The sequence below is a fragment of the Ranitomeya imitator genome, chromosome 1 (genome assembly GCF_032444005.1).
Source record: "Ranitomeya imitator isolate aRanImi1 chromosome 1, aRanImi1.pri, whole genome shotgun sequence".
In the NCBI taxonomy this organism is placed as follows: domain Eukaryota; kingdom Metazoa; phylum Chordata; class Amphibia; order Anura; family Dendrobatidae; genus Ranitomeya; species Ranitomeya imitator.
The window spans coordinates 1166191310-1166479667 of record NC_091282.1 but is presented as its reverse complement, the minus strand read 5'-3'; positions in this window follow the sequence as shown (position 1 = coordinate 1166479667).

Genomic DNA, 288358 nt, shown 5'->3' with positions numbered 1-288358 from the left:
CTGGCTGTGAGCCACTACAAAGGGCCCGGGCATACACTAAAGCTTCCTTTGATTTTACTAATGGAAAGTGTATTAAAACTGGAGTAGGCGAGTTCAAAAAGTAACTACAAAGAACAATGATTCCTGGGAGCCTGTGAAGTTTTAATCCTAAAGGATGCAAAACATTATTATACAAGACATTCTGTTTGTAGCTATTTATTTTTTTGCCATTTCTTTTTTGTGAGTGTTATGTTAGGGTTTTTTTTTGGAGGAGGGGGATACTGCCAAGCTGTCTTAAATTCTCTTAAGTGGATCGGACTTATAGAATTATTTCGCAGACACAATGTTTGAAATCCCAGATCCCTAAGGTACGCCGAGGCATCAGTTAGATATCACTGGAAGCTAGGTGAATCATTGGAACAAAGACTGACAGAGAATCTTAATAGACTTCTTTTTATATAACTGCGGGCAATGATGAATCGCTCTGCTATGGAGTAGTATTCATTCCGAACAGCTCACAAGGCCAGTGTTACATTTGAGGTCTGGCAAGGAATATAAAAGCCTTGTCCCCGTGTTTGCTCTTTGTAAGGTGGGAAGAACATGTCACCTGATTTGGGGCCACAGTTGGGGCGGACATTTTATAGGAGCAGCTTGTGCAGAGATAATTTGGTCAAGTCCACCTTTTTTCATATATCCAAATAGCGGCACATGTACTGGTTTTGCACTGGGTCCCTCTTCTATCTGTGTTAACTACTTGGCCACTGAATCACCGCCATATTGTTTTGCAGCTGAAGTTTAATTCTCTAAACATTCCCATGACTAAAGCTGAATTTCGACAGTCAGTAGTAACGAGTCTAGGGGCATTTGGCACATTGCACTGTTAGAACTCATTCAGATATTAAAGTAAAGCCAAAGAAATGAGGCAGAACGCATGTTGGTATAAGTGCAATGTAAAGGTGCACGTTCACACTGTGGCCATTAAACAGATCAAAACAAAATGAGCAAATAAACTGCAGTATTTAAATGCATAAATAGTAAATAGTATATGTAAATAACATAGGGTAATTAGTGGACACTAAATTAATTTAAAAAAGAGTTAAAGCCATCTCTTTTACTTTGTACAAACAGGGGAGTGGCTCCTCCTATTTTGAGCTGGGCATTTTGTCTATATGGCTTTTCATAGGCAGGTATCTGTTGTGAATTCCGCTCTTGGGCTCCCTCCGGTGGTTGTAAGTGGCACTTTTGTGAGTTCTGCTCTTGGGCTCCCTCTTGTGGTTTCTAGTGGTATGGCTGCTCTTTGGAGTTAGCTGTCATCAGCTGCCTCCACTTATCGTCTCTTCTGCTCGGCTATTTAGGTCTGGCTCTTTCTTCAGCCAGTGCCACTTGTAAATGCTTCCTGGTTGGATTCACATCTCTTTGGAGTTCCCTGTTATCCTGACCAGTTCAGCTAAGCTAAGTTTTTGCTTGCTCTTTTCTGTCCATAGATTGTGGACTTATCCATTCTGTGCTTTCTATGTTTGTCCAGCTTATCAGTGTGAATTTATTCTGTCTTGCTGGAAGCTCTGGGAGGCAGATTTGCCCTCCACACCTTTAGTCAGGTGTGGAGATTTTTTGTAAACTCTGCGTGGATTTTTGTAGTGTTTTATACTGACCGCACAGTATTCCATCCTGTCCTATCTATTTAGCTAGACTGGCCTCCTGTGCTCATCCTGGTTTCATTCTGTGTATGTCTTTTCCCTCTCCACTCACAGTCATTATCTGTGGGGGGCTAATCTATCCTTTGGGGATTTTCTCTGAGGCAAGATAGTTTTCCTGCTTCTTTCTTTAGGGGTAGTTAGCTCTTAGGCTGTGACGAGATGCCTAGGGAGCGTTAGGAGCATTCCACGGCTACTTCTAGTGTTGTGTTGAGCTTAGGGACTGCAGTCAGTACAGTTACCACTTCCTTCAGAGCTCGTTCCATGTTGCTCCTAGACCACCGTATCATAACAGGTATCTGAACAATGGGGTCTGGGTCCTGCTCTGCCCCCAACAATATTGAGGTCTGCTTGTAAGAGGATGAACTGTGATAATATCAGGAGAGCATTAGGACTCTGCTGCTTAATGTCTGAGCTAAGAGAAAAAGCCTGGGGGCTTTGTGTGTGCAGGGGGGTGGCTTCTAGTGTCGGCTGTTTAGGAACGCTGTGAAGTGAAGGTTCCTGAAGGAGAGACTGCTATGATAGATGCTGTGCATGAGGCAGCTGAGAAAAAGCAAGAAGATTGGACTCTGAAAAGACTGTTTGCTGCCAGCGTGTGTTTGCTCTCAGGAGAATTCATGAGTGACTGCTGGAGGAAAGGCGGTATCTGGTACCATCCGTATTGAGATGGAACCAGACAAACCCATTTGAAGTGCTATCCTGTACCATATCCTGAGGCTACAGAACTGTAAGTCCCTGGCGTGTGGGCTCAGCATCGTCTGATAAGAAGCGGAGCTTTGTTTTTCTATAGCTGTTTTGGCACCGAAGATCTTGGAACTGGCTGCAGCCGATGCAAATTATATGCCTGAGTAGAGACTTCCCTCAGGTTAGCGGTACCATAATAATAGATACCCTGTAACCCCAGATTAAGTGTTTTAGAGCCCCTGTTATATCTGTAAGTATTGTATTGTGGGTTTTGATCTATTTATACTCAGTGTGCCCTCCCAGGGGGTCCCATAATACCACCTCAGCCGATTTACACCTGTTTTCTTAGTACCTGATTTGACCTTTTGGACAGGTAAATTTATTCTATATCCCAGTGTAACACACTCAAAAAGGGAACCTTGGGATTGACATATTGATTTCAGCTCCGGCTGAGTGAATATATTCAATAAGGGGATTTCAGTCTGTTTCTTTCAAATACTAAATCTCACTAATACTGTAATTTTAGTCAATATTGGGATTTCTGCCTGAGTCTCGGTTTGTGACCCACTGGATCTTATTAGGACTTCTGGTCATTACATGCTGACACATATTTAGTTGAAATACAAGAGTTGGGGTCTGTCCCGCTTTGGTGCAACCAGTCGCGGTGGGATGACTTTTATACTCTTTTTAATCAAAATAGTGTCAACTAAGTGACCTATGTTATTTACATGTATTAATAATAGTTATAGTTACTTACTTACTAATAGGGTATTTGCTTATTTTTTTATTTTAGATTCTGTCTGTTAAATGGCTACAGAGTGAACGTGCTGTTACACATTGCACTTATACCAGCATTTGTTCTGGCTCATTTTTTTGAGTTTTGCTTTCATTTTTTGTACTTTGTGCAAACAGGGATGTGGCTCCCACTTTTTGGGCTGGTCATTTTGTCTATATAGCTTTCCACAGACAGGTGTCTAAACAGTAAGGTCTGGGTCCTGCTCTGCCCCCATCTATATTGGGACCTTTTGACACAGAGAGGTTTATTACTAAAGATAGGGCAGTCCCGATTGGGATGGCTTTTATGCTTTTTTCTTAAAAACAGTGTCCATTATTTTTTATTTAATCGTATGAACATATATTTAAACATCATATAAGAATACATAAATGATAAACAGTGATTGAAAAGAACAAAGGAACAGAAATCAGAGTCGGATATCGAGGTTTTCTATGTATGCAATAACATTGTCCTTTCCAGTATAGAAATCATTCTTGTCACCAGTATAAGATCTGAGGGGACAATCCTCGACAATGTGCTGAATTGTTTGATGGTCAGCTCCACAGTCACAGGCAGGAGAGTCAGATTTTCCACACTTATGCATAAGATCTGCACAGACCATCATTATTAGTACCTTACCCTATGTTATTTACATGTACTATTAATTTATTAATTTACTTACTACAGGACATTTGCTCATTTTGTTTTTATGGTATGTAAAATCACAGACTTTTGTTCATCTGTCTTTCTTATCAGAGTTTCATCCAAGGTTTGCTCAGTTTTTTACCATTAGTGTTTCATCATTTATCTTCAGTGATGAAAAAATAAATTAATTACAAAACTTCACTACATAGATAATCATGAACAGCACATGGATTGGCCACTGCTGCTAATATGTGCACGTGGAGTTTTTGATCCATGAGTCAGACCCAAAATGGACGTTATTTTTTTTGGACCGCTCACTACGCTAAAACACACAGACATGTGACCTGCCTTATAGACTATAATGGGTACATCTTTTATCCATGAAAAATAGGGATAGAACACCTCTATGACTCACGGATGTCTGAATGAGGCCTTAAAGCCATTGAAGGAGAGCTAATATTCTATGGGGAGAGGGAAAGAGGCAATAGGTGAGAGTAGAAAGTGTTGATAAAGGAGTGTGGTAGCAACAGGGTTATTGCAGCTTGCAGGAATTCTTTAAAGGTTGGGTTTTCATGTCACATTTAAAAGAGAGAGGTGAAGTCTGATTGATTGAGGTAGTGAATTACAGAGAACAGGGAAAGCAAAAATCTTGTAAACTGTTGTATGTAGAACAGACAATAGGAGAGGAAAGAAGAAAATCTTTGAGGACAGTAAATACAGTAATGTTTGGTTAGACATTGAGAAATTGGGTAATAGATTCACGGAGGGGACGGGTTATGGATGACTTGGTAAATCACTTCACTTTTCTGAACATAATACATGGGTGGAAAAGCTTTCTTGATAACCAATTCAGGAGTTTCGGAAAGTGCTGCTCCACTTAGCTCATATGTCCAACATCTGTAAGTGTAATGTGTAGGTGCACTGTGGCCATTTAACAAACAGAACCTAAGATACAAACAAATGAGAAAATGCCCTTAGAAATATCCTCATCAAGTCAAACAGATCTGCTATGAGCTTTCAAAATTGTCCCTGGCATTCTAACCCTGGTTTTCTACGCTAAATACAAATAACTGTAACAAAAACTTTACCAAGTAAATAACAACGTGATTATAACTACACAAAATAGATAACAGAAAATATGAGTAGGTGGTTTAGAGGTAAATGGCGGAATATTCTTTTGAGTACATATATTATACTAGGTCTATATATTAGAGAGGTTATCCTCATCACCATGATGCAGTCTATTTATTGACCTCTTTCATCAAGTAAGTGAAAACAGAAGCACAACATGAATCCCCTGTCTCGTGCCATTTATAATTGAAAATAAGGTCATAAATACATGCAGATATTTAATTATCGACACGGCCCTCTACATTACATGCTATGGGCTAATGACTGAGAACATAGCTGGTATGAAGAACTAATAGTTTTTTCTACTATCAAAAGGAATGAATGAAAAGAACGTCTCACCCATAGCCAAACTTTCAAGGTTCAATAATACGATGAAGAAATCTTATAGTTTATGTTCTAAAAGTGCTCCATTGACTGAAAGGCGCTGTCCACATTCAGAGTGCTGAAGTAGCAGGCTTAAAGTACTATATAACAATGGCATGAAACAAGAGTGCGAACATTGATTTATATTGCTATTTATTTTTTCAATAAGATCTAAGGAGAAAGATCTTGGATAACACCCTTATGAGACCAATAATGCCTAGAATCTAGTTAAAATAACCCATCTGCACATTTAAAATTGTTTACGGGTTTTACCCCGGTAACACTTACATTAGCAGCTTGGTTAGAGAGAATTGATTGGATAGAAAGTTTTTGACTTCTCTCTGTGAGAGTGCTAAGGCAGGAGATGTGCACTCCTGTCTCCTGAGCTTCATACTTCTGATAGATATTTTAAATGACCGGTGGTGATCTCAGGAGGACCCAGGGAATTTTAGGTTCAAAACAATATTAATAAAAAAATGAATTACATTGTGTATAGAAAACTAGCTCTAACTGACAATGCCGCTAATAGAGGTAACATCATTCTGCTGCTACTGAGACAAGTAAAGTGCCTATATTTCATAATTAGAGATAAGTGTGCCTTTTAAAGTTTGGTTCGGCTGAGGTCAATGTTCGCCGAACAGTTCCCCTAACATATCCAAACACCATTGAATTCAATGGGATGCAAAATCAAATGCATAGACAACACCTTCAAGGGCGGTCAAAAGTTGCCCAAATCACCAGGAAAAGTGACATCAGTTGACCCAGAGTACAAATAGTATAATTGTATGGATGCATGGGACAGGGCCTGGCACAGTACTTGGTCAGCATTTTGTAGCTTAAACATTGTTCAGTAACAGGTGGATGAGTGACAAGTGTAGGCCTGGCACTCTGAGAGCCCTGCCAAATTCAGAAAACACACATGAAGGAGTCCCAACTTGGAGTTCAAATATTTCCAAAAATTATGGGCAAATACCAGGAAAAGTGGCATCAATTGACTCAAAGTAGACATTTTATAATGGTGCAGCAGTCAGGCATAAACCATGCATGAGATCAGAGACTGGGCCAGCATTTACAGCTTTGAATTTAAGTTAAAATTAAGAGGTGGGTGATGGATTGGTGTAGGCCAGCTGTGCTAGGACCTCTGATACCTCATGCAACAGCTTAAACCGATTTTCTGCTCAGCCAAACTCAGGTGTCACAAATATCAGCTTCATAGACTACTACTGTTACAAACATTTAAGGATAGTAACACAGGGAGTTGACTGAAAGTAAGTACAGGCCTGCCGGTCTGGGAACCCTACTGCTACAAGCAACACACAAGAAGGAGACCCAACTTGGAGTCCAAACATTTCCAAAAATTAGGGGCAGATACCAGGAAAAGTGGCATCAATTGACCCACAGTAGATATTTTATAATGGCGCAGCATGGATGGATGGTGCAGTCAGGCATGGGCGATGCAAGAGATAGAGTCTGGGACAGCAGTTACTGCTTTGAAATTAAGTTGCAATTAAGAAGTGAGTGAGGGATTGCTGTAGGCCTACTGTGCTAGGAGCCTTGCTAAATTCCGGCAACACACATGAGGGAGATCCAACTTGGAGTCCAACCATTTCCAAAAATTAGGGGCAGACACCAGAAAAGGCGGCATCAATTGGCCCACAGTAGAAATGTTATAATGGTGCAACATGGATGGGACAGGGTATGGCCCAGAATTTCTAGCTCGCAAATTGATCAGTAAGAGGTGGATAGGTGACAGGTGTAGGTCTGCTGTGCTCTGAGAACCCTTCCACTACAGGCAACCCACCAAATGGAGACCCATGGAGTCTCCACATTTGAAAAAATGATTGGCGCACACACAACTAAAGTGGTATCAATTTCCCCAGAGTAGAAATAGTATAAAGGGGCTCTGACACCCCTTCCTCTACAAGCAACCCATTAGAAAGAGACCCAACTTGGAGACTCAACATTTCAAAAAATTATTGGCACAAACCACTAAAGTGGATTCAATTTCCCCAGAGTAGAAATACAATGATGGGCAAATTAATTGGGACAAAGCATTTTTTATGTAAAATCGTAAGTTGGTTACCAGTCAGTGATTCAAACTAGTTTTAATATATAATAAATAAATCTTGGTCAAGAAGCCAGTGGAAAAAGGTAATTTTCAGAATTAGTATGTAACAGTGCATTATAGCATTTTATTTTTTTGCTTTTTCCCAATTAATTTGCACAGCACTGTAGTATAATGTTGCTATGCAACCCTTGTCACTCCTGTGAACTGCAGACCCGTGATTGCTGCTGGCCTCAGCCAAAGTTGTGGCTGAGTATGTAGTGCTTGTCATGGTTGCATCACTCCACATCTGTGTGTGAAGCTGCAATGAAACCTCTTTGTCTTCCTCCTCCACCTCTTCTACTGAGCTACACATCATCATCCTCTCCCACTCAGGCTATGTGCGCACGTCAGGATTTTCTGCAGAATTTTCCTGAACAAAACCAGACTTTGTCTGCAGGAAATCCGCATGTGTTTTTTTTTGTGTTTTTTGTGCTTTTTTCCCGGAGCTTCCCAATGCATAAAATAGACCAAGCAGACAAAGGATGTACACAGAGCGCGTGCACTGTGATAGTTTTGGTGCATCTTGCTGAATACATTTCTTTTCATTTTGCCAAGTCTTGGATAGCTTACATTAGCAAAATATTTTGGGCCAATTTTTTTTTCAAATTTTCTTCATTTTATGGCTCTGATGGACCACACTTCCTTTATAAAAAAAATTTTAAAACACATATAAATCTAGCACAATCCATGTATGTCAGTTTCTTGGCACAAGCTGGGACGTAAATCATTCGAGGCTAAGATTTCCTCAAAGATTAACTTTTACTAGGAAACCTTTTTTAAAATAAGAATCACAAAAATACCGTAAATTGTTTTATGCAAAAATATCATATTTGACAAAATAATAAAGCAAAGAACGTAGAAGGTGACAATAGCAGCATCCAGTGTTCTGTAGCACAATGCAATGAGTTCTGCGTAGTAAGCGGAAAATAACTTGGGGACAAATCAATAATTAATTTTAAATTGGCCCCAAAATATATTATTCTTGTTTTACGGTCGGTCGTTGTTCTAGTTTAATAATATTTTAGAAATTGAGTCCACCAAATTATCATCTCGTCTTTTATCATCTTTGTTTTCCAGTCTCATCTTTAAAAACTTCTCGAAAACTTTAGATCAAAGCTGGTCTGGTAATTACTATTATTAGCTGTTACAACCATGGCTAAATCTTTCGCAGACCTTATCCTAACTGCCCTATGAAATTATTTTATAAAAAGTAGGAACACAATTTAAGGCTATTGATGTAGGTTCTCTCTTTTAAGCATGTGTTCACATTTGATGCTTCAGATCTCTACTCATTTAAAAACATAAAATAAAATAATAATAATAATAATAATAATATAGCAGGTAGGAAAATTTAACAAATAATTAAACATTGATTTTCAAAGTAATTACACTAACCTCAATAGGTCTAATCTATTAACCCTGCTGTTCTGCTCATATTGGCTATACACTTGTACCGTACGGGTCAATATTACCCGACCTATTAAAGGGAACCTGTCACCTGAATTTGGCGGGACTGGTTTTGGGTCATATGGGCGGAGTTTTCGGGTGTTTGATTCACCCTTTCCTTACCCGCTGGCTGCATGCTGGCTGCAATATTGGATTGAAGTTCATTCTCTGTCCTCCGTAGTACATGCCTGCACAAGGCAATCTTGCTTTGTGCAGGTGTGTACTATGGAGGACAGAGAATGAACTTCAATCCAATATTGCAGCCAGCATGCAGCCAGCGGGTAAGGAAAGGGTGAATCAAACACCCGAAAACTCCGCCCATATGACCCAAAACCAGTCCCGCCAAATTCAGGTGACAGAGTCCCTTTAAAGTCTGTTTATTTTGACATTTAGCTACTCAAATAAAGCAAATGGTTGTACAGGTTCACTTGTAGCTATATTCAGGTACTCTTACATTCTGCACAGAGATAACTCACATGCGCTTTACATACATATTTACTACTAGAACATGTAATATTTGTTTTATCACGTGAAGATGGACAATTGCTGCATCTTTTCCTTTTTTAAGGTTTTTTCAAGTGCCGTGGGTTCCTATTGTTGGGCATGCTGCAGGATACAATTTAATATGGCTGCTTCATTTCAAGGTTATACTTTTCTTCCTAAAATAGATTGCATAACAAGTGACTTTCCTAATTCTCCCAGAAATAATTTATTGGCGTTCCAGCAGGGGTTTGTTTCACGCCATAAAGCAAATGCTTTGTAGGCCGATACATCAAGGATGTTATAAAATCAAACCATTGGCCACCGATTGGTTTTGCATTTGCTTATGTACGTAGCTATTAGTTGATCTTGTGCATCAACTGCCCATTGGTGGCATTATAATCTAATATCATCTGTGGCATTTTGTCATCTCGACTAATTCTGCATTGTCATGGTTCCTCGTGCTCATCAGAATGACCTGTATGTTTCTTTGGAGAATTTAAGAAACCACTGTTGTATCTTCAGAAAAGTAATAGATTGAACTATGAACATCTCTTTTACCAATGATACCTTGCTGAAGTTGAGACTTGTTTTTCCTTACAGTGCCCACCATTGTAAGTTTTTGTTTTAGCCACAGCTGCCCAGCTGTGATGTAAAAAGTTATCACATGTCACATTTTGTCCTCTTGGTCTATACGTCAAATCTGAAACTCGCATACCCTGATTGTTTTCAGATTTTTCTCCAGGCTTTTTTCCAGTATATACCACCAGAGCATTTAGAGCGTATGACCTGTTGCTGTCACAAAGTGTCCATATCTTGATGCCGTACTTTGCTGGCTTACTCGTTATATTGTTTGAACGGGCACCTACCTCGGAAAGACACAATTTGTTCAACCATAGTGACGTTTTCCCAAGGATTGTATAAATTTGGAAGAATCTCTATTTATCCCAAACCTCCCTAATAGCAGCTAGTTATTTGAGGATTATCTGATATTAGCAGAGGACAATGTTCCTGCTTTGGCAGAAGACTACAAGTTCCAAATTACATTTTTGCTTTTATACTGAATTGCTTATATCGGACTAGTTGTCTGGGTATCGTGCATCATCAGATTCAACTTCAGGATCATAATTCTCATAATCATTTTCCCTGACATTTATGTGCTCCTCATCTTTAGACACTTTCTCCAGGTGGATATCTTCCACAGCATGGGCAAGCTTTTCCAATTCAGCTTTATTCATTGGACATCTTGGCCACAATTTTATCCAACTTTCCAACTAATGGACACTCACGACTTTCACTGGGTAAAATCAGCATTGTGGAATAAAATAACAATATATACAGTAAAAAAACAACAATAATAATCAAATAGCAGAAATCACTAACCAGTTTAGCAACAATAAGAGCTTATATACTACAGCAAAATAGACCTGCACAGACCAGTACTTAAAGTCCATCCATCTGCAGTAACTTGCAAATGTATCGACCGCACGGACGTGTAGGAACTGGAGAAATTGAAAAACAATAGTAGATGCAATAGATAATCCACATTCATATCATAAATCATTTATGTGAATGAAAATATGGCGGGAAATCTATTTAAAACACTATCGCCATATTGACCCAAACAGTACATATGTAACAATCATTATTTCATACCAAAAGAGTTAACCCCTTCAAGTCGCGGCCCTTTTTCATTTTTGCGTTTTCGTTTTTCACTTCCCTCCTTCCCTGAGCCATAACTTTTTTATTTTTCCGTCAATATGGTCATGTGAGGGCTTATTTTTTGCGGGACAAGTTGTACTTTTGAACGACACCATTGGTTTTACCATGTCTTTTACTAGAAAACGGGAAAAAAATTCCAAGTGCGGTGAAATTGCAAAAAAAGTGCAATCCCACAGTTGTTTTTTGTTTGGCTTTTTTGCTAGGTTCACTAAATGCTAAAACTAACCTGCCATGATGATTCTTTAGGTCATTACGAGTTCATAGACACCTAACATGACTAGGTTATTTTTTATCTAAGTGGTGAAAAAAAATTCCAAACTTTGCTAAAAAAAAAAAAAAAAGTGCCATTTTCCGATACCCGTAGAGTCTCCATTTTTCGTGATCTGGGGTCGCGTGAGGGCTTATTTTTTGCGTGCCGAGATGACGTTTTTAATGATACCATTTTTGCGCAGATACGTTCTTTTGATCGCCCGTTATTGCATTTTAATGCAATGTCGCGGAGACCAAAAAAACGTAATTCTGGCGTTTCGGATATTTTTCTCGCTACGCCGTTTAGCGATCAGGTTAATGCTTTTTTTTAATTGATAGATCGGGCGATTCTGAACACGGCGATACCAAATACGTGTAGGTTTGTTTTTTTTTTTATTGTTTTATTTAGGATGGGGCGAAAGGGGGGTGATTTAAACTTTTATATTTTTTATATTTTTTTCATATTTTTAAAAACATTTTTTTTTTACTTGTGCCATGCTTCAATAGCCTCCATGGGAGGCTAGAAGCTGGCATAGCCTGATCGGCTCTGCTACATAGCAGCGATCATCAGATCGCTGCTATGTAGCAGAAATGCAGGTGTGCTGTGAGCGCCGACCACAGGGGCGCGCTCACAGCAGACCTGCATCAGTAACCATAGAGGTCTCAAGGACCTCTATGGTTACCTTCCTGATGCATCGCCGACCCCCGCGCCGACCCCCGATCATGTGACGGGGGTCGGCGATGACGTCATATCCGGCCGCCCGGCCGGATGCGGTAGTTAAATGCCGCTGTCTGTGTTTGACAGCGGCATTTAACAGGTTAATAGCGCCGGGTGAATAGCGATTTCACCCGCCGCTATTGCGCGCACATGTCAGCTGTACAAAACAGCTGACATGTCGCGACTTTGATGTGGGCTCACCGCCGGAGCCCACATCAAAGGGGGATTCACGGCATGCGCAGTAGATGTACGGCGCATGTCGTGAAGGGGTTAAAATAATAATAAAAAATAAAAAAACACTCATAATAACAGCACCTATCCATAAACAAACTTGCCTAATCACGATTTAAAGATACTCATAATAATTAATCTGGAGTTCATAAACATTTTTGGAGGTCAAATAGACTCCAAACAATCTAATATATAATTGCCTAGAATACTACTTCCTGCAATTTGTGCCAACTTCCTGTCCGGAGCTAATGTCCGGAGCTAATGTCCGGAGCTAATGTCCGGAGCTAATGTCCGGAGATAAGTGACGTCAACAGTGTCCAGTGTCTGATTGGTTGCCGCCTGCTGCGAGCGACCAATCAGAAACGTGCCGTACTGTGACACACTCCGCCCACCATTTTGGTGTGATTTTTGAATTTTTACCTCACAGCAAGTTTCTACTGCGTGGAGGCGGGCCCAGTGAAGTTGCTCTTCAAGCTCCTGCCGAATTTCGTCAAAAAAATGATAATACCATTTACCAAAACTATATATATTTAGTTGTGAAGTGGTTCAGTGACATTTTCACACCAATTTTGAACTTTTGTTTGGTGTTTTCTCCATATACTGCCTATTATTCACTGACTGTTATACTGAGAGACTGCCGTTTATTAACCTCTTCTTTGCCACATTGGGTATATTGCTCTATTATTTGCCACATAAGGACATTGTCCATTATTGCCCAGCAATTTCTTAAATAACAAGAAATGTCAAGAGCTGGTAAGTGCAGCCATTTTTTGTTCTTTCTTACTATTATTTATTAATTGTATTATTCTTACATTTGAATAAATAAAGTATATATGGATTCTAGACTCCCGATTCTTTAGAATCGAGCTGCCATCTAGTACAGTACATAATAATATTGCCTAATATTGCCTAAATGTGACACGATGTGACTGTATGTGATTAGATAAAGGGGCCCAGCACCAATCCTAGTGCTGGGACTCTAACTCTCCCTGATCCCAAAGACACGTTTGATATTGAGGAGGTTTGGGCCACATACCTTACTGTTTTCCTGTTATACCCTAAGCTATCTTCTCTCCTTCCCCAGGAAGCCTTGAACAGAAATGATAGTGTATAAACACATAAGACAAACAGTGATAGCAAAAAGCAACTAACATACAAAAAACACCAAAGGTAGAGAGGTATATAGGGAAAGGCAATAATAATGTTCAAACCAAATGGGGATAGGACAATTGGAAGGCATACATCCCCAAACAGCATACAACAGCCTCCAGCAGCAAAAATGATCTCCAACACAGCACAGTCAGTTGGTCTTCCTGCTAGATTTTACTTAGTTTAGATTCCACAAGGGAGACCCAGTTTGAGTCATCATAAACGAGGCCCAAAGCCATGAAAAATCAATGAGTTGGATGGGAGTGAGAAGTACCAGGATTAAGGTCTCCTTGAAGGAGGGAGACAACAATCGCCAACCTCTGTTCCTCACTACCATAAGACCACGGATGAAGCCTGAAATAGAGCATACAGCCTTCCCAGAATGTGATAAATTTATCCTGACCCCCAGAAAATCTATCCAGGAGTGGCACTTTGAGTTCCAGTTCAGCTGTCTGTTGTGGAGAAACCTTACAGCGTAGGTCTGATAGCTCAACAGACTGAAGCTGCAGCTGTCTCGTGAGAATTGCAACGTGATCCATGTCAAGATCCAAAAATATGGGGTCAGTGAAAAATTCACTCTGTGATTATATGTGATTAGAGAAAGGGGCCCTGCACCGTCCCTGGGGCTGGTGCCATAACTATCCCTACTCTCAAAGGTACCTCTGATAGTGACGAAGTTTAGGCCACGTGTCCGACTGTTCTGTTATACCCTAAGCTGTCCCCTCCTCCAGAAGTTCTGGAACTAAAATACTACTGTATAAACAGGTAAGATAAGCAGGTATAATAAAAAGCAACTAACATACAAAGCACTCACCAAAGGGAGAGAGGTATATAAGGAAGGGTAAGAATGTGCAAATCAAATATGAATACAACGATTAGGAAAGCATACAACAATCTCCAGCAGCTCAAAAGATCTCCAGAAAAAAAAAGCATAGCAAACTCCAGGGAACCAGGAAGTAAACTTTCACTAGTGAGAAAAAGAAGGTCTGGCCAGATTTTATAGGGAGAGAAAATGACCAGGTCAGATGCAGCTGTGAGATGGAGCTGCATGTTTCCAACCAGCATAGAAAGGGTTGTTAAACTCTTCAGCACCAAATGAAATGAAATCCATATAATATGGCATGTGAAACACACATCCTCTCCTCAGGACCATACCCCTTCCAATGTACCAGTTACTGTACCCAGCGTCAACTTTGGCCATCAAAAATGATGAGAAATTAAGTCCAAGAGTTGCCTTACTACATGGGTGACCAGCCAGAGCTGAGTTATGATGTGCCTCTAGAATTTTGAGATGCAGATGTACATGTACAAAAAATTTCTCTGAAGGACCATCAGGGGCGGCCTCTGAGCCTTCAATAATTCATCCTCAAGTTCAGAACACACTATGGAGTCGACCACCCCTTCTTGTAAAATCGGGACAGCATACTCAGTACTCCCACCCCCATGAAAACTCAGAGACAAAGCTTCCACTTTGACGTTCTTAATCCCTTGATGGTAAATTACCACAAAATTTAACCTGTTGAAAAACAAAGACCATTTTAGCTTACCTGGGGTTAACTTAAGATGTTTAGCAGATTCAATTTACATCAAGTTTTTGTGATCAGTGATGACTGTGAGAGGGTTAACTGCCCCCTCCAAAAAATGCCTTTCCTCAAATGTGTAATGCAACTGCAAGGCAGCTGCATGCAACCTCCACCAGGGGAGCAGGTAAGGGGAAACAGTTAGCACTCACTGTGTAGCACTCACTGTGTAGCACCACAGTGCAAAGCATGGAGCACCACTAGTAGGCAGCAGAGTAGTCAGACAGGTCAGTCAGCAACAAACAGGAAGATAAAGTACCAGAGGTCACAGCAATGCACTTGGTCAGAGACAAGCCGGAAATCGGAACCAGACAGGAGCGTGGGATCCAAAATGTGAGACAGAAGACATAGTCGGGATAAGAGCCAAAGACTCAAAGCCAGAAGGGAAACATAGTAACAGAGACAGAAAGCAGGAGTCAGGTTTAGAATTCAAGCCGAGTCATACACTGACCTGCCGACTCTCATCACCTGAAGATCGGGGTCTAAGGGAAAATAGTAGTTTGCAACCCTCCCTGAACATATGGAACTTAACCTTCTTGCCAGAGAAGGTGTCAGGGAGTTTCACTGAAGGTTCAGGAGAGTGCAGACACATCAGTCATCTCACCAGACTTACTGATGTAGTCCTCCGGGCTATCTCAGCCATTTCCCTCTGCACCTGCTTCTTGGAAGTAACCAAAGCCCTGTGCTCCACAGATAACTCCTGCATCATCTGAGTAAGGTTAGCCACTTGGTCAGCCAGAGTATGGAGCTGATCCATACCAGAGAAAGGAAAGAAAAGCAAAATCCCCTTTAAATGCCTGGGTTTGTTATAACGTCATGCAACTGCAAAGCAGCTGCATGAAACCACCAGGGGGCATAGGTAAGGGGAAACAGGTAGCACTCACCATGTAGCACCACAGTGCAAAGCGCAGAGCGCCACTAGGAGGCAGCAGAGTAGTCAGACAGGCCGGTCAGCAATAAACAGGAAGACAAAGTACCAGAGGTCACAGCAATGCATGTGATCAGAGACCACCTAGAAATCGGAACGAGACAGGTGCGCGGAATCCAAAATGTGATACAAAAGATGTAGTCGGGGTACGAGCCAAAGAGTCAAAGCCAGACGTGAAAAGAAGTAACTGTGACAGAAAGCAGGAGGCAGGGCTCAGAATTCAGGCCAAGTCATACAGGAAAGGTTAACTCCACCATAACCAGGCTGGGGAAAGAAAAGCATGATGCAAACCCAGACCAGGATCATGACAAATGCCAACTTAATAGCCAAAAGTTCCATATTGCCTACATCATAGTTACATTCTGCCGATGACAACGTTTTGGAAAAGAAGGCACATGGATGCAACTTACCAGGGGACGACCCTTGAAACAATACAGCCCTTACTCGTACCACAGAAGCATCAATTCGACATTAAATGTTTGAGAAGCATCAGTTTGGATGAGTGAAAAAACACCTCTTCAAAGAAGAAAATGCTTGCTGACAACAGTCGAACCACCTTGAGAAGTCCATACCATTCCTAGTCATGTCAGTAAGGGTTTGACAATAGATGAGAAGTTTCAGATTAATTATCGATAAACGTTTGTGAATTCAAAAAAGCATTGTAAGGGGTCTCATTCCAGAAATGCTTTGACCATGTCAGGATCCATGCGGAAAGCAATGGATGACACTAGAAAACCTGAAAACTGAACCTCTTGTATGGCGAATATACACTTCTACAAATTGACATACAGTTTATTTTCCTGTACAACCTGTAACACCTGCTTGACATGTACCTGAAGAGACTTGAGATCAGGTGAATAGATCAAAACAGAACAGAATAGAATATGTTAACAAAATGTTGGAACATGGTGAGAGCTATAGTCAAACCAAAAGGTATAGCAATTAGTGATGAGCGAATATACTCATTACTCGAGATTTCCCGAGCACGCTCGGGGGTCCCCCAAGTATTTTTTAGTACTCGGAGATTTCATTTTTCTTGCTTCAGCTGAATGATTTAACTCTGTTAGCCAGCATAATTACATGTGGGGGTTGTCTGGTTGCAAGGGAATCCCCACATGTACTTATGCCGGCTAACAGATGTAAATCATTCTGCTGCGGCAAGAAAAACTAAATCCTTGAGTACTAAAAAATACTCGGAGGACTCCCGAACATGCTCGAGAAATCTCGAGTAACGAGTATATTCGCTCATCACTAACAGTAATTTGATTTAACTCAAAAAAGTCTGAACAAGGATTCAGGCCCCCATCTATCTTCTTAACGAAAAAGTACCTCGCCGCTACAGATGAAGATGAGGTTCTAATATGTCCCGTAGCAAGACTATCAGAAATATAGTATTTTATGGGCTATCTCTCAGGACCTGACAGATTGTATAATCTGATTTTGGGCATCTTTGCACAGAGGCATAATTTTTGAACCATCTTGTAATTAAAAAAAATACACAAGAAAAGTCTGTTGAAACGTTATCACTGTGACATCAGTAAGGCTAAGTCTGTGTTAAATAGCTTGAAAGAGGTTGGGTATAGTTCTAGGAGACCTTAGAGTATTACACATGTCTTTTCAGGTAAGATGGAGGCTTTGAAGTATTGTGACTTGTGATGACTTAATTAATTAATTGTTAATCGGATTTTTTTTTTTTAAATTTAGGTTTGAGAACATTTGATCGACTCCAGTATGCACCCTTTAGAAATTTATTCTAGGAAACCATACATTGGGAAGAGACAATTATGTTGCTCTTTCAGTGCATTGTTTTTTATATATGTCCCTATTATAGGTGAATCATGAAAGTTATGAAGCTATGGCATTGTTTGTTTTTATTTGATTAAACACTCAATTTATTTAGCATAAATTGTTTTTTTTCTGATTTAGTCTATGTTTTCCACTGTTATACTTTTTATATATTCTATTTTTTCAGTGTTCTTTAGAGAACTAAGAAAACAACTACGGTAACTTCGGCACTTGAATAAGTTGAAGCAGTGACAGAAGATACAGTGTTTTTCAAAAGAATAAGAATATTGTGCCTGAAAATGGAATGATAAATGGTACCTTCTCATAGAAAAACACATTTCCCTACCAGTACCAAGTGACACACAGGATGTCTACTTCCATGGTTCCAGTCTTATCAATAAAACTGACACAATGCTTATTTTCCTTGGATTTTATAACTGCTTTGTATTCATGGGTAGACAATGTTTAATGATCCCATCTATGAATCAAATATATAGCAAAGCAAGGAAGATAAAGGTAGACCATTTATCAACAATACGTTTATTAGATGGATCTGAAAAATATAAGCATTTATTTTAAATATAGAAGCTCGGAAATGTCATGAAATGTCTAAGTCAATTTTCCAAAAGTTTATTTTCTAAGATATTTTACTTCTTAGTATAGTTTAGGTGTTTGCAAATATATATGGAGATTGTGGCCTAACTGTCATGATCTTTTTTGTTGCTAAATTAGTCAATTCTTCAACTGACATAGGTTAAGATCCCACCACTATATTTTTTCAACTCTTTCTATGGGGATGCTTAAAAATGTATCCTGCCGCAAAGGTTTTAACTCCTTGATGCAGCAAATTTCCATTGTTTCATTTTTATTTTGTCCAAAAGCCATAACTGTTTTACTTCACATAGATGTATGAGGGCTTGTTTTTTGCTAGGCGAGTTGTCCTTGTTAAAGGGACACTGTCACCTGGATTTGGAGGGAACAATCTTCAGCCATGGAGGCGGGGTTTTTGGGTGTTTGATTAACCCTTTCCTTACCCGCTGGCTGCATGCTGGCTGCAATATTGGATTGAAGTTCATTATCTGTCCTCCGTAGTACATGCCTGCACAAGGCAAGATTGCCTTGCGCAGGCGTGTACTATGGAGGACAGAGAATGAACTTCAATCCAATATTGCAGCCAGCATGCAGCCAGCAGGTAAGGAAAGGGTTAATCAAAAACCCCAAAACCCCGCCTCCATGGCTGAAGATTTTTCCCTCCAAATCCAGGTGACAGTGTCCCTTTAACTACACCATTCATTTTACCACTTAGTGTACTGATAACAAAATTCAAGGTGAAATTGTGACAAAACACAATTTTAACATACCGTATATACTTGTGTATAAGCAAAGTTTTTCAGCACTTTTTTGTGCTGAAAATGCCCCACTCGGCTTATAAACGAATCATTGTCGCAGTTTACGGCGGGAAAGAGGGAACGGCGGAGCAGCGGGTCACAGCAGGCAGGAGCCGGTGGCTGCAGCTAAAGCCTGTGCTCGCTGCCAAAGAGAAATGAATATTCACTGCACTGGCAATGAATATTAATTTCTCTTTTATTGCACACACAGTTACAGCTGCTGGCTTCCAACAGCTGCCAGACTCTCACTAGTGCCAGCTTATTAAGGTAATGAATATTCACCTCTCTCCACTCCCATAGACATGGAGAGAGGTGAATATTCATTACCTTAATGAGCAGGGACACATGATCGCTCAGCCGAAGATCTGCTAGCACCAGAACGAGATGCAGTGAGGGCGCGCAGGGAAGGTAAGTGGGATGTGTTTTTTTATAGGGACGATGAACCATGCGTACAAGGACAGGGATGGGGAGCCATGCATACAAGGATAGGGGATAAGGAGCGATGAACCATGCGTACAAGGACAGGGATGGGGAGCCATGCATACAAGGATAGGGGATAAGGAGCCATGCAGACAAGCATGGTAATAAGGAGCCATGCAGACAAGGATAGGGGATAAAGAGCCCTGCAGACAAGGATGGGGATAAGGAGCCATGCAGGCAAGGATAGGGGATAAGGAGCTATGCATATAAGTATACGGGATAAGGAGCCATGCAGAAAAGGATGGGGATAAGGAGCCATGCAGAGAAGGATAGGGATAAGAAGCCATGCAGACAAGGATGGTAATGAGGAGCCATGCAGGCAAGGACGGGGATAAGGAGCCATGCAGGCAAGGACGGGGATAAGGAGCTATGCATATAAGTATAGGGGATAAGGAGCCATGCATACAAGGATGGGAATAAGGAGCCATGCAAACAAGGATAGGTGATAAAGAGCCATGCAGACAAGGATGGAAATAAGGAGCTATGAATATAATGAATGATCCACGCCCCATTTGGAAGAAGCTTTATTGCGAAACGGCACTTGTTGGGCGCGGGAGGCCACCACACTATCCTGTCTTCAACGCACAGACTCCTGACATCTATACATTTCAGGTAATTACTTTACCCATTTAGATAGGCGCCATACCATACACCCCACTAGCATATATAGTGTTCTGTTCACTCCCCAGAGCTCTTTACAGCATATTGCATGCTAACACACTGGGTACTTATGCTTCTGGTTTGATGGTCATATGCCCTTTCTATGTTATACTGTATACTACCATCTGATATTCAGTTCTGTGCGCTGCGCACCATCTCTTGGTGCTCTAATCCTTTAAGCATCCTTCTACTCTCCAGACACACATGTGATTGATTTATTTAGCTGGCCTTTTTTGGATTATTTGCTGTACCGCAGGACTGTGATGTGCCTCCCCTGGTATTTGGAGGTTTCCATTCCCCCCCGTTTTTTGTCTAATTTTATACTATGTGCAATACACTTTTTTTAGAACAAGTTCTGAATAAATTTACTGTTTTAATTCACACTTTCTCCTTCACTTAATTTTTTTCTCTTGGTACCCACCATTTGGAAATATGTTTATAAGGATAGAGATAAGGAGCCATGCAGACAGGGATTATAATAAGGAGCCATGAATACAAGGATGGGGATGAGGAACCATACATACCAGAATAGGGATTAGGGGATAATGCATACCCGGCTTATGCTCGAGTCAATAAGTTTTCCAAGTTTTTCGAGGCAAAATTAGGTGCCTCAACTTATACTTGGGTCGACTTATACACAAGTATATACAGTAGTTTTTCACAAATCGTATTTACGGTATAAATTATATGGTGTAAATGACCTGGCAGTATGATTCTCCTCATCAGTATGAACATGAGGATACCAAATGTTTTTGACTCTCTGGCAATTTTCTGAGACTTGTAACATTTTCATTTTTCAGTCAATGCAGCGCTGTGAATGATTATTTTTTGTGGGACGAGAAAACATTTTTATTGATACCATTTTTGCAATAGATGTGACTTTTTTTTGCTTTTTTTTAGCTATTTTTGTTGTAATGCGGCAATTTAAGTGTTTTTGAATTTTTTCTGTTTATGATGTTTGCCAATTAGGTTAATTATTTTTACATTTTGATAGATTGGACATTTCTAGAAGTGGCAAATATCACAACTGTATATATTTTTTTTCTTTTTAATAAATGAAAAAAAAGGGGAGGGGGGTTTGAAGTTACCTTTTTTTACATATTTTAAATAGTTTTATTTTAACTTTTCACTGCATTCATTAGTCTCCATAGGAGGTAAATGTCACAATATTGCTGCATATAGTAAAAAATCACATGCTTGATTTGAAGGGAGCTCCATAATGACAGACCCCATTTTGTCATAACAACCCATCAATGACCAGAGATCCTGTCACAATAGACACATAGAATGGCTCACCTCCCCATGCTAGAGCGCTCTTAACCCCTTCATGACCTTGGGATTTTTCATTTTTCCGTGTTCGTTTTTCACTCCCCTCCTTCCCAGAGCCATAACTTTTTTATTTTTCTGGCAATTTGGCCATGTGAGGGCTTATTTTTTGCGGAACAAGTTGTACTTTTGAAAATCATCATTGGTTTTAGCATGTCATGTACTAGAAAACGGGAAAAAAATTCCAAGTGCGGTGAAATTGCAAAAAAAGTGCAATCCCACACTTGTTTTTTGTTTGGCTTTTTTGCTAGGTTCACTAAATCCTAAAACTGACCTGCCCTTATGATTCTCCAGGTCAGTACGAGTTCATAGACACCTAACATGACTAGGTTATTTTTTATCTAAGTGGTGAAAAAAAATTCCAAACTTTGCTAAAAAAAAAAAAAAATGGTGCCATTTTCCGATACTCGTAGCGTCTCCATTTTTCATGATCTGGGGTCGGTTGAGGGCTTATTTTTTGCATGCCGAGATGACGTTTTTAATGATAGCATTTTGGTGCAGATACGTTCTTTTGATCGCCCGTTATTGCATTTTAATGCAATGTCGCAGCGACCAAAAACACGTAATTCTGGCGTTTCAAATTTTTTTCTTGCTACGCCGTTTAGCGATCAGGTTAATGCTTTTTTTTAGTTGATAGATCGGGCGATTCTGAGTGCGGCGATACCAAATATGTGTAGATTTGATTTTTTTTGATTGGGGCAAAAGGGGGGTGATTTAAACTTTTATATTTTTTTATTTTTTTTCACATTTTTTTTAACTTTTTTTTTTTTACTTTTGCCATGCTTCAATAGCCTCCATGGGAGGCTAGAGGCAGGCACAACGCGATCGGCTCTGCTACATAGCAGCAATCTGCTGATCGCTGCTATGTAGCAGAAATGGAGGTGTGCTGTGAGCGCCGACAACAGGGTGGTGCTCACAGCCACCGGCGATCAGTAACTATAGAGGTCTCTAGGACCTCTATGGTTACCATCCTGACGCATTGCCGACCCCCGATCATGTGACGGGGGTCGGCGATGACGTCATTTCCGGCCACCCGGCCGGAAGCGGTAGGTATATGCTGCTGTCTGCGTTTGACAGCGGCATTTAACTAGTTAATAGGTGCGGGCAGATCGCGATTCTGCCCGCGCCTATTACGGGCACATGTCAGCTGTTCAAAACAGCTGACATGTCCCGGCTTTGATGCGGGCTCACCGCGGAGCCCTGCATCAAAGCAGGGGATCTGACCTCGTGCGTACTATCCCGTCCGAGGTCAGAAAGGGGTTAATGCCACTGTCAGAGGTTGACTGGTCCTGGCTGTAATACACAGCCATTACCTGCCGAATATGGGGATCTTTAGCTAAAATCATTATGACTAGAGAGAGACAGGTTTAATAACTGGTTCCACAACCACTCTGCACAATCAGTATTGTTTTCCCCTAACTTGCTTCCTCGATGTATCATGAAGTGATGGAAGGCTTTCTAGTCTACTTTCGAAATGCCACTTCATCACCTATCTCTCAAACCAATTCCCACCCAATATTATACATAGTATTGCATCTGCAAGTGTTTATTCCTAGCCCTTACCCATCTCTTCAGTGTATCATTCAGTACTGGTGTCCTCTCTTTTTTATTCTCTTATTCAACCATGACACGTACTTTGCTAACATTGTGCTAGAGTATGCTATTGCATAAAATAATGAAACCTTACTTACCTGACAAATCTGTCACCATCCCACTGCTACCGCTCAAGCTCTCCATACCACTTGGGTAAATTGTGATGACATCCTTGACTATGTATGTAAATACTGTAGGCAATCACTAGCTTTAAAAATGTATTACTGATGCCAGTGTAAGGCTACTTTCACACTAGCGTCGGTACGGGCCCGTCGCAGTGCGTCGGGCTGACGTACCGACGCATGCTGTGAAGTAAAATCACAACGGGGGCAGCGGATGCAGTTTTACAACGCATCCGCTGCCTCATTGTAAGGTCCGGGGAGGGGGGGTGGAGCCCACAGACAAAAAAACGTTGCAAGCAACATTTTTTGTCCCGACGGACTGCAAAAACACGTCGCATCCGTCACACGACGGATGCAACATGTGGCAATCCGTCGCAATGCGTCGGTAATTAAAGTCTATGGAGAAAAGACGCATCCTGCAGGCAACTTTGCAGGATGCATTTTTTCTTCAAAACGACGCATTGTGACGTCCGTCGAACGACGCTAGTGTGAAAGTAGCCTAAGATGTCCAGTACGATAGCGGGGGGCGAGCTGCTGCTGCTTCTCCACACTCTGGCACCCCACAAGTAAACAGTGTCCCAGTCCATACATATTGTGCTGTGAAGCTCGATTTGCACTCACTTGTAGGCCTCCTCTGTATCCACGTCCTTGGTTCCAGGATCAGCCGCACACATCAGGGAACACCTGGTTCGTTATTAGTGATGAGCGAGTGTACTCGTTGCTTGGGTTTTCCCTCCAAGTATTTCTTAGTGTTCGGAGATTTAGTTTTCATCACGGCAGCTGAATGATTTACAGCTACTAGCCAGCCTGAGTACATGTGGGGGTTGCCTGGTTGCTAGGGAATCCCCACATGTAATCAAGCAGGCCAATAGCTGTAAATGATGCTGCTGAGGCGATGAAAACTTAATCTCCGAGCAGTCATAAAAACTCAAAGACCACCCAAGTGTGCTCGGGAAAACCGAAGCAAAGAGTGCACTCGCTCATCACTATTCGTTATACCAAGTACATAAATCTTCAACACGCAGTATCAGGCACTGCACCCTCTGGTTCCAGTGTCATATAAACAGTACATTTGAAGCCTCTGCTTACTTTTAGCTCAGACAATCACCATGCTTGATTCCCAGGGATTTCCCATCCAGGGCCGGACTGGGACTAAAATTCAGCCCTGGCATTTGAAGTTACCAGACCCACTAGTCGCATGGTGAATATATAATATATTTGTGCACCTGTATGTCACAAGATGTGAGGTGCGTTTATCAAGACTATATAACATACAGTCCCAGATGGTCCAGTATTACAGCTCAGTCTTATTTATTGCTCCAAGGCCGGGGTCACACTAGCGTATAACATGGCTGAGTGCTATGTAATAACACATCGCATAGCACTCGGCCTAGTGTTATCCTTTGGTGCAGCTCAGATCTGCGATTATTTTCTCATGTCGATTCGGCATGAGAGAACAATCGCTGCGTGCTGCGATAGGCAGCGACACTCGGCTCACTCGCACCCACACAAGTCTATGGATGCATGTGAAACATCGGACTGCACTCGGATGTCATTCCAGTGCAGTCCAACTTACGCCGAGACCGGTAATGGAGGAGATGGAGAAATTACTTTCTCCGTCTCCTCCGCAGCTGTGCTCTGATTCTCCCACGTGAGAGGATCGGAGCAGAGCACTGACTCTCACATCAGAGCTGGAGCCGAGGGTTATTGGCATATCGCATCCATTGCTCTCGCATCTGATGTTATACCTTTGTGTGATTCCAGCTTTACTTGCAATACCAAGAAAAGTTGCTACTTTACACACACAGCAGGGTCTCGTAGACAATGAAGATGAAGCTGCGCTCTCCATAGTGCTATGGTCTGGTCCAAAGTGACCACATTAGCTATATTTTGCTTCTATGGGAAAAATGTGCACAGAAAATTTAGCATATCTACAAGAAAAATGGACATGTTGGGAATTTGAAGCACGCACCGTTTACACTGCATAAAAAAGCCCAGTGGGCAGGAGATTTTTATACGGTAAATCCCATCTACATTGACGATCTGTAAGACGCTGCATTTTGATGCAACAAAAATATGTAGCACCAAAAACACACCAAAATCTGAGAAGCCAGCAGCGTTTTGGACGCTGTGGACATGTGCTGCGTCCAAAGTGCTGCCTAAGGCTATGTGCACCCGTTGCGGATTTCTGAGCAGATTTTTCCGCTCAGTTTTTGAAAAATCCGCAGGTAAAATGCACTGCATTTTACTTGCAGATTTACTGCGGATTTCTAGCATTTTTTTGTGAAGATTTCACCTGTGCTTTACCACCTGCTGATTTCTATAAAGAAACAGGTGTAAAACGCTGCGGAATCCGCACAAAGAATTGACGTGCTGCAGAAAATACAATGCAGCGTTTCTGGGCGGTATTTTCCACACCATGTGCACTGCGGATTGGGGTTTACATAGGTTTACATGGTACTGTAAACCGCATGGAAAACTGCTGCGAATACGCAGTGTCCTATCTGCTGCAGACCCACGGGCAAATCCGCAACATGTGCACATACCCTTAAAGTGAACCTGACCACTGATATCTGCTGTGTGACCCATGGGCAGCATGTTTCCGGCACCGGCTGTATGATCTAAGCTAGCTGTGTTTTACCTGTAACGCAGCAGCATTTCAGAGTCAAACATACCTTTCTGGAATCATACAGCCAATGTCTGATACTTGTGTCCTGTGGAACGAACAGCATGTATCAGCCATCAGATTCCCTTTAAGGCTACGTTCACATTTGCGGTGCGTCAGGCGCAACCATGGCAATGCATGCGTCATGCGTCCCTATATTTAACATGGTTGCGCATGGACATGCGTTGTCTTGCGTTTTGTGACGCATACGTCTTTTTTGGCGCAAGCGTCAGGGCGCAGAGGACGCAGCAAGTTGCATTTTTTTGTGTCCAAAATCAGACAAAAATGGACGCATGTGTCACAAAACAATGCATTTTTGCATGCGTTTTGCATGCGTTGTGCGTTGCGTCACCATTTTGTCGCTGACGCAACACATAACAATGCAAATGTGAATGTAGCCTAAGATCCCATAAGTGCCATTTATGTCACATGCTTGACTATTATCCTTATCACTTTGAGGAGAACTATAACTCCCAGCATGTACAGAAGCTCCTATGGCATGCTGGGAGTTCTAGTTCACCACAGGAGTGGTGATTTTCTCTTGCATTAGGGTATATTTCCACGGTCAGTAAATGCTGTGGATTGGATGCTGTGTACAGCGTCCAATCCACAGTGTAAAGATGTTACAGCATACTAGATGGGATTTTATGAAATTCTGTCTCCACAATGCGTGCAGGGACACCTGCAGCTTCCCTGCGTATACACACATGCGGTGCGTCTTTCTAGACCGCAGCATGTCTATTTATCTGGTGGAGTCACTCCGTCTCTACCAGATAAATATCACAGTCCAATGTTTAGGATGCGGTAATTCAGTATGGTTTTAATTCTATTAATTATGCCTTTTTGCAGCATTTTTTTTCCTAGGTACAACACCGGGGCTTTCTGTAATTCTGCTCAGGACACTCACGTTAAGGTTATCAGCAGCTCCTAAATCTTTTCTGTCCCTGCCGCCTCGCTGGACAGGAGGAAGTGGGCGGTCTGATGTCCTGATCACCAGCTGCAGTAAGCGGCAGGGTCGGAGCAGGACAGAAGAGCAGAGCGCGCCTCTCCCCCTCGCCCCTGCCTGTCTATGTTACCTCACTGCAGCTGGTGATCAGGACATCAGATGGCAGCCGCCAACTTCATCCCGTGCAGCGGCACTGATTTTAACAGAGCAGCGAGATTGCTTCTGGCTGCTGAAGCTGACAGCATGAAGGGGGCAACAAATCGAGTAGCCCACCACAGGAACCAGCTGTTCTGACATTTGCCAGAAATGCCCGATGGCCAGTCTGGCCCTGGTCCCATCTGACCCCACAGCGCACCCGAGATCTGTTTTGTTTTCCTCACGTGGTTCCTCATCTTGCTTCCTCTGTAAAGAAGGAATTAAAGCACTTTCCTCAGTGGTTAGTTTGGGTCGTGGGCCCCGACATTACAGGAGGGTCAACAGGAAATTGGGTACAACCTCAAACGATATGTACTCCATGTGCCTCCAGCCCACTGCAGCTTGAGCCTGAACTTCACACGAACCTCGCACTATAACTGTCTGACTAAACCAGGAAATGCTTCCTCTTTTTACTTGATCTATTCTCACTCCTGTGGGCATAGACATTGAACTCTGTCTGTTCCTGCAGTCTGTTGCTGGGAAGATCTAACCTTTCACCTATATTCCAGCACTCAACTAGCATTACTTTCCTACTTTACCACTATATTTTCAATACATACACTATACCTATCATCTACTATACCTATATAGTTTCAGCCACATCTCACTATGCACTGGGCGATAACTGGATACATGCCGTCCAGGCCTCTATCACTGCTTCTGGGAGGAGTAAATTTCCTCCTCGCAGCCAAACTTCCAGTGCTGCAACCGCAGCTTCAGAATGCTATTAATCTGTAGATTAACCCCATATCTGTAGGTTAATAATGTTTTTTTTCACATGACAGGTTCCCTTTAATTAATCAATGTCATAAATACTCAGAAAAAAATCTGCCTATTGAAATCTATAGAGAGGGTAGTGGGGAGCAGATGGAGGTGCACAGTGAGAGAGAAGCAGAGATACACAGATGATGCTGTTGCTTTCAAGCTACATAGTAACATAGTAACATAGTAACATAGTAACATAGTTAGTAAGGCCGAAAAAAGAAATTTGTCCATCCAGTTCAGCCTATATTCCATCATAATAAATCCCCAGATCTACGTCCTTCTACAGAACCTAATAATTGTATGATACAATATTGTTCTGCTCCAGGAAGACATCCAGGCCTCTCTTGAACCCCTCGACTGAGTTTGCCATCACCACCTCCTCAGGCAAGCAATTCCAGATTCTCACTGCCCTAACAGTAAAGAATCCTCTTCTATGTTGGTGGAAAAACCTTCTCTCCTCCAGACGCAAAGAATGCCCCCTTGTGCCCTTCACCTTCCTTGGTATAAACAAATCCTCAGCGAGATATTTGTATTGTCCCCTTATATACTTATACATGGTTATTAGATCGCCCCTCAGTCGTCTTTTTTCTAGACTAAATAATCCTAATTTCGCTAATCTATCTAGGTATTGTAGTTCTCCCATCCGCTTTATTAATTTTGTTGCCCTCCTTTGTACTCTCTCTAGTTCCATTATATCCTTCCTGAGCACCGGTACCCAAAACTGGACACAGTACTCCATGTGCGGTCTAACTAGGGATTTGTACAGAGGCAGTATAATGCTCTCATCATGTGTATCCAGACCTCTTTTAATGCACCCCATGATCCTGTTTGCCTTGGCAGCTGCTGCCTGGCACTGGCTGCTCCAGGTAAGTTTATCATTAACTAGGATCCCCAAGTCCTTCTCCCTGTCAGATTTACCCAGTGGTTTCCCGTTCAGTGTGTAATGGTGATATTGATTCCTTCTTCCCATGTGTATAACCTTACATTTATCATTGTTAAACCTCATCTGCCACCTTTCAGCCCAAGTTTCCAACCTATCCAGATCCATCTGTAGCAGAATACTATCTTCTCTTGTATTAACTGCTTTACATAGTTTTGTGTCATCCGCTGCTGGATTCACAGTTACACTGCTCAGTAATGCTGTATAATCTCCTGGGTACTACACAGAAATAGGAGAGCAGTAATCTCTCAGGTCTATATACTGTGTTTCAGAGGCATCATAGCAGATAGTTTCCACTAAAAAACTCAGGAGAACTGCAAGCTAGAACTCATATAATGGCCAAAAACAGTGTTTTTCCAAGTGTACAAATGCATGATTACTTATTCTGAAAAGTCAATTGAAGCCCCTGGATATAAACAGCTCCTTGAAACTTAATCATGAAGTCATACAAGTAACGATAATAGCCAACATCAAGCATTGACTTCAATCTCCCAAATAAATACAAAACATAGTGCAAAAATATTAACATAAAAATGAAAAATAGAAAGGTACACAGAAAATATTTTTTTTTCCTATTAATAGTTAGCCAGTAAAAAAAATTGTTTCATAAATTCTGCTTTTTATTAATAGGAAATGAATAAAAATCCAAATATATATATATATAATACACCACGCAATGCCCAAAGTGACTGAACATGTCATTACGATTTGCAATAACATGGTATCATGGCCGCAAAGAGCATAATAAATTGTTACATGATGTCTCTGGCTCACTAATGCTTCTGCTTAAACCATTCTCTGGAAAGAGAATAAATTACAAAATAAAAGTATTTGTTTGAATAATAACCAATTTTACAGCACTTATAGCACATTAACAGAAGAACAGTAAAGCAACAGAAAACTAATCTGAGCCAGAGAATTGCTGACTTCAACTTGAGATCCCTAATTCATTACACAATAAATATTGTTTAAACATTTGAATGGCTTCTTATTAGAAACAATTACGACATAATTAAAGAGCAAGTTTAAATTAACGTGATAAAAAGCACAATTCAACAACAAATTGAAATGATTTAAAATAATTGGAGGTAATTACAAAAATGGACAAATGGATTAATAATTCATATGAATTGTAGAATGTACATTAAAGGAAAATTGGAATTCAACAACCTGAATTTTACTTTTCTTGCGTTGATAAATATTTTTGCTCTACGAAAATTAAAAAGACTATTTAGTTATAGAAAAATTAAATCTCATACTCATGAAATTACTGTTATTGTTTTTAGAGAACGATACAGTATAATGATCTTCTACCCGAAACCTGTTATTGTCGAATGCAGACTAAATAAGTCATTCTTGCAATTGTCTCACTGAATACTTTCTATAACTTACATGGCCAGATTTGTTAATTATGGTAGGGCAGGGTTATAAGAAAGGTAAATGGGGCAATTGCACCAAGGGTTTCCACAACCTAAAGAATTAATGCACGCAACTAAAGGCTCACTTTATAAAACAAGATGTTACAAGCATCTCCTTAGTTCATATTAGTATCTTTTTTAATTGGGATTGAGTTTATTTAAAGAGACCTTCCACCAACATTGATCCAGCTCTGGTTTACAAATTAAGTTATAATAAGAGCTTCTGATGTCAAAAGTTTAAGGTCAAATAGATGTTTGTAAATAAACATATTTACCTTTATTAAATACTAGATGGTGGCCCAATTCTAAGACAACGGGTATTCTAGAATATGCATGTCCACGTAGTATATTGCCCAGTCACGTAGCATATTGCCCAGTCACATAGTATATTGCCCAGCCACGTAGTATATTGCCCAGCCATGTAGTATATTGCCCAGCCATGTAGTATATTGCCCAGTCATGTAGTATATTGCCCAGCCACGTAGTATATTGCCCAGTCACATAGTATATTGCCCAGTTACGTAGTATATTGCCCAGTCACATAGTATATTGCCCAGCCCACGTAGTATATTGCCCAGCGACATAGTATATTGCCCAGCGACATAGTATATTGCCCAGCGACATAGTATATTGCCCAGCGACATAGTATATTGCCCAGCGACATAGTATTCAGCACAGAGCCACATAGTATATTGCCCAGTCACGTAGTATATTGGCCATTCACGTAGTATATTGCCCAGCGACGTAGGTATATAACACTGCCCACGCAGTATTTAGCAGTGTGTGCACCATATCCCTGTTAAAAAAATAATTAAAATAAAAAATAGTTATATACTCACCCCTGGGATCCAGCGAAGCTGTGTGATGCGGCCGCCATCTTCCGTTCCCAGGATGCATTGCGAAATTACCCAGATGACTTAGCGGTCTCGCGAGACCGCTAAGTCTTCTGGGTAAGTTCGCAATGCATCTCTGGGAACGGAAGATGGCAGCCAGCGCGAGCGCATCGTCCGACGATGGAACGTGAGAATAGCAGGTTTTTTGTTTTCTTATTATTTTTAACATTACATCTTTTTACTATTGTTGCTGCATAGGCAGCATCAATAGTAAAAACTTGGTCACACAGGGTTAATAGCAGTGGTTACGGAGTGCGTTACCCACGGCATAACGCGGTCCGTTACCGCTGGCATTAACCCTGTGTGAGCGGTGACTGGAGGGGAGTATGGAGTGGGTGCCGGGGACACTGACTGCGGGGAGTATGGAGCAGGGAGTATGGAGCAGGGAGTATGGAGCGGGCGCCGGGGACACTGACTCCGAGGAGTATGGAGCGGGCACCAGGGACACTGACTGTGGGGAGTATGGAGCGGGCGGCGGGCACTGTGACTGCAGGGGAGTAGGGGAGGAACTAATCAGACTGTGCCCGTCGCTGATTGGTCGCGGCAGCCATGACAGGCAGCTGGCGAGACCAATCAGCGACTTGGATTCCATGACAGACAGAGGCCATGACCAATGAATATCCGTGACAGACAGACAGACAGACAGAAGTACCCCTTAGACAATTATATATATAGAAGACAATTGTTAGAAGAAGTATTCAAATGATGTATAGGGGAATATGAGTAAACCAATCTCATCAATTTAGCTTTATATGCTTATAATTTAAATATTTACATGTATATACAGTATATTAGAGATGAGTAATTTTTTTCTGAAGGACCAAGTTTGAATTGAATTTCCTGTAATGTAAATCCAAACATTTTGAGATACGACTTATAATAATAATAATCTTTATTTTTATATAGCGCTAACATATTCCGCAGCGCTTTACAGTTTGCACACATTATCATCACTGTCCCCGATGGGGCTCACAATCTAGAATCCCTATCAGTATGTCTTTGTTCGCAAAAAAGCAAACTTACCAAGGACTATGCCCGACACTGCTGAAGCTTCAAAGAGCTAACGTCATTTTATGTGCTGCACGGGCCTCGCCATATTGCTTTGAAGCTATGACATTTTATGGATTTTCATACCTTGTATAGTGGTGACAAAGTAGTACCCGAACAATATAATGGTCCCCATATTAGCTGCCATGCTATATAATGGCCTCCACACTAGATGCAGCACTATATACGTAATGGCCCCCACATTAGCTTCAGCACTATAGAATGGCCCCCACATTAGCTTCAGCACTATAGAATGGCCCCCACATTAGCTTCAGCACTATAGAATGACCCCCACATTAGCTTCAGCACTATAGAATGACCCCCACATTAGCTTCAGCACTATAGAATGGCCCCCACATTAGCTTCAGCACTATAGAATGGCCCCCACATTAGCTTCAGCACTATAGAATGGCCCCCACATTAGCTTCAGCACTATAGAATGGCCCCCACATTAGCTTCAGCACTATAGAATGACCCCCACATTAGCTTCAGCACTATAGAATGACCCCCACATTAGCTTCAGCACTATAGAATGGCCCCCACATTAGCTTCAGCACTATAGAATGGCCCCCACATTAGCTTCAGCACTATAGAATGGCCCCCACATTAGCTTCAGCACTATAGAATGACCCCCACATTAGCTTCAGCACTATAGAATGACCCCCACATTAGCTTCAGCACTATAGAATGGCCCCACTTTAGCTGCAGCACTATATAATGACCCCCACATTAGCTTCAGCACTATAGAATGACCCCCACATTAGCTTCAGCACTATAGAATGGCCCCCACATTAGCTTCAGCACTATAGAATGGCCCCCACATTAGCTTCAGCACTATAGAATGACCCCCACATTAGCTTCAGCACTATAGAATGACCCCCACATTAGCTTCAGCACTATAGAATGACCCCCACATTAGCTTCAACACTATAGAATGGCCCCACTTTAGCTGCAGCACTATATAATGACCCCCACATTAGCTTCAGCACTATAGAATGGCCCCCACATTAGCTTCAGCACTATAGAATGACCCGCACATTAGCTTCAGCACTATAGAATGACCCCCACATTAGCTTCAGCACTATAGAATGGCCCCCACATTAGCTTCAGCACTATATAATGACCCCCACATTAGCTTCAGCACTATAGAATGACCCCCACATTAGCTTCAGCACTATAGAATGGCCCCACTTTAGCTGCAGCACTATATAATGACCCCCACATTAGCTTCAGCACTATAGAATGACCCGCACATTAGCTGCAGCACTATATAATGACCCCCACATTAGCTTCAGCACTATATAATGACCCGCACATTAGCTTCAGCACTATATAATGACCCCCACATTAGCTTCAGCACTATAGAATGACCCCCACATTAGCTTCAGCACTATAGAATGGCCCCACTTTAGCTGCAGCACTATATAATGACCCCCACATTAGCTTCAGCACTATAGAATGACCCGCACATTAGCTGCAGCACTATATAATGACCCCCACATTAGCTTCAGCACTATATAATGACCCGCACATTAGCTTCAGCACTATATAATGACCCCCACATTAGCTTCAGCACTATATAATGCCCCATCACATCATAAGTCATAAATAAAATTTACCAAATTATATACTGACCTAAACCAGGATATTGATGAGTCCTCCTGCAAAGCACCAATGTACACATAGGATGTCAGCGGTCCAGCATGGTGCGATTATGTCCTTGTGCCAGGACTCAGACTTCCTGCATGTGTGCAGTCACTCCAGGCACTGCATCATCCTACCGTTCTGTAGACCGAAGATTTAATGCGACCTGTGGGCTTCAGAATGGAGAGCGTAGTGCAGGTAGACCATGTCTCCCTGTTCTACCGCATGTCCTAACTATATCGGCAAGCTGCACATGCCAATATAGTTAAGGGTATCATAGTTCTAGCTGTACCCCTCTGAGAGCACCCTCTGCCTCCCAGGTAGCTACGCAACTTGGTCAGTGGGATCCTCTTTTTTTCTCGCCTGTGATGTGTAAGCTCTTAGCACCAACCCCTGTTGAAGGAGACAACCCCAAGCAACGAGAACACATTCGCATAATCTCAGGCAAGAGACAAAGTTTACTATGAGAAGAGTGGCCAGTCCATCAGAGGCCGGAAGCTGTCAGTGGGTGGGAAATAGGGCGAGAGGCAGGAGAGCTGTAAATGCAGTGCCCACTCCACTGCACTTGTGGCTCATCATCATAAAATGTAGATGCTGAATTTCTCTAAAAGTTGAAATGAGATTCTTCAAGCAATAAGGATTTAATAAGCATTAAATAACCCTTACACACACGCCATTAGTTAGGGGTATAATATCATAATGACTGGTCCCCTACTAAAAGGAAAGGTTCATAAAAAAACCTCTGAAAACAACAACATATATTTGGTATTTTCATTAGTGATGAGCGAACATGCTCGAATAAGGTGTTATCTGAGCACTATCATGTCCCAATCGAGTATTTTTGGCATGTTCGAAAAAAATGCTCGAGTGGCCCGGGTGCATGTCTCGCGGCTGTTTGACTGCTGCAACACATGCAGGGATTGCCTAACAAACAGGACATACCTGCATGTGATGCCGCTGTCGATAACACCTTATCCGAGCACGCTCGCTCATTACTACTTGCCCTTTTGTCATGAACTGTACTGTAAAATTATTATTATTATTAATCTTGTACGGTGAACAACATTACAAACAGTTAAAAACGTTTCATCCCTGTGCTGCATTCTCTTTTTTATTAGTTGTTTTTAACCATGACTTTTAATGAATTATGAAAAAAGTTTGTTACTTTTTCTTGGGTTTATGCTTTCCATGTTTGTAGATTTTTTTTTTCAGTTATTTGGGAATACCCTGTATTTTTTCGGCCGTATACACATAGGTTTCTGAAAAATACTACATCTTATCCACCAAAAAAACAAGTCATCAAATAGCTCCAGATGACAAAAATATATATATATATTTTTTTAAATATATATATATATTTTTGGGAAGAGCAGAGGGGTGCAAAAATAGTAAAACATAAAAAAGCAATAAAAATATAATATTCTCTTAGTTGTATCACCCTGCATAACATGATCACTTGTCAATCATACCAAGCAAACAGTAGTTTTAAAAAAAATAACTAAAACAAACTAGAATTGTTGTTTTTGTTCTGAATATAGTTGTACGCACCATAATATGGTATGAATGAAAACATCAGACTGTTACACAAAAAAATAATCTCTCATGTAGCTATGCTGATGGAAAATTGTAAAATCTACAGCTCTCACAATCCCGTGACTCGAAAACAAATTATTATTTTTTCACAATGTAATCGTTGTATAAAAATAATTATGCACAAAGAAAACTGCATACATTTGCTGCCACCATAATTGCACTGACCTGAAAAATAATGATGACACTTTATTTGTACACCATGGCGAATTGTGTCAAATTTAGCAAAAAAACAGCCGCAGAATTGCTGTTTTATTTATAATAATAATTCACATGTGGAGTTAATAAAGTTTATAAGAAATTATATGTATCCAAAAAGAATTCTTTTGGCTAATAATACTCATTACCCGATAAAATATAAGCCCTCACAAAGACGGAGAAAAAAAATATGGCTCTTGGAAGCCGTCAATAACAAATTAATAAAAAATGGTTCCTCGCGGGCCAAAACTGACCTTGATGGGAAGGGGAAAGTATTGTAGCTCTCAGTGACCACAGTACTGAAAATAACTTTCTGAAGTGTAATTCTGAAGAGTAACAATACTAAATTTTCTCTATAAATATATTTAGTATGACACTAAAATACCTTTTACAGCCCCCTCGGCTGGGTAGTAAAATGACAGGCTGCATTCGGCAAGGTATTAAGATTTAATCATATATTGATTGACCAATATTTGGCTCTCTGTAAAATCCTTTTCTCCATTGTTGCGTTCATAAACAAACTTTGGCCGTTTTCTGAATGTAGCTTTTTTTTAATGATGAACCTTTTTCCCCGACTTTTATGAGGCTGCTGATTAAAGTACTTCAAAACTCATTGCAGATTAAATGTCGCAACAAATTCCATCATTGTGCCTATGAATATGTATAGAAAAGGAATAAAAGAGATATGCTTTAAATCTCCAATACCACGCTAAGCAGTTTTTATCTGAGTCTTATTAGACTGTCCGGTGACATATTTACACTAGTGAGATAAATACTATATGCAGCCACAATGGGAATATCACCTACTGCGAACTATTCAAGGCGGCGATAAAACATGAAAACTACTTTTCAAACAAATCTACTTCTTTATCAGCTATTCACTTAAAGCGCTTTCATTGTTTTATGGCTGCTCAGTAGAATATCTAATCTAGTTAATTAATTTTATTTGACAGCCATTACTATATCCTGAAGTGTTAAGTGGGACTCTATGGAATTACTATTGTGCCGCTTGCAGACACAATACAAGGCTCATTTTGAATTTTCTACGTTTAGGGTGCCATAAAACCATTCTTGCAACAAGTTTATTATTGCTCTGCCAGAAGAGGCTTTCTTCTTATTTACAGTCTAGAAATGGCTATACTGGCAAACCACAGGGACAAATTACTTCTCGCCTTTTGAATTTTCTTTTTTTGGTGGTTCATATTAAGCGCGATCAGCCACAGTCCCTAATATATCACTGGTTGGGGCACTGTAAATGAGTCGCCTGCCTGGGCAGTGGGGTACTCGGTACCCGGTCCGGTCAGGGTAGCTAATGGTTATCCAGCAAGACTTCCTATGAAGGGCTCTCTCCATCTGGCCATGGTTTTCTGCTGTAACTGCGTGAGTTGCCGGGTCAGTTCCTCCACTTCTCTCCGCAGGAGGTCCGGGTTCATCATCGGTGATGGGTGCAGTTCTTGCAGGTCCCAGCTGGGAGAGTCCTCTTGCTCCATCCCACGCTCCGGTGTCCGCTCACCTCCCACCGCCATGTTGATTCCCGGTTCTGCCCCCTCGGTGTTGTTTCCGTGCGGTTTTGCTGTACCACGTCCGTCTTCGTGGGCAGTTCCTTTTCTTCTGCCAGGCAATTTTTATTTTAAAAAAATTAAAAAATATAAATTGGGCTGATGCAAAAGTCTGGTCATCCTTGGGGATTTGTGTGCTCAAATAACTTTATAATAATAATAATAATAAGACTCGCTACACTCATCAGGAGGGCGTTAAACTAGAAGAAGAGGGGACGGGAAGAAAAACATTAGACTTGAACAAAGAAGATCCAGGAAAACATACTCAGAAGGGAGGTAAGAACATTTCTAAAACAATCCACAGCGAGGAGATTGGAACAAAACAAAATCCTCTAAACTGCATGCTCGCAAACGCCAGAAGCCTGACAAACAAAATGGAAGAACTAGAAGCAGAAATATCTACAGGTAACTTTGACATAGTGGGAATAACCGAGACATGGTTAGATGAAATCTATGACTGGGCAGTTAACTTACAGGGTTACAGTCTGTTTAGAAAGGATCGTAAAAATCGGAGAGGAGGAGGGGTTTGTCTCTATGTAAAGTCTTGTCTAAAGTCCACTTTAAGGGAGGATATTAGCGAAGGAAATGAGGATGTCGAGTCCATATGGGTCGAAATTCATGGAGGGAAAAATGGTAACAAAATTCTCATTGGGGTCTGTTACAAACCCCCAAATATAACAGAAACCATGGAAAGTCTACTTCTAAAGCAGATAGATGAAGCTGCAACCCATAATGAGGTCCTGGTTATGGGGGACTTTAACTACCCGGATATTAACTGGGAAACAGAAACCTGTGAAACCCATAAAGGCAACAGGTTTCTGCTAATAACCAAGAAAAATTATCTTTCACAATTGGTGCAGAATCCAACCAGAGGAGCAGCACTTTTAGACCTAATACTATCTAATAGACCTGACAGAATAACAAATCTGCAGGTGGTCGGGCATCTAGGAAATAGCGACCACAATATTGTACAGTTTCACCTGTCTTTCACTAGGGGGACTTGTCAGGGAGTCACAAAAACACTGAACTTTAGGAAGGCAAAGTTTGACCAGCTTAGAGATGCCCTTAATCTGGTAGACTGGGACAATATCCTCAGAAATAAGAATACAGATAATAAATGGGAAATGTTTAAGAACATCCTAAATAGGCAGTGTAAGCGGTTTATACCTTGTGGGAATAAAAGGACTAGAAATAGGAAAAACCCAATGTGGCTAAACAAAGAAGTAAGACAGGCAATTAACAGTAAAAAGAAAGCATTTGCACTACTAAAGCAGGATGGCACCATTGAAGCTCTAAAAAACTATAGGGAGAAAAATACTTTATCTAAAAAACTAATTAAAGCTGCCAAAAAGGAAACAGAGAAGCACATTGCTAAGGAGAGTAAAACTAATCCCAAACTGTTCTTCAACTATATCAATAGTAAAAGAATAAAAACTGAAAATGTAGGCCCCTTAAAAAATAGTGAGGAAAGAATGGTTGTAGATGACGAGGAAAAAGCTAACATATTAAACACCTTCTTCTCCACGGTATTCACGGTGGAAAATGAAATGCTAGGTGAAATCCCAAGAAACAATGAAAACCCTATATTAAGGGTCACCAATCTAACCCAAGAAGAGGTGCGAAACCGGCTAAATAAGATTAAAATAGATAAATCTCCGGGTCCGGATGGCATACACCCACGAGTACTAAGAGAACTAAGTAATGTAATAGATAAACCATTATTTCTTATTTTTAGGGACTCTATAGCGACAGCGTCTGTTCCGCAGGACTCGCGCATAGCAAATGTGGTGCCAATATTCAAAAAGGGCTCTAAAAGTGAACCTGGAAATTTTAGGCCAGTAAGTCTAACCTCTATTGTTGGTAAAATATTTGAAGGGTTTCTGAGGGATGTTATTCTGGATTATCTCAATGAGAATAACTGTTTAACTCCATATCAGCATGGGTTTATGAGAAATCGCTCCTGTCAAACCAATCTAATCAGTTTTTATGAAGAGGTAAGCTATAGGCTGGACCACGGTGAGTCATTGGACGTGGTATATCTCGATTTTTCCAAAGCGTTTGATACCGTGCCGCACAAGAGGTTGGTACACAAAATGAGAATGCTTGGTCTGGGGGAAAATGTGTGTAAATGGGTTAGTAACTGGCTAAGTGATAGAAAGCAGAGGGTGGTTATAAATGGAATAGTCTCTAACTGGGTCGCTGTGACCAGTGGGGTACCGCAGGGGTCAGTATTGGGACCTGTTCTCTTCAACATATTCATTAATGATCTGGTAGAAGGTTTACACAGTAAAATATCGATATTTGCAGATGATACAAAACTATGTAAAGCAGTTAATACAAGAGAAGATAGTATTCTGCTACAGATGGATCTGGATAAGTTGGAAACTTGGGCTGAAAGGTGGCAGATGAGGTTTAACAATGATAAATGTAAGGTTATACACATGGGAAGAAGGAATCAATGTCACCATTACACACTGAATGGGAAACCACTGGGTAAATCTGACAGGGAGAAGGACTTGGGGATCCTAGTTAATGATAAACTTACCTGGAGCAGCCAGTGCCAGGCAGCAGCTGCCAAGGCAAACAGGATCATGGGGTGCATTAAAAGAGGTCTGGATACACATGATGAGAGCATTATACTGCCTCTGTACAAATCCCTAGTTAGACCGCACATGGAGTACTGTGTCCAGTTTTGGGCACCGGTGCTCAGGAAGGATATAATGGAACTAGAAAGAGTACAAAGGAGGGCAACAAAATTAATAAAGGGGATGGGAGAACTACAATACCCAGATAGATTAGCGAAATTAGGATTATTTAGTCTAGAAAAAAGACGACTGAGGGGCGATCTAATAACCATGTATAAGTATATAAGGGGACAATACAAATATCTCGCTGAGGATCTGTTTATACCAAGGAAGGTGACGGGCACAAGGGGGCATTCTTTGCGTCTGGAGGAGAGAAGGTTTTTCCACCAAAATAGAAGAGGATTCTTTACTGTTAGGGCAGTGAGAATCTGGAATTGCTTGCCTGAGGAGGTGGTGATGGCGAACTCAGTCGAGGGGTTCAAGAGAGGCCTGGATGTCTTCCTGGAGCAGAACAATATTGTATCATACAATTAGGTTCTGTAGAAGGACGTAGATCTGGGGATTTATTATGATGGAATATAGGCTGAACTGGATGGACAAATGTCTTTTTTCGGCCTTACTAACTATGTTACTATGTATGTTACTATGTTATATAGCGCCAACATATTCCGCAGCGCTTTACAAATTATAGAGGAGACTTGTACAGACAATAGACATTACAGCATAACAGAAATACAGTTCAAAACAGATACCAGGAGGAGTGAGGGCCCTGCTCGCAAGCTTACAAACTATGGGGAAAAGGGGAGACACGAGAGGTGGATGGTAACAATTGCTTTAGTTATTCGGACCAGCTATAGTGTAAGGCTCAGGTGTTCATGTAAAGCTGCATGAACCAGTTACCTGCCTAAGTATGTAGCAGTACAGACACAGAGGGCTAATACTGCATAAAGTGTATGAGAACATGATGCGAGGAACCTTTTTTTTTTTTTTTTTTTTTTATTATAAATAGGCCACACAGGGATCGTTAGGTTAATGCATTGAGGCGGTAGGCCAGTCTGAACAAATGAGTTTTTAGGGCACGCTTAAAACTGTGGGGATTGGGGATTAATCGTATTAACCTAGGTAGTGCATTCCAAAGAATCGGCGCAGCACGTGTAAAGTCTTGGAGACGGGAGTGGGAGGTTCTGATTATTGAGGATGCTAACCTGAGGTCATTAGCGGAGCGGAGGGCACGGGTAGGGTGGTAGACTGATACCAGGGAGGAGATGTAGGGTGGTGCTGAGCCATGGAGTGCTTTGTGGATGAGGGTAGTAGTTTTGTACTGGATTCTGGAGTGGATGGGTAGCCAGTGTAATGACTGGCACAGGGTAGAGGCATCGGTGTAACGGTTGGTGAGGAATATGATCCTGGCTGCAGCATTCAGGACAGATTGGAGCGGGGAGAGTTTTGCAAGAGGGAGACCGATTAGTAGAGAGTTACAATAGTCCAGACGAGAATGAATAAGTGAAACAGTCAGAGTTTTTGCAGAGTCGAAATTAAGAAAAGGGCGAATTCTAGAAATGTTTTTGAGATGCAGGTAAGAAGAGCGAGCCAGTGATCGGATGTAGGGGGTGAATGAAAGGTCAGAATCAAGGATGACCCCAAGGCAGCGGGCATGTTGCTTTGGAGTAATGGTGGAACCGCACACGGAGATGGCAATGTCAGGCAAAGGTAGGTTAGTAGAGGGAGAGAACACGAGGAGTTCAGTTTTTGACAGGTTTAGTTTCAGATAGAGGGAGGACATGATGTTAGAGACAGCGGTAAGACAATCACTGGTGTTTTCTAAAAAGGTCGGTGTGATATCGGGAGCAGAAGTGTATAATTGGGTGTCGTCAGCATAGAGATGGTACTGGAAACCAAATCTACTGATTGTTTGTCCAATAGGGGCAGTATACAACGAGAAGAGTAGGGGGCCTAGGACTGATCCTTGAGGAACCCCAACAGTATGGGGAAGGTGAGAGGAGGAGGAACCAGCAAAACATACAGTGAAGGATCGGTCAGAGAGATAGGAGGAGAACCAGGAGAGAACGGTGTCCTTGAGGCCGATGGAGCGGAGCATAGTGAGGAGGAGCTGATGATCCACAGTGTCGAATGCTGCAGAGAGATCCAAGAGAATTAGCATGGAGTAGTGACCATTAGATTTAGCTGTTAGTAGGTCATTAGAGACTTTAATGAGGGCAGTTTCAGTAGAGTGTAAAGAGCGGAAGCCAGATTGAAGAGGGTCGAGAAGAGAGTTATCTGAGAGATAGCGGGTAAGACGGGAGTGGACCAGGCGTTCGAGGAGTTTAGAGATGAAGGGAAGATTAGAGACAGGTCTATAATTAGCGGCACAGTTTTGATCGAGGGATGGTTTTTTAAGTAATGGATGTATGATGGCATGCTTAAATGAGGAGGGAAAAATACCGGAAGTGAGGGAAAGGTTGAATATTTTTGTTAGGTGAGAGGTGATAGCCGGGGAAAGGGACTGGAGGAGATGTGACGGAATGGGGTCACTGGTGCAAGTGGTCGGGCGAGAAGATGCAAGGAGCCTGCTTACTTCTTTTTCTGTAACTGCTTCAAAGTCAGAGAGTGAACTAGATGCAGTGGGGGAGGGAGGACAGTGCATGGTATGAAGAGATTGGGAGATGATTTCCTGTCGAATGTGGTCAATTTTTTCTTTGAAGTAATTGGCCAGATCGTCAGCACGGAGATCCGTGGTTGGGGCCTGCTCTCTTGGGTTGAGTAGGGACTGGAACGTGTCAAAGAGACGTTTAGGGTTATTGGACAGGGAGGTGATGAGGGTGTTGAAGTAGGTTTGTTTGGAGAGGTGAAGGGCAGAATTGTATGTCTTTAGCATGAACTTATAATGGATGAAATCTTCGGGTAGATTAGATTTTCTCCACAGACGTTCTGCGCACCTGGAGCACCGCTGCAGGAAACGTGTTTGCAGCGTGTGCCACGGTTGTTGCCGTCTGTGCCGAGTTGTTTTATGTATAGGAGGAGCAGCTTCATCCAGAGCACTTTGCAGGGTTTCATTGTAATGCTTCAATGCAGAATCAGGACATGAGATGGAGGAAATAGGGGCCAATGAGGACTGCAAGTTCATCATAAATTTCTGGGTGTTAATGGCCTGTATGTTTCTATAGGTGTGGAAAGTGGGGGTGACCTGAGCGGGATGGCAGTTCTTGATAGAGAATGAAAGAAGGTTGTGGTCAGAGAGCGGGAGAGGGGAGTTTGTGAAGTCATCCACTGAGCAAAGTCGGGAGAAGACCAAGTCAAGGGAGTTTCCATCTTCATGTGTTGGAGAGTTAGTATGCTGCGAAAGGCCAAAAGAGGAGGATAGAGATAAAAGGTGAGAAGCAGATGGGGAGAGGGGAGAGGCAATGGGGATGTTGAAATCACCCATGATAAGGGTGGGGGTGTCACAGGAGAGAAAGTGTGGAAGCCAGGTGGCAAAGTGATCCAGGAACTGATGAGAGGGGCCGGGAGGACGATACACCACCGCCACTCGCATGGAGAAGGGGACGTAGAGTCTGACCACATGGACCTCAAAGGAAGGGAAGACAAGTGAGGGTACTTGGGGGATAACTTGGAAAGTACATTTGGGTGAAAGGAGCAGACCAACGCCTCCACCTGCTCTGTTGTCTGATCTTGGGGTATGAGAAAAGTGTAGTCCACCATATGAAAGAGCAGCAGCAGCGGTGGTGTCTGACTGCTGGATCCAGGTTTCAGTAAGAGCCAGGAGATTAAGAGAATTAGAAAGGAAGAAGTCATGAATGAAGGAGAGTTTATTACACACAGAGCGAGAATTCCAAAGGGCACAATTGAAAGAGACAGCAGGCATGCAGGGAATATTAATAAGGTTAGAGGGGTTTCTGGGTGTAGCAATTGGGAGGTTTGACTGGCTATAACATGGGGGGCCGGGGTTTGGAGATATGTCTCCAGCGACTAGGAGAAGGAGGATCGAAAGAGTGAGCAGATGGTTAAGTGATTTGTGAGAGCGTCTCTTGTGTTGGATGTTGGGACTGAATGGATCTGTGCTGTTAAGCAATGTGAATAGAGCATGAGTGCTATACATAGGAGAGGCAAGGACAGAGGGGCCGATATGGATGGAGTGTAGAGAGTTAATGCGAGGGCGGTGAATGTGAGTGAATGCAGCAGCCAGAATATAGATTATACAAATAAATATGGTGAGTATTTGTGCTGTTTCAAGTGAATATGGATTAGATTTAGATTGTCTTACCTGTCTCCTGCCCTGTCTAACTGCCATGTTATAACTGCCGAGTACTTAGAAAAAAAAGTACTTTGAATAAAAAATACACAAATAACAGTGCACGAATGCACCCCTGCACGAATGCATCCCCAAGCTACATCTACATTTATAGAAGGCTAGCCCTTAGATCTCTTTATTTTTTTTTGTGTTAAAGCTCGTTAGCAATCAATCTAACTCAGTTGAGACAACAGGACACAATAAATGTAGTGATCAGATAAACAAATGTCCAGGTCTACATGGATCATAAAGCACTTTGAAACAGTTATGTGATCTCTCTGAGTAAGGACATGCAAAAGTGAGTTAAATATCTATAAACACAAACAAAGGCATAATAGTATGACTAACATATATAGATACATGCAGGATTCAATGCCGAAGATAGAATGACTCAGATACCATCCAAGCTGCTTGCTGTCAGGGACTGGAGCAATAGACATGCAGGATATTTCAGCTCAGAGAATGAATGATATGTTTACCATTTACCATTTGACAAAGGTTTCAGGCCTTAATTAGCCTGTTAGGGTTATGATTTGTTTACTGTCATCATTAGGAAATGCCAAATGATGCAAATTTCCAGGCTTTATAAAAACCCAGACTCTTTTAACCTTGTGCCAAAAAAACAGCAGCCGTGGGTCTTCTAAGCAGCTGCCTAGCACTCAGAATATGAATATGATGAAGGCCCACAAAGCAGTAGAAAGCTATAAGAATATAGCAAAGCATTTAAAATTGAAATGTAATCAAGAAATGGAAGTTAACAGGGGCAATGAAGGTCAAGAAAATGTCAATCTCGCAATCTGCGCATGCACCACCAACTGTCTTCCAAAAACCAGTGCGGGAACTCACACAAGAAGAGGAAATAATTGCCGCTGAACATAGTAACACTCCCACACTGGTCTTCGGAACACAGTGAATGGCGCAGGTGCAGTTTGAGATCATCACTTGCCGATAGATGCTAATGCGCAACCGCTGCTGACGCCAATTTGTTGGTGCAATTTTTTTTCTGAAAACCACAATATTATATATGCAGGCGCAGTATATAAAATTGGAGGCAAGTCTGTGAAGGTTCAGTGACCTGTCTTTTAAGCCCAGAATGATGATGATGAGGCTAGAGCACCAAAACAATGACCCACCCACAGGCCCGCCCCAGGGCACAATCATTTTATTAACTCAAAACCACAAACACAGATTAAACAAGAACTACAAGATGGATTTATTTAACTCAGGTATCATTTTACCCCCTTTCCAACATTGTGCGTAATAGTATGCCCATATCGCATTTCCTACCTTTGATGTGGGCTCCGATGGTAAGCCCACATCTTTCCCAACATATGTCAGCTGTTTTGAACAGGTGACATGTGCCTGGAATAGCAGCGGTGGAATCGCAATCCACCTGCGGCTTTTACCTGTTAAAAGTGGCATTTAGCATGCATTTCCAGCAATCGCACCAGAAATCCGCCCATCGGTGACCCCATCACATGATCGCGGGTCAGCGATGCATTGGCATGACAACCAGAGATCTCCTGGAGACCTCTATGGTTTTCACTGCTGGATTGCTATGAGCACCACCTAGTGGTCAGCGCTCATGGCAAGTGAGGTATACTGCTACATGCAGGCGATCTGATCATCGCCTGCATGTAGCAGAGCTGATCAGATTATGGCAGCTTCTAGTCTCCCATGGAGACTACTAAAGCATGCCAAGAGTGAAAAAAAAATGTTTTACAAAAATATAAAAAAGTTAAATATATAAAAGTTCAAATCACCCCCTTTTTGCCCTATTCAAAATAAAACAATAAAAAAATACACATATTTGGAAATGACGCATTCAGAATCACCTGATCTATCAATAAAAAAAAGGATTAACCTGATCGCTAAATGGTGTATCTGCACCAAAATGATATAATTATAAATGTCAGCTCGGCGTGTAAAAAATAAGCCAACCCAAGAGCACAAAAAATGGAGATGCTACAGGTATCGGAAAATGCCACAACTTTTTTTTCTTTTTTTAACAAAGTTTGGAATTTTTTTCTCACCACTTAGATGAAAAATTACCTAAACATGTTTGGTGTCTGTGAACTCATGATAACCTAGAGAATCATGGCAGGTCAATTTTAGCATTTAGTGAACATAGTAAAAAAAGCCAAGCAAAAAACAACTGTGGGATTGCACGTTTTTTGCAATATCACTGCTCTTGGAATTTTTTTCACACTTTTGAGCAAACGATATGTTAAAACCAATGATGTGTTTCAAAAGTACATCTCGTCCCGCAAAAAACAAGCCCTCACATGGCCATATTGACAGAACAATATAAAAGATATGGCTCTGGGAAGGAGGAGAGTGAAAAACGAACACGGAAAAATGAAAAGAGCTCCGGTCATGAAGGGTTTAATCAGTGTAGCAGCGCTAACCTGACAATGCCTGTAGTTTAGCAAAATCTTGATGACAGGTTCGCTTTAAGTCTATGTGCAAAAACAATGTTTCTGTGCATTGAGATCCCTGAATTTTCATGCACACGTTGCTTATTTTTTCCTTGCAGATTAAAATCTACAAAATGTCAATTGTTGTAACATATTTCATCCATGGTAATGAGTGGGGGAAAATAAGCAACAAAAACATGTAAAAAACATGGGAAAAAAAATATATTTTGCATAGCGTTCTTCCTGCCAACACATTAGGACATGCAGCAGAATTTTCTCCTGCAAATTTGAATGTGTTCTGTTCCCCCACACTCATTATAAGTCCTTGATAGCATCATAATAAATCTGGGTGTGGGAGAAGATATTGTCGATTATGTAACATCATCCACCACCTCCCAATTTATTACAAGTCCATGATAGCCTCTTCTCCCACCTTTCAATTAATTACAAAGTGTCCTATGCACCTTCTCCAATAAATGTTAAGTCTATGATAGTGTCATAATGAATTGTGAGATGGGGAGGACGATATGAGAGACTTAGCAACCTCCTCCAACACACAATTCATTTTACATCCATATCTACAATGCCCTCCTCCCCCTCTCCCTCATTATAAGTCCATTACTTGTCCCCCTACTCCCATTCCAAATTCCCATCCCCTCAATGTCCTCTTCACCACATGCTTCACTGTAATCTCCTCCACCCCATCATTGTCTTTTCTCCCGCATCCCACATTGTTGTCTTCCTCGCCCCCATCATTGTCTTCTCTCCCACATCCCTTATTGTCATCTTCCTCGAACCATCATTGGCTTTTTCTCCCACATCCCACATTGTTGTCTTCCTCACCCACATCATTGTCTTCTCTCCCACATCCCTTATTATCATCTTCCTCACCCCATCATTGGCTTTTTCTCCCACATCCCACATTGTTGTCTTCCTCACCCACATCATTGTCTTCTCTCCCACATCCCTCATTGTTTTCTTCCTCGCTCCATCATTGTCTTTTCTCCCACATCCCACATTGTTGTCTTCCTCACCCCCATCATTGTCTTCTCTCCCACATCCCTCATTGTTATCTTCCTTGCTCCATCATTGTCTTTTCTCCCACATCCCACATTGTTGTCTAGCTCACCCCCATCACTGTCTTCTCTCCCACATCCCTCATTGTTATCTTCCTCGCTCCATCATTGTCTTTTCTCCCACATCCCACATTGTTGTCTTCCTCACCCCCATCATTGTCCTCTCCCCAACATCCCTTATTGTCATCTTCCTCGCCTATCATTGTCCTCTCCCCTGCATCTCTCATTGTCATCCTCCCCATCCCATCATTGTCCTCTCCACCATTCCCTCATTGTCATCTTCCCCACCCTCATCATTGTCCTCTCAACCACATCTCTCATTGTCATCTTCCCCACCCCATCATTGTCCTCTCCCCCACATCTCTCATTGTCATCTTCCCCACCCCATCATTATCCTCTCCCCCACATCTCTCATTGTCATCCTCCCCATCCCATCATTGTCCTCTCCCCCATTCCCTCATTTTCATCTTCCCTACCCCCATCATTGTTCTCCCCCCCCCCACATCCCAGCTGTATCGGATTCACCGGCTATATGTGCGCCCCTGAATTAATTTAATATTATCTGTGTAAAAATAATTTAAAAATTATTCAAGAACACTCATATAAGTTCTTTACAGATTATTAAGAGATCAGTTCAGATATTTCATTTTGACCATGATTCTAATTCATAAATACAGAACATTTCTTTTTTTAATGTTTCATGTCTATGTTACAGTATCAGTAATTCCAATCAGTCGGAATGATGTTGATATTCTTATACTTTTTATTGCATTCTAGAATACAGCAGTGAGACAAACCAGGATTTAAAAAGCAATTTTTAATATTGGACCTATGTCCTGTTATGCAAGGGTTGTATCGTCCGACCCACATATTGATTTTACAAACACACTCCATCAAGTATATCACCTATTTGGACTAGCAGTCTAAACGATGGGTCAAATTAAGGTCTTCTCCTGTACTATGTGACTGGAATGTGGTAATATTAGATTGAATTGTTTTACGACTTAAACTTATAAGATTGGATAATACACTGTAATATCAATCGAGAAAATACCCGACTGTATCTGTGGATTCCAAAAACACAACTGTATGACCTCAATATATCTGATAAAACTGTACCAAAACAGTTTGTCACTGCACAATGTAATAAAAGATGAAACACAAATTTCGTATATGTGCAGCAGCTGTTAGTGATCGGATGCACCTGCTAAACAACATGCAGAGTTTTGCCAATTAATAAAGTTTTGCACAACGTACATGATGGAAAACATTTCCCTCCTCCAACTTTGTCATAGAATTTAATAGAGAAACAGAAGTGACTGAAGGTAAATGTGGCTGAAAAGCTTTGGGTAGAATAGAAGTAAATCTAAAAAGGAATATTTGGCCTTTTTCAGGAATTTCATCTAGACAAGCTGACTCATCAGGAAATATGGCATTGCAGGTATGAAAATCCAGGAGCAATATTTCACCTAAAAAAAGGTGCGGTTTATTGCCAGTCCTGTGAAAGGTCTAGACATGTGAAATGAATGATATTTTCTTGTACAGGTGATATGTTTGAAGTGTTAAAGACCAAGGTTGCAATATTACTGGAATTAAGGCTAAGCCGGATATCCATCTTAGAGCATTCAGAATATAGCATTGTAGGCAAAGAATGAAATGTCAAAGTGGAAAGAGCACAAGACTTTTATGCTATTGAGAAGGTTGATATACTGTATATCTTTATGTGCTGCTGACATCGCAGATCAGGCATTTTAATGAAAGTTGAAGTTGAACCTATTTTTTTTAAATATCTTACAGTGAAAGAGTAGCAATTAGTAATGAGCGAATATACTCGTTACTCGAGATTTCTCGTTCATGCTTGGGTGTCCTCCGAGTATTTTTTAGTGCTCGGAGATTTAGTTTTCCTCACCGCAGCTGAATGATTAACATCTGTTAGCCAGCATAAGTACATGTGGGGGTTGCCTGGTTGCTAGGGGATCCCCACATGTAATCAAGCTGGCTAATAGCTGTAAATCATCCAGCTGCGGCGATGAAAATGAAATCTCTGAGCACTAAAAAATACTCGGAGGACACCCAAGCGTGCTCGGGAAATTTTGAGTATATTCGCTCATCACTAGTAGCAATAAATTGTGTTCAGTATGTAATGTACACACTCTTATATAAGAGGACTGCCTTATATTCATTGTGTATGAAGCCTGCAGCTAACACCTGAGCATGATGCGTCCCACACCTGACTGTAAACTGGGACTGGGACTGGGACGCCATTTGTCTGTTAAGTGCCAGAACGCAGTTGGACAGAAGCTCGGTCATGACTACCGCTCTCCGCCACTTTACATACATACTCTGCTGTATAGTATACTACTACTGTATTATACTAGTGTATAATGTGCATGTGGACTGTTATATAGTGCATAATATGTATTATACTACATGGATTGCTATGGGCTGTGCATTATGTATGGAGGTGCATCATACCATATGGGGGAATATGGGCTGTGCATTAGACTGTGAACGACTATTGCTGGGCATTATAGTACATGGATGACTATGAGCTGTGCATTATACTTTATGGATGACTATGGGCTGTGCATTATATTACATGAATGAATATGGGCTGTACATTATAATACATGGATGACTATGGACTGTGCATTATACTACATAGTTGACTATGGCCTGTGCATTATATATGGAGGTGCATTATACTACATAAAGGACTATGGACCATGCATTATGTTATATGAAGGATATGGGCTGTGTATTATACTAATATGGAGGGCTATAGGCTTTGCATTATATATGAAGGAGCATTATATGGAGGACTATGGAGGACTATAGGGGCTGATTTATAGTATATAGAAGATTATGGAACTGTGCATTATATATGGAGGGCTTTGGGGGTGCATTATACTATAGGAAGAACTATGGGCTGTGCATTATACTATATGGAGGACTATGGAATGCATTACACTATATGTATGGTATTATAGACTTTACTATAAACATCACTTCTCTGGCCCAGACAGCACCTCTTTGCTTTTCAGAATCCCAGAGTGTCAATCAGCCATATCCTCCTGCTTTATTTTTTTTAACAAACTTATATTTTTTGGAGGAAGTTTTGAGGCCCAACTATAGCACAATAAATGCTGTATAAAATGTCACTGCAGAAAAAAATGCAGTATTACAATACCAGCAAAATGTGCCCCCTTCAGATGGACGTATAAGACTGCAGTAGCAATATAGCAATGCAATTTTTTTTTAAATAAACAATTTTTGGGGGAGTTTTGAGGCCCAACTGTAGCACAGTAAATGTCGTATAAAATTTTTACTGCTCAAAAAAAAATTGCAGTATTACAATGTCAGGTAAATTTGTCCGATTCAGATGGACATATAAGATTGTAGTATAATAACGGACATGTCAACGAGTTTTGCACAATGACATGTGCGCAGAGCCATTGATTTAAAAGGGTCAACGTGTGTAAGTTTCTCCACACATACTGGAGACAGTGACGTGTCAAGGAGGCCTAAAACATAGAATAAATGTGACTATCTTTCCAGTGAGGAGACTAGTAAAATTGTCTTTTCCTCACTGTATAGCTGTCTGCACAGTGAATTCCTTCCATTAAGCAATGAACTTTAAATTGGAATTAAACTATAATCTGACAGAACTTGGCTTGGTAACATGTTGCTTTGATATGTCAGTAGGCATTTGACCAATTAAGGTATATTTGATTGCTTATGCAAATTCACACCCTAAAGCATAATTAGGAAATGCACAGGAGCAAATTCTAAAAGCTTATTGATTTCTTCATGCTAAATGCTCCTATACAACTTTGTATTCAAAGTTTCAGGTTAGCTTCAAACAAGAAAATGTATAAAACAGAGGAAGGGGCCACAATTTTTCTATCTTATGGCTGCAACATAATATTGAAAGATGGTCCCATAACAACACCCTTATTAACTATGGGACCCTTCAATTACACAAGTCATAAAAGTAAGATAGGTAGAGGTCCTAACTCTGTAACTCTTATTGTTGACGAGAATGAAAATGGAAAAAGCCATCTCAGTGGTGTAGATTGGGCAAGGGAGGCAGGCAGTAGCTAGAGATGTTGGTGGGGTGCGCTTTAAGGGTATTTGAACATCTGGCAACACCCTCTCTCTTCTGCCATAGTTACCTTAAAGGGAACTTGTCACCCCGAAAATCACAGGTGAGGTAAGCCCACCGGCATCAGGGGCTTATCTACAGCATTCTGTAATGCTGTAGATAAGCCCCCGATGTTACCTGAAAAAGGAGAAAAAGACGTTAGATTATACTCACCCAGGGGCGGTCCCGCTGCTGGTCAGGTCAGATGGGGGTCTCTGGTCCGCTGCGGCGCCTCCCATCTTCATTACAAGACGTCCTCTTCTGATCTTCAGCCATGGCTCCGGCGCAGGCGTACTTTGCTCTGCCCTGTTGAGGGCAGACAAAGTACTGCAGTGCGCAGGCGCCGGGCCTCTGACCTTTCCGGCGCCTGCGCACTGCAGTACTATCCTCTGCCTTCAAGAGGGCAGAGCAAAGTACGCCTGCGCCAGAGCCGTGGCTGAAGATCAGAAGAGGACGTCTTGTAATGAAGATGGGAGGCGCCGCAGCGAACCAGAGATGCCCATCCGACCTGACCAGCAGCGGGACCGCCCCTGGGTGAGTATTATATAACGTCTTTTTCTCCTTTTTCAGGTAATATCGGGGGCTTATCTACAGCATTACAGAATGCTGCAGATAAGCCCCTGATGCCGGTGGGCTTACCTCACCCGCGATTTTCGGGGTGACAGGTTCCCTTTAAGTTAACACACACACGCATATAGTACCGGTATAGCACACACATTTATACACACATATATTTACATTACAGAAATATATGCAGCATGCAAAATATAAGCATATATACTGTACACATTACACACATACACAAACATGATAGATGCATTTGCATTACACAGTTATACACACAATATAGTAAGGGCTTACTCACAAAACTGTGAAAACTCTGATCAGAGCTTTATTGGAGTGTTAGCTCGGATAAGAGAGCTGTAGCATGCAGTGAGGAGATGAAGAAAAAAATTCTTCATCCTTTTCATAGATTCTGCGGAAATTGGACTGCACTCAGATGTCATCTGAGCGTACTCCAATGGTTTTCCTCACACCCATAGACTTGAATGGGTGAGTGGCTTCCGATTTCCATGTGAAATTGCAGCATGCTCTCAGTGAAGAGTTCAGGCATCAGTACTCCCCCATTGAATAACATTCATAAATTTGCTATCCGCTAAAACATTATCTAGTACTTGTCTGATATATACGCTTGTGTGAGTGACCCCTATAGATAGTATAGAAATTAGAGATGAGTATAGATGAGTAAACTTGTTGGAAATTGTTTGCCAATCTCAAATTCGTCAAAAATGTAGCACATTCGGATTTGTGTTCAGATTCCCGGGCATTTTTCCTCAAGGTCGTCAAAAATCGGTCACAGTTAAGTAAATGATCGCGTTTCCATTAATGCTTTTGTTAGGACCTTGGCAAGGATAGTGGTTCTTTATGATGAGAGGGGGACATGTGTTTTATGAAGGAAGGGGGTATGTATAGGTCAGAGGAGTGGTGGAGTGTACAGTAATTTTAATAATTTTTAAAAAATTAACTTAATGTGTGTACATTCCGGCAGCGAATCACGGCGTAGAAACCATCTGCAATGTCCAGACACAAGAGCTTCTGTCATTGGCTGCCAAAGTCACATGTCCTGCTCCATATAAAAAGTGGCCATGTTGTTTTGCTGGCACTATTTTGTCTGTGTAACTGCACATTGAGGCTGTCCCTACTGCTGAAAGTGTTCATACGGTTAGATAGGATCTTGTCCTGTGTGAAATGGACCTTTCAGCTTCTAACTAGTTTATGCTAAAACTGTTGTGCAGGCAGGAGTCCACATTTCGTAATCCAAATCATTTGGGCTAATAATGTGCTGCATTCAAGACTCAGGAGGTCACATTTAGTAATCCAAATCATTTGGGCTAATATTGTGGTGCAGGTACCAGGCCCCATTTCCTAATCAAAATCATTTGGGCTTATAATGGAGTGTAGGCAGGAGGCCCCATTTCCTATTCAAAATTGTTTCAGCTATTATAGGGGTACAGGCACCGAGATACATTTCCTAATCAAAATTATTACAACTAATATTGAGGTGCAGGCAGGAGGCTCCATTTTCTAATCAAAATAGTTTGGGCTAATATTAGGGTGCATAAAACAGGCCCCATTTCCTAATTCAAATGGTTTGGGCTAAAACTGTGTTGCAGTCAGGAGTCAGGAGGCCCAATTTCCTAATTAAACTCGTTTGGGCTAATATTGGGATGAAGACAGGAGGCTCCATTTCCTAATCAAAATCGTTAGTACTAATATTGGGGTGCAGGCAATAGGCACCATTTCCTAATCAAAAATGTTTTGGCTAATATTGGGGTGTTGGCAGGAGGCCCCATTTCCTAATCAAAATTGTTAAAACTAATATTGGGGTGCAGGCAGGAGTACACATTTCCTAATGAAAATAATTTGGACTAATATTGTCAAACCTTTTGATACCTTTCACTCCCTTTTCAGGCCAAAAGCACAAGCCCCTATCACAGACATTTGTGCTCATGACCTTGTCTCCCACTTTATAGAGAAAATAGATTACATCTGTCAGGAAATTTGCTCCCAACCACTAAGTTCAGTGACTCCCATCCCTCCCCACATTTCCCATGGCTCACTCTCCACATTTGATCCCATCACAGAAGAAAAATTCTCCAGGCTCCTCTGTTCTTCTTGTCCCACTACATGCACTACTGACCCCATTCCCTCTCATCTCCTCTAGTCCCTCTCTCCAGTCATCACAACACACCAAACTACAATCTTTAATCTCTCCCTCTCGTCAGGCATTTTCCCATCCTCCTTCAAACACTCTATCATTACTCCATTATTAAAGAAACCCTCTTTCGATCCATCCTGCACAAATAACTGCAGACCAGTCTCCAATCTCCCCTTCATCTCTAAATTCTCGGAGCGCCTAGTCTACTTCCACCTTACCCGTTACCTCTTCACTTACTCCCTCCTAGACCCTTCACAGTCCTGTTTCTTCCCCGTACATGCAACATAATTGCACTTATCAAAGTGACCAATGACCTTCTGACAGCAATATGTAGTGGTGACCTTTCTGCAGCTTTCAACACTGTTGACCACCATCTCCTACTCTTTAGGCTCCAGTCACTAGGCAATAAGGACACTGCTCTCTCCTAGTTCTCATCCTACCTTTCTGATCGCTCCTTCAGTATTTTGCTTGCTGGCTCCACTTCATCTCATCTTCCTCTCGCTGTCGGGGTACCTCAGGGCTCAGTCTTTGGCCCCCTTCTCTTCTCTCTCTACACCGCCCCAAATGGACAGACCTTCAGCAGATTTGGCTTTCAGTACCATCTTTACGCTGATGACGCATGACTATACACATTATCCCCTGACCTTACCCCCGCTGTACTACAGAAGGCCAGTGACTGTCTGTCCGCAGTCTTCAACATCATTTCCGCTCTCTATCTGAAACTCAACCTCTCCAAAACTGAACTTCTTCTGCTCCCGCCATCTATCAACCTCCCTAAATCTGACATTTCCCTCTCCGTGGGTGGCACCATAATAACACCCGGCAGCAGGCGCGCTGTCTGGGTGTTATGTTTGACTCCAATCTCTCCTTCACAATCCATATACAATCTCTTACCTGCTCTTGCCGCTTACACCTAAAGAACATCTCTAGAATCCGCCCTTTTCTCACCATGGAAACAACAAAAAACCCCACTCCCTACTCCAAGACTTCCCCCATGCTGCGCCAATCCTCTGTAATGCTCTGCCCCAAGATATTGGGACCATCCACAATTTGCATAGTTTTAGGCGCTCCCTCAAAACTCATTACTTCAGAGCGGCCTATCACATTCCCTAACCAAAGTCACTTTAGGTTTGTGTGTGTGTTTGTGTAGCCCATTCACTACTTCTATCTATCCCCCATCCCCTGAATATGGCTGGACCATTGTTGTAAATACACACCTGTACTTTGTATCTCCTCCACCTCATTGTAGATTGTAAGCTCTCACGAGCAGAGTCATCTTATTTTGCTTTAACCCCTTAATCCCATTGGATGTACTATCCCGTTGAGGTGACCTGGGACTTAATTCCCAGTGATGGGATAGTACATCCAGCACGATCAGCCGCACTCACGGGGGAGCGTGACCAATCGCGGCCGGGTGTCAGCTGACCGCTCCAGACACATTAACCCCCGGAACACTGCGATCAAACATGATTGCAGCATTTCAGCGGCACAGTGAAGCATCGCGCAGGGGGGGCTCCCTGCATGCTTCCCTGAGACTCTCGGAGCAACGCGATGTGATTGCATTGCTCCAAGGGTCTCCTACCTCCTCCTCCCTGCAGGCCCTGGATCCAAAATGGCCGCAGGGCTTCTTCCTGATCCTGCAGGGAGGTGGCTTGCAAGCGCTTGCTCAGAACAGGCACTTGCAAGCCTTCTGCAGTGCCTGTCAGATCGCTGATCTAACACATTGCTCTGCAAAGTGTCATATAAGCGATCTGACACTATAGTGTGATGTCCCACACTGGGACAAAGTAAGTAAAAAAAAAATATTTACATATGTAAAAAAAAAAAAAAAAAATCCTAAATAAAGAAAAAATATTGTTCCAATAAATACATTTCTTTAAAAACTGAGGCAAAAAACAACGCTTTATTATCATACCGCCAAACAAAAAGTGTAATAACACACGATCAAAAAGACGGATATAAATATCCATGGTACCGCTGAAAACGTCATCTTGTCCCGCAAAAAACGAGCTGCCATACAGCATGATCAGCGAAAAAATAAGAATAAAGCGATGCAAAAATAATTTTTATATTAAACAGTTTGTATTGTATAAAAGCAGCAAAAAAATTATATAAATGAGGTATCGCTGTAATTGTACTGACCCGAAGAATAAAACTGCTTTATCAATTTTACCAAACGCGGAACAGTATAAACTCCCCCCCCAAAAAAAAAAAAAGAAATTCATAAATAGCTGTTTTTGGTCATTCTGCCTCACAAAAATCGGAATAAAAATCAATAAAAATATGTCACGTGCCCGAAAATGGTTCCAATAAAAACGTCAACTCATCCTGCTAAAAACAAGACCTCACATGACTCTGGACCAAAATCTGGAAAAATTATATATGTGGAGACGCAAAAACTATTTTTTGCAATAAAAAGCGTCTTTTAGTGTGTGACAGCTTCCAATCATAAAAATCCACTATAATACCCACTATAAATAGTAAATCAAACCCACTTCATCACCCCTTTAGTTAGGGAAAAAGAATAAAATTTAAAAAATGTATTTATTTCCATTTTCCCGTTAGGGTTGGGGCTAAAGTTAGGGTTAGGGTTGGGGCTAAAGTTAGGGTTAGGGTTGCTGCTAAAGTTCGGGTTAGGGCTACAGTTAGGGTTGGGGCTACAGTTAGGGTTAGGGTTGGGGCTAAAGTTAGGGTTGGTGTTATGAACTGGTGGTTTAGGAGCAACATGGGACGAGCTCTGAAGGAAGTGGTACCTGTACTGACCGCAGTCCCTAAGCTCAACACAACACTAGAAGTAGCCGTGGGATGCTCCTGACACTCCCTAGGCACCTCGACACAGCCTGAGAACTAACTACCCCTAAAGATAGAAACAGGAAAACTATCTTGCCTCAGAGAAAATCCCCAAAGGATAGATAGCCCCCCACAAGTAATAACTGTGAGTGGAGAGGGAAAAGACATACACAGAATGAAACCAAGATGTAGTACAGGAGGCCAGTCTAGCTAGATAGATAGGACAGGATGGAATACTGTGCGGTAAGTATAAAACACTACAAAAAATCCACACAGAGATTACAAAAATCTCCACACCTGACTAAAGGTGTGAAGGGTAAATCTGCTTCCCAGAGCTTCCAGCTTCACTGAATTAATTCATACTGACAAGCTGGAAAAAACATAGAAAGCACCGAACGGATAAGTCCACAACCTGTGGACAGAAAAGAGCAAGCAAGGACTTAACTTAGCTGAACTGGTCAGGATAACAGGGAAATCCAAAAGAGATGTGAATCCAACCAGGAACCATTGTCAAGTGGCACTGGCTGAAGGAAGAGCCAGGCAAAAATAGCCGAGCAGAAAGACAATCAGTGGAAGCAGCTGCAGACTGCTAAATCCAAGGAGCAGCCATACCACTTAAAACCACCGGAGGGAGCCCAAGAGCAGAACTCACAAAAGTGCCACTTACAACCACTGGAGGGAGCCCAAGAGCGGAATTCACAACAGTACCCCCCCTTGAGGAGGGGTCACCGAACCCTCACCAGAGCCCCCAGGCCGATCAGGACGAGCCAAGTGAAAAGCACGAACCAAATCGGCGGCATGGACATCGGAGGCAACAACCCAAGAATTATCTTCCTGGCCATAACCCTTCCGCTTGACAAGATACTGAAGCCTCCGCCTCGAAAAACGAGAATCCCAAATTTTCTCAACCTCATATTCCAACTCTCCCTCAACCAACACCGGGGCAGGAGGATCAACCGAGGGAACAACGGGCACCACATATCTCCGCAACAAAGATCTATGGAAAACATTATGAATGGCAAAAGAGGCTGGAAGAGCCAAACGAAAAGACACCGGATTGATAATTTCAGAAATCTTATAAGGACCAATAAACCGAGGCTTAAACTTAGGGGAAGAAACCTTCATAGGAACATGACGAGAAGACAACCAAACCAAATCCCCCACATGAAGCCGGGGACCAACACACCAACGGCGGTTAGCAAAACGTTGAGCCCTTTCCTGAGACAACGTCAAATTGTCCACCACATGAGTCCAAATCTGCTGCAGCCTGTCCACCACAGAATCCACACCAGGACAATCAGAAGGCTCAACCTGCCAGAAGAAAAACGAGGATCAAAACCAAAATTACAAAAGAAAGGTGAAACCAAAGTAGCCGAACTAGCCCGATTATTAAGGGCAAACTCGGCCAACGGCAAGAAAGCCACCCAATCATCCTGATCAGCAGACACAAAGCATCTCAAATAGGTCTCCAAGGTCTGATTAGTTCGCTCAGTTTGGCCATTAGTCTGAGGATGAAACGCCGAAGAAAAAGACAAATCAATGCCCATCCTAGCACAAAAGGCCCGCCAAAACCTAGAGACAAACTGAGAACCTCTGTCAGACACAATATTCTCCGGAATGCCATGCAAACAAACCACATGCTGAAAAAACAATGGAACCAAATCTGAGGAGCAAGGCAACTTAGGCAAAGGTACCAGATGGACCATTTTAGAGAACCGGTCACAAACAACCCAGATAACAGACATCCTCTGGGAAACAGGAAGATCCGAAATAAAATCCATGGAAATATGCGTCCAGGGCCTCTCAGGGACCGGCAAAGGCAAAAGCAACCCACTAGCGCGGGAACAGCAAGGCTTGGCCCGGGCGCAAGTCCCACAGGACTGCACAAAAGCACGCACATCGCGCGACAAGGAAGGCCACCAAAAGGACCTAGCAACCAAATCTCTGGTACCAAAAATCCTAGGATGACCAGCCAACACTGAACAATGAACCTCAGAAATCACCTTACTTGTCCATCCATCAGGAACAAACAGCTTGCCCACTGGACAGCGGTCAGGCCTATCAGCCTGAAATTCCCGAAGCACCCACCGCAAATCAGGGGAGATGGCAGAAAGAATCACCCCTTCCTTAAGAATGCCAACCGGCTCAAGGACTCCAGGAGAATCAGGCGAAAAACTCCTAGAGAGGGCATCAGCCTTAACATTCTTAGATCCCGGAAGATACGAGACCACAAAATCAAAACGGGAGAAAAACAAGGACCATCGAGCCTGTCTAGGATTCAGCCGCTTGGCCGACTCGAGGTAAATCAGATTCTTATAATCAGTCAAGACCACAATGCGGTGCTTAGCTCCCTCAAGCCAATGTCGCCACTCCTCAAACGCCCACTTCATAGCCAACAACTCCCGATTGCCGACATCCTTTTTTCGGCCTTACTAACTGTGTTACTATGGTTCTGTAGAAGGACGTAGATCTGGGGATTTATTACGATGGAATATAGGCTGAACTGGATGGACAAATGTCTTTTTTCGGCCTTACTAACTGTGTTACTCTGTATAATTGCGTTCCGCAGGCGAAAACTTTCTGAAAAAAAAAGCACACGGTTTCATCAAAGAACCATCAGAATCCCTCTGAGACAAAACGGCCCCTGCCCCAATCTCAGAAGCGTCAACCTCAGCCTGAAAAGGAAGAGAAACATCTGGCTGACGCAACACAGGGGCAGAAGTAAATCGGCGTTTAAGCTCCCGAAAGGCCTCAACAGCCGCAGAGGACCAATTCATCACATCAGCGCCTTTCTTCGTCAAATCAGTAAGGGGCTTAACCACACTGGAAAAGTTGGCAATGAAATGGCGATAGAAATTAGCAAAGCCCAAAAATTTTTGAAGGCTCTTCACAGATGTGGGTTGAATCCAGTCATGAATAGCTTGGACCTTAACAGGATCCATTTCCATAGACGAGGGAGAAAAAATAAAACCCAAAAAAGAGACCTTCTGAACTCCGAATAGTCACTTAGACCCCTTCACAAATAAAGCATTATCACAAAGGATCTGGAATACCATCCTGACCTGCTTCACATGAGACGCCCAATCATCGGAAAAAATCAAAATATCATCCAAATATACAACCATGAATTTATCAAAATAATTGCGGAAAATATCATGCATGAAGGATTGAAACACAGATGGAGCAAGAGAGAGCCCGAATGGCATCACAAGGTATTCAAAATGGCCTTCGGGCGTATTAAATGCAGTTTTCCATTCGTCACCCTGTTTAATACGAACAAGATTATATGCCCCTCGGAGGTCAATCTTAGTAAACCAACTAGCCCCCTTAATCTGAGCAAACAAATCAGAAAGCAAAGGCAAGGGGTATTGGAATTTGACCGTGATCTTATTAAGAAGGCCATAATCTATACAGGGTCTCAAGGAGCCATTCTTCTTATCAACAAAAAAGAAACCCGCTCCCAATGGTGACGAAGACGGCCGAATATGCCCCTTCTCCAAAGATTCCTTAACATAGCTCCGCATGGCGGCATGCTCTGGCACAGACAGATTGAAAAGTCGGCCCTTAGGGAACTTACAACTAGGGTTGAGCGACCTTGACTTTATTAGAGTCGAGTCGGGTTTCGCAAAACCCGACTATCTCAATAGTCGGGTCGAGTGAAATCGGCCGATTATGACGTAAAGTCGGGATCGACCGAAACACGAAACCCAATGCAAGTCAATGGGGCAGCATAGTCGGCAGTGAGTGGGGGCCAGGAAAACACCTAGAGTGCCCATTTTAATGCCAAAACCATGCATTCTTCTTAATGAAGCTTGTCAATCTTAATTTCCCTTATAATAATAGTTAAGGTAAGGTAAGTATTTAAACTTTGCAAGTGCTGTGATCCTGAGCAAGCAGGGGGGGCCCACTCGTTGGCATTGGCACTGGCACAGGGCCCCTCAAAGTACGGCGGTGTGTTTGCACGGCGGGGGCGTCTCCCACCGGCAGCAACACTTTTGCGTACTAGGAGGGGCCCTGTGCCAGTGACGTCGCCAACGAGTATTCCTCCCCCCACCTGATGAAGGAACCTGCACTTTCATCTGCACCTTCCTCTTTGTACCCGTGTAAGGTGGTATGGTATGCGGGAAGAGGAACCTGACTTTCAGCAGGGTCACAATCTTGCTGTGTAGCGTGCACGGGGAATGTTGCGTTATGGGTCAATGTACCAGCAGACTCATCTATCACTGGCTGGGCAATGGGCAGGATGAGGAGGAAACACAGATATAGACCCAAATAATAAAGTGGTTTAAATACAGTTCAAAATTGGTAAGAGGACTAACCAGGGGGCATTGCTTTGATCAGTGGAGGACAACTGTAATGAGAGGCTGACACAGAGAGTAGGCCCAAATCAGTAATTAGTCTAAATGCAGTTCGAAATTAGCAACAGTAGTAAACAGGCGGCACAGCTTTGTTCAGTGGAGGAGAACAGCAAGGAGCAGCAGACACCAATAGTAGGCCCCAACCCAACTAGTAGGCCAAATGCACTCTAACATTAACAACTACTTAACGAGAGCCTGAAAATGGAATTTCAGGACAGGAAACCAGGAGAACAGCAAGGAGCGGCAGACACTGTTAGTAGGCCCCAACCCAACTAGTAGGCCAAATGCAGTTGTTCCATTTAACAACTATTTAACAAGAGCCTGAAGATAGAAGCTCAGGAAAGGCAACCTGGAGAACACCTTGGAGCGGAAGACACCGTCTCTACAACCCAGACCCAACTTGTAGGCCGCATGCAGTGTTGTTTTCAACAACTACTAAACGAGAGCCAGAAGATTGAAGCAATGGAGAGGCAACCTGAAGAACACCTTGGAGCGGCAGACACTGGTAGTAGGCCCCAACCCAAGTACTAGCCCCACTGCAGTTAGATTTACAAAAAAATACTAAACGAGAGCCTGAAGATCAAAGCTCAGAAAAGGCAACCCGGAGAACACCTTGGAGCGGCAGACACTGGTAGTAGGCCCCAACCCAAGTACTAGCCCCACTGCAGTTAGATTTACAAAAAACTACTAAACGAGAGCCTGAAGATCAAAGCTCAGAAAAGGCAACCCGGAGAACACCTTGGAGCGGCAGACACTGGTAGAAGGCTTTAAATCCAAAATTTTGGTCAATGGAGTTTATAAAATGTTCCAGGGGTACACAGGCAGCATTGGTGTGGTAAGCGGAGGACAATTTCTATTTGGGACTGCAGACAGACTTAGTAGGCTATCCCCTGTGGACCATGCATCCACAACATTAACCCAGTGCACCGTAATGGACATGTAACCTTTCGTGGACATGCCTACTGGTCCATGCATCTGTTGTCAGGTGCACCTTTCTACTATTAGATAGCCTGAGAGCATGGACAATGCGGATTTTTACATGATGGTGGAGGGCTAGGATGGCTTTTCTCGCAAAAGAAGTGACGACTGGGTAGCTCTTAACGTGGTACAGCGTAGTCCATCTGGGCTTTATAATTATAAATTAAAGAAAAAAAGTAGGCTGCATGCACTTTAAAATAGGTTCCAGGGGTACACGGGCAGCAGTGGTCTGGTCAGTGGAGAAGTAGTAGAAAGAAGGGACCGCAGACAGGCTTCGAAGGCCTAACATAATAAAATTGGGCTGTAGGCACTTTATAATTGGTTCCAGGGGTACACGGGCAGGAGTAGACAGGTCAGTGAAGGCCTAGTGGAAGGAGAGACCGCAGACAGGCTTCGAAGGCCTAACATAAAAAAATTGGGCTGTAGGCACTTTTAAATAGGTTCCAGGGGTACACGGGCAGCAGTGGTCTGGTCAGTGGAGGAGTAGTAGAAAGAAGGGACCGCAGACAGGCTTCGAAGGCCTAACATAAAAAAAAATAGGGCTGTAGGCACTTTATAATTGGTTCCAGGGGTACACGGGCAGCAGTACACAGGTCAGTGGAGGCCTAGTGGAAGGAGGGACCGCAGACAGGCTTTGAAGGCCTAACATAAAAAAATTGGGCTGTAGGCACTTTCTAATTGGTTCCAGGAGTACACGGGCAGCAGTGGTCTGGTCAGTGGAGGAGTAGTAGAAAGAAGGGACCGCAGACAGGCTTCGAAGGCCTAACATAATAAAATTGGGCTGTAGGCACTTTCTAATTGGTTCCAGGGGTACACGGGCAGCATTGGTCCGGTCAGTGGAGGAATAGTAGAAAGAAGGGACCGCAGACAGGCTTCGAAGGCCTAACATAATAAAATTGGGCTGTAGGCACTTTATAATTGGTTCCAGGGGTACACGGGCAGCAGTAGACAGGTCAGTGGAGGCCTAGTGGAAGGATGGACCGCAGAAAGGCTTCGAAGGCCTAACATAAAAAAATTTGGCTGTAGGCACTTTTATATAGGTTCCAGGGGTACACGGGCAGCAGTGGTCTGGTCAGTGGAGGAGTAGTAGAAAGAAGGGACCGCAGACAGGCTTCGAAGGCCTAACATAAAAAAAAATTGGGCTGTAGGCACTTTATAATTGGTTCCAGGGGTACACGGGAAGCATTGGTCTGGTCAGTGGAGGAGTAGTAGAAAGAAGGGACCGCAGACAGGCTTCGAAGGCTTAACATAATAAAATTGGGCTGTAGGCACTTTATAATTGGTTCCAGGGGTACACGGGCAGCAGTAGACAGGTCAGTGGAGGCCTAGTGGAAGGAGGGACCGCAGACAGGCTTCGAAGGCCTAACATAAAAAAATTGGGCTGTAGGCACTTTTAAATAGGTTCCAGGGGTACACGGGCAGCAGTGTTCTAGTCAGTGGAGGAGTAGTAGAAAGAAGGGACCGCAGACAGGCTTCGAAGGCCTAACATAATAAAATTGGGCTGTAGGCACTTTATAATTGGTTCCAGGGGTACACGGGCAGCAGTAGACAGGTCAGTGGAGGCCTAGTGGAAGGAGGGACCGCAGACAGGCTTCGAAGGCCTAACATAAATAAATTGGGCTGTAGGCACTTTAAAATAGGTTCCAGGGGTACACGGGCAGCAGTGGTCTGGTCAGTGGAGGAGTAGTAGAAAGAAGGAACCGCAGACAGGCTTTGAAGGCCTAACATAAAAAAAATTGGGCTGTAGGCACTTTTAAATAGGTTCCAGGGGTACACGGGCAGCAGTGGTCTGGTAAGTGGAGGAGTAGTAGAAAGAAGGGACCGCAGACAGGCTTCGAAGGCCTAACAAAAAAAAAATTGGGCTGTAGGCACTTTATAATTGGTTCCAGTGGTACACGGGCAGCATTGGTCTGGTCAGTGGAGGAGTAGTAGAAAGAAGGGACCGCAGACAGGCTTTGAAGGCCTAACATAATAAAATTGGGCTGTAGGCACTTTATAATTGGTTCCAGGGGTACACGGGCAGCAGTAGACAGGTCAGTGGAGGCCTAGGGGAAGGAGGGACCGCAGACAGGCTTCGAAGGCCTAACATAAAAAAATTGGGCTGTAGGCACTTTTAAATAGGTTCCAGGGGTACACGGGCAGCAGTGGTCTGGTCAGTGGAGGAGTAGTAGAAAGAGGGGACCGCAGACAGGCTTCGAAAGCCTAACATAAAAAAAATTGGCTGTAGGCACTTTATAATTGGTTCCAGGAGTACACGGGCAGCATTGGTCTGGTCAGTGGAGGAGTAGTAGAAAGAAGGGACCGCAGACAGGCTTCGAAGGCCTAACATAATAAAATTGGGCTGTAGGCACTTTATAATTGGTTCCAGGGGTACACGGGCAGCAGTAGACAGGTCAGTGGAGGCGTAGTGGAAGGAGGGACCGCAGACAGGCTTCGAAGGCCTAACATAAAGAAATTGGGCTGTAGGCACTTTCTAATTGGTTCCAGGGGTACACGGGCAGCATTGGTCTGGTCAGTGGAGGAGTAGTAGAAAGAAGGGACCGCAGACAGGCTTCGAAGGCCTAACATAAAAAAATTGGGCTGTAGGCACTTTTAAATAGGTTCCAGGGGTACACGGGCAGCAGTGGTCTGGTCAGTGGAGGAGTAGTAGAAAGAAGGGACCGCAGACAGGCTTCGAAGGCCTAACATAAAAAAATTGGGCTGTAGGCACTTTTAAATAGGTTCCAGGGGTACGCGGGCAGCATTGGTCTGGTCAGTGGAGGAGTAGTAGAAAGAAGGGACCGCAGACAGGCTTCGAAGGCCTAATATAAAAAAAATTGAGCTGTAGGCACTTTATAATTGGTTCCAGGGGTACACGGGCAGCATTGGTCTGGTCAATGGAGGAGTAGTAGAAAGAAGGGACCGCAGACAGGCTTCGAAGGCCTAACATAATAAAATTGGGCTGTAGGCACTTTATAATTGGTTCCAGATGGACACGGGCAGCAGTAGACAGGTCAGTGGAGGCCTAGTGGAAGGAGGGACCGCAGACAGGCTTCGAAGGCCTAACATAAAAAAAATTGGGCTGTAGGCACTTTCTAATTGGTTCCAGGGGTACACGGGCAGCATTGGTCTGGTCAGTGGAGGAGTAGTAGAAAGAAGGGACCGCAGACAGGCTTCGAAGGCTTAACATAATAAAATTGGGCTGTAGGCACTTTATAATTGGTACCAGGGGTACACGGGCAGCAGTACACAGGTCAGTGGAGGCCTTGTGGAAGGAGGGACCGCAGACAGGCTTCGAAGGCCTAAGATAAAAAAAATTGGGCTGTAGGCACTTTATAAGTGGTTCCAGGGGTACACGGGCAGCATTGGTCTGGTCAGTGGAGGAGGAGTAGAAAGAAGGGACCGCAAACAGGCTTTGAAGGCCTAACATAAAAAAATTGGGCTGTAGGCACTTTTAAATAGGTTCCAGGGGTACACGGGCAGCAGTGGTCTGGTAAGTGGAGGAGTAGTAGAAAGAAGGGACCGCAGACAGGCTTCGAAGGCCTAACAAAAAAAAAATTGGGCTGTAGGCACTTTATAATTGGTTCCAGTGGTACACGGGCAGCATTGGTCTGGTCAGTGGAGGAGTAGTAGAAAGAAGGGACCGCAGACAGGCTTTGAAGGCCTAACATAATAAAATTGGGCTGTAGGCACTTTATAATTGGTTCCAGGGGTACACGGGCAGCAGTAGACAGGTCAGTGGAGGCCTTTGGTGGAAGGAGGGACCGCAGACAGGCTTCGAAGGCCTAACATAAAAAAATTGGGCTGTAGGCACTTTTAAATAGGTTCCAGGGGTACACGGGCAGCAGTGGTCTGGTCAGTGGAGGAGTAGTAGAAAGAGGGGACCGCAGACAGGCTTCGAAAGCCTAACATAAAAAAAATTGGCTGTAGGCACTTTATAATTGGTTCCAGGAGTACACGGGCAGCATTGGTCTGGTCAGTGGAGGAGTAGTAGAAAGAAGGGACCGCAGACAGGCTTCGAAGGCCTAACATAATAAAATTGGGCTGTAGGCACTTTATAATTGGTTCCAGGGGTACACGGGCAGCAGTAGACAGGTCAGTGGAGGCCTAGTGCAAGGAGGGACCGCAGACAGGCTTCGAAGGCCTAAGATAAAAAAAATTGGGCTGTAGGCACTTTCTAATTGGTTCCAGGGGTACACGGGCAGCATTGGTCTGGTCAGTGGAGGAGTAGTAGTAAGAAGGGACCGCAGACAGGCTTCGAAGGCCTAACATAATAAAATTGGGCTGTAGGCACTTTATAATTGGTTCCAGGGGTACACGGGCAGCAGTAGACAGGTCAGTGGAGGCCTAGTGGAAGGAGGGACAGCAGACAGGCTTGGAAGGCCTAACATAAAAATAAATTGGGCTGTAGGCACTTTAAAATAGGTTCCAGGGGTACACGGGCAGCATTGGTCTGGTCAGTGGAGGAGTAGTAGAAAGAAGGGACCGCAGACAGGCTTCGAAGGCCTAACATAAAAAAAATTGGGCTGTAGGCACTTTATAATTGGTTCCAGGGGTACACGGGCAGCATTGGTGTTGTCAGCGGAGGCCGATTGTAATGAGTGTCTGCCAGTTAGTAGTCCCAAACAATAAATACATGTTAATCTCTCGCATGACAACAAAACAATACCACCAAAGGGTGCAATCATTCGGTACTGGGGTGAGCTCCTCTGCGGAGTTTCAGACCTAGTAATTTGGCGCAAAGTATTTACTTGGGTAAATATAGGACACTGCCCCGGACTATGTTAAGTACCATCATACATGTCAATAAAATGGTATTGTCAGTGGCTGGAATTTAAGGATGTCAGCGCATAGACTAAACATTGGTGGAACTGTGAGAGATAATTGTGCAAGTGGTTTAGCAGTGTTTGAGCTGGGGGTGGGGGAACTCTCTTGTGGCCGGCGGTACAGGCCCAGGGCCCCTCATGTTACAACAGTGTGTCTGATGTTGGGTGCGCGCCACCACCGCCAGAGACACTTTATTGTACTATGAGGGACCCAGTCGCAGTGCCGTCGACCAAAAGCGGGCACACCCACCTCTTCAGATAAACAGCACTCTCACGGGTGCTGGCGCCAAGTGGCGATACTACGGCCCTGTGTGGGGAGTTTGGCCATTTAGGGAGGTGTAAACATGTCGTATGCTGGACAATCAGGTGCTGCAAATTACGAGATTGGAAAAGTCATTCAGAATAGTCCACAGGCAAGACCTTTTCATAGGAAAGCTAGGTGTCGGCCAGGCAAGGTGGGGCAAAAGATTTCGAAATCCAGTTGTGGTTCATTTTAATGAAGGTTAGATTATCTACATTTTGGGTAGCCAGACGAGTCCTTTTTTCGGTTAATATTGAACCTGCAGCACTGAATACTCTTTCTGATAGGACACTAGCTGCCGGGCAACCAAGCTCCTGCAATGCATATTCTGTCAATTCTGGTCAGGTGTCTAATTTGGATGCCCAGTAATCAAATGAGAATGACGGTTGAGGGAGAACGTCGATAAGGGATGAAAAATAGTTAGTAACCATACTGGACAAATGTTGTATCCTGTCACTTTGAATTGATGCTGCAGTACCTGTCCTGTCTGCGGTCATAGCAAAATCACTCCACAACCTGGTCAGAAAACCCCTCTGTCCAACGCCACTTCTGATTTCTGCACCTCTAACACTTCTGGTCTGCTGGCCCCTGCAGCTCGTATGAGAACGATCACGGGCGCTGTGTGCTGGGAATGCCTGAAGCAAACGGTCAACAAGAGTTGATTGTTTGGTTGCTAATATTAGTTCCAAGTTCTCATATGGCATTATATTTTACAATTTGCCTTTATAGCGAGGATCAAGGAGGCAGGCCAACCAGTAATCGTCATCGTTCATTATTTTAGTAATGCGCGTGTCCCTTTTGAGGATACGTAAAGCATAATCCGCCATGTGGGCCAAAGTTCCAGTTGTCAAATCTGCGGTTGTGCTTGTTTGAGGGGCAGTTTCAGGCAAATCTACGTCACTTGTGTCCCTCAAAAAACCAGTAAAATGCAAGTGACTAGCAAACTCCAAAAGTGTTGTGATGCAAAGTGGGGGTTTTATTTACATACAGTATTCACAAACGTTTCGGTCGTTACTGGACCTTCATCAGTGTGCTGAAGGGAAATATATACAGAGAAAGTGACATCCACTGTATAAAAAAAGAACAATATATGAAAATAAACATAAACAAAAAAACAGAAAAAAACAAAAGTATATACATCACATGGGAGAATACAGTCATGATTGAAAATAATAGAACACAACTCCAATAAAGAGACATCAAACAAGATAGCCGAGATATGAAGGCTGCACAGATTGAACGTATGCGAATAAAGATAAGGTAGTGTATCACGGAGAAAAATGAGGGGTTACGGTAGGAGGGGGTGGTGGGGTGGGAAAATATAAGAAAAAAAAAAGGAGGAAAACCTACCTAATATACTAGTATGCTTAGAGAAGCCCCGAGTAGCAAAGTTAGATTGCATCTAAAAAGAGAGATCAATATGCGAAGTTGAAGTGATAATAAGAGTGAATAGATAGGCTATGTGAAAAACTGACGGGGCGTATGGCGTATAATGTGTAGTAGAATCCACCTACCAATAAGAAGCCTGAAGACATATAGGTCGCGGGGGTAGGCACAAGCCGCAGAGATACAATGGTGTGTCACAAGTGACACTAACTGCAGGAGAGAGGAAGTTGTGACATATATGGCACTGTGAACCGCTGGTACTATATGGGCATGTGCTATGGAGGACCCACCTGCTGGATGGAGCAGGAGCCACGCGGAATGTACTGCCAGTATGGGCTGCAAAATAGTGCGCATGAGGTAGAAACAAGCTACTGAGATAGGGTAGTGTGTCACGGACTGACACTATCTGCGGAAGAAAGGATAGTGTGACGCATATGGCACGGTGACACGCTAGTACTGTATGGGCACAAGATGCAGGGGACTCACCTGCGGAATGAAGCAGGAGGCACGTGGTATGTACCGCCAGTATGGGCTGCAAAATAGTGCTCAAGGGGTAGGCACAAACTATGGAGATAAGATAGTGTGTCACAAACTGACGCTGTCTGCAGAGGAAAGGATAATATGACACCTATGGCACAGTTTACTGCTAGCACTATATAGGCATGTAATGCAGAGGACTCACCTGCTGAATGAAGCAGGGGCCACACGGTATATACCGCCAGTCTGGGCTGCAAGAATAGTGCGCACTATCTGCATAGAGGGAGAAAGGATGTTTCATGTGTGACAGGCTGGACTGCTACAATGGAAAGCATGTAGAGCATGTGGTGCATAGAACTTACCCGCCTCATCAGCAACAGGAAGCACGCGGTGTCCACCGCAAGTGCAGGCTGAGGACGGTGCGCTCGGGACCTGCCTATATAGTAGCAAAAGGAGCCGGAAGGGGTGGGGAGAGGTGACGAGGGTGTCACATGACCAGAAGGGGGGGTGTGCAGTGCATTAAACTAAAGAAGAAAAAAAAAAAAAAAAAGTGAGGTGGAGGTGTATTCCAGAGCAGTACACTAGCTGGTGCAGAGGTGCAATACGGTGGCCGCAGGGTGTCACAGATGTCAGAAGGGTGAATTCAGAGAGGCCGATTCTGTAAGGAGAAGAAAGAAGATTAGCAAAATACCAAATGACAGCATGATAAATAAACAGCGGTCCTGTACGTACCATACAGAATAATGTGGCAGATGTACATTTCTTTAACATAGGAAAACACATTACTAGTCACCTGGGACAGTGATTATGCCTATGATCATATTGTTGATCACAAAATGAGTGAGTAAATACATTTATGTTAAATGAATGAAAAAAGCAAACATAAGTAGAAGTGCCCAGCTATGTGGTGGTATGATAGATAGCGGAGACCTGGTTAGCGGGCATCACATATAGGAACGCAGTGGTACATTTGGTAATGCGGTTGAGCTGAAATAATAAACAGTCATCAAAAAAGAACAGATACAAAGTGACATCACATGTTCCGAAAGCCGTAGAGCTCAACGGGCCCCCTGGAGTATTCTATAGGAGATAATATTGTGACAGTAATCTTAAATAAATGATGATAACTCATAATCTCTGTTGAGACCCCTGGGGCTCAGTGTGTTGAGCTCGTGTATCCAATACGCCTCTCTGCGTTTGAGAATTGAAACGCGGTCCCCACCGTGGCGAGGTGATGTTAAGGTGTTCTATTATTTGAAATTTTAGCTGGGACACGTTGTGGCCTTTATCGGCAAAGTGTGCTGGTATGGGAAGTAAGAGGTTCTTACATCTTATTGTCGATTTGTGTTTAGAGATCCTAGCTTTGACTGGTTGGGTGGTTTCGCCTATGTACAGGAGCCCGCAGGGGCATTTAATCAGATATACAGCAAAATTGGTGTTGCAGGTGAAAAAAACGTTAATGGGGTATCTCTTGCCTGTGTGCGGGTGATGAATGACATTGCCTTTAAGGACACTGTTGCACTGATTACAACACAGACAGGGGAAAGTTCCTGTTTTGGGGTTACTCAAGAACCGCTGAGTAGTATGAGGTTGTGTTGAGCCTATGTCGGCACGGACTAAACAGTCTTTTATGTTGCGGGGCCTTTTAAAACATGGCAAAATAGGTTGTTGGAACTCCCTAACTGATGGATACACTGTTTGGAGGATGTGCCAGTGTTGGCGAATAGTTTTGTGTAATCTATAAGCAGCAGGGTGGTACTGGTGGACGAATGGAATGCGTGATGTAGCAGGAACTTTGTCCCTATGGGCGGGGTTCGTGGTAGAGTTATCTAGAATTCTTGACGGGTAACCCCTTTCACTAAACTTTACCTTCATCTCAGATATTCGGTGGTCTTTGAGATCAGGGTCGGAGACTATTCTGGTCACTCTGTTAAGCCCTGATTTAATCGATTTTTGTTGTACACTACTATCAATTGTTCTACATAACAATTTTTTCCTTTTTGAAGATACTTATTATCTTCAAACCAAGGGCTCGGCCATGGGCTCAAACGTGGCACCGCCATATGCTAATGCCTACATGACACCTCAATATATACTCACGAGCTCTTCCGCAACCATGTTTTGACATGGAAACGTTATATTGACGACATTTTCTGTATTTGGCGGGGAGATGCTGATTCTCTACAAGCTTTCTTTCAATTCCTGAAATCTACATGGCCGGGCCTGGATTTTACAGTGACACACGATCTCCACCAGATTAGTTTCCTTGACACATTGGTCCAAAAAGACATCAACGGGAATTTGTCTACCGATCTGTACTCTAAACCCACTGATCGCAACAGTCTGTTGCACTTTGATAGTTTTCACCCGCTCAACATGAAAAAGTCAATCCCAAAATCTCAACTTAACAGAGTGACCAGAATAGTCTCCGACCCTGATCTCAAAGACCACCGAATATCTGAGATGAAGGTAAAGTTAAGTGAAAGGGGTTACCCGTCAAGAATTCTAGATAACTCTACCACAAACCCCGCCCATAGGGACAAAGTTCCTGCTACATCACGCATTCCATTCGTCCACCAGTACCACCCTGCTGCTTATAGATTACACAAAACTATTCGCCAACACTGGCACATCCTCCAAACAGCGTATCCATCAGTTAGGGAGTTCCAACAACCTTTTTTGCCATGTTTTAAAAGGCCCCGCAACATAAAAGACTGTTTAGTCCATGCTGACATAGGCTCAACACAACCTCATACTACTCAGCGGTTCTTGAGTAACCCCAAAACAGGAACTTTCCCCTGTCTGTGTTGTAATCAGTGCAACAGTGTCCTTAAAGGCAATGTCATTCATCACCCGCACACAGGCAAGAGATACCCCATTAACGGTTTCTTCACCTGCAACACCAATTTTGCTGTATATCTGATTAAATGCCCCTGCGGGCTCCTGTACATAGGCGAAACCACCCAACCAGTCAAAGCTAGGATCTCTAAACACAAATCGACAATATGATGTAAGAACCTCTTACTTCCCATACCAGCAAACTTTGCCGATAAAGGCCACAACATGTCCCAGCTAAAATTTCAAATAATAGAACACATTAACATCACCTCGCCGCAGTGGGGACCGCATTTCAATTCTCAAACGCAGAGAGGCGTATTGGATACACGAGCTCAACACACTGAGCCCCAGGGGTCTCAACAGAGATTGTGAGTTATCATCATTTATTTAAGATTACTGTCACAATATTATCTCCTATAGAATACTCCAGGGGGCCCGTTGAGCTCTACGGCTTTCGGAACATGTGATGTCACTTTGTATCTGTTCTTTTTTGATGACTGTTTATTATTTCAGCTCAACCGCATTACCAAATGTACCACTGCGTTCCTATATGTGATGCCCGCTAACCAGGTCTCCGCTATCTATCATACCACCACATAGCTGGGCACTTCTACTTATGTTTGCTTTTTTCATTCATTTAACATAAATGTATTTACTCACTCATTTTGTGATCAACAATATGATCATAGGCATAATCACTGTCCCAGGTGACTAGTAATGTGTTTTCTTATGTTAAAGAAATGTACATCTGCCACATTATTCTGTATGGTACGTACAGGACCGCTGTTTATTTATCATGCTGTCATTTGGTATTTTGCTAATCTTCTTTCTTCTCCTTACAGAATCGGCCTCTCTGAATTCACCCTTCTGACATCTGTGACACCCTGCGGCCACCGTATTGCACCTCTGCACCAGCTAGTGTACTGCTCTGGAATACACCTCCACCTCACTTTTTTTTTTTTTCTTCTTTAGTTTAATGCACTGCACACCCCCCCCTTCTGGTCATGTGACACCCTCGTCACCTCTCCCCACCCCTTCCGGCTCCTTTTGCTACTATATAGGCAGGTCCCGAGCGCACCGTCCTCAGCCTGCACTTGCGGTGGACACCGCGTGCTTCCTGTTGCTGATGAGGCGGGTAAGTTCTATGCACCACATGCTCTACATGCTTTCCATTGTAGCAGTCCAGCCTGTCACACATGAAACATCCTTTCTCCCTCTATGCAGATAGTGCGCACTATTCTTGCAGCCCAGACTGGCGGTATATACCGTGTGGCCCCTGCTTCATTCAGCAGGTGAGTCCTCTGCATTACATGCCTATATAGTGCTAGCAGTAAACTGTGCCATAGGTGTCATATTATCCTTTCCTCTGCAGACAGCGTCAGTTTGTGACACACTATCTTATCTCCATAGTTTGTGCCTACCCCTTGAGCACTATTTTGCAGCCCATACTGGCGGTACATACCACGTGCCTCCTGCTTCATTCCGCAGGTGAGTCCCCTGCATCTTGTGCCCATACAGTACTAGCGTGTCACCGTGCCATATGCGTCACACTATCCTTTCTTCCGCAGATAGTGTCAGTCCGTGACACACTACCCTATCTCAGTAGCTTGTTTCTACCTCATGCGCACTATTTTGCAGCCCATACTGGCAGTACATTCCGCGTGGCTCCTGCTCCATCCAGCAGGTGGGTCCTCCATAGCACATGCCCATATAGTACCAGCGGTTCACAGTGCCATATATGTCACAACTTCCTCTCTCCTGCAGTTAGTGTCACTTGTGACACACCATTGTATCTCTGCGGCTTGTGCCTACCCCCGCGACCTATATGTCTTCAGGCTTCTTATTGGTAGGTGGATTCTACTACACATTATACGCCATACGCCCGATCAGTTTTTCACATAGCCTATCTATTCACTCTTATTATCACTTCAACTTCGCATATTGATCTCTCTTTTTAGATGCAATCTAACTTTGCTACTCGGGGCTTCTCTAAGCATACTAGTATATTAGGTAGGTTTTTCTCCTTTTTTTTTTTTTTTCTTATGTTTTCCCACCCCACCACACCCTCCTACCGTAACCCCTCATTTTTCTCCGTGATACACTACCTTATCTTTATTCGCATACGTTCAATCTGTGCAGCCTTCATATCTCGGCTATCTTGTTTGATGTCTCTTTATTGGAGTTGTGTTCTATTATTTTCAATCATGACTGTATTCTCCCATGTGATGTATATACTTTTGTTTTTTTCTGTTTTTTTGTTTATGTTTATTTTCATATATTGTTCTTTTTTTATACAGTGGATGTCACTTTCTCTGTATATATTTCCCTTCAGCACACTGATGAAGGTCCAGTAACGACCGAAACGTTTGTGAATACTGTATGTAAATAAAACCCCCACTTTGCATCACAACACTTTTGAAGTGTGCTAGTCACTTACATTTTACATAAAGGCTTGGGAACCTATGACCGTGCACCTCCTCCTTTTGGCTGTGCTGAACATTTTCTATATAACCTCAAAAAACCAGAACCCAGCCTGGCCACGCCACCAATTTCCAGTGGCCCCGGAAAAGCTTCCTCATTAAAAATATAATCATCCCCATCACCCTCCTCATCCTCCTCTTCGCCCGCTAACTCGTCCTGTACACTGCCCTGACCAGACAATGGCTGACTGTCATCAAGGCTTTCCTCTTCCTCTGCTGCAGACGCCTGATCCTTTATGTGCGTCAAACTTTGCATCAGCAGACGCATTAGGGGGATGCTCATGCTTATTATGGCGTTGTCTGCACTAACCAGCCGTGTGCATTCCTCAAAACACTGAAGGACTTGACACATGTCTTGTATCTTCGACCTCTGCACACCTGACAACTCCATGTCTGCCATCCTACTGCCTGCCCGTGTATGTGTATCCTCCCACAAAAACATAACAGCCCGCCTCTGTTCGCACAGTCTCTGAAGCATGTGCAGTGTTGAGTTCCACCTTGTTGCAACGTCTATGATTAGGCGATGCTGGGGAAGGTTCAAAGACCGCTGATAGGTCTGCATACGGCTGGAGTGTACGGGCGACCGGCGGATATGCGAGCAAAGTCCGCGCACTTTGAGGAGCAGGTCGGATAACCCCGGATAACTTTTCAGGAAGCACTGCACCACCAGGTTTAAGGTGTGAGCCAGGCAAGGAATGTGTTTCAGTTGGGAAAGGGAGATGGCAGCCATGAAATTCCTTCCGTTATCACTCACTACCTTGCCTGCCTCAAGATCTACAGTGCCCAGCCACGACTGCGTTTCTTTCTGCAAGAACTCGGACAGAACTTCCGCGGTGTGTCTGTTGTCGCCTAAACACTTCATAGCCAATACAGCCTGCTGATGCTTGCCAGTAGCTGCCCCATAATGGGAGACCTGGTGTGCAACAGTGACAGCTGCGGATGGAGTGGTTGTGCGACTGCGGTCTGTGGACGAGCTCTTGCTTCTGCAGGAGGACGAGGAGGAGGGTGTGCGAACGGCTACAGCCAACTGTTTCCTAGACTGTGGGCTAGGCACAACTGTCCCAAAATTGCTGTCCCCTGTGGACCCTGCATCCACAACATTCACCCAGTGTGCCGTGATGGACACGTAACGTCCCTGGCCATGCCTACTGGTCCATGCATCTGTTGTCAGGTGCACCTTTGTGCTCACAGATTGCCTGAGTGCATGGACGATGCGCTTTTTAACATGCTGGTGGAGGGCTGGGATGGATTTTCTGGAAAAGAAGTGTCGACTGGGTAGTTCGTAGCATGGTACAGTGTAGTCCTTCAGGGCTTTGAAAGCTTCGCTTTCAACTAGCCGGTAGGGCATCATCTCTAACGAGATTAGTCTAGCTATGTGGGCGTTCAAACCCTGTGTACGCGGATGGGAGGCTAAGTACTTCCTTTTTCTAACCATAGTCTCATGTAGGGTGAGCTGGACTGGAGAGCTGGAGATCGTGGAACTAGCGGGGGTGCTGGTGGACATGGCAGACTGAGAGACGGTGGGAGATGGTATTGTTGCCGCTGGTGCCCTAGATGCCCTGACCCTGACTGCTTTGGCCTGGCAAAGAAACCTGCACAGATACTGCAGGTGGTGCGGAAAATGGTGGCCCTACACTGCCGGAAGGGATGTTGCGTTGCTGACTAGCTTCATTGGCCGAGGGTGCTACAACCTTAAGGGACGTTTGGTAGTTAGTCCAGGCTTGCAAATGCATGGTGGTTAAATGTCTATGCATGCAACTAGTATTGAGACTTTTCAGATTCTGACCTCTGCTTAAGGTAGTTGAACATTTTTGACAGATGACTTTGCGCTGATCAATTGGATGTTGTTTAAAAAAATGCCAGACTGCACGCTTTCTAGCATTGGATACCTTTTCAGGCATTGCAGACTGAGCTTTAACCGGATGGCCACGCTGTCCTCCAACAGGTTTTGACTTTGCCACGCGTTTTGGGCCAGATACGGGCCCGGCAGATGGAATCTGTTGCGATGTTGATGCCTGCTGCGGCCCCTCCTCCTCCGCTTCAGAACTACTGCCGCCTGCACCCTGTTCCCCCAATGGCTGCCAATCGGGGTCAAAAACTGGGTCATCTATAACCTCCTCTTCTAGCTCGTGCGCAACTCCGTCTGTGTCACCGTGTAAGTCGGTGGTAGAGCGTTCGTGACAGGGCAACATAGTCTCATCAGGGTCTGATTCTGGATCAGTACCCTGCGAGGGCAATGTTGTGGTCTGAGTCAAAGGAACAGCATAGTAGTCTGGCTGTGGCTGTGCATCAGTGCACTCCATGTCAGATTCAACTTGTAATGGGCATGGACTGTTAACTGCTTCACTTTCTAAGCCAGGGACGGTATGTGTAAAGAGCTCCATGGAGTAACCCGTTGTGTCGCATGCTGCATCCTTCTCTGTTGTTGTTTTTGCTGAAGAGGAAAAGGAAGCGACTTGTCCCTGACCGTGAACATCCACTAACAACGCGCTGCTTTTACATTTACCAGTTTCAAAAGAGGAGGCAAAAGAGCTAGAGGCTGAGTCAGCAAGGTAAGCCAAAACTTGCTCTTGCTGCTCCGGCTTTAAAAGCGGTTTTCCTACTCCCAGAAAAGGGAGCATTCGAGGCCTTGTGTAGCCAGACGACGAACCTGGCTCCACAGCTCCAGACTTAGGTGCAATATTTTTTTTCCCACGATCACCTGATGCTCCACCACTACCACTACCCTCATTACCAGTTGACAATGAACGCCCCCGGCCACGACCTCTTCCACCAGACTTCCTCATTGTTTTAAAAATGTAACCAAACTAACGGTATTTGTTGCTGTCAAACAACTTACACGGTGAGCTATAACTTCAGTATGATTTAGATACCCCTTTACAGGTGGGTGAGACCGCAAGGAAAAGCAGGCACAATGTTACACACTCTGTTTTTGGTGGCACCAAATGAGAGAGATGCCACACACGCAGGACTGTCACTCAAGCACAAATGTCAATATTAATCTCCCACTGTTTGTTTTTATTTTTTCAGGAAGAATTTAGAAAACAAATAAAAAACAAAAAACAAATAGGCTTTCTATGGCCCACTATCTGAGAGAGAGAGATGGCACACCCAGGAGTCAGGACTGGCACACAAGCCCAAAGGGCAATATTAATCTCCCACTGTTTTTTTTTTTTCAGGGAGAATTTATAAAACCAATGAAAAAATAATAAATAGGCTTTCTATGGCCCACTATTTGACAGAGAGATGGCACGCTCAGGACTGGCACACAAGCCCAAAGGGCAATATTAATCTCCCACTGTTTTTTTTTTTTCAGGGAGAATTTATAAAACCAATGAAAAAATAATAAATAGGCTTTCTATGGCCCACTATTTGACAGAGAGATGGCACGCTCAGGACTGGCACACAAGCCCAAAGGGCAATATTAATCTCCCACTGTTTTTTTTTTTTTTTTCAGGGAGAATTTATAAAACCATTGAAAAAATAATAAATAGGCTTTCTATGGGCCACTATTTGAGAGAGAGATGGCACGCTCAGGACTGGCACACAAGCCCAAAGGGCAATATTAATCTCCCACTGTTTTTTTTTTTTTCAGGGAGAATTTATAAAACCAATGAAAAAATAATAAATAGGCTTTCTATGGCCCACTATTTGACAGAGAGATGGCACGCTCAGGACTGGCACACAAGCCCAAAGGGCAATATTAATCTCCCACTGGTTTTTTTTTTTCAGGGAGAATTTATAAAACCAATAAAAAAAATAGGCTTTCTATGGCCCACTATTTGACAGAGAGATGGCACGCTCAGGACTGGCACACAAGCCCAAAGGGCAATATTAATCTCCCACTGTTTTTTTTTTTTTCAGGGAGAATTTATAAAGCCAATAAAAAAAAATAAATAGGCTTTCTATGGCCCACTATTTGAGAGAGAGATGGCACGCTCAGGACTGGCACACAAGCCCAAAGGCCAATATTAATCTCCCACTGTTTTTTTTTTCAGGGAGAATTTAGAAACCCCACAAAAAAAAAACAGAAAAAAAAATTAGGCTTTCTATGGCCCACTATGTGAGAGATGGCACACACAGGGATGGCACTCGAGCAGAAATGCCAATCTTAATCTCCCACAGCTTTTTTTTTTAGGGAGAATTTAAAAAAAAAAAAAAACTCAGGGACTGTCCTACAATTACTATCTCCCTGCAGTAATCTCAGCCAGGTATGGCAGGCAGCAATAAGGAGTGGACTGATGCACAAATTAAATAAAAAGTGTGGACAAACAAACAAGATAGCTGTGCAGAAAGGAAGGAACAAGAGGATTTGTGCTTTGAAAAAAGCAGTTGGTTTGCACAGCGGCGTACACACAGCAATGCAGCTATCAGGGAGCCTTCTAGGGCAGCCCAATGAGCTACAGCGCTGAGGAAAAAAAATGTAGTTTCCACTGTCCCTGCAAACAAAGGTGCTGTTGGACAGTGGAAATCGCTACAGCACAAGCGGTTTGGTGGTTAATGGACCCTGCCTAACACTATCCCTGCTTCTGAAGAAGCGGCAGCAACCTCTCCCTATGCTCAGATCAGCAGCAGTAAGATGGCGGTCGGCGGGAACGCCCCTTTATAGCCCCTGTGACGCCGCAGACAGCAAGCCAATCACTGCAATGCCCTTCTCTAAGATGGTGGGGACCAGGACCTATGTCATCACGCTGCCCACACTCTGCGTCCACCTTCATTGGCTGAGAAATGGCGCTTTTCGCATCATTGAAATGCGACATTGGTGCGAAAGTCGCGTACCGCATGGCCGACCCCGCACAGGGGTCGGGTCGGGTTTCATGAAACCCAACTTTGCCAAAATGAACGATCCGTTTCGCTCAACCCTACTTACAACCAGGAATCAAGTTGATAGCACAATCACAGTCCCTATGTGGAGGAAGGGAACTGGACTTGGGCTCATCAAATACATCCTGGAAATCCGACAAAAACTCAGGGACCTCAGAAGAGGGGGAAGAGGAAATTGACATCAAAGGAACGTCACTATGTACCCCTTGACAACCCCAACTAGTCACAGACATAGTTTTCCTATCCAGCAACGGATTATGTTCCTGTAACCATGGAAAACCCAGTACTACAACATCATGCAGGTTATGCAACACCAGAAAACGGCAATTTTCCTGATGTGCTGGAGCCATGTACATGGTCATCTGCGTCCAGTACTGAGGTTTTTCCTTGGCCAATGGTGTAGCATCAATGCCCCTCAAAGGAATAGGGCTCTGCAAAGGCTGCAAGGAAAAACCACAGCGCCTGGCGAATGCTAAGTCCATTAAATTCAGGGCAGCGCCTGAATCCACAAATGCCATGACAGAAAAGGACGACAATGAGCAAATCAGGGTCACAGATAAAAGAAATTTAGGCTCTACAGTACTGATGGTAACAGACCTAGCGACCCTCCTAGTACGTTTAGGGCAATCAGAAATAACATGAGCAGAAACACCACAGTAAAAACACAGCCTATTCTGACGTCTGAATTCCTGCAGTTCTGTTCTAGTCAAAATCCTATCACATTGCATAGGCTCCGGGCTCTGCTCAGAAGACAATGCCATATGGTGCATAGCTTTGCGCTCGCGCAGACGCCGATCAATCTGAATGGCTAGAGACATAGATTCGCTCAAACCAGTAGGCGTAGGGAAGCCCACCATAACATCTTTAAGGGCTTCAGAAAGACCTTTTCTGAAAATAGCATCCTCATTCCATTTAGTGAGCACAGACCATTTTCTAAATTTCTGGCAGTATAATTCTGCCGCTTGCTGACCTTGACATAGGGCCAACAGGGTTTTTTCTGCATGATCCACAGAATTAGGTTCGTCATACAATAATCCGAGCGCTTGAAAAAATGCGTCTACATTCAGCAATGCCGGATCCCCTGATTCAAGGGAGAATGCCCAGTCCTGAGGGTCACCACGCAGCAAGGATATGATGATTTTAACTTGCTGTATGGGATCACCAGAAGGACGGGGTTTCAAAGCAAAAAACAATTTGCAGTTATTTTTAAAGTTCAAAAACTTGGATCTGTCCCCAAAAAACAAATCAGGAGTAGGAATTCTAGGCTCCAAAGCCAGAGTCTGGACAACATAATCTTGAATACTCTGTACTCTTGCAGCAAGTTGATGCACACAAGAAAACAAACCCTGAACATCCATGACAGAGCATAAATCCTGAACCACCCAGAGATCAAGAGGAAAAAAAAGACAAAACAGCACAGAAAAAAATGGCTCAGAATTTTTTTTTCCTTCTTTTGAGATGCATTTAATTCATTTTTGGCCACTTGTACTGTTATGAACTGGTGGTGGAGCAACATGGGACGAGCTCTGAAGGAAGTGGTACCTGTACTGACCGCAGTCCCTAAGCTCAACACAACACTAGAAGTAGCCGTGGGATGCTCCTGACACTCCCTAGGCACCTCTGTTGTGAATTCTGTTGTCGAGCTCCCTCCTGTGGTCATGAATGGTACTTCGGCTGGTTCTGTCCATGGGCTTCCTCTGGTGGTTGTGAGTGGAGCTGCGGCTTCTGAGTTTCCTTCCACAGGTGACAAGGTTAATTCGTTAGCTGGCTGCTCTATTTAACTCCACTTAGATCTTTGCTCCATGCCACCTGTCAATGTTCCAGCATTAGTCTAGTTCTCTCCTGGATCGTTCTTGTGACCTGTCTTCCCAGCAGAAGCTAAGTTCCACTTGTTTTTCTCTGGTTTGCTATTTTTCTGTCCAGCTTGCTATTTTGATTTTTGTCTTGCTTGCTGGAAGCTCTGGGACGCAGAGGGAGCGCCTCCGCACCGTGAGTCGGTGCGGAGGGTCTTTTTGCGCCCTCTGCGTGGTCTTTTTGTAGTTTTTTGTGCTGACCGCAAAGTTACCTTTCCTATCCTCTGTCTGTTCAGTAAGTCGGGCCTCACTTTGCTAAATCTATCTCATCTCTGTGTTTGTAATTTTCATCTTTACTCACAGTCATTATATGTGGGGGGCTGCCTTTTCCTTTGGGGAATTTCTCTGAGGCAAGGTAGGCTTTTTTTTCTATCTCTAGGGCTAGCTAGTTTCTTAGGCTGTGTCGAGTTGCATAGGGAGCGTTAGGAGCAATCCACGGCTATTTCTAGTGTGTGTGATAGGATCAGGGATTGCGGTCAGCAGAGTTCCCACGTCTCAGAGCTCGTCCTATATAATTAGCAACTATCAGGTCATTCCGTGTGCTCTTAACCACCAGGTCCATTATTGTCCTTACCACCAGGTCATAACAGTACAGGTGGCCCAAAGTATTAATGCATCTCAATAGAGGGATAAGAGAAGTTCTGAGACCATTTTTTTTTCTTTGCAGTGTGTTTTCTCTCTTTTCCCCTTTACCTCTGGGTGGTTCAGGATACAGGTGTAGATATGGACATTCAAGGTCTGTCCTCTTGTATGGATAATCTCACTGCAAGGGTACAAAACATTCAAGATTTTGTGGTTCAGAATCCGATGTTAGAGCCTAGGATTCCAATTCCTGATTTGTTTTTTGGGGATAGATCTAAGTTTCTGAATTTCAAAAATAATTGTAAATTGTTTCTTTCTTTGAAACCTCGCTCCTCAGGTGACCCTGTTCAACAAGTGAAAATCATTATTTCTTTGTTACGTGGCGACCCTCAAGACTGGGCATTTTTCCTTGCGTCAGGAGATCCGGCATTGCGTGATGTTGATGCGTTTTTTCTGGCGCTCGGATTGCTTTATGATGAACCTAAGTCAGTGGATCAGGCAGAGAAAATCTTGCTGGCTCTGTGTCAGGGTCAGGATGAGGTAGAAATATATTGTCAGAAGTTTAGAAAGTGGTCTGTACTCACTCAGTGGAATGAATGTGCCCTGGCAGCAATTTTCAGAAAGGGTCTCTGAAGCCCTTAAGGATGTCATGGTGGGATTTCCCATGCCTGCTGGTCTGAATGAGTCTATGTCTTTGGCCATTTAGATCGATCGATGCTTGCGTGAGCGTAAAGCTGTGCACCATTTGGCGGTATTATCTGAGCATAGACCTGAGCCTATGCAATGTGATAGGACTTTGACCAGAGCTGAACGGCAAGAACACAGACGTTGGAATGGGCTGTGTTTTTACTGTGGTGATTCCACTCATGCTATCTCCGATTGTCCTAAGCACACTAAGCAATTCGCTAGGTCTGCTACCATTGGTACGGTACTGTCGAAATTTCTTTTGTCCATTACTCTGATTTGCTCCTTGTCATCCTATTCTGTTATGGCATTTGTGGATTCAGGCGCTGCCCTGAATTTGATGGACTTGGAGTTTGCTATGCGCTGTGGTTTTTTCTTGGAGCCCTTGCAGTATCCAATTCCATTGAGAGGAATTGATGCTACGCCTTTGGCCAAGAATAAGCCTCAGTACTGGACCCAATTGACCATGTGCATGGCTCCTGCACATCAGGAGGATATTCGCTTTTTGGTGTTGCATAATCTGCATGATGTGGTCGTTTTGGGGTTGCCATGGCTACAGGTCCATAATCCAGTATTGGATTGGAAATCTATGTCTGTGTCCAGCTGGGGTTGTCAGGGGGTACATGGTGATGTTCCATTTTTGTCTATTTCGTCATCCACCCTTCTGAAGTCCCGGAGTTTTTGTCGGATTACCGGGATGTATTTGATGAGCCCAAATCAAGTGCCCTACCTCCTCATAGGGATTGCGATTGTGCTATCAATTTGATTCCAGGTAGTAAGTTTCCTAAGGGCCGACTGTTCAATTTATCTGTGCCAGAGCATGCCGCTATGCGGAGTTATGTAAAGGAATCCTTGGAGAAGGGTCATATTCGCCCGTCGTCGTCACCATTGGGAGCAGGGTTCTTTTTTTGTGGCCAAGAAGGATGGTTTTTGAGACCTTGTATTGATTACCGCCTTCTTAATAAGATCACAGTCAAATTTCAGTACCCTTTGCCGCTGCTGTCGGATTTATTTGCTCGGATTAAGGGGGCTAGTTGGTTAACCAAGATAGATCTTCATGGTGCGTTTAATCTTGTGCGTATTAAACAGGGCGATGAATGGAAAACAGCATTCAATATGCCCGAAGGCCATTTTGAGTACCTGGTTATGCCATTCGGGCTTTCCAATGCTCCATCAGTATTTCAGTCCTTTATGCATGACATCTTCCGAGAGTACCTGGATAAATTCCTGATTGTATATTTGGATGATATTTTGGTCTTCTCGGATGATTGGGAGTCTCACATGAAGCAGGTCAGAATGGTGTTCCAGGTCCTTCGTGCTAATTCTTTGTTTGTGAAGGGGTCAAAGTGTCTCTTTGGAGTTCAGAAGGTTTCATTTTTGGGTTTCATTTTTTCCCCTTCTACTATCGAGATGGACCCTGTTAAAGTCCAGGCCATTTATGATTGGACTCAGCCGACATCTGTGAAGAGTCTGCAAAAGTTCCTGGGCTTTGCTAATTTTTATCGTCGCTTCATCAGTAATTTTTCTAGTGTTGCTAAACCGTTGACTGATTTGACCAAGAAGGGTGCTGATGTGGTCAATTGGTCTTCTGAGGCTGTGGAAGCTTTTCAGGAGTTGAAGCGTCATTTTTCTTCTGCCCCTGTGTTGTGCCAGCCAGATGTTTCGCTTCCGTTTCAGGTCGAGGTTGATGCTTCTGAGATTGGAGCAGGAGCTGTTTTGTCGCAAAGAAGTTCTGATGGCTCGGTGATGAAACCATGTGCCTTCTTTTCTAGAAAGTTCTCGCCTGCTGAGCGCAATTATGATGTTGGCAATCGGGAGTTGTTGGCCATGAAGTGGGCATTCGAGGAGTGGCATCATTGGCTTGAAGGAGCCAAGCATCGCGTGGTGGTCTTGACGGATCACAAGAATTTGACTTATCTCGAGTCTGCCAAACGGTTGAATCCTAGACAGGCTCGTTGGTCGCTATTTTTCTCCCGTTTTGATTTTGTGGTTTCGTACCTTCCAGGCTGTAAGAATGTGAAGGCTGATGCCCTGTCAAGGAGTTTTGTGCCCGACTCTCCGGGTGTTCCTGAGCCGGCGGGTATTCTCAAAGAGGGGGTAATTTTGTCTGCCATCTACCCTGATTTGCGGCGGGTGCTGCAAAAATTTCAGGCTGATAGACCTGACCGTTGCCTAGCGGAGAAACTGTTTGTCCCTGATAAATGGACTAGTAGAGTTATCTCTGAGGTTCATTGTTCGGTGTTGGCTGGTCATCCTGGAATCTTTGGTACCAGAGATTTGGTGGCTAGATCCTTTTGGTGGCTGTCTTTGTTACGGGATGTGCGTTCTTTTGTGCAGTCCTGTGGGACTTGTGCTCGGGCTAAGCCCTGCTGTTCTCGTGCCCGTGTGTTTCTTTTGCCCTTGCCGGTCCCGAAGAGGCCCTGGACGCATATCTGGCGACCCTCAGGACTGGGCATTTTCTCTTGCATCAGGAGATCCTGCATTAAGTAATATCGATGCGTTTTTCCTGGCGCTCGGATTGCTGTACGATGAACCTAATTCAGTGGATCAGGCAGAGAATAACTTGCTGGCTCTGTGTCAGGGTCAGGATGAGATAGAGGTATATTGTCAGAAATTTAGAAAGTGGTCCGTACTCACTCAATGGAATGAAGGTGCGCTCGCAGCTATTTTCAGAAAAGGTCTCTCTGAAGCCCTTAAGGATGTCATGGTGGGATTTCCTATGCCTGCTGGTCTGAATGAGTCTATGTCTTTGGCCATTCAGATCGGTCGACGCTTGCGTGAGCGTAAATCTGTGCACCATTTGGCGGTATTACCTGAGCTTAAACCTGAGCCAATGCAGTGCGATAGGACTTTGACCAGAGTTGAACGGCAAGAACACAGACGTCTGAATGGGCTGTGTTTCTACTGTGGTGATTCCACTCATGCTATCTCTGATTGTCCTAAGCGCACTAAGCGGTTCGCTAGGTCTGCCACCATTGGTACGGTACAGTCAAAATTTCTTCTGTCCGTTACCTTGATCTGCTCTTTGTCATCGTATTCTGTCATGGCATTTGTGGATTCAGGCGCTGCCCTGAATTTGATGGACTTGGAGTATGCTAGGCGTTGTGGGTTTTTCTTGGAGCCCTTGCAGTGTCCTATTCCATTGAGAGGAATTGATGCTACGCCGTTGGCCAAGAATAAGCCTCAGTACTGGACCCAGCTGACCATGTGCATGGCTCCTGCACATCAGGAGGTTATTCACTTTCTGGTGTTGCATAATCTGCATGATGTGGTCGTGTTGGGGTTGCCATGGCAACAAGTCCATAATCCATGTCTGTGTCCAGCTGGGGTTGTCAGGGGGTACATGGTGATGTCCCATTTCTGTCTATTTCGTCATCCACCCCTTCTGAGGTTCCAGAGTTCTTGTCTGATTACCGGGATGTATTTGATGAGCCCAAGTCCGATACCCTACCTCCGCATAGGGATTGTGATTGTGCTATCGATTTGATTCCTGGTAGTAAATTCCCAAAAGGTCGACTGTTTAATTTATCTGTGCCTGAGCACGCCGCTATGCGGAGTTATGTGAAGGAGTCCTTGGAGAAGGGGCATATTCGCCCGTCATCGTCGCCATTAGGAGCAGGGTTCTTTTTTGTAGCCAAGAAGGATGGTTCACTGAGACCTTGTATAGATTACCGCCTTCTAAATAAGATCACGGTTAAATTTCAGTACCCCTTGCCATTGTTATCTGATTTGTTTGCTCGGATTAAGGGGGCTAGTTGGTTCACCAAGATAGATCTTCGTGGTGCGTATAATCTTGTGCGTATTAAGCGAGGCGATGAATGGAAAACTGCATTTAATACGCCCGAGGGCCATTTTGAGTATCTAGTAATGCCATTCGGACTTGCCAATGCTCCATCAGTGTTTCAGTCCTTTATGCATGACATCTTCCGAGAGTACCTGGATAAATTCCTGATTGTGTACTTGGATGACATTTTGATCTTCTCGGATGATTGGGAGTCTCATGTGAAGCAGGTCAGAACGGTGTTTCAGGTCCTGCGTGCTAATTCTTTGTTTGTGAAGGGATCAAAGTGTCTCTTTGGTGTTCAGAAGGTTTCATTTTTGGGGTTCATCTTTTCCCCTTCTACTATCGAGATGGACCCTGTTAAGGTCCAAGTCATCCATGATTGGACTCAGCCGACATCTCTGAAAAGTCTGCAAAAGTTCCTGGGCTTTGCTAATTTTTATCGTCGCTTCATCTGCAATTTTTCTAGTATTGCTAAACCATTGACCGATTTAACCAAGAAGGGTGCTGATGTGGTCAATTGGTCTTCTGCTGCTGTGGAAGCTTTTCAAGAGTTGAAGCGTCGTTTTTCTTCTGCCCCTGTGTTGTGTCAACCAGATGTTTCGCTTCCGTTCCAGGTCGAGGTTGATGCTTCTGAGATTGGAGCAGGGGCTGTTTTGTCGCAGAGAAGTTCTGATTGCTCGGTGATGAAACCATGCGCCTTCTTTTCCAGGAAGTTTTCGCCTGCTGAGGGAAATTATGATGTGGGCAATCGAGAGTTGCTGGCCATGAAGTGGGCATTCGAGGAGTGGCGTCATTGGCTTGAAGGAGCTAAACATCGCGTGGTGGTCTTGACTGATCATAAGAACTTGACTTATCTCGAGTCTGCCAAGCGGTTGAATCCTAGACAGGCTCATTGGTCGCTGTTTTTTGCCCGTTTTGACTTTGTGATTTCGTACCTTCCGGGCTCTAAAAATGTGAAGGCGGATGCTCTGTCTAGGAGTTTTGTGCCCGACTCTCCGGGTTTATCTGAGCCGGCGGGTATCCTCAAAGAGGGAGTAATTGTGTCTGCCATCTCCCCTGATTTGCGGCGGGTGCTGCAAAAATTTCAGGCTAATAAACCTGATCGTTGCCCAGCGGAGAAACTGTTTGTCCCTGATAGGTGGACGAATAAAGTTATCTCTGAGGTTCATTGTTCGGGGTTGGCCGGTCATCCTGGAATCTTTGGTACCAGAGAGTTAGTGGCTAGATCCTTTTGGTGGCCATCTCTGTCAAGGGATGTGCGTTCTTTTGTGCAGTCCTGTGGGATTTGTGCTCGGGCTAAGCCCTGCTGTTCTCGTGCCAGTGGGTTGCTTTTGCCCTTGCCGGGCCCGAAGAGGCCTTGGACACATATCTCTATGGATTTTATTTCAGATCTTCCCGTCTCCCAAAAGATGTCAGTTATTTGGGTGGTCTGTGATCGCTTCTCTAAGATGGTCCATTTGGTACCCTTGTCTAAGTTGCCTTCCTCCTGTGATTTGGTGCCATTGTTCTTCCAGCATGTGGTTTGTTTACATGGCATTCCAGAGAATATCGTTTCTGACAGAGGTTCCCAGTTTGTTTCGAGGTTTTGGCGAGCCTTTTGTGGTAGGATGGGCATTGACTTGTCTTTTTCCTCGGCTTTCCATCCTCAGACTAATGGCCAGACCGAACGAACCAATCAGACCTTGGAAACATATCTGAGATGCTTTGTTTCTGCTGATCAGGATGACTGGGTGTCCTTTTTGCCTTTGGCTGAGTTCGCCCTTAATAATCGGGCCAGCTCGGCTACCTTGGTTTCGCCGTTTTTCTGCAACTCTGGGTTCCATCCTCGTTTCTCTTCAGGGCAGGTTGAGTCTTCGGACTGTCCTGGTGTGGATACTGTGGTGGACAGGTTGCAGCAGATTTGGACTCATGTAGTGGACAATTTGACCTTGTCCCAGGAGAAGGCTTAACGTTTCGCTAATCGCATACGCTGTGTGGGTCCCCGTCTTCGTGTTGGGGATTTGGTTTGGTTATCTTCTCGTCATATTCCTATGAAGGTTTCCTCTCCTAAGTTTAAACCTCGTTTCATTGGTCCGTATAGGATTTCTGAGGTTCTTAATCCTGTGTCTTTTCGTCTGACCCTTCCAGATTCTTTTTCCATACATAACGTATTCCATAGGTCATTGTTGCGGAGATACGTGGCACCTATGGTTCCATCTGTTGATCCTCCTGCCCCGGTTTTGGTGGAGGGGGAGTTGGAGTCTATTGTTCAGAAGATTTTGGATTCTCGTGTTTCAAGACGGAAACTCCAGTATCTGGTTAAGTGGAAGGGTTATGCTCAGGAAGATAATTCCTGGGTCTTTGCCTCTGATGTCCATGCTCCCGATCTTGTTCGTGCCTTTCATATTGCTCATCCTGGTCGTCCTGGGGGCTCTGGTGAGGGTTCGGTGACCCCTCCTCAAGGTAGGGGTACTGTTGTGAATTCTGTGGCAGAGCTCCCTCCTGTGGTCACAAGTGGTACTTCGGCTGATTCTCTCTGTGAGCTTCCGTTGGTGGAGGAAAGTGGTACTGCGGCTTCTGAGTTTCCTTCCTCAGGTAATGTGGTGAAGTCGTTAGGTGCTGCTCTATTTAACTCCACCTAGTGCTTTTATCCTGGCCTCCAGTCAATGTTCTAGTATTGGACCTGTTTCCTCCTGGATCGTTCCTGTGACCTGCTGCTCTGCATAGCTAAGTTCAGCTTTGCTATTTTGTTTGCTGTTTTTTTCTGTCCAGCTTGTCTATTTGTTTTTTCCTGCTTGCTGGAAGCTCTGAGACGCAGAGGGTGTACCTCCGTGCCGTTAGTTCGGTACGGAGGGTCTTTTTGCCCCCTTTGCGTGGTTTTTGTAGGGTTTTGTGTTGACCGCAAAGTTACCTTTCCTATCCTCGCTCTGTTCAGAAAGTCGGGCCTCACTTTGCTAAATCTATTTCATCTCTATGTTTGTCTTTTCATCTTAACTCACAGTCATTATATGTGGGGGCTGCCTTTTCCTTTGGGGTATTTCTCTGAGGCAAGGTAGGCTTATTTTCTATCTTCAGGTCAACTAGTTTCTCAGGCTGTGCCGAGTTGCATAGGGAGCGTTAGGCGCAATCCACGGCTGCCTCTAGTGTGGTTGGAGAGGATTAGGGATTGCGGTCAGCAGAGTTCCCACGTCTCAGAGCTCGTTCTATTATTTTGGGTTATTGTCAGATCACTGTATGTGTTCTGACCTCTATGTCCATTGTGGTACTGAATTACCTTATCATAACAGGTACCCTTGTCTAAATTGCCTTCCTCCTCTGATTTGGTGCCATTGTTTTTCCAGCATGTGGTTCGTTTACATGGCATTCCGGAGAACTTCGTTTCGGACAGAGGTTCCCAGTTTGTTTCGAGGTTTTGGCGAGCCTTTTGTGCTAGGATGGGCATTGATTTGTCTTTTTCCTCGGCTTTCCATCCTCAGACAAATGGCCAAACCGAACGAACTAATTAGACTTTGGAAACATATCTGAGATGCTTTGTTTCTGCTGATCAGGATGATTGGGTGTCCTTTTTGCCTTTGTCTGAGTTCGCCCTTAATAATCGGGCCAGCTCGGCTACTTTGGTTTCGCCGTTTTTCTGCAATTCTGGTTTCCATCCTCGTTTCTCTTCAGGGCAGGTTGAGTCTTCGGACTGTCCTGGTGTAGATACTGTGGTGGATAGGTTGCAGCAGATTTGGACTCATGTGGTGGACAGTTTGACATTGTCCCAGGAGAAGGCTCAACGTTTCGCTAATCGCCGGCACTGTGTGGGTCCCCGACTTCGTGTTGGGGATTTGGTTTGGTTGTCGTCTCGTTATGTTCCTATGAAGGTTTTCTCTCCTAAGTTTAAGCCTCGTTTCATTGGTCCGTATAAGATTTCTGAGGTTCTCAATCCTGTGTTGTTTCGTTTGACCCTTCCAGATTCTTTTGCCATCCATAATGTATTCCATAGGTCATTGTTGCGGAGATACGTGGCGCCTGTGGTTCCATCCGTTGATCCTCCTGCCCCGGTGTTGGTTGAGGGGGAGTTGGAGTATGTGGTGGAGAAGATTTTGGATTCTCGTATTTCGAGACGGAAACTCCAGTACCTGGTCAAGTGGAAGGGTTATGGTCAGGAAGATAATTCCTGGGTCTTTGCCTCCGATGTTCATGCTGCCGATCTGGTTCGTGCCTTTCATTTGGCTCGTCCTGGTCGGCCTGGGGGCTCTGGTGAGGGTTCGGTGACCCCTACTCAAGGGGGGGTACTGTTGTGAATTCTGTTGTCGAGCTCCCTCCTGTGGTCATGAATGGTACTTCGGCTGGTTCTGTCCATGAGCTTCCTCTGGTGGTTGTGAGTGGAGCTGCGGCTTCTGAGTTTCCTTCCACAGGTGACGAGGTTAATTCGTTAGCTGGCTGCTCTATTTAACTCCACTTAGATCTTTGCTCCATGCCACCTGTCAATGTTCCAGCATTGGTCTAGTTCTCTCCTGGATCGTTCTTGTGACCTGTCTTCCCAGCAGAAGCTAAGTTCCACTTGTTTTTCTCTGGTTTGCTATTTTTCTGTTCAGCTTGCTATTTTGATTTTTGTCTTGCTTGCTGGAAGCTCTGGGACGCAGAGGGAGCGCCTCCGCACCGTGAGTCGGTGCGGAGGGTCTTTTTGCGCCTTCTGCGTGGTCTTTTTGTAGTTTTTTGTGCTGACCACAAAGTTACCTTTCCTATCCTCTGTCTGTTCAGTAAGTGTGGCCTCACTTTGCTAAATCTATCTCATCTCTGTGCTTGTAATTTTCATCTTTACTCACAGTCATTATATGTGGGGGGCTGCCTTCTCTGAGGCAAGGTAGTCTTTTTTTTTCTATCTCTAGGGCTAGCTAGTTTCTTAGGATGTGTCGAGTTGCATAGGGAGCGTTAGGAGCAATCCACGGCTATTTCTAGTGTGTGTGATAGGATCAGGGATTGCGGTCAGCAGAGTTCCCACGTCTCAGAGCTCGTCCTATATTATTAGTAACTATCAGGTCATTCTATGTGCTCTTAACCACCAGGTCCATTATTGTCCTTACCACCAGGTCATAACACACCTCGTCACAGCCTGAGAACTAACTACCCCTAAAGATAGAAACAGGAAAACTATCTTGCCTCAGAGAAAATCCCCAAAGGATAGATAGCCCCCCACAAGTAATGACTGTGAGTGGAGAGGGAAAAGACATACACAGAATGAAACCAGGATGTAGCACAGGAGGCCAGTCTAGCTAGATAGATAGGACAGGATGGAATACTGTGCGGTAAGTATAAAACACTACAAAAAATCCACACAGAGATTACAAAAATCTCCACACCTGACTAAAGGTGTGGAGGGTAAATCTGCTTCCCAGAGCTTCCAGCTTCACTGAATTAATTCATACTGACAAGCTGGACAAAACATAGAAAGCACCGAATGGATAAGTCCACAACCTGTGGACAGAAAAGAGCAAGCAAGGACTTAACTTTGCTGAACTGGTCAGGATAACAGGGAAATCCAAAAGAGATGTGAATCCAAGCAGGAACCATTGTCAAGTGGCACTGGCTGAAGGAAGAGCCAGGCAAAAATAGCTGAGCAGAAAGACAATCAGTGGAAGCAGCTGCAGACTGCTAAATCCAAGGAGCAGCCATACCACTTAAAACCACCGGAGGGAGCCCAAGAGCAGAACTCACAAAAGTGCCACTTACAACCACCGGAGGGAGCCCAAGAGCGGAATTCACAACAGGTTGGGGCTAAAGTTAGGGTTAGGGTTGGGGCTAAAGTTAGGGTTAGGGGTACAGTTAGGGTTGGGGCTAGAGTTAGGGTTTGGGCTAAAGTTAGGGTTAGGGTTGGGGCTAAAGTTTGGGTTAGGGTTGGAGGTAAAGTTAGGGTAACATTTGGAGCTAAAGTTAGGGTTTGGATTGCATTTACGGTTGGGATTAGGGTTGGGATTAGGGTTAGGGGTGTGTCAGGGTTAGGGGTGTGGTTAGAGTTACCGTTGGGATTAGGGTTGTGTTGGAGTTAGAGGTGTGGTTAGGGTTGGGATTAGGGTTAGGGGTCTGTTGGGGTTAGGGGTGTTTTGGGGTTAGGGGTGTGGTTGGGATTAGGGTTAGGGGCATGTTCGGGTTAGGGGTGTAATTAGGGTTATGGTTAGGGTTAAGGTTTCAGTTAGAACTGGGGGTTTCCACTGTTTAGGCACATCAGGAGCTCTCCAAACGCGACATGGCGTCCGATCTCAATTCCAGCCAATTCTGCATTGAAAAAGTAAAACAGTGCTCCCTCCCTTCCGAGCTCTCCCGTTCGCCCAAACAGGGGTTTACCCCAACATATGGGGTATCAGCGTACTCAGGACAAATTGGACAACAACTTTTGGGGTACAAGTTCTCTTGTTACCCTTGGGAAAATAAAAATTTTGGGGGCTAAAAAACATTTTTGTGGGAAAAAAAGATTATTTTTGTTTTCAAGGGTCTGCATTATAGACTGTAGTGCAACATTTGGAGATTCAAAGTTCTCACAACACATCAAGATAAGTTCCTTGGGGGGTCTAGTTTCCAATATGTGGTCACTTGTGGGGGTTTCTACTGTTTAGGTACATCAGAGGCTCTGCAAATGTAACGTGACACCTGCAGACCAATCCATCTAAGTCTGCATTCCACATGGCGCTCCTTCCCCTCCAAGCCCTGCCATGCGCCCAAACAGTGGTTTCCAACACTTATGGGGTATCAGAGTACTCAGGACAAATTGGAAAAAAAACTTTTTGGGTCCAATTTCTCCTGTTACCCTCGGGAAAATACAAAACTTGGGGCTAAAAAATAATTTTTGTGGAAAAAAAAAGATTTTTTATTTTCATGGTTCTTTGTTATAAACTGTAGTGAAACACTTGGGAGTTTAAAAATATCACAACACATCTAGATAAGTTCCTTCGGGGGTCTACTTTCCAAAATTGTGTCTTTTGTGGGGGGTTTCAATGGTCAGGCACATCAGGGGCTCTCCAAATGCAACGTGGCTTTCCATGTCAATTCCAGCCAATTTTGCATTGAAAAGTCAAACGGCACTCCTTCCCTTCCAAGCTCTGCCATCCGCCCAAACAGTGGTTTACTCCCACATATGGGGTATCCGCGTACTCAGGACAAATTGCACAACAACTTTTAGGGTCCAATTACTTCTGTTACCCTTGGGAAAATAAAACAAATTGGAGCTGAATTAATTTTTTTAAGAAAAAAAGTTAAATGTTTTTTTTTTTTTTAAACATTCCAAAAATTCCTGTGAAACACCTGAAGGATTAGTTAATAAATGTCTTGAATGTGATTTTGAGCACCTTGAGGGGAGCAGTTTTTAGAATTGTGTCACACTTGGGTATTTTCTATGATATAGACCCCTCAAAGTTACTTCAAATGTGATGTAGTCCCTAAAAGAATGGTGTTGTAAAATTGAGAAATTGCTGGTCAAATTTTAACCCTTATAACTCACTAACAAAAAAATTGTGGTTCCAAAATGGTGCTGATGTAAAGTAGACATGTGGAAAATGTTACTTGTTAAGTAGTTTGTGTGACATACAGTATCTCTGTGATTTAAGGGCATAAAAATTCAAAGTTGGAAAATTGCGAAATTTTCCACATTTTTGCCAAATTTGTTTTTTTTTCACAAATAAATGTAAGTAATATCAAAGAAATTTTACCACTATCATGAAGAACAATATGTCGCTAGAAAACATTGTCAGAATCATCAGGATCCGTTGAAGTGTTCCAGAGTTATAACCTCATAAAGGGACAATGGTCAGAATTGTAAAATTTGGCCCGGTCATTAATGTGCAAACCACCCTTGGGGGTTAAGGGGTTAATTATTGTATTGTTAACGTTGTTACTTATGACTGTTGTGTTTGAAACTGTTAAACTGTAAAGCGCTGCGGAATATGTTGGCGCTATATAAATAAAGATTATTATTACTATTATGCAGGCACACCATCTCAGAAAATAAATACAGATTGTTAGTTTAGTGACATGTGACTGACATGTCTGGGTCTAGGGTTGTGAAACAGCTGGTTAAAAGAGGGGAAGGGTACATACAACATGAGTGTTAAAAAGGGAGGTCATGGTGGAAAGTGGACAAGGCTTGGTGTTCAATGTGTACGTGGGTTAGGTGGTAATGATACTCAAATCTCTACTTAACAAACACCATCTCTTCCAGTTTAAACATAACTGACAACTTCTGCTACTGGAAGGGCTAATCGACTCCCTTTCTTTGTCAGCCACACAGCGGTATTGTAACGCTCGCGCCGAGAGCAAAGCCACAGAGTGTAAAGCAAGGTCAAAGTGCAGAGTAAAGATACCGAGAGCAGAGCTGAGAGAAAAGCTGAGAGACAGAGGTACACACAGCAGAGTGGGAAATGACTAATGACAAAGAAGGAGCAGGGACGGACATAGACCAGAGTACAGGCAGGAACGGACACGGATACACAAACAGAACACAGATGAAGGCCTGCAGTATTGCAGCCCTCTGAGACAGGAAACACACGACCTGGCAGCTCAGTAGCAAATGCTAACTGAGGGGAATAGTTTGCTCAGGCATCCTCCAATGGGTGAGGATGCCTTAAGTATCAGAGGCCTCAAGGCTATTGGCCAGAAGCACCTTAGGGAGGTGCACACAGTCTCAATAAGAATCCGGAGTGGCTGGCGCCGCCCCCCTATGCACACAGCCAGGAAGTGTACACAGAGCAGGCCGCCATGAAGCACATGGCATGGAACCGGCAGCAGACAGATCTCACAGCATGGCACTGGGTGAGTGAATAGATGTAACAGGCAGGTGGGGAATGGAAGGCCATGCAGTGATGCCTGCAGGGTTGTTACAGTACCCCCTCCTTTACGCCCCCTCTTCTTCAAACCCACTAAAATGATCCATAGAAGAAGAAAGAAACCACTCACAGTCCAAGTCATAACATCTTCAAAGTAGGATAAGGCAAACGGGTCACCAGGAATCTCAGAAGACAAAGTCTCTTTGTGCTCAACAGGGTTAGCTTCATCAGAAATCTCAGATAGCAAAGTCTCTTTGTACCCAATAGGGTTAGCCTCCTCAATGGACTGGACCATTTCCTCTGGGTAGAAAAGAAGTTGGGACTTGGATGCTACTGGTTTGATATCATCACCAGCCGGCCACTTAGAAGCCGAAGGAACACTCACAGGATACATCTTCTGCCTAATATCCAGAGACAAATTTTCATGTAGCAGAGATGTCTTGAAATCTTCACCAGCCGGCCACATGGAAGCCGAAGGAACACTCACAGGATACACCTTCTGCCCGATATCCAGAGACAAACTTTCAGGTAGCTGAAATGTTCCAGAGTACTAAACACAGGAAAAATCACTGGAGCAGAGGGTGGAGAATAATAACTCCACCGGATCAGGAAAAAACTGAGAGGAGAAAATTTCTGTTTTGGAATCTTCACCAACCGGCCATATGGACGATGAAGGTACCCACAAATTAACCATTTTTTGCCGATTATCCAGAAAAAAACATCCAAGAGGCGGAGGTATTTCCACGAACAGGTTACAGGTATAGTCATTAGAGTAGCGAGGAGAGATTGTCACCGCTTTCCCATCTTTGGTAACATTAGCACTCCTTGACTCGATGACTAACGGGTTCCTGGTATAGACGTGTGGAGAGATAATCACCGCTTCCCCATCTTGGGTGACATCAACACACCTTGAGTCGACGACTAACAGGTTACTGGTATAGTCACAAGAGACGTGTGGAGAAATAGTCACCGCTTCCTCATCTTGGGTGACATCAACACACCTTGACTCGACGACTAGCAGACCAGCTGAAGAAGAAGACAACACAGTTGACTGTCCTTGACACATGGGAACCAGACACCTCTCATGACTGGGTAAATTCAAAACGAAGCATTTTGCAGGAACTCTTGACCAGAGCGGGTGGTAGAGTCCCAGGCTCAGAATGACCCATGGGCATAACAGACAGCATACGGTAGACAAACTTCTTTGTGCATAAGGCTCCAACTTGGAGCTGTAGTTGTCCTTGAACGACTAGACTGCTCTTGAGTAGGGCTTGACCAACTTCAAACAACGCCCTTACCGGGTTCTGGAGCTGTATGACCGAGACCACACACCGACTCCGAATGGTTGGCGACTTTACCACACCAAAGCTCCTGGAAAACAGAGACACAGTCTTAGATTTTAATGGAGAGGAGGTACTCTCACCTAGGGCAGCCTCTCCTGCTGGCCCAGGGTTTTGGAGTTTTAGATCTACAGGGCAGAGACCGTCTGGATGTTCCTTGCAACCGCAGCGATACCGCGTTCCCTTCTTGCGGCTGGATTTGGGCTGCTGCTTTGCCAGCCCACTTTTATCAGCCTTCTGGGGTTTTGCTTTGGTAGCTTCTGGGACAGGTAGAGGAACAGGTGGGTCTTGGACGGACTTGGTCTGACGTGACGATTTCTTTGGGGGATTCGCTCGTCTAGACCGTCTCTGGGATCTGGTGCGGGAAGACTTTGCAGGAGGAGCAGGTTTAGGCGCTTTGAAGGCTTTAATGAAGGCTGCCAGGAAAGCCCCAAGGTCTGAGAGGATTGGATCGCTCGCTTCCCAGAGAGAGTTCATCCAATTCAATGCATCTCCTGCTAGGTAGGACAAGATAAATCCTACCTTGAACTCATCAGAAGAAAATTCGGAAGGATTTACTTCGATATACATCAGACTATGCTCCGGGAACTCCATGCACTCCTCTGGATCCCCATAGTATCTAGGCGGAAGGACTTTTTCTCTACTGGCAATGTAATCATACAACTATCTAGAGATTATGAGTGGACCACCTGGAGTAGGTGTAGGCAGATGTTTACAAGGCCAATCAGTCAACTGACCAACGAAACCTTCCGGGGGCCGATACGGACTAGAAAAGAGTTCATTTCGCTCCAAGAGCAGCGGCTCATGGGACTCAGCGGGGACCATGGCCTGAGCAATCTGTAACGCTCGCGCCGAGTCTGGTTGGCACGGGCACCTGGGGGTGAGGCCCCACTGGACCACAGACCAAACTTCCCTGGAAGGGGCGTAACTAAGTAGCTTCCTAGGTGTTCGCTGGAGCCTCTGATGGTGAGGTCAGACTTGTGCAATAGGAAGCTACCAGGTACCACTCCAGGGTGGAGTCAGACTGTGAATGCTGATCTCGCATCTCGCTGACTGGGCACTGGGTGACTCTGGTGGCTGGGAGGGCAGATGGGCAAGTGGCTACTCCACAAGTTTTGAAATCCTCAAGGCTTTCTGGACAAACCTCTGTATCTAACACTTCCTCCACAGCTTCCACCTCCTCCACCTACTCTAGAGTTTTTAGGGCATCCACCTGCACCCTCAAGCACTCCCTTAATGAGACAAGCGTTCCAACAGTGCAGTGAGATTCACCCCCACCTCTATACTGTGCAGCCAGCGCTCACAGCAGTGTTAAAATTAATATGCCCTGAAGATCGCGGTCACACAGCTCAAGAGTTTTGGACAGCTAACCAGGCCGATTTTGAGCAATGGCTGTCTCCACTGAACCTGGAGCAGGAAAGGCTGTATGCAATAATAGTGTAAACCTGGTGGAGCCCCATGCTGGGGCAATCTCACACATTTGCCTTACATGGCTCACATCCTCAACCTGTTGGTACAGCAATTTCTCTACCTATATCCCAGTCTGGACGCACTGCTCCAGAAAGCATAGTCGCTGTGTGCTTATTTCCACCGTTCGCACTCCGCAGATCATCAAGTTGCATCACTACAGTGGCTTCTCGGCCTACTGGTTTACTGTTTGTGTCATGGTGGAATTCCTCTCTGCACATGTTGCAGCAACTGTGGCAGCAGCGACGAGCCCTGGAGCAGTATAGTCTCTGCCAATGTAGTATGAACAGGGTGCAAACCACGCTTGCAAAGTGTGCACAGATGAAGGACCTCTGCACCATTCTGCACAGATCCTAAATGGCTAATAAGATGGTTAGTGCTGACAATGCCATCATCAGCATCACTATTACAGCCATCAATATTCTGGAGCACACTTTGAATAGTCTGTGGGAGGAGGTAGTAGTCCCAGAGGTTGAGGTGGAGGCAGAGGAGGATGGAATAGCAATATTTTTAAGATCCAGACTGGCATCGTACAGGTGGGTGCCATGAAGGGGGATTACAGTGATGGAAGGGGCTCATGATAACAGACAAAGTGTTACTGATGGTGCAGGACCCGAGCAACAAATGGAGGAGGACCTGGTGGAAGAGGTGATGGGCGCGCACCTCAGGAGATGAAAAAGATAATGACCCCTATTCCATTGTCCATTGTTGGCGGGAGGAGATGGAGGAAGCAAGCTTGAGTGTTACCACCCCACCAACACACCATGGACTTGGACCTAATGGAAGTGCCTGACACACGAGCGCCTTCTTAATGCAATATATGCAACATGATGACCGTGTTGTTAGGAATAAAAATAGTGCGGACTACTAAGTTGCCACTCTGTTGGATATAGTACATGGTACAAGAGTAAATGTTACCAGATGCATGCTGGAGTATCGAAACACGATTGTAGAAAATCTGAAGAGTGGTTCTCCCCAAGAGAGCAGTGAGGCACACAGAGTGCATCACAGTTATAGACTTCCAACCCCAGGAATGACGAGTCATCAACAGAAAAACATTAGCAGCAGAAGCAGTGTCAGTGGCATAAGCAATTTCTGTGAGTCGTTTCACACATTTTTTTTTTAGACTAGTCCGTGTACCAACAGAACAGAGTACAAGTCTGACATGTTGTGAACGACTGGAGAGGATGATGCAGGAATATCTCAGGCTCAATATCAATTCTATCAGGGGGGATTTGGACACTTTTGCATTTTGGTCTTCAAAATTGAAAGAGTGGCCTGAGCTCGTCTGTCATGCCTTGTAGATTTTGTCATGCGCGGCAGACAGCGTTCTCTCACCGCTGCTGGTGGTGTTCTGATGGATAAGCATACCCAGTTGTCTCCTGAAAGTGTAGAGCACTTAACTTTCATTAACCCCTTTACCCCCAAGGGTGGTTTGCACGTTAATGACCAGGCCAATTTTTACAATTCTGACCACTGTCCCTTTATGAGGTTATAACTCTGGAACGCTTCAATGGATCTTGGCGACTCTGACAATGTTTTCACGTGACATATTGTACTTTATGATAGTGGTAAAATTTCTTCGATATAACTTGTGTTTATTTGTGAAAAAAACGGAAATTTGGGTTGCAAATCTACACTCTCCACTCTCCACTCTCCACTCTCCACTCTCCATGTGCGGGTAAACCACTGTTTGGGCGCATGGGCGAGCTCGGAAGGGAAGGAGCGCAGTTTGACTTTTCAATGCAAAATTGACAGGAATTGAGATGGGACGCCATGTTGCGTTTGGAGAGCCACTGATGTACCTAAACATTGAAACCCCCCACAAGTGACACCATTTTGGAAAGTAGACCCCCTAAGGAACTTATCTAGATGTGTGGTAAGCACTTTGACCCACCTAGGGCTTCACAGAAGTTTATAATGCAGAGCCGTAAAAATAAAAAATAAAAATTTTTCCCACAAAAATTATTTTTTAGCCCCCAGTTTTGTATTTTCCCAAAGGTAACAGGAGAAATTGGACCCCAAAAAGTTGTTGTCCAATTTGTCCTGAGTATGCTGATACCCCATATATGGGGGAACCACCGTTTGGGCGCATGGGAGGGCTCAGAAGGGAAGGAGCGCCATTTGGAATGCAGACTTAGATGGATTGGTCTGCAGGCGTCACATTGCATTTGCAGAGCCCCTAATGTACCTAAACAGCAGAAACCCCCACAAGTGACACCATTTTGGAAAGTAGACCCCTAAGGAACTCATCTAGATGTGTTGTGAGAGCTTTGAACCCCCAAATGTTTCACTACAGTTTATAACGCAGAGCCGTGCAAATAAAAAATATTTTTTTTCCACAAAAATTATTTTTTAGCCCCCAGTGTTGTATTTTTCCAAGGGTAACAGTTGAAATTGGACCTAAAAGTTGTTGTCCAATTTGTCCTGAGTACGCTGATAACCGTTATGTGGGGGGAACCACCGTTTGAGCGCATGGCAGAGCTCGGAATGGAAGGAGCATTATATGGAATGCAGACTTAGATGGATTGGTCTAGAGGCGTCACATTGTGTTTGCAGAGCCCCTAATGTACCTAAAGAGTAGAAACCCCCCACAAGTGACCCCATATTGGAAATTAGAACTTATCTAGATGTGTTGTGATAACTTTGAACTTCCAAGTGTTTCACTACAGTTTATAACGCAGAGCCGTGAAAATTAAAACTTATTTTTTAGCCGCCAGTTTTGTATTTTCCCAAGGGTAACAGGAGAAGTTGGACCCCAAAATTTGTTGTCCAATTTGTCCTGAGTACGCTGATACTCCATATGTGGGGGTAAACCCCTGTTTGGGCGCACGGGAGAGCTCGGAAGGGAAGGAGCACTGTTTTACTTTTTTAACGCAGAATTGGCTGGAATTGAGATCGGACGCCATGTTGCGTTTGGAGAGCCCCTGGTGTGCCTAAACAGTGGAAACCCCCCAATTCTAACTGAAACCCTAACCCCAAAACACCCCTAACCCTAATCCCAACCATAACCCTAAACACACCCCTAACCCTAATCTCAACCCTAATCCCAACCGTAAATGTAATCCAAACCCTAACTTTAGCCCCCACCCTAACCCTAACTTTTGCCCCAACCTTAACGCCAACCCTAACTTTAGCCCCAACCCCAGCCCTAACTCCAGCCCTAACCCCAACCCTAACCCCAACCCCAACCCTAACCCTAGCCCTAACCCTAGCCCTAACTTTAGCCCCAACCCTAGCACTAACCCTAACCCTAGCCCTAACCCTAGCCCTTACCCTAACCCTAGCGTTAGCCCTATCCCTAACCCTAGCCCTAACCCTAGCCATAACCCTAGCCCTAGCCCTAACCCTAACCCTAGCCCTAACGCTAATAGGTGGAAATAAATACATTTTTTAAATTTTATTATTTTTCCCAAACTAAGGGGGTGATGATCAGATTTTTATGATTGGCAGCCGTCACACACTGAAAGACGCTTTTTATTGCAAAAAATATTTTTTGCGTTACCACATTTTGAGAGCAATAATTTTTCCATATTTGGTTCCACAGAGTCATGTGAGGTCTTATTTTTTGCGTGACTAGTTGACGTTTTTATTGGTAACCTTTTCGGGCACGTGACATTTTCTGATCGCTTTTTGTTCCGATTTTTGTGAGGCAGAAAAACCAAAAACCAGCTATTCATGAATTTCTTTTGGGGGAGGCGTTTATACTGTTCCGCGTTTGGTAAAATTGATAAAGCAGTTTTATTCTTTGGGTCAGTACGATTACAACGATATCTCATTTATATCATTTTTTTTATGTTTTGGCGCTTTCATACGATAAGACCTATTTTACAGAAAAAATAATTATTTTTGCATTGCTTTATTCTGAAGACCATAACTTTTTTATTTTTTTGCTGATGATGCTGTATGGTAGTTTGTTTTTTGCAGGACAAGATGACGTTTTCAGCGGTACCAAGCTTATTTATATCAGTCTTTTTGATCGCGTGTTATTCCACTTTTTATTTGGCGGTATGAGAATAAAGCGTTGTTTTTTGCCTTGTTTTTTTTTTTTACGGTGTTCACTGAAGGGGTTAACTAGTGATATCGTTTTATAGATGGGGTCGTTACGGACGCAGAAATACTAAATATGTATACTTTTATTGTTTATTTTTTTATTTAGATAATGAAACGTATTTATAGGAAGAATATATATATCTTTTTAGAATTTTGAAAAATTTTTTTTTACACATGTGAATATTCTTTTTTTTACACTATAACATGATCGCTGATCTGACACTTTGCTGTGCACTGTGTCAGATCAGCGATCTGACGTGCACTTCTTCTGGCTTCCCGGCGCCTGCTCTGAGCTGGTGCAGTGATGCCACCTCCCTGCAGGACCCAGATGCCACGGCCATCTTGGATCCGGGCCTGGTGCAGGGAGGAGGAGGTAAGAGACCCTCACAGCAACGCGATCACATCGCGTTGCTTCAGGGGGTCTCAGGGAAGCCCGCAGGGAGCCCCCTCACTGCGCGATGCTTCCTTATACCGCCGGCACACTGCGATCATGTTTGATCGCAGTGTGCTGGGGGTTAATGTGCTGGGGGCAGTCCGTGACTGTTCCTGGCACATAGTGCCGGATGTCAGCTTCGATAGTCAGATGACACCTGGCCGCGATCGGCCGCGCTCCTCCCGTGAGCATGGCCGATCGCTATGACGTACTATCCCGTCAAGGGTCAGATAGGCCCAGGTCACCTCGATGGGATAGTACGTCTAAGGTCAGAAAGGGGTTAAGATGAACAAGTCATGGATCTCCAATGGCTTTTTCACCCCAGTCGCAAACTGGGCAGAATAGGTGATGGTGTCGTTTTTAGTGTGATGCATTGATCTCAGGTTGTTGCAGTCTGTGACACCTTTGTACTGGCTCATGTGCCTGCTGTTGTTGCTGTTGCTGATGTTACAAACATTTTTTTTAAATGTGGAGACTCACAGTTGGGTCTCCATTTGGTGTGCTGCCTGTAGTGAAAGAGGTGTCAGAGGCCAATGGTGAGAAATTCTCACAGTGATCTGCTGTCACATCTGGGCATCAGTTTGAAAACTATTACTACCCCAGACATGGATTAAAATGTAGGACAGCATGACGGAAAGGTGAGGGATATTGTTTTTCTTTAGTTAAGTATTATTACTGGAGACAAGGGATTCAGTGGAAGTAGGTGTTAGGTGAGTATAACTGTGTTTGTTTTTTTAAATAGAAATGGAAAACTGTGTTTTGTTCTATTTCTTATAAAATACTTTATTCTGGCAGTGTCTTTATTTACCAGATAACTATAGGATTAGTAATGGATAGGTGTCTTGTAGATGCCTCTCCATTACTAAGACATGGGTTTGATGTCATCTGACAATACAAAGGTGACATCAACCCCACAAATATGAACCCCACTTCCCACCGCTACAGGGCAAGTGTGAAGACCCGGGCAAAGCACCTGATTTGGCATCTAATAGATATGCCTTTTCTGGGCAGTTGTGAGCTGCTATTTTTAGGCTGGGGGGTTCTATATCCATGGGCCCTTATCAGCCTGAGAATACTAGCCCCAGCTGTCAGCTTTAGCAAGGATAGCTGTCAAAAATGAAGGGGACCCCACGCCGTTTTTTTTAAATTATTTACTTAAATAATTTAAAAACAACAATGTGGGGACCCCTCTATTCTTAATAACCATTTATTTATTTATAGCCCAGGTGGCGGGTACATAATACTCCCATCAGTCACTGTTTTTAGTGGTAGCAGGTGTAGGCTGATGGGAGTAATAGTCCCATCAGCCATCGCTTGCTGTGATTGTTCTCACTTGAATATAACTCTCATCATTCTCCCCTGCTTGAGCTGATCACCGGCAGAGCAGGGGAGACTGATGAGAGCTATCTTCAGCATTCGGCACCGGGGAACACCACTTACTTAATTGCTTCTTTCCTGGTGCCGGTGCGTGTCACAATCCATGTGTGTCATCCGTGGGCACGTGTGCGGGACGTTTTGCAGCCCATGCTGACCGTACAAGACAGACATGTCTGCGTGTTTGGCCACGAACACAGGATCCTTGGGAACACACTGACAGCCACCACTACTTATCCAGGCTGCCATCCCTGCCCTGCACGAACATGTTGAGGTGAAAATCAGGTGTGCGCTGTGCAACATCATGGTGTCAAGGTCCACATAACCACCAATACATGGACCAGTAAGCACTGGAAGTGACGTTATATCTCCCTAACTGCCCACTGGGTAAATGTAGTGGCATCTGGGCTGAGGCAGAAATCGTTATGGCGCAGGTCCTACCACCACAGTGGATTAATGTCTATTTTTTGGACGCATCGCTGTCCATGATGTCTCCTCCTACTGCGCTTCCTTCTAAACCTCCTCATCTGGTCAGCATAACACCTGCACCACCAACTTCAGCACAGCCAGGGGGAAATGACAGCAGACTTGTCTCTAGTCCTTCAACATTGTAAATATGCTTTGACACAGACACTATTATATACAGCTCTGGCAAAAATTAAGAGACCACTGCAAAATGTTCAGCTTGTCTGATTTTTCTCTTTATAGGTATACTTTTGAGTAAAATGCAAATTGTTCTTTTATTCTATAAACTACTGACAACATGTTTCCGAATTTCCAAGCAATAAATTTTGTATTTTTTTTCTGAAAAAGAAAAATGGTCAAAATAAAAAATAGTGTTTTCAGACCTGAAATAATGCAAAGAAAACAAGTTCATAATCATTCAGAAACAACAATACTAATGTTTTAACTCAGGAAGAGTTCAGAAATCAATATTTTGTGGAATAACCATGATTTTTAATCACAGCTTTCATGTGTCTTGGCATGCTTTCCACCAGTCTTTCACACTGCTTCTGGCGCAAAAATGTAAGCAGTTCTTCTTTGTTTGATGGCTTGTGACTATCCATCCTCCTCTTGATTACATTCCGGAGGTTTTCAATGGGGTTCACATCTGGGGATTGGGCTGCCCATGACAGGGTTTTCATGTGGTATTCTCGTAATTTTTGCCAGAGATGTGTATATATACAGTATATACACATATATTATCTGATTGTTTATCTATTTTGCATGCTATCAGTTTGATCAGAATTTGATCAGGGTGTGGTCAAAGTGTCTCCACCTTATCCTTTCTGACAGTCTATAAAGATCGGTCAGTATTTGGATGTCATCCAAGTGCAGTCCGATGTTTTCAAGGACCTATGGACATGCATTGCAGATTTTGATCCGATGCTGTTGGTCCACAAAAATTCTCAGAAATGTGAATGGCCCCATAGAATATCACAGGAGTGAGTGCTATCTGATAGCACTCTTAAGCAAAAATTGAATGTCTGAATTAGGCTTTACTGATCATAAGTGTAAAAAGTAATGAGGTGGTGTAAAAAAAATGATTAACAACATTTCAGTGAATGGACTAAGCTGCAATACCAGACATGGCCCATCGATGAGGGTGGTGCTGTTTCCTTATATTGTAACTTCATGCGTGCAGTATATCAATAACCAAGTTAAAAATGATTTGCATAGAAAATACAAGGCAATTCCCAGGACGTTTGACTTCCAGTTTTCCGACTGTCTTAAGCTTGCAATAAACTACAGAAATTCACCGCATATAAATGCATATTGGCAGTTCCAGTGCATTATGGTGTGATCAATGAGGTCAGGACTCCTTGTTCAATTATGAATTTGCTGGGATCATTATTCACAAAAAAAAAATCCAGAATTTGTTAAGTGCCCGAGACTTACAAAGGAAGCATATCAGTAAATCTTTAAAGCTCAATTAAAATCCTTCATAACACCATTTTCTAAGGTCTAATGTAATAATTAAATGTGCAATGATATTTAAGGCTGCGCCGTCACCTGGCCAAGCGGTTTTACAGCTACCAGGAAGCCGTGCGTGAACTTAAAGAGACAGCATCTACTTTCTACGGATCGATTCCCCTTTTGTGTTGATTTTTGTTATTTGTAGCTGTAGTTATTTATATCAGATTATATGTCAATGCGCAGAATGATTTCCATGTATAGATTAGGGCTGGTTGGTCATATTGCAGGCTACTGATGAATACACGGCCATGTGAGTTTTAGCGGCAATCTTGGTTTAACATGTTGGTGAAATGTAATCATTTAAATCAACTATCTGAATGAATGGAGGTACTTTCTGCATGCCTAATAAATATGAAAGGAATTGTGTGTAATGTAATCACACCATGGGCATGCTTAATATTATATATGTTCATATAGAATTGTCACATGGCAGCAGTAATTCCTATGAGAACCCGGTCAACACAAAACTGATGTCTTAGTGATGGTTATGTGCAATAAATATTGCACTAAAATAATGTTACATTTAAAGTTTAAGGCCTCATTCAGATGGACGCATTAAGCATACGCACTGCCCAATGACCAATGGAAGTCAATGCGTTAGTTCACATAAACATTTTTACACATGGACTGATGGCATGCGATACTTTGATCCATATTATGGACCAGACTCGACCATTGTAAACCAATGGGTGCATAAAAAGCGGATGACATACAGGTCACCATCAATATGTTGTGCATTTTGCGCATATCCATTACAATTATAAAGGTAGGACTTTTCTTATTTGTTGCATTGTTCATATAAAAAACGGATGCAATACGTACGGAAAAAATTGACATATGGCTTGCCTACGGACATAAAAAATGTGCACACTGATGGCATACCAATGATTATATGGATGAAAAATCGTCAGCCATTTCTGGGAGTAAAACAGATGATTTTGCATAAGCTCATGTGAACCATTTTGAGTTAGGAAGTGTGGCTCGATAACATCATCTCTCGAGGCTTATTAAAGCCCCCTTAAGACACACATTTGGATTTTAGGATTAGTACCCCTAGTCTTGTGTTTGGTGTACTTCATCCCCTGTGGTATCTGTGCTCTCATCCTGCAAGGTCGCTGTGCTGCTGCACCCTCCAGCCTTCCCAGCTACCTGCTGAGTGTGATCTACTGGATCATCCTCCACCTGCAAGACCTCACAGACTATATTGGTCTTTGTTAATACCATTCAGCTGTGTTATACTTCTGTCCTCCTGTAGTCTTCAGTTTGCCAAACCCCCACTTCCCAAGTGCATTTCTGACTGTTGCTATAATGCATGTGGTCCATGTGTACCCCTACCATACTACCTAAAGCTTCATGTATCCACCTCACCAGGAAAGCCTAACACTATGAAAAAAAGTACAGGGTGGGCCATTTATATGGATATACCTGGGTGGACATTTATAAAGTTGCATCCAAAATGGCTGACTTCAAAATGGCCACCATGGTCACCACCCATCTTGAAAAGTTTTCCCCTTCCATAAACTAATGTGCCACAAACAGGAAGTTGATATCACCAACCATTCCCATTTTATTTAGGTGTATCCATATACAGTGCCTTGCAAAAGTATTCGGCTCCCTGGAACTTTTCAACCTTTTCCCACATATCATGTGTTAGATGTCGAGTTCCCGCCTCAGCACAGGGGGAATCTCGAACCACCTCTGCTGCGGTCTTCCATTCTTCTCCAGCTGCAGTGGAGCCTGCAAAGCGGAGACGTCGGTCCCAGCATCTGGCTCAGGCTGATACTGGGTGACTGGTTACTACTGTTCTTCCAGGCTCTGCCTTTGTAGCCAGTACTGGTCAGCGGCGAGTAGACATCTCTGGGACTAAGTCCTGCTTTTCCCCTTCTGAGCATGCCCAGGGTAAGACCTTTCATTGGATGTCGGGGGTCACATGCTCAGATACTGCAGCAGCTCCCATTGGTCCTCTAGGAAGGTCCTGAAGTTGCTCAGGTACTGTAGCAGCTCCCATTGGTCCTATAGGAAGGTCTGAAGTTGCTGCAGCTATAAAAGGTTCGCATGGCCGCATGGCATGCGCTAGTATCAAACCAACTTCTATGAGTTCAGTGCCAGTGTGGTCATGTCGGGATGCGGTTAGGGTTTGGCTGAAATAAGCCCCTAGAATACTGGCACCTCCGGTGAGGAGTTTGTATGAGTGTATTCAGGGCCTTGGCTGAAATAAGCCGCTAGAATACCGGCACCTCCGGTGAGGAGTTGTTTGTTTTCTCTGACTGCATGACCACAGTTTGCTCTGGTTGGTAGCTGTGTACCTCTGTGAGGTTAACAGGGCACAGCATCTTATTCCTAGTAACTCTGTGGAGTTAACAGAGTTCACTTATACCATCATATAGTGCTGCCATTTGCCAACAGCAGGTTCCTCTCCTGCACGGTGGACCCCGGGTTGCGATCGCACCTAATAATACATATATATATACTCGGTGCGTTCCGCCAACCCTAACATCATGCTTCAACCATAAAGATACCAAATGTACATTTTTGGTGAAGAATCAACAAGAAGTGGAACACAATTGTGAATTTGAACAAAATTTATTGGTTATTTTACATTTTTGTGGAAATTCAAAAACTGAAAAGTGGGGCGTGCAATAATATTCGGCCCATTTAACTTAATACTTTGTTGCGCCACCTTTTGCTGCGATTACATCTGAAAGTCACTTGGGGTATGTCTCTATCAGTTTTGTACATCGAGAGACTGAAATTCTTGCCCATTCTTCTTTGGGTAACAGCTTGAGCTCAGTGAGGTTTGATGGAGATCATTTGTGAATAGCAGTTTTCAGCTCTTTCCACAGATTCTCGATTGGATTAAGGTCTGGGCTTTGATTTGGCCACTCTAACACCTCGATACATTTATTTGTGAACCATTCCATTGTAGATTTTGCTTTATGTTTTGGATCATTGTCTTATTGGAAGACAAATATCCATCCCAGTCTCAGGTCTTTTGCAGACTTCAACAAGTTTTCTTCAAGAATGGTCCTCTATTTGGCTCCATCCATCTTCCCATCAATTTTAACCATCTTCCCTGTTCCCGCTGAAGAAAAGCAGGCCCAAACCATGTTTGACAGTGAGGATGGTGTGTTCAGGGTGATGAGCTGTGTTGCCTTTAAGCCAAACATATCGTTTGGCATTGTTGCCAAAAAGTTTGATTTTGGTTTTATCTGACCAGAGCTCCTTCTTCCACATGTTTGGTGTGTCTCCCAGGTGGCTTGTTGCAAACTTTAAACAACACTTTTTATGGATATCTTTGAGAAATGGCTTTCTTTTTGCCACTCTTCTATAAAGGCCAGATTTGTGCAGAGTACGACTGATTGTTGTCCTATGGACAGACTGTCCATCCTCAGCTGTAGATCTCTGCAGTTCATCCAGAGTGATCATGGGCCTCTTGGCTGCATCTCTGATCAGTCTTCTCCTTGTTTGAGATGAAAGTTTAGAGGGACGGCCGGGTCTTGGTAGATTTGCAGTGGTATGATACTCCTTCCATTTCAATATGATCGCTTCCACAGTGCTCCTTGGGATGTTTAAAGTTTTGGAAATCTTTTTGTATATATATCAGGCTTTAAACTTCTCCACAACAATATCACGGACCTGCCTGTTTTATTCCTTGGTCTTCATGATGCTCTCTGTGCTTCAAACAGAACCCTGAGACTATCACAGAGCAGGTGTATTTATACGGAGACTTGATTACACATAGGTGGATTATATTTATCATCATTAGGCATTTAGGGCAACATTGGATCATTTAGAGATCCACAATGAACTTCTGGAGTGAGTTTGCTGCACTGAAAGTAAAGGGGCCGAATAATATTGCACGCCCCACTTTTCAGTTTTTGAATTTCCACAAAAATGTAAAATAACTAATTAATTTCATTCAACTTCACAATTGTGTTCCACTTGTTGTTGATTCTTCACCAAAAATTTACATTTGGTATCTTTATGTTTGAAGCATGATATGATGGAAAAGGTTGAAAAGTTCCAGGTAGCTGAATACTTTCCCAAGGCACTGTACATGGTCCACCCAGGTGTATCCATATGAATGGCCCACCTTGTACAATTGTTACACATCTTGAAGTTGCGGTGACGTCACATCAACATTGTTGCAGCCAATCAGTGAGCTCATAGGTTTTGCGCGTCTCTCGCCATCTTCACGGACAAAGCTACTAAGCCAGTGATTTGCTGCAGCAGCATCAATGTAATGTCACCATTGCAGATATATAACGAAAAATGGGGCAATGGTGGGGTACTCTGGTGGACCCCAGGATCTTATGTAAAGCACAGTTGGTTTTTTTTTCATCCAATTGTAGATATCAGGGGACAATCTCTTGTTGTTACATATCTGCATTGCTGCCATGACCGCCTTCGTCAGAAAGTTGGTCCCGATCATAACCTTACTGATAAGTAGTGTTGAGCATTCCGATACCGCAAGTATCGGGTATCGGCCGATACTTGCGGTATCGGAATTCCGATACCGAGAGCCGATACTTTTGTGGTATCGGGTATCGGTATCGGATACATAGAGATGTGTAAAATAAAGAATTAAAATAAAAAATATTGATATATTTACCTCTCCGGTGGCCCCTGGACTCAGCGTGGGTAACCGGCAGGCTTCGTTGTTCGAAATCAGCGCTTTTAGGACCTGAGAATCACGTCCCGGCTTCTGATTGGTCGCGGGCCGCCCATGTGACCGCCACGCGACCAATCACAAGCCGCGACGTCACCGCAAGCTATTAACGCGCTCATTTTTGAAAAATGAGCACGTTAATGACTTTCAAAGACGTGGCGGCTTGTGATTGGTCGCGTGGCCGCGACCAATCACAAGCCGCGACGTCACCGCAAGCTATTAACGCGCTCATTTTTAAAAATGAGCGCGTTAATGGCTTTCAAAGACGTAGCGGCTTGTGATTGGTCGCGTGGCCGCGACCAATCACAAGCCGCGACGTCACCGCAAGCTATTAACGCGCTCATTTTTCAAAAATGAGCGCGCTAATAGCTTGCGGTGACGTCGTGGCTTGTGATTGGTCGCGTGGCGGTCACATGGGCGGCCCGCGACCAATCAGAAGCCGGGACGTGATTCTCAGGTCCTAAAAGCGCTGATTTTGAACAAAGAAGCCTGCCGGTTACCCGCGCTGAGTTCAGGGGCCGCCGGAGAGGTAAATATATCAATATTTTTTATTTTAATTCTTTATTTTACACATCCCTATGGATCCCAGGGCCTGAAGGAGAGTTTCCTCTCCTTCAGACCCTGGGAACCATGAGAATACCTTCCGATACTTGATGTCCCATTGACTTGTAATGGTATCGGATATCGATATCGGCGATATCCGATATTTTTCGGGTATCGGCCGATACTATCCGATACCGATACTTTCAAGTATCGGACGGTATCGCTCAACACTACTGATAAGCAAACATATCAACATGTGCAAAGTGTTCCCAATTTTAGAATCTCCCAAGACTTCAGAATAAAAAAGAACCATGGAGAATAGATAAATAAAATGTATCTGATTGTGCACCGGGCCTCGAGATGGATGTATTCTCCATGCTTACAATTATATTTCCAGCTGAAGGGAATTTTGAAATGTCCACTAGGAAACATGTGTGATCCCATACACATAGGAACAGATGAATGCATCCCTGATTTCTGAAAGGTCTTAACTTCTTCTCAGCCAAAAAGAATACTCATGCATGATAAATGGCATATGGTAGTTGGTAGCCCTGGTACGGATGTTGCATTGGGAGTCAAAAGCCTCAAGATACAACTTTTTCCTTAGAGATTGCACAGCATATCATAAACTCATAGCGCTAATGGTAGAGAAATAAAGGGGACAATGTAAACGCAATAGGGTCTAAGCCGATAAACCAGTGAGGTATTAAAACATGCAGTATCCTTGTGAGGCTGTGTGAATCACAACAAAGTTTTGCGCTTTGAAAGGTATTGCAACACCAACAGGTTGGAAATCCAATGTAGTAATCAAGTAGGAGAAAAAAGTTGGTAAAAACTGAGATGCTGGTTTTGTGTTAACAATGAAAGATTATCTATGCTGTATGTTAGGCACTGGGATTCTTCCCAGGCCTTGCCTGCCTCTGCAGTCTCCCAACCAGGTCCAGCCGCTGGGATTGTTGCTTAGCACAGACTTAGGTCCCAGCATCTTGAACTGCTTCGTAATATCTATGTGGTTACTGTTGGCTCTCCAGCTAAGTCAATAGTAATCAATGGTATACAGAGGCAGCCCTACCATCTGGAGTCTAAGTCCAGAAATCATCTTACTGAGCATGTCCATGATTTGGCGCTTTTTCATTGGTGCTAGGACGCTAATTGCTCTGGTGATGTGGCAGCTCCGGATTGGCACACGGCTGATTCCCCGTTCATCTGGGTATGAGTGTTTGGGGTGGAGCCTAGCGCATAAAAGGCTTCCAGCGCCGTACACGGGGATGCTAGTGTCATTTGTGATTGTGTGTATGTGTATACGCCACCACTCTGTTTGCACGTGTGTGTGCGCCGCTCTTTCCCAGTGACTGTGTGTCTATTCAGGCAGTGTAGGGTGGGTAGCCCCGCTTGGCTTAGCATCTGTCTCCGGTCGTGTGTGCGGTTAGCACAGCTGAGTTACACAGCAAGCCCAATTACTAGCCTAGACTTGCCTGGGTGAGCAATAGAGTTCCACACCTAGCTTGCCATTTGCTTATACCTCTGTGAGTTTAACAGTGTATGGCACTTTTCTTATTTTTTCTGTGCCACTCGGTGGTCAGCTGAGCTTGGTACTCCGTGTCCCGTTCGCTCTGTGCGGTTTTAACGCAGTGTATTCGCTAGTTTTTTATCCGTCATTATTCACACTAGCAGCAGTTTTTCATCTCTGCATGGTGGACCCTGGGTTGTGATTGCTCTTTATAGTTTAATTTAATTTAGTGCAATCCGCCAACCCTAACACGGTGTTAATCTCAAAACGTTTCGAAGTTAACACTTTTCTTAATCAGTAGAACCACAATCTTTCCAAGTACTATTATGGTCTCCTGATGAAAAAGTGTATTAACTGCGAAGCGCATTTTCCTGATGATGAAGTGTGCTAACTTCGAAACACGTTGAGATTAAAACTGCATGGATGATCTGAAACCGCTTATGTAATGTTTATTGTGAACACAGAACTAGCAGCACTGCATTTGCCAGCTCTTTTCCTCCTCTACAGCTAAAGGTATGCACTTGGATATTTCATCTTTGACCATTTAGCGGTAAAACTTTTAATAATTGTATTATAAGATAATGAAAATCAAAGTTTATGCTCTTTTTAGTTGACACCAATTGCAATAAACTGTCTCTTAAAGGCAAGTTTTAGAAAATCCTATTTTATTCGAAAACTTATCACACTCTGTACACTACATAGAGAAAAGCAGATGAGCTGGAGGCTCCGACAAAAGCAAATGTGAGTGTTTTACAGTACGTTATTCAGCAATGCAATCATCTCAATACATAAGAAGACCTGATATATATTCCTAAAAGGCAGGAAATAAGTATGTGTCCCACACATTTTATAGTATAATACAAATACTCTGCTCTCCTCTCCCTCTACAATGAATAATTTCTACATTTAAACTGGCCTGAAGCTGACAATTACATGCAAAGCTTTCCATTGCTTTCCATCTGAAAGCTCTAGGGTCTCAGAAACTTGGACGACAAAACATTGATCAAAAACTTTTGTTTTGGTGTGAAAAATGCAAAAAAAGCACTTTTCTTGGGTTAACTTTACTGGAGGTTATATAGCTTTATGAAATGATAAGTCACACTAACTAAAACACCGCGTTTAAAGATATTAGATGTAGTTTATAACAAGCTACAGCTTTTCTTTATAGCCTACATCAAGATATCAGTTGTAGAATAAAAATGGCTGCTGATGGCTCACATGGTACTTTAATTGTTGCTCTATGGTATTGCCATGAGTCCAGGCTGTACAGTAAAGCCAAGGCAAGCAAGTAGGTCAAATGCATACAGGTGTATACTGTAATTGTGGCGCTCATAACTTATATATATTTATATCTCTGCAATTTATGCTTCTTGAAGACACAGAAATCAGTGTGGTATGAAATTTGGCATACTGAAATAGAGTTATATCTCACCCAATGAGGTGGATCCTCTAAACTGTTGACCGAGAAGAGCAGTTGAAATACAGCAATGCAGATGATGATGCCTCTAGCTGAGTTGGTAGAAGCAATGGAGGCTGGAGGGTAAAGGTACATTCACACATAACGATATTGTTAACGATATCGTTGCTGTTTGTGACGTAGCAACGATATCGTTAATGAAATCGTTATGTGTGACAGCGACCAACAATCAGGCCCCTGCTGGGAGATCGTTGGTCGCTGAAGAAAGTCCAGAACTTTATTTCGTCGCTGGATCTCCCGCTGACATCGCTGGATCGGTGTGTGTGACACCGATCCAGCGATGTCTTCACTGGTAAGCAGGGTAAACATCGGGTAACTAAGCGCAGGGCTGCGCTTAGTAACCCGATGTTTACCCTGGTTACCATGCTAAAAGTAAAAAAAAAAAAAACACTAGATACTTACCTACAGCCGTCTGTCCTCCAGCGCTGTGCTCTGCACTCCTCCTGTACTGGCTGTGAGCCGGAAAGCAGAGCGGTGACGTCACCGCTCTGCTTTCCGGCTCACAGCCAGTACAGGAGGAGAGCAGAGAAGCAGAGCGCAGCGCTGGAGGACAGACGGCTGTAGGTAAGTATCTAGTGTTTTTTTTTTTTTTACTTTTAGCATGGTAACCAGGGTAAACATCGGGTTACTAAGCGCGGCCCTGCGCTTAGTTACCCGATGTTTACCCTGGTTACCGGCATCGTTGGTCGCTGGAGAGCGGTCTGTGTGACAGCTCTCCAGCGACCAAACAGCGACGCTGCAGCGATCCGGATCGTTGTCGGTATCGCTGCAGCGTCGCTTAATGTGAAGGGGCCTTAACTGAAAGAATAGAAGCTGGAAAGGCTGTATGGAAGAACGGAGGCTGTAGAGTCATGATGGCAGGTGGAAGAACTGAGGCTGGAGATGCTGGATGGCAGCTGAAAGAGTAGAAGCTCTAGAGGCTGGATGGTCACTGGAGGAATGGAAGCTGTAGAGGCTGAATGACAGCTGGAAGAATGGAGGCTGGAAAGGCTATATGGAAGAACGAAGACTATATTGTTATGACAACTGGAAGAATTGAGGCTGAAGGTGCTGGATAGATGCTGGAAGGGTGGAGGCTTTAAAGGGTTGGATAGAAACTGGAGGAATGGAAGCATTAGAGGATAAATAACAGTTGAAAGAGCAAAAACTGTAGAAGCTGATTGGTGCCAAGGTCTACGTGTCATAACAATAACAACCACATAACAGCCCCGGAACACAAGTGCCGACACTGGTGGAACACAAGTGCCGACACTGGTGGAACACTGGCACCAGGACGGGAGGTGAGTATAGGTGCTTTTATTTTATCAGCGCCCCACATTCAGATTGAAATGGAGTTGTCACAGTAGTAGACAACCCCTTTAATAATTTATGCAATTTCTATTGTGAAATGTGGAGACATAATTACTACATAAGTTAGTAGTTCACACTGATCAGCATGAGAGATGTAAATAACTAGTTTTTCCAGCTTTATTATGGACACGGTTGCAGTTATAGGGATATTGTGCTTGACTCCTATTATTATTATTATTTATTTATAAAGCACCATTAATTCCATGGTGCTGTACATGAGAAAGGGTTACATACAGGGTTATAGATATCGTTTACAGTAAACAGGTTTACAGTGACAGACTGGTACAGAGGGGAGAGGACCCTGTCCTTGCGGACTTACATTCTATGGGATAGTGGGGAAGAGACAGCAGGTAGGGGTGAGGCGGCGGCTCTGGTGGTGGTGAGGCGGCGGCTCTGGTGGCGGCTCTGGTGGCGGTGAGGCGGCGGCTCTGGCAGCGGGGAGGCGGTGGGGAGGCGGCGGCTCTGGCGGCTTGGTAATTGTAGGCTGTAGGTTTTCCTGAAGAGATGGGTTTTCAGGTTCCATCTGAAGGATCCGAGGGTGGTGGATAATCGGACGTGTTGAGGCATGGAATTCCAGAGGATGGGGGATATTCGAGAGAAATCTTGGAGGCGGTTGTGTGAGGAACAAATAAGTGTGGAGGAGAGTAGGAGGTCTTGGGAGGATCAAAGATTACGTGAGGTAAGATATTGGGAGATTAGTTCAGAGATATAGGGAGGGGACAGGTTGTGGATGGCTTTGTAGATCAGTGTTAGTAGTTTGAACTGGATTCATTGGGGAATTGGGAGCCAGTGGAGGGATTTGCAGAGGGGAGAAGCAGGGGAGTAGCGAAGAGAGAGGTGGACTAGCCGGGCAGCAGAGTTGAGGACAAACTGGAGTGGTGCAAGAGAGTTAGCAGGGAGGCCACAGAGGAGGGTGTTGCAGTAATCGAGGTGGGAGATGATGAGAGCATGCACAAGACTTTTGGTAGATTGTGGGCTGAGGAAGGAACGGAATCTAGCAATATTTTTTAGTTGGAGATGACAGGAGGTGGCAAGAGCTTGAACGTGAGGTTTGAAGGACAGGGCAGAGTCGAGAGTTACCCTGTGGCAGCGGATTTCAGGTGCGGGTAAGAGCGTGTTGCCATTTACCATAATAGATAGATCAGGTAGGGGGATACATGAGGTGGGGGAAAGATGAAGAATTTGGTTTTGTCTACATTGAGTTTAAGGAAGCAAGAGTTGAAGAAGGAGGATATGGCTGACAGACATTTCAGGATTCTGGACAGCAGAGAGGTGACATCTGGACCAGAGAGGTAGATCTGAGTGTCCTCCGCATACAGGTGGTACTGGAAGCCATGGGACTTTATGAGCTGTCCTAGGCCAAGGGTAAAGATGGAAAAAAGTAGGGGCCCTAGGACAGAGCCTTGAGGGACTCCAAAACAGAGAGGGTGGGATGAGGAGGTAGTGTGGGAGTGGGAAATGCTAAATGTGCGGTTGGATAGGTATGAGGCAATCCAGGATAGGGCAAGGTCTTTGATGCCAAGGGAAGAGAGAATCTGTAGCAGCAGGCAGTGATCGACTGTGTCGAAAGCAGAGGACAGGTCAAGAAGGAGGAGGATGGAGAACTGTCTGTTAGCTTTGGCTGTGACTAAGTCATTAGTAATTTTTGCCAGGGCAGTTTCGCTGGAGTGGTGGGGGCGGAAGCCAGGTTGTAGGTTGTCAAGAAGAGAGTTAGATGAGAGGTGGGAGGAAAGTTTAGTATGGACATGCTGCTCAAGGAGTTTTGAAGCAAACGGGAGCAGTGATATGGGGCAATAGCTGGGCATAGAAGTTGGGTCAAGGTTAGTTTTTTTGAGGATGGATGTGATGGTGGCATGTTTGAAGGCAGAGGGGAAGGTACCGGAAGAGAGCGATAGGTTTAAGAGATGGGTTAGAGCTGGAATGAGCGTGTTAGTGAGGTTGAGGAGCAGGTGGGAAGGGATGGGGTCAAGTGCACAGGTGGTGAGGTGTGATTTGGAAAAGAGGCGAGTAAGCTCTCCTTCAGTGATGTTGGAGAGGGAGGTTATTAGGGAAGGGCAGAGGTCTGGTATATGGAGTGGTTGGGGTGGTGGACAAGTAATGGTTTGCCTTGTTTGGTCGATCTTGTTTTTGAAGTAGGTGGCAAAGTCCTCGGAAGAGATGAAGGGAATTGGAGGTGGCAGTGGTGGGCGGAGGAGAGAGTTAAATGTGCTGAACAGTTTCTTTGGGTTGTAGGATAGTGAAGTTACAAGGTTGGTGAAATTGGTCTGTTTAGCAGAGGCGAGGGCTGATTTGAAGTCAAGTGTAGCTTGTTTGAAAGCAGTGAAGTCATTTGGCAGCTGTGTTTTCTTCCAACGCCGCTCCGCGACCCTGGATGCTTGTCGACTTTTTTTGTGAGATTGTTATGCCAGGGTTGCCTATTGGTTCGTTGCACTCTGCCATGCATGAGAGGGGCGACTGAGTCTATGGCTGATGTGAGGGTGGAGTTATATAAAGAAAAACTATGAGGTTTATGGAGCCGTCAAGAACAAGGAAACTGTCTCTGGCAATCACAGTTGAACTATATGAAAATATAAAGCACAATTTGATAAAGAAAGTGACAAAATTCATGAGATTCTGTGTGGATTACGGCTAGCAAAAAAGTGACACTGTTGCCATATGTATTATGAGGGACAGTAGATGTTACTATTAGGGTGAGCTTGATCCCACTTGTGAGAGCTCTCTATAGAGAGTACCATGGCGTTAGCTTGTGGGCAAAGCATTGCATATTATAATGTAGAAAGGCTTTTTTGCACTCCATCAGAAGACACAGATTCAGCTAAAGGGTTGGTTGGAGCTAACATTAATTTAACCCTAAATGCCTATTTATTGTAATAATCTAAACTATTTTCTAATATACAGTATTTTAATTAAAAAGTCCTTACCGTTCCCTCTCTATCTAGCAGCTTTTTTACAATTTTATTTATTTTTTTCACCAATGTCTTCTTGCATGACTCTTCATTTGTACATCCTTAGGCTGCCGTCACACTATCAGTATTTGGTCAGTATTTTACATGAGTATTGGTAAGCCAAAACCAGGAGTGGGTGATAAATACAGAAGTGGTGCATATGATTCTATTATACTTTTCCTCTAATTGTTCCACTCCTGGTTTTGGCTTACAAATACTGAGGTAAAATACTGTCCAAATACTACTAGTGTGACGGCAGCCTTATGCAAGCTGGGATGTTCAAACAAGATGTTATCAGGGGGAAAAGGCTGTGGTCACTAGAATAGCAGAGACCAGCACCATCCCAGAGACAAGTGTCACTTTTGGGGGCAGGGCTGGTTCCTGTTCTCACTCACAGTGTGCTCTGTAAGGTGCAAAGGGTATTAGTCACAGCAGAGGGGAGGATGTGTTACCAGACCCTGGCACCCCACAAGTAAATAATGTCTGGTTTACCTTGTGCTCTGTGTGTACTGTATAACACTCACATTTTGGCTGGAGGCCTCTGCTGTCTCCATAATCCCAGATCAAGGAACTGCCACACAGTCAACAGAAGACACTTTGTCAAACAGTCTAATTTTACAGAGCAGTCAAAGTTCAACTGTTGATACAGCACAATATGTTGTCGTGGTTATGGTAAATTCAGCCTGAGCTATCCCTCTCATCACTTACTTCTCTGGCCCCAGGGATACTCCACCCAGCTCCACAGCACTCATGACTCCCGTACCAAATTTCCCATTCAGCTTTGCCTAGTTGAAAGAGAATAAGGCATGCTCTTCCATGCCTACTTCGGACTGTAGGCTCCAAACAACCCAATGAAGGTCCACTAAAGTTTGATGCGGCTGTTCTCATATTGCCCACAATGTCTGTAATCTCTCGTGCTCTCCAGCCATCTGGCCTTTAACTTCTGCTCACTACACTTTTATCTAATCTCTGGAGCCCGCAGCTGTCAATTTTTCCTGCGCTGGTTATCAAAAATAGAAGAGACCCCAAGTCATTTTTTATAATTTATTTATTTATAGCACAGGCTCTGGCTGATGAATGCTCCCATCAGTGGTGCTGCACTCGCCGATATCAGCGAAAGTAGGCGTAGGCTGATGAGAGTAGTACTCTCTCATTAGTTGACAATGAGAGTTGACTGGCAGCAACCATTTAACTGCTGATCACAATTGCTGGCTCACACTGTCATCTAACAGCTTAGGAACTACCGCTCTCTGACCAGGGGTAAAGATCTTAGCCACTGGTGTTTATCCCACTGTCATGCAGATTACAGCATGGGAATCACACTATGTTTGGGGTGCCAAACCCAAATAGTAACTCGGACTTCCTGGAGAAGTCCATGTTCAGGGTCCGTACACAAACACTAGGTGTTCAATACAGACAATGAACTGTACTGTTTGAGTTCGCCCATCTCTAAATGTAAGCATATCTCAAAGTTCACCGAGTGTAGTTTCTGACCTCCTGGATAGGTTTGAAGTGGCCATCACAGTAGCCTTACTTGAACCCTATAGAAAATCTTAGATTTTTAAGAAGGCAGTTATAGCATGCAACCAAAAAATCTAAGTGAACTGTAGGCCATTGCCCATAAGGACTGGAATAGTCCAAGAGTTTGCTGGAATGCTGCAAAAACTGGTGTATGGATGTGCATCACTTCTGAAGTAGGTCATAACAGCCATAGGGTGTCTACTAAGTACTAAAGACGTATTTTATGAAGAGGTTGAATAACTCTGAGACTGCAGTAGTTACAAAAAGTGGCATTTTGTGTTTGTGGGGTAGTCAATTATTACAAAGATGGAATGTAAAGTGTAAAAATGGATGTAAACTTTACTAGAACCATATAAATTCTCCCCAATGTTATCCCTGAAGGCCGATGACATTATTCAGTCCACAATATATAAAGTAAAATATTTTCACCATTTTCAGTTCATGGCTTTTTCTTTCTCCGCTGATCTTACACTGCCCTTTCAAAAGCAAGAATTCCAAATCTGCACTGGAGTGACCTGGCTTAGAAGAATGATGTCCCACAAGGGTGCAGTCATTTCTCAACGTGGTGATGTGTTATGCTGTCTGTGTAGGTTTATTCTGCCTGGGATTTGTATGGATGCCAAGAGAGACAAAAAACAATTACACTCGTACCACTAGTTGCCACAGACAGCTGTAGGAAAGTGATATATAACCGAAGCTCTGCAGGCTGCTCAAGATCAAGCTATGGAAATTGATATTAGCTGTTCACACAGGTAATATACAGATGATCAGGTTTTTAAATACATCAGATAGGGATTGCATACATTAGTTAGGACTGCTCTGATATGGGTATACCATGACGTTTGGTGGAGCAGCTTAGTATAAATTTTTTTCAAAAAACGTATCAACCGAATACCCTGTTTTTTACATCTTTTTACTAGCACTTGCGGATTACTGTGATTTTTTGAAACTGAGTGTTTTTGGTTCTACTATGCTCTTTTGTGTCTTCAAGTTTCTTGGTGGTGTGTGAGCATGTTCCTACAGACTTGTTCACTGTGCGAGTAGCCCATCTGTTCCTGTTTCCATAATTGTTCTCTTGTGTCTACAAGACTGGGGAATTATCCACCACTCCTCTTGGGCTAGCTGCACAAAAGCTGTTCCACTCAGCATGTCCACATAGACTTTTCCTCTCTGAACCCTGTTCACACAGGTAATATACAGATGATCAGGTTTTTAACCTTCGTCAGGCTGCATAATTTTACAACAATATCAGGCTGCAGAGGTACAATTGTACTTTCATATATATTTTATTGAAATTTGGCCAATATATTCTGGACCAAAACGGCAGAGATGTCACGAAATTTCAGCCCTCTACGGCTTTTCAAAAAAAAAAGTTATTGCAATTTTAAAACGGAATAGTTACAATTGTACCTACTCAGCCGGACGAAGGTTAAATACATCAGATAGGGATTGCATACATCAGTTAGGACTGCTCTGATATGGGTATACCGTGAAGTTTGGTGGAGCAGCTTAGTATGCATTTTTTGCAAAAAACGTATCAACCAAATACCCTGTTTTTTACATCTTTTTACTAGCGCTTGCGGATTACTGTGATTTTTTTGAAACTGAGTGTTTTTGGTTCTACTATGCTCTTTTGTGTCTTTAAGTACTAAAGACGTATTTTATGAAGTGGTTGAATAACTCTGAGACTGCAGTAGTTACAAAAAGTGGCATTTTGTGTTTGTGGGGTAGTCAATTATTACAAAGATGGAATGTAAAGTGTAAAAATGGATGTACACTTTACTAGAACCATTTAAATTCTCCCCAATGTTATCCCTGAAGGCCGGTGACATTATTCAGTCCACAATATATAAAGTAAAATATTTTCACCATTTTCAGTTCATGGCTTTTTCTTTCTCCGCTGATCTTACACTGCCCTTTCAAAAGCAAGAATTCCAAATCTGCACTGGAGTGACCTGGCTTAGAAGAATGATGTCCCACAAGGGTGCAGTCATTTCTCGACGTGGTGATGTGTTATACTGTCTGTGTAGGTTTATTCTGCCTGGGATTTGTATGGATGCCAAGAGAGACAAAAAACAATTACACTCGTACCACTAGTTGCCACAGACAGCTGTAGGAAAGTGATATATAACCGAAGCTCTGCAGGCTGCTCAAAATCAAGCTATGGAAATTGATATTAGGCCTACAATTACACCAGTATGTACACCACATTTATATCTATTTAACACTATTCACATTTTTCAGAGATAGATTATTATTATAGACTAGATGGCAACCCGATTCTAAAGAATCGGGAGTCTAGAATCCCTATATACTTTATTTATTCAAATGTAAGAATAATACAATTAATAAATAATAGTAAGAAAGAACAAAAATAATAGGCAGTATATGGAGAAAACACCAAACAAAAGTTCAAAATTGGTGTGAAAATGTCACTGAACCACTTCACAACTAAATATATATAGTTTTGGTAAATGGTATTATCATTTTTTTGACGAAATTCGGCAGGAGCTTGAAGAGCAACGTCACTGGGCCCGCAGTAGAAACTTGCTGTGAGGTAAAAATTCAAAAATCACACCAAAATGGCGGGCGGCGTGTGTCACAGTACGGCACGTTTCTGATTGGTCGCTCGCAGCAGGCGGCAACCAATCAGACACTGGACACTGTTGACGTCACTTATCTCCGGACATTAGCTCCGGACATTAGCTCCGGACATTAGCTCCGGACATTAGCTAAGGACAAAGCCACGGAAGTTGGCACAAATTGCAGGAAGTAGTATTCTAGGCAATTATATATTAGATGAATTAACATGAGCTATGCATTACCTATCAGCGTATATAATGTACATACAACCCTGATTGTACAGATAGAAATGAGCTGGATTTTACTTTTATTCTGTACATAGTAGAGATTGTCCACTGCAACGTTTATTTTTTTTTAATGGGGTGTTCTGTTAATCTAATCTATTAATCTAAAGGTTTGATCTCTTTAAAAATATCAAAATCATCATCACTTATCCAATGTCGCCTACCCACTGATCCCCTCCGGTCTTTCTAAATATGGCCACGGCCATGACCTCACGACCACAGCACATGACTTCTGCAGACTGTCCTTGAGCTCAGCACTCTCATGCTGTCTACCTCAGCCTTATCGCTGAGATCAGTGATTGTCTGAAGCGGTCACATTTTGTTGATGTAACGTCAATGTTGCAGCCATGTGAAAAAAATACGGTCAGCTGAGAATGGAATAACTGAAGTTTTTATTTTGTTTCCCAAGATTTTTGGGTAGAAAACTTGAGCATAAACAGAGACAAATTCTATGTGGCTTAGAGCCTACACACACTGACACAGAGTTTGTAGAGTGGTGCACAGTCACAATGAAAGGAATGTTTTTATAGGAGAACACCCTAGTAACACATAGGATACAATTCTTATATACTGGAGATATTCAGGCCAGACTTGAAAAGGGGATGTGTTGGAGTCAGAGGGTCCTGATTTATTAAAAGGTCCACTCCTCTTACATTCAAGTGCAATGTTTTCTTATATCTATTGATGGGATTGGATCCTACTTGTGCACCACTCACGAGACGTGATGTGTCATCTTCTAACTAAAGTGTTAATGTACAGTATAAAAAGTTAATACACTGAGCTGCTGTGCGAGATGTGGAGTAATTGGGAATGTGGAATTAGCACTACCATATGTTTTACATGCCCCCTAGTTGATTACAGGGGGTGGTTTTTGAGCTTATTCCTGAAGGTTTTCCCCACAGGAAGTGTTAGAATGTTAACCATGAAAAGAATTACCACATCAGAGAAAACAAGATAGAAATGCAATTTTTTTGAGAAATTGTGATGCGCTGAGAGAGTAGGTCGCAAATCTGCAAGTGGGCAAATAAGAGCTACTGCAGGGTTCCCTTGACCAGAGATTGGACCATGAGAAGGACAGTGACCAGCGCTATGCATGTGCAATTGTTTGCCAGCAGCTTATCTGAAATATGAGCAAAGTGTCACTAAGATTAGATATACATCAACCTAAGAAGAAATTCTTACACCTACCAATAAACATGAATCCATAAGTGTATAAGATTATAAATAACATTAATACAAAGAAAGTTACACAAATATCCACCCAATAATATATATATATACATATATATATATATACAGTACAGACCAAAAGTTTGGACACACCTTCTCATTCAAAGATTTTTCTGCAAAAAATCAATACCAATAGTACATTCACACTGAGGGCATCAAAACTATGAATTAACACATAGTAACATAGTAACATAGTAACATAGTTAGTAAGGCCGAAAAAAGACATTTGTCCATCCAGTTCAGCCTATATTCCATCATAATAAATCCCCAGATCTACGTCCTTCTACAGAACCTAATTGTATGATACAATATTGTTCTGCTCCAGGAAGACATCCAGGCCTCTCTTGAACCCCTCGACTGTCCACATGTGAAGTCCACATGTGGACTTATATACTTAACAAAAAAGTGTGAAACAACTGAAATTATGTCTTATATTCTAGGCTCTTTAAAGTAGCCACCATTTGCTTTGATGACTGCTTTGCACACTCTTGGCATTCTCTTGATGAGCTTCTAGAGGTAGTCACTGGGAATGGTCTTCCAACAATCTTGATGGAGTTCCCAGAGGTGCTTAGCACTTGTTGGCCCTTTTGCCTTCACTCTGCGGTCCAGCTCACCCTAAACCATCTCGATTGGGTTCAGGTCTGGTGACTGTGGAGGAAAGGTCACTCTCCTTCTTGGTCAAATAGCCCTTACACAGCCTGGAGGTGTGTTTGGGGTCATTGTCCTGTTGAAAAATAAATGATGGTCCAACTAAACGCAAACCGGATGGAATAGCATGCCGCTGCAAGATGCTGTGGTAGACATGCTGGTTCAGTATGCCTTCAATTTTGAATAAATCCCCAACAGTGTCACCAGCAAAGCACCCCCACACCATCTCACCTCCTCCATGCTTCACGGTGGGAACCAGGCATGTAGAGTCCATCCGTTCACTTTTTCTGTGTCGCACAAATACACGGTGGTTGGAACCAAAGATCTCAAATTTGGACTCATCAGACCAAAGCACAGATTTCCACTGGTCTAATGTCCATTCCTTGTGCTCTTTAGCCCAAACAAGTCTCTTCTGCTTGTTGCCTGTCTTTAGCAGTGGTTTCCTAGCAGCTATTTTACCATGATGGCCTGCTGCACAAAGTCTCCTCTTAACAGTTGTTGTAGAGATGTGTCTGCTGCTAGAACTCTGTGTGGCATTGACCTGGTCTCTAATCTGAGCTGCTGTTAACCTGCAATTTCTGAGACTGGTGACTCGGATAAACTTATCCTCAGATGCAGAGGTGACTCTTTGTCTTCCTTTCCTGGGGCGGTCCTCATGTGAGCCAGTTTCTTTGTAGCGCTTGAGGGTTCTTGCCACTGCACTTGGGGACACGTTCAAAGTTTTCCCAATTTATTGGAATGACTGACCTTCATTTCTTAAAGTAATGATGGCCACTCGCTTTTCTTTACTTAGCTGCTTTTTTCTTGCCATAATACAAATTTTAACAGTCTGTTCAGTAGGACTATCAGCTGTGTATCCACCAGACTTCTGCACAACACAACTGGTGGTCCCAACCCCATTTATAAGGCAAGAAATCCCACTTATTAAACCTGACAGGGCACACCTGTGAAGTGAAAACCATTCCTGGTGACTACCTCTTGAAGCTCATCAAGAGAATGCCAAGAGTGTGCAAAGCAGTCATCAAAGCAAAAGGTGGCTACTTTGAAGAACCTAGAATATAAGACATAATTTAAGTTGTTTCACACATTTTTGTTAAGTACATAATTCCACATGTGTTAATTCTTAGTTTTCATGCCTTCAGTGTGAATTTACAATTTCCATAGACATGAAAATATAGAAAAATCTTTAAATGAGAAGGTGTGTCCAAACTTTTGGTCTGTGTATATATATATACTAGCTATTGAACCCGTTCTACGCCCGGGTGGCGAGCATTTATATTGGTATATGGTCTCCATCATGTGCTGCTGCCATCCTGCGCCCGTTCTGTCATGTGCTGCTGCCATCCTGCGCCCGTTCTGTCATGTGCTGCTGCCATCCTGCGCCCGTTCTGTCATGAGCTGCTGCCATCCTGCGCCCGTTCTGTCATGCGCTGCTGCCATCCTGCGCCCGTTCTGTCATGCGCTGCTGCCATCCTGCGCCCGTTCTGTCATGCGCTGCTACCATCCTGCGCCCGTTCTGTCATGCGCTGCTGCCATCCTGCGCCCGTTCTGTCATGTGCTGCTCCCATCCTGCGCCCGTTCTGTCATGTGCTGCTCCCATCCTGCGCCCCCGTTCTGTCATGCACTGCTGCCATCCTGCGCCCGTTCTGTCATGTGCTGCTCCCATCCTGCTGCCATCCTGCGCCCATTAGGTCATGCGCTGCTGCCATCCTGCGCCCGTTCTGTCATGTGCTGCTGCCATCCTGCGCCCGTTCTGTCATGTGCTGCTGCCATCCTGCGCCCGTTCTGTCATGCGCTGCTGCCATCCTGCGCCCGTTCTGTCATGTGCTGCTCCCATCCTGCTGCCATCCTGCGCCCGTTCTGTCATGTGCTGCTGCCATCCTGCGCCCGTTCTGTCAAGTGCTGCTGCCATCCTGCGCCCGTTCTGTCATGTGCTGCTGCCATCCTGCGCCCGTTCTGTCATGTGCTGCTGCCATCCTGCCCCCGTTCTGTCATGTGCTGCTGCCATCCTGCGCCCGTTTTGTCATGTCAAAACCAGGGATTCAAGCTTCAGGAGGCTAATTTGCATATTCCAGGTGCCTTCTGGGAGAAGCGAAGTCTCCCTAAGCTAGAAGATCATTGGGTACAGCCGGGACCAGCTGCTTCGAAAGCATCACCAAACCAGGGATTCAAGCTTCAGGAGGCTAATTTGCATATTCCAGGTGCCTTCTGGGAGAAGCGAAGTCTCCCTAAGCTAGAAGATCGTTGGGTACAGCCGGGACCAGCTGCTTCGAAAGCATCACCAAACCAGAATTTTTGCCTGTAGGAAATTATTGCAAGAGAGCTTGGCTGAGTAGATTACACAAGAAGGAAAACACACAGCAAGTCAGCAGGATCTAGGAGCAACATGGCAGATGTGACAACCTACATGGTGAGCTGCAGCATGTGCTACATGTTCACAGATCGACCAGAAGAAGAATCCAATTTCACCTGTCAGAAGTGTAGACTAGTGGCCCTTTTAGAAGAAAAGGTGCGGGGTCTGGAAGAAAGAATAGCAACTTTGAAACTCATCAAAGAGAATGAAGACTTTCTAGACAGAACAGAAGCATCTCTACTGGTCACAGAAGGTGCAAAAAGTGTCAGAGAACCTCCAAAAGCAGATGAGTGGAAGCATGTGACCAAAAGAAGCAAGAAGACCATGGAGAAATCACCAACCACACAACTGAAGAACCGATATCAAATCTTTGTAGAGGATGAAGATGGCACACCTAAGAATGAAGCAATACCAGCAAGCAAAAAAGAAAAGGGCACACAGCAACAAGTGACAGCAAAAAGTACAGCCAAGAAGCAACGAAGAGTGGTGGTGGTGGGAGACTCACTACTGAGAGGCACCGAAGCAGCCATCTGCAGACCGGACATAACTGCAAGAGAAGTATGCTGCCTTCCAGGTGCGATGATCAAGGATGTGACCGATAGGATACCAAAGCTCTTCAGCTCCAAGGACGTCCACCCATTTCTTCTGATACATGTTGGCACCAATGACACGGCAAGGAAGGACCTACCGACAATCTGCAAGGACTTTGAAGAGTTGGGGAAGAAAGTAAAGGAACTGGATGCACAGGTAGTTTTTTCTTCTATCCTTCCAGTAGACGGGCATGGCACCAGGAGATGGAACAGGATCCTTGATGCAAACAACTGGCTAAGACGATGGTGCAGACAACAAGGATTTGGATTCCTGGACCACGGTGTGAATTACTGGTATGATGGACTCCTCGCCAGAGACGGACTACACCTCAACAAACCTGGGAAACACACATTCGCCAGAAGACTCGCTACACTCATCAGGAGGGCGTTAAACTAGAAGAAGAGGGGACGGGAAGAAAAACATTAGACTCGAACAAAGACGACCCAGGAAAACATACTCAGAAGGGAGGTAAGAACATTTCTAAAACAATCCACAGTGAGGAGATTGGAACAAAACAAAATCCTCTAAACTGCATGCTCGCAAACGCCAGAAGCCTGACAAACAAGATGGAAGAACTAGAAGCAGAAATATCTACAGGTAACTTTGACATAGTGGGAATAACCGAGACATGGTTAGATGAAAGCTATGACTGGGCAGTTAACTTACAGGGTTACAGTCTGTTTAGAAAGGATCGTAAAAATCGGAGAGGAGGAGGGGTTTGTCTCTATGTAAAGTCTTGTCTAAAGTCCACTTTAAGGGAGGATATTAGCGAAGGGAATGAGGATGTCGAGTCCATATGGGTTGAAATTCATGGAGGGAAAAATGGTAACAAAATTCTCATTGGGGTCTGTTACAAACCCCCAAATATAACAGAAAGCATGGAAAGTCTACTTCTAAAGCAGATAGATGAAGCTGCAACCCATAATGAGGTCCTGGTTATGGGGGACTTTAACTACCCGGATATTAACTGGGAAACAGAAACCTGTGAAACCCATAAAGGCAACAGGTTTCTGCTAATAACCAAGAAAAATTATCTTTCACAATTGGTGCAGAATCCAACCAGAGGAGCAGCACTTTTAGACCTAATACTATCTAATAGACCTGACAGAATAACAAATCTGCAGGTGGTTGGGCATTTAGGAAATAGCGACCACAATATTGTGCAGTTTCACCTGTCTTTCACTAGGGGGACTTGTCAGGGAGTCACAAAAACATTGAACTTTAGGAAGGCAAAGTTTGAACAGCTTAGAGATGCCCTTAATCTGGTAGACTGGGACAATATCCTCAGAAATGAGAATACAGATAATAAATGGGAAATGTTTAAGAACATCCTAAATAGGCAGTGTAAGCGGTTTATACCTTGTGGGAATAAAAGGACTAGAAATAGGAAAAACCCAATGTGGCTAAACAAAGAAGTAAGACAGGCAATTAACAGTAAAAAGAAAGCATTTGCACTACTAAAGCAGGATGGCACCATTGAAGCTCTAAAAAACTATAGGGAGAAAAATACTTTATCTAAAAAACTAATTAAAGCTGCCAAAAAGGAAACAGAAAAGCACATTGCTAAGGAGAGTAAAACTAATCCCAAACTGTTCTTCAACTATATCAATAGTAAAAGAATAAAAACTGAAAATGTAGGCCCCTTAAAAAATAGTGAGGAAAGAATGGTTGTAGATGACGAGGAAAAAGCTAACATATTAAACACCTTCTTCTCCACGGTATTCACGGTGGAAAATGAAATGCTAGGTGAAATCCCAAGAAACAATGAGAACCCTATATTAAGGGTCACCAATCTAACCCAAGAAGAGGTGCGAAACCGGCTAAATAAGATTAAAATAGATAAATCTCCGGGTCCGGATGGCATACACCCACGAGTACTAAGAGAACTAAGTAATGTAATAGATAAACCATTATTTCTTATTTTTAGTGACTCTATAGCGACAGGGTCTGTTCCGCAGGACTGGCGCATAGCAAATGTGGTGCCAATATTCAAAAAGGGCTCTAAAAGTGAACCTGGAAATTATAGGCCAGTAAGTCTAACCTCTATTGTTGGTAAAATATTTGAAGGGTTTCTGAGGGATGTTATTCTGGATTATCTCAATGAGAATAACTGTTTAACTCCATATCAGCATGGGTTTATGAGAAATCGCTCCTGTCAAACCAATCTAATCAGTTTTTATGAAGAGGTAAGCTATAGACTGGACCACGGTGAGTCATTGGACGTGGTATATCTCGATTTTTCCAAAGCGTTTGATACCGTGCCGCACAAGAGGTTGGTACACAAAATGAGAATGCTTGGTCTGGGGGAAAATGTGTGTAAATGGGTTAGTAACTGGCTTAGTGATAGAAAGCAGAGGGTGGTTATAAATGGTATAGTCTCTAACTGGGTCGCTGTGACCAGTGGGGTACCGCAGGGGTCAGTATTGGGACCTGTTCTCTTCAACATATTCATTAATGATCTGGTAGAAGGTTTACACAGTAAAATATCGATATTTGCAGATGATACAAAACTATGTAAAGCAGTTAATACAAGAGAAGATAGTATTCTGCTACAGATGGATCTGGATAAGTTGGAAACTTGGGCTGAAAGGTGGCAGATGAGGTTTAACAATGATAAATGTAAGGTTATACACATGGGAAGAGGGAATCAATATCACCATTACACACTGAACGGGAAACCACTGGGTAAATCTGACAGGGAGAAGGACTTGGGGATCCTAGTTAATGATAAACTTACCTGGAGCAGCCAGTGCCAGGCAGCAGCTGTCAAGGCAAACAGGATCATGGGGTGCATTAAAAGAGGTCTGGATACACATGATGAGAGCATTATACTGCCTCTGTACAAATCCCTAGTTAGACCGCACATGGAGTACTGTGTCCAGTTTTGGGCACCGGTGCTCAGGAAGGATATAATGGAACTAGAGAGAGTACAAAGGAGGGCAACAAAATTAATAAAGGGGATGGGAGAACTACAATACCCAGATAGATTAGCGAAATTAGGATTATTTAGTCTAGAAAAAAGACGACTGAGGGGCGATCTAATAACCATGTATAAGTATATAAGGGGACAATACAAATATCTCGCTGAGGATCTGTTTATACCAAGGAAGGTGACGGGCACAAGGGGGCATTCTTTGCGTCTGGAGGAGAGAAGGTTTTTCCACCAACATAGAAGAGGATTCTTTACTGTTAGGGCAGTGAGAATCTGGAATTGCTTGCCTGAGGAGGTGGTGATGGCGAACTCAGTCGAGGGGTTCAAGAGAGGCCTGGATGTCTTCCTGGAGCAGAACAATATTGTATCATACAATTATTAGGTTCTGTAGAAGGACGTAGATCTGGGTATTTATTATGATGGAATATAGGCTGAACTGGATGGACAAATGTCTTTTTTCGGCCTTACTAACTATGTTACTATGTTACTATGTTACTATGTGCTGCTGCCATCCTGCGCCCGTTCTGTCATGTGCTGCTCCCATCCTGCGCCCCCGTTCTGTCATGCGCAGCTGCCATCCTGCGCCCGTTCTGTCATGTGCTGCTCCCATCCTGCGCCCGTTATGTCATGCGCTGCTGCCATCCTGCGCCCGTTCTGTCATGTGCTGCTGCCATCCTGCGCCCATTCTGTCATGTGCTGCTGCCATCCTGCGCCACTATTGTATTATATGCACCCGTATGCTGCTGCCATATAAAAAAAAAAAAATACCATACTCACCTATCATCCGGCTCCACTGCAGGTGTGTCTTCAATAAAATGGCGCCGGAAAGCGCGGACTGCGCAGGCGCCGATTCCGGCAGCAGGAATCGGCGCCTGCGCAGTACGCGCTTTCCGGCGCCATTTTAGTGAAGACACTGCCGGAAAGCGCGTACTGCGCAGGCGCCGATTCCGGCACCAGGAGGAGAAAGAGAATGGCGGCGGAAATGCCGTAAGTAACAAATGGCTGTGGCATGAAGTGCCACAGCCTCATGGCACAGCAATTTGTTACTTACGCCAGTTCCAGCGCCATTGTCTTGCTTCTCCTGGTGCCGGAATCGGCGCCTGCGCAGTACGCGCTTTCCGGCGCCATTTTATTGAAGACACTGCAGTGTGTCTTCAATAAAATGGCGCCGGAAAGCGCGTACTGCGCAGGCGCCGATTCCGGCACCAGGAGGAGAAAGACAATGGCGCCGGAACTGGCGTAAGTAAAAACTTTCTGTGCCGGGCGCACATACGGCACCCCCGTGCTCCCGACCCCCTGCTCTCGGCGGCATCTCCCCGTACTCCCGACCCCCTGGTCTCGGCGGCATCTACCCGTACTCCCGACCCCCTGCTCTCGGCGGCATCTATAATGTAACGCTGGGAGCGTCGCGCCTGCGCAGTCTATTAAGGCTTCGGACAGAGTGACGCTCCCAGCGTTATATTATAGATATATATATATAAAGATAGATAGATAGATAGATACAGTGAGTATGGAAAGTATTCAGACCCCTATAAATTTTTCACTCTTTGTTTCATTTCAGCCATTTGGTAAATTCAAAAAAGTTAATTTTTTTCACATTAATGTACACTTTGTAAGTCGCCCACCAGGGCAGTACTTGGTAGCGGGTCTGGTCGGCTATTAAAAGGGATGTCACGGTGGCTGCGACCCGGTCCGTGGCCCTGGGACTCAATTAAAGGGGTTTGGCATGATGTAGTCTATTCGTGACGCCACCTGTAGTTTTCGGTCAATAGTGGGACCGACGCTGCGTTAAAGGTGTTCTCTGGGGGATGTTACTGCAGCACCGATGGTACACTTCCCACAGGTGAAGCAGGGACCCCAGGGGTCCCAAGAGTGTGTGGCAAGGTGGTGAATGCCAATGAATAAGTGGAGGACACAAGTTGTAAGTCTTTACCTGGTTTACTGTAGTTGGCAGGCCACAGTCCAGGGTACCAGGCACGGATGATGGTGGTCCGGCCGGCCAGCCCAGAGGCAATGGAAGGTTCACTTTTCCAGTAGAGGTCCATGAGCCTTTCCTGCCAGTGCTCTTATATGTAAGGTCCTTGCTGATGCTCACTACATTCAACCCCTAAGGTTATCTTTTGTCCTGAAGCTGCAGCTCACACTTCTGCTGCACGGCCCACTGTCTGTTCTCACTGCTTATCTTCCACTTTCTGCCAGGAGCTGCAGACTCCCACATCTGCTCAACTGCACCTCTCTCTTACCAGCTCTGCCTAGCTGGGGTTCCTCCTGGCAAGTGAAAAGGGCTGCATCACTTTCTTGTGCATGCATGGCCCCTCTGCTCCAGGCTTACTTTCACTTCAGTGTCTACCCTAGACTGCCCTAACTCCTCCCCCAGACCAAGACATATATCCATATTTGAGGGAAGCTCCCCTGAATCTGGATCCTGAGCTCCCCCTCCTGGCCTGGATTCAGAATGTGTTGCATATGTGTGCCTTACCTGGTGAAGAGAACTCCATTGCCTCTGAGCAAGACATTACCTTCCCCGAAGGAAAAGCAACATCACTGCAGCAACTGATTATCTTGACAGAAAAAAACAGAAATGTAATAATTTTTGCACATTTATTAAAAAAGAATAACTGGAATATCACATGGTCATAAGTATTCAGACCCTTTGCTCAGACACTCATATTTAAGTCCTGTACTGTCCATTCCTTGTGATCCTCCTTGAGATGGTTCAACTCCTTCATTGGAGTCTAGCTGTGTTTAATTAAACTGATAGGACTTGATTTGGAAAGGCGCACACCTGTCTATATAAGACCTCACATCTCACAGTGCATGTCAGACCAAATGAGAATCATGAGGTCAAGGGAACTGGTCAAGGAGCTCAGAGACAGAATTGTGGCAAGGCACAGATCTGGCCAAGGTTACAAAAGAATTTCTGCAGTACTCAAAGTTCCTAAGAGCACAATGGTCTCCATAATCCTTAAATGGAAGAAATTTGGGACCACCATAAGTCTTCCTAGACCAGGCCATACAGGAAAGAAATATATCTTGGTACCGTGTTAGCCAGTAGATAGAAAAATATTTAGAATTGAGAGTCCTCAGTGGTTGATACCTTTTAATGGCTAACTGAAAAGATGGTAACAAATTGCAAGCTTTCGAGACTACATAGGTCTCTTCATGAGAAGGTCTTGAAGAGACCTATGTAGTCTCGAAAGCTTGCAATTTGTTACCATCTTTTCAGTTAGCCATTAAAAGGTATCAACCACTGAGGACTCTCAGCTGTTCACAACAGCTGTTATGTGCCAGGAAAGATGATGTGGGCTCCGGTGCTGAGGGAGGGAGGGATTCCGATGTGGGCATATTGTTACGCCCAATGTCAGAAAGGGGTAAAAACCACATTATTGGGATATAACATACAAGCATTTATAAATAATTTGCTGGGTATAGAATAATAGGTACTGCACAAGAGTTGAAATCAGTAATTACATTATAAATGCCTAGTTGTACTGCGTGCATGAAATCAATCCATCACAATACAACTCAATATAACTAATAAATTGCCAATGATATGCTAATAAATAATCCACATGATGTGAATATTCCAATTTGTAGTTAATATGTAGTATTAAAAATAAATCCTAACAGCGTCAAAATCAAGTAATTAAGTCCAATGGCTGATTCCACAGACCCAATGAAAATTAGACTAAACTGCAAACCTTCAGTCTAATGAATATTGAATTTAATGCCTTACAATTGCCTTACTGAAGAACCTAATCACACATTGCGTAGTACCTTGATGCATGTCTCACGTATAGCTTCTGACAAAGCTTTAAGCGAAACTGACATTGGAGAACTGGGCCATGCAGAATGCGCTTTCCACTGATATCTGCCTTAGAAAAGGAGGTCCCGTATACATAAACGTAAAGGAGTTGTTGAAAAAAAAGTCAAAGTTTTTGGAATCCACCTGTGTAATTTTTATCTGCATGATTTCAACATGATGCCCAAAAATGATCAAGAATAGATTTTTCTATATGTTTTTGATATAAGAAAACATGATTTAACCTGCATTGTATTTACAAAATATATGTAATGCTATTTCACTGCCTTCAGTTTGCAGAATAACCTTTTGCATATTTGTAGCTTTCTCCTTTTAGCTTCACAATTACTGTTTTCTGGAGATGTTCTGCACATATCTATTGGTCACCATCATTTACTGCCTTTGAAAACAATCCAAATCTTAGCGGAGAATTAATGCCAGAGTTGAAATGATATCTCTGTCCATATCTCACTAATATTCCCCTGGCCTTTGCTCTTGCTGCTGAACATTAAACATATTGCCTTCATAAATTATCCAGGCAAAACATGGCCTTTTCTTTTAACATTTACTTAAATATAATGAAATGCTCTGTGTGGATCTTGCAGTAATCTGCCTTTACTAAGCTATCTTCATCAAGAAAGAATTACAATTGAATTTATTTTTACATCATGCTTTTAGTGTGACTGTTTCTTATGCTGTTCAACGTATTGCATCCCATTGAGCCATTCTTCTGTACTAACTCAATCAGTAAGAGGCTAGAAAGAGATGAAGAACAGAATTGTTATGCAGAGATTCAGAGGAATGCTATTTGGTATGAGTTTGTTTGCACATGGGCAGTTCTTATAAGGAGACTCCGCTAAAGATTGAATCATTTGCCAAGGCTCTCTATTTAATAGACGGGCAATTTTAGAATACAATGCAGCCCATCGAATACTTTTGGACATACGGCACTTGCTATGAACAGGTATATATTTGCGCCAAATTGTTGACCATACCGCTTCCCAATAAGCCACACCTACATTTTTGACCTTCTACTCTTTTAGACAAGTAGAAGTCTTTATACTATAACACATACGCCTTAAAATCTATTAATATCAAGGACAAAGTATCTGGGCCAGATTCATCAAGGCCAGTTGTTCATGCTGGTCTTGATGAGGGAACTTACTGAAGTCAGAGTCTCCTGATCTATCAAGAGACGAACGCCTCTTAATGAATCTGGAGTGTCTGATGACATGTACGCCCCTTCGTGGGTCATGGCAGAAATCTCACTGACGTCAAGTACTAGAGTGAGATTTCTGGCATAGGGAACACAACAGCTTGTAATGAATTAGACAACCTGTGGTGTGATGCCCCTGCTGTGCCCCCATCTTACCCCAGCTCTTACCAGTTTGGCAGATCTTGGAGAAACAGGCATCAAAATGCCCAAAATACCAAAATTAAGGAGCAACTCTAAGTTGTGCCTTAATTTTGTGACTTTTCAAGCTTTTATAACAGAATTTTTGAGTGAAATCTTTGATGAGTCAGGTACTTAGTCACAACATTAAAAGTTGTCACCTGTCTAAAGCATGAGTTAAAACTTGTGGACCACAAGATGCCAGATCGCTAGTACAACTACTAATTCCAAAATGAGGCTCTGAAATGCTCCTCTAGAATGGAACACAAGTGGTTCTGAGTTCTACAATCCTACAACTTTGTGTTTGTAAGTTTTAATGTTTCTGGAAATAAAAGTTTTAGTACAATGAGAAAGACTCATTTATTTCCTTGGACAAGAGTGACTTCTTTAATCAGCCCATTTTTCTTGGATGTCACCAAAAAAGAAAATTGTGCCCGGGCAAAATAACACAAATAAATAAAGAATGAAATAAGCTTTATATTAAGATACTAAATGTAACAATTGAATACAGATAGATTCAGTAATACAAGCAAGAAGTAAGAATTGGTAGGTGATCTTGAATTGGCAAACCCGATAAATAGGTATAGTTCTCATGAATGTTTATTGGGAATATATCAATCCAATAATGTCTATGAATGAGTATTCAATTATTAGTAGTGATGAGCGAGTATACTCGTTGCTCGGGTTTTCCCGAGCACGCTCGGGTGGTCTCCGAGTATTTGTAAATGCTTGGAGATTTCATTTTTGCTGCATGAGTACATGTGGGGGTTGCCTGGTTGCTAGGGAATCCCCACATGTATTCAAGCTCTCTAGCAGCTGTAAATCATTCAGCTGCGGTGACAAAAACTAAATCTCCGAGCACTTAAAAATACTCGGAGACCACACGAGCGTGCTCGAGAAAACCAGAGCAACGAGTACACTAGCTCATCACTAATAATAAGCAAACATAAATTCATCAAAAGTTGACAACACATAAAACAGTTAGTAAATAGTGACCCACAACAAAAGTCATAAGTAATAAATAAGAAAAGTTACTGTGTTTAGAGGACAAATGGTCATGGATTTCATTTTAATGTCTTTTTTGGGGGATTTTTGTATGTGAAGATGACAAAGTACTTTGTGGCCAACTTCAAACCTAATGTACGTTTTTGGAATTTTTCTTATGCAATTCACCTATCCCAAAGGATTATGAAGCAATGAGCTCATCTGCCCACACTGTCACTATGTGATCTGATTTGCGCAGCCTCTTGCATTATGTTGCGACTTTATTCTGAGTCATGTCACATTGGCCCATAGAATAATAATGGTCTGAGTGCTATTCAATAAAACATCAGATAGCAGATAGAGTCCTTAATCTGATCATGGGTAGAAATGTACAATTCAATTCTGAAAGATTCGCCATTTGACCCACCACATGACTCCTTCTGACTTCGGTCACACTAAAGTGCTCTTTGATGCCTCCGATTCAAACTAGGACACACAATGTGGGCTAATACTTACAATGTCTTGACGTCCCTAATTCCACGATAACATAACATTGTGAGGCCTAGTTAGTGTCAGACGTGCCATGAGCCTTGAAGATTGACTGGAGCATGAGAAAATTTAGCGGCGGGACAGGTAAGGACCTACAAGAGGTGAATATTATATTTATTCTTTATTTTAACCCTAAATTGATCAATCTTTGAGGTCAATGATTGAACATAATACAAGTTTTTTGCACTGTAAATTGCAAATTTGATTTGCTTAAAATGAATTTGATGGGGTACAAATTTCCATCGGATATCTCTTAATGGTGGTATATATTACAGGCAGATCTGACAGTGCTGTTGCCAAAGCAAAATTTACTTTATACAAATATTAATTTCTGTGTTAGAAAAAAAAATTAGGAAACATGGAATTTGGCTCATTTTCTGGGGGCTTTCATGTCAATATTTATCTCAGAATACTTGAAACGTTAGTGATCTACAATGTGCAAGATTAAACTCAATAATTCCACTTACAAGATTGAAGTGTCCTCTTTTCTTTCACTCCCTTTATTCCTTTATTCTTTCATCTCTATCTTCAATTGAACCATTTCCTCCTATTCTCCAAAATATGGCTTTTAAGGGCAATCATTGTTCTATATATTGTTTCAAACGTAAAAGCTCGTTGGAGACACAAGAATAGCAGTTTAACCTCTGCATACACAAGGTAGAATGCAATCAATATTGTCAATTTCAGATCAAAGGATAGTGCTAATACTACATGTGAGCATTTTGAGTTATTCTAGTCGCAGTAGGTAGCTAGAATTGTGAAAACGTTACAGATGCTGTAAAAATAACTGGAATATAAAAATACCACTAGTAATAATCATTGTAATTTTTAAGGAAATAATGTATGTCTGGATGTGGAAAATTAATTAATCTGAAAAAAATCTAAAAACTGTTAAAGTCGTTTTCCCATTTATGGCACTTTTATGACTAATAACTATGGGAAAACAAGGGGCCTGAGGATTTGTGCTACTGATATACATACTTGTGATTTAATATTATTATATAGATAGGGTTTAGAGATGAGTTAACCCAAACTTAAGTCCGGTGCTGAACTCCGAACATGGACTTCTCCCGGAAGTCAGAGGTAGACATTGAGAAAAAAAATATTCTTCCTTGAATATGGGAAGAATTTATGTACTGAAGTGCTAGCATCAGTCATGAAGTAACACATTAATGATGTAAATGTAAATTTCAGATATCAAGAAAACATGGCAAACATGTTATGTAATTTGTATGTAACCCCTTCTCATGTACAGCACCATGGAATCAATGGTGCTATATAAATAAATAAATAATAATAATAAAAACATGAGCCAAAAGACCATATCCAATAACGCTAAATGTAAGATAGATCTCCGGATCCTGGTGTTAGTGGAGCTTCCTGCAAGAAAACCATACAATGAGTGAATCAGAGCAGTATACCATAGGCACAATGATAAGAGAATTATACCTCACTAAAGTTGGCTGGTGAAACAAATGATATAAAATAAGTAATGGAGTCTGCGTGAACAGGTAACAATATGGAGGAAAAAGGAGCGCCACACTTATTGCGTGGATGATGGCCATATCCTATTGTGCGTCGGTGGGTCAAAGGAAATGTTTCCTGTGACACCAGTAGCCCACGCGAAGCTCAGATGGATGTCATCACTGATGCATAGGGTGATTGGGTGGTAGCGGGCATGTGAACCAGCGGTGGCCATATTAGAAGAGGACAGTGAGGGTACAGCTATCAGGAATATGAATACCGGTCACTATTGAACATTAATAGATGTTGCATTATGGGCCAGAAATAAAGTGAAGTGCGAAAAAAGTATATGGATGAAAAACCAATGAAAATGAAAATAAGTGCATATATGACAACATAATAGATGACATAATCAACCATTAGGCAAGTACAATGTAAAGAAAAACAATATACAACAATCTAATATATAATTGCCTAGAATACTACTTCCTGCAATTTGTGCCAACTTCCGTGGCTTTGTCCGGAGCTAATGTCCGGAGCTAATGTCCGGAGCTAATGTCCGGAGATTAATTGCCTAGAATACTACTTCCTGCAATTTGTGCCAACTTCCGTGGCTTTGTCTGGAGCTAATGTCCGGAGCTAATGTCCGGAGCTAATGTCCGGAGCTAATGTCCGGAGATAAGTGACGTCAACAGTGTCCAGTGTCTGATTGGTTGCCGCCTGCTGCGAGCGACCAATCAGAAACGTGCCGTACTGTGACACAATCCGCCCGCCATTTTGGTGTGATTTTTGAATTTTTACCTCACAGCAAGTTTCTACTGCGTGGAGGCGGGCCCAGTGACGTTGCTCTTCAAGCTCCTGCCGAATTTCGTCAAAAAAATGATAATACCATTTACCAAAACTATATATATTTAGTTGTGAAGTGGTTCAGTGACATTTTCACACCAATTTTGAACTTTTGTTTGGTGTTTTCTCCATATACTGCCTATTATTTTTGTTCTTTCTTACTATTATTTATTAATTGTATTATTCTTACATTTGAATAAATAAAGTATATATGGATTCTAGACTCCCGATTCTTTAGAATCGGGCTGCCATCTAGTTACATAATAAAACAATATGCAATATTTAGGAAAGAAATAAATGAATTGGTGAAATCGAAACATGATGAAAAAGGAGCATTTAAAAATATTGAAAAGAAGATCACCAAGTCCAAGACCTCTTCATGCAAAAGAAGAAAAACTAAAAAACTGAATGACAATGTACAGTTAAAAGCAAATATAGAAACACAAAATAAGAACAAGTATAAGAAAGGAGGAAAGCTCAGTTTTTCATTTAACCCAGATGGCGACATAGTACCAAGTGTGACAAACCATCTGCGTTGACATTGTGCCAATAAACGTTTAGAATCCCTACCTCAGGAGCCACAACTCAGTCTTTCTGTACCACGTACAGTATTTTAAGATCATTCAATTATGGCACAGCTTAAAGTGTTTTGAGATGGTTTTGAGTGGTAAGAGATTATCAACATTATGAGAGGACATATCTCTGAGGTAATAATCATCAACATTATCAGAGCTAAACACTTGAAATAGATCACTCTGTTTTTTGTATTGAAGAACTGAAATAAATTTACTTTTTGATGATATTCTAATTTTGTGAGAAGTACTGGTCTGTTGACTTGATAGTGTGGTTTTCTGTTTAATGGTCTTTCAAGGATTTAATGAAAAAGCCAAATATATCTCTTGGTCATTCTTCAATCCAATTCAGTCTTGACCAGCTTGCTAGCTTTGGAGACTACAGTTTCCTACAAAATTTCTGAAATTTGTCACATTCGGATCTCCTTCTCTATGGTCTTTTATTAAGATAAACTTGAACAGATTTTAAACTTATCGTTTGCACTGGAATATTTTCATTTATCAGTTTTAAGTTGAATGTCTTACATTGTGGTCATTTCTCCCAGTTCACTGGACATGTTGGAGGTAAGAAGACTCCCTCACTGATTTCTCATCATTATTGGTGGCCTTCTCTTCACCAGGATGTGTTGGATTTCATTGCTTCCTGTTCCCCGTGTGCTCGGAACAAGGTTCCTCAACAGCTTCCTTCAGGTTTTCTGCTTCCAGTTCCTGTGCCATCTGTTCCCTGGACTCAAATTGCTATGAACTTTGTCACCGACTTACCAAAGTCCTCTAATTGCACTGCAATTTTGGTGGTGGTAGACAGATTTTTCAAGATGGCCCACTTCATCTCTCTGGCTTGTCTACCTTTTTGGACTCCACGTGTTTCCTCAGCATATCATGTCCAACCGAGGAGTCCAGTTTACCTCCCGTTTTTGGAGAGACCTTTGTGGTCTTAGGAAGGTATCACTAGATTTTTCTTCTGCTTACCATCCCCAGTCCAACGGTCAGGTGGAGCATGTAAATCAAATCCTCATATCTTACCTTCATCATTTTACCAGTACTCACCATGATGACTTGGTGTCTCTTCTTCCCTGGGCAGAATTCGCCTACAATAACCACACCAGCGAATCTTCATTAAAGTCTCCCTTTTTTATTGTCTTTGGGCAACATCCCGGCATTCCTCTTCTTGTTCTCCCCACCTCAGGCATACCGGCAGCGGATTCCTTGTCCCAGGAATTTTCCAAAATTTGGCAGGAGACTAAGGAGGCACTTGAAAAGGCTAGTAGCAGAGTGAAAAAGTATGCTGACAAAAGGTGTTTGGATGTCCCTCCTTATTGACCTGGCGATAAGGTCTGGCTTTCCTCTCGCTACATCAGACTCAAAGTTCCCTCTCAGAAGTTAGGTCCACGTTACATCGGTCCCTTTGAGGTTTCTAGCTGAATTAATAACGTTGCATACAAGTTGAAATTGCCCGCTTCCCTATGCATTCCTAATGTTTTTCATGTATCACTCCTCAAACACACAATTTTTGATCATTTTCATTCTGTTTCGTCACGTTCTCAGCAACCTATTTCTTCCGATGCCTCTTTTGAAGTTAAGAATATTCTTGCTAAGAAATCTGTCAAGGGCAGGACGTTTTATTTGATTGATTGGAAGGGGTTTGGACCCAAGGAAAGGTCTTGGGAGCCTCTTGAGAATATCAATGCTCCTCTAGTCCTGAAGAGGTTCCTTTTTAGTTCTAAAGGGAGGGGGGTAAGAGAGGGGGTACTGTTACGCCACCCAATACTTACCTCTCCAGCAGGCGTGCTCCCGACGCTCCTCCTCGCTCCTCTCCGTCTGGATTCCCTGGTGTTCATCCCTTCGGCGGTCTGCGCATGCGCAAACGTGCTCCTCTGACCACTGGGGCTTCTGGGAGGTTGTGACCCGCTGGCTCTGACCCAATATGGCAGTGCCCATCGGGTATTTCTCTCCTGCATCTGACCGGGTAAGATGCCTTTGCATCTATTGTTTTCGCTGACTTCTTGCCGGCGTCTCTTTAGTTTCTCTGGCTCTTCGTGCATTTCCCCTGTTTAAGCTCATGTCACATTCACGTGTTCTGTCTTCCTCAGCCAGTCCCATGTGCCTGCCGTCCCAGCCAGTCCTGTGTTCTTGCAGCCCCTGCCAGTCCTGTGTGCCAGTCTTCTCTGCCAGTCCTGTGTCCCTGCCGTCTCAACCAGTCCTATGTGCCTGCCGCTCCTGCCAGTCCTGTGTGCCAGTCTCCTCTGCCAGTCCTGTGTGCCAGTCTCCTCTGCCAGTCCTGTGTTCCTGCAATCTCTGCAAGTCCCGTGTTCCTGCCATCCTCGCAAGTCGTGTTCCTGCCTTCCTTGCCAGTCCTGTGTTCCAGCCGTCTCTGCCAGTCCTCTGTACCAGTCATCCTTGCCAGTCCTGCGTTCCTGCCGTCTCAGCCGGTCCTGTGTTCCTGTTGTTCCAGCTGGTCCTGTGTTCCTGTCGTTCCCCGTTAGATGTGTGTCTCCTCCATTCCAGTCAGTACTTAGTTTCTGCAGCCTCTGCCCGTCTGGTGTCTCTTTCGTTCGGTTTACCCCTGAGTCTCCATCCCTTCCCTGTCCTCTGACCCATCTGTGGCCCTATCCTTAGTCGTCCTTTTGGCTCCAGCTGTTAAGGCTTTATCCTCATTGGGCCTGCCCCAAACACTCCCTGTACAGAGGATGGCCCCATCTGGTCCGCTCGCCCTTGGGGGCTCTGAAGCCGCGACCCAGAGGGCCCAATTCTTGGGTTCTAATATTGATGATGGCAATTGAAAAAATATCAACCCTTTAACGACTTATGATGTACAAAAAATATGTATTAAAGTTCAAATTAGTGCTCTGAACAAACAAAGAGTGAGACATGAAGACTAGGCTACCTGTACCCAACAGGTGATCTGAAACATCTACTACACTTTTTATCTTTCCAGTAAACGTACTTTTTAGCACTAGTGAATCCTCATACAGGCTGATGGATCAGTGTGGACACCTTGAATAGATGCAAGTATTCGTTCCTTACTAAAGTCACCTTGCTCCTGGTAAAAAAAAGTGGAAAACCTTGAAAGGATTTTCCAGAAGAATCTCTGTCCAAATGGGCGAGATCAATCCTTAATATATTTTTTGCATTTAGATATCATTGTGTTGAAGTTTATGATGTCTATATTGGTACATTTGCTCTTTGGTTGATTAGGAGACTGATATTTCTGAAATAATCTTCTTTTCCTGTGGGCATGATATGTACCATGAATGTTTATGATACATGTTTTGGGCAATTACATCCCACAAATATGCTTTACCAGAGGCTATGATCTATAAAAAGGTTGTGTTTGATTAATTGGGTGGTCATTTTTATTGACACCATTTCGGATTTATACATAGACAAAATCATATATATATACCCTTGATGTTTGGCTTACTATTGTATCCAATGTGATTACTATCCTTATCTAGAGATTGACCGAGGCGCCCTCAGATCTTGATAGGTTTATTCTTTGCTCTTGATGATTGTGATCTTCAGAGACATACCACAAACTTTTACCAGGAACAGAGTGACTTTAGTAAGGGGCGAATACTTGGATCTATACAAGGTGCCAATACTGATCCATTAGCCCATATGAGGATACACTAGTGCCAAAAGAGTATGTCTACTGGAAAGATAAAACTTGTGCACTTTTCTGATCACCTGTTAGATACAGGTAGTCTAGTCTTCATGTGCATGCAGGTACCATATATCTCACTATTTCTTAACCAGGAGAACATAGAGTCTAAAATACCAAAATGTGCTTTTTATTGAAAATACTTACATAGTTAATAAATATTAGACAAAACATAACATGGGTTTCATGTACATAATTCAGTGAACAAATCCATAGGTGTAAGAAACGGCCTTGAATAAGGCAGGGAAACAGGGAAAAGGGATGGCAAGCATAGGTGGTAAAGCTGCTAATAATAGCCTTGTGACATGTACTAGTGCCCGAATGTATATAACTAGCAAAAGTGCAAAGTATTTTTCCTCCAGGTCACAGCACCGTCACTCCATTAATTGCTAAGTAGCTCTATATGCCTGTCATTCCTATGTTGTAGTAACTAAACAAAGTGAATAATTACCCATTGGTGTTGCTAGATCCCATCTAATCCTCGGCCATATACCCCGACGCGCGTTTTGCGTGCAAATGATCTTGCTTCCTTAGGGGGCGTCTAGTCTTTATGTGCATGCATGTACTATATATCTCACTATTTGTTTGTTTAGAGCACTAATTTTCACTTTAATACATATTTTTAATAGATTTTTCAATAAAAGATACATTTTAATTATTTCCAATTCTTTATATATCTGATACTTCTACTTCTATCGGCTTATATGTGCACTTTCCTTGCTTCACTTGCAAAAAAATAAGCCTTCAGACGTCTATATCGACGGAAAAATAAGAAAAGTTAAGGCTCTTGGAATAAGGGGAGGAAAAATGGGAAAAAAAATTGCCCCGTCTTTAAGAGGTTAACATCAAAATGTATTTATTGTACTTTCTAAAAAACAAAAATCTGTATATCAACCAAAAATCTTTTTCAAACTTTTTCATCTCTACATTTGCATTTTAACTCACAGATAAATCTTTAAAAGCCAAATTCATTTGTATAGATCAAACCAGATCAATATGTTATAAAGAACTGACAGATACAGAATGAAACTTTGTTTGAAAATACAACTTTGTGCATTCAGATTAGATCAATAATTATGTGGGAAGCCAAAAGACGGGTTAAGTGACCTTTCTGACTTCTAACGGAATTTCAAATGAAGATTACTTACTTGTAGAGTTGAGCGACCTTGACCTTTTTAGAGTCGAGCCGGGTTTTGCGAAACCCGACTATGTCCAAAGTCGGGTCGAGTGAAATCGGCCGATTATGACGTAAAGTCGGGATCGACCGAAACACGAAACCCAATGCAAGTCAATGGGGCAGCATAGTCGGCAGTGAGTGGGGGCCAGGAAAACACCTAGAGTGCCCATTTTAATGTCAAAACCATCCATTCTTCTTAATGAAGCTTGTCAAGCGTAATTTACCTTATAATAATTGGAAGGCATTTGAAATTGGGGGTCATTTGGCTAAAGTTGTGGGGGGTAGGGCTGGTTCAAGTAATTAGTGGGCCCAGGAAATCTGGACCACGTCACGGCAGTGGAGCAGGGAGAGGTAAGTATTTCAACTTTGCAAGTGCTGTGAACCTGAGCAAGCAGGGGGGGCCCACTCGTTGGCATTGGCACTGGCACAGGGCCCCTCAAAGTACAGCGGTGTGTTTGCACGGCGGGGGCGCCTCCCACCGGCAGCAACACTTTTGCGTACTATGAGAGGCCCTGTGCCAGTGACGTCGCCAACTAGTATTCCTCCCCCCACCTGATGAAGGAACCTGCACTTTCATCTGCACCTTCCTCTTTGTCCCCGTGTAAGGTGGTATGGTATGCGGGAAGAGCAACCTGACTTTCAGCAGGGTCACAATGTTGTTGTGTAGCGTGCACGGGGAATGTTGCGTTATGGGTCAATGTACCAGCAGACTCATCTATCACTGGCTGGGCAATGGGCACGATGAAGTGGAAACACAGATATAGGCCCAAAGAAGAAAGTGGGCTAAATGCAGTTCAAAATTGGTAACACAGGAATAACCAGGGGGCATTGCAGTGGAGGACAACTGGAATGAGAGGCTGACACAGAGAGTAGGGCCAAATCAGTAAGTAGTCGAAATGCAGTTCAAAATTGGCAACCGTAGTAAACAGGCGGCACAGCTTTGTTCAGTGGAGGAGAACAGCAAGGAGTGGCAGACACCGATAGTAGGCCCCAACCCAACTAGTAGGCCAAATGCAGTCTAACATTAACAACTACTTAACGAGAGGCTGAAAATGGAATTTCAGGACAGGAAACCAGGAGAACAGCAAGGAGTGGCAGACACCGATAGTAGGCCCCAAACCAACTAGTACGCCAAATGCAGTTGTTCCATTTAACCACAATTTAATGAGAGCCTGAAGATAGAAGCTCAGGAAAGGCAACCTGGGGAACACCTTGGAGTGTAACACACCATCTCTCTCCACCCCATACCCATTTTGTAGGCCTAATGCTGTGTACTTTTCTACAACTACTAAACGAGAGTCGGAAGACCGAAGCAATGGCAAGGAAACCTGGGGAACACCTTGGAGTGTAACACACCATCTCTCTCCACCCCATACCCAATTTGTAGGCCTAATGCAGCCTACTTTCCGACACCTACTAAACGAGAGCATGAAGATCGAAGCTCAGGAAAGGCAACCTGGGGAACACCTTGGAGTGTAACACACCATCTCTCTCCACCCCATACCCATTTTGTAGGCCTAATGCAGCGTACTTTTCTACAACTACTAAACGAGAGCATGAAGATCGAAGCTCAGGAAAGGCAACCTGGTGAAAACCTTGGAGTGTAACACAACCTGTCTCTACACCCCATACCAAATTTGTAGGCCTAATGCAGCGTAGTTTCCACCAACTACTAAACGAGAGCCGGAAGATCGAAGCTCATGAAAGGCAACCCGGGGAACACCTTGGAGTGTAACACAACCTCTCTCTACACCACGAAAGGGCTGATTCTTAGGAAGGAAGGCTGTTGTAAATAAGCATTGCGCGTCCGAGGGTGATTATATTCTTATTCGGTATCTACTCACCCTCGGACGCGCCATGCTTCTTGATTTGTAATTAATGTTTATTTGCAATGTGCTTTTGACTTACTCAATTATTTTTTTAATTATTGATTTTATTAAATTAATAGTTTAACATCTTATTGGAAATAATTTAAAGGAGACGCGACAGGACAACACTCGGTGGATGCCATATCTGTGTTAACAACTCCAAAAAACTTTCAGTTAACTTCTTGCAGGAGAAAGAAATTGTAGCTGTTGGACCTTTGTAGTACAGTTCCAGATATTTGTTGTGTGTTTGTTTTGATTGTTAAAATGTCTGCATTTGAGATCTCAACACGATCTTATTTTTTATAATCAAATTAATTTTTTAAATATTTTATTAGGTTGGTTCAAGGGGTACACGGGCCGCAGTAGACAGGTCAGTGGAGGCCTAGTGGAAGGAGGGACCGCAGATGCGCCACTGTTTCACCCATACACAATTAGTAGGCCTAATGCAGCGTAGTTTCCAACAGCTACTAAACGAGAGCCGGAAGATCGAAGCCCAGGAAAGGCAACCTGGGGAACACCTTGGAGTGTAACACAACCTCTCTCTACACCACGGAAGGGCTGATTCTTAGGAAGGAAGGCTGTTGTAAATAAGCATTGCGCGTCCGAGGGTGATTATATTCTTATTCGGTATCTACTCACCCTCTGACGCGCCATGCTTCTTGATTTGTAATTAATGTTTATTTGCAATGTGCTTTTGACTTACTCAATTTTTTTTTTAATTATTGATTTTATTAAATTAATAGTTTAACATCTTATTGGAAATAATTTAAAGGAGACGCGACAGGACAACACTCGGTGGATGCCATATCTGTGTTAACAACTCCAAAAAACTTTCAGTTAACTTCTTGCAGGAGAAAGAAATTGTAGCTGTTGGACCTTTGTAGTACAGTTCCAGATATTTGTTGTGTGTTTGTTTTGATTGTTAAAATGTCTGCATTTGAGATCTCAACACGATCTTATTTTTTATAATCAAATTAATTTTTTAAATATTTTATTAGGTTGGTTCAAGGGGTACACGGGCCGCAGTAGACAGGTCAGTGGAGGCCTAGTGGAAGGAGGGACCGCAGATGCGCCACTGTTTCACCCATACACAATTAGTAGGCCTAATGCAGCGTAGTTTCCAACAGCTACTAAACGAGAGCCGGAAGATCGAAGCTCAGGAAAGGCAACCTGGGGAACACCTTGGAGTGTAACACAACCTCTCTCTACACCACGGAAGGGCTGATTCTTAGGAAGGAAGGCTGTTGTAAATAAGCATTGCGCGTCCGAGGGTGATTATATTCTTATTCGGTATCTACTCACCCTCGGACGCGCCATGCTTCTTGATTTGTAATTAATGTTTATTTGCAATGTGCTTTTGACTTACTCAATTATTTTTTTAATTATTGATTTTATTAAATTAATAGTTTAACATCTTATTGGAAATAATTTAAAGGAGACGCGACAGGACAACACTCGGTGGATGCCATATCTGTGTTAACAACTCCAAAAAACTTTCAGTTAACTTCTTGCAGGAGAAAGAAATTGTAGCTGTTGGACCTTTGTAGTACAGTTCCAGATATTTGTTGTGTGTTTGTTTTGATTGTTAAAATGTCTGCATTTGAGATCTCAACACGATCTTATTTTTTATAATCAAATTAATTTTTTTTATATTTAATGATGTTGGTTCAAGGGGTACACGGGCAGCAATAGACAGGTCAGTGGAGGCCTAGTGGAAGGAGTGACGGCAGACAGGCATCAAAGGCCTAACATTGGGCTGGCTGTAGGCAAGTTAAAATTGGTTCCAGGGGAACACGGCCATCAGTGGCCTGGTCAGTGTAGTTGTAGTTGAAAGAACGGGACGCAGACAGGCTTCGAAGACCTAACATAATAACATAGGGCTGGCTGTAGGCAAGTTAAAATTGGTTCCAGGGGAACACGGCCATCAGTGGCCTGGTCAGTGTAGTTGTAGTTGAAAGAACGGGACGCAGACAGGCTTCGAAGGCCTAACATAACAAACTTGGGCTGGCTGTAGGCACTTTTATATTTGTTCCAGGGGTACATGGGCAGCAGTGTATGGTCAGTGGAAGTCTAGTGGAAGGAGTGACCGCAGACAGGCTTCCAAGGCCTAACATAACAAACTTGGGCTGGCTGTAGGCACTTTTAAATTGGTTCCAGGGGTACACGGGCAGCAGTGGTCTGGTCAGTGGAAGTCTAGTGGAAGGAGTGACCGCAGACAGGCTTCCAAGGCCTAACATAACAAACTTGGGCTGGCTGTAGGCACTTTTAAATTGGTTCCAGGGGTACACGGGCAGCAGTGGTCTGGTCAGTGGAAGTCTAGTGGAAGGAGTGACCGCAGACAGGCTTCCAAGGCCTAACATAACAAACTTGGGCTGGCTGTAGGCACTTTTAAATTGGTTCCAGGGGTACACGGGCAGCAGTGGTCTGGTCAGTGGAAGTCTAGTGGAAGGAGTGACCGCAGACAGGCTTCCAAGGCCTAACATAACAAACTTGGGCTGGCTGTAGGCACTTTTAAATTGGTTCCAGGGGTACACGGGCAGCAGTGGTCTGGTCAGTGGAAGTCTAGTGGAAGGAGTGACCGCAGACAGGCTTCCAAGGCCTAACATAACAAACTTGGGCTGGCTGTAGGCACTTTTAAATTGGTTCCAGGGGTACACGGGCAGCAGTGGTCTGGTCTGTGGAAGTCTAGTGGAAGGAGTGACCGCAGACAGGCTTCGAAGGCCTAACATAACAAACTTGGGCTGGCTGTAGGCACTTTTAAATTGGTTCCAGGGGTACACGGGCAGCAGTGGTCTGGTCAGTGGAAGTCTAGTGGAAGGAGTGACCGCAGACAGGCTTCGAAGGCCTAACATAACAAACTTGGGCTGGCTGTAGGCACTTTTAAATTGGTTGCAGGGGTACACGGGCAGCAGTGGTCTGGTCAGTGGAAGTCTAGTGGAAGGAGTGACCGCAGACAGGCTTCGAAGGCCTAACATAACAAAATTGGGCTGGCTGTAGGCACTTTAAATTGGTTCCAGGGGTACATGGGCAGCAGTGTATGGTCAGTGGAAGTCTAGTGGAAGGAGTGACGGCAGACAGTCTTCGAAGGCCTAACATAACAAAATTGGGCTGACTGTAGGCACTTTTAAATTGGTTCCAGGGTAACACGGCCAGCAGTGGCCTGGTCAGTGTAGTAGTTGTAGAAAGAAGGGACCGCAGACAGGCTTCGAAGGCCTAACATAACAAAAATGTCAAAACAATGGTATTGTCAGTGCCAGGCATTGAAGGATGTCAGCGCCTAGACTACACATTGGTGAAGCTGTGAGAGATAATTTTGCTAGTGGTAGAGCACTGTTTGAGCTGGGGGGGGGGAACTGTCTTGTGGCCGGCGGTACAGGCACAGGGCCCCTCATATTACAACGGTGTGTCTGACGTTGGGTGTGCACCACCACCGCCAGAGACACTTTATTGTACTATGAGGGACCCAGTGGCAGTGCCGTCGACCAAAAGCGGCCACACCCACCTCTTCAGACAAACAGCACTCTCAACGGTCCAAGCGCAAAGTGGCGATAGCACGGCCCCGTGTGGGGAGTTTGGCCATTTCGTGAGGTGGAAACATGTCGTATGCTGGACAATCAGGTGAAGAAAATTACGAGATTGGAAAAGTCATTCAGAATAGTCCACAGGCAAGACCTTTTCATAGGAAAGCTAGGTGTCAGCCGGGCAGGGTGGGGCAAAAGATTTTGAAATCCAGTTGTGGTTCATTTTAATGAAGGTTAGATCATCTACATTTTGGGTAGCCAGACGAGTCCTTTTTTCTGTTAGTATTGAACCTGCAGCACTGAATACTCTTTCTGATATGACACTAGCTGCCGGGCAAGCAAGCTCCTGCAATGCATATTCTGCCAATTCTGGCCAGGTGTCTAATTTGGATGCCCAGTAATCAAATGGGAATGACGGTTGAGGGAGAACGTCGATAAGGGATGAAAAATAGTTTGTAACCATACTGGACAAATGTTGTCTCCTGTCACTTTGAATTGATGCTGCAGTACCTGTCCTGTCTGCGGTCATAGAAAAATCACTCCACAACCTGGTCAGAAAACCCCTCTGGCCAACGCCACTTCTGATTTCTGCCCCTCTAACACCTCTGGTCTGCTGGCCCCTGGAGCTCGTGTGAGAACGATCACGGGCGCTGTGTGCAGGGAATGCCAGAAGCAAACGGTCAACAAGAGTTGATTGTTTTGTTGCTAATATTAGTTCCAAGTTCTCATGTGGCATAATATTTTGCAATTTGCCTTTATAGCGAGGATCAAGGAGGCAGGCCAACCAGTAATCGTCATCGTTCATCATTTTTGTAATGCGTGTGTCCCTTTTGAGGATACGCAAGGCATAATCCGCCATGTGGGCCAAAGTTCCCGTTGTCAAATCTGCGGTTGTGCTTGGTTGAGGGGCAGTTGCAGGCAAATCTACGTCACTTGTGTCCCTCAAAAAACCAGAACCCGGCCTTGCCACGCCACCAATTTCCCGTGCCCCCGGGAAAGCTTCCTCATTAAAAATATACTCATCCCCATCATCCTCCTCATCCTCCACCTCCTCTTCACCCGGTACCTTGTCATGTACACTGCCCTGACCAGACAATCGCTGACTGTCATCAAGGCTTTCCTCTTCCTCTGGTGCAGACGCCTGATCCTTTATGTGCGTCAAACTTTGCATCAGCAGACGCATTAGGGGGATGCTCATGCTTATTATGGCGTTGTCTGCACTAACCAGCCGTGTGCATTCCTCAAAACACTGAAGGACTTGACACATGTCTTGAATCTTCGACCACTGCACACCTGACAACTCCATGTCTGCCATCCTACTGCCTGCCCGTGTATGTGTATCCTCCCACAAAAACATAACAGCCCGCCTCTGTTCGCACAGTCTCTGAAGCATGTGCAGTGTTGAGTTCCACCTTGTTGCAACGTCTATGATTAGGCGATGCTGGGGAAGGTTCAAAGAACGCTGATAGGTCTGCATACGGCTGGAGTGTACAGGCGAACGGCGGATATGTGCGCAAAGTCCACGCACTTTGAGGAGCAGGTCGGATAACCCAGGATAACTTTTCAGGAAGCACTGCACCACCAGGTTTAAGGTGTGAGCCAGGCAAGGAATGTGTTTCAGTTGGGAAAGGGAGATGGCGGCCATGAAATTCCTTCCGTTATCACTCACTACCTTGCCTGCCTCAAGATCTACAGTGCCCAGCCACGACTGCGTTTCTTGCTGTAAGAACTCGGACAGAACTTCCGCGGTGTGTCTATTGTCGCCCAAACACTTCATAGCCAATACAGCCTGCTGACGTTTGCCAGTAGCTGCCCCATAATGGGAGACCTGGTGTGCAACAGTGGCAGGTGCGGATGGAGTGTTTGTGCGACTGCGGTCTGTGGACGAGCTCTTGCTTCTGCAGGAGGACGAGGAGGAGGAGGAGGAGGAGGGGGTGCGAACGGCTACAGACAACTGTTTACTAGACCGTGGGCTAGGCAGAACTGTCCCAAACTTGCTGTCCCCTGTGGACCCTGAATCCACCACATTTACCCAGTGTGCCGTGATGGACACGTAACGTCCCTGGCCATGCCTACTGGTCCATGCATCTGTTGTCAGGTGCACCTTTGTGCTCACAGATTGCCTGAGTGCATGGACGATGCGCTCTTTAACATGCTGGTGGAGGGCTGGGATGGCTTTTCTGGAAAAAAAGTGTCGACTGGGTAGCTCGTAGCGTGGTACAGCGTAGTCCATCAGGTCTTTGAAAGCTTCGCTTTCAACTAACCGGTAGGGCATCATCTCTAACGAGATTAGTCTAGCTATGTGGGCGTTCAAACCCTGTGTACGCGGATGCGAGGCTAAGTATTTCCTTTTTCTAACCATAGTCTCATGTAGGGTGAGCTGGACTGGAGAGCTGGAGATCGTGGAACTAGCGGGGGTGCCGGTGGACATGGCAGACTGAGAGACGGTGGGAGATGGTATTGTTGCCGCCGGTGCCCTAGATGCAGTGTTTCCTACTACGAAACTGGTGATTCCCTGACCCTGACTGCTTTGGCCTGGCAAAGATACCTGCACAGATACTGCAGGTGGTGCGCTAAATGGTGGTCCTACACTGCCGGAAGGGATGTTGCGTTGATGACTAGCTTCATTGGCCGAGGGTGCAACAACCTTAAGGGACGTTTGGTAGTTAGTCCAAGCTTTCAAATGCATGGTGGTTAAATGTCTATGCATGCAACTAGTATTGAGACTTTTCAGATTCTGACCTCTGCTTAAGGAAGTAGAACATTTTTGACAGATGACTTTGCGCTGATCAATTGGATGTTGTTTAAAAAAATGCCAGACTGCACTCTTTCTAGCATCGGATATCTTTTCAGGCATTGCAGACTGAGCTTTAACCGGATGGCCACGCTGTCCTCCACCAGGTTTTGGCTTTGCCACGCGTTTTGGGCAAGATACGGGCCCGGCAGATGGAACCTGTGGCGATGTTGATGCCTGCTGCGGCCCCTCCTCCTCCTCTGCTTCAGAACTGCTGCCGCCTGCACCCTGTTCCCCCAATGGCTGCCAATCGGGGTCAAGAACTGGGTCATCTAATAACTCTTCTTGTACCTCCTGCGCAACTTCTTCTGTGTCACCGTGTCGTTCGGTGGTATAGCGTTCGTGATGGGGCAACATAGTCTCATCAGGGTCTGATTCTTGATCAGCACCCTGCGAGGGCAATGTTGTGGTCTGAGTCAAAGGACCAGCATAGTAGTCTGGCTGTGGCTGTGCGTCAGTGCACTCCATGTCAGATTCAACTTGTAATGGGCATGGACTGTTAACTGCTTCACTTTCTAAGCCAGGGACGGTATGTGTAAAGAGCTCCATGGAGTAACCCGTTGTGTCGCCTGCTGCATTCTTCTCTGTTGTTGTTTTTGCTGAAGAGGACAAGGAAGTGACTTGTCCCTGACCGTGAACATCCACTAACGACGCGCTGCTTTTACTTTTACCAGTTTCACGAGAGGAGGCAAAAGAGCTAGAGGCTGAGTCAGCAAGATAAGCCAAAACTTGCTCTTGCTGCTCCGGCTTTAAAAGCGGTTTTCCTAATCCCAGAAAAGGGAGCGTTCGAGGCCTTGTGTAGCCGGACGACGAACCTGGCTCCACAGCTCCAGACTTAGGTGCAATATTTTTTTCCCCACGACCACCTGATGCTCCACCACTACCACTACCCTCATTACCAGCTGACAATGAACGCCCCCGGCCACGACCTCTTCCACTAGACTTCCTCATTGTTTTAAAAACGTAACCAAACTAACGTTATTTGTTGCAGTCACACAACTTACACGGTGAGCTATAACTTCAGTATGATTTAGCTACCCCTTTACAGGTTGGTGAGACCACAGCGAAAATCAGGCCCAATGTTACACACTCTGTTTTTGGTGGCTGCAAATTAGAGAGATGCCCCACACGCAGGACTGTCACTGAAGCACAAATGTTAATATTAATGTCACACTATTATTTTTTTTTTATTTTTATTTTTTTCAGGAACACTTTAGAAACCCCCCCCAAAAAAAAAAATAGATTTTTGCAGGGAGAATTTAGAAAACAAATGTAACAAACTATATGCTTTCTATGGGCCACTGAGTGAGAGATGACGCACACAGGAATCAGGAGTGGCACACAAGCCCAGAGGCCAATATTTTTCTACCAATGATTGATGGAGTTATTTTCTCTGGTAGATTTTGGAACCCAAATCAAGGAAAAAAAATATAGGCTTTCTATGGACCACAATTGGAGAGAGAGAGAGAGAGAGAGATGGCACACCCAGGAGTCAAGACTGGCACACAAGCAGAAAGGCCAATATTAATCTCCCACTGTTTTTTTTGTTTGTTTTTTTTTTTCAGGGAGACTTTAGAAAAAAAAATAATAAAAAAAATATGATTTTATCAGGAAGAATTTAGAAACCAAATAAAATAAAATGATTTTTTCAGGGAGAATTTAGACAAATAAAACCAAAAATAGGCGTTCTATGGCCCACTGACTGAGAGAGAGAGAGAGATGGCACGCTTAGTACTGGCACACAAGCCCAAAGGGCAATATTAATCTCCCTTTTTTTTTCAGGGAGAATTTCTAAAACCCAAAAAAAAAAAAAAATAGGCTTTCTATGGCCCACTATTTGTGAGAGAGATGGGACGCTCAGGACTGGCACAGATGGCACGCTCAGGACTGGCACAGAAGCCCAGAGGCCAATATTAATCTCCCTTTTTTTCTGGGAGAATTTATAAAACCAAAAAAATATTTAAATAGGCTTTCTATGGCCCACTATTTGTGAGAGAGATGGCACGCTCAGGGCTGGCACAGATGGCACGCTCACAACTGGCACACAAGCCCAGAGGCCAATATTAATCTCCCTTTTTTCAGGGAAAATTTATAAAACCAAAAAAAAAATTAAATAGGCTTTCTATGGCCCACTATTTGTGAGAGAGATGGCACGCTCAGGACTGGCACAGATGGCACGCTCACAACTGGCACACAAGCCCAGAGGCCAATATTAATCTCCCTTTTTTTCAGGGAGAATTTATAAAACCAAAAAAAAAATTAAATAGGCTTTCTATGGCCCACTATTTGTGAGAGAGATGGCACGCTCAGGGCTGGCACAGATGGCACGCTCAGGACTGGCACACAAGCCCAGAGGCCAATATTAATCTCCCTTTTTTTCAGGGAGAATTTATAAAACCCAAAAAAAAATAAAATAGGCTTTCTATGGCCCACTATTTGTGAGAGAGATGGCACACTCAGGACTGGCACACAAGCCCAAAGGCCAATATTAATCTCCCACTGTATTTTTATCAGGGAGAATTTATACACCCCACAAAAAAAAATACAGAAAAATGAAAAGGCTTTCTATGGCCCACTATGTGAGAGAGATGGCACACACAGGGATGGCACTCTAGCAGAAATGCCAAATTGCCAATCTTAATCTCCCACCAAAAAAAAAAAAAACAGGGAATGTCCTACAATTACTATCTCCCTGCCTGCAGTAATCTCAGCCAGGTATGGCAGGCAGCTACTATCTCCCTGCCTGCAGTAATCTCAGCCAGGTATGGCAGGCAGCAATAAGGAGTGGACTGATGCACAAATGAAATAAAAAGTGTGGACAAACAAAAAAGATAGCTGTGCAGAAAGGAAGGAACAAGAGGATTTGTGCTTTGAAAAAAGCAGTTGGTTTGCACAGCGGCGTACACACAGCAATGCAGCTATCAGGGAGCCTTCTAGGGCAGCCCAATGAGCTACAGCGCTGAGGGGAAAAAAAAAAAAAATAACTTCCACTGTCCCTGCACACCGAGGGTGGTGTTGGACAGTGCAAATCGCTGCAGCACAAGCGGTTTTGTGGTTAATGGACCCTGCCTAACGCTATCCCTGCTTCTGACAAAGCGGCAGCAACCTCTCCCTAAGCTCAGATCAGCAGCAGTAAGATGGCGGTCGGCGGGAACGCCTCTTTATAGCCCCTGTGACGTCGCAGACAGCAAGCCAATCACTGCAATGCCCTTCTCTAAGATGGTGGGGACCAGGACCTATGTCATCACGCTGCCCACACTCTGCGTTTACCTTCATTGGCTGAGAAATGGCGCTTTTCGCGTCATTGAAACGCGACTTTGGCGCGAAAGTCGCGTACCGCATGGCCGACCCCGCACAGGGGTCGGATCGGGTTTCATGAAGCCCCGACTTAGCCAAAAGTCGGCGACTTTTGAAAATGTTCGACCCGTTTCGCTCAACCCTACTTACTTGATACTAATAATAATAATTTTTATTTTTGTTTAGCGCTAACATATTCCGCAGCGCTTTACAGTTTGCACACATCATTATCACTGTCCTTAATGAGGCTCACAATCTAAATTCCCTATCAGTTTGTCTTTGGAATGTGAGAGGAAACTGGAGTACCCGGAGGAAACCCACGCACACACGGGGAGAACACAAACTCTTTGCAGATATTGTTCTACTTGTCTACAGTAGTACTCTTCAATATATACTATTCATAACAATAAAGGAAATATACAGTATATTCATGCAACAGGGTACAATTAAATATCACAAAAAAGTAAGTAAAATATAGAAAATTAGAAAAATTTTGGTTCTTTTCTTCAAAAATTGAAGTTATGTAAACACTGCATAAAGTATAATAAAGTCTCAATTAGAGTTTTGTTGTAGATGTCTAATTAAAGGGGTTGTTCAGACCAAATCGATAAGTCTGTGTGACTGTAAACTTATGAATCCCCCGAGCGCATGCACTATGTGCTGCGGGTATTCGCCTATTTATGACCCGATATCGGAAGGTGTGTATTCATTATACATACTCCCAGCCATGGTTCTTCTAGTGGGCATAGCCTTGCTCCATACACCTGCATTGAGCAGGGCCGTGCCCTCTAATTGGCCAAGCCCACTGGAGAGTCGCATCACAAGAAGGAGCATAGCCTCACTCAATGCAAGTGTATGGATCAAGGCCACACCCACTAGAAGGTCTCTGGCAGGGAGAATGTATTACTCACACATGCCCTCTGGTCTTATGTCAGAAGCCCGCAAATTCATACAGCACATTGTGCGTGCGCTGGGGGATTCATACATCTGTAGTCACACACAGTGACTGTAGACTTATCAATTTGGACCAGAAAACCCCGCTAAGGGTGTATATACCATTGAGGCAAGCCATGTGGCTCTTATAGAGCCCTTGGAGAGAAGTTGGTTAACAATGGCCATGAACGTGCATGAAGGGGGAAGCAAATACTTTTTTGCCTTGAGTGGAAAATTCACATAATGAAAATACCACTTTTATAATTATTTTAGTGACCCCTCTGTTCTTCGTACACCACAGCTGGTTGGTGAGTTTTGTGAATACTCTTCTTTTTTGCAGATTAGTAAAGTGTTTTACTGAGGTTAAAGAATGTAATAAAATATCTAAATTTTATTTCGGTGTCTGAACCCTCTCCTGCGACCTGTGCCTCTACCTCTTGGCGGCGCTGCAATTGCACTGCTAGCAGTGTTTGGATGCAGGATTAATCCTGTTTTACATTAACAAGGAGTTGTGGTCCTGCCCAGACAAGTAGTCTGTATATTACTACAGGGAGCTGATATTTGTTGTGATCAACTCTCTGCTTTCAGCCTTGGGTGGAGTCACTCCATATTCAAATCCCAGTTGCTAACGTCTAGATGACAGTTATAGCTTGTTCTAACCCGGTCTGTTGCTGTTTGGATCTGATCTTGGCTTGTTTTTCTGATTACTTGACTCCCTCCGAATTCTGTTACTGAATTTGTCTTGCTGGTAATGAACCTTCCTGGTCTCTTTTCTCAACCAGCCACCAATGAATCCATGGATATAACCTAATGGGCCCTACATAAGCTTGAATCCATGTATTACAGGGGTACATAACCTGCGGCCCGGGGGCCACATGCGTCCATCGATGTTATTCTTTGTGACCCCCCAACCATCTCTGACTTTGCTGTGTTCAGTAAGCCTCAAACTATTGGGTTAGTTGAATTCACTATATGGTCATTTTGTCCATCTAAAAATGGACATGTCTGTGGGATTTTCACATGGGTGCACGAGCCATGCGTAAAATCTGACCTATGTGCGCCACCATTGAATACAATGGGTATATGTCCGTATTTGCGGTCCTTAAGAAATGGACCACATACGGACATGAAAAACGGATGTGGGAAGGGGGCTTAAGGGAAATCCCATCTGAGCTTTTCTGCTCCCAACTCCTATACTCAGACAGGAGAATTCCCATACACAAGCTATTTGAATTGGGATCTTTGCTAAGCAACAATTAAAAGGAGCTTGAAATGGGCACTGACAAAGCACTGCAACATTGTGTTTAGATGAGCAAGAAGCAAAATAATGTAATGAAGTACAATAAAATACAAAATTCAAAACTTTACTATGCATGGAGGATAAATAAAAAAGAAGTTTAGTTACACTTTAAGGGCAACAGATTCTAGTGATGAATATACAACATACTATTTCAACATGCTAGCAACAGATTTGATTGGCTGCAATTCACTTCACAACCACTATTGCATAAATATATCCTAAGAGGATTACCACTGCAAAGGAAAATTTAGAGAAAGGGTGTACAACTTGCGGTCCAGGCCATGCAAGGCTTGGCAAGTACTAATGGGGCTCTCTGTAGAATTCTCTGTATGCTCATACAGTAGGAAAATGGGGTCTCTTAACCAATTTGGCAGTCCAGAAAGCAGTATGTGAATTAGACAGGCATCTCTGTGTCTACTGAAGTTTATGGGAGTTCAGAATCATTAGGCCGTTAAAAAAGAGAAGAGAATTTTACTGCAAGTACATATTAAAAAATGTGTAGTGACTAGAGACAGTGGGCGCCTACCTGATCACTTGAACTAGGAGGCATGCTAGTCTTTCCATGTGTCCTGGATTACCCCGGAAGGTGAAGACACCAGGATCACATACCTTGCTATGCACCTATCTTAAACCTTATCTGTTCCCTTCCTCACCCAGGAAGGTATGAGGTTATAGTGTGTAGGAGTACACTAATCAGACAATGGTAGACAGACAGGCATGAAAGAAAACTACAATCATACAAATATACTTACAAAACAACAGAGTGGAACACAGGGGAGGGATGGGTAGGATAAACCAAATAGGAGAGGATGAGGATAAGCATGCAAGCCAGCTCCAAACAGAAATTGCCTGAACAACTCTACAACTGCTCACTCCAAACACTGAATTTCTCCTCCAACACCTAACCAGGAAGTAAAAACTATCACTGGCAATTCCCACAGGGGAGTAGCCAACACAGAACAGCTGAGGCAAATTAGGATGGAGAGCTTCATGAGATCAACTGAAATGATTAACCATTGCAATGACAGAGCAAGGAAAACCTGCACTGTTTAATAGGATGGCAAAGCAATTCTAATCATTGCAGGAATTCATGTGACCAGAAGCTGCAATCTTCTGGCCCATGGTATCCCGGTGACAAATACTGTTTGAAGAACCTTTCTGATGGTTTTACTCAAAATATTGTGCTAGAAAAAATATGTGCAATATAGAAGCTTTTCTCATTAAAATCAGTCGGAAATGTATTCAAACAGTATTTCACATATTTTTTATGTGGATTTAGTACCAAAATCTATTTCTAAATCCTCTTAAAAAAATTAGTGTGACTGTATCATTAGTTTGCTGATTTTAAGACGTAATAGTCATATAAGTAAAATTTGTACCGACATTTCTGATACTCCATATACTTTTGATAAGCTACAAATGTCACAGAAGGTAAGAATATCATACCCATTTTATTTTTTTGTGTGGCCCCCGGATTGGTTCAGTATGACAATGTTTGGACCAAAAAAGGTTGTGTACTCTTGAATTAGACTCAAGGCAAGGAAGGAAACATCTGTATGTGGTCCTATTGCATATTATAACAAGTCACTTGTTTTCCTAGTTTTCTGTAATGAAATAACATTAACATTGTTTTCACCACTGACTTTTTATCATTGTTAACAAAACATTTTTTACTCGAGAAAACATCTGAACTGCAAGACAAATTTCCCTACATCTCAATAAGTCAACTTGTCTGCCTAAGTCACTTTTATTTGGCCGATGATTAATTTATATCACTGTGCTAAAGACATACAGTAGGTCTGAAGATCATATCCTTCAGTTAGTCATTTACCATTAAAGAATCCCTACAGCACATTAATATTAAATTGAAATGTGCAGTACAAAAGGACATCATTTTAATTCCATTTGTGCCCAGTAGTTCAGACTTAGGAGGGAGATGTCATGTTAATTTGACTCCTTCATACAAATTATGTAAAATGGATTTTTCATTCACCAAGTCTCCGAAGTAAAAAAAAATGGAGACAAATATTCCAAACAGCCTCAACTTCATAACAATCTAGGATCAATTCGTAATGAGGAACTGTTATTTTCCCATCTCAAATACTTTGGAAGATAAATAGATGCAATTGAAAAGTCAACAAACTGCTTCAACTTTCAGAAAGAAATGCTCCAATGACACATATGGATGATATATATTTCTAATTAATCTCTAGTACATTTTGTGGCCATTCGCGGGAGGGTGAAAATTTCGAGAGATAGGGAAAAATCTATGTAGTCATTTCTCTTTGTGTTTTCATTTTCCATCTATGTAGAAAAATGTCAGAGATAAAATACATTATAGAGTTTTTTCTTGGATGGCTGCTTCTCTATCCCATCCTCCAGTAGCCACAATAGGGCTCGCTCTTTGGATAATATCTGATCAGTAATCTATTCTTATGTAAATGAATTAGGCCCACTGCCGAGAGTGGAAGCCAGTGAAGGTATATTGGATGATGTCAATTTTCTTTGACCTGTTTCTGGTTGCGAGATGAGTGTGAGGTTTCTTTCAAAGAGAAAAGTATGATAAGGGAGTTTGCCAGCATTGCACTTTGGATTTTATAAACAATGTATATTTCATTGACATAACCGGGAGCTCTCACTCCGGTGTCTAAACAATTGTTTATTATTTATGTTTCTGCTTATTAAATGGGGCATTCATCAGGCGAATGAGTTGACTCAGAGGTTAAGAGGTCTGATGGTGGATTAATAATACTGACGCCAACTGGGAGAGCAAAGTTTTAATCCCAGTATTCTTTCAGTTTGGCTAAGCATTTGAATACGCATATTGATCCACATTTAGGAAGGTTGCTAAGCTGGTTTCTCATATTTTATGCAATGTTTTTTGCATACATTTCTTTAACAGCTTATGTTTTATGCCAAGAAGAATGAGAGTATGAATCACAGTTTTTGTTTGTTTTTCTGCCTAAAAGCTACAATGGCGGGTTGGTGTTATAATTGTAAACTAATGGTCTAAGGTCTAAGTCAGTTAAGGCCGCATTCAGACGTCATAGATTTTTCACATATGGTCCAAGTGTCATTAATGTTTTTTATGCATTTTTCATCAGTGTTTGGTTAGTGTTTCACTTTATGCCATCAGTGTTTCAACAGTGATTTTCACCAATGAAAAAATAAATAAATTGGAAAGCCTATTCATTACAATATTAATCAAGGACAGCACACAGACTGTTCAATGATCCATTATTGCTACTGACAAATAGCCTTTTATCTGTATTTTTTATATGTGATGTAGATCAAAAACTAACATGGCTCTGTGATTTTTTTGTGTGCGGACACACGGTCAGCCAAAAACATGGACATGTGACCCTAGCTAGATACGGAAAAGTGTAGAAACTATTTCGGGAAAACAAGTAGCACAGATAAGGAGTATTTGTGGATGAGCCGCTGGTCAACAATATAATAGATTCAAGTCCAGACAAGTGGTAATAGCTTTTTTTCTTTATTTAATTGATATGTTTCAAAGAACTGCAGACTTCTTCATCAGGACAAAAATCCATAACTTGCAACACAGTGCAGGTAAACTCAGGTGTCTATGCTTGCAACACAGTGCAGGTTCAGTGCAGGTATCTATTATATTGTTGACCACAATTCCTCCTTATCTGTGTTTCCTTGGTTTGAGAATATGCCACCTACTTCCTAAAATGAAACAGAAGATAAATGCAAGGTAAATAACATAAACAGCAGAGAGATAAACCCTAGCTGGTATTTCAATGACTGGCTTAAACTAAAGCAATATGGCTGGATATCCAAGTGAGACTATTACTGTTAGGACTGGCGGAACGCACCGAGTAAATAGTGAGATGATATTTGGTGCGTTCGCTGCCCGGGGTCCACCGTGCAGGAGAGAACCTGCTGCTGGCAAATGGCAGCACTATATGGCGGTAGAAGCGAACTCTGTTACGTCACAGGGCTGCGGTACCGCACAAAGAGCACAAGCAAGAAGTCACAGAACTCAATCCCAAGACTCAGGAATAGAGTTCGTCTAGAACACTTGCGCTCAACACCGCTACTGGGTGTCAGACTATGACTAATAATAGTAAATTTAAGCACAAGAGTGCGAGCAGTGCCACACTGGCGGACGCCACCAACCACCCAGACTTGGGTTAGAGAAGCGCTCTAATAGCGCACGGCGCCACACTAGCGGTCACAGCAATAGACGCTGCATCATATGTTTAATGCTGATAGTTTAGTCGGGCGCTAGACAGCAGACATCCACCTTATGCGAGCAGTCATACACAAGGGAGGAGATGTTTAAAGAACGACTTGCACTCATCAATACACACATGTTATCAAATGTACACTAGCGCATGGCCGTGCGGTCATGCGAACCTTTTATAGCTGCAGCAAGTAAAGGACCTTCCCAGAAGGACCAATGGGAGGCTGCCACAGAAGTTGAGCACCTTCAGGACCTTCCTAGAGGACCAATGGGATTTGCTGCAGTATCTGAGCATGTGACAGTTGATCTCCAATGAGAGATCTTACTCTGGGCATGCTCAGAAGGGGAAAAGCAGGACTTAGTCCCAAAAACGTCTGTTCGCCGCTGCCCAGTACTGGCTACAATGGCAGAGGCTGGAAAGGCAGCAGTATCTCTTTGCACAGAGTCAGACTGAGCGAGACGCTGGGACCGACGTCTCCAACGAGCAGACTCCACTGCAGCAGGAGAAGAATGGGAGACTGCAGCAGAGATGGCCTGAGATTCCCCTTGTGCAGAAGCGGGAACTTGACCCCTAACAATTACCAGCAGAAAATACCAGCAAGGGGAGAGTACAGTGGCTTGCGAAAGTATTCACTCTTCTTGGCTTTTTACCTATTTTGTTACATTACAACCTGTGTTTAAATATTTTTGTAATCTGATTTGTGTGTGATGCATCAAAACTAAATAGTCAGTAAAGTGAAGTGAGAACAATATAGGTATAAATTAAATTTATGAGATCAAATAACTAAAAATTGGCAAGTGCATATGTATTCACACCTTTTGCTATGAAGCCCCTAAAATTGTCTGATGCAAGCAATTACTTTCAAGAGTCATTTACTTAGTGAAAGGAAGTCATGAAGCACTGTGTGCAATCTAAGTGTCATATGTCTGTCAGTATATACTCTTTACCTTTTCTGAAAGACTGCAGAGGCTGTAACATCTTTAAGCAAGAGGCACCACTAACCAAACAACAGCATGAAGATCAAGAAGATTTTGAAACAAGTCAAGGGCAAAGTCATTAAAAAGTACAAGTCAGAGTTGGGTTATAGAAAAAAAAATATCACAATCTCTAATGATCCCCAAAGCACCATCAAATCCATTATCATCAAATGGAAAAAACATGGTACTACAAGAAAACTGCCAAGAAAGGGCCATCCACCAAAACTCTCATCCAAGGCAAGGAGGGCATTAATCAGAGAGGCATCACAAAGATGAAAGGTAACTCTGAAAGAGCTGCAGTGTTCCCAAGCAGAGACTGGACTATCTGTCCATATGATCACAATAATCCGTACACTCCATAGAGGTGGCCTTTATGGAAGTGTGGGCAGAAAAAAGCTTTGCTTACATGCAAAAATTGTAAGGCTTGTTTTGAGTTTGTCAAAAGACATGTGATAGACTTTCGAAATGTATTTAGGAAGGTGCTGTGGTCAGATGAGACCAAAATTGAACTTTGTGGCCACCAAGGTAAATGCTATATCTGGTGCCAAACCAACACAGCTCATCACCTCAAGAACACCATCTCTACAGTGAAACATAGTGGTGGCAGTATCATGCTGTGGGGATGTTTTTCATCAGCAGAGACAAGGAAAATGATCTGAGTTGAGGGGAACATGGATGGTGTGAAATAGAGGGATATTCTTGAGCAAACCTTTTTCAGTCAGTGATTTGAGAATGGGACAGAAGTTCACCTTCCATCAAGACAATGACCAAATGGATACTGCTAATGCAACACTCGAGTGTTAAAGGGGAAAGGTGTATATGTTTTGGAGTAGCCTAGTTAAAGCCTAGACCTAAATAAGTATATCTCAATAAATAAATTGAGAAACTGTGGTAAGACTTGAAGATTGCTGTTCAGCAGAGGAAACCATCTAACTTGAAGGAGCTTAAGCAGGTTTGCCTTGAGGAATGAACAAAAATTCCAGTGCCAAGATGATGAAAGCTCATAGAGACTTATCCAAAGTGACTTGCAGCTGTAATTGCCACAAAGGAGGCCCATAGTTAAAATACAAATACTTTACTAATGCTTGTTAAAACAAAATCAAAATACATGTTTAAAATAAGTAGTAGAAAACAAAAACGCCATAACTAGGGGGGACACTGGGCTGGGTTATAAGATTGAGCTTATTATGATGAGAAGTCAGTTGCATATAGATGTACAGATGTGAAGGAGAGAATGGCTAATGAAATCAATTACTAAACCTTACATAAGTCAGCTCAGATGTAATGTGGCAAGATGGCGATTTTGTCCTGGAACAATGCCCTGGAAGGAATTCTTGGAATGTGAAAGTGGAGACACACTGAACACCATACATGGAGTGAAGTTGGCAAGGACCTATCATAGACTGATACTGGTTGTTCAGAAGCTGTGCAACACCCACTTCCTGCCTGTTGCATGCTCTTTGTTCTACTAATAAAGTTTGGTTGTGTGCCAGACGTTGCTGGGAGAGGAGCGTATATATCTGACTTCTGTGTCTGATGTAATTCTTCTATGCATGCACCAGGCTCATATTTATTAGGTCAGGAACAGGCAATCAATAAAGGTCTAACCTTAGGAGATGACCCCCACACAGATAGCTAAGCAGCTAAAAATCAAGTCAAGTGACAAAATAATAGAATATGTAAGTTTACACAATGCATATACTGCAAGGCTAGGTAAAGGCTATACTAGCATGCAATCAAGGAAAATGTAAAGAGTACATGTTACCAAAGTAGCAGTGTAGTGGTATAGAACACAGCCGCAGGAAAACCACAGAAAGCGCCCCTCCTCACTCCGATGCACGTATCGCATCCAGCTTTTTCTGGAGGCATGAAGCTGGATGTGATATGTGCATCGGGGTGAGGAGGGGCGCTTCTTGTGGTCTTCCTGTGGCTGTGTTCTATACCACTACACTGCTACTTTGGTAATATGTACTGTTTATATTTTCCTTGATTGCATGCTTGTATAGCCTTTACCTAGCCTCGCAGTATATGCATTGTGTAAGCTTACAAATTCTATTATGTCACTTGTCTTGATTTATAGCTGCTAAGCTATCTGTACATCTATAAGAAAATGACCTCTCATCATAATAATCTCAATCTTATACAAAGCCCAGTCTCCCCCCTAGTTAGAGCGCTTTTATTTTCTACTACTTATTTTAAACATGTATTTTGATTTTTATTTAACAAGCATTAACAAAGTATTACTAATATAATTATTTTCTTGATTTCTTCGTTCGGCAACCTAGCGTGTTAGTCCGAAAACTGTGATTATCTGATATGAAGGGCCAGTCATTGATTTTTCAACTGGAAACCCTTAGACTTATGTGTGTTCTTTACATGAACTGATGCAAACCCTCAAAAAAAACTGTGAGATTCCAGGTTGCAAGGTAGCAACACAGAAAAAATACAAAGAGGGTAAATACTTTTGCAAGCCACTGTATTTAAAACTGCACCTGAAAGGTGATAGGACAGCCAAATAAATAAGTAAAAACACCTGTTGCCCTAAAAGGACCGATACAAGAATAACAGAAGCAAAACACTCAGAGAAAAGGTGTAACTGCTGTCACTCAGCCGAGCACAATTCACAGGCTCAAGGGCTCATACTCAGATGCATGATTTGCACTGTAGGTTGTTGTGTATTAAAGCCAATTACAAAAGTGATTATGGTGTAAGGATATTTAGAAAATACAGTTTATCTATTGGATTACCCCTTTAAACCAATTAAATAATTAACACGTCACACTCCGTTTAATTGATTAGTTATTATAAAGAATGGTATAGGTCATTAGGATGGTGGTGAGTCTACTAGTTCATAGGACCCCTGTTGCACAATCTAGAGAAAAACTTCTAATAGTATTAATATCTTGTTATTCAGTTCAATGAGCAAGAAGTACATAACACTATAACCACCATGGTTGTAAAGAGCAAAACAATTGTTTGTTGAACTTTTGTGGGAAGAAAACCACCATATATATTAATATTCGTGTAATGCTACAGGACTGGGGAATGGCGGAAAACTTCTGTAAAATGCAGATGTGCTGGTGAATCATACATTAGCAAAGCATATGATCAACCCTATCGAAGTAGAGAAGGAGACTACATTCGTCCTCACAAGACCATAAAGTCCAGCATTGTCCAGCAAATCGGTTTCTTTCATTAATCCTTAACGAATTTCCATTTTATCCATGTCAAATTTGTACGTAGAAGAAACATGGAGGCAGGTCTATCAACTTTTTATATGTTTGACACAATCTTTTGCTCTCCCAGCCGGGAGATGTAATCCATAAGTAATTTATTGATGAACTTAATACATTTTATTAACAGAAGTTAGCAGAGCTAAAATAAAAGACTTAAAGGCAGATATTGATATCTAGTTAGGCATTAGAAGCTAGTGCTTGAGGAAACTGTGGACAAATGGCGGCTACTTCTCAAGAAATGGAGTAGTAATCATGTGCTGTACTTTCCGTGGTTTTTGGTCAACAATGGAAAATGATTTTGGATAAAATTTGCCTACTATAATGAACGGGTTTTTGGTTTCAGGCCCTTGAGGCTCTAGTGATTCTTTTAGTCACACTTCTGATATGTAAAACCCTTGCTTACATGTGTTATTTTAACAATAAGACAATAGATGTCTGCAAATGTTTTAGAACGTAAGCAACCTGTACTCTCTCAGTGCATTGACGCATACGGACTGCCATAAATGGCTCCTGTATGTTGCTTTTGGTCATTATTTCTTTTCATTTTTCCTAGTTTCAATATCTGAAATCTCACTAAATTTCTATTGCTACAATCAATACTGCTTTCTACAAAGATACAAAAGAGTATGTAAACAAGTTTCTGATGGCTTTGAGACTTTCTTATGTCTTCCTGAGAAATTATTAGATATTTCTGTAGGTCTTGGAGGCAGGTTCAATCTTTAGAACTATTCATTTTCATTAGACTCTACGTTCTGGTCTTCGTTCCATTTTAAATGCATTCTCTTTGGAAATATATGAAGTATGGAAGAAACAATAAGAATGTCGGAGCCTTTAAATGGAACTGTTTGCCTCTATTGAATTGCACAGTGATGCTTATACAGTATGATATTAATATGTAATGCCTTGCTAGAAAAAGCTCATTACATAAGCAGGTATTGCTTAATGGAATTGCCAGGCCTCGTTGGACTAATGACACAGATACTTTACTATAATAATTGACTGATATTGTGAGAGTAAGAAAGAGAAAAAAAGACAGTTTCTTGTTTGATTTGTCTTGTGTGTTTAAGTTATCCTTTTAGTGTTTTTTTTATCTACATCACCTTCTGAGAGAGAAAGGGACATTTAGGAAAGATGATATGAGAGTCTTAAGGTACCGTCACACATAACGATTTCTTTAACGATATCGTTGCTTTTTGTGACGTAGCAACAATATCGTTAACGCAATCATTCTGTGTGACAGCGACCCACGATCAGGACCCTGCTGGGAGATCGTTGGTCGCTGGGAATGATCAGGACCTTTTTTTTGGTCACTGATCACCCCGCTGTCATCGCTGGATCAGCGTGTGTGACGACGATCCAGCGATGTGTTCACTGGTAACCAGGGTAAATATCGGGTTACTAAGCGCAGGGCCGCGCTTAGTAACCCGATGTTTACCCTGGTTACCATTGTAAAAGTAAAAAAAAAAACAGTACATACTTACATTCCGATGTCTGTCACATCCCCCGCCTTCAGCTTCCCGCCCTGACTGTGAGCGCCGGCCGTAAAGCACAGCGGTGACATCACCACTGTGCTCTGCATTACGGCCGGCGCTAACACAGTGAGTGCAGGAAGCTGACGCCGGGGGACATGACAGACACTGAAATGTGTGTATGTAGTGTTTTTTTTTTTACATTTACAATGGTAACCAGGGTAAACATCGGGTTACTAAGCGCGGCCTGCGCTTAGTAACCCGATGTTTACCCTGGTTACCCGGGAACTTCGGCATCGTTGGTCGCAGGAGAGCTGTCTGTGTGACAGCTCTCCAGCGACCACACAATGACTTACCAATGATCACGGCCAGGTCGTATCGCTGGTCGTGATCGTTGGTAAATCGTTTAGTGTAACGGTACCTTTATTTAAAAAGGTTGAGAAAAACTTCACATGTATGTTCCAGAAATCTGATTCTATGTCTTGTTTTGTTTTTTTTTTAAAAATGAATGATTTAGCTCGGGGATACATGGTGTTACTCACCTGTCCTGGCTCAAGTGCTGTACCTTGATTCCGTTCCCATGTAGCCAGTATTATTTGTACTAGCCCAAGCTGGATTACTGTGGGAACTCAGCAAGAATCTCTAATATCATCACCTAAAGAATTTTCATACCGCCTTCTGCAGCCATTCGTTATCTGAGTATTGGATAGCTTTGCTTTATGCAATAATATGCTTGTCTAGAGTTGTTGCAACTTTCATTTAGCACAAGCTCCAGCCAGATGTAATCTCCCGGTACTCCAAATTTCAACTATCAGCATTTAGTTCCAAGCTCAGTCTAGCTTACCTAAGTATAATCTATGCCTAGCTCTTCAAATCAAGTTTTCAGTTTGTTAATTCTTTTGGGTGCTGTTCACACATCATTCACTGCAATCAAGGTAACATCACAGCAAGGCACTTTCCAGTTTGCCAATATATAACTGCTATTTACACCTGAACCTCAACTCTACAAGTAAAAATGATTTGCTATTAATTCATTTCTCTTCTGTACTTTCCTTCCTACAAGCTCCTGTTTACATACATTTGGGCTATAAACTATAAATCAACAAGGATGTTTTTCCATTCATCTATCACTCCTGTGTGTAGCAACACATGGAATGGAATTTATTTTGGTGGCCTTAATTCTAGGTCGTGTGAAAACAGCAAAAGTCACAACATTTTTGTGCAATGCCACTTCGTGTTAACATTTTGCGTTTCCCTAAGTATTTTACACCAGGTTTCTAGGGTGTACATATTTATGCAACATTATTTTAGTTCCTTATTTGTAGTTTTCAAACCCAAAAGATTTCAATTTAATTTTCAATTGAAGTGTAGAAATTATACATGAAAATAAAGATGGAAAAAGTTCTGAAATTATTATATTAGTATGATTTTTTTACATGACAAAGACCTGGAAGTGCTTAGACCTTTTTATACCACCTGTATTTGAAACACAGTGATGTCACAGTACATAGATAGTGTACAGAGTGGTGTCACAGCAAAATGATCATAATCATAGTGATGTCATTACAGAGACAATAAATAGAATGATGTGATGTCACTGTAGAGGGATAATAAATGGAACGTTGTCACAGTACATAATATACACCTTGGTACTACAATACAGGTATAATAAATAAGGTGAAGTCACAATGTAGGGATAGTGCACACTATGATGTCATAGCACAATGATAATTATGTGATGTCACAGGATAGGGATAATAAACAAAGTGATGTCACAATGTAGTGTGAGACAGTGAGGGGAATCATATGCGAGGGCCCTTATGTGTCCCCCAGGATGCGCAAAGAGGCATATTAAACCTGACGGGGTGTATTTTAATCACAGCTGCAGCTCTGGTTACAAGACAAAATAAAAGAAAGAATTGATGGATTTGGTAAAAGTATTTGACCAAGTCATATTTAAGAAAACCTGACATGGGCTTTTATTTTTGGAGAGGTCTATAGGATTTGTAGTGGGATGGACCTCTCCCTCCACTCCACGTTTTGTCCACAAAACCCATTTAAACTATCCTTTAAGCTTTGGGTGAGTCAGTGTTTGGTTTGCAAGCTTGAGAGCAGAAGACAAAGAAAACAGAGCCACCGATGCACCCACGACAAATATGGTGGTCTAGTCACCAACGGCAACGGAGTATACGGACTGTTAAGGATGATCCACAGGATAATGTTGTCGGGATCACACTCAGTCGGAGCAGCCTTTGGAAGTGGAGAATCACCAGAAATAATACACAAGACACGTCTTGTATAGTGTATCACTGGGAAGTCTCTGAAGCACGCCTGCCTTCAATGTGCTATCCCTTCTTTATATAGTTGTTTCAGTAGGTTTAGTGGTTATACAAGTTTTGCATGTTTAAACAAAGAGACAAAACAGGAAAGAAAGAAAAGAAAACAGTTTCGTGGGCGGCAGTTTCACAACAAACAGTACAAAGGCAATTCCACAGACAAGAAAAACAGGATTTCATACTATAGCTAAAATGTCCTTGAATGGACAGGTCAATATTTATCACAAATTCTTTTTTTTTTATTTTTGTTCATTGAGGTAATCATTTTTGTTCTGCTCTTCACAATCCCCCCTTTGACATATTCCATTCAAAACCTTGTCGATCATTTTAGTCATTCTTTTTGTGATATTACAAAAAAAAAACTTTATATTCTCGCATCCATTACACAAAATTTATTTGTGCATACCGAGATACCCTTGAGTACAACCTTGAATAATACATATATAATTACAATAACCATAACTGTATGTATTAGGCTTTGCATAATCCGGGTAACCCACCCACCGATCCCTCTGAACCAATTGGCCGGGTTAAGAAAAGAAAAGGTATCTGACCACCAGCTATCCTTATTTTGGTCATTGTCTTTGTCATACTGATCCCTGAGTCGTTGTATGTCTTTTAATTTAAATCTCATACTCATAGTACTATTCGGGTCTATATAATGACAGCAGGTGGGTCCGATGATTTGACACATACCCCCTTGTGAGGCAGTTAGGTAATCCAATACCAGGGTATGTTGGTTAGTGACTATTATAAGCTGATTCTGTACAGCTATACTAGTATTGAATATGTCCAATATATCCCAAATCTGATCATCTAGATAATCCGTGGCTCTAACTAATTTATCCCACATTTGTGTTAACATAGGATAAATAAAAATGGTACTAGCAATTTTGTTGGGAATTCCCATTTGTACTATATGCGGCCTCCCCGAGGGACGTGGTGAGTTATCTGCAGCTCTTTTATACAGTGTGTGCTTGGGCACGGCTTGCATATTCACTTGTTTATTTGAAATTATGAAAGTAGCCGGGGTTAGGCGTCCTAATGTACAAGTACCCTTTATACCTACGGGAAGCCATTTATATGCTCCTTCTCCGCATATCCAAAATGTACCCTCAGGCAGATCCCACAAAGCTGAGTGCTGCAATACCAATCTGTGAGCCAAATCCACAAAACTAGATACATTCTGAAGCATACACCAAGAGGGTTTTTGTCCCAAGGGGCTACAGTACCCGGCTGCGGGATTCCCACATACATGCATTCCGTTGACGTACTCATTGGATTCATTACAAACCAGGTTCCCCGGCTTACTTGTACAACTGTCTGCATCACCTTGGGGGAAAAACTCAGAATGTTCCCATTTTCTATTATGTATGTATCTTTCCAATACTGTAGGTTTGAAAGCATCAGAGGAAGGGGTGGTTGTACTGAAACTGAGCTGTAGATTTTCAGTGGGGACCTGTCCTAAATCAGTTAATCCAGTCTTATTCCTAGGTACCCATTTTCCTCCCTTGAATGCTAAATATGGTAAGTTGTCTATTTTTCCTGTAAGATTGCCCTGCCACCAAGGAAATTCTACCCATCCCACAATTGGTATGGCGATTGTAGTATTCCATAGTCTAGTATTGCCAGGTTGGTTGTTGGCCAGGTTGTCTGAACAATTAGGCCAAGCGAATATTTCTTCAGCTGACACGGGAACTGCTAGAAAAGGTATACTTGTGGCTGATACTGGTGAATGGGTACAGATCCAACAATCTGCCAGGGGTTGCGTATTATTTAACAAGTCATGCACTAATTTTCTATGATGTTGTACGACTCTATTGTTCAAAGGGGCTAGAGAATTCAGTCTTTCCCATGCCTCCGTTGAGGTTAACATTATTAACATCAATATCATGAGTCTTATACTGCTTTTTTGCAATGGCTTGCATGTATCCATGATGCCTTTCCTTCAAGCTTGACTGCTGTTGGAGTTGTTAACAGGACTTGGAAAGGTCCGTCAAATCTCGGTTCCAGAGTCTTTCTGGTGTGTCTTTTCACGTAGACTTGATCACCAGGTTCCAACTTGTGGCCTCCTTCGAGATTTTCTGGATCTGGAAGGGAAGCAAAAACTTGCGAATGCACTTTAGTTAAACGTTTTTGTAATTCTTGTACATAAGCAGTTAAAGTCTCAGTATTCAACATCAGTTGTTGTGGAAAATAACAACCCAAATTTGCTGCTCTACCAAAAAGAATCTCATGTGGTGACAGCTTAGCCTTCCCCCTTGGGGTGTTTCGGATGGAATACAGGGCAAGTGGTAGACACTCGGTCCAAGGCTTTCCTGTTTCTGCCATGGCCTTCTGGATTTTTAATTTTATTGTCCCATTTAATCTTTCCACTTTACCTGAACTCTGTGGATGATATGGAGTGTGAAACTGGTTTTCTACTCCCAACATTTTCATAACATTCTGGAATATTTCCCCAGTAAAATGGGTACCCCTATCTGACTCGATCACCTCAGGCATGCCGTAACGGGGTATCAGTTCATGTGCTATTTTAATGGCAGTAGTTTTTGCTGAGGCTTTACGAACTGGATAAGCCTCTGGCCACCCTGAGAACATGTCCACACACACAAGCACATATTCGTATCCATTGTACCTAGGAAGTTGGATGTAGTCGATCTGGAGTCTTTGAAAGGGATACAGTGGTCTTACATGATGCTTGGTTGGGGTTTTAATGGCCTGACCTGGATTGTGTGCCAGGCATATAGCGCATGCAGCACACATGTTCCGAGCAAAATTACCAAAGCCTGGAGCCAACCACCTTTCTTTTACCTTGAGCGTCATACCATTTGCCGACACATGCGTGGGTAGGTGGAGGTCACTTGCCACTGCGGGGTACCAGGCTCTGGGTAAACACAACAAAGTTCCTTTTTTCCATAATCCTTGCTGATCTTCTGCCCCTTTTTTCTGCCACTGCCCTCGTTCTTCGTCGTCTACCTGTTTCTGAGCTTCCTTCAATCTTTCCTCATCATCTTCAGAGCTATCTAGTGTGTGGGCATGATGTAAGGGTTTACGTGCTGCCTGTTTTGCTGCCTTATCGGCTTTATCGTTACCCCTGGCTTCCTCGGTGTCGAGTCTCACATGTGCAGCTACCTTTATCACCGCTATTTCTTTAGTTTCTTGTGCTGCCTCCAGAATCTGTCTAATGAGGGAGGCATGTTTAACAGGTTGGCCTGAAGCAGTCATATAACCTCTGGCTCTCCATATTACGCCAAAATCGAAAATAATGCCATGTGCATATCTAGAATCAGTGTATATGTTTGCTGTCTGATCTTTGGCTATTTTTAGAGCAGCTTCAACTAATGCCGTAAGTTCTGCTTCTTGTGCAGACTGATTAGCAGGGAGAGGTTCTGCTTTCAGCACTTCATGCTGAGTTACTACCGCATAACCTGTATGAAATTGTCCATTCATATCTGCATATCTACTGCCATCTATGAAAAGTTCAAATGTAGCATTACAGAGTGGCTTGTCACGTACATTACATAAGCCCTGAGTCTCTTGTTCCATTAATTGTACACAATCATGCATTGACTTTGATGGGTCAAAGGAGTTGGAGAGTGCAGTTGCAGTTTCTTCAGGTATGGTACCCCCCTCAGACTCTAAAGGGAGCAAAGACGCGAGATTAAGAGTCTGAATCCTGGCAAAGGAAATGTTGGGCGGCAGTAGTAGGGAATAGGGTTGAGCGAAACGGGTCGTTCATTTTCAAAAGTCGCCGACTTTTGGCAAAGTCGGGTTTCATGAAACCCGATCCGACCCCTGTGCGGGGTCGGCCATGCGGTACGCGACTTTCGCGCCAAAGTCGCGTTTCAATGACGCGAAAAGCGCCATTTCTCAGCCAATGAAGGTAAACGCAGAGTGTGGGCAGCGTGATGACATAGGTCCTGGTCCCCACCATCTTAGAGAAGGGCATTGCAGTGATTGGCTTGCTGTCTGCGGCGTCACAGGGGCTATAAAGGGGAGTTCCCGCCGACCGCCATGTTACTGCTGCTGATCTGAGCTTAGGGAGAGGTTGCTGCCGCTTCGTCAGAAGCAGGGATAGCGTTAGGCAGGGTCCATTAACCACCAAACCGCTTGTGCTGTAGCGATTTCCACTGCCCAACACCACCTTCGGTGTGCAGGGACAGTGGAAGCTACATTTTTTTTTTTTTCCCCCTCAGCGCTGTAGCTCATTGGGCTGCCCTAGAAGGCTCCCTGATAGCTGCATTGCTGTGTGTACGCCGCTGTGCAAACCAACTGCTTTTTTCAAAGCACAAATCCTCTTGTTCCTTCCTTTCTGCACAGCTATCTTTTTGGTTTGTACACACTTTTTATTTAATTTGTGCATCAGTCCACTCCTTATTGCTGCCTGCCATACCTGGCTGAGATTACTGCAGGGAGATAGTAATTGTTGGACACTCCCTGTTTTTTTTTTTTTTTTTGTTGGAGATTAAGATTGACATTTCTGCTAGAGTGCCATCCCTGTCTGTGTCATCTCTCACTCAGTGGGCCATAGAAAGCCTATTTATTTTTTTGCTTGATTTGGGTTATAAAATCTACCTGAAAAAATCACTACATCAATCAGTGGGAGAAAAATATTGGCCTCAGGGCTTGTGTGCCACTCTTGACTCCTGTGTGCATCATCACTCACTCAGTGGGCCATAGAAAGCCTATTTATTTTTTTTGCTTGATTTTGGTTCTAAAATCTACCTGAAAAAATCACTACATCAATCAGTGGGAGAAAAATATTGGCCTCAGGGCTTGTGTGCCACTCCTGACTCCTGTGTGCATCATCACTCACGCAGTGGGCCATAGAAAGGCCATTTTTTTTTTTTTGCTTTATTTGGGTTCTAAATTCTACCTGAAAAAATCAATAAATCAATCAGTGGGAGATTAATATTGGCCTTTGGGCTTGTGTGCCAGTCCTAAGCGTGCCATCTCTCTCTGTCTCTCAGATAGTGGGCCATAGAAAGCCTATTTATTATTTTTTTTATTGGGTTTATAAATTTTCCCTGGAACAAAAAAAAAAAAGTGGGAGATAAATATTGGCCTCTGGGCTTGTGTGCCACTCCTGACTCCTGTGTGCGTCATCTCTCACTCAGTGGGCCATAGAAAGCCTTTTTTTTGTTTTATTTGTTTTCTAAATTCTCCCTGAAAAAATCATTTTATTTTATTTGGTTTCTAAATTCTTCCTGAAAAAATCATTTTATTCTATTTTTTTTTTCCTAAAGTCTCCCTGAAAAAAACAAAAAAAAAAACAAATCAGTGGGAGATTAATATTGCCCTTTCTGCTTGTGTGCCAGTCTTGACTCCTGGGTGTGCCATCTCTCTCTCTCTCTCCAATTGTGGGCCATAGAAAGCCTATTATTTTTTTTAGCTTGATTTGGGTTCCAAAATCTACCTGAAAAAATCACTACATCAATCAGTGGGAGATAAATATTGGCCTCTGGGCTTGTGTGCCACTCCTGACTCCTGTGTGCGTCATCTCTCACTCAGTGGGCCATAGAAAGCCTTTTTTTGTTTTATTTGTTTTCTAAATTCTCCCTGAAAAAATCATTTTATTTTATTTGGTTTCTAAATTCTTCCTGAAAAAATCATTTTATTCTATTTTTTTTTCCTAAAGTCTCCCTGAAAAAAAACAAAAAAACAAATCAGTGGGAGATTAATATTGCCCTTTCTGCTTGTGTGCCAGTCTTGACTCCTGGGTGTGCCATCTCTCTCTCTCTCTCCAATTGTGGGCCATAGAAAGCCTATTATTTTTTTAGCTTGATTTGGGTTCCAAAATCTATCTGAAAAAATCACTACATCAATCAGTGGGAGATAAATATTGGCCTCTGGGCTTGTGTGCCACTCCTGACTCCTGTGTTCGTCATCTCTCACTCAGTGGGCCATAGAAAGCCTTTTTTTGTTTTATTTGTTTTCTAAATTCTCCCTGAAAAAATCATTTTATTTTATTTGGTTTCTAAATTCTTCCTGAAAAAATCATTTTATTCTATTTTTTTTTCCTAAAGTCTCCCTGAAAAAAAAAAAAAAATAACAAATCAGTGGGAGATTAATATTGCCCTTTCTGCTTGTGTGCCAGTCTTGACTCCAGGGTGTGCCATCTCTCTCTCTCTCTCCAATTGTGGGCCATAGAAAGCCTATAATTTTTTTTAGCTTGATTTGGGTTCCAAAATCTACCTGAAAAAATCACTACATCAATCAGTGGGAGATAAATATTGGCCTCTGGGCTTGTGTGCCACTCCTGACTCCTGTGTGCGTCATCTCTCACTCAGTGGGCCATAGAAAGCCTTTTTTTGTTTTATTTGTTTTCTAAATTCTCCCTGAAAAAATCATTTTATTTTATTTGGTTTCTAAATTCTTCCTGAAAAAATCATTTTATTCTATTTTTTTTTTCCTAAAGTCTCCCTGAAAAAAAAAAAAAAAAAAAAATCAGTGGGAGATTAATATTGCCCTTTCTGCTTGTGTGCCAGTCTTGACTCCTGGGTGTGCCATCTCTCTCTCTCTCTCTCCAATTGTGGGCCATAGAAAGCCTATTATTTTTTTTAGCTTGATTTGGGTTCCAAAATCTACCTGAAAAAATCACTACATCAATCAGTGGGAGATAAATATTGGCCTCTGGGCTTGTGTGCCACTCCTGACTCCTGTGTGCGTCATCTCTCACTCAGTGGGCCATAGAAAGCCTTTTTTTGTTTTATTTGTTTTCTAAATTCTCCCTGAAAAAATCATTTTATTTTCTTTGGTTTCTAAATTCTTCCTGAAAAAATCATTTTATTCTATTTTTTTTTTCCTAAAGTCTCCCTGAAAAAAAAAAAAAAAATCAAATCAGTGGGAGATTAATATTTACATTTGTGCTTCAGTGACAGTCCTGCGTGTGTGGCATCTCTCTCATTTGTTGCCACCAACAACAGAGTGTGTAACATTGTGCCTGATTTTCGTTGTGGTCTCACTCACCTGTAAAGGGGTAGCTAAATCATACTGAAGTTATAGCTCACCGTGTAATTTGTGTGACAGCAACAAATACCGTTAGTTTGTTTACATTTTTAAAACAATGAGGAAGTATGGTGGAAGAGGTCGTGGCCGGGGGCGTTCATTGTCAGCTGGTAATGAGGGTAGTGGTAGTGGTGGAGCATCAGCTGGTCGTGGGAAAAAAAATATTGCACCTAAGTCTGGAGCTGTGGAGCCAGGTTCGTCGTCTGGCTACACAAGGCCTCGAACGCTCCCTTTTCTGGGAGTAGGAAAACCGCTTTTAAAGCCGGAGCAGCAAGAGCAAGTTTTGGCTTATCTTGCTGACTCAGCCTCTAGCTCTTTTGCCTCCTCTCGTGAAACTGGTAAATGTTAAAGCAGCGCGTCGTTAGTGGATGTTCACGGTCAGGGACAAGTCGCTTCCTTGTCCTCTTCAGCAAAAACAACAACAGAGAAGAATGCAGCAGGCGACACAACGGGTTACTCCATGGAGCTCTTTACACATACCGTCCCTGGCTTAGAAAGTTAAGCAGTTAACAGTCCATGCCCATTACAAGTTGAATCTGACATGGAGTGCACTGATGCACAGCCACAGCCAGACTACTATGCTGGTCCTTTGACTCAGACCACAACATTGCCCTCGCAGGGTGCTGATCAAGAATCAGACCCTGATGAGACTATGTTGCCCCATCACGAACGCTATACCACCGACCGACACGGTGACACAGACGAAGTTGCACACGAGCTACAAGAAGAGGTAATAGATGACCCAGTTCTTGACCCCGATTGGCAGCCATTGGGGGAACAGGGTGCAGGCGGCAGCAGTTCTGAAGCGGAGGAGGAGGGGCCGCAGCAGGCATCAACATCGCAACAGGTTCCATCTGCCGGGCCCGTATCTTGCCCAAAACGCGTGGCAAAGCTAAAACCTGTTGGAGGACAGCGTGGCCGGTTAAAGCTCAGTCTGCAATGCCTGAAAAGGTATCCGATGCTAGAAAGAGTGCAGTCTGGCATTTTTTTAAACAACATCCAATTGATCAGCGCAAAGTCATCTGTCAAGAATGTTCAACTACCTTAAGCAGAGGACAGAATCTGAAAAGTCTCAATACAAGTTGCATGCATAGACATTTAACCACCATGCATTTGCAAGCCTGGACTAACTACCAAACGTCCCTTAAGGTTGTAGCACCCTCGGCCAATGAAGCTAGTCAGCAACGCAACATCCCTTCCAGCAGTGTAGGGCCACCATTTTCCGCACCACCTGCAGTATCTGTGCAGGTTTCTTTGCCAGGCCAAAGCCGTCAGGGTCAGGGAATCACCAGTTTCGTAGTAGGAAACACTGCATCTAGGGCACCGGTGGCAACAATACCATCTCCCACCGTCTCTCAGTCTGCCATGTCCACCGGCACCCCCGCTACTTCCACGATCTCCAGCTCTCCAGTCCAGCTCACCCTACATGAGACTTTGGTTAGAAAAAGGAAGTACTTAGCCTCGCATCCGCGTACACAGGGTTTGAACGCACACATAGCTAGACTAATCTCGTTAGAGATGATGCCCTACCGGTTAGTTGAAAGTGAAGCTTTCAAAGCCCTGATGGACTACGCTGTACCACGCTACGAGCTACCCAGTCGACACTTTTTTTCCAGAAAAGCCATCCCAGCCCTCCACCAGCATGTTAAAGAGCGCATCGTCCATGCACTCAGGCAATCTGTGAGCACAAAGGTGCACCTGACAACAGATGCATGGACCAGTAGGCATGGCCAGGGACGTTACGTGTCCATCACGGCACACTGGGTAAATGTGGTGGATGCAGGGTCCACAGGGGACAGCAAGTTTGGGACAGTTCTGCCTAGCCCACGGTCTAGGAAACAATTGGCTGTAGCCGTTCGCACCCCCTCCTCCTCCTCTTCGTCCTCCTGCAGAAGCGAGAGCTCGTCCACAGACCGCAGTCGCACAACCACTCCATCCGCAGCTGCCACTGTTGCACACCAGGTCTCCCATTATGGGGCAGCTACTGGCAAACGTCAGCAGGCTGTATTGGCTATGAAGTGTTTGGGCGACAACAGACACACCGCGGAAGTTCTGTCCGAGTTCTTGCAGAAAGAAACGCAGTCGTGGCTGGGCACTGTAGATCTTGAGGCAGGCAAGGTAGTGAGTGATAACAGAAGGAATTTCATGGCTGCCATCTCCCTTTCCCAACTGAAACACATTCCTTGCCTGGCTCACACCTTAAACCTGGTGGTGCAGTGCTTCCTGAAAAGTTATCCGGGGTTATCCGACCTGCTCCTCAAAGTGCGTGGACTTTGCTCACATATCCGCCGTTCGCCCGTACACTCCAGCCGTATGCAGACCTATCAGCGTTCTTTGAACCTTCCCCAGCATCGCCTAATCATAGACGTTGCAACAAGGTGGAACTCAACACTGCACATGCTTCAGAGACTGTGTGAACAGAGGCGGGCTGTTATGTTTTTGTGGGAGGATACACATACACGGGCAGGCAGTAGGATGGCAGACATGGAGTTGTCAGGTGTGCAGTGGTCGAAGATTCAAGACATGTGTCAAGTCCTTCAGTGTTTTGAGGAATGCACACGGCTGGTTAGTGCAGACAACGCCATAATAAGCATGAGCATCCCCCTAATGCGTCTGCTGATGCAAAGTTTGACGCACATAAAGGATCAGGCGTCTGCAGCTGAGGAAGAGGAAAGCCTTGATGACAGTCAGCCATTGTCTGGCCAGGGCAGTGTACAGGACGAGGTAGTGGGCGAAGAGGAGGACGAGGAGGATGATGGGGATGATTATATTTTTAATGAGGAAGCTTTTCCGGGGCCACTGGAAATTGGTGGCGCGGCAAGGCCGGGTTCTGGTTTTTTGAGGGACACAAGTGACGTGGATGTGCCTGAAACTGCCCCTCAACCAAGCACAACCGCAGATTTGAGAACTGGAACTTTGGCCCACATGGCGGATTATGCCTTACGTATCCTCAAAAGGGACACACGCATAACTAAAATGATGAATGATGACGATTACTGGTTGGCCTGCCTCCTTGATCCTCGCTATAAAGGCAAATTGCAAAATATAATGCCACATGAGAACTTGGAACTAATATTAGCAACCAAACAATCAACTCTTGTTGACCGTTTGCTTCTGGCATTCCCTGCACACAGCGCCCGTGATCGTTCTCACACGAGCTGCAGGGGCCAGCAGACCAGAGGAGTTAGAGGGGCAGAAATCAGAAGTGGCGTTGGCCAGAGGGGTTTTCTGACCAGGTTGTGGAGTGATTTTGCTATGACCGCAGACAGGACAGATACTGCAGCATCAATTCAAAGTGACAGGAGACAACATTTGTCCAGTATGGTTACAAACTATTTTTCATCCCTTATCGATGTTCTCCCTCAACCGTCATTCCCATTTGATTACTGGGCATCAAAATTAGACACCTGGCCAGAATTGGCAGAATATGCATTGCAGGAGCTTGCTTGCCCGGCAGCTAGTGTCCTATCAGAAAGAGTATTCAGTGCTGCAGGTTCAATACTAACAGAAAAAAGGACTCGTCTGGCTACCCAAAATGTAGACGATCTAACCTTCATTAAAATGAACCACAACTGGATTTCGAAATCTTTTGCCCCACCTTGCCCGGCTGACACCTAGCTTTCCTATGAAAAGGTCTTGCCTGTGGACTATTCTGAATGCCTTTTCCAATCTCGTAATTTTCTGCACCTGATTGTCCAGCATACGACATGTTTACACCTCACTAAATGGCCAAACTCCCCACACGGGGCCGTGGTATCGACACTTGGCGACAGCACCCGTGAGAGTGCAGTTTGTCTGAAGAGGTGGGTGAGCCCGCTTTTGGTCGACAGCACTGCCACTGGGTCCCTCCTAGTACAATAAAGTGTCTCTGGCGGTGGTGGTGCGCACCCAACGTCAGACACACCGTTGTAATATGAGGGGCCCTGGGCCTGTACCGCCGGCCACAAGACAGTTTCCCCCCACCCCAGCTCAAACAGTGCTCTACCACTTGCAAAATTATCTCACAGCTCCACCAATGTTTAGTCTATGCGCTGACATCCTTCAATGCCTGCCACTGACAATACCATTGTATTGACATTTTTGTTATGTTAGGCCTTCGATGCCTGTCTGTGGTCACTCCTTCCACTAGGCCTCCACTGACCACACCACTGCTGCCCGTGTACCCCTGTAACCAATTTAAAATTGCCTACAGCCATGTGTTATTATTTTAGGCCTTCGATGCCTGTCTGCGGTGACTCCTTCCACTAGGCCTCCACTGACCACACCACTGCTGCCCGTGTACCCCTGGAACCAATTTGAAATTGCCTACAGCCATGTGTTATTATTTTAGGCCTTCGATGCCTGTCTGCGGTGACTCCTTCCACTAGGCCTCCACTGACCACACCACTGCTGCCCGTGTACCCCTGGAACCAATTTAAAATTGCCTACAGCCATGTGTTATTATTTTAGGCCTTCGATGCCTGTCTGCGGTCACTCCTTCCACTAGGCCTCCACTGACCACACCACTGCTGCCCGTGTACCCCTGGAACCAATTTAAAATTGCCTACAGCCATGTGTTATTATTTTAGGCCTTCGATGCCTGTCTGCGGTTACTCCTTCCACTAGGCCTCCACTGACCACACCACTGCTGCCCGTGTACCCCTGGAACCAATTTAAAATTGCCTACAGCCATGTGTTATTATTTTAGGCCTTCGATGCCTGTCTGTGGTCACTCCTTCCACTAGGCCTCCACTGACCACACCACTGCTGCCCGTGTACCCCTGGAACCAATTTAAAATTGCCTACAGCCATGTGTTATTATTTTAGGCCTTCGATGCCTGTCTGCGGTCACTCCTTCCACTAGGCCTCCACTGACCACACCACTGCTGCCCGTGTACCCCTGGAACCAATTTAAAATTGCCTACAGCCATGTGTTATTATTTTAGGCCTTCGATGCCTGTCTGCGGTTACTCCTTCCACTAGGCCTCCACTGACCACACCACTGCTGCCCGTGTACCCCTGTAACCAATTTAAAATTGCCTACAGCCATGTGTTATTATTTTAGGCCTTCGATGCCTGTCTGCGGTGACTCCTTCCACTAGGCCTCCACTGACCACACCACTGCTGCCCGTGTACCCCTGGAACCAATTTAAAATTGCCTACAGCCATGTGTTATTATTTTAGGCCTTCGATGCCTGTCTGCGGTTACTCCTTCCACTAGGCCTCCACTGACCACACCACTGCTGCCCGTGTACCCCTGGAACCAATTTAAAATTGCCTATAGCCATGTGTTATTATTTTAGGCCTTCGATGCCTGTCTGCGGTGACTCCTTCCACTAGGCCTCCACTGACCACACCACTGCTGCCCGTGTACCCCTGGAACCAATTTAAAATTGCCTACAGCCATGTGTTATTATTTTAGGCCTTCGATGCCTGTCTGCGGTCACTCCTTCCACTAGGCCTCCACTGACCACACCACTGCTGCCCGTGTACCCCTGGAACCAATTTAAAATTGCCTACAGCCATGTGTTATTATTTTAGGCCTTCGATGCCTGTCTGCGGTCACTCCTTCCACTAGGCCTCCACTGACCACACCACTGCTGCCCGTGTACCCCTGGAACCAATTTAAAATTGCCTACAGCCATGTGTCATTATTTTAGGCCTTCGATGCCTGTCTGCGGTCACTCCTTCCACTAGGCCTCCACTGACCACACCACTGCTGCCCGTGTACCCCTGTAACCAATTTAAAATTGCCTACAGCCATGTGTTATTATTTTAGGCCTTCGATGCCTGTCTGCGGTCACTCCTTCCACTAGGCCTCCACTGACCACACCACTGCTGCCTGTGTACCCCTGGAACCAACATCAGAAAATATAAAAATAAGTATTTTGCTTATAAAAAAGAAAATACTGGAGAGATATCAAATGCAGACATTTTAACATTAAAAACAAACACATACAACAAAAATCTGGTACAGTACTAAAAATGGCCACCAGCTACAATAACTTTCTCCTGCAAGTAGTTAACTGAAAGGTTTTTTCAATTTTAAACACAGATATGGCATCCACCGAGTGTTGTCCTGTCGCGTCTTCTTTATATTATTGCCAAGAAGATGCAAAACAATGAAAATAATAAAATCATTATTTACCAAAAAAATAGAGTAAGTCAAAACCACATTGCAAATAAACATTCATTACAAATAAAGAAGCAGGGCGCGTCCGAGGGTGAGTATATACCTAATAAGAATATAATCACCCTCGGACGCGCCCTGCTTCTTTCCGACAGCCTTCCTTCCTAAGAATCAGCCCTTCCGTGGTGTAGAGAGAGGGTTTGTTACACTCCAAGGTGTTCCCCAGGTTGCCTTTCCTGAGCTTCGATCTTCCGGCTCTCGTTTAGTAGTTGTTGGAAACTACGCTGCATTGGGCCTACAAATTGGGTATGGGGTGTAGAGAGATGGTGTGTTCCACTCCAAGGTGTTCCCCAGGTTGCCTTTCCTGAGCTTCGATCTTCCGGCTCTCGTTTAGTAGTTGTTGGAAACTACGCTGCATTAGGCCTACAAATTGGGTATGGGGTGTAGAGAGATGGTGTGTTCCACTGTAGAGAGATGGTGTGTTCCACTCCAAGGTGTTCCCCAGGTTTCCTCTCCATTGCTTCGATCTTCCGGCTCTCGTTTAGTAGTTGTTGGAAACTACGCTGCATTAGGCCTACAAATTGGGTATGGGGTGTAGAGAGATGGTGTGTTACACTCCAAGGTGTTCCCCAGGTTTCCTCTCCATTGCTTCGATCTTCCGGCTCTCGTTTAGTAGTTGTTGGAAACTACGCTGCATTAGGCCTACAAATTGGGTATGGGGTGTAGAGAGATGGTGTGTTACACTCCAAGGTGTTCCCCAGGTTTCCTCTCCATTGCTTCGATCTTCCGGCTCTCGTTTAGTAGTTGTTGGAAACTACGCTGCATTAGGCCTACAAATTGGGTATGGGGTGTAGAGAGATGGTGTGTTACACTCCAAGGTGTTCCCCAGGTTTCCTCTCCATTGCTTCGATCTTCCGGCCCTCGTTTAGTAGTTGTTGGAAACTACGCTGCATTAGGCCTACAAATTGGGTATGGGGTGTAGAGAGATGGTGTGTTACACTCCAAGGTGTTCCCCAGGTTTCCTCTCCATTGCTTCGATCTTCCGGCTCTCGTTTAGTAGTTGTTGGAAACTACGCTGCATTGGGCCTACAAATTGGGTATGGGGTGTAGAGAGATGGTGTGTTCCACTCCAAGGTGTTCTCCAGGTTGCCTTTCCTGAGCTTCGATCTTCCGGCTCTCGTTTAGTAGTTGTTGGAAACTACGCTGCATTAGGCCTACAAATTGGGTATGGGGTGTAGAGAGATGGTGTGTTACACTCCAAGGTGTTCCCCAGGTTTCCTCTCCATTGCTTCGATCTTCCGGCTCTCGTTTAGTAGTTGTTGGAAACTACGCTGCATTAGGCCTACAAATTGGGTATGGGGTGTAGAGAGATGGTGTGTTCCACTGTAGAGAGATGGTGTGTTCCACTCCAAGGTGTTCCCCAGGTTTCCTCTCCATTGCTTCGATCTTCCGGCTCTCGTTTAGTAGTTGTTGGAAACTACGCTGCATTAGGCCTACAAATTGGGTATGGGGTGTAGAGAGATGGTGTGTTACACTCCAAGGTGTTCCCCAGGTTTCCTCTCCATTGCTTCGATCTTCCGGCTCTCGTTTAGTAGTTGTTGGAAACTACGCTGCATTAGGCCTACAAATTGGGTATGGGGTGTAGAGAGATGGTGTGTTCCACTGTAGAGAGATGGTGTGTTCCACTCCAAGGTGTTCCCCAGGTTTCCTCTCCATTGCTTCGATCTTCCGGCTCTCGTTTAGTAGTTGTTGGAAACTACGCTGCATTAGGCCTACAAATTGGGTATGGGGTGTAGAGAGATGGTGTGTTACACTCCAAGGTGTTCCCCAGGTTTCCTCTCCATTGCTTCGATCTTCCGGCTCTCGTTTAGTAGTTGTTGGAAACTACGCTGCATTAGGCCTACAAATTGGGTATGGGGTGTAGAGAGATGGTGTGTTACACTCCAAGGTGTTCCCCAGGTTTCCTCTCCATTGCTTCGATCTTCCGGCTCTCGTTTAGTAGTTGTTGGAAACTACGCTGCATTAGGCCTACAAATTGGGTATGGGGTGTAGAGAGATGGTGTGTTACACTCCAAGGTGTTCCCCAGGTTTCCTCTCCATTGCTTCGATCTTCCGGCCCTCGTTTAGTAGTTGTTGGAAACTACGCTGCATTAGGCCTACAAATTGGGTATGGGGTGTAGAGAGATGGTGTGTTACACTCCAAGGTGTTCCCCAGGTTTCCTCTCCATTGCTTCGATCTTCCGGCTCTCGTTTAGTAGTTGTTGGAAACTACGCTGCATTGGGCCTACAAATTGGGTATGGGGTGTAGAGAGATGGTGTGTTCCACTCCAAGGTGTTCTCCAGGTTGCCTTTCCTGAGCTTCGATCTTCCGGCTCTCGTTTAGTAGTTGTTGGAAACTACGCTGCATTAGGCCTACAAATTGGGTATGGGGTGTAGAGAGATGGTGTGTTACACTCCAAGGTGTTCCCCAGGTTTCCTCTCCATTGCTTCGATCTTCCGGCTCTCGTTTAGTAGTTGTTGGAAACTACGCTGCATTAGGCCTACAAATTGGGTATGGGGTGTAGAGAGATGGTGTGTTCCACTGTAGAGAGATGGTGTGTTCCACTCCAAGGTGTTCCCCAGGTTTCCTCGCCAATGCTTCGATCATCATGCTCTCGTTTAGTAGTTGTTGGAAACTACGCTGCATTAGGCCTACAAATTGGGTATGGGGTGTAGAGAGATGGTGTGTTCCACTCCAAGGTGTTCTCCAGGTTGCCTTTCCTGAACTTCTATCTTCAGGCTCTCATTAAATTGTGGTTAAACGGAACAACTGCATTTGGCGTACTAGTTGGTTTGGGGCCTACTATCGGTGTCTGCCGCTCCTTGCTGTTCTCCTGGTTTCCTGTCCTGAAATTCCGTTTTCAGGCGCTCGTTAAGTAGTTGTTAATGTTAGACTGCATTTGGCCTACTAGTTGGGTTGGGGCCTACTATCGGTGTCTGCCACTCCTTGCTGTTCTCCTCCACTGAACAAAGCTGTGCCGCCTGTTTACTACTGTTGCCAATTTTGAACTGCATTTCGACTACTTACTGATTTGGGCCTACTCTCTGTGTCAGCCTCTCATTCCAGTTGTCCTCCACTGCAATGCCCCCTGATTAGTCCTGTGTTACCAATTTTGAACTGCATTTAGCCCACTTTATTCTTTGGGCCTATATCTGTGTTTCCTCCTCATCCTGCCCATTGCCCAGCCAGTGATAGATGAGTCTGCTGGTACATTGACCCATAACGCAACATTTCCCGTGCACGCTACACTGCAAGATTGTGACCCTGCTGAAAGTCAGGTCTCCCTTCCCGCATACCATACCACCTTACACGGGGACAAACAGGAAGGTGCAGATGAAAGTGCAGGTTCCTTCATCAGGTGGGGGGAGGAATACTAGTTGGCGACATCACTGGCACAGGGCCTCTCATGGTACGCAAAAGTGTTGCTGCCGGTGGGAGGCGCCCCCGCCGTGCAAACACACCGCTGTACTTTGAGGGGCCCTGTGCCAGTGCCAATGCCAACGAGTGGGCCCCCCCTGCTTGCTCAGGTTCACAGCACTTGCAAAGTTGAAATACTTACCTCTCCCTGCTCCACTGCCGTGACGTGGTCCAGATTTCCTGGGCCCACTAATTACTTGAACCAGCCCTACCCACCACAACTTTAGCCAAATGACCCCCAATTTCAAATGCCTTCCAATTATTATAAGGTAAATTACGCTTGACAAGCTTCATTAAGAAGAATGGATGGTTTTGACATTAAAATGGGCACTCTAGGTGTTTTCCTGGCCCCCACTCACTGCCGACTATGCTGCCCCATTGACTTGCATTGGGTTTCGTGTTTCGGTCGATCCCGACTTTACGTCATAATCGGGCGATTTCACTCGACCCGACTTTTGAGATAGTCGGGTTTCGCGAAACCCGGCTCGACTCTAAAAAGGTCAAGGTCGCTCAACTCTAGTAGGGAACATTGGAGACGGAGGTGTCTGGCCATTGAAATATGTTTAGGTTGGACCTGGTTAAGAATGCCATGTACATCATGAGTGGTCTGAACTAGAAGTGGGTGATCAAGAACAATCTCAGAAGCTTTATCTAATAACAGTGAAATTGCGGCTACTACTCTTACACAAGAAGGTGCGGCTCTAGCTACAGGGTCCAGATGAGCTGATATGTATGCCACAGGTCTCTGTTTGTTTCCATGTTTTTGTGTGAGCACCCCTGTAGCATGTGAGGATATCACAGCTGCCATCAATTGAAAAGGTTTAGTGTAGTCTGGGAGTCCCAAAGCCGGAGCTGATACCAGTGCTGTTTTCAAAGAGGAAAATGACTGTTTAGCCTCTTCACTGAGTGAATATGGTGTGTTGGCAATACAGTCATATAAAGGCTGCATGACTTGACTTGCATGTATGATCCACTGTCTACAGTGTGAAACAATACCTAGGAAAGCACGCAGCTGTTTGTGATTCCTGGGTTCAAGCATGTTACGTATGGCTTCCGTACGTTGAGGTGTGAGGTGTCTGATGCCCTGTGATATGCAGTGACCTAAAAACACGACTGTTTGTTGACAACCCTGGAGTTTCTGTCTATTTACTTTACAGCCTTCTTGCGCTAGGAAAATTAAGAAATTAACAGTTGAGGTAACTGCCGTCTGCTCATCAGGGCAACAAATAAGTAAGTTATCTACATACTGTAGAATGACTACTCCTGGTTCTGGGATGAAATTTTTTAGCACGGTCTGCATTGCTTCAGAGTACAAAGTTGGTGAGTGTACCATACCTTGTGGCAATCTTGTCCATGCTAATTGTTTACCCTTGAATGTAAAGGCAAACAAATGCCAACAGTTCTTATGTAGTGGCACAGAAAAAAATGCGTTTGATAAGTCAATTACCGTAAAATATGCAGCAGTGCTGGGAATTTGAGACAGTAAGGTATGAGGATTCGGTACCACAGCGGTGACCGGTGCCAAAACCTTATTGATTTCCCGTAAGTCGTGCACCATGCGATATTTCACCATAGTTTCTTTGGAGGACACTTTCTTTTTAACAGGATATAAGGGTGTATTGGCGGGTGACCTGATTTCTACCAAAACACCTTGTAACACATAATCCTGAATTTGTTGAGAAATCGCCTGTTCTTGCTGGGCGCTGATGGGGTATTGCCTAAGCTGAGGTAATATGGTTCCCGGGGCAGTTTCTAACAGTATAGGAGCTACTGATAAAAATCCTACATCAGTGTCTCCTTTTGCCCATAGGCTGTCAGGAACCCGAGACAAGTCAATTTTTGCTTGTTGAGTGTAAATTTCGGGAAAATCCTCCATTGCCTGTATTCTAACATATGGTTCCAGAGTTTCTGCATCTTCAGGGATGGTCAGCATAACTGTGCCATCTTCTCTAAAATGGATGTTTGCATGCATTTTACTTAAGACATCAGTACCCAACAAGCAGGTAGGTGCACCTTTAGCAAATAAAAATTTGGATACAAAAGTTTTAGGGCCAAAGCTCACATTTAAAGGTTTTGTAAAGGGCAACGCCTGAATTTTACCATCATACCCTTCTGCATATGTAACCTTTGAGGATATATTGTCAGGATATGGTAAAAAGTCCTGATTTAAAATGGAGGATGTTGCTCCCGTATCTATCAGAAAAGGTACATTTTTACCCTCAACTTCAACTTGTATTATTGGTCTTCTAGAAGGAAGAGAGACCTGCATAACTTTCAGTCATTCTGAGCTGTCTGTTTGATCAGGCACTGGGTTTTTTATCCTATTTTTGGGTGCAAAGGTTCCTGAATCTATATCTGTTTTTCTCTTCCTACATTCCCTTTGGAAATGTCCTGGCTTCTTACAGTAATGACAAGTAAACTTTTGATTAGCAGAGCCAGTATTAGCCTGTGCAATTCTTACTGGCTTAGAATTTTCTCTTAAGTCCATTTCTATCCCTACAGCTTTCTGTCTAGCCAGGTGTGGGTCTTCCAAGGTTCTCCAATCAGGGGTTGCGGCCTTAAGCTTTTCCTTCACTTTTGGAGACAATCCATCTATAAAGGTTTTTGTAACTAATCTCATCATTCCTGGAGCGGTTAGATCCATGCCTTCATCTCTGAAATTATTTTCTACACTTAGATAATATTCGTCTACTGATTGTCCAGATTTCTGAGCCACCACTCCCGTTGTTCCTCTCTGCCTCTGTCTCTCCCTCATGAAAACCATTAAGTGATCTACAAATTGTGTACCTGATTCTATCGTTTGTAAGGCACCATCTCCTGCTTGGGGCCTATGTACCTGTAGATTCGCTAATAGCTCCTGGAAGAGTCCAGGAGTCATTTTCGTTCTACATAATTCTTCTCCATCTGCCCAAACTCCAGCGTGAGTCTGCATAATTTGCTGTATATATTGTGCAAATCTAACTGGACACTGGGTGGGATCTGGTGCGTTATGTAAGAGAGACATGCCTTCAGCGGGGGACCAAGGGAAATATTGTCGAGTTTGGTGATATCTAGTTCCCATTACTCCGTCAGCACCAGGTTCCCTAAAGGGTCTTGGTACTACCCTAACAGGGGCAAGTACAGCGCCATGTCTAGGTGTACCACAGGCTAGGCAATCATTTCTCCAGTCTGGATTTTGTTGTCCACAGTGCGGACATACCCATCCTCCTGGTCCGGCTAAACTTTGAGGTGGTGTTTGGAGAAAAGATGGGGCATGTGGGTTAAGGTATGGGGGTGGGGTATTTTTAGATTCCACATTTTGTTTTTCTCCACAGCCTGTGGGTCTAATACACCACTTTTTACTCTGTTGATTATATGTCCATCCCTCATTTTCTGCTACCCTAGAGACATCAATCAATGCTTGGATCTGATCTATCCATTTCTTGTCTCTGATTATGCCTTTTTTCCTTTCCTGAATTCCTTCCCATAGTTTTCTACTAAAAGCTTCTGCCCTAGGAACTCCAAACTTACTAAAAATCTTTTTCAGCCCCTTAGTGGCATCTTCACCACTTCTCTCCTTTATGATAGTATAGATATCTAATTCTTCTGGTTCCGACTTTGTTTGCTTATTCCCCATTTTCTTATCCTGAGCTTTCTTGCCCTAGGTGGCGTTTGGGTATGAGAATACCTCGTTACCTTCTTCCTAAGGAGCTAGGATGTCTTTTTCTTGCCCTAGGTGGCGTTTGGGTATGAGAATACCTCGTTACCTTCTTCCTAAGGAGCTAGGATGTTTAAACTGTGTTGATGTAAGAAAATCCTGATTCCTACACCTATAGCAAACAACACAAATGCAACCAGACAGAAAAAGAACATACAACGTATCTTGTCCCAGGCTAATTTATCTGTCCTGGGCTCATACTATCATACACTTATCCGTCACCAGGTTTTTGTCAAAGACAGGATCAGAGATTGAACATAGGCGCGGAGGTCTCCCCGAAAGGACGCAACCACGTTGCCCAGTGGGACAGTCACTTCTTCTGTTTCAACCCCCTGGGCGGCTTATAGGGCTATTCCCAACTTCCACACACCTTCTATTCACATTCACTCTCATTCAATGCCGTAATCCGTGAGGTGATCAATTCCTAAATAGTTCAAGAACCCGAGCTATAGGTATCCTCCTCTACTAGAACTACCCGCTAAAGAACACGACACAGAAAATCTTACGGACAGTGCAGGGCAGATATAAGAGATCTAACAGTGTCTCTTACCTGGCCAGGTTTTTGTTCATCTGCCGTCCATTATCCCAGATTCTCTTTTCGTTCGTATTCTGCCGGTGTTCTTGAAGGAATACACAGACCTCGGGTCCCTGTTCGGGCACCAGGAAATGTCGGGATCACACTCAGTCGGAGCAGCCTTTGGAAGTGGAGAATCACCAGAAATAATACACAAGACACGTCTTGTATAGTGTATCACTGGGAAGTCTCTGAAGCACGCCTGCCTTCAATGTGCTATCCCTTCTTTATATAGTTGTTTCAGTAAGTTTAGTGGTTATACAAGTTTTGCATGTTTAAACAAAGAGACAAAACAGGAAAGAAAGAAAAGAAAAGAAAACAGTTTCGTGGGCGGCAGTTTCACAACAAACAGTACAAAGGCAATTCCACAGACAAGAAAAACAGGATTTCATACTATAGCTAAAATGTCCTTGAATGGACAGGTCAATATTTATCACAAATTCTTTTTTTTTTATTTTTGTTCATTGAGGTAATCATTTTTGTTCTGCTCTTCACAATGTTTTCTTTTTTATTATGAGTTGCTAAAACAGAGACTTTTAAGTTGGACTAACCTGGTTCAGTGCCTCTTTACCGCACTGTGTAAATATCTCTGCATTACAGTAAGCATAACAAACATGGTGATGTCACAGGACAGTGATAATACATGCAGTGATGTCACAGTACATGGACAAAAAACACAGTACTGTCACAGTACAGTCATAAAGATAGTGATGTCCCTGTATAGGCAAAGCAAACATAGTTATCTCGCTAGACAGACATAATAAACAATTATATTTTCCTGCACGGAGATAATAAAATCTGATGTCACAGCTTCACAATCCAATAAGCACAATAATAGTAATTAGGGTTGAGCGAAACGGATCAGTCATTTTCATAAGTCGCCGACTTTTGGCAAAGCCGGGTTTCATGAAACCCGATCCCTGTGTGGGGTCGGCCACGCAGTCGGCGACCTTCGTGCCAAAGTCGCGTTTCCTATGACGCGTTCAGCGCCATTTTTCAGCCAATGAAGGTGGACGCAGAGTGTGGGCAGCGTGATGACATAGGTCCTGGTTCCCACCATCTTAGAGAAGGGCATTGCAGTGATTGGCTTGCTTTCTGCGGCATCACAGGGGCTATAAAGGGGCATTCCCGCCGACTGCCATCTTACTGCTGCTGATCTGAGCATAGGGAGAGGTTGCTGCCGCTTCATCAGAAGCAGGGATAGCGTTAGGCAGGGTACATTCACCCCCAAACCACTTGTGCTGTAGCGATTTCCACTGTCCAACACCACCTTTTCTTTGCAGGGACAGTGGAGGCAAGATTTTTCTTCATCAGCTCTGTAGCTTATTGGGCTGCCCTAGAAGGCTCCCTGATAGCTGCATTGTTGTTTGTACGCCGCTGTGCAAACCGACTGCTTTTTTCAAAGCACAAATCCTATCACTCCTTCCTTTCTGCACAGCTATCTTGTTTGTTTGTCCACACTTTTTGTATGCAGCAGTCCTTTTTATTGCTGCCTGCCATACTTTTCTGAGATTATTGTGGGTAGATAGTAATTGTAGTACAGTCCCTTTTATATATATATATATATATATATATATATATACAGTGGGGCAAAAAAGTATTTAGTCAGTCAGCAATAGTGCAAGTTCCACCACTTAAAAAGATGAGAGGCGTCTGTAATTTACATCATAGGTAGACCTCAACTATGGGAGACAAACTGAGAAATAAAAATCCAGAAAATCACATTGTCTGTTTTTTTAACATTTTATTTGCATATTATGGTGGAAAATAAGTATTTGGTCAGAAACAAAATTTCATCTCAATACTTTGTAATATATCCTTTGTTGGCAATGACAGAGGTCAAACGTTTTCTGTAAGTCTTCACAAGGTTGCCACACACTGTTGTTGGTATGTTGGCCCATTCCTCCATGCAGATCTCCTCTAGAGCAGTAATGTTTTTGGCTTTTCGCTTGGCAACACGGACTTTCAACTCCCTCCAAAGGTTTTCTATAGGGTTGAGATCTGGAGACTGGCTAGGCCACTCCAGGACCTTGAAATGCTTCTTACGAAGCCACTCCTTCGTTGCCCTGGCGGTGTGCTTTGGATCATTGTCATGTTGAAAGACCCAGCCACGTTTAATCTTCAATGCCCTTGCTGATGGAAGGAGGTTTGCACTCAAAATCTCACGATACATGGCCCCATTCATTCTTTCATGTACCCGGATCAGTCGTCCTGGCCCCTTTGCAGAGAAACAGCCCCAAAGCATGATGTTTCCACCACCATGCTTTACAGTAGGTATGGTGTTTGATGGATGCAACTCAGTATTCTTTTTCCTCCAAACACGACAAGTTGTGTTTCTACCAAACAGTTCCAGTTTGGTTTCATCAGACCATAGGACATTCTCCCAAAACTCCTCTGGATCATCCAAATGCTCTCTAACAAACTTCAGACGGGCCCGGACATGTACTGGCTTAAGCAGTGGGACACGTCTGGCACTGCAGGATCTGAGTCCATGGTGGCGTAGTGTGTTACTTATGGTAGGCCTTGTTACATTGGTCCCAGCTCTCTGCAGTTCATTCACTAGGTCCCCCCGCGTGGTTCTGGGATTTTTGCTCACCGTTCCTGTGATCATTCTGACCCCACGGGGTGGGATTTTGCGTGGAGCCCCAGATCGAGGGAGATTATCAGTGGTCTTGTATGTCTTCCATTTTCTAATTATTGCTCCCACTGTTGATTTCTTCACTTCAAGCTGGTTGGCTATTGCAGATTCAGTCTTCCCAGCCTGGTGCAGGACTACAATTTTGTTTCTGGTGTCCTTTGACAGCTCTTTGGTCTTCACCATAGTGGAGTTTGGAGTCAGACTGTTTGAGGGTGTGCACAGGTGTCTTTTTATACTGATAACAAGTTTAAACAGGTGCCATTACTACAGGTAATGAGTGGAGGAAAGAGGAGACTCTTAAAGAAGAAGTTACAGGTCTGTGAGAGCCAGAAATCTTGATTGTTTCTGACCAAATACTTATTTTCCACCATAATATGCAAATAAAATGTTAAAAAAACAGACAATGTGATTTTCTGGATTTTTTTTTCTCAGTTTGTCTCCCATAGTTGAGGTCTACCTATGATGTAAATTACAGACGCCTCTCATCTTTTTAAGTGGTGGAACTTGCACTATTGCTGACTGACTAAATACTTTTTTGCCCCACTGTATATATATATATATATATATATATATATATATATATATATATATATATATATATCTTCAAGCCACTTTCTACCCCTGAAACTGTGTAGTGTAAAACAGTGGGCCTGTATTTTTCTGCACTGTCCCACACCTAAGAAGAGAGATTTATATTGCCAATCAGTGCATCTGTGCCAGTCCTGTCTGCGGTATCTGTCAGTCATTTTCTGCCACAGAAACTATACTGCAATACAGTGGGCCTGATTTATTCACTAGTCTCCCAGAAAAAAAAATAAGGGGAGATTAAAATTGGCAAATCTGCATCTGTGCCAGTCCTGTCTGTGGCATCTGTCTGTCATTTTCTGCCACAGAAAATATACTGTTGAACAGTGGTCCAGATTTATTCACTAGTCTCCCAGATTAAATAAAAAAGGGGGAGATTAATATTGGCACATCTGCATCTGTGCCAGTCCTGTCTGTGGCATCTGTCTGTCTTTTTCTGCCACAAAAAATATACTGTTCAACAGTGGGACAGATTTATTCACTAGTCTCCCATAAAATAATGAGGGGAGATTAATATTTTCTAATCTGTGCATCTGTGCCAGTCCTGTCTGTGGCATCTGTCTGTCTTTTTCTGCCACAGAAAATATACTGTTCAACAGTGGGCCAGATTTATTAACTAGTCTCCCAGAATGAATAAAAAAAGGGGGAGATTAATATTGGCACATCTGCATCTGTGCCAGTTCTGTCTGTGGCATCTGTCTGTCTTTTTCTGCCACAGAAAATATACTGTTCAACAGTGGGCCAGATTTATTCACTAGTCTCCCATAAAAAAAATAAGGGGAGATTAATATTGCCTAATCTGTGCATCTGTGCCAGTCCTGTCTGTGGCATCTGTCAGTCATTTTCTACCACAGAAACTATACTGTAATACAGTGGGCCTGATTTATTCACTAGTCTCCATTAAAAAATAAGGGGAGATAAATATTGCCTATTCTGTGCATCTGTGCCAGTCCTGTCTGTGGTATCTGTCAGTCATTTTCTTCCACAGAAACTATACTGTAATACAGTGGGCCTAATTTATTCACTAGTCTCCAATAACAAAAAAAATAAGGGGAGATAAATATTGCCTATTCTGTGCATCTGTGCCAGTCCTGTCTGTGGTATCTGTCAGTCATTTTCTGCCAAAGAAACTATACTGTAATACAGTGGGCCTGATTTATTCACTAGTCTCCCATAAAAAAAATAAGGGGAGATTAAAATTGGCAAATCTGCATCTGTGCCAGTCCTGTCTGTGGCATCTGTCTGTCATTTTCTGCCACAGAAAATATACTGTATTGCAATGGGCCTGATTTCTTCACTATTCCCCCAGAAAAAATAAACAAGTGGGAGATTAAAATTGGCAAATCTGCATCTGTGCCAGTCCTGTCTGTGGCATCTGTCTGTCATTTTCTGCCACAGAAAATATACTGTATTACAGTGGGCCTGATTTCTTCACTATTCTCCCATAACAAATAAAAAAAGTGGGAGATTAAGATTGGCAAATCTGCATCTGTGCCAGTCCTGTTTGTGGCATCTGTCTGTTATTTTCTGCCACAGAAAATATACTGTATTACAGTGGGCCAGATTTATTCACTATTTCCCCAGAAAAAATAAAAAGGGGTAAATTTTTATTGGCAGTGTGTGCATCTGCGTCAGTCCTGTTAGTGGCATATCTGTCTGCCACTTAAGCTGTGTACTGTTATACAGTTGGCCTGATTTTCCCTGCAGTCTCACACACCTATAAAGGGAGATTTAAATTCACCACAAGTTTGCGTACACCTTCTAACTGGTTTTACAGTACCAAATACCGTTTGTTTGGTGACATTTTTCAAAGAATGAGGAAGTCTGGTGGAAGAGGTCGTGGCCGTGGGTGGTCATTGCCAGCTGGTAATGATGATAGTGGTGGTAGAGCATCAGGTGGTCATGGGAAAAGCAATATAGCACCTAAGTCTAGAGTTGTTGAGCCAGCGTCATTGTCTGGCTACACAAGGCCTCGAACGCTCCCTTTTCTGGGAGTAGGAAAACCGCTTTTAAAGCCGGAGCAGCAGGAACAAGTTTTGGCTTTCCTTGCTGACTCTGCCTCTAGTTCTTTCGCCTCCTCTTCAGAAAGTGCAAAATGTAAGAGCAGCGTGTCGTCAGTGGATGTTCCCGATCAGGAACAAGTCGCTTCCTTGTGTTCTTCACCCAGAACAACAGAGAAGGATGCGTCAGGTGACACAACGGGTTACTTCATGGAGCTCTTTACACATACCGTGCCTGGGTTAGAAAGGGAAATTGTTAACAGGCCATGCCCATTACAAGATGAATCGGACATGGAGTGCACAGATGCACAGCCACAGCCAGATTATTATGCTGTTCCTTTGACTCAGATAACAACATTGCCCTTGCAGTGTACTGAGCCAGAATCTGACCCTGATGAGACTATGGAGCCCCGTCACAAACGCTATATCACCGGCTTACACGGTGACACAGAGGAAGGTGCACAGGACATAGAAGAGGAGGTCATAGATGACCCAGTTGTTGACCCCGATTGGCAGCCATTGGGGGAACAGGGTGCAGCCGGCAGTAGCTCTGAAGTGGAGGAGGAGCTGCAGCAGGCATCAACATCGCAACAGGTTCCATCTGGCCGGCCCGTATCTAGCCAAAAACGTGTGGCAAAACCAAAAACAGTTGTAGGACAGCGTGGCCATCTGGTTAAAGTAGCTCAATGTGAAATGCCTGAAAAGGTATCCGATAGTAGGAAGAGTGCAGTCTGGCATTTTTTTAACCAAGATCCAAATGATCAGTGCAAAGTCATCTGTAAGAAAAGCTCAAGAACCTTCAGCAGAGGTCAGAATGTTAAAAATCTAAATACAAGTTGCATGCGTATACATTTAACCACCATGCACTTGCAAGCCTGGACAAACTACCAAACGTCCCTTAATGTTGTTGCACCCTCTCACAATGAAGCTAGTCAGCAACGTTACATCCCTTCCCTCACTGTAAGCCCACCGTTTACCACATCACCTGCAGTAAATGTGGAGGTTTCGTCGCAAGGCCAAAGCAGTCAGGGAATCACCAGGTTCGTGGTAGGAAACACTGTATGTAGGGCAACAGCAAGAATACCATCACCAACCCTCTCTCAGTCTGCCATGTCCACCGGCACCCCCGCTAGTTCCACCATATGCAGCTCTCCAGTCCAGCTCACCCTACAAGAGACTCTCATTAGGAAAAGGAAGTACTCATCCTCACATCCGCGTACACAGGGTTTGAACGCCCACATTGCTAGACTAATCTCATTAGAGATGATGCCCTATCGGTTAGTTGAAAGCAAAGCTTTTAAAGCCCTGATGGACTACGCTGTACCATGCTACGAGCTACCCAGTCGACACTTCTTTTCGAGAAAAGCCATCCCAGCCCTCCACCAGCATGTAAAAGACCGCATTGTCCATGCACTCAGACAATCTGTGAGTAGAAAGGTGCACCTGACAACAGATGCATGGCACACTGGGTTAATGTGGTGGATGTAGGGTCCACAGGGGACAGCAATATTGGGACAGTTCTGCCTAGCCCACGTTCTATGAAACAGTTGGCTGTAGGCATTCGCCCCCCCTCCTCCTCCTCCTCGTCGTCCTCCAGCAGAAGCGAGAGCTCGTCCACAGACCACAGATGCATGACCACTCCATCCGCAGCTGCCACTGTTGCACACAAGGTGTCCCATTGTGGCAAGCGTCAGCAGGCTGTATTGGCAATGAAGTGTTTGGGTGACAACAGACACACCGCGGAAGTACTGTCCGAGTTCTTGCAGCAAGAAACTCAGTCATGGCTGGGCACTGTACATCTTGAGGCAGGCAAGGTAGTGAGTGATAACGGAAGGAATTTTATGGCTGCGATAGCCCTTTCACAACTGAAACACATTCCATGCCTGGCTCACACCTTAAACCTTGTGGTGCAGTGCTTCCTGAAAAGTTATCCGACCTGCTCCTCAAGGTGCGCAGACTTTGCTCGCAAATCCGCCGTTCGCCCGTACACTCCAGCCGTATGCAGAACCATCAGCGATCTTTGAACCTTCCCCAGCATCGCCTAATCATTGATGTTGCAACAAGGTGGAACTCCACACTGCACATGCTTCAGAGACTGTGCGAACAGAGGCGTGCTGTTATGTATTTATGGGAGGATACACATACACAGGCAGGCAGTTGGATGGCAGACATGGAATTGTCAGGTGTGCAGTGGTCGAAGCTACAAGACCTGTGTCAAGTCCTTCAGTGTTTTGAGGAATGCATACGGCTGGTTAGTGCAGACAACTCCATAATAAGCATGAGCATCCCCCTAATGCGTCTGCTGATGCAAAGTTTGACACACATAAAGGAGCAGGCGTCTGCAGCCGAAGACGAGGGAAGCCTTGATGACAGTCAGCCATTGTCTGGTCAGGGAAGTCTACTGGACGAGGTGGCGGGCGAGGAGGAGGAGGACGAGGAGGATGATGGGGATGAGTATTTTTTGGATGAGGAAGCTTTTCAGGGGCAATAGAAACTGCTGGCGTTGCAAGGCCAGGTTCAGGGTTTTTGAGGGAGACAAGTGACGTTGATTTGCCCGAAAGTGCTCCTCAACCCAGCACAAGCATTGATTTGACAACTGGAACATTGGCCCACATGGCGGATTATTCCTTGCGTATCCTCAAAAGGGACCCACGCATTACAAAAATGATGACCGATGATGATTGTTGTGAATTCTGTTTTCGGGCTCCCTCCTGTGGTCATGAATGGTACTTCGGCTGGTTCTGTCTATGGACTTTCTCTGATGCCTGTGGGTGTTTCTGAGTTTCCTTCTACAGGTGACAAGGCTAATTCGTTAGTGGGCTGCTCTATTTAACTCCACTTGGATCCTTGTCTGATGCCAGCTGTCAATGTTGTAGCATTGGTCTAGTTCGCTCCTGGATCTTCCTGGTTACCTGTTTCCTCCAGCTGAAGCTAAGTTTTGCTTTGCTTTTTTCTTGTTTGCTATTTTTTCTGTCCAGCATGCTTATGTGAATTTTGCCTTGCTTGCTGGAAGCTCTGGGACGCAGAGGGGCGCCTCCGCTCCGTTAGTCGGTGCGGAAGGTATTTTTCCCTGCACTCTCTGTGTGGCTTTTGTAGGGTTTTTTGCTGACTGCAAAGTGACCTTTTCTATCTTCTGTCTGTTTAGTAAGTCGGGCCTCTCTTTGCTAAATCTATTTCATCTCTGTGTTTGTGATTTCATCTTACTCACAGTCAATATATGTGGGGGGCTGCCTTTTCCTTTGGGGAATTTTCTCTGAGGCAAGATAGGCTTATTTTTCCTATCTCTAGGGCTAGGCTGTGACGAGGCGCCTAGGTCATGATAGGAGCGCTCCACGGCTATTTCTAGTGTGCGTGATAGGATTAGGGATTGTGGTCAGCAGAGGTTCCACTTCCCAGAGCTTGTCCTGTATTAATGTGCTATCAGGTCTTTTCTGGTGCTCTAACTACCAAGTCCACTATTTGTCCTAACCACCAGATCATAACAGTACAGCTGGCCAAAAGTATTGATGCATCTCAATAGAGGGATAAGTGAAGCTCTGAGACCATTTTTTTTTTCTTTGCAGCGTGTTCTGTCTCACTTCTCCCCTTTACCTCTGGGTGGTTCAGAACACAGGTGTGGACATGGACATTCAAGGTCTGTCCTCTTTGATGGATAATCTCACTATAAGTGTACAAAACATCCAAGATTTTGTGGTTCAGAATCCGATGTCAGAGCCTAAGATTCCAATTCCTGATTTATTTTTTGGTGATAGATCTAAGTTTTTCAATTTCAAAAATAATTGTAAATTGTTTCTAGCTTTGAAACCTCGCTCCTCAGGTGATCCTGCTCAACAAGTAAGGATCATTATTTCTTTGTTACGTAGTGACCCTCAAGACTGGGCATTTTCCCTTGCGTCAGGTGATCCGGCATTGCGTGATGTGGATGCGTTTTTCCTGGCGCTCGGATTGCTTTAGGACGAACCTAATTCAATGGATCAGGCAGAGAAAATCTTGCTGGCTCTGTGTCAGGGTCAGGATGAAGCAGAGATATAATGTCAGAAGTTTAGAAAGTAGTCTGTGCTCACTCAGTGGAATGAATGTGCCTTGGCAGCAATCTTCAGAAAGGGTCTCTCTGAAGCCCTTAAAGATGTCATGGTGGGATTTCCTATGCCTGCTGGTCTGAATGAGTCTGTCTTTGGCTATTCAGATCGATCGGTGCTTGCGTGAGTGTAAAACTGTGCACCATTTGGCGGTACTATCTGAGCATGGGCCTGAGCCTATGCAGTGTGATAGGACTTTGACCAGAGCTGAACGGCAGGAACACAGACGTCGGAATGGGCTGTGTTTTTACTGTGGTGATTCCACTCATGCTATCTCCGATTGTCCTAAGTGCACTAAGCGGTTCGCTAGGTCTGCCACCATTGGTACGGTACAGTCTAAATTTCTATTGTCCGTTACTCTGATTTGTTCTTTGTCTTCCTACTCTGTTATGGCATTTGTGGATTCAGGCGCTGCCCTGAATTTGATGGACTTGGAGTATGCTAGGCGCTGTGGTTTTTTCTTGGAGCCCTTGCAGCATCATATTCCATTGAGAGGAATTGATGCTACGCCTTTGGCCAAGAATAAGCCTCAGTACTGGACCCAATTGACCATGTGCATGGCTCCTGCACATCAGGAGGATATCCGTTTTTTGGTGTTACATAATCTGCATGATGTGGTTGTTTTTGGGTTACCATGGCTACAGGTCCATAATCCTTTATTGGACTGAAAATCTATGTCTGTGTCCAGCTGGGGTTGCCAGGGGGTACATGGTGATGTTCCATTTTTGTCAATTTCGTCTTCTACTCCTTCTGAGGTTCCGGAGTTTTTGTCGGATTATCAGGATGTATTTGATGAGCCCAAAGCCAGTGCCCTACCTCCTCATAGGGATTGCGATTGTGCTATTAATTTGATTCCTGGTAGTAAGTTTCCTAAGGGCCGATTGTTCAATTTATCTGTGCCAGAGCACGCCGCTATGCGGAGTTATATAAAGGAATCCTTAAAGAAAGGCCATATTCGCCCATCGTCGTCACCGTTGGGAGCAGGGTTCTTTTTTGTGGCCAAGAAGGATGGTTCGTTGAGACCTTGTATTGATTACCGCCTTCTTAATAAAATTACTGTCAAATTTCAGTATCTTTTGCCGTTGCTGTCTGACTTGTTTGCTCGTATTAAAGGGGCTAGATGGTTTACCAAGATAGACCTTCGAGGGGCGTATAATCTTGTGCGTATTAAATGGGGCGATGAATGGAAAACAGCATTTAATACGCCCGAGGGCCATTTTGAGTACCTGGTGATGCCATTCGGGCTTTCCAATGCTCCATCAGTATTTCAGTCCTTTATGCATGACATCTTCCGAGAGTACCTGGATAAATTCCTGATTGTGTATTTGGATGATATTTTGGTCTTTTCGGATGATTGGGAGTCTCATGTGAAGCAGGTCAGAATGGTGTTCCAGGTCCTTCGTGCTAATTCCTTGTTTGTGAAGGGGTCAAAGTGTCTCTTTGGAGTTCAGAAGGTTTCATTTTTGGGGTTCATTTTTTCCCCTTCTACTGTCGAGATGGACCCTGTTAAAGTCCAGGCCATTCATGATTGGACTCAGCCGACATCTGTGAAGAGCCTGCAAAAGTTCCTGGGCTTTGCTAATTTTTATCGTCGCTTCATCGCTAATTTTTCTAGTGTTGCTAAACCATTGACTGATTTGACCAAGAAGGGTGCTGATGTGGTCAATTGGTCTTCTGCGGCCGTGGATGCTTTTCAGGAATTGAAGCGTCGTTTTTCTTCTGCCCCTGTGTTGTGCCAGCCAGATGTTTCGCTCCCGTTTCAGGTCGAGGTTGATGCCTCTGAGATTGGAGCAGGGGCTGTTTTGTCGCAAAGAAGTTCTGATGGCTCGGGAATGAAGCCATGTGCTTTCTTTTCTAGAAAGTTTTCGCCTGCTGAGCGCAATTATGATGTTGGTAATCGTGAATTGTTGGCCATGAAGTGGGCATTCGAGGAGTGGCGTCATTGGCTGGAAGGAGCCAAGCATCGCGTGGTGGTCTTGACAGATCACAAAAATTTGACTTATCTTGAGTCTGCCAAACGGTTGAATCCGAGACAGGCTCGATGGGCGTTATTTTTCTCCAGTTTTGATTTTGTGGTTTCGTACCTTCCGGGCTCTAAGAATGTGAAGGCTGATGCCCTGTCAAGGAGTTTTGTGCCTGACTCTCTGGGTGTTTCTGAGCCGACGGGTATTCTCAAAGAGGGGATAATTTTGTCTGCCATCTCCCCTGATTTGCGGCGGGTGCTGCAAAAATTTCATGCTGATAGACCTGACCGTTGCCCTGCAGAGAAACTGTTTGTCCCTGATAAATGGACTAGCAGAGTTATCTCTGAGCTTCATTGTTCGGTGTTGGCTGGGCATCCTGGAATCTTTGGTACCAGAGAATTGGTGGCTAGATCCTTTTGGTGGCCTTCCTTGTCACGGGATGTGCATTCTTTTGTGCAGTCCTGTGGGACTTGTGCTCGGGCTAAGCCCTGCTGTTCTCGTGCTAGTGGGTTGCTTTTGCCCTTGCCGGTCCCGAAGAGGCCCTGGACGCATGTTTCTATGGATTTTATTTCGGATCTCCCCGTCTCTCAAAAGATGTCGGTCATTAGGGTGGTTTGTGATCGCTTTTCTAAGATGGTCCATTTGGTACCCTTGTCTAAATTGCCTTCCTCCTCTGATTTGGTGCCATTGTTTTTCCAGCATGTGGTTCGTTTACATGGCATTCCGGTGAACATCGTTTCGGACAGAGGTTCTCAGTTTGTTTCGAGGTGTTGGCGATCCTTTTGTGCTAGGATGGGCATTGATCTGTCTTTTTCCTCGGCTTTCCATCCTCAGACAAATGGCCAAACCGAACGAACTAATCAGACGTTGGAAACATATCTGAGATGCTTTGTTTCTGCTGATCAGGATGATTGGGTGTCCTTTTTGCCATTGGCTGAGTTTGCCCTTAATAATCGGGCCAGCTCGGCTACTTTGGTTTCACCGTTTTTCTGCAATTCTGGTTTCCATCCTCGTTTCTCTTCAGGGCAGGTTGAGTCTTCTGACTGTCCTGGTGTAGATACTGTGGTGAATAGGTTGCAGCAGATTTGGACTCATGTAGTGGACAATTTGACATTGTCCCAGGAGAAGGCTAAACATTTCGCTAACCGCCGGCGCTGTGTGGGTCCCCGACTTTGTGTTGGGGATTTAGTTTGGTTGTCGTCTCATTATGTTCCTATGAAGGTTTCCTCTCCTAAGATTAAGCCTCGTTTCATTGGTCCGTATAAAATTTCTGAGGTTATCAATCCTGTGTCATTTCGTTTGGCCCTTCCAGATTCTTTTGCCATCCATAATGCGTTCCATAGGTCGTTGTTGCGGAGATATGTGGCGCCTGTGGTTCCATCCGTTGACCCTCCTGCTCCGGTGTTGGTTGAGGTGGAGTTGGAGTATGTGGTGGAGAAGATTTTGGATTCTCGTATTTCGAGACGGAAACTCCAGTACTTGGTCAAGTGGAAGGGTTATGCTCAGGAGGATAATTCCTGGGTTTTTGCCTCTGATGTTCATGCGGCCGATCTGGTTCGTGCCTTTCATTTGGCTCATCCTGGTCAGCCTGGGGGCTCTCGTGAGGGTTCGGTGACCCCTCCTCAAGGGGGGTACTGTTGTGAATTCTGTTATCGGGCTCCCTCCTGTGGTCATGAATGGTACTTCGGCTGGTTCTGTCTATGGACTTTCTCTGATGCCTGTGGGTGTTTCTGAGTTTCCTTCTACAGGTGACGAGGCTAATTCGTTAGTGGGCTGCTCTATTTAACTCCACTTGGATCCTTGTCTGATGCCAGTTGTCAATGTTGTAGCATTGGTCTAGTTCGCTCCTGGATCTTCCTGGTTACCTGTTTCCTCCAGCTGAAGCTAAGTTTTGCTTTGCTTTTTTCTTGTTTGCTATTTTTTCTGTCCAGCATGCTTATGTGAATTTTGCCTTGCTTGCTGGAAGCTCTGGGACGCAGAGGGGCGCCTCCGCTCCGTTAGTCGGTGCGGAAGGTATTTTTCCCTGCACTCTCTGTGTGGCTTTTGTAAGGTTTTTTGCTGACTGCAAAGTGACCTTTTCTATCTTCTGTCTGTTTAGTAAGTCGGGCCTCTCTTTGCTAAATCTATTTCATCTCTGTGTTTGTGATTTCATCTTACTCACAGTCAATATATGTGGGGGGCTGCCTTTTCCTTTGGGGAATTTTCTCTGAGGCAAGATAGGCTTATTTTTCCCATCTCTAGGGCTAGCTAGTTCTGAGGCTGTGACGAGGCGCCTAGGTCATGATAGGAGCGCTCCACGGCTATTTCTAGTGTGCGTGATAGGATTAGGGATTGCGGTCAGCAGAGGTTCCACTTCCCAGAGCTTGTCCTGTATTAATGTGCTATCAGGTCTTTTCTGGTGCTCTCACTACCAAGTCCACTATTTGTCCTAACCACCAGATCATAACAGATGATTACTGGTTGGCCTGCCTCCTGGATCCACGCTATAAAGGGAAATTGCAAAATATCATGCCACATGAGAACCTTGAACAAATCTTGGCAACCAAACAAGCAAATCTTCTAGACCGTTTATTTCAGGCATTCCCAGCACACAGCGCCGGTGATGGTTCTCACACGAGCTGCAGGGGGCAAAAGGGCAGAGGTGTTAGAGGTGCACAAATCAAAAGTGTCGTTGGACAGAGGGGTTTTCTGACCAGGTTGTGGAGTGGTTTTGCAATGACCGCAGACAGGACAGGTACTGCAGCATCAATTCAAAGTGACAGGAGACAATATTTGTCCAGTATGGTTATAAACTATTTTTCATCCCTTATCGATGTTCTCCCTCAACCGTCATTCCCATTTGATTACTGGGCATCCACAATAGACACCTGGCCTAAATTGGCAGAATATGCATTGCAGGAGCTTGCTTGCCCAGCAGCTAGTGTGCTATCAGAAAGAGTATTCAGTGCTGCTGGTTCAATATTAACTGAAAAAAGGACTCGTCTGGCTACCGAAAATGTAGATGATCTAACCTTCATTAAAATGAACCACTCATGGATTTCTAATGACACCTAGCTTTCCTGTAAAAAGGTCTTGCTTTCGGAAAGGTCTTACTCACTGTTCCAATCTCATATCTAGCAGCTGCTGTATGTCCAGCATATGACATGTTTACACCTCCCTAAATGGGCTGACTCCCCCCACGGGGCCGTGGTCGCCACTTGGCGCAAGCACCCGTGAGAGTGCGGTTTGTCTGAAGAGGTGGGTGTGCCCACTTTTGGGTGACGGCACTGGCACTGGGTCCCTCATAGTACAATGAAGTGTCTGGCGGTGGTGGCACGCACCCAACGTCAGACACACCGTTGTAACATGAGGGGCCCTGGGCCAGTACCGCCCTAGCTCAAACAGTGCTCTACCACTTTCAAATTTATCTCTCACTGCTCCACCACTGTTTAGTCTATGCAGTGAAATCCTTCAATGCCTGGCACAGACAATACCAAATTGTTGACATGTATGATGCTAGTTGAAATATTCAGGGGCCCTGTCCTACATTTACGCCAGTAAATACTTTGCGCCAAATAACAATGTCTGAAAGTCAACAGAGGAGCCCACCCCTGTACCTAAGTATGCCACCCTTTTTTTTTTGTCTGAGAGACATTAACATCTATTTATTATTTTGGAGTACTAACTGTGTCAGACACTACTTCCAATTGTCCTCTGCTGACCACACCAATGCTGCCTTTGTACCCCTGCAACATAATCGAACCTGCATTGAGTCTATTTTTTTATTTTAGGCCTACTAAGTCTGTCTGCGGTCCATCCTTCAAATTGTCCTCCGCTGACCACACCAATGCTGCCTGTGCACTTCTGCAACATAATTGAACCTGCATTGAGCCTATTTTTTTATTTTAGGCCTACTAAGTCTGTCTGCGGTCCATCAGAAAGTATAATATCTGATAATCCAAATTAGTATTAAACCAAGAAAAACAAAGAAAACTAATCTATCCAATAAACTTTATTAAACAAAATAAGGATAAAAGACTGACACAACACCCAGACCCCTCTAAATGGGGGTGGGTCAATTAAAAAACCTGGCCCAAAAAGATTGTAAAGGGCAAAGGGTGGGAGGGACAACGGGGCCGATAGCAAAAACCCTACACGTCCCTACAAATATTCCCTGCCTGTCTGCGGAGGTTGGCACCCTCTTGGACGCAATATGGCGCCCCCGCTCACCGTCGACTCACCCTTAAGGCCCTATAAGTCCCTCTACATGTATAAAGATACTATACCACAAACAACACCCAATACATGGCCTAACCAAACTCGGGACCAAAAAAAAAAGAGAAAAAACACCAGGTAGTGATTCACCAGTAAAGACAAACGGTCTGACCGTACCAATCCCTAATGCTAAAGTATAACGCCTGAAACTAAGGCTAATACACCCTAAGGAGTCCCTAACCGAGTCTCCCTACCTGTCAGCGGAGGTTGGCACCCTCTTGAACGCAAATGGCGCCCCCGCTCCTCGGCGGCTGCCCCTATTAACCCTGGCTGAATCCCTAAAAGAAGATATATCGGGATACTAAATACGGGTGGTGCCTTAGGGGCTATACTAGTGACCCAGATAAATAGGTCCCTATAGCTCGGTCAGACCCTAAAGATAAAGCAAATAGCAACAATACTTAAACCAATGCTTGCACGGCAATAGGAAAGATGTATATAACAGCTTAACGAATACAACTATATTATGATCACAGTTGGTAAAGTACTCGTATGCAAATACAATGGTTGCGGGGAAAAAGAAAAAAAACAAACAAAAAAAAACACACAACTGGTGAAAAACATATAAACTTAAAAGGCCTGAAACACTTATCTGTGTTCAGGTCTCGCCTCTACGCGTTTCCCCCCCATGATGTGGTTCCTCAGGAGGCATATGGGAAAAAGAGATACTGTGTGAATAAATCACATCAGAGATACATGTTGTGCCTGGTTGCAGGTCAAGGAAACACTGACTGAAACGCCATTAAATAGTCTCCTCCCCCCCTCCCCAATAGGGACAAAGGGTTAAGGGGCTAATTACCACCTGTGTTCGCCGCTTAAAAAAAAAAAAAAAAAAAAAAATATTCATGTTCATATTCATGTCCACCCCGCTCCAACAGCGCATGTGCCTGGGCGCAATGTTTCTGTCCGGCATCTCATCCCTGGACAAACAGCAAAAGCGCATCGACGCCGACTTAAGGCTAATGTAAATAATGCCATAAACACCTTTGCATACAGCTGGGTGCGATATTCATACCCACCCAGCTGTATAAGGGACACCCATACTGGAGCCACAGCAACGGAGGACAACTATACCGGGGTTACACAGGGACATTAAACCACACATGTTAAACATTATAGCTGGCACATTTTGCGCCCTAGAAGCGTAGTGATTGCGCCATTGGTTATATTTAAAGGACCCCTTACATGTAATCACAGCTGCACCGTCACATACACATGGCCCAAGTATAATATTATGGACACCTATTGGCGATCCCTTAAAACCTGGCGGCCCTTACATGTACTTAAGAAAAAAAAAAAAAAGAAGATATGGCGTTTACAAAAAATATTGGCATGTGATGCTGTACTACCCACCACACAACACGTGGTTTCCATGTATAACTTATAAAAGCACCACATACAAATAGTTTGTTAACCATGTACACTAATTGTATAAAAATAACAATACATATAGATGTATTTTTATGCATATATCACCTCCATATGATATTTAAATTCTGAAAAATACACTCAATATATAGTGTACATGTATAAGTATGCGGTGAACTATAGTCAGCAGAGACCAAAAACCCGCAACCACACTACCCTAAGTCCATTAAACGTAGATGATAAAGAGTATGCACATTGTGCACCACATTCCTATACTCTTATGAACATTCCTGCAGGCCATCTACTAGGTCTGCAGCGCTGTATTATTTTAAATCAGGGGAAAAGGGGAGCGAAGACAAACCTGACGAAAACAATTCACACAAAACAACCAAAAGTAAGCCGCTCGTTAAGTCCTCCTGGGGCTACTGAATCCATCCTAAATATCCATTGTGTTTCCTTTTGCAGGATGACCCTATCCCAATCACCTCTCCTACCATTCTGTTTTATTACTTCCAGAACACAGAATGAGAGAGTCTTGCTGTCACCCTGGTGTACCTCCCAAACATGCCGTGCTACGGGGGTATCTCTGTTATTTTTGATATCTCCCAAGTGTTCCCCGATCCTCCTTCTCAACTCCCTTTTGGTCTTCCCTATATAATTCTTCGGGCATGTACACGTAGCCATATAGACCACACCAATGGTTTTGCAATTAGCAAAGTCTCTACAGAAGAAGTTTCTCCCATTCTGTGCACTCTTAAAGCTCTTACATGGTGTTACATAATCACAGAACGAACAGTTACCACATCTGAACGTACCATTGATGCGTCTATCAAGCCAAGTTCCCTCTTGTTTCGGTCTCTTATAGTGGCTGTGTACGAGCCGATCTTTCAAAGACCGTCCTCTGCGGAAGGTAATCTGGGGTCTATTTGGGATGATATCCGCCAGGGTTTCATCCAGCTGTAAGATCCCCCAATGCTTTTTAAGGACACTAAATACCCGGTTCGTTTGGTTGTCATAGGTTCCAATAATCCTAGGGGTATTCTCTGCCTCTAGTTCTCTATGTGTCTGTAGGAGCGTATGTCTCTCTCTACTCATAGCATTCCTAAAGGCCGGGTCTAAGACCTCATCCGGATACCCACGCTCACGGAACCTCTCCCTCAGATCGTATGCTTGTGTCCTAAAGATAGCAGGGTCAGAGCAGTTCCTTCTTACTCTTAAATATTGTCCCCGAGGGATCCCCCTTTTCAGGGGAACTGGGTGATGACTCTCCCACCGAAGCAGGGCGTTACTAGATGTCGGTTTACGAAATAGCCTTGTATCCAATGTACCACTGGCATTAATGGTAATTTTAACATCCAAGAACGCTAATTCATGTTCATCATTCTCAGATGTAAACTTTAACCCAAAGCAATTATCATTCAACCCTTGTACAAAGCTGTTAAACTCATTTGCTGTACCATTCCACATGACCAAGACATCGTCTATGTATCGATACCAAGCCGATATCTTGTCAGTCCACCATTCTTCTACCCCAGAGAACACTACGGTTTCCTCCCACCAGCCCAGGAGGAGATTTGCATACGAGGGTGCACAAGAGCAACCCATCGCGGTCCCCCTGAGCTGGTGGAAGTACTTACCGTTAAACAGGAAGTAGTTGTGGGTTAGGACAAACTCCATCAACCCTACTACAAATTTACTGTGTTTCTCAAAAAAGACGGCTCTTGTCCTTAGATAGTACTCCAATGCCTTCAGGCCCATACTGTGAGGAATGCTGCTATATAAAGCCTCGACATCTATTGAACCCAAAATGGTCCCCTGTTCGACCACCACACCGTCTACTTTTTGGAGCAGGTCCGATGTATCACGCACGTATGAGGGTAATGATGTTACAAATGGACGTAAGATGTTATCGATATAAATGCCAACATTCTGGCTCAATGAACCAACACCTGAAACTATGGGGCGGCCTTTTAAGGGGGAGAGACCCTTATGGACCTTTGGGAGGGCATAAAAAGTAGGGATTGTCGGGGTACGAGGAACCAAAAACTTATACTCGTTGTAGGAAATCAATTTGTCACGTAGACCAATGTCTAAGATAGTCATTAATGACCCAATAAACCTATCCGTAGGGTCATTCTCAAGTACACCATATGTCTCCCTGTCATCAAGGATAGATCTACACATTCCCACATATCTCTGGTGGTCGAGGATGACCAAATTGCCACCTTTATCAGATGATTTGACAATGATCTGGTCATTCTTCTCTAGTTTCTCCAAGGCCTCCCATTCCTCACTATTCAAATTTGGTGATGTATCCCCATTCAGTCGGCCTATTTTTTTAAGGTCATCCTCGACCACTCTCAAAAAAATGTCAATATTCGTGTAATCACCTGGGGGAGGCATACGATTGCTTTTTAATTTTAGGTCAGTCTGTGGACCTAGTCCTCTCTCCCTCTCACTGTCCTCCAGAAGGCCCGTCAGAACATTAAGCCCCTCCAGGTCCTCTTCTGATATACCCAATTCTAAACATTGTTGTTTGTTATGCAAAGAAAAAAACTTCTTCCATTTTAATTTACGACAGTAGAGATTTAAATCCTTCACCCAAGTGAATGTATTGTACCATGTTGTAGGAACAAATGTAAGTCCCTTTCTTAGCACACTAATTTCACCAGGTGATAACATATGGCTACTGAGATTTATGATTTGGTTCTCATCATATATATTCATTACATTCGTTTCCTCAACTCGTACCCCGTTGGGGCCCTCTGCTCTAAAAAAGACGAAGAGTGTGTAGAGGTGGATAATGAGGAAGATGATGGCACTGGGACTAAAGGTCTCGTAGGTGCCCCAAAGCCCGTGGTTACATTCCCTTGGCCCATGAAGCCCTGCTCCCGACCTCTGCCTCCTTGATATCTGCCCGTATATCCTCTTTGTTTCTGCCATTTTCCTTTTCCCCTATATGATGAAGGCCCACCTCTACCTCTTTGTCTCCAAAATCCTCCCGGCCTCTCTGTGTCTGAGCCCTCTGCCTCAGAGGAAGAAATTTCAGAGGCGATATCTACGCCTCCTGAGAAATTATACGCACTATTAGTTTTAAACTATTCTGAGTCTCGTATGAATTGTGTATGTTTACGATTCTTAAGTTGGTTTTGATAACGTTCTACTGAGATCTGTAGATTACTCTCCTTTTTATTAAACTCAGGATCAGATTTAAACAGTAGTGTCTTCTCTATTAATTCATTCAGTTGTTTAGATGTGGTTTCTAGAATCTTTTTTTCTTCCTCTAGCAGTAATTTCATGAACCTAACAGATGAGGCTATGGACTCTTCCCGCCAGGCCTTCAAAAGGACGGGGTTGCTTACTCTCGGTGATGGAGATATATTTACACGCAATCCCTTTGGTACAATGTTGTTCTTAATATAATTCTCCAAAGCTTTTGTTTCCCATAAAGATTTCAAATATTTTTTATAGCATCCAGTAAGTTCTTTAAATGTGGAGTATATGGATGGGCTCGAGTCGGTACCCGTGTAGCCTGAGTCAACTGAAAACACCCGATCCGCCTCACTCACCCATGATTCAGAACAGATAGGCCCTGATAGAAAACCAGCCATAGTAGTCAAAAAACAGTAGAAAGTATAATATCTGATAATCCAAATTAGTATTAAACCAAGAAAAACAAAGAAAACTAATCTATCCAATAAACTTTATTAAACAAAATAAGGATAAAAGACTGACACAACACCCAGACCCCTCTAAATGGGGGTGGGTCAATTAAAAAACCTGGCCCAAAAAGATTGTAAAGGGCAAAGGGTGGGAGGGACAACGGGGCCGATAGCAAAAACCCTACACGTCCCTACAAATATTCCCTGCCTGTCTGCGGAGGTTGGCACCCTCTTGGACGCAATATGGCGCCCCCGCTCACCGTCGACTCACCCTTAAGGCCCTATAAGTCCCTCTACATGTATAAAGATACTATACCACAAACAACACCCAATACATGGCCTAACCAAACTCGGGACCAAAAAAAAAGAGAAAAAACACCAGGTAGTGATTCACCAGTAAAGACAAACGGTCTGACCGTACCAATCCCTAATGCTAAAGTATAACGCCTGAAACTAAGGCTAATACACCCTAAGGAGTCCCTAACCGAGTCTCCCTACCTGTCAGCGGAGGTTGGCACCCTCTTGAACGCAAATGGCGCCCCCGCTCCTCGGCGGCTGCCCCTATTAACCCTGGCTGAATCCCTAAAAGAAGATATATCGGGATACTAAATACGGGTGGTGCCTTAGGGGCTATACTAGTGACCCAGATAAATAGGTCCCTATAGCTCGGTCAGACCCTAAAGATAAAGCAAATAGCAACAATACTTAAACCAATGCTTGCACGGCAATAGGAAAGATGTATATAACAGCTTAACGAATACAACTATATTATGATCACAGTTGGTAAAGTACTCGTATGCAAATACAAAAAAAAAAAAAAAAAAAAAACACACAACTGGTGAAAAACATATAAACTTAAAAGGCCTGAAACACTTATCTGTGTTCAGGTCTCGCCTCTACGCGTTTCCCCCCCATGATGTGGTTCCTCAGGAGGCATATGGGAAAAAGAGATACTGTGTGAATAAATCACATCAGAGATACATGTTGTGCCTGGTTGCAGGTCAAGGAAACACTGACTGAAACGCCATTAAATAGTCTCCTCCCCCCCTCCCCAATAGGGACAAAGGGTTAAGGGGCTAATTACCACCTGTGTTCGCCGCTTAAAAAAAAAAAAAAAAAAAAAAATATTCATGTTCATATTCATGTCCACCCCGCTCCAACAGCGCATGTGCCTGGGCGCAATGTTTCTGTCCGGCATCTCATCCCTGGACAAACAGCAAAAGCGCATCGACGCCGACTTAAGGCTAATGTAAATAATGCCATAAACACCTTTGCATACAGCTGGGTGCGATATTCATACCCACCCAGCTGTATAAGGGACACCCATACTGGAGCCACAGCAACGGAGGACAACTATACCGGGGTTACACAGGGACATTAAACCACACATGTTAAACATTATAGCTGGCACATTTTGCGCCCTAGAAGCGTAGTGATTGCGCCATTGGTTATATTTAAAGGACCCCTTACATGTAATCACAGCTGCACCGTCACATACACATGGCCCAAGTATAATATTATGGACACCTATTGGCGATCCCTTAAAACCTGGCGGCCCTTACATGTACTTAAGAAAAAAAAAAAAAGATATGGCGTTTACAAAAAATATTGGCATGTGATGCTGTACTACCCACCACACAACACGTGGTTTCCATGTATAACTTATAAAAGCACCACATACAAATAGTTTGTTAACCATGTACACTAATTGTATAAAAATAACAATACATATAGATGTATTTTTATGCATATATCACCTCCATATGATATTTAAATTCTGAAAAATACACTCAATATATAGTGTACATGTATAAGTATGCGGTGAACTATAGTCAGCAGAGACCAAAAACCCGCAACCACACTACCCTAAGTCCATTAAACGTAGATGATAAAGAGTATGCACATTGTGCACCACATTCCTATACTCTTATGAACATTCCTGCAGGCCATCTACTAGGTCTGCAGCGCTGTATTATTTTAAATCAGGGGAAAAGGGGAGCGAAGACAAACCTGACGAAAACAATTCACACAAAACAACCAAAAGTAAGCCGCTCGTTAAGTCCTCCTGGGGCTACTGAATCCATCCTAAATATCCATTGTGTTTCCTTTTGCAGGATGACCCTATCCCAATCACCTCTCCTACCATTCTGTTTTATTACTTCCAGAACACAGAATGAGAGAGTCTTGCTGTCACCCTGGTGTACCTCCCAAACATGCCGTGCTACGGGGGTATCTCTGTTATTTTTGATATCTCCCAAGTGTTCCCCGATCCTCCTTCTCAACTCCCTTTTGGTCTTCCCTACATAATTCTTCGGGCATGTACACGTAGCCATATAGACCACACCAATGGTTTTGCAATTAGCAAAGTCTCTACAGAAGAAGTTTCTCCCATTCTGTGCACTCTTAAAGCTCTTACATGGTGTTACATAATCACAGAACGAACAGTTACCACATCTGAACGTACCATTGATGCGTCTATCAAGCCAAGTTCCCTCTTGTTTCGGTCTCTTATAGTGGCTGTGTACGAGCCGATCTTTCAAAGACCGTCCTCTGCGGAAGGTAATCTGGGGTCTATTTGGGATGATATCCGCCAGGGTTTCATCCAGCTGTAAGATCCCCCAATGCTTTTTAAGGACACTAAATACCCGGTTCGTCTGCGGTCCATCCTTCAAATTGTCCTCCGCTGACCACACCAATGCTGCCTGTGCACCCCTGCAACATAATCTAACCTGCATTGAGCCTATTTTTTTATATTAGGCCTACTAAGTCTGTCTGCGGTCCATCCTTCAACTTGTCCTCCCCTGACAACAACAATGCTGCCCGTGTACCCATGTAACCTTTTTTAAACCTGCAGCGAGCAAACTTTGTGGTGTAAGGTCTACTAGCAGTGTCTGTCTGTGCCACTCAATACAGCTGTCCTCCTTTTTAAAAAAAAGTGAGCTGCAATTGTCAGGTTTTCAGCCCGTCGGAACTTTAAAAGTGCATTGGGGCCACAAGTTTGGTTGGGGTCTACAAACTGTGTCTGCAGCTCCAAGGTGTTCTCCAGGTTGCCTTTCCTTAGCTTCAATTTTGAGACTCTCGTTAAGTAGTTGTTCATATAACACTGCATTAGGCTTACAAGTTGGGTTTGGGTTCTAGAAACGGTGCCTGCCGCTCCAAGGTGTTCTCCAGGTTGCCTTTCCTTAGCTTCAATTTTGAGACTCTCGTTAAGTAGTTGGCAATATAACACTGCATTAGGCCTACAAGTTGGGTTTGGGTTCTAGAAACGGTGTCTGCCGCTCCAAGGTGTTCTCCAGGTTGCCTTTCCTTACTTTCCTTAACTTCAATTTTGAGGCTCTCGTTAAGTAGTTGTTAATATAACACTGCATTAGGTCTACAAGTTGGGTTTGGGTTCTAGAAACGGTGTCTGCCACTCCAAGGTGTTCTCCAGGTTGCCTTTCCTTAGCTTCAATTTTGAGGCTCTCGTTAAGTAGTTGGTAATATAACACTGCATTAGGCCTACAAGTTGGGTTGGGTTCTAGAAACGGTGTCTGCCGCTCCAAGGTGTTCTCCTGTTTGCCTTTCCTAAACTTTTATCTTGAGGCTCTCGTTAAGTAGTTGTTAATATATTACTGCATTAGGCCTACAAGTTGGGTTTGGGTACTAGAAACGGTGTCTGCCGATCCAAGGTGTTCTCCTGGTTTCCTTTCCTTAGCTTCAGTTTTGAGGCTCTCATTAAGTAGTTGGTAATATAACACTGCATTTGGCCTACTTGTTTTGTTGGCCCTACTAACGGTGTCTGCCGCTCCTTGCTGTTCTCCACTGAACAAACCAGTGCCGCCTGTTTACTTCTGTTTCCAATTTTGAACTGCATTTAGCCTACTTACTGATTTGGGCCTACTCACTGTGTCAGCCTCTCATTACAGTTGTTCTCCACTGAACAAAGCAATGCCGCCTGGTTAGTCCTGTTACCAATTTTGAACTGCATTTAGCCCACTTTATTATTTGGGCCTATATCTATGTTTCCTCCTCATCCTGCCCATTGCCCAGCCAGTGATAGATGAGTCTGCTGGTACATTGACCCAGAATGCTACATTCCCCGTGCACGCTACACAGCCAGAATGTGACCCTGCTGAAAGTCAGGTTCCCCTTCCCGCATACCATACCACCTTACACGGGGACAAAGAGGAAGGTGCAGATTAAAGTGCAGGTTCCTTCATCAGGTGGGGGGGAATAATCGTTGGCGACATCACTAGCACAGGGCCCCTCATAGTACGCAAAAGTGTCACTGCCGGTGGGAAGGGACCCCGCCGTGCAAACACACCGCCGTACTTTGAGGGGCCCTGTGCCAGTGGCAATGCCAACAAGTGGCCCCCCTGCTTGCTCAGGATCACAGCACTTGCAAAGTTTAAATACTTACCTCTCCTTGCTCCACTGCCGTGACGTGGTCCACATTTCCTGGGCCCACTAAATACTTGAACCAGCCCTACCCCCCACAACTTTAGCCAAATGACCCCCAATTTCCAATGCCTAACTATTATTATAAGGTAAATTAAGATTGACAAGCTTCAGTAACAAGAATGGATGTTTTTGCCATTAAAATGGGCACTGTAGGTGTTTTCCTGGCCCCCACTCACTGCTGACTATGCTTCCACGTTGACGTGCATTGGGTTTCGTGTTTCGGTCGATCCCCGACTTTTCGAGATAATCGGCCGATTGCACTCGACTCGACTTTTGAGATAGTCGGGTTTCGCAAAACCCGACTCGACCCTAAAAAAGTAAAAGTCGCTCAACCCTAATAGTAACGCTTAAGTACAAGTCCGCAGTTGTGTCACAGTACAAAGACAATACATTATAATGTCCAGTTGCAACCAGAAGGTAAGTATAATGTTATCTCTCTGATCATAGTAAACTTTTTATTTTGTTCCTCTGATATCTTACGATGTCTACACTTACAAATGCAAAACAAATCGAAATCTTGGGGCACTGCTAACAAATTATTTTCTAATGGGGTTTTAAATTTACTAAAAGCAATTTTAATACATCAATGACATTTTATTTAACAAAGCAAAGATTAATTTAATCAGACTTCATTATAATCCAAAAAAGGTAATTAGCTAACTTACATCGGCCTCGGGTGTAGGACCATATATATTTGTCTGTGTTCCCGATGCTTTTACTCCTGAATGTTCTATTGTGATGTAGAGTCAGTGAGAATTTGCGGCCACTTACCACTCCTCCTCATACACTCTCTGACACTCCCTGTTCTGGCCTAACATACAGCTACCAGGCATATATGCCCCTCCTCTAATATTCACGCATTCTCGAATATTTCTGACAACAGCTGAAACATTAATTCACTGCCACTTGCTGTAATGTTCACATCAGTGTTCATTTGCTCCAGCTGATCCCCAATGTCAGTCAGGTGGGCTGAGATGCCAATTGCACATTTCTTTTAATATCAAATCAATATTATTTTCATCCATTATGCAGGGCCTTCAACAGATGTAGGCCGATACCTACTGTGCCTAATTGGTAATGACATACTGATTATAGCTACTTGGGGACTCATAATGATAAAATGTTCACTTTCAATATTGGATACAAGATATATATTAAAGGAATTGGAAAAGTAGTATCCAAAATTAAGTGTTTGGTTATACCAAACGTAGGTCATGAGCCTCATTCACTACCTCCTTAATCCAAAATGAGGGACTACCCTCTCCATTTGTTAGAATCTGTTTAGTTTGTGACTATCCACCATTTTCTTGTGGAGTTATGGCTGCTGGTCTTTTTCCTCTGGTGCTGGGTTTGTCTTGGGTCAGGTGTTTGTATCACTCTTTAGTAACAAGCACCTGCCTCCCAGTCCTCCCGGACTGGAAATCGGTGGTAATGATTACACTCTCTCTTTCTAGGTCTATGAGATCCTCATTCTGGCCTTGCTCTGGTTCTCATAGACGTATATTGAGTTGTGACTTTCAGATAGACCAGCAAACACTGCAGCGATCCGGCAGGTCACAAACTGCAGAAGAAGACCAGAGTGGTGCCAACATAAGATGAAGATGGTGGCTGGTAAGTATGACATTAGGGGCACGTAACGTAGATTAGTAGCACCACTGCAGCACTGCAATAAAAAAAGAGGAGTGGTGCTTTAATCCAATTAAACCCTGTCTGTGGCCCGAATTTCATGACCTCTTGAGAAGTGTTTTTTTTAGAAATACATTTCTTATGGAAAATGACAATTTCAGTGCTCTCAAGCTTTTCTGAAATATCAAAACCTTCCATATCAAAGAAATGAGATATGTGCAGGTTTAAAATACACAGCGAGAAAGCTTAGTTATCCTGTGGATCTAAAATTAATCAAAGCAAAATTAATTTGCAGAATACATGGCTATGGGGGCGAAGGAAGATGTTAGAATATTCAGGAAATAGAGAAACACCAACAGTTTTCTACCATAGAGATTTTTATCATTGCTGTGACCCCCTCTCTTCTGTGAACGCCACTGAAAGACATTGGAAAACTTTCAAGATGACCCATGGGCACTCTCCTTGCCATTTTGGCTCGAATGTCATCATATATTTTATGCTAACAATAATAATGCAATCAGTGGAGCATATCTGAGCATTCACTTGCCTTATTGCTGCCCAAGATGTATTTGCAAATTGATAGTACATAATTTATACCGAATTTATCAAACAAAATAATTTTAGCCATCGATGCCCAATCTCATGCTTCATGTTTCCTACAATCTGTTGTGAAATATTGCCCGCTAAGATTCAGAGTTACTGGGTCACAAAACAACAGGGGGTAAAGGAGAGGATTTAGATTATTGCGGCTAATGCCTTGACCTGATGTGAATGCCTGAGCTGTAATGTCAAGTCATGTTTTCATGTTCTTATGTTTCCAAGCAAAGTTCCTGGAAGCAAAAACAGACTGTGCTGAAGAATATAATTGTGAAGTAAAAATAAAGTAATGACATCAGTTAGAGAGAAATATAATAAACAAATGTAACTAGTATTTAGTGACCATGTCCCTTAGATACTCTTGTATATGGTGCACTTTCATTAGAAAGTTGTCTGGTAAAGACCAGGGATGAGCAAACGTGCTCGGTGTTGTTTTGATATCACTCAACTATGTGGGTGCTCGGATGTGCTCGACAAGCATTAGTCAGTACTCGATTTCAAACTCAAAAATGCCCCGCATGTTTGGTGCCTGATACACAGCTAATAAGCATGCGGGAATTTCCTGCGCATCACTGTAATTCCGAAGCCATCTTGGTTGTGCCATTACTGTGATTGGCTGGCAATACGTGACAAAATCAGGGGTTATAAAAGGACAAGCGCCATGAGGCCCGGCTCACTGATGCCATTGCACAGCTCTGTGACAGCTGTTATTAGATGGAAAAGTGCTTGTCCAGGTGTGTGTTTGCACAGTTTAATAAATTAGAGTCCTGTTGTGTTGATACTGGTGCCAAAGCTGAACCATCATCCTAACAGTCCTTGTAAGGGCTAATTTTGTGCTTTGCTGCTTGTATCAGATACAACCTGCATTTGGTCTAGGTAGGGAGAGAGAGTTGCAGAAGCAGAGATAGTGGCTGGATACAGTCTCTACTTAGCGATTAGGGATTTTCAGTCCGTTAATAAATATATAGCTGCAGCAGTTGACCACATTTATTGGGTGAAGAAATTAACTATATTAATAATAATAATAATAATTTTATTTATATAGCGCCAACATACTCTGCAGCGCTTTACAAATTATAGAGGGGACTTGTACATACAATAGACATTACAGCATAACAGAAATCACAGTTCAAAATAGATACCAAGAGGAATGAGGGCCCTACTCGCAAGCTTACAAACTATGAGGAAAAGGGGAGACACGAGAGGTGGATGGCAACAATTGCTTTAGTTATTCGGACCAGCCATAGTGTAAGGCTAAGGTGTTCATGTAAAGCTGCATGAACCAGTTAACTGCCTAAGTATGTAGCAGTATAGACACAGAGGGCTATTAACTGCATAAAGTGTATGAGAACATGATGCGAGGAACCGAACTATGGGTGTTTTTTTTAATGGGCCACACAGGGATAGTTAGGTTAATGCGTTGAGGCGGTAGGCCAATTTGAACAAATAAGTTTTTAGGGCACGCTTAAAACTGTGGGGATTGGGGATTAATCGTATTAACCTAGGTAGTGCATTCCAAAGAATCGGCGCAGCACGTGTAAAGTCTTGGAGATGGGAGTGGGAGGTTCTGATTATTGAGGATGCTAACCTGAGGTCATTAGCGGAGCGGAGGGCACGGGTAGGGTGGTAGACTGAGACCAGAGAGGAGAGGTAGGGTGGTGATGAGCCATGGAGTGCTTTGTGGATGAGGGTAATAGTTTTGTACTGGATTCTTGAGTGGATGGGTAACCAGTGTAATGACTGGCAAAAGGTAGAGGCATCGGTGTAACGGTTGGTGAGGAATATGATCCGGCTGCAGTATTTAAGACAGAATGGAGCGGGGAGAGTTTGGTAAGAGGGAGACCGATTAGTAGAGAGTTACAAAAGTCCAGATGAGAATGAATAAGTGAAACAGTATGAGTTTTTGCAGAGTCGAAAATAAGAAAATGGCGAATTCTAGAAATGTTTTTGAGATGCAGATAAGAGCGAGCCAGTGATCGGAGGTGGGGGTTGAATGAAAGCTCGGAATCAAGTATGACCCCAAGGCAGTGGGCATGTTGCTTTGGAGTAATGGTGGAACCGCACACGGAGATGGCAATGTCAGGCAAAGGTATGTTAATAGAGGGAGAGAACACGAGGAGATCAGTTTTTGACAGGTTCAGTTTCAGATAGAGGGAGGACATGATGTTAGAGACAGCGGTAAGACAATCACTGGTGTTTACTAAAAAGGTCTGCGTGATAACAGGAGAAGAAGTGTATAATTGGGTGTCGTCAGCATAGAGATGGTACTGGAAACCAAATCTACTGATTGTTTGTCCAATAGGGGCAGTATACAAAGAGAAGAGGAGGGGGCCTAGGACTGATCCTTGAGGAACCCCAACAGTAAGGGGAAGGTGAGAGGAGGAGGAACCAGCAAAAGATACAGTGAAGGAGCGGTCAGAGAGATAGGAGGAGAACCAGGAGAGAACGGTGTCCTTGAGGCCGATTGAGTGAAGAGGAGGAGCTGATGATCCACAGTGTCAAATGCTGCGGAGAAATCCAAGAGAATTAGCATGGAGTAGTGACCATTAGATTTAGCTGTTAGTGGGTCATTAGAGACTTTAGTGAGGGCAGTTTCAGTAGAGTGTAAAGAGCGGAAACCAGATTGAAGAGGGTCTAGAAGAGAGATATCTGAGAGATAGCGGGTAAGACGGGAGTGGACCAGGCGCTCGATGAGTTTAGAGATGAAGGGAAGATTAGAGACAGGTCTATAATTAGCGGCACAGTTTTGATCGAGGGATGGTTTTTTAAGTAATGGATGTATGATGGCATGCTTAAATGAGGATGGAAAAATACCGGAAGTGAGAGAAAGGTTGAATATTTTTGTTAGGTGAGAGGTGACAGCCGAGGAAATGGACTGGAGGAGATGTGACGGAATGGAGTCACTGGTACAAGTGGTTGGGCGAGAAGATGCAAGGAGGCTGATTACTTCTTCTTCTGTAACTGGTTCCAAGTCACAGAGTGAACTGGATGCAGTGGGGGAGGAAGGACAGTGCATGGTCTGAAGGGATTGGGAGATGATTTCCTGTCGAATGTTGTCAATTTTTTCTTTGAAGTAATTGGGCAAATCGTCAGCGTGGATATCTGTGGTTGGGGCCTGCCCTCTTGGGTTGAGTAGGGACTGGAAAATGTCAAAGAGACGTTTAGGGTTATTGGACAGCGAGGTGATGAGGGTGTTGAAATATGTTTGGCTGGAGAGGGGAAGTGCAGAGTTCTATGTTTTTAGCATGAACTTATAATGGTTGAAATCTTCGTGTAGATTAGATTTTCTCCACAGACGTTCGGCGCACCTCAAGCACCACTGCAGGAAACGTGTTTGCAGCGTGTACCACGGTTGTCGCCATCTGTGCTGAGTTGTTTTATGTATAGGAGGAGCAGCTTCATCCAGGGCATTTTGCAGGGTTTCATTGTAATGCTTCAGAGCAGAATCAGGACATGAGGTGGAGGAGATTGGGGCCAATGAGGACTGCAGGTTCTTCATAAGTTTCTGGGTGTTAGTGGCCTGTATGTTTCTATAAGTGTGGAAAGTGTGGGTGACCTGAGCAGGATGGCAGTTCTTGATAGGGAATGAAAGAAGGTTGGGGTCAGAGAGTGGGAGAGGGGAGTTTGTGAAATCGTCCACTGAGCAAAGCCGGGAGAAGACCAAGTCGAGGGAGTTTCCATCTTAATGCATTGGAGAGTTAGTATGCTGCGAGAGGCCGAAAGAAGAGGTTAGAGATAAAAGGTGAGAAGCAGATGGGGAGAGGGGAGAAGCAATGGGGATGTTGAAATCACCCATAATGAGGGTTGGGATGTCACAGGAGAGAAAGTATGGAAGTCAGGTGGCAAAGTGATCCAGGAACTGATGAGAGGGGCCGCGAGGACGATACACCACCGCCACTTGCATGGAGAAGGGGATGTAGAGTCTGACAGCATGGACCTCAACGGAAGGGAAGACAAGTGAGGGTACTTGTGGGATAACTTGGAAGGTACATTTGGGTGAAAGGAGCAGACCAACGCCTCCACCTGCTCTGTTGTCCGATCTTGGGGTATGAGAGAAATGTAATCCACCATATGAAAGAGCAGCAGCAGCGGTGGTGTCTGACTGCTGGATCCAGGTTTCAGTAAGAGCCAGGAGGTTAAGAGAATCAGAAAGGAAGATGTCATGGATGAAGGAGAGTTTATTACACACAGAGCGAGAATTCCAAAGGGCACAATTGAAAAAGACAGAAGGCATGCATGGAATATTAATAAGGTTAGAGGGGTTTCTGAGTGTAGCAGTTGGGAGGTTTGACTGGCTATAACATGGGGGGCCGGGGTTGGGAGAGTTGTCTCCAGCGACTAGGAGAAGGAGGGTAGAAAGAGTGAGCAGATGGTTAAGTGATTTGTGAGAGCATCTCTTGTGTTGGATGGTGGGACTGAATGGATCTGTGCTGTTGAGCAATGTGAACAGAGCATGAGTGCTATACATAGGAGAGGCAAGGACAGAGGGGACGATATGAATGGAGTGTAGAGAGTTAATGCAAGGGCGGTGAATGTGAGTGAATGCGGCAGCCAGGATAAAGAATATACAAATACATATGGTGAATATTTGTTCTGTTCCAAATGAACAGGGAATAGATTTAGATTGTCTTACCTGTCTCCTGCCCTGTCTAGCTGCCATGTTATAACTGCCAGCACTTCGAAAAAGTACTTTGAATAAATGTACACGAATAATAGTGCACAAATGCATCCTCAAAGTATGCCTAAATTAATAGAAGGCTAGCTCTTAGATCTCACTTTTTTTTTAAGCTCGTTAGCAATCAATCTAACTCAGTTGAGACAGCAGGACACAATAAATGTAGTGAACAGATAAACAAATGTCCAGGCCTACATGGATCATAAACCGCTTTGAAACACGTATGTGATCTCTATGTATGAGGACAAGCAGAAGTGAGTTAAGTATCTATAAACAAAAAGAATTGCATATTAAGATGGCTAACAAATATAGATATATGCAGGATTCAATGCCGAAGATAGAATAACTTAGATACCATTCAGGCTGCTTGCTGTCAGGGACTGGAGTAATAGACATGGAGGGTATTTCAGTTCAGAGGATGAATGATAGGTTTACCATTCAGGCTGCTTGCTGTCAGGGACTGGAGCAATAGACATGCAGGATATTTCAGTTCAGAGAATGAATGATAGGTTTACCATTCAGGCTGCTTGCTGTCAGGGACTGGAGCAAAAGACATGCAGGGTATTTCAGTATTTCAGTTCAGAGAATGAGTGATAGGCTTACCATTCAGGATATTGTCATCCATAGAATATTAGATGCTTCGTGGAACATGCCTGTGTTATATAACACTCCAGAAAACCCTTGAAACATTTTACTCTATTCAATTACTCATGTACATACTATTGCATGATTTGAAGTACATTTTTGTGTTATATAACACTCCAAAAAAGCGTTAAAATATTTTTCTCTATTCATTTTCTTATCCTTATATTATTTTGTGGTCTGTGGTATATTTCAATGTTATACAACAGTTCAAAAAAGTGTTGAAACATTTTTCTGCATTCAATTACACATCCATAAAGTATTATGTGCTCTGTGGGCAACAAGGATGGCAGAATTACGGGAAACTCTATAGGAAGTGACTGAGGGTATATAGAAGCCAGAGAAAGCTGGTGCAGCAGTTGAGGTGGCAGGAGCCTGTGGTCCAGAATCAGCAGCTTACCCAGAACCACCAAGGCCCGAACCCTGGCTGTAGCCTTCACCATTGGGAATCTTGTGTACTGTGCATGGGAGAGCCAGGATCCAGGAGCTGGTGAGCAGACTGCAGGGCCTAAGGTGGTCAGAAGAGACAAGGAGCTGAGCCAGGACCAGGGCTTTAGAAATGCTAGTGGGTCCTCTAGCCGCAAGGTACCGATAGCTGGCATCCTGGGGGATGTACAATCGGCAGCAGAGATGGAGGTCCATCTAAGAGTTTGTCATCTGTCATCATATTTTGTTCAATAAGTTGGCAGCAGAGACAGAACACTTGCCTCAAAGGCTGCAAGATCAGACAGCTGGCGCCATGCTCCCTTTCCTCAAAATGGAGGGGCAACATAGCTGGTATGCGGGTGGTGAGAGCCAATAAGGAAGGAAGGGAGCAGGATGAACCCTTCTTGAGAAATGAACAGGCCTGGAAGATGCTCCTCTACGCTGCTCCAAATGAGGCTACTACCATGCCCGAGAGATCATACTGTCCATTGAGTTCCCCACCTGCTATGCGGGAGCAGCCGATGGTGCAGGTGAGAAAGGGGGCAGTTGCCCAATTCTATTTGTTGGAGGTTCTGGCACTACCCAAATTTGGTCACTTACAGCCTAGACACCTGGGAATCTGGCTCCAGGAAACAGGTGGAGGCAGCCCCCCTTGGGTCCCAAGGAAGGAGAAGAAGTGGACATCTGAAGAGGATTACTGTATTACCCTTCTCATAATTGAGGAGAAACTACACTAAAAATATTTGAATGAGGCCTGCTAGTTGTTTACTTTCTGGGGTGTATGGATAACTAGATGACCCTCCTAATAATTTTTTCCAGCCTTTGCACTTTCTGCAAAGCTTTTATGAGTATACGAGAACATCAACTAAAATTTCATGATATTTACGTTCAAAACATTTTTATTGACTGAACTGACTATGAATAAGTCATCCATACAGTTTAGTGCAGTAGTTTTTCATGATAGTGGTATGTAACACTCATAAAAAGCGTTTAGAAATTTTTCTGGATTCAATTACACATCCGTACAGTATTATGTGTTTTGTGGTACATTTTGGTGTTAATTAACACTCCATAAAAGCATTTAAAAATTTGTCTTGGTTTAATTAGTCATCGATACATTATCAGGTACTTTCTGTGACATTTCGGTCGTATATAACAGGGGTCCCCAACTCCAGTCCTCAAGGCCCACCAACATGTCATGTTTTTAGGATTTCCTTAGTCTTGCCCAGGTAATAATTGCATCACCTGTGCAATGCAAAGGAAATCCTGAAAACATAACCTGTTGGTGGGCCTTGAGGACTGGAGTTGTGGACCCCTGGTATATAAGACTTCAAAAAAGCATTGAAACATTTTTCTGGATTCAATTGGTCATCATTATAGTTTAGGAGCTTTCTGTTAAATTTGTGTGTGGTATTTAAGATGCCAAAAAAGTGTTGAAAAATATGTCTGTATTCAAGTAGTCATCCATAGAGTATTATGTGCTCTGGAGTACATTTATGTGGCACATAACACTCCAAAAAAGTGATCACATTTTTTCTGTATTCAATTACTCATCTGTAGAGTATTACGTGCTTTGGGGTACATTTCTGTGGTATATAACACTCTAAAAGAAGGCTGCAAGAGATGATGGCTGGAACCAAGTTCATGTTCCTCAAAATGGAGGATCAACATCATTGGTATGCGATGGTTGTGTTCCAAGAAGGAAGGGAGTAGGGTGATCCCTTCTTGAAAAATAACGAGCCTGGAAGAAGCTCCTCGAGATGGCTTTAAATGGAGCTATCACCACAGAGAGATCATAATGTCCTTGGGATTCCCCACTTCCTATGCAGGTAATGGTGCAAGTGATACAAAGGGCTGTTGACCAATTCTTTGTATCTGGGGCTCCAGCACTACCCGAAGCGGTATCACTTACACCCCAGGCACCAGTGAATTGGGCTCTATGAATCAGGTAGAGGCAGTCCCTTCCAGCCTCTCAAGGAAGGAGAAGAAGCAGACATCTGAAAAGGATTACTGTATTACCCTCCTTTTGATTTTTTTCTGGCTTTGCACTTTCTGCAAAGTGTTTGTTAGTGCAGGAATACATCGACTATGCTTTCAAAATATTTACATTCAAATTTTTTGTCTGGATTCAATTGGTCATCCATACAGTTCAACGTGATTTTTGTAAAATTACTGTGGGTTAAAATTTTTAAAAACAGCTTGGCCTCGTACATTTCACATAATATTTTTGTTCCAAAAATCAACTATTGTCATATATTCTGTCAAGCCTGCTGTGCGTTAAATTTTGCTGGTTTGAAATTACACCAAAAATTGTCCTGCTGCAGGTGTAGAAATTAGTTTTTTTTCCAAAATGGACTATAGTCATATATTCTCTAGAACTGGGTTTGTGTGAAATTTAGTTGTTGTGAAATAAAAACCTTAATTGACCTGCTACAAGTGTAGAAATTTGGTTGTTCAAAAATTGACTATTGTCATATACACTGTTGAACTTGGTTTGTGTGAAATTTTGTTGGTTTGAATTAAAAAAACAAAAATGTCCTGCTACAGGTGTTCAAATTTGGTCCCTCGGTACTCAGGCCCCAACTGCCACTATTTCTTCCATTGTGTCTTTCCCTCCTTGCCCCAGTATTTGCCCTTACTAACGCGGTTATTGGAATTTTCCACTTAACTACTGTAACGTTGACAAGCTCTTGTGGCCAGAGATGCTACATTTCTCTGATGGCACATTGAGTGGACATTGTGGAGGCCAGAGCTGAGTCTCACCCTGAAATGGCGCATCAGCTACCGAAGCTGAGGATTGCTGACCCTACTTCTATCAGGGTTTCCTTCACCTCCTACACCAGTTCTTGCACCCCCTCTTGCCCCTTGCCATCCTCCATCTCCGACGTGCTACCTCAAGCACATCAGTCAGAAGCTGGAAGATCTGCAGCACTGCCTCAGCAAAGCGGCAACAAGCTCTGCTGAATCTAATTAGTCTAAGAGACAAACGGCATACTGCGGCAGAGTTATTGAAAGGAATAAAAGACCAGACAGATCTGAACCCACAACCAGGCAGGGTCATGTGTGATAATGGATGTTTCCTGATGGTGGTTGTGAAGCTTGCAAGCACACACACATACAATACTTGACCCACATGCTCAACTTGGTAGTTCAGCAATTTTTGAAAACCAGAGCTTCTGGTCAAGGTACGCAGCGTCAGCGCACATTTCCACAAGTCAGCTACAGTAGCCGCGTCTATGACAGTGCTGCAGCAGCTCTTGGAAATTTCAGCTAGCCGACTGCTATACAATGTGACTACATGCTGGAACTCGATCTGCACATGCTAACAAGGCTTTGTGAGCTGCAGAGGCCAGTTGTGGAATACCAGCTCCAACACACCCGTCAGTATTTTGGTCAGCCTTCACATATAACAAGTGTACTGTGGACATGGATGTCTGACATTTGTGTGATTCTCCAAGACTTTAAGGGCTCGATAAAGATGGTGACCAGTGATGATGCCATTATCAGCCCAAGGATCACACTTCTGTGCCTACTTAAGTCGCTGCAGGCAATTAAACATGAAGCATTGCATGTGGACTAGAGGAAGACATGAGACTGGGAGATATTACCCAACCCAGTATCATCTCATCTGCTCATCACAGATTGGCTAACAATGATGATGTGGAGACTGAGGAAGAGGAGGAGTAACAGGAGCTGGCTAATAGCACAAAAGAGGCTAGTATCCACACAAGCTTTGTCCCATCTCTCCTAAGTGGATAAGCTGAAAAGGAGAACGAGATGGAAGAGAAAGAGGGGGAGGAAATGGAAAGTTGTCATCATGGTGGAGACAAGGAAGTGTTGGCTGTAGGGACCATGGAACATGTGGCAGACTTTATGTATATTCACTCTGCTAGACCCAAGCTACAAGGAGAACTTTGATCTCTTCTATCTAAAGCGGAAAGGTGTTCCAAAATGGTGCTATACAAAAGGCCATTGTGGAAAAAATACCCATCAGACAACACTAGCAACAGGGGGCAAGTTTCCTTGCCCAACCAAGGAGGAGAGGCAAGGGAGACACACACCAGGTATAGCCGAGGCAAGGGTACACTGTCAAAGGACTGGGCCACCTTAATGATACCATCCCAGCATCCATGCCCTGTTGACTGGGTATTTTTGACAAGCAGGGAAAGGTTTTTAAACATGGTCAAGTAACATCTGACCGACAGAATAAGCATAGTCTCTTATTCCTCTGTGACCTTCAGCTATTGGGTCTCAAAGCTGTACACCTGGAATGAGCTAGTATTAGAAAATACTAGTGATTGTCGTACCGCTGTCTCTATCATCATTTCCTCCCTCTATCTGAATCTGAACCTGTGAAAAACTGAACTCCTTGTGTTTCCTCCCTCTACTAATGTGCCTATGCCTGACATTCCATTTTTCTGTGTGTGGTTCCTCCATTACTCCCCAGCAATATGACTGCTGTCTTGGGGTCATACTTGATTCAGAGTTTTCTTTCAACCCCCACATGCAATCAATGGCTCGCTCTTGTTATCTGCACCTCAAAAACATTTCTAGAATTCAACCCTTTCTTACTTTCGACTCTGCAAAAACTTTCACTGTTTCTCTTCTTCATTCTCGTCTGGACTTTTGTAACTTTCTACTAATCGGTCTCCCACTTACCAAACGCTCCCCTCTCCAATCTGTCTTGAATGCTGCAGCCAGGATCATATTCCTCACCAATCGTTACAACGATGCATCTGCCTTGTGCCAGTCATTACACTGCTTACCCATCCACTCCAGAATCCAGTGCAAACTTATTACCCTCACACACAAAGCATTCCTGGGCTCAGCACCACCCTACATCTCTTCGCTCGTCTCAATCTACCACCCTACCCATGCCCTCCATTCTGCTAATTACCTGAGGTTAACATCCTCAATAATCAGAATCTCCCACTCCCGTCTCCAAGACTTTTCACGTGCTGCGCCAATTCTTTGGAATGCACTAGCCAAGGTGAAATGCGTTGAGGCGTGAGGTGTTTGTCCTCAGAACTTTGGAAATGATGAGTACCCCATTATTATAACTGTTATTTTTTATATCACAGCATGGGAGCGCAGTCTTATATCAGTACTGTGCCCATGTAGTGTCAACTGGAATCAGCCTATCTGAGACCAATGGTTGTGACTAGGGTTGAGCGAAACGGGTCGGCCACTTTCAGAAGTCGCCGACTTTTGGCAAAGTCGGGTTTCATGAAACCCGACCCGACCCCTGTGTGGGGTCGGCCATGAAGTCGGCGATCTTCTGAATGTGGTATCGGAATTCCGATCCCGATTTCTGATATGTTTGCAATATCGGAAATCGGTATCGGAATCCATATTTAATGTAAAATAAAGAATTAAAATAAAAAATATCGCTATACTTACCCTCTAATAGGAATATACTCACCCTCGGACGCGCCCTGCTTCTTTCCGGCAGCCTTCCTTCCTAAGAATCAGCGCTTGCAGGACCTTGCGTGACGTCGCGGTGACGTTGCGGCTTGTGATTGGTCGCGCGAGCGGTCACATGGGCGGCCGCGCAACCAATCACAAGCCGCGACGTCACCGCAAGGTCCTGGAAGCACTGATTCGAAGGAAGGAAGGTTCCCGGTTAGTACCAGGGCGCGTCAGAGGGTAAGTATAGCGATATTTTTTATTTTAATTCTTTATTTTACACTTAAATATGGATCCCAGGGCCTGAAGGAGAGTTTCCGCTCCTTCAGACCCTGGGAACCATTGGAAACCCAATGCACTGCATTGGGTTTCGAGTTTCGGCCGACACCGACCCCGACTTTTTTATAGGATCGGCCGATTTCACTCGACCCGACTTTTGAAAAAGTCGGGTTTCATGAAACCCGACCCGATCCTATAAAAGTAAAGGTCGCTCAACCCTAGTTGTGACTGTAGGTTGTTCAAGCCCACCAGGTTATACATCTGAGAATCATTAGCTTTTCTATAGGGTTACCTTTAGGCCGGCTTCACACTTGCGAGTTTTACGGACGTAAGAGCGCAGAAACTACGTCCGTAAAACTCGCAAAAAATACGGCACAATTATTCTCTATGCCCCTGCTCCTATCTGCCGTATTTTACTGATCAGTATTATACGGCTTTCTACAGCCGTACAAAATCGCAGCATGCTGCGTTTGTCACCGTACTGCGCAAGAAATACGCCAATGAAAGTCTATGGAAGCGTGAAAAATACGGATTTCACACGGACAAGCAGTGTGACTTGCGAGAAATACGCAGCGCTGTTAGAGAGAAAAGCCGGTAATTCAGTGCGGTGTACAGTAAAATCACACTGACAGCTTACAGTAGAATAGGTAGAATAAATGTGTACACATAGAATAGGTATATATATATATATGTCAGTGAGACACATATATGTATATATATTAATATTTATTCCAGCGCTATACAGCTTGAAAGCCGGTAATTCAATTACCGGCTTTTTCTTTCTCCTTCCTAAAACCCGACATGATTTGAGACATGGTTTACATACAGTAAACCATGTCTTCTCTCCATTTTTTTTGCAGATTCCACACTACTAATGTCAGTAGTGTGTATCTGCAAAATTTGGCCGTTCTAGCTCTTAAAATAAAGGGTTAAATGGCGGAAAAAATTGGCGTGGGCTCCCGCACAATTTTCTCCGCCAGAGTAGTAAAGCCAGTGACTGAGGGCAGATATTAATAGCCTGGAGAGGGTCCATGGTTATTGGCCCTCCCCTGGCTAAAAACACCTGCCCCCAGCCACCCCAGAAAAGGCACATCTGGAAGATCAGCCTATTAGCGGTGGGATATGGGGTAATGAAGGGTTAATGCCACCTTGCTATTGTAAGGTGACATTAAGCCCAATTAATAATGGAGAGGCGTCAATTATGACACCTATCCATTATTAATCTAATACTAGTAAAGGGTTAAAAAAAACACACACACACATTATTAAAAATTAATTTAATGAAAAAATCACAAAGGTTGTTGTATTAATTTATTCTACTCTCAATCCACTCACTGAAGACCCTCGATCTGTAAATAAAAAAATAAAAATAAATCAACAATATACATACCTTCCGAGGATTTGTCACGTCCAACGATGTAAATCCATCTGAAGGGGTTAAAATATTTTGCAGCCACGAGCTCCGCTAATGCAGCTGCTCATGTCTGCAAAACCCCGGAGAATGTAGGTAAAGTAGGTCATTGACCTATATTTACCTGCATTTGCGGTGAGGCGCCCTCTGCTGGCTGTTCCTAGATCGTGGGAACTTTCCTAGAAAGCTCCCTGGCTCGAGATCATAAGAGGGCGCCCTCTGCTGGTTGTCCTCATATGAACTCGAGCCAGGGAGCTTACATCGTTGGACGTGACAGATCCTCGGAAGGTATGTATATTGTTGGTTTATTTTTTTTTTTTAATTTACAGATCGAGGGTCTTCAGTGAGTGGATTGAGAGTAGAATAAATTAATACAACAACCTGTGTGATTTTTTCATTAAATTAATTTTTAATAATGTATGTGTGTTATTTTTTAACCCTTTACTAGTATTGGATTAATAATGGATAGGTGTCATAATTGACGCCTCTCCATTATTAATTAGGCTTAATGTCACCTTACAATAGCAAGGTGGCATTAACCCTTCATTACCCCATATCCCACCGCTACACGGGAATGGGAAGAGAGTGGCCAAGTGCCAGAATAGGCGCATCTTCCAGATGTGCCTTTTCTGGGGTGGCTGGGGGCAGGTGTTTTTAGCCAGGGGGGGCCAATAACCATGGACCCTCTCCAGGCTATTAATATCTGCCCTCAGTCACTGGCTTTACTACTCTGGCGGAGAAAATTGTGCGGGAACCCACGCCATTTTTTTCCGCCATTTAACCCTTTAATTTACTAGCTAGAACGGCCAAATTTTGCATATACACACTACTAACATTAGTAGTGTGGAATATGCAAAAAAAAATGGTGATATGAGATGGTTTACTGTATGTAAACCAGGTCTCATATCATGTCGGTTTTAGGAAGGAGAAAGCAAAAGCTGGTAATTGAATTACCGGCTATCTGCTATATCGCGCTGGATGAAATATTAATATATATATATACATATATGTGTCCACTCACATATATATATATATATATATATATATATATAGACAGTATATATGTTTTTTTTTTTTTACACATGGATCCCTTGTATAGCCGTATGTCGGTTTTGCAAGCCTGCGATAAAAACACGCAGTACGGGTGACATGCGGATTACATACGGAGGATGCCATGCGCAAAAAACGCTGAAACACCCTGCCTACGGAGGAGCTACGGACCACTATTTTCGGGACTTTTCAGCGTATTACGGCCGTAATATACGGACCGTATTTTCATACGCTGTGTGTGACGCCGGCCTTATAGTGAGGTATTCTGTGCCTATTATGCACTTTTTTGCACTTTATGTTATCTTGTTATTCACTCTCCTTCACAATGTCTAATGATTGCCATATCCAAAAATAATTAAACCGCAACCTATGTCCATACAGCTTCAATACACATAGTGGCGCAAGTCAGTGCCAAGGGGTCCAACCCGGCTACCAGTCCATATCCCAAAGTAGAAAAAAGACAGCGCCACAACAGCCAGTGATGAAAACCTACGTATTTAATCTGCCTCCTGCGGCGACATTTCGGTACAATGACCTTTATCAAATATCTAATATTGGATTGAAGTTCATTCTCTGTCCTCCGTAGTACACACCTGCACGGAGGACAGAGAATGAACTTCAATCCAATATTTCAGCCAGCATGCAGCCAGCGGGTAAGGAAAGGGTGAATCAAACACCCGAAAACTCCACCCATATGACCCAAAATCAGTCCCGCCAAATTCAGGTGACAGAGTCCCTTTAATAGTGTCATTTCAACACTCTTGTGGGACTTTTGGGCTCCCCCAATAAGATGCCCCATTACTAACCCCACAGTCAAATTAAGAAAACACAGACACCCAGTAAAAAATCCTTTAATTGAAATAAAGACACAGACTCCTATAATGTTCTAAATTAAACCATTCTTACTGCCACACCTAATTGTATGTATTCTATGTGTATATTTCTATTCTATCTATTCTAACCTGTCAGTGTGATTTTACTGTACACCACACATTAATTACCGGCTTTTCAAAGGACACTGGTGCATAAAAAAGGGACAGCAGTGCGTTTTTTTACTCACACCCATAGACTTGCATTGGCGAGACACGGCCGATGTACGCGTAAAATCGCAGCATGCTGCTATTTCACTCGCATGTAGAATATGCCCGAGAAAAAAAACCATGATGTGAGCTACCCCATAAATTAACAGCTGTCTGAGTACTATGCGATGTTTTCTTGCATAGTGTGACTTCAGCCTAGAGGTGATCTGAACATCGCCTCTATGTAGCAGAGCCGATTAGGCTATGCCAGCTCCTAGCCTCCCATGTAGACTATTGAAGCATGCCAAAAGTAAAAAAAAAATATTTAAAAAAAATATAAAAAAAATTAAAAAATATAAAAGTTCAAATCACCCCCTTTCGCCCCATTCAAAATAAAACAATAAAAATAAAATCAAACATACACATATTTGGTATCGCCGCGTTCAGAATCGCCAATCAACAAAATAGAAGCATTAACTTGATCGCTAAATGGTGTAGTGAGAAAAAAAGTCAAAATGCCAAAATTAGTTTTTTTTGGTCGCCGCGACATTTAATTAAAATGCAATAACGGGCGATCAAAAAATCGTATCTGCACCAAAATGGTATCTTTAACCCCTTCATGACCCAGCCTATTTTGACCTTAATGACCTTGCCGTTTTTTGAAATTCTGACCAGTGTCCCTTTATGAGGTAATAACTCAGGAACGCTTCAACGGATCCTAGCGGTTCTGAGATTGTTTTTTCATGACATATTGGGCTTCATGTTAGTGGTAAATTTGGGTCAATAAATTCTGTGTTTATTTGTGATAAAAACGGAAATTTGGCAAAAAATTTTACAATTTCACAATTTTCACATTTTGAATTTTTATTCTGTTAAACCAGAGAGTTATGTGACACAAAATAGTTAATAAATAACATTTCCCACATGTATACTTTACATCAGCACAATTTTAGAAACAAAATTTTATTTTGCTATGAAGTTATAAGGGTTAAAATTTGACCAGCGATTTCTCATTTTTACAATTAAATTTACAAAATCATTTTTTTTAGGGACCAGCTCACATTAGAATTCAGTTTGAGGGGTCTATATGGCTGAAAATACCCAAAAGTGACACCATTCTAAAAACTGCACCCCTCAAGGTGCACAAAACCACATTCAAGAAGTTTATTAACCCTTCAGGTGCTTCACAGCAGCAGAAGCAACATGGAAGGAAAAACTGAACATTTAACTTTTTAGTCACAAAAATGATTTTTAGCAACAATTTTTTTATTTTCCCAATGGTAAAAGGAGAAACTGAACCACGAAAGTTGTTGTCCAATTTGTCCTGAGTACGCTGATACCTCATATGTGGGGGTACACCACTGTTTGGGTGCACGGCAGGGCTTGGAAGGGAAGGAGCGCCATTTGACTTTTTGAATACAAGATTGGCTGGAATCAATGGTGGCGCCATGTTGCTTCTGGAGACCCCTGATGTGCCTAAACAGTGGAAACCCCTCAATTCTACCTCCAACACTAACCCCAACACACCCCTAACCCTAATCCCAACTGTAGCCATAACCCTAATCACGACCCTAACCACAACCCTAATTCCAACCCTAACCCCAACACACCCATATCCCTAATCACACCCCTAACCACAACCCTAATTCCAACCCTAACCCTAAGGCTATGTGCCCATGTTGCGGATTCGTGTGAGATTTTTCCGCACCATTTTTGAAAAATCTGTGGGTAAAAGGCACTGCGTTTTACCTGTGGATTTACCGCGGACTTACAGTGTTTTTTGTGCGGATTTCACCTGCGGATTCCTATTGAGGAAGAGGTGTAAAACGCTGCGGAATCCGCACAAAGAATTGACATGCTGCGGAAAATACAACGCAGCGTTTCTGCGCTGTATTTTCCGCACCATGGGCACAGCGAATTTGGTTTTCCATAGGTTTACTTGGCACTGTAAACCTGATGGAACTCTGCTGCGAATCAACAGCGGATCCGCAGCCAAATCCGCACCGTGTGCACATAGCCTAATTCTAAAGGTATGTGTACACACTGCGAAAAACGCTGCGAATCCGCAGCAGTTTCCCATGAGTTTACAGTTCAATGTAAACCTATTATCAAATCCACTGCGGAAAAATCCGCAGAGGACCAGAATACGTGTGCACATACCGAAACCCTAACCCTAACCCTAACCCTAGTTCTAATCCCAACCTTAGTGGAAGAAAAAAAAAATTTCTTTATTTTATTATTGTCCCTACCTATGGGGGTGACAAAGGAAGGGGGGGGGTCATTTAGTATTTTTGTTATTTTGATCACTGTGAGGTTTTTTCACAGTGATCAAAATGCACTTGAAACGAATCTGCCGGCCGGCAGATTCGGCGGGCGCATTGCGCATGCGCCCGCCAGTTTGTAAGAAGGCACCCAGGAAAGAAGACGGACGGACCAAGGGAGGCTCGGTAAGTATGATGGGGTGGGGGGGAGCACGGGGAGGTGGATCGGTGCATGGGGGGGTGGATCGCAGTGCGGGGGGGTGGATCGCAGTGCGGGGGGGTGGATCGCAGTGCGGGAGGTGGATCGGAGTGCAGGGGGGTGGGATTGGAGCACGGGGGGTGGGATTGGAGCACGGGGGGAGCGGACAGGAGGATGGGGGAGTGGAGCACAGGACGGAGGGGAGCAGACCACAGATTGGAGGGCTGGGGGAGCGAACGGTGGGGTGGGGGCACATCAGTGTTTCCAGCCATGGCCGATGATATTGCAGCATCGGCCATGGCTGGATTGTAATATTTCACCAGTTTTTTAGGTGAAATATTACAAATCGCTCTGATTGGCAGTTTCACATTCAACAGCCAATCAGAGCGATCGTAGCCACGGGGGGTGCGTCAAAGGTCGGGAAGGGGTTAAAAACGTCAGCTCGGCACTCAAAAAATAAAAAAATTCACCCAACCCGAGATCACGAAAAATGAGATACTGCGGGTATCGGAAAATGGCGCATTTTTGTTTTTAACAAAAGTTTGGAATTTTTTTTTTCACCACTTAGATAAAAAAGAACCTAAACATGTTTGGTGTCTATGAACTCGTAATGACCTGGAGAATCATGATGGCAGGTCACTTTTAGTATTTAGTGAACCTAGTAAAAAAGGCAAAGAAAAAACAAGTGTGGGATTGCATTTTTTTTGCAATGTCACCGCAGTTGGAATTTTGTTCCCATTTTTAAGTACACGACATGGTAAAACCAATGGTGTCGATCAAAAGGACAACTCATCCAGCAAAAAACAAGCCCTCACATGGCCATAAAAAAAATTAAAAAAATTATGGCTCTGGGAAGAAGGGGAGCGAAAATCGAAAATGCAAAACCGAAAAAAGCTCTGGGGGTTGAGGGGTTAATTATCTGCATGCACTGATGACCCCTTTAATCTCAGACAGCCCATATAATGTTGAAATAATTCTACATCTAATTACACTTAAGTTGTGTTAGAGAGTTCCTGTCCTCTCTCCTAAAATGTCCATTTTAGTAAATAATTATATTTGTTATGGGAGTAAAATTCTGGGCCATCTTGTCTTTTAACTTTTCAATTTACCATTCCCTTGTTATTCAGACCAGAAATTAATGAATACATTGACAACTGGAATTTACCAGTTGGGATGCGTGTCCTCAGATAGTGTATATAGTATAAGGGTATGTGCACACATTGCGGATTTTGCTGAGGATCTGCAGCGGATTAGCTTTCCTTGAGTTTACAGGACCATGTAAACCTATGGAAAACAAAATCTGCAGTGCACATGCTGCGGGAAAAAAATGCTTGGAAATGTAGCGTTGTTTATTCTGCAGCATGTCAATTCTTTGTGCGAATTCCATAGCGGTTTCCACCTGCTCCATAATAGGAATCCGCAGGTGGAATCCGCACAAAATCCGCAAAAAAAGTGGTAAATCCACAGGTAAAATGCAGTGCGGTTTACCTGCGGATTTACCAAAATAAGTCTGGAAAAATCCGCACCACTTTCCGCAATGTGTGCACGTGGTCTCAGACATTGTAGGGACACACCCCTTTGATAATAACCATGGAACACCCACCTGTCAATTTTTTCATCAAATCCAATAGGGAATAACAAGAGGAACAGCGTAATGCAGTAATAAGAAAGGATACTGCAGAATTGTTATTTCATGGGGAATTCAAATATTAACTAGAACAGATTTGCCAGGAGATGTGACGGGTTCTTTTTAATCCTAAATTATCCCATAATGCTATCTTTGACAATATATTTCAGACAGTATTTATATTATAGACTTGGATGGTGATTCTGTGTTTGTCTGTTTTTCTGAAATCGCATTTATCCATCTTGGCACTTCCCAAAATGTGTTTCATCATTATGAATAATGTATAACAGTTATATTCAGGTGTGTGAGCTTCAAGTGTCCTTATTATCCACTCAGGAAGACACGCTATCCTGTAATATGATATCTCTCTCTTTTCTTTTTCCTTTTAAGCTATTTTTCCTGTTTGGGCTTGGACTCGGTAATTGCTCATGAATATAAATAAATGTAATGTTACTGAATGATCACATGCAGACCTTACTATGTACAGATTGTTTTATCCCGTCTTATAGTCATTTAATATAAGTGTTCACAGCTTAATCTAAATCACTAATAACTTCATCATTAAGTACAGGTGTTTCCCATGATTATTTATAAAGTTGTATACTTACCCTGACAATCTAATATGACACTAATGGACAAGTAGACAAACGTCCTGCTGAAAGGAGGTTATAATTACTCATGTGAAACATCTGTTCATTCAGAAGTTTACAGTTCACAACTAAAAGCCTTCTGAAGAAAACACGAGGTACCCTTAAAGTGAAATTCACTATTTGAGTTTATCCATGACAGTCACTATCTATCTATCTATCTATCTATCTATCTATCTATCTATCTATCTATCTATCTATCTCTCTATTATCTATCTATCTATTATCTATCTGTCTATCTATCTAAAAAAGGAAAATAATAAGCAGCTACAGTAACGTATCCAGGTACTGTGCCCCCCAGGCAAGTACCAAACCTTCAATACAGTAGAGAAAAATGGCGGCGTGTGAGCCTATCTCAAGCCTTGCGTGGGGTTGATGTCATCTATTTTATGTTCGCTGACATCAAGCTGACACCCCCACTACTAACCCCATAGTCAAATTTAAAAAAGACACAGATAGAGTAAAGTCATTTAATTAAAATAAACTTGCCCTGCCCTCTTCTACCCATTTATTCACTAAAAAATGAAAATAAAAGAGTAAAGTTATACTCACCTTTCCACCAATAATCCATGAATGGCGATGTCCCCTAACAATCTGGATGGTTTGGTGAGCACTCACATCAGTCATGCGACCACTCACCATGCTACCAGGAACACACTGAGCTGAGCTTTAAAACCGCTGCCTGTGACCGGCGGTAACCTTAATGACATCACAGACGGTCACATGCCACCACATTATAGCAAAGCAAAATAAGCATGTAAAGCATTGATTACAAATCACTCTATCTATTTACAGTAGGGAAATAAGTATTTGATCTCTTGCTGATTTTGTAAGTATGCCCACTGACAAAGACATGAACAGTCTATAATTTTAAGGGTGGGTTAATTTTAAAATTGAGAGATATCCAAGAAGTATAATTTCTCCTTGCGGAGATTGACATGCTAAGCATGCCAAGATGAGGAGACTTAATGCCGCAATGCTCCTCTGGGAAATATGCTAATTATGAGATAGAATATCAAAAATAAAATCCAGAAATCACAATGTATAAATTATATAAATGTATTTGCATTTTGCAGTGATAAATGAGACTTAATACTTGGCAACATAACCCTTGTTGGCAAGCAGAGCAGTCAGACGTTTTTGTAGTTGATGATGAGGTTTGTGCACGTGTCAGAAGGAATTTTGGTCCACACCTCTTTGCAGATCATTTCTAAATCATTAAGATTTTGAGGCTGTCGCTTGGCAACTCAGAGCTTCAACTCCCTCCATAAGTTTTCTATGGTATTAAGGTCTGGAGACTGGCTAAGCCACTCCATGACCTTAATGTGCTTCCTTTTGAGCTACTCCTTCGTTGCCTTGGCTGTATGTTTTGGGTCATTGTCTTGCTGGAAGACTCAGCCATGACCCATTTTTAATGTCCTGGTGGAGTGAAGGAGGTTGTCACTTAGGATTTTAAGGCACATGCCTTCATCCATTCTCACATTGATGCAGTGAAGTAGTCTTGTGCCCTTAGCAGAGAAACACCCCCAAAACATAATGTTTCCACCTCCATGCTTGATAGTGGGGACAGTGTTCTTTGGATCACAGGCAGCATTTCTCTTCCTCTAAACACGGCGAGTTAATTCCAAAGACCTCAATTTTTGCCTCATCTGATCACAGCACCTTCTCCCAATCACTCACAGAATCATCCAGGTGTTCAATGGCAAACTTCAGATAGGCCTGCACATGTGCCTTCTTGAGCATGGGACCTTGCGGGCACTGCAGGATTTTAAACCTTTACGGCTTGCTTTATGCTGAAACTCATCTCTCGAGATCTTGATCCTGCGATCCCAGGCGACGGCCATATTCCCGGAGAACAGCGCACGTGGAACCCTGGATGTGCAGGGGCTCTGGCCTGTCGCAAAATGTCAGCAGAGCCCCGGGCAGCATTGGACACCCATGCAGCACCGCTGGGCATCGCAGACACCCGCATCAATGGCCAGCAACCACCGGGCACCAGGAGACACCCGGCAGCAGCACAAGATCTCCACAGCAGCGTGCCACACATTGGAGCCCCCACTCATCCATGCCTGCGGCCTGGAGCATCACCCCATTCCTGCCTCATCCAGCAGCGACCCAGGGAACCCGCTTTAATGCAGCTACCACCCCCGGTAAATGATAAGATGCAAGGATTATATGAAGCACCACCAATTTATTAAAAAATATTTTTTCTTATTTTTCTCCTCAAAATTTGGGGTGCGTCTTATAATCTGGAGCATCTTATAATCCCAAAAATATGGTACATTTATTAATATAATTTTAGAAACTATGCTCAGTAGCATGTCTCTTCATGTCAGCTCTACCCCGGCAGGTACTGGCAGATCCCAGAGCAGTTGGAGGGGCAGCCAGTGTTATCTGTGGATGACGGAGAGCATGGAGCCTGGAGAAGAAGCGGGGGACTGTGGGAAATGTAGCTTACAATGGTCACATGTGCAGCAGTGAAGGTCCGCCCAATTTACACTGAGTAGAGAGACACCATTTTGGAGTAGTTGGAGCCAGAGTATGATGTGAGAAAGTAGCCAGTGAGTATGTGAAGTCATGGCTGGGTTAGTATTGAGAGATTACACACAGGGAGTATGAAATAATTATTGATTCTGCAATAAATTATTTCAATTGTCATTATCATTTCAATAAATTGTGAATAAGACAATAGTGCAAGACATATAATAAACTTGGGAAAAATAAATCTTATCAAAGAAAGTCGCTTCATTCTTCACACATGAAGTACTTCTCCTCCCTGCCTTCAGAACTTACCATTCCCTGTCAAAGACATTTAAAGGGTGAATGGGTTAATCTGCAGGTAAAGAGTGTTTCAATCTTGTCCGGCTTCCATACTTAAAGAACTCATTTCCGCTCTCTGTGGGGGCATGCACGGAGAAGCTACAGTCACTGAACACAGCACCGCTTGCTACACAAGTCGGTTTTGACCGCCAGCTCTGTAGCACATCTGTACAGAATGAGCTGTCAATCAAAATGCAGGGGTGGGCTTACAGCTACCGATCACAGCATAGTGTGTGGTGCTGTGAGAGATAACTGTACCCACTGCCATTACTTAGAGCTGGTGTCTTCTTGGAGGCATTGAGTTCATTTTCTCCCACCAACCACACTTTCAGTAAGGCATTGATGCAGCACTGTAACCCCATTTACCTGCTGATTAACCCTATATCTGCAAGTAAATAGTGTTTTCCAAAGTGACAGGTTCCCTTTAAGGTCATGTTTTAACAACCGTCAGCTCACTGTAGTATCAGTTAACATCTATCTATTGTAGTCTGTGGAGAAAGGAAGAGGTCACTAGACCTACTATCTCTTTTTATCTCACCCTAAGGCTGGATTCACAGCTACACTGCTTCCTACTGTGCTATAATATCCTTCATGATCCATCTGCCTCTGAACATGTGCTAGATTGAAATATGAGAGCAGGAGTCCCTCATATCCTCATGTACTATGCATGGGAGACATTATAGCTGCTATGCTCCACCCAATTACTCGTAAATAACCGAAAATTAGAGATATAGCCAGCAAAGGAAAAACTAGTCTAAAAATGCAAGATACAAGTCCTATAATGGTCAGAAATATTGTTATTCTTCATGTACACAAACAACAGCTTATTCTAAAAAGTTACCTGCAACTACGAGTATGTTCCAAGAAATGGGAACATTATCTAATCTAAAAATTAATAATTTTCCTGATCCATATAGCACTATGCATTGAATACCATGCATTGGGGATATTTTATGCAATGTAGGTGCAATGCAGACTGGTATTTGTGTGCAGGTGAACAAATAATCTTAGAGAATTAACTGCAATAACACACACCTCGATAAACTCTGCAAACTTCTTTAAAACTGTGTAACATTAAAATGAATGATGAAGTTAGTGCAGGAAATATATCATTGGCCGATAGTCTATATAAATGTTTATTTTCCCCGTTTCTTTCTTGATGTTTACACAAAGCAAGCCATAAAGTGTGAGTGGATTTATCTCCGGGCTGCTATTTAAACCTTTCTGTTAGATATAAATAATAGAGCCTTGGGGTGTTCTTGTTTTCGTATTAAAAGACACAAGTATATGTGTCCTGTCCTGTTCTGCGGCCTTGAATCTCTTGGCAGTGATGCCTGAGTGAGTCTTTTTTTAACTAAATTTCTAAAGAGACAATGTGAAAAAGGCAAGATGGCCAGATCTGAACTGTTTCACGATACTGTAGCTACTGTATACAGTAATACATCCCCCAAGTCAAAACAGGCTTTCATGATCAGACAAAGCACTAACCAGTCTTCTAAGCAGGCTCCCTGGTTTGTGTCCTTTGTATTCACATACAGGGGATTGCACCGATGTAGCAACTGCTGATAATTTATGGAACAAGCTGAGTGATTAAACCGAACAAGCCGGGCTGGTACCAGAGTGGACAACTAAATAGGATCCAAATACAGCTCTGGCAAAAACTAAGAGACCACTGCAAAATGTTCAGTTTCTCTGATTTTTCTCTTTATAGGTATATTTTTGAGTAAAATGTAAATTGTTCTTTTAGTCTATAAACTTCTGACAACATGTCTCCGAATTTCCAAGCAATAAATTTTGTATTTTTTTGCTGACAAAGAAAAACGGTCAAAATGAAAAAAAAATAACCAGTGCTTTCAGATCTCAAATAATGCAAAGAAAACAAGTTCATAATCCTTTAGAAACAACAATACTAATGTTTTAACTCCGGAAGAGTTCAGAAATCAATATTTTGTGGAATAACCATGATTTTTAATCACAGCTTTCATGCGTCTTGGCATGCTTTCCACCAGTCTTTCACACGGCTTTTGGCACAAAAATGTAAGCAGTTCTTTATTTGATGGCTTGTGACTATCCATCATCCTCTTGATTACATTCGAGAGGTTTACTATGAGGTTCAGGTCTGGAGATTGGGCCGCCCATGACAGGGTTTTGATGTGGTGGTCTCTTAATTTTGCCAGAGCTATATGTAGACAGGGATAGTCATGTCAGACTCCAGAAGGTGAGTCAAAAATAATAGGTGGATGAAATCTAAGGCTAATATGTTAGATCGAAGAGTTAAATCAGTAAAGGTATACAGCGGTTCTTCAGTCAAATGGTCGGGAACACAGGTAGGTCAGAACATTGGTCCAAATGGTGCTCCAGTGTAGAATCCAAAAGGGTATTCAAAAGGTGCCAGGATTTAGGGGATATAAAAAGAGTGCTGGAATTAGCTAGTCAGCCAGACCACCTGATGGACCCAAACTGCTGTCTATTATGCTGACTGAGCAGTTTAAAATTTGCACCGTGAGATCATAAAATTGATACCCTATAAATTGCCAGATGGGGTTTATCCAAAAAAGAACCCCTTCATTTGATGTTGAATTTATGTTAAAAAAAAGTCTGATTTCACCAGTATGTTAGCTAACCCAGAAATAAAAATCTTGCATTTTTACACTGGACTCTAGGCCTAATCCTAGACTCATACTTCCTGTTATTTATAGATAACAGCACTGTATACAATACAAAACACATGATCTTTCATTCACCTTTAGCAATGAGCACAAATTGTATCTCAAAATGTTCAAATTCACGTAAAACCACAAATTTCAAGAAACTCACCTAGAACTCAATTCTCTGCAGATCAATCTGCTTTTTCTATTCAACACAGATGATGGCCATGGCTCATCTCCTCTCTTCCCAATGACCTTTACTCATATCACAGCATACCTAAAGTGCCCTCTTGTAGAAGTCAATGAGTTAGAGTTAGCCTGTTGTTGTTTATGTCCATTTGGCGGCTTAACCCCTTAACGACCAATGAGGGGTATAGTACTTCATGAGCAGGTGTCAGTTCCCCCATCATAATGTGCTATACCCATCACATCTTTAATCTGTCACTGTGTGTGAAAACACACAGTTAAAACTCCGTGCCGACAGCAGTCACTGACAACTGAACCAGCATGGTTAGAGATGCGGTGACCCATTTCCACTGTCCTGGCTATCTGATTGCTGGGATTGGTCAGTCAATCTGACTAACCGATCACAACAATGCAAGCACGATCACCGCCGGTAGCTCGGTGCAGCTGACAACCAAGCTCCTGCAGTATTAACAGCCAGAGCCAGTGCCCACACTGCCCATTAATGATTAACTTTCCAGATGCCTAGATAGCGATCATGGCATTTAGAAGGTTGGGAAATGGAGTGGGCTCCCTCTCTCACTCCATGGGCACTCCGGTGATGTATTCAGGGAGACAATTGTTGTCATGGCTCCTGGAGGTCAAAGAAGGACCTCCTGGTGTACCAGATATGGGCAGGGTCTATCAGGCATTCTGACTGTGTAATCTCACAGGTCTCATGCATTGCAGTACTGTTGCATTGCAATGCATGAGACCAATGATCAGAATAATGAAAGATAAAGTCCCATAGAGGGACTAAGTAGAAATGTAAAAGAAAACAAGAAGAAGATTGAAAAAAGTATTAATAAAAATCCCACAAAATAAATAAGAAATATTACACTATATTTTATGTAAAAGCAAAAATAAAAAAGTACAGACATTTAGTAGCACCACATCTGGAACGACCCAATCTATGAAACTGTCAAACTAGTTAACCTCTACAGTGAACGTCATAAAAAAACAACAACTATGCTTTTTCATCATACCATTGAACTATTCTTTTTCATCATACCATACTATTTCATCATAAAAAGTGGAATAAAACACAATCAAAAAGATGACTGTAAATAAAAAATGCTATAGCTGAAAACCTCATCTTCTCCCGCAAAAGGCAATCCACCAAACAGCTCCAGCAGTGGAAAAGCAAAAAAGTTATAGCTCACAGAATTCAGCGATGTAAAAACAATATTTTTTTCCATATAATTGTTTTTATTGTGTAAGAGCAACAAAATATAAAAAAAATTATAGAAATGTGGTATCTCTGTAATCGTACTGACTCGAATTTGTCATCACTTTTATGTCATGGTGAACGGCATAAAAATAAATCCAAAAAACAATCTGAGTTTCTGGTTTTTGTTCATTTTGTCTCCCAAAAATAGGAATAGAAGCGATTAGAGATGGGCGGTCCCCTGGATGTTCGGTTCTAGCGGGTTCTGACAAACAGTTAAAAAAGGTTCGGGTACCACAACAGTACCCAGACCCGAATCCAAACCCAGACCCCATTCACTTGAATGGAGGCCTGAACATCCAGTGTTTGCCAGGCTGTCATATGCATGACCGTGCGGCAAACAATGCTTCTGATCTGGTCAGACAGCCACGGTTCTCACACTGTCGCTTGACAGCATGAGTCCCGCAGCTGTGATCGGAAGTAAAAATGTGCTAACGAAGGTAAAAAGTCTGCTTTAGCTTGGCTTGTTGTCAAAATTGGAGGGGGTAGGTTAGGGTGACAGCCTCCACTGTAAGGCGGGGGTGCATCTAGGGTGTATTAAGGTGACTAAGACACACTTATTGTGGTTATCTTGTTAGCAAACTATTATACCTTTATCTATACTGCTCAGAAACCCCTTTTTTGCCGGGTAGGGCACTATTTCTGCTTGTCTGCATTTGCTTTATTTTAAGCTGTCTAAGAAAAGATGATTTTTAAAGGTATTCGTTTTTTGGTGAGCATTCTTGTCTACTAAAGCCTATTAATCTAGATTTCGAGAATTTTTGAGAGGGCTCCCGTTCCCTTCAGATCAGCCCCCTCACGATGTCATCGCCAGCCCAATAGTTGTCATGGCAACCTGAGATCGTCATGATGATATCCGGGTCACCTAGCTTTGATAACCCTATTAGACCATGCTGAGAGTGGTCTAAAAGGTGTTCAGTCAGTGCAGCACTGACAGGCACAAAGCATTGCAATGTTAAAGTCCCATAGAGGGATCCATAAATAGGTATATTTAATAAAAAATAAATAAATTAAATAAATACCCTTGCAAAAATAATTAATTTTTCTATGAAATTGTTTTTATTGTGGAAAAGCAAAAAAATTAACTACAGTATATTTTGAAAAAAAGCATCTCTTAGTGTATTATAGCAGCCGAGTAAACCTGATTTCGCTGTAATCACACCGACCCGAAAAATGAAACTGTCTAATCAATTTAACTGCATGAGAAAGTGCATGAAAAATAATTAAAATCAATTCTTGAACTGCTATTGATTTGCTCATTCTGCCTCCCAAAGATTGCAGTAAGGCTTGGTACACATTTATCCTTCGCTATTCGCTGATTTCAGGATAAATCTCTGAAATACATGATCCAGATGGAAACCCCCGATGGAAGATTCTCTTTTATGAGGTAGATGCGGATACTGTGGATGCCGTCTGGCTGTGATCCAGCAATGTTTGGCTTTTTAAGCATGAATAAAAGCGCGGTCAGACTCAGTTTTGTTTACCTCTGAAAAGAAGGACACAGCTGAATAGAGGCCAGATGCCATTCAGAGTAATACTGCTGCATCATTATTGTGAATAGACCCGTTGGGGGCTTCATCTGAATCACGTTATTTGGAGATTTAGACAGAAACTCTGATGTAAGTGCTCTACGTAGAGCACCGGATAATTGAGATTAAAAATGTTATGTAAAATGTTCCCAAAAAAGGCTTAATTCAATCTAAAAAAGAAGCAAGTCCACTCTCAGGTTCAGCAACTTTCAATGGAAAAACAGGGGGCTTCCATGGTTCTGGAAAAAGGTTGTGGATTCTCGCTCCTCAAAAGAATTCCAGCAAATTCTGCACTCCAAAAATCCAAATGTCCCCCTCTTTTCTGAGCCCCAGAGGGCCTAAGCCATATTCAGCGTCCACATGTTTGTCATTTCTGTAGCGATGAGAATTTTTGGGTGCATTTATGGCAGGGCACAATGTATAGGCACTAGTAATGAGCGAGCGTGCTCGGACAAGGTGTTACCTGAGCACGCTTTTGTCCTAATCGAGTATTTTGGAATGCATAAAAATTATGCTCGCGTTACCGCTGCTCATGTCTCGCTGCTGTTCAACAGCGGCAACAAATGCAGGGATTGCCTGTTTGTTAGGCAATCTGTCAAGATTCTGTTATCTGGTATCTTGGTACCAATGACTCCCTCCCTGTCCCTAAGGCTAGGGGTGCCCTAGCTTGCACTGTTCCCCAGATTACTTCTGATGGTGAAGACGCCAGGGCCATGTACCTTTCCTTAGCTCCTGAATCCACCCTCAGTCTGTACCATTTCCCCACCCAGGGAAGAGGAGAGTAGTAGCGTACCATAATACTCCAACCAGACTAATCAGGTGATATAAACATGGATAAAGGAAAATACCAATCTTACAAATATATTCAAACAAACAACAGAGGTAAACACAGGGGAGTGGAGGATGAGAAAAAATCAAAGTAGGAGAAGAAGGGGATTGGCCTACACCCAAAGCCTTGCAACAGTCTCAGATAAATCCACCAAACACCTTCTCAAACAACTTCAACAAACCACCATCTCCTAACCATGCAGCATGAAGTCTGGCAATGAATGCTTGCTAGGGCTCAGAATAGAAGGGAGCTGGGAGTGGCTAACAGTGAACAGCTGAGAGCCTTAATGCAGAAAAGCTTCCAAAAGCACTCAACTGAGCCGATTAACCCCTGCACTACTAAAAGAAACCTATACCATTTAACATGAAGGTGAATTGCTTCTAATCAGTGCAGAAGTAGGAGAAATCAGAATAGTTTTTGAGCGTGTACACCATACTGGGCACCACAATGTACTGGGCACTACATTGGCAAATTTCCAATTTTCACTCAGCAACGTTCACTGCTGAAAAACACCAATATAGTCAAAATTTTCAATAAGGATGTAGATAAATAGCTAGATGGGTGTAATTTCCAATATGGGGTCATTTGATAGGGGATTCTGCCCTTCTGGCACTTAACTGTTCTGTATCTGGAGTCCCTAAACTATTCTATGATAATTTGTTCTCCAAGAGTCAGATAGTGCTCCTTCCCACCCTAGACTCACTGTGTGGCTAAGCGGTATTGTACAGTCATATATGGGTTATTGCCACATTCAGCAGAAATTATGTGACAAATTTTCATGCCATGTTTACCCATTTTCCCATGTGAAAATGTAAAATTTTGGGTCTATATCAAAATTTGTGTGGTAAAAATGTAAACATCTTGACTTTACTGCCCAACTGTGTAAAATTGTATGACACATTCGTGGTGTCAATATGATCACTGCACCCTTAGATGAGTTCATAAAGAGTAGGGATGAATGAACTCAAATGGTAAAGTTTGTGGTTCGTACCGGACAGATGCTGAAACCCAAACACTGACTGCTCAACAGATATCTGTGTTACTGTTCGGGTTCACCAGTTGAATAAAGCTAGTTGAAAGGCTCAAATGCAGCCAATCAACAAGCTTTAAGGTTGTGGCCACTTCTGGCCATCACAGCCATTCATCTCAGCCATGGCATGGCCTTGATTGCCGACACAACATGTGACCTGACCTGTATAATCGTGTTAACTAAATAAATAATTTAAAACAACGACATGCGGACCTCCTATTATTTATAACCAACCAAGTGAAAGCAAATAGTTGTGAGCTGGCCTTATTATCCTGGTAAGGGGCCAATATACATGGACCTTTCCAGCCTAAAAAGCTTTCCACATTTTACAGGTGTTGGCTGATGAGACTACTACTCCCATCAGCCCACACCTGCTCTAGCTGATAATAGCAGGAGCAGGTGGCAGATGATGGGCGTGTCATCAACTGGCATCTATGCTCAAAGCAAAGGAAAATATGTTGAAACAAAGAAATAAATATTGAAATAAAAAAACACAGTATACACTCACCTTACACCTAATCCATGAAGCCCTTGTCTTCTGTAAAAAAAAAATAAAAAGTAAAAAAACACTATATACTCACATTAATGACTAATCCCCAATGCCCATGTCACCTGGAACAGAGGAAAAATATCCCTCTCCTATCTGCCATAATACATACTGTCCCAGGACGATTCGGATCACTTGTAGAGCAGTCACATCAGCTGATACGACTGCTCTACCTTGCAGCCAGCTACAAACTGAACTGACATAAACATGTAATTACTCCTGCAGTGTCTAGTGCTAAGCTGCGGTGAGAAAGTTCGGCAGAGTTCATCAGCTGATGAGCCTTGGTGATCTCACTTACTGTACTGCTGAGTGAGATAGTTCTCACGCAGCAGAGGTGCCGTAAGTGAAATCACTGAAGCTCATCAGCTGATGAACTCCGGGGAACTTTCTCACCACAGCTCAGCACTACACTGCCGTGGGTACCTGGGACGCTATTCCAGATATAACCACCAGAGGGCAAGGAAGAGCAGAGAACAGAGGCTCCCCACAAGTGAGGACCTGCAGTAGCGGGAAAACCATCGATAGATAGCATGAGAGAGTGGTCGATCATGCTGAGTCATACACAGCCAGGAACGTAGTACCAAGGGGAGAGACAAGAGCAGAGTCGGAGGTAAGCCAAAGGTCAGAAGCCGGTTGGGAGAGCAGTATCAGAATGGAGTGAGATGGATGCATAGTCAAACACAAGCGCAAGGGTCAGAGCCGGGTAGGACCAGAGAAAAAAGACACGGAGTACAGCAGGGCAGGTTAGAGTACAAACCGGGACATATACAGCGGGGAAACAGGAACATGGAAACACACTAAACAGGGGACCGGGAGAGTGGCACACTAAGATGGGAAATCAGAAGGAAAAGCACACACACAGGGCGGACTGGGTCAGCAGCTCAAGCCGAAAGCAGAAACTATCACCGACAAGAGCTATTGGCAACAGCACCTAGAAATTTCCACCCCCATCCCAGAGAGAGGCAGAAAAGGTTTGCTCATCTCTACCCCTTACCTTCTGAGATATCCACTCTGCTAGAAAAGTATTTCCCGATTACATATAGCATATTGGCACAATCATGAGAAATTGCACAACAAACTGTGAGATCTATTTTTGCAAATTGTACCATTCATTTTCTCCTATCATCCTTTTTGAAAATTTAAAACTTGGGGCCAAAGGAAAAAATGGTAATTTTCCATTTACTCAGCCTAATGTTTTACAATTCTGCGAACTGCCTGAAGGTTAACAATCCTCACTACACCCAGGCTCAGATCGGACCCACCCTAGTTTAAGCATCTGTTAACCCGGCCCCAGGCCAAGGGTTCTGCTGGTCAAGTATAAATCTATTGCCACGAGGGCCCACAAGGCAATGGTTAGCCTCCAGCCAATCACAGACTGGCAGCCAACATCGGCACACATGTCGCCGGCATAAAACAATACTGCCATGCGTAGACACGATCGCGTCTCAGATGGATGGGGGAGATAATACCACAAGACTGCGGACAGGTAAGAAGAAACTTTTCTTTTTTTATTACTTTTTTGTAAAGCTGCACTTTGGGGTCAGGATAGGAGATCATATGGGGCAGAATGGAGAGACATGGGGGTGGAATAGAGACGTATCGGGGCTGAATGGAGACACATGGGGCAAAATGGATACCCATGGGGGCACGATGGAGGCAGGATAGAGACACAAGGGGCAGGATGGAGACATATGGGGGCAGGATGAAATCACATGGGGCAAGGAATGGGAGACCACAAGGAACCAGGAATAAGACACAATGGGCCAAAAATGGGAGAACACAAGAGGCCAGGAATGGGAGAACACAATGGGTCAGGTATGAAAGAACACAAGGGGCCAGGAATGAAGTAAACATGGAACCAGTGTGTGGGACATTATTACTGTAGGGGCTAATTAAGGGATATTATTGCTGCTGTGATGTATTTTATTTTTGAGGATACTGTTTTCCTGTGACTGTGAAGGACGACGCTGTCGTTTTTATTCTTCATCTTGTGTAGTTAGTTAGGGGAAAATTTGGAAATTTACTCTGGATGCAGTGCTCTAGATAACTGTGTGTTATTTTCTGCAGAGACGAATCCTCACTGAAAGAAGTGATGGCAATCTGCACTGGATAAATACGAAAAGTGAAGATCAAGGACTTCAACTAGAGACATTACTTGTGAGTCACTGTACAGTGACACTATACACTACCATTAGAGATGAGTGAACTTATTCAGAAAGCAGTCGCCGAATCTGAATGTGCCATATTGTGTGCCGAATTTATGTTTGTGCATGTTATCAGACCAAAATCATCAGGGTATGTAAATGTTTTGGGTTGTCATTATGATTTAAAAAGAGAAAACACAGTAGTTTGACAATAATGGCTTCACCCAAGCATTAACCATGAGTGGAGAAAAAGTTTTGGTGTTACCATTTAATTTATATTCTCTGAAAAAAGGCCAAGAGAGAAAAAATTCTGCCATGGTATGTAAATTTTTGAGCACAACTGTACATAATTCCCTTCTGTGCCTCTTTGCTTTTTGTAGATGAGTGGTAATTTTGAATATGACCTGTTATGATAAGGTAATTCAGTACCACAATGGACATAGAAGTCAGAGCACATACAGTGACCTGACAATAACCCAAAAACATAGAACGAGCTCTGAGACGTGGGAACTCTGCTGACCGCAATCCCTAATCCTCTCCAACCACACTAGAGGCAGCCGTGGATTGCGCCTAACGCTCCCTATGCAACTCGGCACAGCCTGAGAAACTAGCTAGCCTGAAGATAGAAAATAAGCCTACCTTGCCTCAGAGAAATACCCCAAAGGAAAAGGCAGCCCCCACATATAATGACTGTGAGTTAAGATGAAAAGACAAACGTAGAGATGAAATAGATTTAGCAAAGTGAGGCCCGACTTTCTGAACAGAGCGAGGATAGGAAAGGTAACTTTGCGGTCAACACAAAACCCTACAAACAACCACGCAAAGGGGGCAAAAAGACCCTCCGTACCGACTAATGGCACGGAGGTACACCCTCTGCATCCCAGAGCTTCCAGCAAGCAAGAAAAAACAAATAAGCAAGCTGGACAGAAAAAAACAGCAAACAAAATAACAAAAGCGGAACTTAGCTATGCAGAGCAGCAGGCCACAGGAACGATCCAGGAAGGAAGCAAGTCCTATACTAGAACATTGACTGGAGGCCAGGATCAAAGCACTAGGTGGAGTTAAATAGAGCAGCACCTAACGACTTCCCCACATCACCTGAGGAAGGAAACTCAGAAGCCGCAGTACCACTCTCCTCCACCAACGGAAGCTCATAGAGAGAATCAGCCGAAGTACCACTTGTGACCACAGGAGGGAGCTCTGCCACAGAATTCACAACAATGACCATTCATTTTACTTTTTTTTAATGTGTAGAAAAATGTGAAGAAAAATTTAAATTGGGGAAGTAAAAAGAAATTCTACATTTTCATTTTCTTTGAAGGGGTGTATTATGTTCTAAAAAAAAAAAGTACAGTTTTTTATATGGTGGTGGCAAAAAAATACAGAATTCTTTCATTTTGTCACCATTTTTTTGGGATATGTAGCTTGTTGTTTGCCGAAGATGATTGAGGGCTTATTTATTTGTGTCGTAACGTAAGCTGTTACTATCATTTATTTACACTAATGTTTTGATTTGATAGTTCTTGTCTTTTAATGTTTTTTCTCTTTACAACTTTTACCGTACAGATGAATTAACTTAATATTTTGATAGATCTGACTTTTATAAGCCAAATATGTTTTTTTTAAATTATTATTTCTTTGGTTTTAAACTCGGAAAAGAGGAGTGATTCAAACTTTTAGATATCCTTAAGTAACTGTACTTTAAAAAAAACATTTTTTCAGCTGAATTTAGTTTCTTGATCCTGCGATTGTTTCTGCATTTGTTCAATACATTACAATAATTTACTATTGCGGTATATTTTGAAAATTATGTTTTCCTTTGAAGGTCAACCAATGTCACGACTTCGCAGAAGGTGAAGATGAGGGCCTTGAGTAGGCTAAAGACTTGCATGAGAATCGCACCACACTCAGCACCTTACGAACATGTGACAGGGCTAGGAGGATGACGGACGCTCAAAAGACACGTTACTGATATCTAGGGTTGAGCGAAACGGGTCGAACATTTTCAAAAGTCGCCGACTTTTGACAAAGTCGGGTTTCATGAAACCCGATCCGACCCCTGTGCGGGGTCGGCCATGCGGTACGCGACTTTCGCGCCAAAGTCGCGTTTCAATGACGCGAAAAGCACCATTTCTCAGCCAATGAAGGTAAACGCAGAGTGTGGGCAGCGTGATGACATAGGTCCTGGTCCCCACCATCTTAGAGAAGGGCATTGCAGTGATTGGCTTGCTGTCCGCGGCGTCACAGGGGCTATAAAGGGGCGTTCCCGCCGACCGCCATGTTACTGCTGCTGATCTGAGCTTAGGGAGAGGTTGCTGCCGCTTCGTCAGAAGCAGGGATAGCGTTAGGCAGGGTCCATTAACCACCAAACCGCTTGTGCTGTAGCGATTTCCGCTGCCCAACACCACCTTCGGTGTGCAGGGACAGTGGAAGCTACATTTTTTTTTTTTTCCCCTCAGCGCTGTAGCTCATTGGGCTGCCCTAGAAGGCTCCCTGATAGCTGCATTGCTGTGTGTACGCCGCTGTGCAAACCAACTGCTTTTTTCAAAGCACAAGTCCTCTTGTTCCTTCCTTTCTGCACAGCTATCTTGTTTGTTTGTCCACACTTTTTATTTAATTTGTGCATCAGTCCACTCCTTATTGCTGCCTGCCATACCTGGCTGAGATTACTGCAGGGAGATAGTAATTGAAGGACAGTTCCTTTTTTTTTTTTTTTTGTGGGAGATTAAGATTGGCATTTCTGCTAGAGTGCCATCCCTGTCTGTGTCATCTCTCACTCAGTGGGCCATAGAAAGCCTATTAATTTTTTTGCTTGATTTGGGTTCCAAAATCTACCTGAAAAAATCACTAAATCAATCAGTGGGAGATAAATATTGGCCTCTGGGCTTGTGTGCCACTCCTGACTCCTGTGTGCGTCCTCTCTCATTCAGTGGGCCCTACAAAGCCTATTTTTTTTACTTGTTTTCTAAATTCTCCCTGAAACAATCATTTTATTTTATTTTGTTTCTAAATTCTTCCTGAAAAATTCATTTTTTTGTATTTTTTTTTCTAAAGTCTCCCTGAAAAAAAAAAAAAAATCAAATCAGTAGGAGATTAATATTGCCCTTTCTGCTTGTGTGCCAGTCTTGACTCCTGGGTGTGCCATCTCTCTCTCTCCAATTGTGGGCCATAGAAAGCCTATTAATTTTTTTGCTTGATTTGGGTTCCAAAATCTACCTGAAAAAATCACTAAATCAATCAGTGGGAGATAAATATTGGCCTCTGGGCTTGTGTGCCACTCCTGACTCCTGTGTGCGTCCTCTCTCACTCACTGGGCCCTAGAAAGGCTATTTTATGTTTTATTTGTTTTCTAAATTCTCCCTGAAAAAATCATTTCATTTTATTTGGTTTATAAATTCTTCCTTAAAAAATCATTTTTTTTTTTTTTTTTTCTAAAGTCTCCTTTTTAAAAAAAAAACACAAATCAGTGGGAGATTAATATTTACATTTGCGCTTCAGTGACAGTCCTGCGTGTGTGGCATCTCTCTCATTTGTTGCCACCAACAACAGAGTGTGTAACATTGTGCCTGATTTTCGTTGTGGTCTCACCCACCTGTAAAGGGGTAGCTAAATCATACTGAAGTTATAGCTCACCGTGTAAGTTGTGTGACTGCAACAAATACCGTTAGTTTGGTAACGTTTTTAAAACAATGAGGAAGTCTGGTGGAAGAGGTCGTGGCCGGGGGCATTCATTGTCAGCTGGTAATGAGGGTAGTGGTGGAGAATCAGGTGGTCGTGGGAAAAAAAATATTGCACCTAAGTCTGGAGCTGTGGAGCCAGGTTCGTCGTCTGGCTACACAAGGCCTCGAACGCTCCCTTTTCTGGGAGTAGGAAAACCGCTTTTAAAGCCGGAGCAGCAAGAGCAAGTTTTGGCTTATCTTGCTGACTCAGCCTCTAGCTCTTTTGCCTCCTCTCGTGAAACTGGTAAAAGTAAAAGCAGCGCGTCGTTATTGGATGTTCACGGTCAGGGACAAGTCGCTTCCTTGTCCTCTTCAGCAAAAACAACAACAGAGAAGAATGCAGCAGGCGACACAACGGGTTACTCCATGGAGCTCTTTACACATACCGTCCCTGGCTTAGAAAGTGAAGCAGTTAACAGTCCATGCCCATTACAAGTTGAATCTGACATGGAGTGCACTGATGCACAGCCACAGCCAGACTACTATGCTGGTCCTTTGACTCAGACCACAACATTGCCCTCGCAGGGTGCTGATCAAGAATCAGACCCTGATGAAACTATGTTGCCCCATCACGAACGCTATACCACCGACCGACAAGGTGACACAGACGAAGTTGCACACGAGCTACAAGAAGAGGTAATAGATGACCCAGTTCTTGACCCCGATTGGCAGCCATTGGGGGAACAGGGTGCAGGCGGCAGCAGTTCTGAAGCGGAGGAGGAGGGGCCGCAGCAGGCATCAACATCGCAACAGGTTCCATATGCCGGGCCCGTATCTTGCCCAAAACGCGTGGCAAAGTCAAAACCTGTTGGAGGACAGCGTGGCCATCCGGTTAAAGCTCAGTCTGCAATGCCTGAAAAGGTATCCGATGCTAGAAAGAGTGCAGTCTGGCATTTTTTTAAACAACATCCAATTGATCAGCGCAAAGTCATCTGTCAAAAATGTTCAACTACCTTAAGCAGAGGGCAGAATCTGAAAAGTCTCAATACAAGTTGCATGCATAGACATTTAACCACCATGCATTTGCAAGCTTGGACTAACTACAAAACGTCCCTTAAGGTTGTAGCACCCTCGGCCAATGAAGCTAGTCATCAACGCAACATCCCTTCCGGCAGTGTAGGGCCACCATTTTCTGCACCACCTGCAGTATCTGTGCAGGTTTCTTTGCCAGGCCAAAGAAGTCAGGGTCAGGGAATCACCAGTTTCGTAGTAGGAAACACTGCATCTAGGGCACCGGCGGCAACAATACCATCTCCCACCGTCTCTCAGTCTGCCATGTCCACCGGCACCCCCGCTAGTTCCACGATCTCCAGCTCTCCAGTCCAGCTCACCCTACATGAGACTATGGTTAGAAAAAGGAAGTACTTAGCCTCGCATCCGCGTACACAGGGTTTGAACGCCCACATAGCTAGACTAATCTCGTTAGAGATGATGCCCTACCGGTTAGTTGAAAGCGAAGCTTTCAAAGCCCTGATGGACTACGCTGTACCACGCTACGAGCTACCCAGTCGACACTTTTTTTCCAGAAAAGCCATCCCAGCCCTCCACCAGCATGTTAAAGAGCGCATCGTCCATGCACTCCGGCAATCTGTGAGCACAAAGGTGCACCTGACAACAGATGCATGGACCAGTAGGCATGGCCAGGGACGTTACGTGTCCATCACGGCACACTGGGTAAATGTGGTGGATGCAGGGTCCACAGGGGACAGCAAGTTTGGGACAGTTCTGCCTAGCCCACGGTCTAGGAAACAGTTGGCTGTAGCCATTCGCACCCCCTCCTCCTCCTCCTCGTCCTCCTGCAGAAGCGAGACCTCATCCACAGACCGCAGTCGCACAACCACTCCATCCGCAGCTGCCACTGTTGCACACCAGGTCTCCCATTATGGGGCAGCTACTGGCAAACGTCAGCAGGCTGTATTGGCTATGAAGTGTTTGGGCGACAACAGACACACCGCTGAAGTTCTGTCCGAGTTCTTGCAGAAAGAAACGCAGTCGTGGCTGGGCACTGTAGATCTTGAGGCAGGCAAGGTAGTGAGTGATAACGGAAGGAATTTCATGGCTGCCATCTCCATTTCCCAACTGAAACACATTCCTTGCCTGGCTCACACCTTAAACCTGGTGGTGCAGTGCTTCCTGAAAAGTTATCCGGGGTTATCCGACCTGCTCCTCAAAGTGCGTGGACTTTGCTCACATATCCGCCGTTCGCCCGTACACTCCAGCCGTATGCAGACCTATCAGCGTTCTTTGAACCTTCCCCAGCATCGCCTAATCATAGACGTTGCAACAAGGTGGAACTCAACACTGCACATGCTTCAGAGACTGTGTGAACAGAGGCGGGCTGTTATGTTTTTGTGGGAGGATACACATACACAGGCAGGCAGTAGGATGGCAGACATGGAGTTGTCAGGTGTGCAGTGGTCGAAGATTCAAGACATGTGTCAAGTCCTTCAGTGTTTTGAGGAATGCACACGGCTGGTTAGTGCAGACAACGCCATAATAAGCATGAGCATCCCCCTAATGCGTCTGCTGATGCAAAGTTTGACGCACATAAAAGATCAGGCGTCTGCAGCTGAGGAAGAGGAAAGCCTTGATGACAGTCAGCCATTGTCTGGCCAGGGCAGTGTACAAGACGAGGTAGCGGGCGAAGAGGAGGAGGAGGACGAGGAGGATGATGGGGATGATTATATTTTTAATGAGGAAGCTTTTCCGGGGCCAGTGGAAATTGTTGGCGCGGCAAGGCCGGGTTCTGGTTTTGGAGGGACACAAGTGACGTGGATTTGCCTGAAACTGCCCCTCAACCAAGCACAACCACAGATTTGAGAACTGGAACTTTGGCCCACATGGCGGATTATGCCTTACGTATCCTCAAAAGGGACACACGCATAACAAAAATGATGAACGATGACGATTACTGGTTGGCCTGCCTCCTTGATCCTCGCTATAAAGGCAAATTGCAAAATATAATGCCACATGAGAACTTGGAACTAATATTAGCAACCAAACAATCAACTCTTGTTGACCGTTTGCTTCTGGCATTCCCTGCACACAGCGCCCGTGATCGTTCTAACACGATCTGCAGGGGCCAGCAGACCAGAGGTGTTAGAGGGGCAGAAATCAGAAGTGTCATTGGCCAGAGGGGTTTTCTGACCAGGTTGTGGAGTGATTTTGCTATGACCGCAGACAGGACAGGTACTGCAGCATCAATTCAAAGTGACAGGAGACAACATTTGTCCAGTATGGTTACTAACTATTTTTCATCCCTTATCAACGTTCTCCCTCAACCGTCATTCCCATTTGATTACTGGGCATCAAAATTAGACACCTGGCCAGAATTGGCAGAATATGCATTGCAGGAGCTTGCTTGCCCGGCAGCTAGTGTCCTATCAGAAAGAGTATTCAGTGCTGCAGGTTCAATACTAACAGAAAAAAGGACTCGTCTGGCTACCCAAAATGTAGATGATCTAACCTTCATTAAAATGAACCACAACTGGATTTCGAAATCTTTTGCCCCACCTTGCCCGGCTGACACCTAGCTTTCCTATGTAAAGGTCTTGCCTGTGGACTATTCTGAACGACTTTTCCAATCTCGTAATTTGCAGCACCTGATTGTCCAGCATCCGACATGTTAACACCTCCCTAAATGGCCAAAGTCCCCACACGGGGCCGTGGTATCGCCACTTGGCGCCAGCACCCGTGAGAGTACTGTTTGTCTGAAGAGGTGGGTGTGCCCGCTTTTGGTCGACGGCACTGCCACTAGGTCCCTCATAGTACAATAAAGTGTCTGGCGGTGGTGGTGCGCACCCAACGTCAGACACACCGTTGTAATATGAGGGGCCCTGGGCCTGTACCGCCGGCCACAAGACAGTCCCCCCCCAGGTCAAACAGTGCTCTACCACTTGCAAAATTTTCTCTCACAGCTCCACCAATGTTTAGTCTATGTGCTGACATCCTTCAATGCCTGGCACTGTCAATACCATTGTATTGACATTTTTCTTATGTTAGGCCTTCGAAGCCTGTCTGCGGTCACTCCTTCCACTAGGCCTCCACTGACCTGTCTACTGCTGCCCGGGTTCCCCTGGAACCAATTTTAAATTGCCTACAGCCAGCCCAATTTATTATGTTAGGGCTTCGAAGCCTGTCTGCGGTCCCTCCTTCCACTAGGCCTCCACTGACCTGTCTACTGCTGCCCGGGTTCCCCTGGAACCAATTTTAAATTGCCTACAGCCCGCCCAATTTATTATGTTAGGGCTTCAAAGCCTGTCTGCGGTCCCTCCTTCCACTAGGCCTCCACTGACCTGTCTACTGCTGCCCGGGTTCCCCTGGAACCAATTTTAAATTGCCTACAGCCAGCCCAATTTATTATGTTAGGGCTTCGAAGCCTGTCTGCGGTCCCTCCTTCCACTAGCCCTCCACTGACCTGTCTACTGCCGCCCGTGTTCCCCTGGAACCAATTGTAAATTGCCTACAGCCAGGCCAATTTATTATGTTAGGGCTTCGAAGCCTGTCTCCGGTCCCTCCTTCCACTAGGCCTCCACTGACCTGTCTACTGCTGCCCGTGTTCCCCTGGAACCAATTGTAAATTGCCTACATCCCAATTTTTGTTATGTTAGGCCTTCGAAGCCTGTCTGCGGCCCGTTTTTCCACTACTACTACACTGACCAGGCCACTGCTGCCCGTGTTCCCCTGGAACCAATTTTAAATTGCCTACAGCCAGCCCAATTTATTATGTTAGGGCTTCGAAGCCTGTCTGCGGTCCCTCCTTCCACTAGGCCTCCACTGACCTGTCTACTGCTGCCCGGGTTCCCCTGGAACCAATTTTAAATTGCCTACAGCCAGCCCAATTTATTATGTTAGGGCTTCGAAGCCTGTCTGCGGTCCCTCCTTCCACTAGGCCTCCACTGACCTGTCTACTGCTGCCCGGGTTCCCCTGGAACCAATTTTAAATTGCCTACAGCCAGCCCAATTTATTATGTTAGGGCTTCGAAGCCTGTCTGCTGTCCCTCCTTCCACTAGGCCTCCACTGACCTGTCTACTGCTGCCCGTGTACCCCTTGAACCAACATCAGAATATATAAAAATAAGTATTTTGCTTATAAAAAAGAAAATACTGGAGAGATATCAAATGCAGACATTTTAACATTAAAAACAAACACATACAACAAAAATCTGGTACAGTACTAAAAATGGCCACCAGCTACAATAACTTTCTCCTGCAAGTAGTTAACTGAAAGTTTTTTTCAATTTAAAACACAGATATGGCATCCACCGAGTGTTGTCCTGTCGCGTCTTCTTTATATTATTGCCAAGAAGATGCAAAACAATGAAAATAATAAAATCATTATTTACCAAAAAATAGAGTAAGTCAAAACCACATTGCAAATAAACATTCATTACAAATAAAGAAGCAGGGCGCGTCCGAGGGTGAGTATATACCTAATAAGAATATAATCACCCTCGGACGCGCCCTGCTTCTTTCCGACAGCCTTCCTTCCTAAGAATCAGCCCTTCCGTGGTGTAGAGAGAGGGTGTGTTACACTCCAAGGTGTTCCCCAGGTTGCCTTTCCTGAGCTTCGATCTTCATGCTCTCGTTTAGTAGTTGTCGGAAAGTAGGCTGCAATAGGCCTACAAAATGGGTATGGGGTGGAGAGAGATGGTGTGTTACACTCCAAGGTGTTCTCCAGGTTTCCTCGCCATTGCTTCGATCTTCCGACTCTCGTTTAGTAGTTGTAGAAAACTACACAGCATTAGGCCTACAAAATGGGTATCGGGTGGAGAGAGATGGTGTGTTACACTCCAAGGTGTTCCCCAGGTTGCCTTGCCATTGCTTCGGTCTTCCGACTCTCGTTTAGTAGTTGTAGAAAACTACACTGCATTAGGCCTACAAAATGGGTATCGGGTGGAGAGAGATGGTGTGTTACACTCCAAGGTGTTCCACAGGTTGCCTTATCATTGCTTCGGTCTTCCGACTCTCGTTTAGTAGTTGTAGAAAACTACACAGCATTAGGCCTACAAAATGGGTATGGGGTGGAGAGAGATGGTGTGTTACACTCCAAGGTGTTCTCCAGGTTTCCTCGCCATTGCTTCGATCTTCTGACTCTCGTTTAGTAGTTGTAGAAAACTACACTGCATTAGGCCTACAAAATGGGTATCGGGTGGAGAGAGATGGTGTGTTACACTCCAAGGTGTTCCCCAGGTTGCCTTGCCATTGCTTCGGTCTTCCGACTCTCGTTTAGTAGTTGTAGAAAACTACACTGCATTAGGCCTACAAAATGGGTATGGGGTGGAGAGAGATGGTGTGTTACACTCCAAGGTGTTCCCCAGGTTGCCTTGCCATTGCTTCGGTCTTCCGACTCTCGTTTAGTAGTTGTAGAAAACTACACAGCATTAGGCCTACAAAATGGGTATGGGGTGGAGAGAGATGGTGTGTTACACTCCAAGGTGTTCTCCAGGTTTCCTCGCCATTGCTTCGATCTTCCGACTCTCGTTTAGTAGTTGTAGAAAACTACACTGCATTAGGCCTACAAAATGGGTATCGGGTGGAGAGAGATGGTGTGTTACACTCCAAGGTGTTCCAACAGGTTGCCTTGCCATTGCTTCGGTCTTCCGACTCTCGTTTAGTAGTTGTAGAAAACTACACTGCATTAGGCCTACAAAATGGGTATCGGGTGGAGAGAGATGGTGTGTTACACTCCAAGGTGTTCCCCAGGTTGCCTTGCCATTGCTTCGGTCTTCCGACTCTCGTTTAGTAGTTGTAGAAAACTACACAGCATTAGGCATACAAAATGGGTATGGGGTGGAGAGAGATGGTGTGTTACACTCCAAGTTGTTCTCCAGGTTTCCTCGCCATTGCTTCGATCTTCCGACTCTCGTTTAGTAGTTGTAGAAAACTACACTGCATTAGGCCTACAAAATGGGTATCGGGTGGAGAGAGATGGTGTGTTACACTCCAAGGTGTTCCCCAGGTTGCATTACCATTGCTTCAGTCTTCCGACTCTCGTTTAGTAGTTGTAGAAAACTACACAGCATTAGGCCTACAAAATGGGTACGGGGTGGAGAGAGATGGTGTGTTACACTCCAAGGTGTTCTCCAGGTTTCCTCGCCATTGCTTCGATCTTCCGACTCTCGTTTAGTAGTTGTAGAAAACTACACTGCATTAGTCCTACAAAATGGGTATCGGGTGGAGAGAGATGGTGTGTTACACTCCAAGGTGTTCCCCAGGTTGCCTTGCCATTGCTTCGGGCTTCCGACTCTCGTTTAGTAGTTGTAGAAAACTACACAGCATTAGGCCTACAAAATGGGTATGGGGTGGAGAGAGATGGTGTGTTCCACTCCAAGGTGTTCTCCAGGTTGCCTTTCCTGAGCTTCTATCTTCAGGCTCTCGTTAAATTGTGGTTAAATGGAACAACTGCATTTGGCGTACTAGTTGGTTTGGGGCCTACTAACAGTGTCTGCCGCTCCTTGCTGTTCTCCTGGTTTCCTGTCCTGAAATTCCGTTTTCAGGCACTCGTTAAGTAGTTGTTAATGTTAGACTGCATTTGGCCTACTAGTTGGGTTGGGGCCTACTATCGGTGTCTGCCACTCCTTGCTGTTCTCCTCCACTGAACAAAGCTGTGCCGCCTGTTTACTACGGTTGCCAATTTTGAACTGCATTTCGACTACTTACTGATTTGGGCCTACTCTCTGTGTCAGCCTCTCATTCCAGTTGTCCTCCACTGCAATGCCCCCTGGTTATTCCTGTGTTACCAATTTTGAACTGCATTTAGCCCACTTTATTATTTGGGCCTATATCTGTGTTTCCTCCTCATCCTGCCCATTGCCCAGCCAGTGATAGATGAGTCTGCTGGTACATTGACCCATAACGCAACATTCCCCGTGCACGCTACACAACAACATTGTGACCCTGCTGAAAGTCAGGTTGCTCTTCCCGCATACCATACCACCTTACACGGGGACAAAGAGGAAGGTGCAGATGAAAGTGCAGGTTCCTTCATCAGGTGGGGGGAGGAATACTAGTTGGCAACGTCACTGGCACAGGACCTCTCATAGTACGCAAAAGTGTTGCTGCCGGTGGGAGGCGCCCCCGCCGTGCAAACACACCGCTGTACTTTGAGGGGCCCTGTGCCAGTGCCAATGCCAACGAGTGGGCCCCCCCTGCTTGCTCAGGTTCACAGCACTTGCAAAGTTGAAATACTTACCTCTCCCTGCTCCACTGCCGTGACGTGGTCCAGATTTCCTGGGCCCACTAATTACTTGAACCAGCCCTACCCACCACAACTTTAGCCAAATGACCCCCAATTTCAAATGCCTTCCAATTATTATAAGGTAAATTACGCTTGACAAGCTTCATTAAGAAGAATGGATGGTTTTGACATTAAAATGGGCACTCTAGGTGTTTTCCTGGCCCCCACTCACTGCCGACTATGCTGCCCCATTGACTTGCATTGGGTTTCGTGTTTCGGTCGATCCCGACTTTACGTCATAATCGGCCGATTTCACTCGACCCGACTTTTGAGATAGTCGGTAGTGTTGAGCGATACCGTCCGATACTTGAAAGTATCGGTATCGGATAGTATCGGCCGATACCCGAAAAATATCGGATATCGCCGATACCGATATCCGATACCAATACAAGTCAATGGGACATCAAGTATCGGAATGTATCCTCATGGATCCCAGGGTCTGAAGGAGAGGAAACTCTCCTTCAGGCCCTGGGATCCATATTAAAGTGTAAAATAAAGAATTAAAATAAAAAATATTGTTATATTCACCTCTCCGGCGGCCCCTGGACATCAGCGGGAGGATCCGGCGTCCGGCACGGCTTCTTTCTTCAAAATGCGCGCCTTCAGGACCTGTGGTATGACGTCCCGGCTTCTGATTGGTCGCGTGCCGCCCATGTGACCGCCACGTGACCAATCAGAAGCCGCGACGTCATTCCTCAGGTCCTAAAAGGCGCTCATTCTAGGACTTTAGCTGAGGAATGACGTCGCGGCTTCTGATTGGTCGCGTGGCGGTCACATGGGCGGCACGCGACCAATCAGAAGCCGGGACGTCATACCACAGGTCCTGAAGGCGCGCATTTTGAAGAAAGAAGCCGTGCCGGACGCCGGATCCTCCCGCTGATGTCCAGGGGCCGCCGGAGAGGTGAATATAACAATATTTTTTATTTTAATTCTTTATTTTACACTTCCGATACCGATACCCGATATCACAAAAATATCGGATCTCGGTATCGGAATTCCGATACCGCAAGTATCGGCCGATACCCGATACTTGCGGTATCGGAATGCTCAACACTAATAGTCGGGTTTCGCGAAACCCGGCTCGACAGCATTTAAGTGTTTAAACATCAGTGATAAAAGCTACTGTAGCTCTTGTTGCTATTCTTTGAGGTTGAGGAAAACTAATACACAGTCTGCAACTTACTCCAATCACCCGCACTTGGCATCACATTGGGAATGTGTAAAAGTAATACTTTCGTGACATGCGTCACCAGATAACATGGGAACCATCATCCATAGTAAACTTATCTTAAAATCGGCTGAACCTGCTCAGAACAATGGGTTTGGCCAATTTGTAGAGGGGCGCCAGCTAACAGATAGATGGAGATGTCGATCACACTTAACCTATTTCTGACTGCCGTGTCAGCCAGCGGCTTTCTCATGTTGAGCCATGGAGCGCTCATCTGAACGAGTGCTCCTGTGTGTGGGAAAGTAGGCCAATATGGCTGTAAGAAGAACAATTGACCAAAGTATAGTTTGGCTGACAGCCATCTAATGTGTATGGACATCTTTAGATCCCATAGCTATCTTGATGTTTGAGTCTAGATCTTCAGTGTAATGACAATTTTCAAACTAATGGAAACTTTTGTACACCACTAAAAATACAATAATTCTAGATTGCTGTTGTTATATTGAATATCTTGGCAAAAATATGTTTCATACTATCAGACTAACATTTTCAACTTTGTATCTGAAAAACGGGCTCCAACCACAAAAGATATAATAAGAAATTAGTCAGCACAAACTACCTGACCTTACAAACAACATAATCATAAAATGTCAACATTCACTTTAAGTGCCTTTCATTGGTATATTGAAACAGTTGGCAAATGTACTGAAAATTATAGTTCAGGGTATACTGTATGTTAGAAATATAAACTATTATTTTTTTGTATTCCATTTGTACTACAGAAGAGATAAAAACAGTTTTTAGCATTTTTTAGAGATGTATTTTTTTTTTCTATTTTCTGGAAATCTCAAACTGGCAAGGTCATTTCTACTATCTCAAGTCATTATGTCTAGCCATTAGACACTATTATCAAGCCTCCATATAAGTATGACAACTACACTTCATAAAACACACATAATTGAGGGGTAGTTCCGTAAATAAGTCAGGCATTTAAAGAGAGCCTGCTAAAGAAAAACATGCATTCTGATCCGTTGGCAGGAAGTTATAAAGCAGGTGAAGCTAAGAATATTCATATATCATTTAGTAGAAAAGGAGTTAGTATAACTTGCATTTTCTTCATTTTAATCCCTTTTCGTTGTACATTTTTAGTTCAGCCAAATCTATGTATATTCCCTATAAAAATAGAGGGAGTAAACCGCTGCCAAACAATTTTAGCCGTGTTGGATAATTTCCCTAAAGATCAAAAGATTGGGGATATTAAAATGTAATATGCCCTATCTGTCAGTCCTGGTACATTATTCATCCCTCCCCTTACACATGAGATCTTATATTGATCCTGCTGAAATATGCAGATTCGGCCCTCCTTAATCTAATGTGCATGGACACCTTTAAAGATGTTTCCACTACCCCAACAGACCCTTCTCAATCACTATATTCTAAATATGTAGCAGCCTCCATTCACCTCCATTGCCATTCCTGTGATGTTAGTGGGCTCATGTTGTACAGCCAATCAGTGACCACTCGTTAATGGACCGCTTCACTTTCACTTTGTTCAGACTAAACTGTTGGAGGGAGTCAGAACTGCTGCTCTCTCAGGATGTCAGTTTTGTGTGAATGAAGTGATAGCTAAGTGAACCATTAGCAGTCGCTGATAGGCAGCAGCAGGGCTGCCATCAGGGCATTACTGCCTTTACTGCTGTATGGGGCCCGGTTAACAGCAGTACACAGAGGGGCCAGCAGGTCCAGGGCCCCGCTTATGTGCTACTATTCATTGGGCCACATCGTGCAGCAAAGTAGGGCGCGCTGTGGCGCACATGTCGGCGCAGGGGTTCGGGAGTTTTCCCGGAGCTGTACACAGCTCCTGCTCCCTACATCATCGGTTGAGTCTAGACTGTATGGGCTCCATCCAGGTCCTGACTGCAGTCTAAACAGTCTAGCTGGCTCACTACTGAAGATGGCAGCTTCTCTTCCTGCCATTGCTAATTGGGAACATGCCCCACGGTATGACACGCCCCTGAAAATGACATCATACCTGGAGGGAGCCCATACAGCCTAGCATTTACCCTGGAGGCTGGGCCACGCTGCTGTGGAGCGACTGTCAGGTAAGTATACAAAACTTTTTTGTTTTCTGTACAAAATGAATTAAATGGGTGAGGGGAGGAGCATGAATTGCACATGATGACCGGGGAAGGAGTAAGAGGGACTGCACATGATGATGTGGGGGGGTTAATGGGGGACTGCACATGATGATGTGGGGGGATAAAGGGGGACTACACATGATGTGGAGAGGGGTTAAAAGGGGACTGCACATGATGATGTGGGGAAGGGGGTTAAAATGGGACTATACATGATGATGTGGGGATGGGGTTTAAAGGGGGACTGCACATGATGTGGGGGATAAAAGGGGACTGCACATGATGATGTGGGAAGGGTGGTTACAGGGGGACTGCACATGATTATGTGGGGAGGGGGTTAAAAGGGGACTACACATGATGTGAGGGGTTAAAGGGGACTGCACATGATGATGTGGGGGGTTAAAGGGGACTGCACGTGATGTGGGGAGGGGGTTAAAGGGGGACTGCACATGAAGTGGGCGGCTAAAAGGAACTGCAAAGGATGACATGGGGTAAAGGGGACTGCACATGATGATGTGGGGAGGGAGTTAAAAGGGGACTACACATGATGATATGGGGGCGTTAAAGGGGGACTGTACATGATGTGGGGAGTTAACTGGGGACTGCACATCTTGTGGGGAGGGGGTTAAAGGGGGACTGCACATGATGATGTGGGGAGGGGGGTTAAAGGGGGACTTCACATGATGTGGGGAAGGGGTTAAAGGGGGACTGCACATGATGATGTGGAGATGGGGATTAAAGGGGGACTGCACATGATGATGTAGGGAAGGGATTAAAGTAGGACTGCACATGATGATGTGGAGAGACAGTGTTAAAGTGGGACTGCACATAATGATGTGGGGAGGGGGTTAAAGGGGGACTACACATGATGATGTGGAAAGGGAGCTAATTGGGGACTGCACATGATGGTGTGGGGAGGGGGTTAAAGGGGGACTGCACATCATGATGTGGGGAGGGGGTTAAATGGGGACTTCACATGATGATGTGGGGAAGGGGTTAAAGGGGGACTACACATGATGGTGTGGAGAGCGGGGTTAAAGGGGGACTGCACATGATGATGTGGAGAGGGGGTTAAAGGGGGACTGCACATGATGATGTGGAAAGGAGGTTAATGGGGGACTGCACATGATGGTGTGGGGAGGGGTTAAAGGGGGACTGCACATGATGATGTGGAAAGGAGGTTAATGGGGGACTGCACATGATGGTGTGGAAAGGAGGTTAATGGGGGACTGCACATGATGGTGTGGGGAGGGGTTAAAGGGAGACTGCACATGATGAAGTGAGGGAGGGGATGGGAGACTGCAAATGATGAATTGAGAGTGATGGAAGAGGGACAGCAATTAAATTGAAGGTGGGGTGGGGAGAGTAAATGATGATCGGGATAGAGCAAATAATCATGAATTTTGAGGGTGGGGGAGTAAATGATGTATTGAATGTGGGGGTAGAGCTATTGATAATGAATACAGTGTGGGAAAGAGAAGACATGACAATGAATTGGAGCGAATGGGCATGTAAATATAATGAGTCAGGGGAGTGGGAGGTACATAGTGGGGGGCATTAAGTACGCAGTGACTGGTAATGAATTGGGGGAAAGAGTACAGGTGCTAATTAATTTATATATTTATTACATGGGGAAAGTGGCTATGTATAGCTAGAAGGGGCTCAGTGTTGGATTATAATTTATATTTGGAATGGTGGGTTGCATAATAACCAATTATATATTGATTGTGGGTGCATCTCTGTATTCAGATGTGCAATGTAGAAGAAAGGGAAATAGAAGGGAATGTACTCTCAAAACAGTGCTCTAGATAACTGTGTTATTTTATGCAGAGATAAGTCCTGGCTGGAAAAGGTGATGGCGGTCTGCTCTGCATGAAAAAGAAAAGCAAAGATGAAGGACTTCAGCTGGGGACGTCACTAGTGCGTCAGTGTGTTAACTGTACACTAACACTATACACTGAATACTCTGTACAGAGCTTATGTGTATAATGTCACCAGTGATCATTATATTATCTGTACACTGACACTGTATACAGAGGTCCTGTGTATAATGTTACTGGTGATCACTGTATTACCTGTACACTAAATACAGAGCTCCTGTATATAATGTCACCAGTGATCACTGTATTACCTGTACACTGACACTGTATACTATGTACAGAGCTCCTGTGTATAACGTCAATGGTGATCACTGTATTACTTGTACACTGGCAGTAAATACAGAGTTCCTGTGTATAATGTCACTTAGTATTGTGTTTTTTTTTTAGTAATGATCAGTATTGAAGAATTCAGTCAATATGTGGTGGTAATATGTGGTCTGGTCATGGTGTGGTGATATTTGTTCCTTCTATGTGGCATTATTTGGTCACTATGTGGTGGTAATAAGTGGTCTGTTCATGGTGTGACGGCATTTGTCCCTTGTATGTTGTTTTAATGGTCATTTTAAAAAAATATATGTGACTCATTCCCTTAAAGAAAAATACATAAAAATATATTTATATTTAATAAGTTAAAGTAGAGTTGGGTCTGGCCAAAGGGGTCTACCATGTCATGGTGGCGGCTTAAAAATTATTTAGGCCAGAACAAAAGCTGCTGGCTAGCTATATGATCTGGTGTTTGATGGAAATTGTTAATATCTGATTGATGAGGCCGTGGTGGAGAAGTTGAGTTTTTCCAAGAGTGGGCAGTAGGACTGTGGAAGGTTCGAAGGGTGGAGGCAAAGCTGGGATGGAGCCTGTGCAAAGTCTCAAGGGGGCCCAAAAATTTTGCTAGTATGGGGCCCCAAAATTCCTAGTGGCAGCCCTGAGCACCAAGGCTGACATGTCATGTGACACTCGTCACCAACACTGGAGGTAATGGACAAACCCCTTAAGGTGCATTTATACAAGCTCATCCGTCATAGGAGTGGATATTTTATTCCAGTACAAAAATCATAGTTACTGTATTGTTAGCACAGCGCCAACTTTTACCAAGTGGCAATCAAATGTAGAGACATAGCTATTCTTAAACTAACAAGCTCAGGCTTTGGAAAACCTGCTCCTGTACTTCAGTCTGATAAAAAAAAACAACTTGCTTTACTCACCCTCCCCAGATCCAGCACTGAGTCTTTGCCAATAGTCTTAACGTTTGTTATTATCTATGTGACATCAACACTGAAGCCAGTCAGTGAGCTCAATGGCTCTGAGCGGCTCATGCCATCCAGGCGAGCATAGCCGTTGAGATCACTTATTGGATGCAGCACTGTCGACACAGACAGTGCTGCAGACAATAACAGGTGCCAGGAGCAGTGGCGGAGACCTTTGGAGGATGGGTAAAGCACAGTTTTTTGTTTTTAAAAGAAACTGCATCAGGAAAGAAGGGTTTACTAAACCAGAAAACCTCTTTAAATGGTCTCTCACAGCAGATTTTTGCTATGTAATCTAATGGCACTATATGATAGATGCTAAGACACTGATTTCAATGAAATGTTACTTATTAGGATGTGTGTTGTTGTTTCAATACAATTAGTGTTGTATCAGAAAGAGAGTAACACTAGAGGACTACGTCTCCTATGCCTCCTGTTCCACCTTCGCCCCCACCACTGACTAGCAGCTTACTATCAATATACAATGTACACAGAAAGCTGTGGTGTGGAAGGGAGCAGACTTCTGATCTCTGTGACATGCTACTTTTAAAAACTCTAATTGTATCACAACTGTTCCACCCAGTCCTCTAAATGATAGGAGAAGGAGGCCTGGGAGCTTCAACGGGATCCACATGCAGCACCAAATGGGTAGAGCCAAATCAGAAAGAAGGTGGGTGCTCGCAAGGCTGGTGAGCACAGCCAAACAGGAAAAATGAAGAACCTTACGCTTTTCAGGTGCATGCAGTCATCCTATGACTAAGGGTGCTGCATGCATCTGAAATTCGAAAGGCTTTTCATGTTTTCAATATGGCTTCCTATGCCTGAATACATTTTTTTTCACTTTTTCATCAATGGTGTGCCGCTATCCTCTCTATTTTTCCTAATCTAAGTGATACATAGTTGGAATAAGTGTCTCTTTTCCTACATTATGGTGCTTTCAGTCTCAGATGAAGCAGCAAAAACCTGGTGATAGATTCCCTTTAACACCCAACAACATTGAGGATACCTTTCTGCATCTTGCTATCTTTGTCATTTCAAGAATGGCCACATCTGTGCGTAGTTGACTTCCCCATGTAGATAGCCGATTGCAGTTGGTATGTTTAGAGAAATTGGATTGTAAGCCCTGCTGATTATAGGGGATGATGACAGTAATGTGTTCGGTTTACAGCTCTACAAAATACGTTGAGGATATGACGCCATTGAAGCTTCAGGTAAGTGGTTCATCACAATCCCTATTATCAGCATGGGAAAGTCTTCGGAGTTGTTGTTGTGAACCCATCCAGCTCTTGAACTCTTGGGCGACATCTAATCATCCATCTGCTCACTCAACCCCTATCTTCAGAAGATAATGTAAGCCATAACCTGCCTTTCAGAATAAATGAAATATACGATAGAGACTTATCAGTATTTTAGCTTTGAGGTAAAATCATAGACGCCTAAGACAGAGAAAAATAAAGCTAAGGTATAATTTCGCCATGCTCATAGCTGTATAAGAAATGACCTAAAACTGCGTTTGGCATGTACTCTACATCACAGTAGGGACCAGCGAATCGAAAAGTCTATTTGAGGTTATGGCGTCTTTTACCTAAACCTATTTCTTTATGTATTATATATGACTGTGTCTTCCCAGTTCTTCTAATGACCACTCAATACAGATACGATTGTGATGACTCATTTATGCCTGGAGTTAGAGCAGCCGCGCTACACATCCCCAGTGCTTAATAACATGTGAAATAGCTCTACAGCTGTGATCTTCAAGACACATGATATGCAACACAAGATAACTCCTGCGGAAGGGATTGATTGGAGTGTTTCATGGAGGACTTCCAGTCCTTGTTTTCCAACTGTGTTGCTTAAGTAGAGCTAATTAATTATATCAGCGTTCTAATACATTACATGCTGTGACTATCTGTAATCTCTGCCTTTGGCAACCCTTTAATATATTGGAGACCGGAATTCATTAGGGGTGTTCAGGCTTAGGGCATCCTGCATAAGTATCTGTCCAAAATGTATTTCTATAGAAATGTAAGGAAAAAAAATGTAGACGCATAAACATGGTGGTATTAATATTACCAAAAGCACTTTGTGGGATACCACTAATATGCTATCATCAAGTTATATTATTTGTCAAAGGATTCTATTAAGGGCAGCATGAAGACGAGCTGTTTCTGCACCACGTACAAATTCCAGACTGATGCGACAGCCTCTTGATTTCATTGACACCATTTTGTCAGTCTGCATAGTTCGCAGAGGCAAAAATAAGTCGTTAAGTCACATTGAAAGCATTATATTGCAAAAAAAAAGAAACTAGAAAATATCCTAAGTACACTAAAGTGGGTCACCTATTGTAGGAAGTTCAGAATACAAAAGCTAATGATCGTTATGGTCTCCAATCAGGCAAATGTTTTTCACCTTGAAGGAGTCTCAAAACCATTTTCAATCTAGTGTGGTCTAGAAAAAAATGTATTCACACTTGTCAGTCATCTGCTATCCTTGCTCTTCCTGGTTTCCTAACCAATCTCTGAGCTTCCTCTTTCAAAGGGGATTTGCATGAGACCACTGCAGCAAATCTCTGGCTGAGGAACACATCCTGGAGTTACCAGTGATTGTCTGCAGTGGTCACATGTTCATACCGTTAGAACAGGATGTACAGAGATGGTTTCTTCAAAAAAAGGAAAGAAGAACCTCTTAAAAATAGAAAAAAAATTAATGAAAATTGATATAAAGGGCATCATTACTCTGGAGGGAGAGTCATCAGACCATTTTTAGAGTCATTCTATCTTGCCTGTTTCTGAAGATGCATGGCACTCAATCTAATAGTCAAGGGGGTCGGAACAGTTGGCACTAGGGCTACATCCTTTCAGTTTTAGGCTTTTGATGCCTCACAGTTCTAAATCCAGGATTCTAGAGCGATAGACAACTTCAAAGTCTTCCAGTGTGCCCACTTACAGTCATGCCATGACATCTACAAATATCATGGTTCCTTAGCATGGTAATATTGCTTACCCAATAGAAATGAGCTGACCTGACAAGATTTGAATTTGCCAAATCATATCAATTTTATCAGGAAATTTGATTTCCAGCTAATTTATTCTCCATGAATAGAACATCCCTTAATATGCTTTGGGGTCTAGAGAGACCTCAGGGTACAATAAATGTAAGATGCTCAGTGCTTCTTCTTACAACCACGGCATGCTGCATCTTCATGCTAGACTAGACCTTCAGCCAATGACAGGCCTAGCGTGAAGGTGCAGCATGTGGCGACGGTAAGACGATGTGCTTAAGACAAAACAGGGTAAAGCGAGTAGTGAAGATGGTCGGAGATGTAAGCATTGAATTATTCGTTTTGGTTTCTTTTGCCGACCTCTACTTTTTAGCAATATGGCAGCCAGCTTGGAGGCATTTTGCTGAATTTGTGCATAGCAGATTGCAAAAAATTAACATTTAGGAGAAGACTAGTGTTGAGCGATACCTTCCGATATCAAGAAGTATCGGTATTGGATTGGATCGGCCGATATCCCAAAATATCGGATATCGGATACCGATACCCGATACCAATGCATGCCAATGGGACACAAATATCGGAATGTAAATAAGCCCTTTCTGTCCTTCTACATCCTGTTCTGGAGGAGGGAAGAGTGTGGGCAGTGCGTGGGCGGAGACTGTGCATGTCTGTGTGTGGGCGGAGTCTGTGCGGGCCTGCTGTGGATCTATACAGGTGTCTCGGGGGTCTGTGCGAGCTGCTGGGGGTCTCTGCAAGCCTGCCGGGGCTCTGTGCGGCCTGCCGGGGCTCTTTGCGGCCTGCGGGGCTCTGTGCGGCATGCCGGAGCTCTGTGCGGCCTGCCGGGACTCTGTGCGGACTTGCCAGGGCTCTGTGCGGGCTTGCGGGGCCTCTGTGCAGGCTTGCCAGGGCTCTGTGTTGCCTGCCAGGGCTCTGTGCGGCCTGCCGGGGCTCTGTGTGGCCTGCGTGTCTCTGCACAGCTTGCGGGGGCTCTGTGCGGGTTTGCTGGGGCTCTGTGCGAGCTTGCCGGGGCTCTGTGCAGTCTTGCCGGGGCTCTGTGCAGGCTTGCGGGGCTCTGTGCGGGCTTGCGGGGCTCTGTGCGGGCTTCCAGGGGTCTGTGCAGGCCTGCAACAGTGACGGTGATTGACACATTAGACAATGATGGGAGAGTAGTAGTTCCATCATCCGGCTAATGTGTTGAATGTAAAAATAAAATATTCATTACATACATACTACATACATACTACATACTACATACATACTGCAAACATACTACATACTACATACTACATACATACATACATACATACTACATACAAACTACATACGATACATTCATACATTACATACAATACATACTGACATACCGTACATATAACATAGAGTACATACTCACCATTACTTGTCATTTTGTTCCCCGAAGCCAGTGTCATCTGTAAAAAGGATTAAAATAACAAACAACCAATATACTCCTTGTCCACAGAAATCCACGAGTGTCCCACGACGATCTCCCGTGGAGAACGGCAGCATCAGCTGATGCGACCGCTCTCTAGGGGCTCCAGGAACACAATTACGGGAGGAAGGTATCCTTCCGCCCTGTATTCCTCCACCGCTGTAAAAAAATAGTCCCTAGTCTCACTTTTGGCATTGCTGTATGAGAAATTTTACCATGCAGCAATTGCCATAACTTGAGACTTTGCCCCAAGGTAACCTCTCAGTGATGCACTGCAGGAGCCAATGTCTCCTGTCAGTGTGCCACTTAGGGTCCTATAGAGCAGTGACATCACCCGATGTCACTGTTCTATAGGGGAGATCGTCGTGGGACACTCGTTATTAATTGGACTATGGCGGACAGGTAGTATGCGGTTTATTATTTTACGTTTTTTGCAGGCGCTGAAGTATGGTAAGTATGGTTAAATGAAGAATATTAACATACTTTTTTCCTAATGTGTGCGTGTTTTATTAACCCTTTATTACTATTTGATTAATAATGGATAGGCATCTTATTGACGCCTCTCCCATATTAATCCGGCTTAATGTCACCTTACAATAGCAAGATGACATTAACCCCTTATTACCCTATATCCCACCGCTACACGGGAGAGGGAAGAGAGGGGCTAAGTGCCGGAATTGGCATTTTGCGCCATCTCTGGGGTGGCTGCGGACTGGTATTTGTAGTCTGGGGGGGGGGGCAATATCCATGGCCCCTCTCTAGGCTATGAATATCAGCCCGCAGCTGTCTGTGTAGCCTTTCTGGCTATAAAATATAGGGGGACCTCACATCATTTTTTTAAAGCCAGTAAAGGCTACGCAGACAGCTGCGGGCTGATATTCATAGCAGGCTACAGATATTGGCCCCCCGCCGTCGGCTTTCCCCCTCTGGCGCAGAAAATTGCGCGGGAGCCCATGCCGTTTTTTTCAGTTTTTTTTTATTCAACGCTCATTAAGGCTACTTTCACACTTGCGTCGGTACGAGCCTGTTGCAATGCGTCGGGCCGACGTACTGATGCACGTTGTGAAATTTGTGCACGACTTGGCAGCGGATGCAGTTTCTCAACGCATCCGCTGCCCATTCTGAAGTCCGTGGAGGAAGGGGCGGAGTTTCGGCTGCTCATGCTTGGTAGAAAATGGCGGACGCCACGGGCAAAAAAACACTCACTTGAACGTTTTTTCATGCCGACAGTCCACCAAAACACGACGGATTCATTGTATGACGGACGAGACGTGTGGCCATCCGTTGTGATCTGTTGCTAATACAAGTCTATGGGTACAAAACACATCCTGCGAGCACATTTCCAGGATCTTTTTTTTCCCATTCGACGGATTGCAACGGATTGCTAAAAACGCAAGTGTGAAAGCAGCCTTAGAAACATCGGCCTTTCTATTATATATCTATGGATATATCTATCAAGAGATATATTTATACATAGATATATCTATAGATACATAGATGTATCTATCCATATATCTGGCTGCTTTCACACATCAGGTTTTTGCCATCAGGCACAATCCGGCGAGTTTTGAAAAACACAGCATGCGCCACCGAAACTCCGCGCCATCCTCCACGGACTTCAGAATGGGCAGCGGATGCGTTGAAAAACTGCATCCACTGCCACGTCATGCAAAAATTTCACAATGTGCGTCGGTACATCAGCCCGACGCATAGCGATGGACCAATACCGACGTAAGTGTGAAAGTAGCCTTAATGAGCGTTGAATGTGAAAAAAAATGGAAAAAAAACGGCGTGGGCTCCCGCGCAATTTTCTGCGCCAGAGGATGAAAGCCAACGGCTGGGGGCCAATATTTGTAGCCTGCTATGAATATCAGCCCGCAGCTGTCGGCGTAGCCTTTACTGGCGATTAACCCCTTACCGGCATCGGACGTACTATACCGTCCGATGCCGGCTCCCCTGCTTTGATGCAGGGCTCCGCGGTGAGCCCGCACCAAAGCCGGGACATGTCAGCTGTTTTGAACAGCTGACATGTGCCCGTAATAGGCGCGGGCAGAATCGCGATCTGCCCGCACCTATTAACTAGTTAAATGCCACTGTCAAACGCAGACAGCGGCATTTAACTACCGCTTCCGGCCGGGCGGCCGGAAATGACGTCATCGCCGACCCCCGTCACATGATAGGGGGTCGGCGATGCTTGTGAATGGTAACCATAGAGGTCCTTGAGACCTCTATGGTTACTGATTGCCCGTCGCTGTGAGCACCACCCTGTGGTCGGCGCTCACAGCACACGTGCAATTCTGCTACATAGCAGCGATCAGCAGATCGCTGCTATGTAGCAGAGCCGATCGGGTTGTGCCTGCTTCTAGCCGCTCATGGAGGCTATTGAAGCATGGCAAAAGTTAAAAAAAAAAGTTTAAAAAAATGTGAAAAAAATAAAAAAAACATAAAAGTTTAAATCACCCCCCTTTCGCCCCAATCAAAATAAATCAATAAAAAAAATATCAAATCTACGCATATTTGGTATCGCCGCGCTCAGAATTGCCCGATCTATCAATTAAAAAAAAGTATTAACCTGATCGCTAAACAGCGTAGCGGGAAAAATCTCGAAACGCCAGAATTATGTTTTTTTGGTCGCCGCGACATTGCATTAAAATGCAATAACGGGCGATCAAAAGAACGTATCTGCACCGAAATGCTATCATTAAAAACGTCATCTCGGCACGCAAAAAATAAGCCCTCAACCGACCCCAGATGATGAAAAATGGAGACGCTACGAGTATCGGAAAATGGCGCAATTTTTTTTTTTTTTTTTTTAGCAAAGTTTGGAATTTTTTTTCACCACTTAGATAAAAAATAACCTAGTCATGTTTGGTGTCTATGAACACTCGTAATGACCTGGAGAATCATAATGGCAGGTCAGTTTTAGCATTTAGTGAACCTAGCAAAAAAGCCAAACAAAAAACCAATGTGGGATTGCACTTTTTTTGCAATTTCACCGCACTTGGAATTTTTTTCCCGTTTTCTAGTACACGACATGCTAAAACCAATGATGTCGTTCAAAAGTACAACTCGTCCCGCAAAAAATAAGCCCTCACATGGCCAAATTGACGGAAAAATATAAAAGTTATGTCTCTGGGAAGGAGGGGAGCGAAAAACGAACACGGAAAAACGAAAAATCCCCCGGTCATGAAGGGGTTAAAATAGGGGGACCCCCCAAAAAATGACGTTGGGTCCCCCTATATTTTATAGCCAGAAAAACTATGCAGACAGCTGTGGGCTGATATTCATAGCCTAGAGAAGGGCCATGGATATTGACCTTGCTATTGTAAGGTGACACTAAGCCGGGTTAATAACGGAGAGGCATCAATAAGACGCCTATCCATTTTTAATCCAATAGTAATAAAGGGTTAACAAAACACACACACATTAGGAAAAAAGTATTTTAATATTCTTCATTTAACCATATTTACCATACTTCAGCACCTGCAAAAAACATAAAATAATAATAATAATGAGAGGTTACCTTAGGACAAAGTCTCACTTTATGGCAATTGCTGCGTGGGAAAATTTCTCATACAGCAATGCCAAAAGTGAGACTAGGGACAATTTTTTTTTTACAGTGGTGGAGCAATACAGTGTGGAAGGATACCTTCCTCCCATCATTGGATTCCTGGAGCCCCTAGAGAGCGGTTGCATCAGCTGATGCAGCCGTTCTCCACGGGAGATCGGCGTGAGACACTTGTGGATTTCTGTGGACAGGGAGTATATTGGTTGTTTGTTATTTTCATATTTTTTACAGGTGACACTGGCTTTGGGGAACAAAGTAACAAGTAATGGTGAGTATGTACTCTATGTCATATGTACTGTATGTCTGTATGTATTGTATGTAATGTATGAATGTATTGTATGTAGTATGTATGTAGTATGTATGTAGTATGTAGTATGTAGTATGCATGTAGTATGTACGTAGTATGTACGTAGTATGTATGTAATATGTATGTAGAATGCAGTATGTATGTAGTATGTACGTAGTATGTATGTAGTATGTAGTATGTATGTAGTATGTATGTAGTATGTACGTAGTATGTACGTAGTATGTATGTAGTATGTATGTAGTATGTATGTATGTAGTATGTATGTAGTATGTACGTAGTATGTACGTAGTATGTATGTAGTATGTATGTAGTATGTATGTAGTATGTACAGTAGCTTAGCTACTGGGGGGGCAGAGGGGTCCATCGCCCCGGGCCCTGTACCATGAAGGGGCCCACCGGGAGCCAGGGCCACTTCTGTGACGAGGCAGAACACAGCATAGATGCAGAGCAGTATAATGTCTGCTCCGATCTGACGGGAGACTCTGCAAGCTGGCTATTACCACAGTGACCGGCTGCAGAGTCTCCCTTCTGCAGTGAATGGTTTTGTCTGTCTGACCTGATCATGAAGCTTTTCCCTGGCTGCAGTTTTCTTCACTCTGTGCACGCTGGGATTGGCTCAGGCACGCTGGGTCCTAGTGCCCACATCTTGCATTTCACCTAGACACTTCCTGGTCCTGCCTGTAAACTTTATCAGTAAGTGGTGATGGAACATTTTAGGTTTATTAAATTCAGGTATGTCACTGTGATGTGAATGTGAGACCATGGGGGTGTTGTGGGGACTGAAGGTGGGTGAAGTGGGACAGGGCACTGAGGGGGTGGATGTGAGTTGATGGGGCATTGGGGCTGAAGTGGGGGAGGGGAGACAGGGCACTGGGGGCTGAATATTATAATGCTTTGTTATGATATTATATGTGCTCCATCACGTAATATTTGCTGTCTGGGGAGGCTGGAGTTAGGGGGTAGGGGGCTTTTGATGCGTACCACATGGGTCTTTTATGAGTGTTAGTATACGAAGCCCCCATATAGTAACCAAGAGCTGCATCACATTTACAGAACCACTGCGGAATTTTTTTTTATTTCACTGCTGGAGCGGTGCTGAAAATCCAAGTCCCCTGTCCCCTGTCTGATACCTTCTGGCGTTTTCATCTGTTTTTGTCTCTGTTCGGCTCCGTCGCCTGCAGTTAGTGACCTGTCCGCTGCTCCAGTGTTTCATGGAGCAGCGCATAGGTCACTAATCAATGTGAGTCTATGGGAGCCTCGTTCTGGCCTCTTTCTCACTCTCAGGCTATGTGCACATATTGCGGATTTGGCTGCGGATCCGCAGTGGATTGGCCGCTGTGGATTCACAGCAGTTTTCCATGTGGTGTACAGTACCATGGAAACCTATGGAAAACCAAATCCGCAGTGCACATGAAAATACCTCGTGGAAACGCTGCGTTGTATTATCCACAGCATGTCAATTCTTTGTGCGGATTCTGAAGCGTTTTACACTTGCTCCTGTATAGGAATCCACAGGTGTAAAAACGCAGGCAAAATCCTCACAAAAGCAGAAAATCCACGGTAAATCCACAGGTAAAACGCAGCACGTTTTTCCTGTGGATTTTGCAAAAACTGTACAGAAAAATCAGCAACGTGTGCACATAGCCTCATAGTCTTAAATTGAGCCCTTGTGACATAGCTTCTAACTTCTGGCCAGTAAGAAGCTGCGCTCACAAGTTTGAGCCGCGACACTGCAGCAGTGCCACAAAATAGTAAATACGCCAGAGGATGAGTAAATGACCGGGGCAGGGGACTTGCGCTTAAAACACCACTCCAGTGGTGGAAAAAAACCCTGCTATATAGGTGCTTTAATAATAGGCAATTTATTACTATTAAGTTGATAAAGGCTTGGAATAAATGTCTGCAGTCACTTTATGTGACTGCAGACTGCAAAATCATGACAGGGAGCTGCAGGCCCATCATACTGTGTATAAGGGAGCTGCAGGCCCATCATACTGTGTATAAGGAAGCTGCGGGCCTATCATACTGTGTATAAGGAAGCTGCGGGCCCATCATACTGTGTATAAGGGAGCTGCGGGCCCATCATTCTGTGTATAAGGGAGCTGCGGGCCCATCATACTATGTATAAAGAAGCTGCGAGCCCATTATACTGTGTATAAAGAAGCTGTGGCCCCATCATACTGTGTATAAAGAAGCTGTGGCCCCATCATACTGTGTATAAGGAAGCTGCGGGCCCATCATACTGTGTATAAAAAAGCTGTGGCCCCATCATACTGTGTATAAGGGAGCTGTGGCCCCATCATACTGTGTATAAGGGAGCTGCAGGCCCATCATACTCTGTACAGGAGAACTGTGAGGGACATCATACTGTTTGACAGAAGCTGCAGGCCCATCATACTGTGTATAAGGGAGCTGTGGACCCACCATACTGTGTATAGGGAACTGTGACAGCATATTGTGCATATGGGAGCTGTTGGCCCATTACATTGTATATAGGGGAGCTCTGGGGGGGCATTATACTTTCTATAGTGGAGCTCTGTCAGCATTTTACCGTGTAAAGGGAGTAGTGAGAACATCATACGGTGTATCGGGGAGTTATAGAATCATCATACTGTGTTTAGGGGAGCTGTGGGGGCCTTATACTGTGTATGTGGAAGCTTTGAGCTCACCATAATGTGTATAGGGGAGCTGTGGGGGCCTTATACTGTGTATGTGGAAGCTTTGAGCTCACCATACTGTGTATAATGGAGCAGTTCATGAGGGAACTTAGGGGACATTATTAAATGTAAAGTGGGCACTTAAGCATTACTGTATTGTTATAGGGGCACTCAGATTATTGCGACCATCAAAGTTGCATATCATCACAATATGGTGGTAAAATCAATGTTCGTTTTTGTATATAGATTTATTTTCAATAACAGCGCGGTCATATTCTGAGGTTCCATTATAGTCACAATTAGACTGCGCAACCATAGCTGTAATCAGGTTTAGCTGGTTAGGGGCCCACTCAGATGTTTCGCCCCCCCCTAAGTTGAAACCCTAGCTGCGCCTCTGAGTATGTATGTAGTATGTATGTAGTATGTATGTTGTATGTATGTAGTATGTATGTTGTATGTATGTTGAATGTAGTATGTACAGTGGGGCAAAAAAGTATTTAGTCAGTCAGCAATAGTGCAAGTTCCACCACTTAAAAAGATGAGAGGCGTCTGTAATTTACATCATAGGTAGACCTCAACTATGGGAGACAAACTGAGAAAAAAAAATCCAGAAAATCACATTGTCTGTTTTTTTAACATTTTATTTGCATATTACGGTGGAAAATAAGTATTTGGTCAGAAACAAACAATCAAGATTTCTGGCTCTCACAGACCTGTAACTTCTTCTTTAAGAGTCTCCTCTTTCCTCCACTCATTACCTGTAGTAATGGCACCTGTTTAAACTTGTTATCAGTATAAAAAGACACCTGTGCACACCCTCAAACAGTCTGACTCCAAACTCCACTATGGTGAAGACCAAAGAGCTGTCAAAGGACACCAGAAACAAAATTGTAGCCCTGCACCAGGCTGGGAAGACTGAATCTGCAATAGACAATCAGCTTGGAGTGAAGAAATCAACAGTGGGAGCAATAATTAGAAAATGGAAGACATACAAGACCACTGATAATCTCCCTCGATCTGGGGCTCCACGCAAAATCCCACCCCGTGGGGTCAGAATGATCACAAGAACGGTGAGCAAAAATCCCAGAACCATGCGGGGGGACCTAGTGAATGAACTGCAGAGAGCTGGGACTAATGTAACAAGGCCTACCATAAGTAACACACTACGCCACCATGGACTCAGATCCTGCAGTGCCAGACGTGTCCCACTGCTTAAGCCAGTACATGTCCGGGCCCGTCTGAAGTTTGCTAGAGAGCATTTGGATGATCCAGAGGAGTTTTGGGAGAATGTCCTATGGTCTGATGAAACCAAACTGGAACTGTTTGGTAGAAACACAACTTGTCGTGTTTGGAGGAAAAAGAATACTGAGTTGCATCCATCAAACACCATACCTACTGTAAAGCATGGTGGTGGAAACATCATGCTTTGGGGCTGTTTCTCTGCAAAGGGGCCAGGATGACTGATCCGGGTACATGAAAGAATGAATGGGGCCATGTATCGTGAGATTTTGAGTGCAAAACTCCTTCCATCAGCAAGGGCATTGAAGATGAAACATGGCTGGGTCTTTCAACATGACAATGATCCAAAGCACACCGCCAGGGCAACGAAGGAGTGGCTTCGTAAGAAGCATTTCAAGGTCCTGGAGTGGCCTAGCCAGTCTCCAGATCTCAACCCTATAGAAAACCTTTGGAGGGAGTTAAAAGTCCGTGTTGCCAAGCGAAAAGCCAAAAACATCACTGCTCTAGAGGAGATCTACATGGAGGAATGGGCCAACATACCAACAACAGTGTGTGGCAACCTTGTGAAGACTTACAGAAAACGTTTGACCTCTGTCATTGCCAACAAAGGATATATTACAAAGTATTGAGATGAAATTTTGTTTCTGACCAAATACTTATTTTCCACCATAATATGCAAATAAAATGTTAAAAAAACAGACAATGTGATTTTCTGGATTTTTTTTTCTCAGTTTGTCTCCCATAGTTGAGGTCTACCTATGATGTAAATTACAGACGCCTCTCATCTTTTTAAGTGGTGGAACTTGCACTATTGCTGACTGACTAAATACTTTTTTGCCCCACTGTATGTAGTATGTATGTAGTATGCATGTATGTATGTAGTATGTATGCAGTATGTACCGTACAGACCAAAAGTTTGGACACACCTTCTCATTTAAAGAATTTTCTGTATTTTCATGACTATGAAAATTGTACATTCACACTGAAGGCATCAAAACTATTAATTAACACATGTGGAATTATATACTTAACAAAAAAGTGTGAAACAACTGAAAATATGTCTTATGTTCTAGGTTCTTCAAAGTAGCCACCTTTTGCTTTGATGACTACTTTGCACACTCTTGGCATTCTCTTGATGAGCTTCAAGAGGTAGAACCTAGAATATAAGACATATTTGCAGTTGTTTCACACTTTTTTGTTAAGTATATAATTCCACATGTGTTAATTCATAATTTTGATGCCTTCAGTGTGAATTTACAATTTTCATAGTTATGAAAATACAGAAAAATCTTTAAATGAGAAGGTGTGTCCAAACTTTTGGTCTATACTGTATGTAGCATGTATGTTGTATGTATGTTGTATGTATGTAGTATGTATGTTGTATGTAGTATGTATGTAGTATGTATGTTGTATGTATGTTGTATGTATGTAGTTTGTATGTTGTATGTAGTATGTATGTAGCATGTATGTAGTATGTATGTTGTATGTATGTAGTATGTATGTTATATATAGTATGTATGTAGTATGTATGTTGTATGTATGTAGTATGTATGTTGTATGTAGTATGTATGTAGTATGCATGTATATATGTAGTATGTATGTATGTAGTATGCATGTTGTATGTAGCATGGATGTAGCATGTATGTAGTATGTATGTATGTATGTATGTATGTAGTATGTATGTAGTATTTTTTTTTAAGCCGGATGATGGGACTACTACTGTCCCATCATTTTCTAATGTGTCAATCACTGTCACTGTTGCAGGCATCGTCCAATGGGACTTGAAGTCCCATCGGACGATGCCTGCACAGACCCCCAGCAGCCCGCACAGAGCCCTGGCAAGCCGCACAGAACCCCAGCAAGCCCGCACAGACCCCTGGCAGGCCACACAGAGCCCCGGCAATCCCGTACAGAGCCACAGCAAGCCCGGACAGAGCCCCAGCATGCCGCACAGAGCCCCGGCAGTCCCGCACAAAGCCCCAGCAGGCACGCACAGACCTCCCACGGTCATGCACAGACCCCGCCCACACACACACATGCAGTCTCTGCCCACGCACCGCCTACACTTCATTATAGTGCATCATTGCACTATGGGAACTTCCAATTCCGGTATCCGATATCGCAAAAATATCAGAACCCAGTATCGGAATTCCGATACAGCGAATCTCGGCCGATACCCGATATTTGCAGTATCGGAATGCTCAACACTTGAGAAGACAGATAAGTGAAAAATTTGAGTAGCGTTAAAATCCACTCTAATAAATTCCCTAAACGCTATAATTCAATGCTGTCAGACACGCATCAGAATCCTACAATTTTCTGCCTCCACAAAAGTAACTATTTTGCTCTCTCTGCATTTTGAAAACTTTCTTATTTTCTTCCTTTATCTTGTTCACTCATCAATCAACATCTAATGAAAAGTCCCAGGACATTTTGTAGAAGGCAATCATAATCTACAGCAAGCTCTGTTTTTTTTCTTTGGTTCAATTAAACTGTCAGCTCTAAATCCATAATAATTCATAATGGTATAAGCATTTTTCACCTTTAAAAAGGATCCTAATGTTTAATTTCCAAGCTTGTTATTAACATTTTAGGATGCAAATCAGCACAAGAAGAATGAGTCATCTGCATCTGGGATGATATGGTCAATTTCCAACAAACAGATTAATAGGAAAAACTGCCGATTCATTATAACCAACTTAATTGTAACTTTTTTTCTAGCTCGATCCTTGATAATTTATTAAGTGTGTTTTGTTAAATGCATTTGGAGTTTCTTTTCCATGAAAAGTAGAATATGAAGTTTGTTCCGGCGCCGAGATCATCACCCAATGCTGTAATTACAAAAGAGCCAGCACATACAAACAGAAGGTTAATGGGCTTTTTAAAGACAGATAAGAATGAACAGTAAAGATAATTTTTCAGACAAAAAGAAGTATTTAAAACAAAAAAGGAGCAACCATTACTGCAGAAAACAACAATACAAGGGAATCTATCACTGAAGGGCGCTTAAGATTATTTATAACAAGGCCGCCAGTATTAAATAGAGTTAAAAGAAGAGGCAAAATTTATTAAATGCCCCAATTTAAAAGTGTAGGAGTTACTGGAGGATTAATTGGCAGAAATCCCAAATCTATGTGAATGAGTTGATGGGAAGCAAAGTTATAGAGGAAGAATTTTTCATTGTAGAGCCTGTGTCCAAAACGTAAAAAAATTTGCTTGAAACAACTTTTAATGGTGTCACCTTAATGGCCATTGGAGTGCAAGAAATGTTGTCAAGGTGAAAATATATATCATTATACTCTTTTGTACTTTTATATATACTTATGCTGTGAAACAATAAGTTTTTCCTTTCATGCTTATTAATGCAAATTTAACTGTATTTAAGATGGCTGCCAGTATTCACCTTTGCCCCAGATTCGCCCTGCTGAAGAAGCAAGTTACACATTCCAGAAGGACAAGTATCATTTCTCTGGAAATGATACTTAAAGCGATGTGGACAAGATGTGGACAAAGGAAGATTCATCAGATGATGTCAGAGCCAACCAGAAAGACTGAATACTAGATACATTGCTTAACCCCTGCATATCCCCGCCCTCTGCACACCTTCCCCCAATAGATCATGTAGTGTTGTGTATTAGAAAATAAAGTTAGTTGCTGTGACGTTGCCACTACGTGTGGAAGCACGAGCAGGCACTGAGTTTGAACCAGCTTTTGTCTGACTCATTCTTCACCCCGGTACCAATGCTTTTATTCTGATTTGGAATGACTGGTGAAGGAAGGGCATTGTCGTGACGACCCCGAAAGTTTGGCGCAACCAACGTGGGGGCGTGGCCGGCGATCCGAGACCCCCTGGACCCATGCCTGGATGTCCGTGGACGACACCCGTAGTGGCTGACCTCGAGGACTGATCACCCTCCAAACACAGTAAGTGGGGAACACATACTATGTATGTGTCACACTTGCTAGTGTTTCAGCCGTTATTGGTTAGTCTGTGGTCTCCTTGGGTCTGGGGAGTGACCGGTCGAGTGGTGAGACCGAGCGCGATCCCGTGCCACGCTTCGAACCAGCAACTGAGAGACGTCGCATTCTGCGCGTCCTCGTGTACACCACACCTCCTCCATCGGTCATTGTACTCCATTCAACCACCCTACCCGTGACTATTGTCTAGTAGTGATAGAGTGAAAGATTGAAGAAGTTGTGGATTGGGGGCGGATGAGAGAAACAGATAGGAGACGTAGCCTCTGTGATCTTGTAGATTGTGAGCCCTCGCGGGCAGGGTCCTCTCTCCTCCTGTACCAGTTGTGACTTGTATTGTTCAAGATTATTGTACTTGTTTTATTATGTATACCCCTCCTCACATGTAAAGCGCCATGGAATAAATGGCGCTATAATAATAAATAATAATAATAATAATAATATTGCACGCACATATTGGTAATTAAGACGTCCCAAGAGGGGGACCACCAGAAACACTTGCACACACTTGCACATATCGGTAATTAAGACGTCCCAAGAGGGGGACCACCAGAAACACAGTGGAGGGGTCCCACTAGGAGACAGCCTCCCAACGTTTAGAATATCGTGACAGGGCAGACTGTAATCACTGGTGTTCATGTTAGGGAAAAATATCGAGCGCGAGGCTCTTTATTCATAGCACGTCGAACGAGAAGCTCCGTGTTAAGGACCCAGTATTGTCGTTGCTGTCAGCGGCCTGCTGCAGAAGGGCGTAGTATTCTGTGAGTCATGTTGCATCTCTTATAGCAGAAGAAGCCCGTGCCCCACGAGTTAAGTGAGGATGCTGTGAAAGTCAAGACAATAGTAGAGTCACGGGAGGGCAAGAAGGCAGTCAAGAATGTTGAGAGGTTGTACAAGCATGTAGGATTGCCCTCGTCAGGGAGATTGCTGCTGTCTACATGGCACAATCTCATAGAGAACAAAAAGGGCATATTGAAAGATAAAGGACTGTTAGAACAAGCGCAAGCTCATCTGCGAGTTGCGCGAGGTTTAAAGAACGAGGAATGGAAAAAGGTTGATGGAGAGGAAAGATGAAAGGATGCAGAGCCCGTGTTTGGTTATAAAATACCTCAATTATTAGTTTTTCTAGGGTGTTCTGGCATATGAGTTGTGTGAAGGTTTTGTAGAAATTAATTAAGTCTGAGAACTGCTGTATTCCGTTACTCTGTGTGGTTTTCCGAGACACCCGATGGGAGGGGTCAAACCGCTGCGCTGTGCCTTTCTTCTTTGTGTTGAGGAATGCTGTGATGTTCTTATCTGTTCCGTGTTTCTGGTATGGAGGGGTCGAGTCGCTGTGTCCTCTCCTTCTGTAGTAAGAATTATTGTAAGTTTAAAGTGAAATGTGTTTTGTTTTAGGAGATTGTTTGGTTATCAGTGTAATTGAAAAAAAAATTGGTAAACGATTCACCTGTTTCAAGTTGAATGGTTGATATATATAGCAAATTAAGGATTAACAGAGAAAGTGAATTGTTTTGTGGTGCAAGAAGGAACTGAGAAAGTGACTGAGATTAATGTGTTGGGAAAGCAAACAATAAGAAATTTGGTACAGGGGGGCTCCCTGTTAGGTAATATGCTCCCTCCCCAGGAAATTAAGTCTCTTCTCCCGACTGTAAGCTCTGTGCCCCTTAACCCCAAGGCACCAATATATCCTAGACTGCCGAGAAGTTCTATGGGCGTCTTATGGTAGTGTTTAAAGATCTGGGGTTTTCACTGTATAATAAAGCCCATTCACACGTTTTTGTGGTAGCTTTCATGTCCGAGTTTTAAATCTGAATTGAAAGAGGCAATAATGTCAGTTAGACCTGACATCGAGAATTCCACTCCGGACGATGCATTAAAAGTAGTACAAAGTTTCCAGAAGAACTTAACCCATTCTGTATCAGCAGCTGCAGCGATCTTTACTCGCGCTCTAGCCCCCACCGCTCTCAGCCCCCCCACAGCTGCAAGGACACAGCTCGCAGCTCCATTCATTATCAGTGGCCCACTAGACTCCAGCTCCAGCCCCCCTCCCTTACACAAATCCAGTCTCATACTCCAATATCCATTTTAACCCTGTGTCTGGAAATCTCCCTCGCCATGTTAATTCTCAGACCAAGACAAGACAGATGGACTTGTAAATATTG